The sequence below is a fragment of the Microtus oregoni genome, unplaced genomic scaffold (genome assembly GCF_018167655.1).
Source record: "Microtus oregoni isolate MIOR12 unplaced genomic scaffold, Mior012 000017F_ref0000208, whole genome shotgun sequence".
Lineage (NCBI taxonomy): Eukaryota > Metazoa > Chordata > Mammalia > Rodentia > Cricetidae > Microtus > Microtus oregoni.
Genome location: NW_024543076.1, coordinates 39284058 through 39572415, shown reverse-complemented (window position 1 = coordinate 39572415; position 288358 = coordinate 39284058). Strand labels below are relative to the sequence as shown.

General features: G+C 44.2%; 2 protein-coding genes across 7 annotated transcripts; both read left to right on the top strand.

The window, feature by feature from the left end:
* Positions 1–12223: 12223 nt before the first annotated feature.
* LOC121458306 (tumor protein D52) lies at positions 12224–106866 on the top strand. 6 transcript variants are annotated; one of them, XM_041667501.1, is made up of 8 exons: positions 12224–12533; positions 83580–83695; positions 92173–92321; positions 93264–93365; positions 94428–94454; positions 100381–100422; positions 101716–101764; positions 105361–106866. In XM_041667501.1, exons 1-8 carry the CDS (start codon positions 12515–12517, stop codon positions 105481–105483), a joined length of 627 nt encoding a protein of 208 aa, XP_041523435.1. In that variant the 5' UTR covers positions 12224–12514; the 3' UTR covers positions 105484–106866. The 6 variants fall into 6 exon arrangements, with proteins under 6 accessions (XP_041523435.1, XP_041523436.1, XP_041523431.1 ...); XM_041667502.1 differs by lacking the exon at positions 12224–12533 and adding an exon at positions 12552–12672; XM_041667497.1 differs by lacking the exon at positions 12224–12533 and adding an exon at positions 71036–71186.
* Positions 106867–112401: 5535 nt separating this feature from the next.
* Positions 112402–243530, top strand: LOC121458307 (28S ribosomal protein S28, mitochondrial). Its single transcript, XM_041667503.1, has 3 exons — positions 112402–112634; positions 140485–140666; positions 243254–243530. The coding sequence occupies exons 1-3, from the start codon at positions 112425–112427 to the stop codon at positions 243420–243422; spliced, it is 561 nt and encodes a 186-aa protein (XP_041523437.1). The 5' UTR covers positions 112402–112424; the 3' UTR covers positions 243423–243530.
* The last annotated feature ends 44828 nt before the right edge of the window (positions 243531–288358 follow it).

Here is a 288358-nt window from a genome sequence, read left to right as displayed (position 1 = left end):
CTGGTTCTTTGTCCTATAGGATGCTCTGCTATGGAAGAGTACATGGTGTTGTACTGGATAAGAGGTGTCTGGTGAGCCGGAGTCCTGACATTTGAGATGGAGGTGTGTCTTAGTTACTGTTCTGTTGCTGTGAGGAGGCACAGTGACCAAGGCATCTCATAAAACAAAGCATTTAGCTGGGGCTTTCAGAGGTTTAGTTCATCGTTAGCGTGGTGGGGAGCATGGCAGCACCCAGACAGACCTGGTGTTGGGGAGAAGCTGAGAGTTCTTATAATGATATTTCATTTGTATTTTAATAAATACAGCTTGCCTGAAGATCAGAGAGTAAGATAGCCACCCTGGTCAGCCTTACAGACCAGACAGTGGCAATACACACCTTTAGTCCCAGTAGCCACACTAGTTTGCCATAGAAACCTGGTGATAGTGGTACACACCTTTCATCCCAGCACTAGAGAGGAGTATAAAATGGGAGGAGACAGCTGTCAGGTGCAGACTCATTTTAAAGATGAGGACTCTAAGGAGAAGCCTGACCCCAGGCACCAAGCACACATGTGGTACACAGACATAAATGCAGGCAAAAACTCATAGATGTAAAATAAATTAATCTAAAAATAAAAAAATCAGCAGGTAGTGGTGGTGCACGCCTTCAATCCCAGCACTCGGGAGGCAGAGGCAGGTGGATCTCTGAGTTCAAGAACAGCCTGGTCTACAAGAGCTAGTTCCAGGACAGCCAGGGCTACACAGAGAAAGCCTGTCTTGAAGAACAAAACAAGAACAAAATAAAACAACAACAAAAAGTCTTTGTGTTTCAGTATCCTCATTTATAAGGTAGCAGGCTGGCTCCCTAGAGCGGCGAGAGAGGACACACACACACACACACACACACACACACACACACACACACATATTAATAAATATGTTCACTCTGGTTTTAGACAGTGTGAACATTTTGGTATTGAATATGATGAAGTACAGATTCATAGTTATTTAGAATAGATTTTTGTTTCTTCCTCTTCCTCTTCTTCTTCTTCTTCTTCTTCTTCTTCTTCTTCTTCTTCTTCTTCTTCTTCTTCTTCTTCTTCTTTGAGACAGGGTTTCTCTGTGTAACAGTCCTGCCTGTCCTGGAACTGGCTTTGTAGATCAGGCTAACTTCAAACTCACAGAGATCCACCTGCTTCTGCCTCCCAAGTGCTGGGATTGAAGGAGTGCACCACCACCACCCATCTTAGCACAGAATTTTAAAAACACTGAAACCCATAGGAAATATTTTCCAGAGAGGTCTTCTATGGGGCAATAAGGTACACTTCCTACCTCCCTTGGCTAAAACAGAGGCCTCAGTTGGTTTCTTAGAGAAAGCAGAGAGGATTTTTTTCCTGGCTCAGGATCGGTACTTGGAAGATAAGCTCATGTCTGCAATGGATTTCTTTGAAAGCTTGGTGTGGGGTTGACTCCCTGGGGAGGAAAGCTAAGCAGGAGGAGGAGATGCTCATTAGAGAGCCTTTGCTTTTATTGTCAGGTGCGTGGTGCAGGAAGAATGCAGCTCCCAGTGCGTGTTTGCTGCTTCACACAAAGTCCTTGAGACGGCTTAACTGGGAGGTCTTCTCTTGAGAAGGAAAGCTGGGCAAAACAGGTGAAAGTGGCTGGGAGTGGTGATGTACTCTCCACCCCAGCACTCAGGAGGCAGAGACAGGTGGATCTCTGTGAGGATGAAGCCAGCCTGGTCTACAGAGTGAGTTCCAGCACAGCCAGGGTGAAACAGAAGGACTTTGTCTTATCACATGCGCGCGCGCGCACGCACACACACACACACACGCACAGGCACACACACACACACGAAGCTCCTTAGGAAAGGTCTTAGCAATGGTATAAGTTATTTCCAGATCATCAGAAACCCTCTGAGTATGTTCTGGGTCCACTTCCTAATATCTGCTTATGGGAACAGCCTATCCTTCATCCCACTCCCTCTCCCCTCCTCCTCTTTTTGAAGGAGGGCCTTGTTCCCGGCATGCTAGGAAAACGTGCTCTGTCATTGAGACATACTGCTAGCCCTCCTCCATGTTCTCAACTGCAGTTTCCTTGTAAGATTTAAGTTTTATTCCCCTCCTCAGCACGTCTTAGTCCCGGTCTGGCTTATACTGATACTATGATCTCAGAGAGTGCAGAGTCATGTCCAGGGCCTGCCTTCCTCCTCCAAGGCCTGGGAAGGTAAACAGCTAAAGGCCCGCAGTGAAGTTCCGCTTTGAGATCTCTTCTCAACCACAGAGAGCCACCTTACTCAAGATCGCTTCCTGAGGGGACCCTACTTCCTAGGGTGAGTCAACATTGGGGTGCAAGGCTGGACTCTTGCCTCAGTCCTCTTGTGTGCCAGTCATTCATCCTTGGGCCTGATCCTGTTGGCTTCTCTTCCCAGGCTAGACCTCTATCATACCTGCCAGGAATTTACACACAAATGTGTGTCTTACCTGCCCAGCTCAGGGGCCAGACGGTTTTGCACGTGAGAACCATATTATGGTAACTTTCTTCTCATTATGGAAGCAACAACAACAACAACCACACACACATACACATTTGTAATGGGCACTTCGAAATTCCCTCACACCAAAAGCTGCCTTCCAAGAACATGGATGACTATGAGAATTCACAGCATTTAACATCTTTTCAAATGTTTCTAACATTTTTTTTCTCCCTTTGAAATAGTCAAGTACTATTTATAAGGATGAACTAAGTGGTATGATGGTGGTCCACACATTAATCCCAGTACTCGGGAGGCAGAGGCAGGTGGACCTCTGTGAGTTCGAGGACAGCCTGGTCTACTACAAAGCAAGTTCCAGGACAACCAGGGCTACAAAGAGAAATCTTGTCTGGCAAAACAAACAAAACAACAATGACAAGAGATAAACTAAAAGTTAATAAAGGGTAAATACCAGTGAACACTTCTTATTATGGTAAGATATGCATAAGATAACATTTTACCACTTAAATCAGTTTGCTTTTCACGCAGGATTGCTTCCCCTTTAACCTCCAGCACGAGCTGGCCTAGAACTCACTAGGTAGCCCAAACTCAGAGCAACTCTCCAGTCTCAACCTTATGAGTTCTGGGGTGATGGGCATGTACTCCCATGCTCAGCTCATTTGGACCAAATTTGTATTAAATTTTTTCTTGAGGAAGAGTGTCATGACTCTCAGACTGTTTTCCAGTTTGCTATATCGACAAGGATAACCTTGAATTTATGATTGCCCTACCTCTACCACCTGAGTGTGGGAAGTAGGCTCGCAACTACCACACCCCTTCCTCTGTTCTGCCCTTGATCCTTTGCAGGATAATGGAGGAGAAGATCTTGCTGCTACGGCACAACAAAGTTAACGCCCCTGTAATTTGAGTGTCCAGCTTGTCCTTCTTCTTGTGTATAGGAATTATGAATGAGTGCTTCATCTTAGCTGAGGCCCAGTATGGATTCAGAGCTAACAGGAGCATAGTTGATCTGTTTTTCGCTTTAGGCAACTGGCAGAAAAATATGAAGAATTTGGAAAAGAGTTATATGTCTGTTACATCGACTTCAGGAAGGCATTCGATACCATTTGGAGAAAAGGACTTTGGGAAACAATGAGGTTCTACAGGTACCCAGAGGAAATCATAAGGATACTAGAAAACACCTATAAAGATACCACAGTCAAGTCTGTGGAGAGCTAAGCGATCAGTTTAATACAATCGTGGGAAGGTTGCAGGGATGCGTCCTCTCACTACTGCTCTGTAATATATTCCTGGAATTAATAACAGCAACAGCCCTGGAGGATGAGGAGACAGGTGTGCAGACAGGTGGCATGTGAATCAATAGCTTGTGTTTTGCACTGCTTGCTGAAAGTCCAACTGAGCTGCAGGCCATGGTAAACAGAGTGGTGGAAGTCAGTGAAAACCTTGGTGTGAAAGTCAACATCAAAAAGGCTGAGATATGATACAAGAGAAGGGTGCGTAAGAATTTTAGCATTGTAATAAAGAATCAGAACCTCAAGCAAACAGTCAACTTTGTCTATTTGAAACCTCAGTTCAAAAGAGGGAACTATTTTAGATATCAAGAGGTGGATAGGGATAGCAAAGTTTACATTCCAGACACTAGGAAAGGTTAGATCAGCAAGCGACATAACAACAACAACAGAATTACAAAGAAAATTATGAGACCCTTGTCTTGAGCTGCCTTCTTTACAACTCCGAAACCTGGACAATGAAGTGCTCCTCAGAACAGTGGCTGAATGTGTTTAGACGGAATGTCCCAGGAAGATTCTAGGTGTCACACAGAGATAGGCTGTGTAGTGATGACATTAAGAAACATTCAGCTACAGAATATGGAAGTAAACTGCAGGATACAGAAACGGTGCTTGAGATACGTCAACCATGTTATTGAGAATGAATGACGGCAGATACCGAAGATAGTATTGCTTGGAAGAGTGCACGGGATAAGGCGAAGAGGAAGGCACCCAAAATGCTAACCAGACAGCATAAAGGAAGACTGTGCAACCTTGGGTATGACAATAACACAAGCATCTAGGGCTGCCCAGGATAGCAACAACTGGAGAAGCGTCATAAACGGGCTGTCCATGTATGCTTAAGCTGTGGCATAAATGACTAGCATACCTGGTGTGTTGGAGCGAGGATCAAACCCAGGGCATGAGAATGCTGACACCATAGCCCTGGGACGTGTGCACGTGTAGTCAGTAGCATTAGGAACCCACGGTCCACTCATCACACTACCATCTCTGCAGCTCCCAACCAGCCTTTCTGAACCAGACTCCTAGTACAAATATCGATAACTTTTTTTTCTTAATTTTTAAAATTGATTCTTTGGAAAATTTTTATTCCCAAAGAATTTCACATTATGCATCCCAATCCCGTTTATTTCCCTGTCACCTCCATATCCGCCCATCACCCCCATAGGGTCCTCCCCAAAAGAAAATGAATTAAAAACAAAACAAACAAAACCCCACTTCTCTCCTCCATCTTTCCACCTCCCCAACACCTCTTCCTTCATCTTAGTGGTGTTGGGAGCTGTGATGTGTCACAAGTAGACCCTTTTGTTCATGCTACGTACTTGCAAAAGTTTCTTGTAATGGGTTGTTGGTCTGTTCAAAGCCTCTGGCTTCTGGTACACCATTAACACTGGACCTCACCAAAACGTTTCCTGGAAATCCTGCCATTGCCCCAAGTCATGGAGATTCTGCAGCTATGGCTTTTTTCACACACTGTGGCAGGTCATGGATGGGGTAGATGTTTGGGTGGGACAACTCAAAGCCTTGGCTGTGGATCTGATTTTGTTAGTCTGGGCTGCTGGAGCTGCCCAACTCAGGCAAGGGACGGAGCCAGCTCTCCCACACCTGTCATGGGGAAGTCATCTTTTCAGAGTATGGGGCCAGCTCTCCTGCTTCAGGACTCGCTCTCTCAGAGCCAGCATAGGGCGGTGTCGATTTAGCACAGCCATTGGATTTCAACTCACATGGTTCCTATGGGCCCTAGACCCAGACATGGCCCTTGGCAGCAGCTTGGGCCCAGTGCCACCTAGGCCCCAATAGCAGCACAGGCAACCCAGATCAGTATGGCCCTGGCAGCAGCATGGCCCTAGGATACCAACATGGTGTCAGGTGGCTAACCAGAAGACCCCATGTATCCAAAGGGTCCTGGTGGTAATAGAAGCCAAGGACATCAAATGGACCAGACAGCAGCTTGGGCCCAGATGTCATCATAGCCCTGGGTGGCAGCGAAGATCACTCATCCTGGGCATGGTCTCAGGTGGTGGCCCAGATCCAGATGCTGGGCATCCATGTGGTCTTTGGAGGGAACGTGGGCTATGGATGTCAACACGGACTCTGACTGGAGTAGGACTATGGGCCCAGACACAACTTTCAGCAGCAACCCAGGACATCATGATGGATGCCAGTGGCAAGCAGATCACCCACGTCAGCCTGTTTTTCCACTGCCTTTGCTTCTTCAGTTCTGCCTCTTTCTACAGCACACAAACCGGTCCACTTCTCTTTCTCTCCCATCTCTCCACCATATTTGCTCATCATAATGGTGTTTACCTTGTAACACCATTTAACAGGTGAACTTGTGGATGTCCCCAGCCTGCCCAAGGCTGTGAGGACCCAGGCAGGCCTGTAGCTTTCACACACCTGGAAATATGGATAACTCTTGATATACCAATTTAACCTTGCGCACTTCATTCTTAAAAAGCTGAGTTGGGAGTAAGGAGAATGAATAGAAACCCAGGTGACTCTAGGACTTACCATTGTGCAAAATAATGACCCCTAAAGATAAAATGTATGGACAGGAGCTAGGGAGCCCAAGGCCAGTGATACACCTCCTCCAAGGTCACACTCCCTAATCCTTCCCAGACAATTCCAGTCACTGTGGACCAAGGGTTTCAATATATGAGCCTATGGGTAACTGTGAGGGCACTCAGTTTTGAATCTGTTTCCATCTTGACTAAAGGTGAGAGAGCTGAGAACTGGTCTTGCTCCTCAAGGACAAATCACAGGCTGTTTGGCCAAGGGTGTGGCTACTGGATGCTGTACTCCTCAAAGGCCAGTCAACAGGATGTTTGGCTTAGGGCACAGTTACCAGGAGTTTTGAGGTGTAAGGAGGTATTTACTCTCACCTGTTCTTTGTACCATGGAAGGCTTGTGTTTTTCCCTTTTGACTGCGGCATAGAAGGACAGTGAGTGATAAACTTGGGGCCCCTTCTTTTTTTACAGTCTTCACTGGAAGCCTCCTGACTCTATTTTCTGTCTCTTGTTTTTGTTTTTTTTTTCCTTAGTCCACATCCACACCCTCCTTCTCAGGAATGCACAGCCAAGTTGGGCTGGAGCCGACAGGTACCACTCTCATTCAAAAAAAAAAAAAAATTGAAGAACCAAAGTTCCTCCATTTTGTCTTCTGCCTCCATCTTGTGTCTTGTGTAAGCTATTTCCCATAAAACATTCCAATCCTCAGAAATGGCTAGGGGCAAAAGTAACAGGGTAGCCATCTGGAGAGTACAGTTGACTGCAGAATATCCCCACCCAAAGGTCAGCCGATAAGAAAACTTGACAAGCAACAGGCGAGGTTCAAAAACAAAATTTCTGAAAAGTCCCTAGACACAAGCCAATCGGGATTGAACTCATCACCTGCACCCTGCTAATGTAACTTTTCTGGGTTTTGCCTTTAAATAAGGCCCTCTAGAAGGGCAGGGTACTTCCTCCTGCTACTGTGCTGACAAGGTCTCTGCTGGCTTGTAATTGAGCATGCAATAAACCTTGCTTTTGCATTTTGGTGAGTCGTCTCCCTGGTGGCCTTTTGGGGTCCCCACAGACTAAGCATAACAAACCCACAAATACCTTGGTTTTCTTCTTTGCTTGTTATCTATCTATCTGTAGGAGGGAGGCCGCTAATTAGTTCCCAGACACTCAGCCCCAAAATAATCACACAGAAACCATATTAATTAAATCACTGCTTGGCCCATTAGCCCTAGCTTCTTATTGGCTAATTCTTACATCTTAATTTAACCCATTTGCATTAATCTGTGTATTGCCATGTGGCTGTGGCTTATTGGCTAAAGTTCCCACATCTAAATCCGGCAGGGTACCTGGCTTCTCTCTGACTCCACCCTTCTTTCTCCCAGCATTCAGTCCAGTCCTCCTGCCTAGCTCTGCTCCACCCCACCCTGTTCTGCTATAGGCTCAAAGCAGTTCTTTATTCATTAACAGTAATCACAGCATACAGAGGGAAATACCACATCATCCATCTATCTATCTATCTATCTATCTATCTATCTATCTATCTATGTATGTTTGTGAGATAGAGGGGTAGGGAGAAAGAGAGAGAAAGAAGGTGATACAGCTAGGAAGAGGGGTGCTGATTTCCTTCCCGTGTAGTCTCTCATTGGAACTTGCTATATAGTCAAGGAGAACCTTGAACTCTTGGTCCTCCTGTTGCTACCTCCTGAGTGCTCGTACCATGCTTGGTTTTATCCTCCTGTTTTGAACTCATTTTTGTACCCACAGGCTCCTCATGGCAAGTCCTAAATTATTATTATTATTGTTATTTTTTTGGGAAAATTTGTCCTGTAAGTGTGGTTCCTCTTGGCATTCTCCACTAGCAGCTTAGCATTTTGGCTGGCTCAGCTCTGTAAGATCAATTACCAGTGCCTGGCTTTGTGCGCTCTCTTTGTCCTTGTGGTTTTGTCTTCTTACTGTAATTTTAGTACCAATGGGGAGGAGTAAGCATGGATGGATGTTAGAAAGATACTTAAAGCCACTGAACTTTCTAAAGAGTGGATTTAATGGTATATAACTTCAATGTCAATAGAATAAATTTAAAACACTTTTCATACTTGGGGTTTTTGTCGTAAAACATGACTACAGATTTTAGAGATGAGGAGCATGAGCCAGAGGAGCATCCATGAGAAACCCAGGACAGTAATGGTTTAAATCAGGGACTTTAGTGCTGACTTGGCTATGTATCTGGCCTTGCAGCTTACCTTTGAACAGTAGCGTGTGCGGCTGTTCAGCACTGACCCTGCACTTGCGGTTCTCCTGCCCTGTCTGTGCAGGAGGAACACTGATACTTAGGAAAGCTAACCTTTATCTCTGGACCAGTGAAATGGTTTGTAAGACACTGACTCAAAGCCAGGTCTGGGCATGCAGCTCACTTGTAATATCCCTTGCCTGGCAAGAGCAACATCCTGGATTCAATTCCAAGCACTGAAACAAAAGAAGAAAAAATATTGTTAATTATATTATCATTGATTCTAAAATAGCTGATGATGTTTACACCCTCGGGCCATCTTCAGACTGGATGGGAGAGCGAGAATCCGTGATAACAGCAATGGTTGAATCTCAGGAGGAAAGGGGCTGTGTCTCGCCTGGGCTTCCTCCCCCTCCCAGCTCTCATAATACAGGCTGAATAATACCCAGGATTCATAGGGGCTGAACATGCCAGGGGGTTAAGTGGTCTATGGGTTTTCTTAACATAGCCCAGATCAATGCTGTGAGATCATTTCCTGTTGCTACTCAGGGATTGCATGTCAGAATTCCATTAGAGCACATTCTTAACGCCTTGGTTTCATCGTCACCGTCGCTCATACACCTTCGAGGACGTGAGACAGCTATGATGGTGTCTTCAGCAATTCAGTATCAACTATGTGACACTGAATAGATTTCTCTCCAAAGTTGATCTTGATGTCTTGGGCCTCTTAACGTCTCAGCCCTTTGAACTGTGACAGTCTGAGCCGGGAAGGCCAGTCTTTCTCCTGGACAATGACAACTTCCCCATCTGTGCTCTGCCGTGCTGCTATCTGACCAGCCAGCCAGTCAGGGTCGCCCTGGAGCTGCTGTACTTAGCAAATAAAGACAGAGGATTCCTCAGATGGTGGCTGAGGAGTGAATAAATATTTTCAGTAAACACGATAGGGGGTATACTAACACTAAAATACACCACAAACACGATAGGGGTTATACTAATACTATCATAAACCAAGAAACTTATCATTTTCTTGAAATTCAAATTAAAATTGGTGCCCTTTATTTTATCTGGAGACTCTAGGTCCAGGCTACTGGGAGGCCACAGCACTCGGCCCTGGCTTTAGAAAATGAGTTTCAGTGCCTCTCTTGGGGGAAGGAGGCCTTATTTCCAAACAGAGGCCTCTATTCATACCTGTACCATCTCTACAGATCATGATCCCTCCATGGGCAGGCATCTCTGAAATCTCTTGTCTTGGCAGGCCTGCATGCATTATTGGGGTTTTTGGCCTCATTCCCAGGTAAGCTTTGTGATGGCCATGCTGGTCTGGAAGTGTGGCCAAGGGGCAGCTGATGATCTAACGCAGGTGTAAGGAAAGAACCAGAGACAGTCGGGGCCTCTATTGGTTCCTGCGGTGGTTTGAATAAAATGGCCCCCATAGGTGCAAACGGAATGTCACTATTAGGAGGTGTGGCCTTGTTGGAGGAGGCAGGCTTGGGGGCTCAGATGCTCAAGTCACAGCCAGTGTGGCAGTTCACTTCTGCTGCCACAGATCACGTGGGACTCTCAGCTCCTTCTCCAGCACCATGTCTGCCCGCATGCTGCCATGCTTCCGGCCGTGATGATAGTGGACTGAACCTCTGAACTGTAGGCCAGTCGCAATTAAATGTTTTCCTTTATAAGTGTTGCTGTGGTCATGGTGTCTCTTCACAGCAATAGAAACCCTAACTTAGACAGCATCCTTGCCCCCAACTTAGGGGTGTCACGGCAGAAAGCATCCAGATGTTTCTATACTTTGTATGATCTCTGATGGCTTTCAGGGTGGGGAGGTATGCATGACAAGGGCAGAGTACCAAATTTTCACGTACATAATGTTTTTTGTTTGTTTATTTATTTATTTAGTGGCAGGGAACCGTGCCTGCCAAAGCCACCCTATCTAAGTCAGCCATCCATACTGGAAGTCCCTAGTCTTTAAGTCGTTCAGTGAAGATTTTGAAAAAAAAAATCTACTGTTTCTTGTAGAGATTTCAGCAATAGATTAGTTTATAAAAGAATCTACCTGGCTACTGTGTCGCATGTCTCTAGTTTGGGAGATAATATATTTGAGGCCAGCCTAGGTCACATAGTAAGCCTGATGTGGTACACAGCTATAACCCCGGGGCTTCACGCGTGCTAGGGAAGCTCCCACAGCTAAGCAGCCTCTCCCGCTCCTTGTCTCTGCTCTTGAGACAGGGTCTCATGGAGCCCAGGCTGACTTCTAAGTTTTATGTATCCAAATGTGGGCGTGACCTCCTGATCTTACTGCCTCCGTTTCCCAGCTACCAAGACTATCATTGTGGCACCACCACGCCAGGCTTAACAGATTAGGTTGCAAAATGCCCTGGTGTATCAGGGTTGCACTTGAGCCATGTAACAGGAGCCGAAATAATAATGATTTTACAAAGCAGGCATTGATCTTTCTTTGGTAGAATGCAGGTCTACATGACCAGATCCATTCTGCCTTTGTCTCTGCTGGCCATCCTTGGCTTCCTTCCTTCTAGTTACACTGTGCTCATTGCTCCTGTAAGTAAAGTGGAAAATAATTCTCTCTCTCTCTCTCTCTCTCTCTCTCTCTCTCTCGTAGCCATTGGTAGCCCAGGTTGACTCCAAATTTGTGGTCTTCCTTCTTCTTCTTCCCTAGTGCTGAAATTATTCTTTTACATGCAGCCAAGAAGGAATCTCTGTCCTTTTCTTTAAATAGTTTCTTGGAGCCTGTCTTAGTTAGGATTTCTATTGCTGTGCAACACCATAACCAAAAAGCAAGTTGCGGGGGGGGGGGGGGCGGTTTATTTGTCTTTCACTTGAGCATTGCTGTTCATCGCTGAAGCAAGACAGAATAGGAACTCAAACAGGGCAGGATCCCAGAAGCAGTAGCTGAGACAGAGGCCATGGAGAGCAGCTGCTTATTGCCTTGCTTTCTATGACTTGCACATCTAACTTTAGAGAATGGAGGACCAGCAGCCCAGGGATGGCACCACCCAACATGGGCAGGGCCTTCCCCATTGGTCACTAAATGAGAAAGGCCTCACAGCTGTATCTCAAGGAAGCATTTTTTCAGCTGAGGTTCCTTCCTGTCAGATGACACTAGCTTGTGTCAAGTTGACACGCAGAGCCCCAACTAGGCCAACCTTGCTTATTCCTGGAGAGCTATCTCCAGCTACAAGGTCCTGCCTGGGCAGTATTTCAGCGGTGCGACACGCGGGTTCCCACACAGGAAGAAAAACGAGAACATTTCCATACATGAATGAGTATGTAAACTCTTCAAGAGATGAAGGGATAAGGCAAGCGTTCTTTTTAAAATCTGAGACAGGGTCTTGCATCTTGTTATATTCCATGCTAGTCTCAAATGTACCATCTTCGAACATGCTACATCTACACTTTTAACACTAAGCTACACTCCCAGACGTATGTAGTTCGAATTCTTTTTCATATTATAGCATTTCTTTCCATTCCAAATTTACCTTAATGTTGATATATACATATACATACATAACACACATAAACACTTCAACAGTAATAAGAATTTACTCTGAATCAAGTATGGCCATGGTTCAAGAACACTAAGTCACCCAAATGACTCGTTCCACCTTGCAAACAGTGTTTTCCGTTCGAGCAGGTGCAGAGGGGCGGAGAAAGGGGCAGTCGCGAGGCCAGAAGCCTGGGAGGAAACTTTCGGCTTCGCAAACTTGCGAACGAAGTGCAAACGCCACCGACTCGCAGCTGCTCGCCCAGCCTCGGAGTCCCCTTTCCTTCCCTTTTCAGCCCCTCCCTGGCCTTTCCCGACCTTCGGGACTCCTGCCCGGCGCCGCCGCCCGCGCCGACGTGGCGGAGCGCACAGGTCGCGGTCAGGTGGTCGGTGACGCCCGGGACCGGCTCCCGGGAGGGCGGCGCCAACGCCCGGGGTGGGGACTGCGCGGCGGCCGCGGGCGGAGCGCGGAGCGGCGCGGAGGAGCGCGGCGGGCGGAGCGCCGGGAACGAGGTGGCACAGACATGGACCGCGGCGAGCAAGGTAGGCGGTGGCAGGCTCCCGGCGACCGCGCGGAGCCTCGGAGCGGCGTCTGGGCGACCCCGACCCGGCACGCTTCGGTGGCCGAGCCTGGGAGCCACTCACGAGCGCGGAGCGGGCAAAGGGGCCTCTTCGCTGGAGCGTGAGTGTGAGCGAGTGTGCTCCGGCGTGCTCGAGCGGGTGTGCGCAATCGCGTGCGAGTGTACTGGGGAGGAGAAGGGGAGCGAGAGCCGGCGGAGGTGCTAGGCTACGCGCTGGGAGGACCACTCAGGCAGCGCGCTGGCCTCAGGGTCACCGCCAGATCCTGGAAGTGATGGGGTTCAGGTGGGACCGTGACTTGAGAAGTCTTCCTACCTGCCAGTTAGGATTCTTGGTGGTCTTTGAGCCAATGGCCACAGTGTTTGGATGTAGCTATTCGTCATACTAGGAGTCCCGAAACTGTAGAGTGCTGCCTGTCTGCTTGGTTGGGGGAAGGGAGCGTTCATGGTCTGGATTTTAGTGCCCAGGTGAATCTTAGAGATTCCGTGCACCGCGGCTTTCTATTTTCTTCCTAAGACAGCAACTCAAGTGAAATCGCCAGGAATAGAATCATAATGGGGATGTGGCCAGAGTAGGTTGTGGGTTTCGATTGAAATATTGACTACAATGAAGAGCGCTGCTGTGAAACTGGTATAGGTGACGGTTGGTTTACAAATGCTAAAGAAAATACCCAGTGTTTACGAAGTGGGTTTAGGAATCGTTCCTGTTGTGTGCCCCGGTAGGACACTTCATTTTCTGCTTACTTGCCGCCGGTGTTTGCCTTTGGTATGAGTTTCAAGCATGAGTTATTAAAAATATAAATAAAACCATATTTTACTTGTTTTTTGTTTTTTTTGTTTTGTTTTTTTTTTTTTTTTTTTTTTTTTTTTTTTTTTTTTTGGTTTTTTCGAGACAGGGTTTCTCTGTGGTTTTGGAGCCTGTCCTGGAACTAGCTTTTGTAGACCAGGCTGGTCTCGAACTCACAGAGATCCGCCTGCCTCTGCCTCCCGAGTGCTGGGATTAAAGGCGTGCGCCACCACCGCGCTACTTGTACTGTATTCTATTTGCGATTAATTTGTAAGGTAGAATTTTAACCCTAGTAACCCCCCATTCTAAGTTCACACTGTGTGTGTTTATAAACCTAACATACAGTATGTTATATGCTCATGAGTTTGTTACTCATGTACCTTTACACATGCACACACATTGTCTAGATTTTTGGTTTTTGGGGGTTGTGTTTCCTCTTTCAGCCTGTGTGGTTGACTGAATTAACTAAGTAACTTGACCTTTGTGGGTCAAAGAGTTAGAAAGTTTGTCTTTATAAACCTTTATAAACCAGTATTATTTCATCTGACTTTTCATGCAGACTGTCTGGGTAAAACATACGTGTGTATGTGATTGGTTTGTGTGTTCCGTGCGTGTCTGTGTATGTGTTTTTGCACTGCCACGTTTAACATGCTGATATTTTTCAGTAACAGCTTGTTACTTTGAAGTGTGCCAAAGTGCTGTTTGGTTTAGGTGTCTGGGAGGCTCGCAATGGACTGCGTGTTTTCGTCCAGCAGCTGCCTCAGCCGGTTAAGGCACTGTGTGGTTTATGGGATTTTTAAGTTCCTAATTCTAGGAGTTGTAAGGAGAGTCATCATAGTGTCCAAGTGTTTCCTGTGTGTGACATAGTCACTTGTCTTGCTGTCATAGTTTGCAGCTGGACACCCTGCCCCTTTGGAGAGTGTGTGTGTGGGGGAAGGCCAGCTGCCTTAGTCTTGCTAGGAATTTCCCTAAACCTTTGTGACAGGCCTCCTGCCATCAGCCAGACCCCAGGGAGTGTAAGTACTCAGCAAGGCTTGTTGATGCTTTGGATTGAAGTGCCTGTGTGGCTGCTTCCAGCTGCTACCCTCTGTCTCCCTAGTTCCCTTTTCAGTCTCTTTGTTTCCTGCTCCTTTTTTTTTCTTTCCTACTTCCTTTTCTCTGTGATAAGGCTGTGTTGAGCAGGCCAGATAACCTTACCTGTAAGGGCTTTTGAACTGGCAGTGCAGGTGGGTCTGCCCTGAAGGAGTGTGCCTGCACTGCCCGGCTTCTTGCGAAGGGCTGGCCTGTGAGATGTGTGGATTCAAATCTGGTGCTCACCAGCATCCCAGTGTTGGCTGGGATGCAGTGTAGCAAACTGTGATTATGTCCTTATTTAATTGTAAGGTCATTATTTTTCGTCCCCAGAGTATTTCAATCTAAATCATAAACTTTTTGGACTTACTTTTTCTTTTTTCTATAAATCCCAGCCTCTGCTGGCCTCCATCTTTGGAGGCCCCTCCCCTGTACCCCTTGACCTTGATCCCCCTCCCCAGGAAAGTTCAAGACCACTCCCATGGGTTAGGGTTATTTAAACTACTCGCCAGAAAATAAATGTGTGGTTTTCCCTTTTTCTCTCTGGTGGTCACAGTTGGCGACTTCTCATTCCCTTCAGGGCCACCTGGGAGTGCAGGTGTCTAATTAAATCTGGACATCTTTTAATCTGGTCTGACTTGGCTTGATTGTGATTATTTTGTTTCACCAGAGAGCTTGCAGTTAGAAAATATTCCTAAAACTTTCCTTTCTTCTTTGTTTTGTTTTGTTTGAGTCAGAGTTTCTCCGTGTAGCTGCCGTGGCTGTCCTGGAACTTGCTTTGTAGATCAGACTGGCCTTGAACTCCTAGAGATCCACCTGCCTGTGCCTCCCGAGTGCTGGGACTAAAGGACTTAAGTTAAATGTCCCCTTCTTGTCTTACATGAACTCTCTTGAGAAGGCCTTAGATTTCCTTGTATGATGCTGGTGCCGTATATTTTGCTACTGATCTTTTTGTTGTTGTTGTTGTTTTATTCAAGACAGGGTTTCTCTGTAGCTTTGGAGCCTGTCCTGGAACTAGCTCTTGTAGACCAATCTGGCCTCGAACTCACAGAGATCAGCCTGCCTCTGCTGCTCAAATGCTGGAATTAAAAGACTGTGCCACCACCGTCTGGCTGCTACTAATCCCCTTAACAGACCTATAAGCTTAAAATAAACAAATTTCTGTCATGTTCTTTGATACTTTGTAGTCTATGCCCAGGTTATTTTTTTACTTTTTGTTTAGATGTTGGGTACCATGCTTTCTTTCTATTGCAAGGGATCTCAAAAATACCTTCTCTGCATACTGCTCTCCAAGCATGCTCAGGCGTTAGCTGGGCAGGGAACTTACCGTGGATGGTGTTTCCTACGCTGCACCGCTGTGCCACTTGCTTACTGGAGCACGCCTGTGTGACAACAAAGCCCTCCTGTCTCCTTTACTGAATAAATATTTATATGCAAGGACTCCCTTATGTCAGTAAGAGCCTGAGCGCTGTGATAGGGTGGCAGCCGTAGCCCATCTCCTGAGCATGGTGTTCCTGTCAGGGATACTGTGTGACAGCCGTAGCCCATCTCCTGAGCATGGTGTTCCTGTCAGGGATACTGTGACAGCCGTAGCCCATCTCCTGAGCATGGTGTTCCTGTCAGGGATACTGTGTGACAGCCGTAGCCCATCTCCTGAGCATGGTGTTCCTGTCAGGGATACTGTGTGACAGCCGTAGCCCATCTCCTGAGCATGGTGTTCCTGTCAGGGATACTGTGACAGCCGTAGTCCATTTCCTGAGCATGGTGTTCCTGTCAGGGATACTGTGACAGCCGTAGTCCATCTCCTGAGCATGGTGTTCCTGTCAGGGATACTGTGACAGCCGTAGTCCATCTCCTGAGCATGGTGTTCCTGTCAGGGATACTGTGTGACAGCCGTAGCCCATCTCCTGAGCATGGTGTTCCTGTCAGGGATACTGTGTGTGACAGCCGTAGTCCATTTCCTGAGCATGGTGTTCCTGTCAGGGATACTGTGTGTGACAGCCGTAGTCCATCTCCTGAACATGGCGTTCCTGTCAGGGATACTGTGACAGCCATAGCCCATCTCCTGAGCATGGTGTTCCTGTCAGGGATACTGTGACAGCCATAGCCCATCTCCTGAGCATGGTGACCCTGTCAGGGATACTGTGTGACAGCCGTAGCCCATCTCCTGAGCATGGTGTTCCTGTCAGGGATACTGTGACAGCTGTAGTCCATCTCCTGAGCATGGTGATCCTGTCAGGGATACTGTGACAGCCATAGCCCATCTCCTGAGCATGGTGACCCTGTCAGGGATACTGTGTGACAGCCGTAGCCCATCTCCTGAGCATGGTGTTCCTGTCAGGGATACTGTGACAGCCGTAGTCCATTTCCTGAGCATGGTGTTCCTGTCAGGGATACTGTGTGTGACAGCCGTAGCCCATCTCCTGAGCATGGTGTTCCTGTCAGGGATACTGTGTGTGACAGCCGTAGCCCATCTCCTGAGCATGGTGTTCCTGTCAGGGATACTGTGACAGCTGTAGTCCATCTCCTGAGCATGGTGATCCTGTCAGGGATACTGTGACAGCCATAGCCCATCTCCTGAGCATGGTGACCCTGTCAGGGATACTGTGTGACAGCCGTAGCCCATCTCCTGAGCATGGTGTTCCTGTCAGGGATACTGTGACAGCCGTAGTCCATTTCCTGAGCATGGTGTTCCTGTCAGGGATACTGTGTGTGACAGCCGTAGCCCATCTCCTGAGCATGATGTTCCTGTCAGGGATACTGTGACAGCTGTAGTCCATCCCCTGAGCGTGGTGATCCTGTCAGGGATATTGTGACAGCCGTAGCCCATCTCCTGAGCATGGTGTTCCTGTCAGGGATACTGTGACAGCCGTAGCCCATCTCCTGGGCATCGTGTTCCTGTCAGGGATACTGTGTGTGACAGCCGTAGCCCATCTCCTGAGCATGGTGTTCCTGTCAGGGATACTGTGTGTGACAGCCGCAGTCCATCTCCTGAGCATGGTGTTCCTGTCAGTGAAATAGTATTTAAAGGGAAAAAGGAATGGTTACCAGAGCCAGAAACCTGAGGAGAGAAGAGGCAGAGGGGAAGAACAGTGGAATGATGTGTTGTTCTTTAACCATTTAGCCTTAGATATAGCCCAGATCTGGGATGTCACTTATTTAAAAGTAAAGTAGGTGTAGAGAAGAACGGCTAATCCAAAGGTCTCCTCGGGTGACATCAGGGGCGGCCTGCCCAGGTTATTGCTCAGCACCCTCCCTTTCCATATGTCTGCATGGATCTTCCTTAGGCTTCCTCCACTTCCTGCTTGTATGTTTTTGTGACAGCTTGCCTGACAGTCCCAAGGGGGAAAGCTGAGTAGTGGGAGTGGCTGAGGTCTTTTAGCAGATTCTCTGAACCGAACGTCAGAGCAGAACAAAGCATCCTTGGGAGGAGCCTTTGCTGCAGGCTAAGCTCATTTTATACCCTCTTGGGGTTAATTTGCAGCTTTCCTTGTTGACCATTGTAAAATCTCTTTTGAGACTGGCTGAGTACCAGCTGTAAAGATACCATGGTTTTACTTCTTTAATTTAAAGAAGAGATCAAACGATTTGTTGGTTGATTGGTGGTTTGATTCAGCAGGATCTTGCTAGGTAGCCAAGGCTGGCCTAGAACTTTCAGTCTTTCTGTGTGCTGCGTCAGAGGTGGAGGTCAGTTGCCTGGTGATTCAGGTTACCTAAGTTGTTAATGAAAATTGAAAAAAAAAAAACCCCACCAACATTAAGCTCTAAAAATATGTGGTTTTGGGGGGGGAGTTAAAATAATTTATTTTAGAAAAATTAGAAACGGGGAGGAATAGAAAGAAAATAAAATTGTTTTTGTTTTGCTGGGGCTGCTGGATGAACCCGGGCCTGGGGATTGAACCCAGGTAAGGGCTCAGACAGTGAGCCAGGTGTCCAGCAGCTTCATTGTTGTATGTGTGTTTGTGTTCAGAGGCCAGAGAAAAACAAGTGGTTTTATCTCTCTCCACCTTACTTCTTCGGGTAAAGTCGCCCACTGAGCCTGAAGCTCAACATTTTAGCCAGGCTGGTGAATTTTCTGTCTCTGTCCCTACTGATGGGGTCACAGGCATTGGTAGTGACCTTGCTTTTCACATGGGTGCTGTTTAATTTTTGCTTTTCAAGACAGGTTTCTCTGTGTAGCCTAGGCTATCCTGGAACTTGCTCTGTAGACCAGACAGGCTGCAACCTCAGAGATCTTCCTGCCTCTGCTTCTGAGTGCTGGGATTCACTGCCATCCAGGATGGACTGGGGTTTTGAACTCAGTTCCTCATGGAGAACAAGCATTCTGCCCAGTATGGACTGGGGTTTTGAACTCAGTTCCTCATGGAGAATAAGCATTCTGCCATTCAGTATGGACTGGGGTTTTGAACTCAGTTCCTCATGGAGAACAGCACTTTTGCCAATTAAGCCGTTTCCTTAGCTATTTGTTTGTTTTTAAAGACGTCTCTTCCAGTTCTAGACTGACCTTAAACTTCTCGTCCTCTTGCCTCTGCCTCCCAAATACCACCAAGCCTCGCCATAGTTTTATTTTTAAGGCCATTTGGACATGCCTGTTCATACATATATTATTTTATGTCTAAGATAGGCAATATTTAGCTTGTTTCTCATTAATAGGCATTTAAATGTCATGTATGGAAAAATTTCTCTTTATGTAGACCAGGTTGTCCTTGAACTCATGGAGATCCTCCTGTATTTGTCTTCTAAGTGCTGGGGTTAAAGGCTTGGGGTTTGTTAGCATTTGGACTTCCCTTCCTTACCTCTGTTTCTTTGCCTCTGGTATGGAGAGGGCTTTCATGGGAGCATTATCTCATTTGAGGATGAAAAGATGGGGCCAGAATGCCTTCCTGCACCTACTGCTGCTCAGTTTGTTTTGTACAGAGCAATCAGTAAGTTGGTTTGAATGAGAATGATTCCTATAGGCGCATGTATTGAATACCTAGTTAGTCCCTATACTGTTGCAGAGGGGGTTAGGAGGTGTGGCCTTGTGGGAGGAGGTGTGGCCTCGTGGGAGGAGGTGTGGCCTTTGGGAGGGTGTGGCCTTGTGGAAGGAGGTGTGACACTGGAGTGGGCATTGAGGTTTCAAAAGCCCTGTGCCAGGCCCAGTCTCTCCCTCATCCTCCCTCTCTTTCCTCTCCCCCTTTCTCCTCCTTTCTCTCCCTCTCGCCCCGCCCTCCATGCCCCCTCTTTTCCACTCTTGCTCTTGCTTGTGGATCAGGATCCACTGCTCATGCGCCATGCCTGCCAGTCAGCGTCCTTGGTCATGGTGTCTCTTCACAGCAGTAGAACGGTAACTTGACAGCCAGAGGAAGCCTGTCTTGGCATGCCGTGTCCTGAGCTGGGATTTTCCTGCCGGAGCAAACTGCAGGAAATACGCGTTGTGTGCATCATGCCTGTGGGAAGAATTCTTAGAAGAGTGTGACTCTTTTGATTGTTCCAAGTCCCGCTCCATGGGAAGTGCCAGTTATCCCACTGGCATGTGTGAACGCGTGCTTCCCCACACCATGTGGTCGGTATTCTTGCACATTTCCAGCTTTGCTTATCTCACAAAAGAACGGTGACTCATCCCCTCCCCCCCTTACCACCGCACCTCTATCCCCCTCCCTATTCTTCTCCTTTATTTGGAGACAGGGTCTCACCAGGTAGCCCGTATTGACCTCATTCGTGGTAAGCTTGCTGCCGCAGCCTCAGACGTGAACCTCTCCATCTTTTTCTGACAGGAACATGTATCCACGTCTTTGGATGTGCACGACATTTATATTTCATTTTCGGTAAAGCGTTAAACTGTCGTCATTGCCAGTTTCTCCATGGTACTGTCCGCATTTCCCTGTCTTGTTTTGCCAGGTGCGACCTCCATCCATGAGATGAGGTGGTGTTTGCTCTTCCTAGCTTGCAGTCCCTTCTTTGACTTCATGGTGATTGTTTTTCCCAAGCAAAAATACTAAGCAATTATCTTTTCATTTATAGCTTCTAGCTTATGAATCATTCCTAGAAATGCCTTCTTCACTTGGACTTTATGTTTTGGTGGTTTTATTTTTTTACATTTCAGTCTTCCATCTGGAGTTTATTTTAAGCAGAAGCGTTTCAGCACCTCAACCTCCCCCCATACAGTTCGCTGCCCAGGCACCCAACACCATTGCTTGCCTGGGGGTTTCCCCCACCTATTCCAAACACCGCTGTAGCAGACACTAAACTCTTGCCTGTTTTTTCCTCCTTGATTTGCATGCTCACTGACAGCAGGTAACTTCACAGGCTGTGCACAGTCTGTGGGAGGCGCATCTCCCTCACTGATGTTTCCTTTCCCGTGCTGTCCGAGTTTCTTCTTTACCATTCCTGCCAGACTTTATTTCCAAATGAAATTTCAGTTAACCTCGCAGTGAACTGAAAAGAAATGCCAGCAGTTTATCCTGTTTTCTTGACTGTAGAAACTGGTTTGCTTTCTCCTCATTCCCTTTCCTTACCTTTTTCCCTTCCCCTTCTCCCCCCGCCCCATATCTTTCCCTGTCTTTCTTACCATGCAGCTCAGGATGGTCTTGATCTCATGGTCCTGTTGAATACTAGGATTACAGGCATGCTGTCGCATACAACAGCTTAGTCTGTGTGTGTCTTGAAATTGATTACCTTCAATAATGTTTGTCAGAATCATACCAAATGTGTATAATTTGTTTTGGATGCTATTAGATTATAGGAAATTTACCACAGTTTAAAAAGAATGATGGTTTTATGCTTCACTGTGGTATGGGTAGAAATGGAGTCCTCCGTCAGGTGGCTGTGTGCTATTGTCTCCTCCTCTAAGAGTTAACCCAGTTGGGTTGATCTAGCATCTGGCCAAGGAACCATTCCTCACTGAGGTAGTTTCACCTTAAGCTGTCAAAGAGGTAGGAGGACTAATTACCCCTTAATGAGATGATGTGCTTTTCCTTTCCCAATTCCAGGCTTTTCTTCCTTTGCCCCTGGTCCCATCCACTGTTCCCTGGGGTCTGTCTGCTTCCTGAGTCCTGGCACAGAAGGTCATAACTTCTGCCTTCCTTCTCTTCTCCCTCATTCTTTGGCGCACTGGAATATATATATATATATATATATATATATATATATATATATGTGTGTGTGTGTGTGTGTGTAACCTTATATTATATATATGTAACCTTATATTATATATTATATATATATGGAATATATATATAAGTAACCTTATATTATATATATATTAATGTTACTTTGGAACTTTTTACTCTTTCTTTAATGCTCCCTACCTTCATTTGGTTGCTCCTTTGCCAATGTGGCTGATGGCCATGATGGCTTAACCAGAACATTGTGGCTTAACCAGAACATCATGGCTTAACCAGAACATCGGGGCTTAACCAGAACATCATAGTTTGCTTTCTCTCTTTGCTTCATCTTCCTTCACGGACAGCTGCCGAGATCTATCGCTTCTCTGCCATGGGGTTTTCTTGGAAACTCCAGTAAGAGAGCCGTCTTAAATTCTTCTATTAATGAGAGTAAGAACCCCAAGAAGTGACCCTGATTTCCTTGGTGTCATGTGATGACCTTGAAGAGACTCCCAGGAATTATTGGTGACACTGTCATTGGTATGTTGACACTGATGTCTCTACTCTTCGTTGGCTGTTATTTTTGTTATTATAAATAATGCTGTAAGAGAAGTTGCCAACTTAACTAACGAGATTTAGTATTAAGAGTAAATGCCTTTAGGTGACATTTTAGGCATATTGTATTCCTCCAAGTGACCTTTGATACTTCTTTCTTAGAGTCTGTCTTCTGTCTTCAAATGCTTTCATTATCAGTACTAAAACAGTGGGTTTAACTGTTCGTTTGTGAGCTATACCTTAGCTCACAAACACTGCTTCATGTTTCAGACAAATACACATTCAATTTTTAAAGTTGCATATAAAAGATTGGGAACTCAATGGCTCATGAGTTCCCTGCAGCATCCTGAGGTTGTTGGAGCCAGTGTGGACGAGCATGGACAGTATGGCCCAGCCAGTAGGGCGAGAAAAGGAAAGAAAGTGGTTTATCCAGCCTGCTAGAGTCTGACCTCAGCTTGAAAGGAGATATCCCTGGAACACCTCTCCATACTCATTGTGGGTGTTTGCCAGAGGCAGTTCACAAGTGTGAGCCATATCACACACTTACTGAGTGGAGAGACCGCTAGAGTGAACGGAGTCAGACGGGAGTAGACAATAAAGGCTAAGAATCAGGGAGAGAGACTGGCTCAGCCAGGAGGCAGGAATATATGTCCTAATATGCTCCTAGCTTTCTATAAACCACAGGAAATGTGCTTTGTAAATAGAAGAGATGGGTGCTTTCCTTCTGCAGTGTTTGTAAAAAGTGCTATGTGTGCATAAAGTAGACGGCGCTGGTTAAGTTTTTATTCAGCAGAGGGTATTGGGCATGGCGCCATGTCATTGCTTTAATAAACCAAGTTCTTTGATATTTCAGTGTTACTCATGTCTTCTCAGCCTAAGATACACGGGAGATCTTGGTACTGTTTGTTTGTTTGTTTATTTATTTATTTACATCTCAGGCTGCTCTGGATCCGGATGTAGATGACCTTGGACTTCTGATCCTCCTGCCTCCCCTTTTCAGGTACTAGGATTATAGGTGCATGGGACTGAACTTGATTTCCGTAGTGCTGGAGACCAAATCCAGAGCCTCCTGTGCTGGGCAACAGCCACTGAGCCACACCCCAGGCCCCTTATTGCGTTCTAGAATAGCTTCTTTGAACGTGTGTGAAGGACGTAGGGCCTGTTTCTCTTGACCAGGAAAAAGGAAAACACTTTGTCCTTGTGGAGCGTTTATCAAAGGCACGCTTTGCCGCTGCTTGGACACAGGGTGTGTCGAGTGTTTTGTCCCACCTGCTGTGGAGGATAGTCTAAAGCCATCTGTCCTAGTTGGAATTTTATTGCTGCCAGGAGACACCGTGGCCACACCTACTCTTGTAAAGGGAAAACATTTAGTTGGGGCTGACTTAGAGTTCAGAGGTTTAGTCCATTATCGCTGTGGCAGGAAGCATGGTGGCAGGCAGGTAAACATGGTGCTGGAGAGGGAGCCGAGAGAGTCCTACATCTGGCTCCACAGGCAGCAGGAGGTGACCAAACCTGGCTTGAGCTTCTGAGACCTCAAAGCCCACCCCCAAGGACACTCTTCTCTAACGAAGCCACACCCACTTCGATGAGGACACGCCTCCTAATAGTGCCTCTCCTTGTGACCCTATGGGGAGCATTTTCTTTTCTTTTTCTTTTTTCTTTATTTTCTTCTTTTCGAGATAGGGTTTCTCTGCATCTTTGAAGCCTGTACTGGAACTAGCTCTTGTAGTTGGCTTCCAACTCACAGAGATCCACTTGCCTCTTCCTCCCAAGTACTGGGATTAAAGGCATGCGCCACCATCGCCTGGCTATGGGGCCATTTTCATCCAAACCACATCATCCTCCTAGTAGATGCCCAGACATTCAGCTAGCATTTTGTATGTTGTTTTGGTAGTGTTTGATTTATAAATACACTAATAATATGGAACAGTTGTAACAATGAACCTTACAGAGTGCTTCTGTCTGGGACATTTGTCTGTCTGTTGTTTTGAGACCCCAGGCTGGTCTAGAACCCGCCGCAGTCCTCAGGCTCACTCCTCTAAGTGCTGGGGTCACAGGTGTGAGCTGTCATGTCTAGCTTACTATTTCCAGAGCATGGTTTTTCCTGAGCTCTGAGAACCGAGGAGAACAAACCCACAACTTACAGCGATTTGCATCAGAACCCCAGGTGTGATGCCCACGAGAGTTCCAAGAGTTCCACTGCTTGCTGTCTCTGGGTCTCTCAGCACTACTGCCGTTTTCATCTGCTTGTGAGGGTATAGGCAGCGGTCACAGCTTCCCCAGATTTACTCTGCTGACTGTGGAGAGCCCACAAAACCACTGCTCTCCCTAAACTTATGGTTTCTCAGAAAGTGACATTGAATCAAAAACCAGTTTTGTTTTGTTTTCATGATTGCTGAGCAGGACACAGCACACTCTTTAGAAATATTTTCCTCACGGTTAATTAAAACGAAATTGGAATCTGAAGGTGCAGAGGAACGAAGTCTCAGGCCTGCCTCCCATTTGTGTGTTGTTTGGAGTCTTTTTAGTGTGACGACATTTCTGGAGTGTTCTGGAGTGTTTTCTGTGTGCTGGGCTTCATACTAAATGCATTGAGGTTCCTTTTTTTAAACTTTGTTTATTTTTAATTTTTTAGACTCGTGACAAGCCCTGGGGGCAGGCGTTAGTGGTGACGCTGCTTTATCGAATGAGTTCTGCAGAGCACAGTGCTTGGCACAGACCGATCTGGGCTTCTGATCTGTGGTGTCAGGCTAAGACGTGCATGTCATTGTCCAACTTAACATCATTTAGAAGTCACCCAGTGTCCCTTTTCCCTTGAAGGGCAGTAGCATAGCTACTGTAGAGTGTAGAAGGTGGCCTGTCTGTCTGTCTGTCCTCTCGCTTCAGAGTTAATTTTAAGTGTTGAGAGGAAAGCATTCTGGGTATGAAGTCACATCTGGGTTCCAGATTTCCCGTGACCTTTTCTGGTTCTGAGACGTTGGATAAGTCAGCTCACCTCTCTGACACTGAGAATGCCCCAAGTGCTTGTGAAATTAGGGGAACATCTGAGTAGCTACAGGTGTTCCTGATCCTGAAGCGGCAAGTTAGGTGACTGTGGAGAACTTGAACTCAGTGGCTCCCAGTGCAGATGAAATGTTGTTGATTTAGAGACACTTCCATGTGGTGACCACCCGCAGGCTTGGGTGTAGGCGGCCATCTCCTCTGTCTGCTTGGGACTCCCGCTTTGCCCTATTCTGCTAAGCCACTAGCTGAAACAGATTTATTCCTTAACCAATAAAAGCAGCACATAGACAGAAGGAAATTCCACACCACAGGGGCAGTCTGGACTGACAGACAAGGGAAGTGGATGATGGGAAAACCACCTACCTGCCAGGGAGGAAGCCAGCAACTTCATTCTCCGAACCTGGACTTGCAGAGTGCGCGGGCCTGGACGTTCGCATAATCTCCATTCATGTGTTGGTGCCCCAGTGTGCGGTGGCATTTGGAGGGGAGGACTTCGGGAGGTCATTTAGCCTGAAGGTTGGACTCATGAATAGGGCTAATGCCTCCCTCTCTCTCTCTCTCCCTGTGTGTGTGTGTGTGTGTGTGTGTGTGTGTGTGTGTAGGTTAGAGATCAATGTTGGTTTTTTTGAGACAATGTCTTTAATTGGCATGAATTCTCCAGATAGGCTCGGCTGACTGCCAAGGAGCCCCAGTGGTCTGCCTCCCCAGCTGGGATTACAAACACAAGCTACCTTGGCTGTTTATTTTTAACAGCAACTCCCCCCACCCCAACCATGGGTTCTGAGTATCGAACTCGGTACAATGCTTGCACACAAGTACAGTTTGAGGCATCCCCACAGCCCAGTTAGTGCCTTTTTAGGGGAGAGACAGGACAGAGATGATCTCTCTGTCTACCACATGAAGATGCAGCAAAAACAATCTGTGAACCAGAACTAACAGCTTCCACTGGGCTCTCCGTCTGCTGCCACCTTTGTTTTGGACCTCAGTCAGGAGCTGTGAGAATTCAGTGTCATTGAAGCCACTCTGCTGTGTGAACGGCTGGAGCTGGTGAGGACCAAGTATGGTAGGAGTGAGTGGTGCCAGAAGAGGGAGGAAGAGCGTTCGTGGGGAAGACTCAGAACACAGAGACAGAGTTTGGAAGCCCCAGAAATGGCCTTGCCTGCAGGTGCGTTGACCCTGGGGAGCGTGAGGGCCTTGTGACTGAGGGTTAGGAATTGGGGTTAAGAAATGTCACTTGGTGGTTGAGTAGACCGTGCGAAAGCCAGATAGGGCGAGTCTCTGTGATCCAGGCCAGAGTTGAGAAGGCTGTGGAGTGTGGGTGTGTTGGGTTCCTGGGAGGCCTTACAGGAGAGTAAATCAGATGTCTAGAGACTGAGGTGGGAATCTGAGAAAAGAAGAGCAGTTCATACTGGATGTGGAAAAGCTTTGGTAGTCAACACAGAAGGACTAGACTTCAGGAAAGAGGTAATGCATTTATTGAGAGCAGTTCGTGTTCCCATTGCCCAGGCTGTGAGGCCCACTCTCCCGCAAACCTAGCTGAGGCACTAACGGGATGGCCATAGGTCCACTGCGATCAGCTGTGTTCAGACTAGGGCGCAGGAGAGACTGGGCTTAGGTTCATCTTGAGCCCCGCCTCTCAGGTGGGGGCGGGGCCATGTTAGAAGACTCCAAGGCTGGGGTCCTTGGATACCTGTTTGTTGGCCACGTTTCTACATCTGCTTGTGGCCCTGGGGTGTCTAAGTGTCGGAAGGACGTACTTACTCAGCGCTTCTCGGAAGGAGTCCTTGGAGGGGCAGGCACAAGCTGTGTGGCTTTTTATAGTCTTGCTTTGTAAGTCACACGTAGTCATTTTCACCTCATTCCAGTAGTTAGAACTGTGTTGCCAAGTCCAGCCTGGGCTCAAGGAGAGAGAAAGTAGACAGACCTCATCTCTGGCGGGGAAGAGTGTCAGTGAGTGTGTACGTTTGTTTTAAAACCACCACGTCTTTATGTGATGTCTGTGTAGATGTGTTCAAAGGTGAGGCATTCCTAAGAGAAAGGTGGGCTGAATGTCTCAGTTGAGGGCACCTAAACTCTGTATGATGACCATGGAGAAACTAAAGAGAGGAGGAGGCCGGGGCTGTGACCCTTCCAGGTGTGAGTTAAGAGATAGGTAGGCTTCCGAAATCTGTGGAGATGCAGGTAGGGGTGAGGTGAACAAGTAGAGACTGGCCCCAATGATGAGTGCTTGTGGGAGACAGTGAGGGGAGATTCCCAGGAGAACAAGGCTGAGGAGAACGGGAGGTAGAAAGGCGGAGCGTGTCGGAATGGGGAAGGGAGGCAGCCGAAAAGGGATGCTCTCTTTGGAAGAGTCCAGGGGTGTTTGAAAAGAACTTTTGGATTTAGTGGTAGTACCTTGTTGTCCTGCATTGAGTGGAGAGGATGAGAGAAGTCTGGCCTTTGCAGGTGTTTGTAAAATGAGGAGAAATCGGGCACAAAGGGGAATAACCAGATTTGCTATTTGGCAGGGGCCCGATTTTAGTTAAGATGGCTTTTCATGCAAAGTGCGTTTTCATGGTGATATTATAGAGTTTGACCTTCAGGCAGCCCTAGTCTATAAGCAGTAATTCATTTTTATGTGTGAGAGCATTGCAGAGGAGAGGCACTTATTAAACATTGGTCTCAGGAAAGTATTATCCATCCCCTGGGTGGTCTTGTCACCAGAGAAGCAATTTAACTTGGTGGTGGCATTTAAGCAAAATTGGCGACGTCGTGACTTTGCAGATTTAGCTGGTGGTTTCTGAGGCTGAGTCTGCGAGAACTTGTGTGCACGTGACAGGATTGCCGGTGCCAAGTCTAGATTTGTCCAATACTCTGGCTCAGAAAACTGCCTTCATTCAGCTTCCTGATGTCGGAGTCAGGCAGCTCCTTTCTTCAGGTCATTGCTCTCCCTGGGAAGCCTTCATGCCCCGATGGCCTCAGGTGGATTGTCCTGCCCGTTGCTTCAGGGGTTTAATAAGATTGAACATTTTCCTTCCGAGTGAAGACAGCCCGACAGATTTCTCTGGGTTTAGCAGCCGTGGGTTATAGTCTTCTCACAAGCTTGCTGTAAGATGATGGATTGAGATGGGAAGACAGCCAACTTCAGCTTCTCAGAGATTCTAGATAGCTGTGTTTTCTCGTGGCCCCAGGTCACACGCAGGTCACACGTCCCTGTCTGCTCTCTCTTCCCAGCCCCCCCACCATGTCTCCACCTTCTCCACTCGCAAGAAGGATTTCATGCATCTATTTAATAATATGCCTTATGAGAAGTATTATTGTTTCTTTTTGCAGGATAATAAGACAAAAATTCCCCAGAAATCTATTTTGTTCACTTCGCTCATTTATTATTAATTTCCTTGCTAGTTCAAGGCTAATTTATTTGCACATAGATATGCGATGTTTCTAAATATAGAAAAATCATTTCATACTATTAATTTGGAATTTAAAAATGATCATACTCTGGGCCAATAGAGAAACAAGGGACCAAGGCTTGGCTCCTTTCTTTTTCTGACTTAAGGGTATCATAATTAAAAAACAAAACCCAAAAAACCCAAAACCCCAAACCAAAAAAACTGATTAGAAGTTATACAATAAAGTTTAGATTTCTCCTTCCTAATGGCATTGCAGGAACTCTGAGTCAGCTTTGAGTGGAATCTGGTCCCTCCTAGGCTGTGGCGCCTGTGGGATTGCCACATCCACCGTGGATGCTACCTACCATTAGGCCCCAGCTCTTGAAATCTTTCCTGGCCTAGAGGACAGGAGAGGCCAAGGCTGGTCCTGTTGATTCCTCCACTCACGCTGGCCCTCCGGGGACAACAGGCCCTCCTCCCTCTGACCCTCATGCTTTTCTTCACCTAGGAGAAGATGGACTTGGTCACTCCACCACCGTTTTCCTTTGGGCAGTAATAGTATATATCTGTTCTTAGTGTTTCTATGTGTCCATTTTCCCGTGCCCACTGCTGCCTCAGGCCCTGATCTTGTGCTTTCAGACCAATGTCGCCTTCGCAGTGCTGCAGTCCCGTGTATTGTCGGCCAGTGGTTGGCGGGGATTGGACACTGTACGCAGAGGGGACAGTTTGGGACTTTTCGGTCAGCACTGTGTGGGATGAAAGCCTTTTATTTGCTGAGGATACTATCTTTTATCAAGCGCTTTCTCAGTCCTGATTCCTGCCATGGAGTCTTTTCCTGTTTACTGTTGAGTGAGTTCAAAGTTTAGAGGGTTAAGGAAATCTCCAGCATCACAAAGTAAATCTGCAGTGTTTTCCCGTCTGCTGCCAACATAGAAACCCCTAGTCTAATGTTGATGGATTAACTAAAATGCTAAGGATCCCGAGTGACTGCAGCGGCAGAAATGCTGCAGGTCCCTAAGCGGCAGCGGCAGTGGGCAGCGGTCCCCGATAGCAACCAGTTCCAGGCAGGGACGGCGCAGTTCCCAAGTGGCTGCAGTGGGCCATGAGGGGCAGCGAGTCCCACGAGGAGACACAGACAGATGGGCATGCCATGAGACCATGCTGCAGGTCTTTGAAGGCGGCTGGCCCTGGGCAGCAAGCCATGTGGAGGGTGAGTGACAGAGACATGGATAGGCACACCATGCAGAGTGAGGTTGAATATTTATTTAGTGGGTTATGGAAGGGAAGGGGAGAGGGGGTAAAAGAAGGGGGGAAAGCAGAGAGAGTGGGGGGGAGGGGAGAAGTGGGGAGAATGGAGCTAGGCAGAAGCTGGCTCTTCTAGGGGAGAGAAGGGACTCAGGCTAGAAACTGAAGATCAGCTCACCTGGGGGTGAGGTGTGGGGGTGGGCGTGGCTTGTCTCTTAAAGGGACAGAGCAGACCATTACATAATGAGTTCTGTCAAAATAGAATTGGTTCACTTAAAAACAGCAGTAATATGTGTGTTTGTGTGTGCGTGCACATGTGTATTCATGTGTGTGCTGGTCCACGTGTGCACACAAATATGTATGCATACGTGTGGAGGCCAGAGGACAACCTAAGCTTTCGTTGCTTTGGCTCTGTCCACCTTGGTTTTTGAGCTGTCTTTTACTGGCCTGGAGCTCACCAGACAGGCTGGGCTGCACAGCCAGCAGCCAGCGAGTCTCAGGATCTGCCTCTTGTCTCCTCCCTAGCGATGGGATTCTCCATATGCACCACCAAGCCCAGCTTTTCACGTCAGAGCCTCCTGCTGCCAAGGCAAGCCCTTTCCTGACCGAGTCACCTCCCAGTCCAGTAAGCAAACCTTAAGGAAGGAACCTGGACTTGGAATTGCCGAGGTAGCCATCAGTGAGATGTTTGGATTCCAGCAGAGCAAATCTTGTTGTTGTTGTTTTAGAGAGAGAAGTTCTGCTGCCTAGGAGAGGGCGGGAGGGTGTGCCTTCCCAGATGCCCAGCGAGGATTTTTACCTAGGAGGCAGCAAACTTCTGTTGATCCTACTGTCGGTCCTATAGTAAAAATCACCTCCCAGAGGTAGGAGCACAGAAGCTGTGAGAGACCCTGACTTCCTTCAGTTTGTGGGCATTAGAAAATCAGATCAAGCATTGTATTTCTGTGTTCTAAAGTGATAATACTAATAATAAATTATTATTATTATATAAGGTCTCATATAGCCAAGCCTGGCCTCAGATTGATTGTGTAGCCCTGGCTGGCCTTGAACTTATCATCCATCTGCCTCTATGAAGTCATTTTTCTCCTCTTATTTTTGTTTTAAACATATGTTACCTGTAACTGTAGTGTAGAATAGATAAAGCATAACAAATAATGTATTGTATGAAGAAACTGTACTTTAAAAAGTTAGTTTATACACATTTGTTAAAGAGATTAAGTGCATTATTTACTTTTATGTCAGTGTGGCCGAAATGCTTGGTGGAGTCAATGTAAGTGAAGGAAGTTTGTTTGTTGAGTTCGGCTCACAGTTTCGGGGAAGCCATGATGGCAGGGGCAGTTTCTCCACGTGCTTTGAGCCCGAGGAGGAGGTGAGGCAGGATCCCTGGGCGGGGCTGTAACCCGTGCCTAACGACCCAGTTCTGCCAGCTTGGTCCTACCTCCTCCAGGTTCCACAGCCTCTTAAAATAGAGTCACTGGCTAGGGACGGGCATTTAAAACCTCAAACCATAACATTAAGTTACTGACTGACACCTCACACCTCAGCACACTTTCTTGCCTACCCTTATTTCTCGGTGTCCGAGAGCCATGCTAGGTGTGGCTGTTCACGTCCGTCAAGGGACAGACGTGCTAACAGAAGTTTAAGCACATTCTCATAAAGTCATTTTCTTTAGTCACTGCATTCTCCTCCCTCCCCTGCACACACCCTGGCGGGTCAATGTTCAGGTTCTTAATCACAGGCCTTTCCCTGAGCCACTGGCTGCTTTCTTTGGCAACCCTTCAAGATATCAGGTTTCCTGTGATCAAAGGAGCCCGGGACCTGCTTGTGCTTGTCTTTTATTCTTGTAAGAGGACCTCAGAGATGGAGCTAGAGGCACAGTTTAGGGTCTTCGGTGTAGTGAGCATTCTTTTGAAGGATAGGTGTTGAGGAGGAAAGCCGTTCTTACAACAGCCTCCTATATTTGCCTTGGTCAACACTGTTCATGTGACCCTGTCAGTTATGTTAGGGTGGGTCTGCCTCCTGCCGGCTGCTCCTCTACAAGTTGCTAGTCCCTTCTCGCCCTTCCTGGATCAGCTCTCCAGCGATAAGAAAAGAGGAGAAAGAATTTCCTTGTTTCAGAGAAACAGGCCCACAAGGAAAGTGACCTGGTTAGGGTTTCTCTTGCTGTGGTAAAACACTGACTGAAAGTAACTTGGGGAAGAAAGGGTTTCTTTCTTTTTTTTATTACTTATTTATTTGTTCTCTTTCTCTCTCTCCCTTCTTTCCTCCCTCCCTCTCTTCCTCCATTCCTTCTTTCTTACTTTCTTTTTTCCTTTCTCTCTCCCCCTCCCTTTCTCCCTCCCTCCCTCCCTCCCTCCCTCTCTCCCTCCCTCCCTCTCTCCCTCTCTTTCTCTCTCTCCTACCTTTCCTCCCTCCCTCCTTTCCTTTATTTTTTTTGAGGCAGAGTCTCTACATTGTCCTGACTGTCCTGGAACTATGTAGACAAGGCAGGACTCAAACTCACAGAGATCCACCTCTGCATCTGCCTCCCGAGTGTTGGGATTAAAGATGTGCGCCACCGCACCTGGCAACTTATTTCATTTTATATTTCCATGTTATGTCCTTCCTGGAGGGAAGTCAAGGCAGGAACCTGGAGGCAGGAACTGAAGCAGAGATCAGGGAGGGGTACTCCTCATGGTTTGCTAGCCTGGGTCTTTACACAACCCAAATCCACCTGCTCTAGGGATGGCACCGCCCGCAGTGGGCTGAGCTCCCCCACATCCATCACCTAGAAGCAACTCTTCAATTGCCAGTTCCTCTTCCCAGATATGCCCTGGTTTGTGTCAGGTTGACGTGGAAGATAAAGGCTAGTTTGTTTTTCCCTCTTAAAACAATGAATGCTAATCAGACACATTTCAGAAGGCAGCTCCAAACCCCAGCCTTGCAGTATCCTACCTTGAGGTAACAGAGAGATCCAGGGTTTTTGTTTATATAGAAAGCCACCTGTCTGGAGATGCACAGGCCTCTGCGGAAGCACCGAGGTGAAGGAAGTCACTTCCAGTGTCCTGTTTTTATTTTGCTGCTTTGTGGGAATGGGTACATTACACAAAGCTCATTTAGTGTGCCTTAAACCTTTCAGAAGACAAGGTAAAAGCAAATGCATGGCTCTAATTGACTTGGATTTCAGGCAAACGAAGTGATTGGTCAGGCCTTCCAGTGGGCAGTCAACAGTGGGGCTTGAAAGGCAGAACAAGGAGGGCCCCGGTTTTAGGGTCCAGTCTGACTGTGTGGCACTTAGGGCCAGTGACTCCATTTCAGTTTGGTCTGGTCTACTGGGGCCTAGTACAGGGGCTGGGTCTACAACAAAGTCTTCCAGCATTTTTGTGTGACATTTCTGTGTTTTTTTTTGAGGTTTTACATCTAGTCTTTGGAGACGAAGAATAATCTTTTTTCTACTGTTCTTCCTGCCACACAGTGGTGGATCCTTTTTTTTAAATTTTTTTATTTTTGGATATTCCTATTATAGAAGCTATAATTATATTGCTCTTTGCCTCTTCTCTGGGAAAAGAACCTAAGCTTCTTAAACGGATACAGCCACAGATCTGGCCTAGATATATGAAGCAGTCAGTTGGCCGACACCAGCGTTTTCATTCAGGTTAAATAAGAATTACATATATTTTCTCTGCACAGTGAAGAATCAAGGCCCAGAAAGTTGAATGATACGTAGCTGTTTCTCTGTGGGTCTTCTGCGGTCTCAAGCGGGGGTTCACCTGTGGATGGTGATGACCTCCCACATTGAAGAGGAAACCAGGGTGGACACCAAGTGACTGACTGATGTTCCCAAACTCAGAAGAGAAAATGTGTTCAGTTTTTCTCCCCAGTGAAATCTGAGGAGTTCTCTTAGAGCAGACCTTCCGCTTGTTCTTGATCAGAGCAGAGAAGGACATCTAGGTTGTTCTAGAAATGGGCTTTTAAAACTCTCGCCTGCTGGGGCTGAAGGCGTGGGCCACAGGAGCAGGTGGATCTCTGTGAGTCCCAGGCCAGCCTGGTTTACTGAGTGAGTTCCAGCACAGCCAGAGCTACACAGAAACCAAACCAAACAAACCCCAGAAGAAGAGCAAGAGCAGCCAAAGCCCTTGTCTGCTGTGTCTGCAGTAATGCTGTGCCTGGCTGTGTTAGAGCAGCTAGGCTCTCTCTCACCTTTAAACCCTTCAGGGCTGGGATGCAGCTCCATTGGCAGGGTGCTTTCCTAACGTGCATGAGGACCCGAGTTCGATCCCTAGTGCCATATAAACCTGGCACAGCGACATATAAACATGCAGCAGCGACAGACATGCCTGGTTATCTGTGGCCACGCGGTGAGTGTAAAGCAGACTGACCAAGGCTGAGAGTTTACTCGGGTGTGTATTGTTCTGCAAGATGGCGCTCTGGATAAAGTGCTTGCTGCCCAATCATGAACGCTGAAATTCAGCTCCTCAGAACCCGTGCAGATGCCAGGCAGACATGGTTAGTCTCCTGTCGTCCCAGTACTGGGAGGCGGGGGAGGGTCAGTCCCCCGTGGTGAGTACCACACCAGCTGTAATTGGTGGGAGGCCTCGCCTTAGTAAACAGAGAGAGATTAAGGAAGACATGCAAGGTCAATTTACACAGGGTGTGCAGGAACACACATACTCAAACCCACACACAGTATACACATACATACACACAGGAAAACAGTTTTAGAACTGGATCATTTTTAATCCGTTTTGTTTTTATTTTTGGAGACAAGAATCTTGCTGTTGCCCAGACTGGCCTGAAGCTCCCAGCCCTCTTGACTGCCTGCAAAACGCTGGGATTATAGGCATGTGCTTGCACACCTTGCTGGAAATTAATAATTCTTTTAAAATGCCACTCAGCTTTAAACCAAGCTTTAGACCATAATTTATAGCATGGTAGGAAAATTAATAGGTTGCCTTTGTGGCCATTTCTTGAGCAAATATTAAGTATCATGAACCTCATATTTTTAGATTTCTGTAAATCTTGTAGAGTTTATTTTTGCCTTGATAAATGTCAGTAAAGGTTCTCCGTCCACACTCTTGGCTGTGAAGTTAATGGGTAGAGAAGTATGTGTGTGTGTGTGTGTGTGCGCGCGCGCGTGTGCGTGTGTGTATGTGTGTGTGTGTTGTTCCAGGCTCCACTGTGGTGACCCCACTATATCAGGACTTACAGGTGCCTTGTCCAGTTTCTAGAAGGCTTATTCCTTGTGCCCTTTGCCCTGCTGCCCACTGGACAGATGGAGCAAACACAAGGATGGCACAGGGTTTAGGAGCCCAGCTGCTTGCTGCTGCCTGTAATGTGAACGCTTTGCCACACGGGACAGCAAAACAAGGCCTGCATTGTTGGGACGCCGCTCTCCAGGCTGCGGGCCCTTCTTCCTATTACAGATGGCTGTTTGTCACAGGCGTGCTCTGCAGAGGACACCAGTGAGGCCAGTTGAACTGATGGGAGTTAAGAGAGAAATCCTTTCTGGATGCGTGGTTCATGACCCCATTGCTCAGCAGCCCTTGGGGAGCCTTCCTCTTCCCTCTGGGAGCTTTACATGTAGCACGGATACAGCTAACCATTTCCCTGTCCTTCTCTGGCGTCTTCCACATCACACAGCAGAGACTTATAGGACCCATGCATAGACTGCTCATTGAAAGGGGGATGGGCATTAATATAGTTGAAAATAGTCCTCCTGCTGCCTCGCCTGCCTGTGTGAACCAGGCTTCTCCACACATGAGGGACATCTGATGGACAGATGGAATTCCACCCACAGAGCCTGACTCTACAGGTCAGAGGTCAGGCCTGGAGATGCATATGTTTTAGCAGGTTTCCATGGGTGACTGTTCAGAGACCACATTTGGTCACAGTGATTAGAATTGACTCTTTCTTTGCACCCCTTTTGTGTGTGGGGGGAGGTGGTGTTGTTTGGTTTTGTTTCTTGCTCTGTATGCAGCTTTGACTGTCCTGGAACTTGGTATGTCTTGACCTGGCCTTGAAGTTGGAGTGCTCACTCAGCGTCTGCTCCAAGTGCTGTTATAAGAGATGTGAAACACCATGTCTAGCGCATGTGTGCTTTGTGTATGTGTAAATGGAGATTGAACCCACGACATCACATGTGTTCTCCACCCACCGGGTCACATCTGCAGCTCTTGTGTGCCTCTTTATTTTTAAATTATTTTATTAGATGAGTGTCTTGCCAGCACGTCTTTCTGTGCATCACTTGCTTGGGGTGCCCTTGGAGGCCAGAAGAGGGCAACAGTTTCCCTGGGTCTGGATTGAGTTATAGACAGGTGTGAACTGCCATGTGGCTGTGCTGGGAATTGACCCCAGGACCTCTGGAAGAACAGCCAGTGAACCTAACTGCGGAGCCACCTCTGCAGCCCCTTGTGTGCCGTTTTAGTAAAGCAAATGTTAATGTGCTGTATATGGAGCGGTGTGGTTTCGCCTGTGCTGAGCCGATCAGAGTTCTGTGCTGGTACCTGCTGGCCACGTCATCCTTCCCGGCTGCTGCCTGGTGTTCCAGAGCGTTTATGTCAGCCACTGAGTGTTGTGGTTCTTTCCAGTGTTGTTTTTTAGTGTGTGTGTTATAAACAAGTGCTTTCTGAGGCATCTGTGTATACTCTACTGTGTGCAAGCAAGCGTGTCAAGGATCATAGGCAGAAGTGAAAGTGCTAATCATACGGAATTTTAGTTTAGACACTGGCTTCTTGGGACGCACATAGTAATGCCCACCATAGGCAGTTTGTCTTAGTTACCGCCCAGTTTGGAGCTAATTTAGTGCTATCAAGTCAGAACAATGTACTGGATGGGCCCTTTTAAATATTTGTCTGTAGAGGCTTTTGGATCACTGGCCAACCTTTCTAAACTTTTTCTTATATATTTCAAAAACACCAATAATCAATGTTTCTCCCTTTATTAATAGCTCCAGATGGATAAGAACTATTCAAGTGTTTGTTTTCCTCTTTGTGCTCGTGTATGTGTGCGTGCTTGTGTGTATGTCTGTGTATGCCCGAGCATCTGTGTGTGTGTGCGTGTGCGTGTGAGTGTGTGTGTTGGGTTTGGGTCTGTAGTCCAGCTTGGCCTCCAATTAGTGATCCTCCTGCCTCAGTCTCCTTGCTGCTGGGACTGTAGGCATGCACCACCATATCAGGTTTCCAGTTGTGTTGGGGGACGGACACTTTGAGACAGCTAAGGCTATCTTGGAACTTTCCCTCCACCCCTAAGAGCTGGACTACAGACTGCTGAGGCTGTCCTGGAACTTTCCCTTCACCTCTAAGAGCTGGACTACAGACTGCTGAGGCTGTCCTGGAACTTTTCCCTTCACCTCTAAGAGCTGGACTACAGACTGCTGAGGCTGTCCTTGAGCTTTTCCTCCACTCCTAAGAGCTGGACTACAGACTGCTGAGGCTGTCCTGGAGCTTTTCCCTTCACCTCTAAGAGCTGGACTATAGATGCCCACTGATCTTCACAGAGTTTTTCAAATGTGGAGTCAGCTAGAGTTTCCCTACTGGGATGGTTTTACCTCACACCAGACTCATGTGCTTACCCAGGAGTGACACTGTCTGTGCCGTCCTCCAGAGCCAGTTCACGAGGGGGCAGGTACCAGGGAAGCCCGTGGTCATAGGCGAGCTATAGAGGGGTCAGTGGGCTTTTAATTCTACCACTAACCAGTTCCAAATTTTCAGATTTCATGGACTGAAATTGGGGAGGGAAGAGGAGGCATGGAGGGAGGGGGAGAAAGGGAGAGAGAGAGAGAGAGAATGAGAATGTATGTTCATGCAGGGTTGTTACCCCCTTTTGCCCACGTCATTAAAACCAACCCAAAAGTTTTTATTATTCTAAAAATAAGAGAAGTCTTCTCCCAACAAAACAAAGCAAACCAACCAACCAGTCGGAAAGGGATTATTCCATAATAAAGGCATTACTTTTAAGTTTAATTTCCCTTTTGCCTGAGTGAAAATGTTTAGTGCCTGAGTGGCCAGCCCCAGAGTCGGCCATTTCTGCACACCCTGTGTGTCCGTGGAGGTTTTCCGCTGCCCACTGTGCTCCTGGTTAACTGGCCCGGGACTGTGCTGCCCTCCCAGGGAAGACGCCCTGCAGCAATTCTTAGGGCTCTTTCTGCCCGTGGCTCCTGGTGGGAAGTGTCCGCCATACCAACCAGCAGCTTCCTGTAGCACACAGATGGCCTGCCCATGCACACCTGTCCCACCATCTGTGGCGACAAGTGCCATACCGTTTAAAGGTCACTTCCTTGCCTTTAAGATCTTAGTAGAGAGTCACCCTGTTTAGTCACCTGCTGGTCCTTCCAGCTTCTTGGCAAGTCTGGTTTTTTGATTAGCTGTGGAGGCAGAGTTGGGTGAAGCGTGCAGGCCTCCTCATGTAGGGAACCCTCGTAAGCTCTTAGACTTTCCTGAGTGCTTTGGGATGTGGGGATAACCCCAACACATAACAACAGCCCGAGCCTGAGTGGCCCAATTTCAGGCTCATGTAGTTTGTGGGAACAGGTGAAAGGGTAACCCCCAGAGTCAGGCCTTTCCGTGTTAGTCCTTTCCGAAGGACCACAGTGTAAAGGGCGCACTAGATTTTTGGGTGACGCTTTGAGGGGAGTTCGAGGCCAGTCTGGGACCCAGGAGACCCTGCCTCAAAGAAACAAAGGGAAGGGCTGGGAGCCGGCTCTGTGGGGAAGAGCACGTGTTCTTCTAGAGGGCCTGGGCTTAGTTCCCAGCACCCACATGGGGGCTCACAGCTGTTAGCACCTCCAGGTCCAGGGGATCCCACGCCCTCCTCTGACCTCCACAGGCACCAGACACACTTGTGGTGCACAGATACAAGTACATAAAATAAATCATCTTATAAAAAAAGCCGTGTTCTGCTAGGCATTTGTTGTTTCAATGTATGGGGATCAGGTACTGAGGGAGTTGAATGGCCTAAACATTTTAATAATTCTTAAGTTTGGTGAAAATGGACCTTGTAACAAAGGGACATAAAAGCCATGTAAAAGGGACAGTGTACTGCATGTCCATCCCACAGAGCCAGGTCGGACACCCCCCTCTCTGAAGTTGTTTCAGAAAATATAACGGAAGTGTTTCTGAAGGAAAGGTTGGCGAGTTGTGTGTGCTTCTCCTGGCTTTCCCTCTGAAGCCTCCTGGTCCGAGACCTAATAAATATTTAATGTAAGGAGGTGGCTGCTGAGCTGGCTCCGTTGCTATGGAGAGGTGACTGTGGTCTCAGCTCTGTGACAGAGACAGGGAGAGGGAAAGGTCATTCAGCCTGGGCTTGAGGTGACTTCCTGGTTCTGTGAGGCTTGATGGCACGGAGTGTTTTGACAGCCCATGATTGAGTGCTGTTCTATTTTACCCAGCTTTGATTTCAGCTCTGACTGTAAAATCCTAGCCTTAGACATTGATACAGTGAAGGTGGGAGCTATGGCTTATTTCTAGTATTGTTGTGAAACTCTGCCTGGGAGGTGGAAGAATGAGTTGTTACTCTATACAGAGCGACCCGGAACATTGCGAAAACCTTGCCTGATGAAATCGCTTTCATCTGAAGAAGCATGACTGTTCTTCCTGATTCTGCCCCATCCCTCGATCAGTTTTTAAATCTGGCTACATTTGTCCTGTGTAATTTAAACTTTGAATTATCCTGCTTATGTCTCGCTTGAAAAATCAACCAATAAATGAGCGTGACTTTGTGAAGCCTTAAAGTCTTGATCTTTCTGTCTCGTGAGTATTTCAGGGATGTATCGTAAATGCATTTTTAAATTAGAAATTGTTGGAGAAAGGCCTTGTTGTGTTTTCCAGACTTATGTCAAACTTCGCCTGAAGCCATCTGCCTTAGGCTCCTATGCTCTGATTTAACAGTGACTGCAACTTGGGGAGGAGAGGCTTTGTTTCAGCTCTCAGTGTTCAGGTCCCGCTCTACAGGAACTGAGCCGAGGCCTTGGAGGAGTGCTGCTTACTGACTTGTTCCTCATGGCGTTCTCAAGTCCACACACCCAGGGGTGGTACTACCCATGTGTCCTTGCCTTCCCACATCTATCGTTAATCACAAACATGACCACAGACTCCTACAGGCCAGTCTGAAGGAGGCATTTTCTCAATTAAGATTCCTTCTCCCTAGCTATGGCTAGGATTGTGTAGTTGGCAAACCCAACTAAGATACCACCCTTCTTTATTAAACAATGGCTATAAAACATATTCCCAGCATACAGAGGGGAATCCCGCATCAAGTTATGTCTTGCAGTGATCCTTGGGGACGTTGTTCATCTGGCTGTAATGTTAAGGAAGAAGGTACTTAAGTGACTGGGAGCTGTCTGTGAGATGTATGTGTCTTGAGTGAAGACCTGTGGGCATGAACATGCCGTGGAATTTTCCTCCAGGCAGCTAAGTCTGGTAGGCAGATACATATTTAACTCTGAGCCAAGATAGGAAGCTATATATCCACAGGGGCTTGGACTGCTAGTGTGAATGTTCAGGGGTCACCAGGAGCTGGGGGAGCAGGGCCTGATTTGTGGGGTGGTGCGTCAGACGGAAGTGAACCAAGTGTGTGGCTCATCTAGGTTTTGCAGCGCTGTGGAGTGATAGACACACACACACACACACCCTTCTAAAACGTCTCTGCTGGGCTATCCTTCATGTCGGGAGATTGGAATGGAACAGGACATGGTTCATTTAAGATGGAATCTTAAATTCCCTGCTGGTGTGTTTTATGGTATTGACCCCTTTAAGAACAGTTCCCCCCCATTTTGGAGTGATGCTGGCATCAGGGCTGGCGGGAATATATAATCCCCTAGAGTTCAGTGCACCTAAGTTTTCTATTTACATTGTATTGTTTAGAATTTACAGCCATAATAACTGACTCATACAAAAAGAGATTCCATGTAGGTGCTTGCTTGTGTGCAGCTGAGCCAGTGCTAATTCCGAGACAGTTTCCTGTATGCTGGGACACCTTACCTTTGCTGCTTAGGACGGATTACCGTTCTGTAGCCGGTTAATCTCCTTCGGATCATTAATGGCTTAGAGACTAATAAGCTAACCCTCTAAATACTACTTTATGCCTGGAAAAACAAAAGAGTCAATGTTCCTGGAAAACCTGAGATGTTTTCTCTTCGTAGTGAAGTGGGGCCGTGTTCCCAGTGGGCCTGGTTCTGATGAGACGTGATGAGCCAGGTGTCTTATTCCAGGGGCGGCTGTAATTAGAGGTTTCTTCCAGTTTGAGTAGAGGACCCTAAGCAACAAGTGCCTTCCCATCTGGGTAAGGCTCAGGTACCCTCGGAGGTTCTGCTCCTAACTTTCAAGGTGACCTGGGCTCTGGTGAGGGCTCACATTTTTACCACCCAACAAGGAGAAAAGCATTGACAGAGGACATGAGGTTCGTGTCTTGTGTGCCACAGTCCACTCAGAGTTGAGACAATTTCTAGGGCTCGGCATAAAACAAAGGTGGGCTTTGCTGTTTTCCTCCCTTGCACTCCTGATCCCATCCTTCCCCTCTCCTCTCTATCTGACCCTTCCCCTCTCTTCCCCTCCACCTTTTCTCAGCTGAGAAATTGGAATTACTTAGTTCTAATTCTGAACCTGGTCATTGTGCTGCTTGGCTCACTTTTCCTGCCCAGGAAGAAGAACAAGGCCGGCCATTCTGTGTGGGTGACCCGGATCAGGCCTCTCCTCTGAAGACCGGCTTTCCACTTGTAAATTTACCTGCCAGGATGGTAGAGAGGACTTTAAAAATTTTTTCTTTTATGATCAAACCGCTTCTGTGAGATCTGCCTTAACAAAAATTTGAATGTACCATATGCTATTGTTAGCAATTAGTATTTGAGTCCATTTTTGAGGTGTGTGTGTTGTGTGTGCTCGTGTACACGGGCAGATGCATTTGTGTGTGGACTAATACATGTTTGTGCATGTGTGTGGAGGTCAGAAGACAGCCTCGAATGTTCCTCAGGGATCGTCTGCCTTGATTGTTTTCCTGAGAGGCACAGTCTCACTTTGTCACTCTGCTTGGCCTGGTGCTCCCTGTGTCAGGGTTCTCAATCTGTGGGTCACAACCCCTTTGGGGGCTGAATGACTCTTTCACGGGGGTCACATATCAGATATTCTGCATATCGGATATTTACATTATGATTCATAATTAAGGTTATGAAGTAGCAATGAAATAATTTTATGGTTGGTGGTCACCACAACACGAGGAACTGTATTAAAGTGTTGCAGCATTAGGAGGGTTGAGAACCACTACCTCCTCTAGACCAAGCTGGCCTTGAACTCAGGTCTGCCTCCCCCCCCTGAGTGCTGGGATCACTCCCAGCTATAAACAACCTGATTTAAAACAACAGCAACAACAAAACCATTTTATGTGTATGGGTGTTTTGCCTGCATGTATGTCTGTGTACCATGCGTGCCTGGTGCCTGAGGAGGCCAGAAGAGAACATCTGATCCTTTGGAGATGGGTGGAATTACAAAAGGTTGTAGGCACCATGTGGGGGCCAAGAATTGAACCCAATTCCTCTGGAAGAACAGTCAGTGCTTGTAACTTTAGAGCCATCTCTCCAGCCCCACCTTGACTTTTGAGACACAGTCTCTCACTTGGTAGGGAGCTTGCTAAGTGTTGGGTCCTGGGGGAGGGGTCGCACAAAGATGGGGACAGACCACCAAAGTCTAATAAATCAGAAGCAAACTTTATTCCAGAAACCAGATTCCAGGAAAAAAATAAAATAAAAAATCTCCATGGGGGCATAAAAAGCTTATCAGCTAGCTGAGACCACAGCCAGAGATGGATTTTGTAAGGCTGTGGCCTAGGCCAGTTTCTGAGCTATCCTTCTTATAGTAAGGTGTACCAAGCATTAGGTCTGAACAAAGGAATTTTTACAATCTTGAGGTAAAACTCAGATACAGATTGCCCGCCCTCCCTCCCTCCCTCCCTTCTTGAGAGGGAGCTTTGGGTTTCTCTGTAGCTTTGGTTCCTGTCCTGGAACTAGCTCTTGTAGACCAGGCTGGCCTCGAATTTACAGAGATCTGCGTACCTCTGCCTCCGAGTGCTGGGATTGAAGGCGTGCACCACCAGCGCCAGGCTCCAGATTGCCTTTCTTTACAATCTTCATTAACAGAGTTTTCCAGTTAAACCAGTGTTTGTACTTAATCTGTTGTCTTCCTTGGTACTTCCAGGTGGTGTTCCTGAAGCCCTGTGTTCTCCCCTTTGATGCTGCCAGTTTCACATAGCAGGGACAGTGTGTAACCCAGAGGTCATATATCTATCTCCTAAAACTCAGCTCATATCCGTGCTAATCAAGGATGGCCGGGGTGTTAGGCTCTCAGTTTGCAGAGAGATGCTTAGGCCTTGTAAATAGAGCTATGGTTGTAAAGTGGAGTAACCCACTGTTAATAGTCAATTCTCAAGCTGCCGAGAAAGCTGCTGACAGTCTGTTCTCATTCTCCTAGGCTTACAACTTTATATTTATTTCTACATTCTTATTTCTGGAATCTACATTTTTGTATTCTTATTCTTGGACCCTTCACTAAGTAGGCCAAGATGGCTGCCTAGTGAGGTACGGATCTTCCTCTCTCTGTCGCGCAGCTCTAAGATTACAGACACAAACCACCACCCTGAGTTACTTGAGTTCTGAGTATAAAACTCAGGCCTACGCTGACTGAGTTTGTCCTCGGGCCCTGAGTGCACGCTCAAGCTCAGAGGAGCGGTCCCAGGATGCTGCTCCCTGGTGTCGGCACTTGAGTAGAGCAGGTTGAGATTTCGTCCGAGGAAAAGTTTACCGCTGTCCTTTCTTTGCATCTGCTCCGCAGCAGGAAATGATCAGCTCTGTTAATCTGTGTCGGGTACCAGACGGGTTTAGATAGCAGGCAGTTTATAATTTTCAAAGTTCTAAGAGCGTGCTAATCTGAAATTCAGAAAAAAAAAAAAAAACCCAACCCGGTTCATAAAAGCCCTGTCTTGGAGAGCAGGTGGGCGCAGACTTCTTCCCCTGACGGACAGTGCCCCGAGAGTGACATTGTGGCGGCAGCTGCACAATCCTGAAGCTACCAGAAATTGTACTTCTTTATTTATTTATTCTGAGACAGAAGTCTGAGTTATCCCCAGACTCGCAGCAATCTCTCTGCCTCATCTTCCCGAGAGCTGGGATTACAGGAGTGAGCAACCATACCTGGCTAACTGTGGTCTTTGTAAAGGGTTAATATCATGACCTTAGTGAAGGTGTAAGTCATAAACAATGCCACACCAGTTTGGAATTATGATTAATAGGGTGGTATTTATTTAAAGGGGAAAAAACTTACAGATCACCGTCAGCCCTCTGCGCAACCAGGAGCAACCAGGAAGGAAGTCTAGTCGCTGGCGGAGCAGGAAGTGAAGAGAGAGAGGAGAGGAAAGTGGCTGCTTTTTTAAAGGGAGAGAGACCACGCCCCAATGGGCTGGTATCTCAGTGGCTATAGGCTGGAGAAGGGAGGACCTCCCGCAACACCTTAGACTTATGCCTGGGTCAGGCTGTACTGAGAAACAAACCTTATCCTAAACGTTACTGTAACAATTCCCTCGTCTCTCCTAGGCTCCTTGACCTTGGTTGACATTTGGTACATACAGGTCACTGAGTATTGAATGGATATTGTTGTCCATTTTCCCGATGCACTGACTGCATCACCGAGAGTACATAACTGAGGGGAAGACCGGGCCGTCTAAGAAGGTGCCAGCCTGTGATGAGGGCCTCTGTGCTGCATCAGCTCAAGGTGGAAGGTGGAAGGGCAACAGAGGCCCAAATACGAGCCAACATATGCCCTGCTGTAGCCACCTGCTTACTCTTGCGACAGGGCCGACCCTTTGTTGGGCCGACTGCCTCATAGTTGGATAGCGTAGGCCGCCCTTCCTACACTGGAGACTGTTCCCGACACATGAGCTTTGGGAGACATAGTCAGACCTCAGCAAGTAGCTAGTTAAAATAATTCCAAGTGCATAAATAGGAGAGAGGAGTAGAGGCTGCAGGGGTGAGCTATCACTCTAGAGGGTTTGATGGCCTGTGGGCGTGGTGATGGTAGTGGTGGCTTGGCCTGTGGGCAAGGTACCCTGGAGAGCCCCGGGAGGCTCCAGGGGGAGGGGCTCCCAGTGAGTCTGGGTGCAGACCAGATGGAAGTCTTGGAGTTGAAAGTTGGGCACAATAGTATTTTATGACCTAGGTTCTGATGACCTTGGCTGTTTGCATCAGGAGCTGTTTGTTGTGTGCTAAAGTCTAGAAGATGGATGCATTTGCAGGATGTAAGGGAGGGCATGATGTAGTGATCAAAAAGTTCTTTAATTTTCAGAGTGACTGTCTTAGTTAGGGTTTCTATTGCTTTGAAGGGACATAATGACCACGGCGACTCTTATAAGGACAACATTAAATTGGGGTGGTTCCCTAACAGTTTCAGAGGGTCAGTCCATTATCATCATGGTGGGGAGTATGATGGTGTGCAGGCAGACCTGGCACTGGCTATATCTTGATCTGAAGGCAACAGGGAGTGGACTGTCTCACTGGGTGTGGCTTGAGCACGTATGAACCCCCAAGGCCCACCTCCACAGTGACACACTTCCTCCAATAAGAACATACCTGCCAGCATACCATACCAACAAAGCCACACCTCCTACCAGTGCCACTCCCTTCAATTCACCACACTGTCTTTTGTAGAAAGGCGGTAGCCAAGGAATGAGGTGAGACATGAAGGCTGAACCAGGCCTCTATCTAGGTGTCCATGGAGGGTCTGGCTTCTCGCTTTGGGAGTATGGTGTTCAGTTACCTTTTGGGCTTGGGTTCAATTTTTTCACTTGTAGTTCAGGCTGTTCTTGGTCCTGAGCTTCTGATGAAGATCTCCTTAAATCCCTCATCCTCCTGCCTCTACTTCCTGAGTGCCAGGACTGCAGGCTTTCATGCATGCTGGTTCTTCATGTTTTGGTCGATTTCTCTGCACAGTGCAGGCTTGTTTCCTTGGCTGCGCAGAGCCCTGCACGGTGTCTCCTGGATCCAGTATCCTTGCAGATTATAACCACAGAGCACAAACCGAGTACTTAGCGAGCACCTGCAGAAGTGGCTACGTCTTCCGAAGCCACGTTTTCCTCCTTAGAGGGCATTCAGATCCTCTTACTGTCTCAATTTATGTGATATAGTTTCAGACAGAAGATTCTGTTACTAAACATTTTATTGTCAAAGCCAGACACCCTTAACCTGTAGTCTTTTACTGAGAAATACTTAAATTACAGAGGGACCAAAACGTCCCTTCCCTCAAAGGGGACCTTATGAGCCACAAGTCCTACTCTGAGCGCTCCCTGCAAATTCCTTTTATCTTTATGGAAAATAGTTCAGGTTCAGAGCTGAGGAATTCAGACTGTGGACAGGGAGGCAAGCAATTAAAAGCCAGCTGTATTTCCTGGACTCATTTCTGGCTGCAGTTAGCCTTTTGAATGTTTTTTTCCCCCAGAAACATCTAGGCAGGAAGTGCAAAGAGCACACCGAAACTGGGCATGGCCAATGCTCTGTGCTTTTCTAGTTTGAGCAAAGCATACTTTTTTAGCCCAGGTTGGCCTCAGGCTCACTATGTAGCTGAGGGTGATCTCGGTCATTGGATCCTTCTGTGTCTGCTTTCTAAGTGCTGGGATTATGGTGCGCTGCCCCACGTGGTTTATATGGTGCTGGGGAAGGACCAGGGCCTAGTGCTTGTTACACAAGGACGCTGCCCACTGGGCTATATCCCCTGCATCTCACTTGTGTCTTAGACTTGCATCTGGCACATAGAGATCTTTTTCTTCCAATAGTGCAATGGATGTGATTTCCTAGAAATCATTATTATCTAATTCACCCCCCCCCCCCATTTAGTTGCTTTAAGTGTAATTAACAGGTTTCTGATAAACTTACAGAGTTGTGTGCTCTCACCCCAGTGTGCCCTCTGGGCCTCTTTGCAGCCCTCTACAGCCCTACCCTGGAGCTAACACCAATCTGCTTCCTGTCTCTGTGGGCTGACTTTTCTCTCCCTATCTGTGTTTTATGGAGTATGGAAAGTGTATTTAGCTGGACTCTTTTCAAACAAATGTAGTTTTTGCTGATGTTTTATTTTGCTCACTTCCTACTTCCTTCTTAAAAAAAGTGACAAGATTGACGTCATGCCTTTGGGCGAAACTTGCTGAGCGAGAGGGGAGTCTTAGCTGAGTGGCTGTCAGTTTTCCACTCAGCGAAACTTGCTGAGCGAGAGGGGAGTCTTAGCTGAGTGGCTGTCAGTTTTCCACTCAGCGAAACTTGCTGAGCGAGAGGGGAGTCTTAGCTGAGTGGCTGTCAGTTTTCCACTCATTAGCTAGGAAAGGAGAAGAATTAGGGCCAGGGTAATTATCTCAGTTTGAGGGGGAACTGCCCGAGGTTGTCCTTGATGAGGGGGAAGTGCAAGCCTTTAATGTGTGTCTTATGAGTGTGGGTGAGGAGGAACTAAATATTTACACACAATTGGAGCCATGGGGAATTCATTATTTCAGTTTTTCTTTTATCTCTAACCTGGGGGATTTCAGGAGCTGTCTTATTTTGAGGGGTATGTCTTTTCAAACTGTGTTGGGCTTTGGATTGTGAATGTATGCCAGCTGTTCCTGTTTAGTTCGCCTTGAGTTTTGAGGTTGGGGGTCTTGTAGTCAGGCTGGCCTTGAACTCCGGATGCTCTTGCCTGTACCTCCTAAATGCTGGGATTATAGGCATGTTCTACTATGCCTATATGACTAATCAACTTTTGTATTTTGAGACATGGTCTTGCTTTGTAACCTGGCTGCCCTGGAACTTGTTATGTAGAACAGACTGGTCTTGAACTCAGAGATCCACCTCAGAGATCCCCAGTGATTGGATTAAAGATGTGCTGCCACGCCTGTTATGGTTTTGGTCCCTTTAAGAGACAAGCCACGTCCACTCCCTCCCCCATCCGCTGAGGCAGGCTGATCTTCAGCTTCCGGCCTGAGCTCGCTCTCGTTTCCATCTTCCTCTCGGAGAGGCAGCTTTGCTTCTGCCTCTCTCCCCACTTCTCTCTTCCCCCCTTCTCTGTCTCTTTCTTTTCTTCTCTCTCTCTCTCCCTCTCTCTCTGTCCCCCCTTCACCCTTCTTCCTCCATAACCCCTTGAATAAACATTCAACCTCACCCTGCATGTCGTGTCTATCCATGTTTCTGTCTTCTGCCCGCCCGCCATGTGTCTCCCGGCCTGGGATCAGCCATTGCTCGGGGACCAGCAGCCGTCTCTGCCTGGGGCCCGCTGCCTGCCGCCACATGGCCCGCTACCACCATTTGGGACCTATAGCATTTCTGCTTCCTATGGCCGCTGGGATCTTGCAGCATTTTTTTAAAAAAGAATATTAATGCCTAGGTACTAATTTTTAAAAAAAAAACTCAAAACAGCACAGTAGTAAAACACGTTGCCTGCTGTTATGGTGAGCGTGTTTTCAGAGGCCTTTGTCAGGTGTATGTTTAGGTGTACTGTGTGAACATGACAGCAGTTTCAATCAAAGGACGCCACAGGCTGCTCAGGCTTCTGAGCTCTGGTTGGGGTAAGTGGAGGGAAGGGACTGGCACACAGTGGTTCACTGTGATGAGAATCTCCTGGGGTTGCCTGGGGGTGGTGAGCCACTTGGTCTAGGGAAGTGAGAGGGAAAATGAAACTTTTCTGTGGCTTTTTTTTCTCTGTCAAAATAATGAATTAGCATGTTGTAGGTAGGAGACTTCGGGTGGATGTTAGTCAACTAAAATGCTAAACTGTTTGTGTGTGTGTTCACACATGTGTGCTTGGGATTTTGTATTGAAGCCTAAAGTTGATTGTGGAGCTTACTGGTCCTGGTTAGGCTAGCCAGTCAGCTTGACCTGGGGTCCCTGTCTCTGCCTCCCATGTGTTGGGAATACAGGTTGCTAGCTAGCCTCACACCTGCCCAGCTTTTAAACAGGTTCTGGGGATTGGAACTCGAATTGTTATAGTAGTGCAGCAAGCCTTTATTTACTGAGCTGTCTCCCTACAACTGCGTCTGACATTTTTGACTATACAATAGACATTTAACTGGGGGGGGGGGTTAGAAAGATTTAATTTTTAGAATTTTGCAGGTTGAAGTAACAGGAAAGGTTACACAGCACTCGTTCTGTCCCGTGGGAGTCCCTCTTGCCCGACCGCTCTAATGTGTCCCTGACTCAGTGTCCTGAAGGAGAATCCTTGAACTGTCTATCCCAGTTTTCCAACCTCTTCAGTGCTGGAGACGGTAGGCTTCATACTTCTCAGTTCCCTGATTGGGAAGCTGTTAGTTCTGTCAGCTCCGAAGCAGTGGCTGTGGCCTACAAACACACACTCCGTGTTCCAGCATGACAGTAGCTGTTGGAAGCTGAAATACGTTGATGGGAGCAGGAGGTGGGTGGGTTACAGTAAAGCAAGGAAGTCTCTGCTGTTCGTTTTAGGTATGTAGTGGCCTTCTTAGCCTCTGGGTCAGTGGGTGCTGGAAGTCTGTCGCAAGCTTGTTAGGTGACTTACAGGTTGACCTGACCAAGATGGCTGCCACCTGCAGCAGTCTGGGCTCCAACAAAGCGCAGTCTCTCCAGCACCCTCTTTGTCTTTTCTTTGGTTTTTCGAGACGGAGTTTCTCTGTGTAGCTTTGGAACCTGTCCTGGAACTTGCGCTGTAGACTAGGATGGCCTCGGACTCACAGAGTTCCGCCTCCCCCCGCCTGCCTCTGTGTGCCTCTGCCTCCCGAGTGCTGGAATTAAAAGCGCCTCTTAAGATAGATTCTGATGCAGATGGTAGAGAAGGTGCTGTCTTAGTTACTTTTCTATTGTTGTGACAAGCATCGTGACCAAGGCAACCTATAAAAGAAATCATTTAATTTGGGAGCACACAGTTCCAGAGGGGTTTGAGTTCATGACCATCACTGCATGGAGTGTGGCCGCAGGCAGGTGGGCATGGTCCTGAAACAGTAGCTAGAGCTTACATCGATTCATGAGAGAGAGAGAGAGAGAGAGAGAGAGAGAGACAGAGAGAGAGAGAAAACACTAGCTTGAGAATGGTCTGAAGTTTTCAAACCTCAAAGCCCACCCCTAGTGATGTATCCCCTTCAAGGCCAAACCTCCTAACCTTTCCAAATAGTTCTACCTACTGGGGACCAAGCATTCAAATATGTGAGCCTATGGGGGTGGGTCTCATTCCAACCACCATAGGTAGTAGGCCCTCAGGTTCCCTGCTTACCGAAATTGGCTAGGAAGGTTGCTCTGTTGCTTATAAAGAAACAGATAATGCAGCATGTTGGCCCCAATTGTGGGAACGACGTAATCAAGGGCTCTTTCATTAGCTTGCAGCCTCAGTCCACAGCACGCTGGAAATGCTGCTCTCAGGCCCCAGTGCACTCACTGCGTCCTTGCTTCTAGGTACCCGGGAGCCTTTATCAGCAAGCTGTACCTGTAGGTAGCTCTGGAGCCTCTGGTTTTGGGAAGAACTGCAGTTCCTGTACCTGTGACAAAAGACAGGGCTGCTCCGTGCTCCGACATCTCCCTCAGCGTGCCACCTGCTCTTGGACTGGCGTTCATCTTTTTATTTATTTCTACAGTTTTCTACTTTGCTCTGATCCGGAAAGCTTAAGTCACCTGCTGTGGATGTGAAGGACTAGGGGAAAGTTCCAGGGCTTAGTGGAGGACAGGGTGCAGAGAGGGGACACTGGCAGTGGGCCCAGGCACAGCCCTTTTGCTACCACGAGGTAAAAACTCTCAGCAGGTGCTGAATGTCAGGAAGGCTGGTGCCTACACCTTGTGGGGGGCTGGGGGAGGGTCCTCAGCTGTTGCTACCGAGGCAGCCTGTGTTCTCAGGATGCCCACCCAGGGATAGCATGTGAAGTGGTGAGATGATGAACTTTAATGACATTGGAAACTGAACACTCTCATCTTGGAGGCTAAAGCTCAGCTCTGCGGTGCTCTCCTCCAGCCCTTTACAGATAGCTTTGTTACCAGTTCCGAGAAATGTGCCAGGTGAATTCACGGCTGTCCGAATTGTGCTGTGGAGAAACTCAGACAGCCAAGGTGCCACTTAATGTAATCTCAAGAAACTGCTGCTGTTGGCTGACACTTGGCCCATGATTGTATTTGCGTGGTTGCAACACCTTTATAGGAAGATAAACTCATGCAGATGACAAAGTTCATGCCTGGCCTGTGCTACACACGCAGTTATAGCTGCTGTCATTGTTTCTAAATAGATAGAACAGGCATGATATAAAATTAAATGACCAGTGAAATAGCCACTTCTCTCTCCGTGTGTGTGTGTGTGTGTGTGTGTGTGTGTTATATGTGGTGGAGGCCAGATGTCGACATTAGGTGTCATCACTTTTATTTCAGGAGAGGTCTCTTTGAGCCTGCAGCTTGCCAGCCATTTTGACTAGGTTCCCCCCACCACCCCAATCTGCCTTTCTCTGCCCCTCACCCCAGCACTGGGGTTGCTGACACGTGCTGCTTTGCCTAGCTTTCCATGTGGGTGCTGGGGACCTGAATTCATGTACTGATGCTTGAGCATCAAGTCCTTTGTCCGCCGAGTCATTGCCCCAGTCCAGAAGAGCCACTGACCCTACACCAGGAGGTAGGGCTTAACTGTCTGCCGTGCCATTGATTATATGTGACGTAGTTTATAGGGAAACAGTTCTTATTATTTATTTCCTGTGTTTGGATGACTTCCTCAGGCTGAGTTCCTGCCATGGCTTCTGGTCCTCCATTCTTCACTGTCTTGTGATAACACGACATAGTAGAAGCTTAAATTGTTTCAGGTGGATGTTATTCTTTGCTGGACCCTTCATGCCCCGCTTCCTAAAAATGCTTCCGCTGTTCTTTAGGTACTCCTGTTTGTATTGTCAGTACCAACTTCTGGGACAGTTTCTGCCGAGTCCCATTGGAACCGAAGAGGGGATTTAGCCAAGACCTGAGTTTGGTAGGCTGGGAAGAAGTGTGTTGCGGCAGAGCAAGGGATTGGTAATGCGTTTTGACTTGGCGGATGTGTCACAGCACTGGCACAGAGCATGGGGACCGTTCCTAGGAGGGTGGAGCGCTGAGGTGGCTCAGTGGGTAAAGTCCCAGGCGACACCCCGATTAGATCTCAGGGCCCCAGGGTGGGAGGAGAGAAGTAACTCCATATGTGAACCATGGAATGTGAATGCGCGCGCTCGCGCGCGCGCGCGCGCGCGCGCACACACACACACACACACACACACATTTTCCCTGTCCTTTATATAGGCTGCCACCAGAAGGTGTAACCTGGATTTAAGGTGAATTTTCCCACCTCAAGAGACCCAGATTTAAGGTGGATCTTTCCACCTCAACAGATCTAAAACCAAGGCATCTTCCCTCCTGGAAATACCTGGATTAAAAGTGGGTCTTCCAATTTCAAATGATGTAATTAGGGAAAAATCCCTCAGAGATGTGTCCAGCTGTTTGGGTTTTTGTTAACTCCAGAGGTAGACAAGTTGACAACCAAGAACAGCGACCACAGATAGCTGACCACTGAGGACTAGTGATTTTGAATGTCATTTTTAATCTTAGTGTCACTGTGTAAAGTGTGCATGGCTACTCTGCCTAGCAGGTGCTGAAGCTAAGATTTGAACTCTACACTTAGTTCTTCCAGGTCAGTGAACTTTCTCATGCCTTCATGGAAGGCAATGTGCCTGGTAATTGCTATACCCTGAGCACTGCACACAAAGGGTGCACTCAGAAAGAACAGAAGGGCTCTGCCAACTTGTCTCCGGGCAGCCCTTTGCCTTTCTTTTCTTCTAGCTGCTAAAGGCCATCCTCTTTTGAGGAGTTGAGGTGCCTGTGAGAGAGACAGGGCCTCACTGTGTAGCCCTGGCAGGCTCTGTAGACCAGACTGGCCTTGAACTCGCAGAGATTCCCCTGGCTCCCTAGAGCTGGGATTAAAGGCTTATGCCACCATGCCTGTGTTGTTTGGCGTTTATGCTGGGGTCTTGATGTGTGTTTTAAATGTCCGTGTTGTCTGCTTTACCTGTTTTTGAGGTCTGTGCTGGATCCATTGCGCGCTCCAGTCCGTGCTCCTATTTTCCTTAGGATTTTCTAGTTTAAGCCCATATTTTATCTGATTCTATTTATCTGATTCTAAGCATGTGTTTTGAGGGGTGCATGCAGCTGTGTTCCTTTGCATGTGGAGAACCCTCTTCCCAACACCATTACATGGAAAACAATTTTTCCTCATTGGATTATTTTAGCATCATGTCAAATATCAAATGACCACTCAGTTCTAGGGCACCAATCTGTATGTTTATTTTAAAGTCACTTTCTACTCTTGATTACTTAAGTCTTGACAGTTAATACTGTCACCTTGATAGGATCTAGAATCTTCTATGAGGCAAGCCTCTGGCCACACCTATGAGGGATTATCTAGATTGGGTTTAATTGAGGAGACAAGCCTAACTTCACTTTAACTGTGTGGACACTTTTCCCTATGCTTGACTATTGGGCAGAATTAAAAGGTAGGCTAATCCCCCCACCCCACCCCATGCAACGTGACTGGTTGTTTCATGTTCTTTTCATGTGACTTCTCTGCCGTGATAACTATACCTCTAACCCCTGAGCGAAAAAGACCTGGTGGTGGTGATGGTGGTTCTTGACTTTAGTCCCGGTGCTTTGGAGCCAGAGGCAGCTGGATCTCTGAGTTTGAGGCCAGCCTGGGCTACATAGTGAATTCCAAGACAGCCAGGGCTACACAGGGAAACTCTGTCTCTGGAATGAATGAATGCATGAATCAGTGAATAAAGGCCTTGCTCTTTGTCAGGTGTTGTTGCTTGTGCAATAACAAAACAAAACACAATACAGAAGCTTGAATTTTCTAATTTAATATTTTTACAGCTTATTTTGGCTGTTGGAGTCCCTTGAACTTGCAAATGAATTTTAGGATCAACTTTCAATTGCTGCAGAATCATTAGTGGGGGACTGGTGTAGTAGGACTAGTTCTCTTAGGAAGTTGAGGCAGGAGAATCTAAAATTCAGAGTCAGCCTGGGCTGTATACTGAGAACTTCCCTCAGCCCAAAAATCAGCTGGTGTTTTCATAACGATCACATGGATTCTGGAAACGGTTTTGCAGTGTTGCATTAATGATTTTAGCTTTTCAGATCTATAAACATGGCATACTTTGCTTTTTGTTAGACTGTCTTTAATTTTTTCATGTTTATAGTTTTCAGGGGTTAAGTTCTGGTTTTCTTTTGTTAAATGCAGTTATTTGGCATATTGCATTTTTATCTCACTTTCTAATTATTTACTGCTAGCAAATGGCTATGTAATAGGGTTTTTTTTTTGAGTCTTATTCTTGTATCTTGTAAACACACTGAACTTGCATATAAGTTCTGGTAGTTCTCTAGTGAATTCTTTAGTTATTCTAGATACAGAATCGTGCTATTTCATTTTCTTACCTGAGTGTCCTGGCTAACACCTTCACTGCTGTCTTGAAGAGGGATGCTGAGAGCTGTGTATTCAGGAAGCAGAGGCAAGTGTATCTCTGTGAGTTCAAGGCCAGCCTTGTCAGTCAGAGCTACACAGTGAGACCGTGACATTCACATCCATATCTCTCTGTGTGTATTGAGAGCTGTTGTCTGTCTGTGGCCGACTCTAAGGGGACTGTCACCTGAGATGACTTTCATCTGTCTGTAAAAGGTGCTAGTTTGTGGAGTGTTTTTCAAAGCTCCCTGCCTTCCTCAGATGAATGTGGAGTCCACACAACACAACAGTCTTTTTTCCACCACAGAGTAGATTCTCGTGGTATAGTGAGGATCACTTTGAGCTTCCCATTCCCTTGCCTCTGTCTTCCAAGTGCTGGGATTACAGGTGTTTACAGATACACCTGGCCATATAATTATCATTAAAATAGTATTCCTAGATGACTTTCTAGTATTTTGTTGAGGATTTTATGTCTACGGTTACCAGCCACACTATCCTAGATTTGTGTGTGTGTGTGTGTGTGTGTGTGTGTGTGTGTGTGTGTGTGAGAGAGAGAGAGAGAGAGAGAGAGAGATTGGGAGGGAGGGAGGTATTTGGTTCTTGTAGTTATTGGCCTCTCAGACTGAGTTCTGGTTAATGTTGCCTGATGTTTGATTTTTTTTTTAAACATCGTGAAGAATTGGTCTTCATTCCTCTTTCACCAGTGGAGCCATCTGGGACTGGGGTTTTCCTTGTGGATGGTTTTCAAATCTTGTTAAAAATGTTTTTAGATTATTCTTAGGTCATTTTAAGGAGTTCGTGTTTTTCTGGGCGTTGGCTCGGTTCATTTCCACCCTCCGACTGTTGGCATACGCTCAGCACACTATGTTAGAGCACTTTCAAGTCTCTGTGGCTGGCAATAGGATTGCTCTTCTCCTTCACGGTGCTGGGTTCACTTGCCTTAGAAGCCCTTCTACTTTAAGGATCTTAGAGTTGGCTCAGCAGTCGAGTACTTATTGCTCTTCCAGAGGAGCCGAATTCCGTTCCCAGTTGTGGACAGCTCACAGCTTCCTGTGACTCTGGCTCCAGGGGATCTGATGCCCTCTTCTGGCCTCTATTGGCATACCCTCTTATGTGCACGCCCCAATATACCCATAATTAAAAATAACCAAAAAATAAATTATGAAAGCCTTTTTCCTTTGAGATCTTTGCGTAAAGCTCTCTCCTCTTTCTGTTCTCTTGTTTTCTTGAGACGGGATCTCACTGTGTATGTAGAGCAACCTTTCGTTCCTACCATCTCAGCATTCCCTGTGCTAAGGTAACAGGTATGTTCCATCTACCAGGTCTGTCTCTAACTCATTCTTTTTCTCCTTCTTTCTGAGACAGTTTCTCTGCATAGTCCTGGCTGTCCTGGAACTTACTAGGTAGACCAGGCTAGCCTCGAACTCACGAGTGCTGGGATCAAACGTGTGCACCACGACTGCCCGACGCTAACTCCTTCTTAAAGATCATGTAGCATTCTGTCAATCATCTGTTAAGAACTGTTGTCTTAGTTAGGGTTACTGTTGCAGTGATGAGCCACCATAACCGGAGCAAGTTGGGGCGGGGAGGGGTTTATTTTTGGCTGGTGCTTCTGTATCAGAGTTCATCATGAAAGGAAGCCGGGACAGAACTCAAACAGGGCAGGATCCTAGATGCAGGAGCTGCTGCAGAGGCCATGGAGGGTGCTGCTTACTGGTTTGCTCTACATGGTTTGCTCAGCCTGCTTACCCAGGTCCAGGGGTGGCACCACCACAATGGTCTGGGCCCTCTCCCGTCAGTCACTAATGTAAGAAAATGCCCTCCAGGCTTGCCTACAAACCCATCTTACAGAGGGAGGCATTTTCTTAACTGGTTCCCTCCTTTCAGACTACTGTAGCGTGTATCATATTGACATAAACTTGGCAGCACAGCTGCTAATATAAATAGCGCGTTTAGTTCCTTTTGACATAGTCGGGCAGTTTTGCCATATGGAAGTTTTCATAGTTTTCATTGTTCTACGTGAGCAGGCTGCCAGCATTTCCGGCCTCTGGACTGGCATCAGGTCCATGCTGCTATCAGCATTCTTTGCTGCCCTAAGTTAGGCTCTCTGAAGACTCAAGAAATCAGTGTGATTTCCCTTAGGTGCTGGGTTCTGCTGCCTTCTTAGAGAATGGCAAAGCAGGAAAGGCTGTGTTTTGGAGATGCAATAGCCACGCAGGGTTTAACCTGTGTCTCTGTGCTCCGCAGGGAGTTGGGTTATAACTCAGGGCTGGGGGGCGGGTGCATTGACGCAATTCCATCACTGGAGAGGCTGAGGCTGGTTCCTGTGATCTGAGGCTACCCTGATTTACATGGTGAGTATCAGGACAGCCAGGGTGACAGAGCAAAACTTGGCCTTAATAAACCCAAATCAGCCAGGCTGTAGTGGCACACACCTTTAATCCTAGGACTCGGGAGGCAGAGGCAGATGGATGTCTATGAGTTCTAGGCTAGTCTAGTCTATAGAGTGAATTCCAGGACAGCCAGAGCTACACAGAGAAACCCTGTCTTGAAAAACAACAATAAAAGTTAAAAAAAAAAAAGATAGTAAACCCAAAGCACCCACCCAGCCTGTTAATCTAGTGTTTGTCTTCTTAGCAATAGTGGCCCTTCAGCTCCCCACTGACTCTCCATGGCCGAGGTCCTTCTCCCATACCCCCTGCTGTTCCGACCTCTTCTTCCTTCTCCTTGCACACACAGAGACCCTGAAGGCCACGAGGCTTGTTGAAAAAGTACACGTCACCTCAGCTTCTCTTCCCTTCAGGAGGCATGGACCCATGGTGTATCCACTGAGGAGATCAGATAGACTTATGCAATCTCTAGGTTGGTGGACATTCCATGTCAAGTCTAGTGTTGGTGCATGGATTGCTGATCTTTTGTTCTATGCAGCCCACTGGCAGGATGGTAGCCTCTGCTTACACGTGTCTAAAATGGTGTATGTGAGAGGAACTTTGAAAAGAGCAAGGGGAGCAATACAGGTGACCGGCACCTGGCCTGGCCTAAGGGACATCCATTCTGTGAAGATGGTGTCTCAAATCCCTTGGTAATGTCTTTAGAGGAAATACAGTGCAGCCATGCCACAGGGCAGTATGGGAAGGTAGCATTTGGGGTAGACTCTTTAGGTTCCAGTTCAAGTGGTCACACACAGGAGCCTCTAGGGGACATCTCACATGCCAACCGCAACACTGCCTTTATGGTGTCTGCAGAAATAGTTGTGTAGTGATGAGAGCTGGGCTGCATTCCTGCCGCCTGACTCCCGGCCGCCTGGCTAGCTTATGCCTGGAAATAAGAACACACGAATTGTATTCATTTAAACAGTGCCTAGCCCATTAGTTTCAGCCTCTTATTGGCTAACTCCCACATCTTGATTAACCCATTTCTAATAATCTGTGTAGCTTACTGGGGAAGATTCAGCATGTCTGACCTGGCGGCTGGCTCCATGGCGTCTACCTCACTGCCTTCTTTCTCCCAGCATTCTGTTCTGTCTTCTCTGCCTATCTAAGCTGCTGTCCTATCAAAAGCCATGGCAGTTTCTTTATTAATGGATGAAAGTAACACATAGACAAATGACCCTCCTCCATCATAGTTGTACTGCTTTAACAATCTTCTGCCCCCCGCCCCCACATATCCCCCCTACCCTCCAGTCTCCCAACCCCAGGCATCCAGAGGATAAGGTCTGAGTTTTCTTTTCTTTTTTTTTTTAAATATTTATTTATTATGTATACAATATTCTGTCCGTGTGTATGCCTGCAGGCCAGAAGAGGGCACCAGATCTCATTACAGATGGTTGTGAGCCACCATGTGGTTGCCGGGAATTGAACTCAGGACCTTTGGAAGAGCAGGCAATGCTCTTAACCACTGAGCCATCTCTCCAGCCCCAGGTCTGAGGTTTCTTATGGTCGCTACAGTTTTGCTTCTTCCAGAATGTTGGGATAGGATTGTAAGGTTGACTTCTCTTACTTAGTAATACCGTTAACAGTTCCCTCATACAGCTTTTCATGATTCGATGGTCCCTTCCTCTTCAGTTCTCACTAATATTCCCTTGTCTGTTCATTGCTACAGATATTACCCATTCGTTTCCTGGAGGACACCTTGGTGTCACCAGTGTGCGGTTCAGTGAGCGTGGGTGCTCTCAGCCCACTTGGTTAGACATCTAGGACCATGAGTGTGGTGTGGAAGCAGGTGTACTCTTTCTGTTCACAGCATCTGTTGTCTTGGTGACAACTGTCCTCCTTCCCTATGACAACCTGACCAGCTCTGCCTCTGCCAGGGGGAGGCTCTTCACAGGAAATGTCCTTACAAATCTGGGAGAGAGTTTATAATTCTTAACAGCACATCTTCTTATCAAGGTTGCTGGCCTCCCCTTCCGCCTGGTCTATGTTGTACTGATTTGTTCTGTCTGGTGGTGTGAATGACTCTCTCTGTCTCTCTCTGTCTCTCTGTCTCTGTCTCTCTGTCTCTGTCTGTCTCTCTCTCTTTCTCAGTTTTTATATATTTATTTTTTTTGAGACAGAGTCTCAGTATATAGCTCAGGCTGTCCTGGAACTCATTATATAGACTGTGCTGGCCTCTATCACAGAGATCCTCCTACCTCTCACAACCAAGTGCTGGGATTAAAGTGCATGCTGCTATGCCAGGGATACCTCAACTCTCTTGTGATCCTTTGTGTTTGGCTTTTGTATTGTGGCAGAATGCGTGTTGCTCAATACTGTTGATTTTAGCTACGTGGCGATTCATCAGCATTTAGATTTTTATATTTGGGTAGCCAACACCACTGTGTTCATCTTGGGATAAGATCATTTTAGAAGAGAAATTTACAGAAATCAACTGAATATCTATAGGTCTATTAGAGTTAAATTATTATTATTACTATTTTTGATTTTTTTAGACAAGGTTTCTCCCTAGCTTAAATTAGGTTTTTCTATGGTAACATTCTCCAAAAGCTCAGTGCTTATGGACAGTCTTTGTTTACATATATATCTTTATCTTTGGGCTAGAACCTAGTCCCCTGGCAGCTGCAGGGGAAACTGGGTAATGTAGTTTTGCTGTTTAGTCACATGGCAGCATCTAGGTTCAGGGGATAGTGGGTAATGTAGTCTAGCTACGTGGTCACATGGCCACATCCAGCTGCAAGGGAAAGGACAGTTAGTGTTGTCTGTGCATAGGCGTGAGAGGGTATTGGTTTGGTCCCTGAGTAGCGTTCTTAGCCATATTAGGATCTCTGTGATATTGAGGCCAGCACAGTCTATATAAGTGAGTTCCAGGACAGCCTGAGCCATACACATTGCTGCCTTTGATGGATCACATGACTGCCATTAGCACTTTCTTAGTTCTTGGTGTTTTTTGGGAAAATGATTCTTTTTTCTTAAAAAAGTTATTACTGTGTGTGCATGGAGTGTGTGCATGCATATGTGTGTGTGTATGTGTGTGTATGTGTTTGTGTGTATGTGTGTGTGTATGTGTGTGTATGTGTGTGTGTATGTGTGTGTGTATGTGTGTGTATGTGTGTGTATGTGTGTGCATACGTATGTGTGTGTGTGTGTGTGTGTGTGTGTGTGTGTGTAGGTGAGAGGACAGTTTCCAGAAATTGCTCTCTTTCCACCTTTGTGTGGGTTCTGGGTTAACACACGGTATCAAGCTTCCAAGCGAGCACTTTACCTGCTGAGCCATCCTGCTGGCCCCATGAGAGCATTTTCTAAATCATGCTGCCTCCTTGCCCAAACTTATTCTTTAATACTGGGAGAGATTTCTTTTTTTTTTTCTAAATGAATTCTTTATATTTATTTATTTATTTATTTATTTATTTATTATATATACAATATTTTGTCTGTGTGTATGCCTGAAGGCCAGAAGAGGGCACCAGACCTCATTACAGATGGTTGTGAGCCCCCATGTGGTTGCTGGGAATTGAACTCAGGACCTTTGGAAGAGCAGGCAATGCTCTTAGCCACTGAGCCATCTCTCCAGCCCCTGAGAGAGATTTCTATAATAAATTAGGCCTACCAGTTTGTCTTGGGGTTCTATTGCTGTGAATAGACACTGTGACGTTTGATTGGGGTGGCTTAGAGTTTCAGAGGTTTAGTCCATTGTCATCACGGTGTGACGTGGCAGCATGCAGGCAGACATGGTGCTGGAGAAGGACCTAAGGCAACAGGAAGTGGTCTGAGACTTTGGGTATGACTTGAGCATATATGAGACTTCAAAGCCCATCTCTACAGTGACACACTTTTTCCAACAAGGCCACACCTACTCCAACAGAGCCACGCCTCCTAACAGTGCCACTCCATATACGTGTAGGGGAGCCAATTACATCCAAACTCCCACACAGTTCTTTTCTATATTGTTGGGTAAATACTCACTCAATAGAGACACCATGTAAAACTGAGAGGAAACCATCACGTCTTCACAATAATTAACCCAGTTATGGTAGCCATATAATTTTATGATGTCAGGCCTCATGCTTCCTAGATGTGGGTTTGAAATTAATCATCACTTGTGGCTTTGATAGTCTACTTTTGTTTTAAGAAGGAAGGGGTATGGAATATGGCCATTTCTCTACCAGAGTAGCAATGCTATAAAATTCAAGGTGAGACACCTTAAAAATAAAATTCAGGGATAAAATGGCTTGTCCTATGCAACTCATCCCTTTGTTTTGAGATGGTCTGATCTGACTCGGGTGGGTCTCAGTCATGCTGGTGGTGTAGCCCAGGCTAGCCTTGAGTTCTGACCCTCCTGCCTTTACTGGGTGTTGGGATTCCAGGTATGTGCCACTCCCCCAGACCTTGCTGTGGATTTTCCTAATGGTTGAGCCCCTGGGTATAGCCGACCAGATTGCCACAGCTGTAGGGCTTGTTGGTATTTCGAGCATTTTGCTGTGTCTCAGCTTGCTGGTGACTGAAGCTTGTGGTCAACATTAATTTTAAGTAAGTTCCCACTGTTTTGAGAAACTCATCCTCCTCAAGGTGGGGCATGTGAGGCTCCAGTTGGTGGGAATAGCTGTCTAAGTGCCATGGAAGTTTTCCCAAATGCCAGGTAGGTCCACAGGCCCACTTATTCCTCCCAAGGCCAACAGCTGAGCTCTCTTTCAACTCAGCAGATTGGAAATGTTCAGCTCAGACAAAACCCTTTTTATCTCCTGCTAATCTTACTACTGAGACCACCCTGCTCTCAAATACATCATCAATGCCCTTAGACTAGCTCTCATCCCTTGTTAGTGCTGAGCTGTTCTAGGCTCTTTGCTCTTTATAATTCCAGACTCCTAGCAGGAAGGTAGGCAGCTGTCCACACAACAATCTGTAAATCAATATTGCAGGAGGAAACCAAACACACTGAAAACAAAACTCTCTGACTCCAGAGCCCCTTATTTCCCAGCTGTCTATGAGAGGAGTGAGAAGTGTCTAGTGGTCCAACTCTGTCTCAGGCCAGGTAACACGCCAGCTCACAGTAGCAGTGGTTCACACTGTCATAGACCAGGTAACACGCCAGCTCACAGTAGCAGTGGTTCACACTGTCATAGACCAGGTAACACGCCAGCTCACAGTAGCAGTGGTCCAGCTCTCTCGCAGACCAGGTAACACGCCAGCTCACAGTAGCAGTGGTTCACACTGTCATAGACCAGGTAACACGCCAGCTCACAGTAGCAGTGGTTCACACTGTCATAGACCAGGTAACACGCCAGCTCACAGTAGCAGCGGTCCAGCTCTCTCGCAGACCAGGTAACACACCAGCTCACAGTAGCAGTGGTCCAGCTCTCTCTCAGACCAGGTAACACGCCAGCTCACAGTAGCAGCGGTCCAGCTCTCTCGCAGACCAGGTAACACGCTGGTTCACAGCAGTGGTTCAGCTCTGGAATGCCCCCACACTACATTGGGTTTAGGTCATTGAGGGTGTGCCCTTCACAGGGATATTGGGGCTGCAGCCTTTTCTCCTGCTCTGTTTCCTGGCTTTTGGTCATAAGCTGAACAGCCTTATCACTGTCTCACTGCAAGACACTGGCCCAGAGCCCTTAAATCTCTGAACCAAAGCTCGTTCCTCTAAAATCGAGTATCTCAGGTATTTTGTCCTAGCTACGGGTCCCTAATCTAACAACAGAAGCACATACAGACAGTGCACCCATAGGAGGCCATCACCTAGCGAGGTCATCTTCTTAGTTTGTGTGAGTGCACTCTTAGGTTCTCACAGACATGAAATCACCCAGGACACATTTCTGTGAGTGTCCCCTCCTAGGTTAGTGGCACAGGAGTTATCTGAAAGGAAGTTGCCTTGGTGAGTTCCCGATAGAACATCCCCATTGTCTCAGTGTGTGGGTGTACCCCTCGCGGTCCTGAGTTCCTTGCTCGTGTTCTCTCTCCTTCTGTTCCTGATTTGGACCTTGAGATTTCTGTCCGGTGCTCCAATGTGGGTCTCTGTCTCTGTCTCCTTTCATCGCCTGATGAAGGTTAATATTCAGGAGGATGCCTATATGTTTTTCTTTGGGTTCTCCTTCTTATTTAGCTTCTCTAGGATCACTAATTATAGGCTCAATGTCCTTTATTTATGGCTAGAAACCAAATATGAGTGAGTACATCCCATGTTCCTCTTTTTGGGTCTGGCTTACCTCACTCAGGATAGTGTTTTCTATTTCCATCCATTTGCATGCAAAATTCAAGAAGTCCTTGTTTTTTACTGCTGAGTAATACTCTAATATGTATATATTCCATACTTCATCCATTCTTCCATTGAAGGGCATCTAGGTTGTTTCCAGGTTCTGGCTATTACAAACAATGCTGCTATGAACATAGTTGAGCATATACTTTTGTTGTATGATAGGGCATCTCTTGGGTATATTCCCAAGGCCAGCTGGCCTGGGTCTGAAAAGGCCTGGGATAAAACCGGACTCGCTGAACATAGCGGACAATGAGGACTACTGAGAACTCAAGAACAATGGCAATGGGTTTTTGATCCTACTGCACGTACTGGCCTTGTGGGAGCCTAGGCAGTTTGGATGCTCACCTTACTAGACCTGGATGGAGGTAGGTGGTCCTTAGACATCCCACAGGGCAGGGAGCCCTGATTGCTCTTTGGGCTGACGAGAGAGGGGGACTTGATTGGGGGAGGAGGAGGGAAATGGGAGGCGGTGGCGAGGAAGAGACAGAAATCTTTAATAAATAAATAAATAAATAAATTTAAAAAAAAAGAAAGAAAGGAAATTGCATATGTTAGACCCCAGGCCTCTGAAGACTTCGTCTTTTCTTTCCTAAGAAGGAGGCTCTTCTCTCAGATATATAGAGTTGTCAGTTTTATTGTGACTTTTACGAGATTTGTGGCATGTTCTAAGTTTAGATTTGTGTGTGTGTAAGTATCTACCTATGTGTGTGTGTGTGGGGGGGTGGTTATTGGCTATATATCAAACCCAGAAACATGTAATTGGCAAGAATTCTACCACAGACCCATATCCCCTGCTCTTGTTTTGCTTTGAGCATGGGGCTCACTGTCTACTTCAGACTGGCCTTTGATGTCCGTATCCCAGGCTGGTATGAGCTCATTGTCCTTCTGCCCCTTCCTCAGGATCACAGGCCTGTGCTATTACACCTGGGCAAAGCTGTGGTATTTTCAAGTGTGTCCACGATGGCCTTTATAGAATTAGCTGTCCTCCTGATTATAGGACGAATTTTATGATTAAGTAATATTTAATTAGCATTGGTTTAGTCTTCTTAAATACAGGCCATTTTCACAGCCTCTGTTCATCTTTAACAGAGATGATGTTTCCTTGAAGAATGCGTCCCTACACCCCTCTAAGGGCTGAGTTAAATGAATTCCTTTTGGGAAGCCCTGTACGCTGTCCTTGAGTGTCTGTCTTTCAGGAGCCAGCCACGAAAGTCCCTAATTTTGAGCATAGTTTTCAAGTCTCTCTCTTTTACGTGTCTCCCATTTGGAGGGAGTATTTTGACCTAATAGAGTTATGCACTAATAGGTGGTCAGAACCTTAATTTTCTTTGCAGTCCTTCCTATCTACTGCCCTTTCTGCTTGGGACTCCTTCAATGGGTTGGGCCCTATTGCACACAGCACACACTTGCTGCCTGCTCCCGGTTGACTTCGCACCGCCCTTGGGTGCCCTCTGCTGGTTCTGCTCTGTGTGCACACCTTTCTGAGGTTGTTCCACACCCCTGGGCTCTTTCTTTTGGTTGGCTCCTCCCACTTTCTCTTCAGTTATGTAAATATGGGTCATGCCATATGGCCCTCAAAACTATTTTGATGGATTGGAGAGATGGCTCCGTGGGTAAGAGCACTGGCTGCTCTCCCAGAGGACCCCAGGGCACAACCCTCTGCAACTCCAGTGCCAGGGAATTCAGTGCCCTCCTCTGTCCCCTATGAACCATGGGCATGCATGTGGTGCTCAGACATGCCTGCACTCATACACATAACTAAAAAGAAATGTATCTTAAAAGAAACAACTTTGATTACTAAGTTTACGAAGAATATATCCTTGTTGCTGAAGAGTCTGCTGCTCAGCGCTTCAAAGCAGTTGCATTTGTTAAGGACCTGGGTTCGATTTGCAGCATGGAGGGCACCAGGAATGCATGGAGGTTCACCACCTCCTTGGGCGCCAGGAATGAAACTGAAAAGCATATGTCCCCATGCTAAATACACATTTCCCACTATCATGTTACCACACACGTTTCTTTTAGCAGGCAAACGTCCACTTGGAAGGCACTTGCATTGCTCGTGTCTCAGGGCTGCTCTAAAGTGAGCATCTTGTATGTGTACCATTTGTATAGGATGCAAATGAACACAGCTTGATACGTGAGTTGGGATTTAATAGGTAAAATATAGAGGACATTCTAGCCTGAGAAAACATGTCTAGGACAAGTTGAGGATTAGTTCAAGGAACAGGGAAATTGGTACATGTGGCGGTTCAGAAGGCCGAGGCAGGCCCTTCTGTGCTCAAGGCCAGCCTGTGCTAGGTGGTCAACCCTTGTCTCAAAAATCCAAGTATGTGCACGCCTTGGGGTTTACGCCTTAACACTCCACACATAAAGTGACTCAAAAACTGGGGAACGTCATGGTGGCTGAAACACAGTTGAGTTGGAAAGTGGACACTCTAGGGCCACTGCAGGGCCACTCCGGGGACACTGCAGGACACTCCGGGGACACTCCAGGGACACTCCGGGGACACTGCAGGACACTCCAGGGCCAGTGCAGGGACACTCCAGGGACACTCCAGGGACACTGCAGGGACACTGCAGGACACTCTGGGGACACTGCAGGACACTCTGGGACACTCCAGGGACACTGCAGGACACTCTGGGGACACTGCAGGACATGCCTGGAACACTCCAGGGACACTGCAGGACACTCCGGGGACACTGCAGGATATTCCAGGGACACTGCAGGACACTCTGCGACACTCTGGGGACACTCTGGGACACTCCGGGGACACTCTGGGACACTCCGGGGACACTGCAGGACATTCCGGGGACACTGCAGGACACTCCAGGGACACTGCAGGGACACTCCGGGGACACTGCAGGACACGCCTGGGACACTGCAGGACACTCTGGGACACTCCGGGAACACTGCAGGACACTCCGGGGACACTGCAGGACACTCTGGGACACTCCGGGGACACTGCAGGACACTCTGGGGAAACTGCAGGACATGCCTGGGACACTCCAGGGACACTGCAGGACACTCCGGGGACACTGCAGGATACTCCGGGGACACTGCAGGATACTCCAGGGACACTGCAGGACATGCCTGGGACACTGCAGGACACTCTGGGACACTCCGGGGACACTGTAGGGACACTCCGGGAACACCGCAGGACACTCCGGGGACACTGCAGGACACTCCGGGGACACTGCAGGACACTCTGGGGACACTGCAGGACATTCCGGGGACACTCTGGGACACTCCAGGGACACTCTGGGGACACTGCAGGACACTCTGGGACACTGCAGGACACTCTGGGACACTCCAGGGACACTCCGGGGACACTGCAGGGACACTCCGGGGACACTGCAGGGACACTCTGGGGACACTGCAGGACACTCTGGGACACTCCAGGGACACTCTGGGACACTCCGGGGACACTCTGGGGACACTGCAGGGACACTCCAGGGCTCCTGCTGTTGGTTTATTCCAACCCAAAGAGAAGAGCAGACTCTGCAGCTCACCTTAGAGCCTACTGCAGCTCCATGCAGGGCTCACACAATGTGGTGCCATCCCCTCGCTAACTTAGTTTCTTCCCCTGTCCTTCCTAGTTTGCTCACTGCTTCTCTCCCCTCTCTGCACGTGGAGGGAAGGCTCCCTGGCCCCTCTCATCCAAACCAGCACCAGGCAGTTCAGATTCTAGAGAATATCACTGTATTCTGTTGCTCATAAGTATCAGGGACAACCACTGACTGGGCTCCTTGGGTCAGGAGTCTGCTCCTAGGTATACCCCAGAACAGCGCTGTGTATCTGGTTCATCTGTGAATCAGGACAGAGAACGGGTGGCGTCTATGGCGTCCTCTTCTCAGCCAGAGCACATGGGCTAGGCGGTCTGGAATCTTCAAGGCAGGAGACTGTTGCACAGACAAGGAAGATGGCACCCTGGGCCACAGGAACACTGCAGGCAGTGAGAAGGGTGTGGCAGAGGGAAAAGGAGAGGACGCAGGGCTCACCATGGACAGCTCTCTGTGTTCTGTTGACTATAATCCATGTGAGATCAGGAATGGAGAATTTAGGGGGAAATAACGTCACAAATGCTGATTTTTTAATTGTTCAAAAAGTTTTCACAGCTGCCTACTTCATTTTTTAATAAGCATATTTTTTTATTGATAATATTGAGCTATATATTTTTCTCTGCTCCCCTCCCCTTTAACCCTTTCCCATGGTCCCCATGCTCCCAATTTACTCAGGAAATCTTGACTTTTTCTACTTCCCATGTAGATTAGATCTATGTATGTCTCTATTAGGTTCCTCATTGTTGTCTAGGTTCTCTGGGATTGTGAATTGTAGGCTGGTTTTCTTTGATTTATGTCTAAAAGCCACTTATGAGTGAGTACATATGATATTTGTCTTTCTGGGTCTGAGTTACCTCACTAAATATGAAGTTTTCTAGCTCCATCCATTTGTCTGCAAATTTCAAGCTGTCATTATTATTATTATTATTTGCTATATAGTAATCCATTATGTAAATGTACCACATTTTTCTTATCCATTCTTTGATTGAGGGATGTTTAGGTTGTTTCCAGGTTCTGGCTGTGACAAACAATGCTGCTGTGAACATAGTTGAGCACATGTCCTTGTGGTATGATTGAGCATCTTTTGGGTATATATCCAAAAGTGGTATTACTGGATCTTGAGGAAGGTTGTTTCCTAATTTTCTGAGAAATCACCACACTGACATCCAAAGGGGCTGTCCCAGCTTGCATTCCCATCAGCAATGTAGGAGTGTCAAATGCTGATTTTTGAAGGCGTTTTGGGATAACCCTGTGGAAATATCCATTGCATGGGGCCAACTCTTCCTTGGGCCAGTTAGCCACACCGGAATCAAAAAGACCTGCTGTGTCCTGGAGACTTCCTGTTCCTTCCTGGATGGTCGTAGGATCCTTTCTGCATGTCCTTTCCTGCCACTGCTGTCTGTCTCCATTGCATTGTATGCTTCCTTTCCAAAGTGGCCTTTATAACATTGAACCGTCTTTCATTTGTCTCTGTCCGTCCGTCCGTCCGTCCATCCATCCATCCATCCATCCAGTGATTAAGTCCAGGGCTGCACACATGATAGGCTAGTGCTTTCTACTCAGCTACACCTCATTTCCTAATATTTACTTTTGCTACTTCATAACCCTCAAGTTTGAAAAAAAAAGTCTATAGTAAATGCAAAGGTTCATCATTTGGCTTTCTTTATTGGTTGATTCCCAAGCTACATTTCTCTTCTTTCATTTTTTTCAACACCCTTTCCCCCATCTAGACCTTGAGTCTGCCATTCGAGGAACCCAGCCCTGTTTTTCTTCGGGCTGTTTTCAATGTTCTCGAGGCTGGACCGACTGGAATAGGTCTCTGGGGTAATAGGAAGGAAGATTGTTTCCCAATGCTGGGATTTAAAACCCAGACCTAAAAATGGACTTAGCAGGTAGAGAGAGTCAGGCTTTAAGGCAGTTACTTAGATCTTAGCCCTCATATTTGAAAATAAGGGTGTTTTTATTCTTCGCCCATGAGAAGCCTCATATCCAGGGCAGGGCCAGCAGAGAGTTGCAATCTCTCCACAGCGGGCGGCTGTAGGGATAAGGTCTGGCTGGCAGCTGAGCGCTTCCTGTTCGTGTGCTGTGCCTGGGATGGGATGGCAAGCCCAAGAGGAACTTCCAAGAGGAGGCCAGGGCCTGAAGGACGCATGATGATGTCAGCCTGCAGCCATAAAGGTCACCAGAGGGGGTGGGGCTGGCAAGAGATGAGGTGGCAGCTTGTGTTGCATCTGTGGCAGTGGCAGTTAACCCTTTAAAGGTTGTGGCTCCAGAGAGGCGATAGCAGACACTCTCTGGCAGTGTCTGTTCCAGGGACACAGCTCTGACCATGTCCTGTCAGAGTGAATGACATCATGGACTGCAGCACACCTGAATTTTTAAAGAAAAAAATCATTGTTTTTGCACAGTATCCCACTAATAGCCTGAGCTGGCCTGAAACTCGTTATTTAACCCATGCCAGCCTTTAATTTGTGGGAATCCTCCTGCTCAGCTTCTCGGATTCCAGGATTACAAGTATGAGCTATTGTGCCTGGCTGTGAGAGTTCAGTATTTCAATTAATATTAAAAAAGTATTTAATCTAGTTTCAAATATAAGACAAACAAACAGCATTTGTAGCTGCCAAAGTTTTGGTATCTTTAAGAAAGACACTAGATATTTTTGTTAAAAATAAACTCTTGGGCCAGGCGGTGGTGGCGCAGCCCTTTCATCCCAGCACTCAGGAGGCAGAGGCAGGCAGATCTCTGTGAGTTCGAGAGCAGCCTGGTCTACAAGAGCTAGTTCCAGGACAGGCTCCAAAACCACAGAGAAACCCTGTCTCGAAAAACCAAAAAAAAAAAAAAAAAAAAAAAAAAACCTCTTAAAAACTTGAAATAAGACAAAGGTGTTCCGTAGATTACATGAGATTAGCCAAAAGGAGCAGAAAAGAAAATTAATCATAAATTGAGGTGAATATAGACAGATTTTGTACACTAGGCATACAACGAATTTTTAGGTAGTAGTTAAAATATTTTGGGTTTGGGGCCAGAGGGATGACCCAGGGCTTAAGAGGACCCAGGTTCAGTTCCCAGAATGAACACACTGGCTTATGCTGTCTGGCACTCCAGTTCCAGGGGAACTGTCAGCCTGTTCTGACTCCGGGGTTTCCGTGAGCATGCGGAGCTGATGTTTGCACTCAAGTCCACACCTAAACTACATAAAGCACTTCTGGATCGATATTTAAATTTCAGAGATTATAATATATATATATATATATATATCAGAGATTATGCACTGAAACTTGAAAACGTATGATTACTTGTTGGTTTTAGTGTTGTTCAGTTAGTATTTTATTGTTTTGAGACACAGTCTCTTACTGTAGTTCAAGCTAGCTTTGTGGCAATCCTCCTGTCTCAGGTTCCCAAGTGCTGTGATTATGGCATGACTGATTTACATATTTCCCCTTCTTTTTTCTTGTTTTTTTTTCTTTTTCATTTGCTTTCTTCCATCTCTCCACCTTCCTCTCCCTCCCTCCCTCTCTCCCTCCCTTAACACCCACCCCTAAGACAGGGTTTCTCTGTCCTGGCACTTGCTTTGTAGACCAGGCTGGCCACGAGCTTGGAGATCCTCTTGCCTCTGCCTTCTAAGTGCTGGGATTAAAGGCGTGCACCGCCACCACCACCTGGCGTATTTCCCCCTTTTAAAAACATTAGTTCCAGCAAGGGCTTGGAGGGCTGTTGGGGCCACAGCAAAGGCCTTTGTGAGTTTGGAAAAATTCTACCTAGAAGCCTGTGATGGAGGAAATAAACTTGGTGTTTGAAAAGTTTTACAAGTTCACCATGGCTCCCTCCCACCATGGCTGACATGTAGGTGTGCTAAAGGAAACAGATTTTTTTTTGTAGACCCCCACAGGGCATGACCTTACATAAATAAAGAAGGTGCTGGATCACTGAGAAAGGACAGGGGGAGCATAGGGGATCACCAGGGGAGCACGACAGCACAGTGGGAAGCAGGGGGAGCACAGGAGGAGCTAGTTCTACCTTCAGAGCGGCTTCACGTCTTTTCAGGGCGCCATTCCAAAAAGAGTCAGATTAAAATTTTGGCAATGACTCAGATTCTGCTTTAGAAAAAGTGAAGGTAGGAATTTAGCTTTGTTTTTGTATCATGTTAGGCTCAGATAGCTGGTTGCTGGTTGCTAACCCGGGAGCCCAGGCTTTCAGAATGCTGTGGTGATATAGGGTGCAAAGAAAGTGGGGCCCAGATGGCATTTGCTGGAGATTACTGACAGATAATCCTCCCCTGCCCTAGAAGATTAAGTCTGCCCTGGGGAGGATGTCATCAGCTGACCAGTCTAAAAAAAATGTATTTAAAAAAAATAATCCTGCCATTCATTATCCAGTGTTTGTACTTCTGAGTGGGGCTGCAGAGCAGGCCCTCCTTTGTGTACAGAGGAAAACGCCACGCCCTCCACCCAGGTTGTCCTTTGTCCACTCAAATTGGCAACAGGTGGTGACTAGGCCCTCCTGAGGGTGCTGGGAGGAGCCATTAAAAGATCTGCTGTGAGGGTGTGAAGCTTGGGCCAGAGCTGGGCCGGACTCCAAGCACCAGTTCTTTCCCTCACCAGGGCCACCCGTGGCCCAGGCATCTGAGGCCTGGGGAGCAGTTCCAGGAGGCCGCAGCGCCATGCTTTCTGTCTTCCTCTGGAATGGATTCTAGAGATACCGATTTGTATGAGGACTACCGGTCCCCATTTGACTTTGATTCCGGAGTGAACAAAAACTACCTCTACTTGTCTCCCAGCGGGAATGCGTCGCCGCCTGGTTCACCCAGGCAGAGCTTCGGTAACTATTGGTTTGTATAGTTCTGTTTACTGTGATCGGGCCCAGATGTGACTTGGGGTTCACCTCACTTTCAGATTAGTGTGAAGGTGGGCCAAGGTGCTGCCATGCTCTGACTAACCACCCTGTTTTAGTTCAGCACGGAGAGGCAGTAGGTTGTTAACTCTTTAGAGTGGGACATTGGGTTTTAAAGCCAGCACCGTTTCTGTGCTCTTTAGAGGTTTGTGGATGCATGAATGGTAACAAATGGTGCGGAGCTGATGACATATGGAGGGGTCTGAAGACTCTGGGTTCGAATAACCTGTACACTTCTAAAATCGGGCTAGTTTGTCTTGGTGAAGGATCCAAAACACTCACCCTCATTCAAGAGCAGTTGGTAGTTGTCCTGGATTTTGTTTTTGAAGACCAAGATCCATTTAGACAAATATCTAGACTACAGAGTTTCCAGAAAGGAAAAATCAAGAATCTCTATATCTTTGGAAGCAGTTGTCCCCTTCCACATGGTAGCATGAACCTGGTCAACAGCCATCAGAGTTGATTGGGACAGGGCATCCCGAGGTAGAATCCAACAGAAATGGGGGCGAAGGCGCAGCCTCAGCCTTGCAGGAAGGATTCTACTGCTGGCCAGGGGGAGGAGACGGCAAAATAACGTCCTCTGTAATGAGTCAAGGAAGCAGCTAGGTTTTCCCAGAAGAAGTTAATTATTTCCTTACTGTGAAGAAATGGTTACATTTTGTTCTAAGCAGTGGAGCTTGGGAAACTTAGAAAACCGACAGTAAAGGATACAGAGCGGAAACTCCTTTGCAAACTTGCCTGGGGGGGGGGGGGTGGGTGGGTATTTGCAGACCACAGGTGTGTGCTAATGCAACATGCTTCAACTCTTGGTTACAGTTGCTCGCCACCTTTGAGGTAGAGTTTGGACTTTCAGAAAGTGACCAATGGTGACCGTTACAGGCAAACCCTGGCCACTAGAAGTTGGCAGCTGTTAGTATTGTCTGCAGGAACATGGCTCACGAGGAAGCTTTTTTTCCCATTTTCTCACTTCCCTTGTCTGTGACCCACGTGGGCCCCAGCCCTTTTCTAGCTTGCGTACTCCCGTGGATCAGAGCAGTGCCCACAGTGGGAAGTCAGAGCTGTCAGTAACACTGTGGGAACGTGTAGATGGCAGAGGGGCAGGTGAGCAACTTCCGGGCTTCTCAGTTCCCAGCAAGGCTTGCTGCATCTTCTAGCTCTTGCCTGCTGCTCCTCACCTCCACTTGTGTTCCTAGTTACCAGTGTGTGGCCACTTCTCACTGTTCTCTTTCACAGCAACAGCAGGTGTGAGTGGCCGCGCCCTGCAAACTTCTATAAACCATCTCCGCGGTTCCTAGAAGCAGTTTGAAGCCTTTCGGGTGGTGAAATTAATGAAATTCATTTAAAAAAGCAAATAACTGAATCACTGAAACCCCACTCATGTGGCTATAAGTACTCGAGTTTACAAATTGAAAAGAGGGAGAAACTTAGGTTTGATCTTAAAAGTTTGTGTGACTTTTGGCCAGTATGTACTTTCTTAATAAGCAGGTTGGTTGTGCAGGCAAACAGGACCAATCTAAGAAGGTATCCTACTCAGAAAGATTGGATGGAATCGCAACAAGAATCTATCCTTTGACTTGTATCCAAACACCACCAGGAGGCAGAGGTGAAGGCAAGGAGGCTCAGGCAGTGGGCAGATGTTCATGAGTGGAGAGTGGGAGTAGAGCCAGTGGCTGGATGAAAAGCCGATTCTTCTCAGGGCTAGAAGCACCTTGCAGTGTGCTTGTGTCCCCTCTGATCCTGCTGTGTTCCATTTTCCCACAGGCTCAGCAATACTCCTGCAAAGTGCTTTCAGTCTGTGGTTTGAAAACAGGATTTGTGATACATGGTAGAGTCTGGAAGACAAGCCTTGGGATGCTGAGCAGAAAGGTGGTAATTTTGAGGCAAGCCTTGGCTACATAGACTTTGTCACAACAACAATGAAAACAGCAACAAAAATAAATATCAGACAATAACAGCATTGATAAATATAACTAAAACAAAGCAGCTGTTTGTTGAGCAGAATTGTTAGAGACTAGGACACATCCTGGTTTGTTTGACAGATGTGGGCTCTGACGTAGGAAAGATCTTTGGTGTCCCCAAGTCTAGTTAGCCTCGCTGGCGTTCACGCTCAACTTTCGCTTCTCAAGCCAGTGGTTTGCTTTTGACTGTGCTGGGGATCGCACAGGACCCAGTATGTGCTACCTGTTTGCTCTACCTCAAAGCTGATCCCCAAACCTCAGTTGTTTAGGGGGCTCATCTTAAAACCTTTGGTGCTGGGATGGGTCTTACAGAACGGACAGATGGGCATCTTTCCTCGCCAAGGATTTTACTGTGAAGGGCTTGTTGGCTTCTTTTTCTGTGCCACTGGGATATAAATTCTAATTCCATTTTGTGTGTGTGTGTGTGTGTGTGTGTGTGTCAGTACCACCTCTATGTGTGTGCCTGTCAATACCATCCATGTATGTGTGTGTGTGGGTGCCTGTCAATACTATTCGTGTGTGTGTGTCTGTCTGTCAATACCATCTGTGTGTGTGCCTGTCAATGCCATCCCGTGTGTGTGTGTGTGTGGTGCCTGTTAATACCATCCATGTGTGCGTGCACATGTGCATGCGTGACTGCCAATAACATCCGTGTGTGTGTGTGGCTGTTAATACCATCTGTGTCACGTTAACACCCTTTCCTGCCTTTTCCTCTTCCATTCTGGGAGAGCTTGTTGGAATGCTTTCCTAGACACCGATTATGTGGACTCTCTTGCTCTTATGAATTTTCTAGGAAAAATCAGGAAGCCACAACTCTTTAACACCTTTGGTTCTTCTAGCGACCGCAGAAAAGATGAGTAGCAAAAATAATCTGTCAGCTGGACTGGGGTTGCAGCGTCGTGGCAGAGTCTTGCCTAGCATGCTTAAGGGCCTCGGTTCAATCCTGAGACTGGTAGGGAAACAATAATAATATGTTCTTCATGCTGTCAAAATCTGAAACTCTGAAAAGTGAAGCTGAAAGTCCTTAGCTCGGAGTTTATTTCTAATTCTGCTATACTTTGATTTCTCCCATGTCATCCCACTTCTTAGAGAAGTGATAACTGCTTCTCACGGGGCTTTTTATGATTGCAGAGGTTTTAAAGAGCAAACCATCTATGGTTTACAGATGAAAACTGGAGTAGACATGAAGAGAACTCTATCCACAGAGAGAAAATTTAATGATAGTATCCCCAAGTTTCTCTACGACTGACCCGTGTCTCGAGTGGATGGTCTTGGCTAGCAGTTTTGTGTTTGGTATTTGGAGGGAGGATGACGAAGCAGGGGAATTCACATGCTTTGAAGTAACCAGAGACTTTCTTCATCTTCCCTCTTAAAGATAAAATCCCCCCTTTTAAAGATGAAAGATATAATGAGGTCAGTTTACCGGAAGAGGGCAGTGAGCCATTTGAAAAAGACGACTGTGTTCTACCTGGGGGATCTTTCTTTGTCCCCCAGTCTGTGAAGTTATGCGAAGTCACTCCATTCCTGAGTGAGACATTCACTTCTGTCAGGGTTCTGGGCCCGAGGATACTCCGTGTCAGGCACCCCCTCCTCTCGCTTTCTCTGCTTGTCACCATTTCACTTCCTGCTTTGTCCCCTTGCTTCCTCAGTCACCTGACATCATTCAGTTCTGTTCTTGAGGTTCCTGCTTCTGCCAGATGAAATGGGTCATTTCTTTAGCTTCCTTTGTTCCTGGCCACCTCAACCACAGTTACCCAGTTCATTTCTCTCCAAGGTTGTATTCTCAATATGAGCTACTCATGGGGAATGACAGCCTCTGAGGACCCAAGTCTCCATCTGCTCCTGCAGCGCCGTTTCCTGGAGATGATACCTCAGAGGACAAGTGTCTATGTGTCCATTCAGATCTTCAGGTGTCTTAGGTCAGTGATCTTCAGCCTGGGGCAGATTTGTGCCCTGTAGGCATGGTTTGGGTTCTAGGCAGCTACTGACGTCCAGAGCCCAGAGGCTGAGATGCTCCTTATGCAGTAGAGAGCCCCACTGTACAAAGTCCTTTGGGAACTGTGGTTGTCCTATAATATCACTTGTGCCTCATCAGGTAGAGTTGTTAAGTCAAAGACTGGGCCCTGAAAGTCCTAACAGGCCAGGCTTAGCCACCAGCCACCAGTTCTCATTACAACAATTAAAGTGACATGGAGAGAAAGGCAAATGAGGTCGGTACCCCTCTCCCCACCCCATCCTCCTGTCTTCACATTGAGAAGAACAAATGAGGTCTGGTACCCCTCTCTCCCCTGATCCTCCTGTCTTCACATTGGGAAGAACAGATGAGGTCTGGTACCCCTCTCTCCCCCTATCCTTCTGTCTTCACATTGGGAAGAACAAATGAGGTCTGGTACCCCTCTCTCTGCCTGCCCTATCTTCCTGTCTTCATGGTTTTGACATGAGTTTTAGGTTTAAACCACAGGCAAGATACTGGTCTGGCTATGGCCTGACCACCACTGTCCAGCCATTGACGAATGTTTCCACTCTGTCCTGCACTGTATAAAATCTTATTTCATATCTCATTGCTTTTTTTCTGTATAAGTCATCCCTTCTCTAGTTTTCTTATTTTTATACAGTGAAATGTTTAAATGAAATGATCCGAGACTATTGTTTTAGACAGGGTCTTACTATGTAGGCCTGGCTTGCTTAGAATTCACTATTGTAGACCAGGTTGCCTTTGAGCTCACAGATACCCACTTGCCCAGCTTCTGGGATGAAAGGAGCATACCACCATGCCCGACTTTGGAATTCTTTTCCTGATGTCGAACTGTATAAAAATGGCTCAAGTTTTAGTTATAATCACTGTAGGAAATCTTGAAGGGAAGCAGTCTTAGTCACAATAAAGGGCACTGATCTGCTCAGGTGGAGGTCCAGTTGGGGTGTGAGGCTGAACCCACCCATACCTTTCGTGCTGAGAAGCCCCATCATACAAGCCCCCTTGCTCATGGCTAGGCTGTAGAATCTAGACTCCTGTAAACTGGAAGACTCTAGAGTCAGGTTAGGGGTGCAAGTGTGTAATGCTAACACTCAGGAGGCTAAGGCAGGAGTCTGGGGTCAGCGTGGGTTAGATGGTAAGACACTGTTCGTGGCCGGAATTAGTGGGGTATGTGGTGGGTGAGAGGTCATTTATGGGCAAAGAGAGAACCAACTTTAACTAAAGCTTTAGCTGATCCATGGCATATTAGCCTTTGTTCTGGCGTCGGCCCCCTGAGTTCTGAGGTGCGGTGATAAGGAAGTGATACCAGGGCTTACAGCCCGGACGTGGAGCCGGTTCAGGGCTGACTTCTTCCTGCCTTCAGGCTCGCTTGGACACGTTCCCGCTGTGCTGGAGCCAACTAGTCCCTTCTCCCTCACGAGCTCACTGCAATCTGAGACCCTTCAGATCATGTGTTTGGTTTTTAAGTTATCTTACAGGGCTGTCAAATGTTTCGAGTTGAACTGGAAGGCAGCGTTTTCTTGTCACTCCAGTCTTTGAATTTATGGTTATTGAAGATTGGTTACGTGTGATGACTGTAATTCTCTTGGGCGTATTTTAAAAGGAAGTTGAGGTTTTCCTAAGACACTCTCATGCGTGTTGTCTGACCTGACCTACTTCATTTAGGAACCCTGTAGCTCTGTGTATTCTCCCACACAACGTCTGTGTTGTGCTTTGTTTAAATGAGAGGTCTGTAGAGAGATCTGGGATGATCTGAGCTACTGATGTCCAATTTCCAGATTTCCTAATCTTACAATTGCACGGTTTACCGCTTAAAGACAAAGCACACAAACTGTGTACAATGGTACCATGTGGTCCTTGGCTCCCTCCTCACTCCTGAGACAGCTCAGCTGTCATCCATGCCTCCAGCTGCCTGATGCCCACTGTGTAGCTTCCAGCCTGTGCTGCTGGAGGGACCTTCTAGACGACACATACACACTGACTGTCCCCTCAAACCACACTGGGGATTCCCTGGTTGGTACTGAAGACGGAAGGACGATCTGCTTCATTAGACAATTAAGGAAGTAATTAAACTATTCGTACCCGAGGGGGGCTGTGATCCCCGATGTCTAGACACCTGGATTCAATCCTACTGATGCTAGCGAGCTCTTCCAGCCAGAAAGGCCTGGGAGAAAGGATTAGCCCTGGTTCTTTGTCCTGCCCTGCTCATTGGTATTTCTCTAAGGAAAAACTGTACATGAGCAAGCCAGAATGATGGTCAGAAAGACCATCAAGGTTTAGTGCTGTGGAATATTATTTTAAGGTGTGTTACATTTGTTTATTCTGTGGAATGTTTAATGATGTAAAGATGGATTGCTTTTGTTTACATTGCACTTGTTTAATTCTGTGAAGCTGTGATTCTTGGCCTGTGTAAAACACCTGATGGGGCCTGTGTAAATCACCTGTGGTCTAATAAAGAGCTGAACAGCCAACAGGGAGGCAGGAGCAAGGATAGGCGGGGCTGGCAGGCAGAGAGAATAAATACGAGAAATCCGGGAAGAAAGGAGTAATGAAGGGGTGAAGAGAGGAGGCTATCAGGGGCCAGCCAGCCACCCAGGAAGCCACGGAGCAAGAAGCTAAGAAATGTATACAGAAATAGAAAAAGATAAAAGCCCAGAGGCAGAAGATAGCTGGGATACTTAAGTAAAGCTGGCTAGAAACAAGCCAAGTGAAGGCCGGGCATTTATAATTAAGAATAAGCCTCCGTGTGTGATTTATCTGGGAGCTGGGTGGCAGGCACCCCCAAAAAACCAAGAGTGTAAAGCAAACAGCATTTTAGTCTTCCAACATGGGGCTGGAGTAAAAAAAAAAAAAAAATCCAACAACAGTTTAGTCTTGTCTGTGACTCAGGGTAAATTCTATAACCTTGGAGGGGCTCAGTTTTCTAGTAGAAATCACTATTCCCATTGAATGTTAGTTTAATTTTGTTTGCTTTGATGGAACATGTTCTTAATGGGAAAAAGATTCTGTTAAAGCATGGTGAGGGAGCTTTACTCTTGGGGTAGATATGGTGACCACTGTTCTGGATTGTTGCAGACACTGGGGTCAGCCCCAAATACAGCATTGGCAAGTGTCAAGGAAGTGGCGCAGTCAGGCACATTCAGGTTCCACCGACCTAGTGGGAGTCTTGCTGAGGACTGTAGTCGGGGAGATGAGGCATCACTGAGGGAGTGATGCAGAATGTTATTTTAAAGTGTGTTACTTTAGTTTATGCTCTGGAACATTTGCTTAATGATGCAAAAATGTGTTTGATTAATTAAAATTTACCTGTGGTCAGGAGGTCGCATGGAGGAGCCAGGTGGAGAAGGGTTTTTAAGGAGGGGAGAGGGTGAGTGCCGAATAGGATAGCCTTAGCTTAAAAGGCAGAAACAATTAAAAAAGAGACATGATTAGGTATGGCGAGGCCGTCAGATATTAGGGATGGAGATTCTGGTAAAAGTGACTTTGTAGGTTTGGTTGTTTAACTGGATTATTATTATTTATTTTTGTTTGTTTGTTTTTGTTTTTGCTTTTGAGACACGGTTTCTCTTTGTAGTTTTGGAGCCTATCCTGGAAATCACTTTGTAGACCAACTGGCCTGGAACTCACAGAGCGACCTACCTCTGTCTCCTGAATGCTGGGATTAAAGGCATGCGCTGCCACTGCCTGGCTCTTTTTTTTTTTTTTTTTAATGAAATATGTAAGTGACCTGAGGAGGTTTGGAGGCCCAACATTCGGCCAAGCAGAGAATCCCTGTCAAGGCAATGCCCCCTCGCGGTGGCTGGCAGGATGAGCTTCAGTAGGCCTCAGCCATACTCTTTGCCATTTAAAACAGCTTTTCATTGGCGTCTAGGGAAAAACATTAAGAAACAAGTGTTTGTGCATTGTTTGTAATAGTCTCATTTCCCACCTTTCATGATTAGAGTATGAAAATGACGTATTTTCTCCCCTAAGCTGACTCTTCCTCCATACTAAATACTATTTGTGAGCATATAGGAAGGAAGGTAATGCCTAGAAATTTATGTGAGGGGAGCGGATGTTGAGAACGGAGAAGTAAGCTGGCACGAAGGCCGCCGTTGGCCGGTTCAGCTTTGTAGTTTTATTGCTACCACATGGCGTCCAGGTCTCCTGCTCCCAGTTTGGTTTTCAGGTCAGGATCTTGGGGCGTCTCCTTTCAAATCAGACTGGTTTCAAGAACCCTGTACTGGTGTGTGACTCTGTGTCTGCTCGGCCTCTTTCCTCATCTGTAAGTGGTGACAGCCATCCCCGCGTCACAGACGTCACTGTGTAAGTGACTGTTTCTGGACCTCTTGGCTCAGGTTTGGATGTAAGTCGAGCCATGTGGAGCGGCTGTGGTTAGTAACTTCTCTAAGATAGGAGATGACTGTATAGTTTGCCTGTGACCAGAGCATCTCCCACTTGGTTCTTGCCTTTCTGTGTTTGTTCCCAGCTGAGTGTCTTAACAACCTGCACCTTTAAATTTTAATGCCGATGATTTGCTGCCCCCTGCAGGTGAATGTGAGTAAAGCAGACTGAATTATTGCTGGCTGGCTTTGCTAGATACTTAATCGATAACCAAGTATGGGTGTTACCAAAGCCTTTTTTTCTGAGACATTTATTTTTATAGAAAACCTAATGAAATATTTGATTATCAGAACTGCAGAGATGGCTCCGTGGTTAAGAGCACTGGCTACTTTTCCAGAGGCCCTGAGTTGAATTCCCAACAACCACATGGCAGCTCACAGCCATCTGTAATGGGGTCTGATGCCTTCTTCTGGTGTGTAGGCACACATGTAAATGTGCATTCACACATAAATAAATAAAATTTAAAAGTATTGGAATATCCCTTATGTGGTGGTTTGAAAAACAGCCCCCCAAAGGTGCGGCACTATTAGGTGTGGCCTTGTTGGAGGAAGTGTATCACTGTAGAGGTGGCCTCCGAGGTCTCTTTTGCTCAAGCTTCCCTCTGTGTGATAGTCAGCTGACTTCCTGCTGCCTTCTGGTCAAGATGTAGCCAGCCACATGCTGCCATGCTCCTGTCATGATGATAATGGGCTGAACTTCTGAGTCTGTAAGCCAGCCCCCTCAATTAAATGTTTTTATAAAAGACGCCATGGTTATGATGTCTCTTCACATTAATAAAAACCCTAAGACACATTATCTGAAGTTTTTGGGCTCCATGTATTTCATATTTTGGCTTTTGTCATTGCTTGGACTAGGGAACATGTATGTGAACTCTACTGATTGATAATCCTGGTTGAAAATCCAAACCCGGATAAGAGTCATGGTTTTCATACTGAGTGTTCCCACCCCGTGCCGGCATCCTTTCAGGTTCTTTTTGGAATAGAAGATTCCCCCATACACTAGCAATTTGATGCTGTATTTCTCTCCTTGCCTATTTAGACTTGCAAAATAATGTGTATTTAAAAGCATGGAAGAGCTTTTGCTACAGAAGGCAAAGTTTAATACTCGAATTCTGTTAGCACTCTTTGTTTTGAGTCCTGTGTCATCAAGAACTTAGTCCCAAGCAAAACATCAAGTCAGATTATTTTAGCTTTATGTTGCATGGGCTGATGGCGGCTCACATGTATGTTTCACGGGCTGATGGCGGCTCACATGTATGTTGCATGGGCTGATGGCGGCTCACATGTATGTTGCATGGGCTGATGGCGGCTCACATGTATGTTGCACGGGCTGATGGCGGCTCACATGTATGTTGCACAGGCTGATGGCAGCTCACGTGTATGTTGCACAGGCTGATGGCGGCTCACATGTATGTTGCATAGGCTGATGGCGGCTCACATGTATGTTGCACGGGACTGAATATGCATTACCATTTCATAAGGGGAAGAAGGGAGGCTCGTGAGGAAATACTGGTCCAAAGCAAGACCACACCCCAGGAGGCAAACTCTAAATCACAGCGCTCCATGCCTGGTGTTCAAAGGTGGTTAGAGGGCTCTTCCGTCCGGCTTTCCTGACCGCAGCACACTTCTTTCTCTCGGGTTAGCTCCACACCCTGTATGTAGATCTCTTTGGCGGGTATCCCACATCTCTGGCATCTCCAACATGTTGGGGTGTCCAAGGAAATGCAGGCTTCACCTTTCAGCTTTACCCAGTGGCCTTTCTGGGCATGTCTCTGTGGCTTTCCTTAGTAGGAAGCAATTACTCAGTGAGTTTTTCTACCCTCTGATTGCATCAAGAACAATCTCTGCTCCTGAAAGCATACGTTGAGTTCTGCTTGTTAGTCCAAAGTGTAGTTCCTGAACAGACTTGTTTGTATTACTTTTGCTTCTTTAATAATTCTTTAACATCTTGTGCGTGGGCCACTGTTTTGGTACTGCTATGCTAATTATTATACTTATTAATTACTTTTAAAAGTTATTATGCAATAAAACCCACATCAAATGCCTCTGTCCTGTGCATACAGCCACACACGGCTCTCATTGCTTTGTGGTTTTCTTAGGTGTATTGTGGCGCTAGCTACCTGCTCAGCAGGGTGCGTTCCCTCTTGCCTGCCTGCCTGCCCACATGCCCTTCCTCTGCCGGTTGGCATCGCGCTGGGAGGGGCACCCCATTGCTGATTCAGGTGGACTGTGGTAGGATGAAGGCGATGGCACTGACAGGAAGAGGAGGAGGCCTTCCTGGGCCTCGGTGCATCAGAGTCTGTGACCTGGGAATGCTGGGAATGGGTGGGCAGACTGTGGCTAGGTTGAGTCACAGGTGGACAGCTAAGAGGACACCAGAAAGCTCAGTAATTAAATCATCTGTCAATACAACATTTTGAAAAGGTCAGAATCAATGCAAACAAAATCCATGTTAACAAAGTATCAAAAAGTTAACCAAGGCAAGGCCAGTGGCTGAATTACCAGTGCAGAGCCGCTTTAGAACCTGAGGCAAAGGCAGTGTCAGCAGGGATAATCCTTTCTGTCCTAAAGTTTGCTGCTCTGGGCTGGGTGTTGTGGTGGCACACACCTTTGATCCCAGCACTCTGGAGGCAAGGGCATGTTGGTCTTTGTGAGGTCAAGACCAGCCTGGTTTACATAATTTCAGGACAGCCAGAGCTACATAGTGAGACTTTGTCTCAATTCTTTGAATTCCCTTCCCTTCGATTTTAAAAATTGGATTAAAATATGCATTAGTTTGTTTTCTTGCTGCTGGGAGAAAATGCCTGAGAAAAGCAGCTGGAGAAGAGAAGGGCTTCAGTCAGGGAAGACAAGAAGCAGGACCAGGCTGTAGAACCCCAGGGCCTGCCCCATTGACACAGTTCCTTTGCTGAGGCTCCATCTCCTAGAAGCTCTACAACCCTTCAAAACAGAGCCCTCAGGTGGGACCGACAGCTCAAACATAAAAGCAGGCTTGTGTGGGATACTTGACATTCAAACCTTAATCAAATACAATTGCGATTTTTGGTGGCTTTTTTGATTTTTCTATCCGATGTTTTATCTGAGCTGACCTTTAGATGGAGCTGGACAGGGAAAGGCAAGAGCTGGAGATGGTTGCCATGCTGGCCATGCTCTAGAAGTGTGGTCTTAATAGGGGCTCTGTTTCAGGGAAGGAGGGCCGTGGGTTTGGAAGTCTCTGTGTTGTTGGTCATGTCTCTACGTAGATACAGAGAGCTGTTTGTTCTGGAGACTGTGGAACCCAGGCTTGGAGCTCTCAGTCCTTCTGTGTCAGCCTCCAGAGCACTGGGACCGCAGGCCTGTACTGCTTTACCCCATGACATTGTGCTTAAGATTATCTCAGTGAGGTGCAGGCTTATGAAAAGCTGCAACCAGAATCCACTTCTGCTAGGGCATTTGGTTTGCTCCGTCATGGAGATTGTCTCACAGGGACCTAATGAGCACACAGTCTTCCCCTGTGGGCTGGTATGCAGGACTTAAAATCTTTCCTCTACTCTCTGCTGATTTATTTGTGCAGTATTTTAAACATTGATGTTTTGTTGAGACAAGATCTCCTGTAACCTGGGCTGGAATTAAACTTGATCTTAGCTGAAGTTGGCCTTGCCTAGTGATTGTCCCATCTCCTCCTAAGTGCTGGGATTATAAGCATGCACACTGTGTTTAGTAGAAAGGTAGGTCATGGTGGGACCCCATTCTTCTGCTCTGTTGTAATTAATTTGAGATGGATACTGAGAGGGAGTAGAAGCTTGAGACGGGCACGTTTCTCAGCACAGGGTTTGGCATTCGAAGCCAGTGCTTTTTTATCGGCTCTCCTGGATTTTCTTCTTTCCCCAGGATCCCTTCAGTATAGAGAATGAAGGGGTCTGGCTGTAACCTCAGTGACTTTGTTCACGTTGGGACAGTGGAGCAGCTGTAGGGGTTTAGGTTAGCTTTCACATTTGACATGGTTCTTTTCTTCTTTAACCCCAAGGTCTGCTGAAGACAGAGCCAGTGGCCGAGGAAGGAGAGGATGCCGTTGCCATGCTCAGTGCCCCGGAGAACCTGTCAGAGGAGGAGCAAGATGAGCTGAGACGGGAACTTGCTAAGGTGAGGGCCATCCTTTCTGGACCTTTGGCTTTCCCAAAGACCCTGGTGATAGCTTATGGTAAAAGGCTCGGGAAAAGAGAGCATTGTGAACAGGGATAACCTGGAGTCTCAGCAGGGCAGAGGAGGGAGAGGGACTCCAGTTAGTTTTCAGGTGGATCTGGGAGTCAGGTGCAGTGGGAAGTGGGGAGTACACTGTCAGACCCGTGAAGCAGGTGCTCGCCAGACTCATCCTTGTTGTTGTCCGTGTTGTGGATATAGACAGCCTCATCCCTGTTGTCCGTGTTGTGGATATAGACAGCCTCATCCTTGTTGTCCGTGTTGTGGTTATAGACAGCCTCATCCCTGTTGTCCGTGTTGTGGATATAGACAGCCTCATCCTTGTTGTCTGTGTTGTGGATATAGACAGCCTTATCCTTGTTGTCCGTGTTGTGGTTATAGACAGCCTCATCCCTGTTGTCCGTGTTGTGGATATAGACAGCCTCATCCTTGTTGTCCGTGTTGTGGTTATAGACAGCCTCATCCTTGTTGTCCGTGTTGTGGTTATAGACGACAGCTTCCTCCCTCCTTGCTTTTCTTCTTTGCTTCAGACTTTAGCCTGACTTCCAGACAGATTTCCAGCTCCGACTTTCCATAGCTTTCGCCTCTAACATTCTTTTGCTGTTGTTTTGTTTTTTTTTTTCAAGACAGGGTTTCTCCATGTAGCCCTAGTTGTCCTGGAATTTGCTCTGTAGACAGGCTGACCTCGAACTCAGAGATTTGCCTGCCTTCTGAGTACTGAGATTAAAGGCATGTGGCACCACTGCCTGGACTATAAAATTATTACAATGGTCTATTTCTCAGTGCATAGTTCAGTGTCATTCAGCACGGTTAGTGTCATAGCTGTCCCCTCTTTTAAGTGATGAACATTTTTCCTGTTCCAAGGAGCCCCCTGCACTCCTTAGCCACCTCCTCTCAGCTGTTTTTCTCCTCTGTGGATTTAACTGTTTTCTGGATAGTTCATATACAACATCTGGCCTCTGTATCTTGTCTTCCTTCAGCAGTGCTCTCAGGATCATGCTTTTGGGGCTCATTCCTGCTGTGCCATCTGTCAGTAATTTATTCCCTTTTTATGGCTAATAATAGTCCACTGTGTATTTGTCTACCATATAGATGTGGTATTGTGTTGTTCATATGTCTGGTAGCCAGGTGTATTATTGACAGCTGTGGATAGTGAACCAATAACATTTATGTACAAATGATCTTTTTGAATCTGTTTTGTATATGCTTAAAAGTAAGATGATTTCACCATACAGTAATTTCACACTGAATTAATTTTAATAATACATTCATGTATCTATTTATTTGTGTGCGCGTGTGCACCCGTGCACATGTGGAGGCCAGAGGACAGCCTGCAGGAGTAAGTTCTCTCCTTCCACGAAATGGATTCCAGGGCTGGTACACAGGTGTGGTGTCAAAGCCCATGTTTTAACTTCTTAACGGCGTCACCAAACTGTTCTCCATAGCAGTGACGCTGCTTTACAGTCTCATCCCAATTTCTTCACATTCTTAGTAAAACAGGCTCCTCCTGCATCCTTTTATTAAAGTGTATGTGTCAGTGGGTGAGAAATGAGATCCCACTGTGCTTGTGATTTGGATTTCCTCCAATGACTGGTGATACTGAGCCTCTTGTCAGCTTACTGGCCATTTGTGTATTTTTGGGGAAAAAAATACTCATTAAGTCCTTTGTCCATTTAAGAAATGGGTTATTTTTCAAATGTAAGAATTATATATATATATATATATATATATATATATATATATATATATTCTATATTCTATACCCTTACAGATTTGTGATGTCCAAGCATTTTCTCTTACTCTATAACTTACCTTTTCACTTTCTTGCAATTAAAGAATTGATAGGAATTCAATTTGAAATACATTTGTTATTTCAGGAGGAATTTTCGTGGGCTGGGAGGAAGCAGGTCTACATGCACGCATGTCGAGGCCAGGGGATACCCGCAGGCCCACATGTTTGCGTGTCGAGGCCAGGGGACACCCGCAGGTTCACACGTACGTGTGTCGAGGCCAGGGGATGCCCTCTCATCAAGCACCCTCCAGTGTTTTAAACTCGCGTTTGACACAGGGTTTCTCTGCGACCTGTAACTTGCAGGCTCCTGGCATCTTCCGCCTCTGCCTCCACAACACTGGAGCGACAAGTGTATGCCGCCACACTTCAAAACGGAAACAAAAATCGGGGTCCTCGTTTACATAGCGAGCACTTGACTGACTGAGCCCAGAATGGAAGTTTGTTTACATATTATGAAATTCACGCTATAAAGTGTTTGGTTTATATTCCCAGGGTTGTACAACCAGCACCAGGTGCACTAGAACATTTTCCTTAACTTAGAAAGAAGCCCTGTTCTTATTGACAGTCATGCCCTTCCCCAGCCCCTAGCAATTGCTGGTCTGGTTCCTGTCATAGACTCACCTGCACTGGGCATTGCATGTGTATTGGGGACCTCTGAGTGCCAGCCTCAGGGTCCAGAAGACTCCCAGCAAGCGCGGGACTTAGATCTGAGGGAGAAATGAACTCCCACTACGTACTTCTCTGCATCAGCTTCTTTACTCTTCTCTGCTGTCCTGTTCTCCAAAGCTTCCAGCTTATATACACAGGCAAAACAAAGGCAACTCTCGGAGCGTGGATGTCCCTTATCTTTGACGGTTCCAAATGTGATCTGTATGTCTGTGCTGCCAAACGGGAGATAGCTGCAGGGAGGTGGCTTCTAATGTATTTCAGGGAACGAAGCGGAGATTAGACTGTGGGAACCAAGGCTATCGACCGCGTGACTGAATTTCCCACTGCAGAGTGGTGGCAGGATGACTCAGTGCACCAGAACATGGGAAGGCATTTTACCCACTTGTCCATACTCTGCTGAAGCTTGTACCAAGGGAGAGTGTGTATGGCTTCACAAGAGATCCACTGTGATATGCAAAAGGCGGTGGGCCCAGACCCTGTGAGCTGGGTTTGCCTCCATCAGAACTCATTTGTTCTGGTGGGTCAGCCTTCTGCTCTGTCAGCTGAAACTCACTGCATGATTCCTGTGGACCGCAGTAGACATGGATGTCATTCTAGTCTCTGTTATGTAGGGAGACGTGAGCAACCAGCTACCCACGTCAGATAGGTGAGTAGACAAAAGTACGATGCCACCCAAGTCCAACCCAGTGAACCAGGGAGTTCTGTTGAAGTCATTAAAAGAATATGAATGAGCCAGGTGGTGGTGGCACATACTTTTAATCCCAGCACTCGGGAGGCAGAGACAGGAGGATCTCTGTGAGTTCAGGTCAGCCTGAGAGCTGTTACATATAGAGAAACTCTTAGTCTCCCCTCCCCTCAAAAGAGTGTGAGTGGCAGATTACATTCAGAAGCAGGAATGACTCAAAGACAGCTGCATCGCCAAAGCCCACCCCAGCATGAGTGACAGCTCATCAAAGCTGGGAATCTGAAACAGACTGCATAACTTGTGAGCTGGTCAACAGGCCAGAGTGTCTTTTCCTGGGTCGCTCAGTTGGCCTGAGCCCCATCTAGGCTGCTCTCCTGGTCTTGCTGCTGCTTCTAGGAGGTCCAGCTGGCTGGTCTGTTTTGTGTGTCTCTGTCCCCCCCCCCCCCCCCCATCTTGGCTGGTCTGAGTACCTTCTAGGCCATCCACTTGATTACACTTTCTAGGCAGCTGAACTTGCTTGAGCAACTTGCAGTAGTCTTTGATATTTCTCTTATTCTGTTGGCTTCCTTTTGTCTCTTAATAATGAACTCTGAAGCGCAGCAGGTCTTAAGGTTTTGGAGTGTGGTATAGTTTGAGATAGGGTCCCTTGTGGCCCAGGCCTCCATCACTCCCGTACCCTGGCCTCCATAACTCCCGTACCCCGGCCTCCATCACTGCAGTACCCCGGCCTCCATCACTCCCGTACCCTGGCCTCCATAACTCCCGTACCCCGGCCTCCATCACTGCAGTACCCCGGCCTCCATCACTGCAGTACCCCGGCCTCCATCACTGCAGTACCCCGGCCTCCATCACTGCAGTACCCTGGCCTCCATCACCCAGTACCCCGGCCCCCAGGCCTCCATCACTGCAGTACCCCGGCCTCCATCACCCCAGTACCCCGTCCTCCATCACTCCAGTACCCCGGCCTCCATCACCCCAGTACCCCGGCCTCCATCACCGCAGTACCCAGGCCTCCATCACTGCAGTACCCCGGCCTCCATCACCCCAGTACCCCGTCCTCCATAACCCCAGTACCCCGGCCTCCATCACTCCAGTACCCCGGCCTCCATCACCCCAGTACCCCGGCCTCCATCACCGCAGTACCCCGGCCTCCATCACTGTAGTACCCTGGCCTCCATCACTCCAGTACCCCGTCCTCCATCACCCTAGTACCCCGGCCTTCATCACTCCCGTACCCCGGCCTCCATCACTCCAGTACCCCGGCCTCCATCACTCCCGTACCCCGGCCTCCATCACTGCAGTACCCCGTCCTCCATCACTGCAGTACCCCGGCCTCCATCACCGCAGTACCCCGGCCTCCATCACTCCAGTTCCCCGGCCTCCATCACTGCAGTACCCCGGCATCCATCACCCCAGTACCCTGTCCTCCATCACCCTAGTACCCCGGCCTCCATCACTGCAGTACCCTGGCATCCATCACCCCAGTACCCCGGCCTCCTTCACTGCAGTACCCTGGCATCCATCACCCTAGTACCCCGTCCTCCATCACCCCGGTACCCCGGCCTCCATCACCCCAGTACCCCGGCCTCCATCACTGCAGTACCCCGGCCTCCATCACTGTAGTACCCCGGCCTCCATCACTCCCGTACCCCGGCCTCCATCACTCCAGTACCCTGGCCTCTATCACTGTAGTACCCTTGCCTCCATCACCCCAGTACCCCGGCCTCCATCACTCCAGTACCCTGGCTTTCATCATTGCAGTACCCCGGCCTCCATCACTGTAGTACCCCGGCCTCCATCACTGCAGTACCCCGGCCTCCATCACTGCAGTACCCCGGCCTCCATCACTGCAGTACCCCGGCCTCCATCACTGCAGTACCCTGGCCTCCATCACCCAGTACCCCGGCCCCCAGGCCTCCATCACTGCAGTACCCCGGCCTCCATCACCCCAGTACCCCGTCCTCCATCACTCCAGTACCCCGGCCTCCATCACCCCAGTACCCCGGCCTCCATCACCGCAGTACCCAGGCCTCCATCACTGCAGTACCCCGGCCTCCATCACCCCAGTACCCCGTCCTCCATAACCCCAGTACCCCGGCCTCCATCACTCCAGTACCCCGGCCTCCATCACCCCAGTACCCCGGCCTCCATCACCGCAGTACCCCGGCCTCCATCACTGTAGTACCCTGGCCTCCATCACTCCAGTACCCCGTCCTCCATCACCCTAGTACCCCGGCCTTCATCACTCCCGTACCCCGGCCTCCATCACTCCAGTACCCCGGCCTCCATCACTCCCGTACCCCGGCCTCCATCACTGCAGTACCCCGTCCTCCATCACTGCAGTACCCCGGCCTCCATCACCGCAGTACCCCGGCCTCCATCACTCCAGTTCCCCGGCCTCCATCACTGCAGTACCCCGGCATCCATCACCCCAGTACCCTGTCCTCCATCACCCTAGTACCCCGGCCTCCATCACTGCAGTACCCTGGCATCCATCACCCCAGTACCCCGGCCTCCTTCACTGCAGTACCCTGGCATCCATCACCCTAGTACCCCGTCCTCCATCACCCCGGTACCCCGGCCTCCATCACCCCAGTACCCCGGCCTCCATCACTGCAGTACCCCGGCCTCCATCACTGTAGTACCCCGGCCTCCATCACTCCCGTACCCCGGCCTCCATCACTCCAGTACCCTGGCCTCTATCACTGTAGTACCCTTGCCTCCATCACCCCAGTACCCCGGCCTCCATCACTCCAGTACCCTGGCTTTCATCATTGCAGTACCCCGGCCTCCATCACTGTAGTACCCCGGCCTCCATCACTGCAGTACCCCGGCCTCCATCACTGCAGTACCCCGGTCTTCATCATTGCAGTACCCTGGCCTCCATCACTGTAGTACCCCGGCCTCCATCATTGCAGTACCCTGGCCTCCATCACTGTAGTACCCCGGCCTCCATCACTGTAGTACCCTGGCCTCCATCACTGTAGTACCCCGGCCTCCATCACCGCAGTACCCCGGCCTCCATCACTGTAGTACCCTGGCCTCCATCACTGTAGTACCCCGGCCTCCATCACCGCAGTACCCCGGCCTCCATCACCGCAGTACCCCGGCCTCCATCACTGTAGTACCCTTGCCTCCATCACCGCAGTACCCCGGCCTTCATCATTGCAGTACCCCGGCCTCCATCATTGTAGTAGCACAGCCTCCATTACTGTGCCCTCACAGCGCTGTTTTCATTCGTGTCTTCGCTTAGGTCAGTCTCCCCTTCCTTACCCACCACACTGAAGGAAGGGACTTTAGCTGCCAGTATGCTGCAGTAGCATGCTCTAACCAACAGATGTGAGCCACCGGCTGTGCCTTGTTGGGGAAGAGACAGTGGCTGGCCTTTCCATGAAGCTTTGGAGGTGTTTGTTCCCGGTGACCAAGTGCCGTGTGAAGAAGACCTGGATGGAAGCTCTGCCTCCCCGTCATTGTTAGTGACTGAATGAACCATACAACTTCCTGATTTGGACAGCATTCATTCTCCCTTCTCCTCATATTCCACCTTTTCCTTGCACATCCGAACCGTCTAAGCAGTCAGGGTTAACACTGAGTCCTCTGAGCATCTGTCTTGGACTCACTTTGCCAGCTAATGCCTTCTCAGTGCCTTCCCTCCCTCTGCCTCCCTCCGGAGATTGTTTATCCTTCCCTCCTTTGGTGGACAGCTTATCACGTCCTGATCTGAAGATGTACTTGCTGGTTGAAACTGATTCAGCAAAGGTGTTTGTTGCTTTCCAAGGCTTTGGGATCCTTGACTTGTGTGGCAGGTCAGGTGGGGCTGAGGGTGCCGCTGGCAGCAAGCTAAGGGAAGCGTTGTGCAAGGGGAATGAATAGACTTTAGGGACCCGATTTTTCTTTTCTACTGATTCTCAGTCAGTCAGTCAGTCAGTCAATATCCCAGCTGCAGTTTCCTCTCCCTTGTCTCCCAGTCCCTTCCCCAACTCCCCCTCTGTTGTTCCCACTAATCAATCCATTCCTCCTGTGTTTCTGTTTAGGAAAGGGCGCGTCTCCCATGAGCATCAACAAAACATAAGTTGCAGTAAGACTAAGCACCTCTCCATGAATTAAGGTTGACCCAGAATGAGGAGTAGGGTTCAAAAAGCCAGTAAGAGTTAGAGACAGTCCCAAGCTACACAACTGTCACATCTATGCAGAGCGCCTAGGTCGGACCCATGCAGGCTCCATCGTGGAGCCCAGTTTTCAATTTCCTCTCTACCTGGTGTCTGTGTCACACGGTGACATTTCCGTTTTCTCTCTGTGATGTAGCCTTCTCTTCTACCACACCTCACTTGTTCCTAGATGCTTCTGTCTCCAGATCTTTTCAGCGTCTTCCACCATGATCTCATTCCTTCAGTCAGGCTCCTAGAAGAAAGGCTGAGTCTAGCTCCTCTTTCCTGCCAGGCACCCTGCCCCAGCATACCCGGCCATAGCTGTTCTAGGGTTGGAGGTTCACTTAGTGTGGGGCTCTCTAGGGGACGTCGTTTAGTTCATACAACTCTGACTTTGGCAGGCTCACTATGAAGTCTATGAAATACACAAGAGGGTTGGCTGCGAATGTCTCGGTGGCGGATGGAGTAAACTGCTTTTGTGGCAGTTGGGTAGAAGGGTCTGGAAGGAAAGCCGTGGGTGCTCGGCTGCTACAGCAGATGTAGACGTAGCAGTCACGTGTGAGAGGTTGAAGCCCTGAGGCTTCTGAGATAACAGAGCAGACAACTGACAGCTTAGAGAGTAGCTCTCAGGAGAGCTTAGTAACAATGCTGTTTGTAAAGACACATATAAAATTAATAAAAAAATTAACTGTAGCCAGGTGTGGTGGTTCACACACTTTTAATACTAGCACTTGAGAGACAGAAGCAGGTGGACCTCTGTGAAATTTTTTTTGTTTCTTTTTTTCCTTTATTGATACAGGATTTCTCTTCTGGGTAGCCCTGGCTGTCTTGAAATTCCCTGTGTTGTAGACCAGGCTAGCCTGGAATTCAGATCTGCCTGTCTTTGCCTCCCAAGAACTAGGATTAAAGGCTGTGCCACCACGACCCAGATCTCTGTGAATCTGAGGCCAACCTGGTCTATAAAGAGTTTCAGCCAGCCAAAAATGCATAGTGAGATTCTTCTCTTAAGTGAACAAAACACCTCCCCGAAAGTAACGATAGTGTCTGGGCATGGCTTGCTTTGATGCCCTTAATAACTTATAGAGCAATCCTTGCTGTATTTTCTCCTCATCCATGTTCCTCATAGGTGGAAGAAGAAATCCAGACTCTCTCTCAAGTGCTGGCAGCCAAAGAGAAACATCTTGCGGAGATCAAGCGCAAACTTGGGATCAGTTCACTTCAGGAATTGAAGCAGAACATCGCCAAAGGGTGGCAAGACGTGACAGCTACCTCTGCGTATGTTCCCTTGGTGTACACACTTCTTCTTTGGGGAGAGGAAGAGGAGGGGCATGAGGACGTTTGCACCTCTTTTCTTTGGACCACACAGCCCTTTCTTCCCGTTCTTCAGAGCACTTGACTGTTTTCTAATGTTGGTTTTCCGGAACATTCTAAGGAATAGAGAGCAGAACAATCTCATGTGCGGGTTGTGGGAACAATATTGAAGTTCCAAAAGTGTTGGATAATAGTCCTCCCTTCCTGTGTATGTTTTTTCTTCTTCCTCACAGTCAGAAAATATTAAGTGGATAATTCTAGGCATAAAACTCAAGTTTTAAATTGCACGCTATTCTGTGTAACTTGACTAAATCTTTTGCAATCTTGTTTTGTACAGCTTGGGACATGATTCATCCCCTTTTCCACTGTACCCATGCTGTATGCACCACCCAATCCTTACTCATTTTGTGGCCATTTAAGAGAAGACGACATGGTATAGCTAGGGTTCAGTGTAAGTGGCGAATGTTGACATCCACTAGTGATCTTATAGCATACTGCCCTCAGCTCAGGGAGGGGACGTCTGTCTATTGGCTTTTCCAGTATGTACACAGTGATATTTAGTCCTCAGAACCCAGTAGATTAGGTGATGAGATAACCCCAGATAAGGTATAGGCTCAGATAAATGAAAATTTTAATACATGTGCAGCTTTTGTGGGGGGAGAGGGCATTTGAGTTTGTGAGCCTTACCCTGATACTGCTTGGTCTATTCTTTTCTAGGCCTCTGTTCAGGGCACTGCAGAAGACTGTGGCAGAGAGATTATTGCTGCTCTGATGGTTAGAGAGAACATTAGAAGTTATTAAACTGTCCTGTACTTGAGTTTCTCAGTAGTGATGACACTGTGCTGGAATTTATAGGAAAGCCTGACTGACCCCCCCTCTCCCCCATTTAATCATGTTTGACTGTAGGTACAAGAAGACATCTGAAACCTTATCTCAGGCTGGACAGAAGGCGTCAGCTGCATTTTCCTCGGTTGGCTCAGTCATCACCAAGAAGCTGGAAGATGTGAAGTATGTGTATATGTTTCCCTTGCTCACCCAGTAGTTGTGACAAACTGAACTGGTGCTGGGATCGCTGTTGGTCCCTGCCTGTGGGTCAGGGTGCTGCTGGGTCCCCTTCTGTTAGAGGGAGGGAGGGTTTGCCTTCACGCCAAGGCCTGCAGTGCGTGCCTGAATCTTTAGGCCTAGTATTCTAAGCTCCAGAATGAGTTTCTTGTAAGTCCCTTTAGGAGCTGTTGAAAAATTCTGGTTGCAAACTTTTGCATCTCGGTCCTTCTCAGTCCTGCAGTGTCAGTCTGTCTCTGGTGTTTGCAAATGTGGATTGTGGTTAGAGCCGAGCATCTTTCTGGGGACAAGTACACGAGCACTGAAGCGCATGCTTGGCCTGAGGGTGTCACTGTTTGTGTGTGACATTTGTGTGTCATGGTGTGGCTGCAGGATGCTCATGCGTGCATTGGTTTGTACTAACCCATAGCTTTATGTACACCCACACTCAGGCCCGGGTCTTCATTTTTAGTTTCTTTTTAAAAACTGTGCATCTATATTTGAGATTAGTTTGCAGACTGTTTCTTGTCATTTTGGTGAAACTGCTTCGTGGTGCTGTTGTGCTCCATCTACCGCCATGATTGGAATAGTGCCAACATGGCCAACATGGCTTACGTGGGCTCTGCTTCTGTTGGTGTGCACACTTCCCGTTTGGTTTTTCCTAAACCCAGATTGCATGATTTTGTATTTTTATTTGTGGGGAAAATAGGTTTTACAACCAGAATTTCATTAGTTGAATTGGTTTGTTCAATTACTATTTTATACTGTGTATTAAAACACATTTCTTCATTCATCGCATTTGAGAGCACCACGGTTGTATGCATGGCACCGTAAGGAGGGATTTCCTGACCCTCGGACAGTCGTGTGCACAGCACCGACCAGATGCCCTCGGTTCTTCAGTGCTGACTGGCTCTTCAATGTGTTAGGGGCTATGTAAAACATGCACCCTTAATAAAAGTAGGTTATTTAATTGTGACGGATTTGTCAGAACTTACTTTCTGTTTTAATGCTTCCTCTGGCTTCTTACAGATTGCAAGCCTTTTCACATTCCTTTAGGTAAGGAGAGCGAAATGCCTGCTGCGGCCACGCATCTGTGTGAGACAAGCATGCGAGAGCGGATGTTGATGCCTCGGTGGATGCTTGTGTGTGTCCACTGTGATTTTCCTGCACTCGCAGTAGCTCGGACATGAGTGTTTCTTACTCCAGGGGAGGGTTCCTTGTGTGCCATGTGTAACGAACCAGTTGAAAGAAGAATTTGACGCTGCTGCACAAGGGATATGGAAATGATGTTTGAAGTTTCAGTGATTATTGTCATTACTTTTACCGTGGCATACAGAATTCCTCCCTTTTGATGTCTGACTTTGTTTGGTTTTGATGCTTTAGTTTCTTTGGTGCTTTTGTAAGGATGCTGGGATTCTCCTTCATGTGTGTCCTATTATGTAACTGTAATAGACTGCATGTGCTGTCTCGTGGTAGTTGTCATCTTATAAAGGTTTCACTGCTCTTTTTGTTTGTGGTAAGACAGACGTCAGATCTTACCCACAATGTACTTCGCAATATTTGTCTTATTAGCTCATAGATTTTGCTGTTTTATTATTTTTCTGCTAGCTGTTTTTTTAAGCATACAGGGTAGTTTTATGGTTTGTCAGTGGAAATGGGGTATGAGAAAGTACAGGCTGTGCCCTGTAGGTGTCGCTGTGCCGATTCTGATTATGTGATTATAAATGGAGGCTTTGGAGGAGACAAGAGGAGATCTTAAAGAGTAAGCAGGAAGGGTGTCTCCGTCTCCATCTCTCTTCTGACTGGAGTACATCATTGTCTTAAGGGACTTGTGCTATGATTTAGCTGTCTCCCTTTCTGGTTATTAATTCCTCCGCACACTGTTAGCGAGGTTAAAGCTGATGTGTACGTGGTCAGTGTGTGCCGTCATGCTACATCAGAAACAGTCTGCTCCTCTGAATGTTTTTAGGTCATCTCATTTTACTTAGAAATGGCAATTGTGCTGCAGTATTCTTAAACTAATAAGTTTTGTTCTCTGAGAATTTCATGCAGGTATAAAATCCTTTCCCCCACCCACTCTTGCTTCCCTCCCAGCCCTGCCAATCCCCGTTCCTCTTGGCGGGCATCTTTCCCATATTCATTTGTTTTGGTTTAGTGTCCTACTGAGTTTACTAGGGCCTTGTGTTACCCTGGGTTTGGAGCTAAGCATCGCAGCACTGTGGGCTCACCAGTGTGTATACAACTGGATAGTATGCCTTCCCATCTTCCAGAATCCATTAGCTGCCAGCAGGTCAGCAGCAAGACCCCACGAGTCCTTTCTCTTTCCATAGCAGACTTTCATACAGACGGCCACTGCCATGTCAGGCTTACGAGGTGACATTTCTTAGCCTTCTCCTCACCTTCCAGCACATTCTTTCTGCTCCCCCTTCCACAAAGTTCTTAAACTTCAAGGAGGTGGTGCAAGTGTTCGTTTCTACTGACAAATAGTGCATATCACCATGTGGAGATCAAGTCTTTTGATCAAAACTTGGCAATAAGAGAAAAACTTCTCTTCTGAACTTTGTAATTCTTATAGAGCAGAGATCAGCTAAAGTCACTTAATCTAGTCTCATGTTTCAGACATACAAGGAAAACAAATCTGATCTTTAGATCATAAAGGTCAGGGGCAAACTGGCCACAGTCCTCTAGGAACCATCCAAGGGGACAGGCTGTAGCAGCATGGCCCCGTCTAGGGCTAAGAGGATGGAAACCAGAGATCCCTTGTGCCAACCGCTCTGAAACAGACGGTTAATCCCACTAACTGTTTGTCCTGAGTCCCCCTCGTGTGGCAAACTCGAGACTAGTGATTTCATGCCCATGTAGTTTGGGATGCAAGAAGAGACGTACACGGCTTTTGCTGACTCGGAGATTTCAGCATCAGGTTTTCATCTTATAAACGTGGTCAGTTAATGAGGTGATGTTTGAGATTTAGACATCTGTAATTTGGCTTGGTTAGGGGTGGGTGGGGGAGGGAAAGGACAGGAGGATAAGTGGGGGTCAGGGAGAAAATGTACGAGAGCTCAGCCTGGCTGGGATCCTGGTGGGACAAGTCAAGGAAAACTGATCCATGAGGCCCTTGGGGACAGTCATTGGCCACTCATGAAAGTGGCACGCACATTTCCACATCTCTATTTCCACCTTTTCCCCTGTACATACAGGCAGCACATTGAGTCTTCATCCTTTAGAAGTCCCTTCTCATTTTAACTACTGCTGCCTTTAAACACAGGCGATGGGCTCATGGCATTCTGGAATAATTCATCTTGTTTCATTTCTTTCATATTTACAAAGAAATGCTAATTCATTTTGTGTTTATTTCACAGGGTGTTTTCCTTTCAAATAAGTATTTCTTCATGTATAGACATATCTCAATTTTTAAAATTTGTTTTGGGGTTTATTAGGGTCATTCTAGACAATTCTTTTTTGCTCGAAACTTCTGCTCTTTGTGGGAAAAGACAATATCTTTCCTTCTCCATGAAACAGTATCTTTTAATTAGGAACTGAATCATAGTAATAACTTCCTCCACTTTCCGCATCCATTCCCCCCCCCCTTCAGTTAGCCAAGGTGTTCGTTCATTCTGATGGAGCTGTTAAATGATAGCCTTGTCCTAGCCTGTAGGGCTGGGACTAAGAACTGCTGATGCTGGAAACTTTAGACACATAATTGACTATGAAAATGATGTGATAATGCCTCAGGGTTGTAAGCTGGGTAAGAAGATCTGAGCACTTCCGAAGTAGGCGTGGTTACTGTTCTGATTTTATAGTTGGGAGAACATTGAGCTAGAGGGACAGTAAATGACCTGAAGGCTACAAAGCCAATGTAAGTGGCTGATGGTTAGGATTCGAATCCAGCGTCCTGGACCTGGAGCTGACTCTCTGCTAAGAGCACTGCGTTTGAGAGTGACTCCTGATCCCTGGGTATTGCTCTGGGAGCCACGTGAGATTGCTTTTGCAGCCATGCCTGCAATGCGGCCGGCACCCACGCATTAGCCATTGCTGCTCTCTGCATAGCCCTTCTTTCTCTGTTCATCCTGATTTGTAGAGATGGAAAGACCAAGCAACAGTATCAGACTAGGAAAAAACTAAGTAATTTAGCTTTAAAAGAAAATACTTTATTTTATGTGCATTGGTCTGACGGTGACAGATCTCCTGGAGTTGGAGTCCCACGTGAGCTGCCATGTGGGTGCTGACGTTTGAACCTGCGTCATCTGGAAGAGCAGCCCAGCTCTTAACCACTGAGCCATCTCTCCAGCCCGAATAGTTTGGCTCTTTAAAAGAATGGGCTTTGCAAAGTCAGAGTGACCCTGAGATGGACAAGGACGCATTGAGAACCAGCCGCCCTGTGCTGTGTCGTTATGTTCGGAGACGCCTTACTTTGTGCCCTGCTTCGAGGGTTACAACAGATCTTGCCTTGTAGATGGGACGGGTCCCCACAGCTTGGCTGTTAAGCAGTGATTCTGGCTTTTTGCTGTAGAAGGTTCTGTATTGAGTTCAACTTTGGATGAAATAGGAAATGATAGTTTCAGTTGAGGAAGCTTTGAGTAACTTGGTGTAGAGTAGCCAGGGATGAAAGAACAGCTGCCCTGAGTGCAATGCCATCTGGATGCGAATGCAGAGGGGATTAGCCAACGGGTGGGGTTGGACTCACAAATACGCCTTGTCCTTCCCACTAAGATGGCTCTCAGGAGCAGAGACCTTGCCTTTGAAGCCATCTCTGGCAATTGATCTCATTCTCTGTTTTAAGAGGTTTTTGTTTTGTTTTTGAATTTTGAAATATAGCTACAGAAAAGTATTCAGATTTAGCCCAGTGATTTTTTTCCACAAAATAAGCCTTATTATAAACAGGTCCTTGTCTTTTCCTATAGATATTGTCTGAGGCATATTTAATATGTATTAGCTTGTGTGCTGGTGAGAAAACCCAGCCACCTGGCTGCTAGGGGAAATAAAACTTCTTATGTGACTGTAGGAACAGTAGCTAGATTTGTCTGGGACTTTAAAAAACTCAAACTTTACCCACTATTACCTCATTTTGTTAATATTGTTAAACTGTGTCTGAATCCCACACACAATCAATTTATCATACTTGGCCACTACTCACCTTCCGTGGCCAGAGTTTAGTAGCTTCTCCTGAAGTGGGTGTTCTGGTGGAGAGTGCTTCGGGGAGGGACAGAAAATGGCATGTGTTAGCTTAGTGCAAAGGGAAAAGCTTTGCACAAATATAACAACAGTGTTGTAAACCAAGGAGTGGGGAGAGGTAAGCCCAGCCCCATCCCACTCAAACCAGCCCAACTCCTCGAAAAGCAAAAAGCTTTGGAAATTGAGGTAGCACTTGCCAACTAGGTGATACGAAAGTGTGCCCCCTCCTACCCAGGTGTACCTGCATGACCGACCAGACCCTCTCTCCCTCCTAACCCTGTCCACGCTTCCCTTTCTCTTTTCTTGGCAAACAGGCTTCCTCTGAGTTCTAACGGCTCTTTCATGATCTGGCAATTCCACCACAGCCTTTAAGTTGGTGTGGTTTCTAGCTCAGAGATCCGCGTCCTGTCGGATTTGAGGATCTGTCTGTTGTGGAGTTCCACACCCCACTCAGTGACAGTTTGCAGATTGGCAGGAGGTTAGAAGTGTTGAGGGTGCTCCCCAATGTGTCACAGGAGTTGGGGTCAAACGTGTTTCATGGGTGTTGGCTCTTCCTGGCTCGTTCTTTAGAAGGGCCCAAGGAAATCCATGGGATGATTCAAGTTACATTGTAAATAATTTACAATTGTTTTCATTAATCTGTGCCCTATAATTAGGGGAATAGTGTACTTGAAAATATCAAGTAGAAGAACTGGTAACTTTTTCCAGGTTAGTTCATGCCCAGGATGCAGTCATAGCACATGCCCCCTCTGTTGGGTGGAGAACTTCCTGTGTGACAGATGGCACAATGGTGTCCCAATTCTCTCTGTTCCAGAGTATGCATTCTGTACATCCAGATCATGCTGTATATAATTAGATAGTATATGTCAAGCTAGACTTGATAGCACATAACATATGTAACAACAGTCTTAGTCTTAAACTCACAAACTCTTTTGAATGTCATTAAGGATTAATATTTGAACTGTTCACTTTACCAAAAGGAAAGATTACTTAACAGTTTGAACAAGAGCAAAGTTTTTTTTTTGTTAATTTTTTTTAGGAGCCCAAGAATGAAGATATTTTCTTGAGCTAGTGTCTAGGGACAGTAGCTCAGAGCAGGCTCAAAAGCTTTGCCAATCAGTAGACTGTACTGTTAAGGGGTAGATGTTGAACCCCAGAATACAGAGAGCTGAATGGTACTTGAACGATCTTCGGGGAAGTCTTGAGACCAAGTGTAAGCCTTTCTTAGTGAAGAATTGATGCTGCTGCTGCTAAGCAGTGCTTTGGAATTTGTGATTGCTTAGTTACCAAATAGGTGATAGATTTAGAAACTGGCCTGTTTCAGCGCTGAAACAGATACCTGGAGAAAGATGGCCACTGTGGCCCTTCAGGGTTGTGTGTGTGTGTGTGTGTGTGTGTGTGTGCGTGCGTACACTTCATTTTTGAGGGGAGGTGGTGAACCCTGAATCGGGACTCCTGAAGATCCACGTGCCATTCTTAGTTTTCTGCTGTTCCTTGGGTTACAATTTGGCTTCTGAGCCTTGAACCTTCTAGATCCGGGTAAACGCACTTGATAGTTTTCACAGCGCCAGGAGAGGACATACTTGCCTATTAGCGCTGATAATGATTTGGTTGACATTGACTTATGAATGGAAGTAAATTCTTTTGGCATAGCTTTGATGTCGCCCTCTCACCTCAAAAAGTAGACGATTGTTCACAGTGCCTAAAGAATGAGCTACCAGAAGCTCCGCTAATCAGAAAGTGGGGCAGCTTCTGTGCTGGATCACTGCATACTAACTTGTTTCTGTCTTCCTTTAATGCTGCCTCTCAGTATACGCTCCATTCAGCATTCGATTAGCATGCCTGCTATGAGGTAACGTATGTCCTTACAAGATGCTTCCTGCCCCATGTATGGATGCTCAAACCACTGACTAGGGAAATAGAATTCTGTCTAACAAGCTGGGCATTAACACTGTTACAACCTGCAGTTGCTTTTCTTACAATGTTGGGATAGATTCATAAGAGCCAAAATGTGAATTTTTTAAAGAATTACTGTTTCAATTTTATTTTATAAAATGTCTATTTGAAACCAGTTGAATTGGAAAGCACATGCCAGTGTAGACTGAAGCTGTCTTAGTGGTTCAGGGTTATTTTGTTCCTTCTCTGTGAGCTTTGGTTCAACCGCCCCCCCCCCCCCCTGCCCCCGCCATAGCTTCCAGCCTCACACTCTGCTTTGCTCATCCCAGAGTGACCTTTGGAGCCAGCTTTCATCAGCAGGCACTGGTAATCAGCCATAATTTAGTCTGCCTGGGGAGCAGAGGCTCCTGAACAGTAGATATCCCTGGCTTGTACTTTAGTCTGTACAGGAAGCACCTGAAGGGGTAGCTACAATGTTGCACGCTGGAACCAGCCCTAGAGTCTCTGAATCTAGAGTAGGTGTGGGACTGGGCGTTCATTTTCCTAGCGTGTGCTTGAGAGCTGCTAGTACAGTTGACCTGGGGTTGGGGAGGTGGGGTGTCACATGTAACAACCACTGGCTTTGGTCCCCTCTGTGCCCTTCTAACGTTGTAACAGGGTGGGATTTAAGGTTCTATGTAGGAACCCATAGGTGAGAGACAAAAGCCTAATGTGTAGAGGAGAGATACTTTTCTGAGCTCTCTGCTTTCTTTGGGTCCCTTCTCTGTCTGACACAATTCTTATGGAATTAGGGTCCCTGTAATGGAATCTCAGCTTGTCTCGATGGTGTAGTGTGTTGTGTGCTCTTATGGGAATCCTTAGCCCACAGGATGAGGCACTGAATCAGAGTTCTAAAGTATCCTGCTTAGTTCAGGGGATCTCACAGTGGCATTTTCTTGGTTCTGGTGAGTCTTTAGGAAGGTGACAGAGCTGGTATTGTCTACCTTCTTCCTTTTCTGTTTATATGACAGTATCACTTATATCTTAGAGTGACTGTCTTCATGACCTTAAAAGCAATGTAGAAGTATTAGCCCAGAAGCTGGTTCACACAGGAAGTGTATGTGTCGATACCTGTTCACATATATGCAGATAAATACCCACTCTTGCTAATTATGAATCTCAGCAAAGAGAAAAGCAGTCGTTTCTGATCCTTCAGAGACTTTTGCTTTTTTCACAGTGGTTGTAATTTTATTTTTTTCTATCTTCATAGAAACTCCCCAACTTTCAAGTCATTTGAAGAAAAGGTTGAAAACTTAAAGGTAAGTACAGGGGTGCGTTGTCTTCATGACACTGTTGCCACCTCCCATCATTCCCATAAAGCTCTAGAGAACTTTAAGAATTCTACCCTGCGCATCACTAATGCATACTGCATGGTTTTGTAGGGTTTTTTCTTTTTCTTGTGATTTTTTTTTTTGGTAACATAAAACTGCAATTTTTCAGACATTTGTTTTATTTCAAATATTCTTATAATTGAACAAGAATTTGTGCTGTTTTCATCTAAAAATCACACAATACTAGACTTAATATAAATATAGTATTTTAATATTGATAATAGATATTAAAATATGAAAAATTAGTCACTATCTTTTCTATTTAAGGGTATTTTCCTATTGTTTAGCAATTTCACACATTTATAAAGTGTATCTTGTTCATATCTGTCTCCTTTGGTCTCCCATAAAGAGGTACACATTCTTCCATAATCAGTAGCTTTATAAATTGTGTTATTTCCAAAATTATGGTGAAGTCATCAACCCTGAGGATTGGGCATAGTGGCTCATGCATTTAATCTCTGCACTTGGAGGCTGAGGCAAGAGCATTGCCTAGAGTTTGATGCTAGCCTTTGCTACATACCCTGTCACAAAAGCACCAAAACAGGAAACAAACAAACCATGACAAATGATTCTATGAACTCTTTGAGTCACAAATGGTCCCATGTGTGCCTAGTGAAACTCCTGATGCTCTGTTCCAGCGTTTGTGTGCAGCCTGGGTGGCGGCCCTTTATCCAGCCCTCTTCACTGCACTGGATATAGTTTGGAGCTGACATCTTATTATTTTAAATAAGTGAGCTTGCCTGGCAGTTTCATTTATATAAATGGTACACACCTGGAATTTCAGCACTTGAGAGATAGAAAAGGAGGGCTGTGAGTTCAAGACCATCCTTGGCTACAGAGAGACCTTATTCAAGAACATAAGTTAAAAAGAACTCATTTATTTTAGTCATTCAGAACACCAGAAGAATCACTTATTCTTAAAAGTATCTTACATAGCCGGGTATCTTACTCAGAACACACTTCTGAATTCAAGGCCTAGCCTGGTCTACAGTACTAGTTCCAGCACAGCCAAGACTGTTAGATAGTGAAACAAAAACAAAATATAACAACAACAAAAAGAAAACAAACAAAAAGAAAAAAAGTTTCTTACATGAAAAGGCAGAATTTGCTTACTGAAAGATAAGACACTGCAGTGATCTGGATTTTAGCTTGGACCCCTTCTCTGTAGAATCTCATTGTATACAGTCTTACAGCTTCATGCTTGTGAACCCATGATTGCAGGGATCCTTCATTTTGTTCAGTATTATTGCTTAGGGGCTGTGATAGTCCTTGGCTTGTTCCATGGTGTGCACTGGATGAATACAAACATACATCACACTCGTGTTTCTAGACTGGTACATGAGACTGGCTTTCTTCATCTCGGTGCCACGTCACACATCTGAAAAGAGGCTGCATTGTGAATAGTCATGGTTTGCAGTGACTCAGTTCTCAAGACTGTTGTACTCTCCCTGCCTCTCCCTCACATCTGTCTTCTTAGTATTTGAAATAGCTAATCAGAAATCAGCAGCTCATGTGCATTTGATCCCAAAGATGAGAAAGAACTGCCTAGTCACTTGCTATATTAATTATTGTTGCTATAGATTCCAGCCAGTATAGTTCATTTGTCATATCCAACTTAGCATCACTCGGATGATGAAACATGATGTCTTAGTGATGAAACACCATGACCAAAAGCAAGTTGGGAAGAAAAGGAACTTAAACATAGCTTGCTCCCCATGATTTGCTCAGCCTGCCGCCTTATAGAACCCAAGACCAACAGCCCAGGGGTGACCACACTCACAATGAACTGGGTCCTTCCCCATCACCTACTAATTAAGAAGATTCTATATGGGCTTGCCTATAACCTGGTCTCGCGGAGACATTTTCTTAATTGAGATTCCCTCCTGCTGTGTGACTATAGCTTGTATCAAGTTGACACAACTGTCCAGCACAGATAAACACATAAAAAGTATATTGAATAGTTATTGCTAAAGAAATTTGTAGTCATATGCTTGGGATAATTTTGCCAAATTATACTTACAGTCATTTAAGCTTTGTATCAGCATGTCTGTGCACTGCAGTTTTGGATGGGTTCAGTTTCCTGTAGTTTTAGGTATGTGGGTGGCTATGACAGGTCAGCTGAGGGTACCATGCAGACCTGGAGGAAGAGCAGCTGAGAGGCAGGAGTTGCGATCTCGGTAAGGAGGACAGTGAAAGATTCAGGGGGTCTAATGGGACAAAGCACAGAAGGGAGACAGGAGTGAGCGGTACGCTGTGTACCACAGGCTGGCTCGCACACAGCTCATGTGCTGGAGTAGGTGGTATGCTGTGCACCGCAGGCTGGCTCGCGCACAGCTCATGTGCTGGAGTAAGCGGTATGCTGTGCACCAAAGGCTGGCTCGCGCACAGCTCATGTGCTGGAGTAGGTGGTATGCTGTGCACCGCAGGCTGGCTTCGCACACCTCACGTGCTGGGCCAGTCAGCTATGGAGGTGCTGCTGTTGAACATTTTCTTTTTACATCTTTAAATTTAATAGTAAGTTACATAATATTTTAATCACTTTTACTTAGAATTTTATGGAGCAAGCAGTGAAGCGAAACAATATAAAAATTATTTTCTTGGAGGGTTTCATTGGCTCTTCTGAAGAGGAAAGATGAATGGAAGAGGGGCCTACTCTGGGGAGTTCCTTTACTTGTGCTAAATTGCCAGAAGTTGTAACAATTTTTATAGTTAAAGACATTTTAGTGAATTTAGTAATGCATATAAGTTATGCATATTTATCTAAGTCAAAGCTTGGATGGCAGAAAACTTTCAGTTAGATTCCAGTTCTCAGACTTGCCCAATGAGTTAAGACTGGGGAAACCGGAAGTTCAAGTTGAATCCACTGAGCATGCATTCTTGGTCACTGCTGGTTTCCTCATGTAGCTCTCGTGTTGTTCAGTCATTACATGTAACAGGCAGAGAGCACTGAGAAGCATGAAGTGACATACTAATAACAGGTGTGGTTTTGGTCCTGAGACAGTGCGTCACAGGAACTTACAGTAGAGCCCAGGCTAGAGACCAAACTTACGGCAGTCCTCCTGCCTTAGCCTCCTGAGTGTTGATATTATAGGCATGAGCCACCACACCCATCTAGGCGTTTTGAAAAAAAAAATCAGGCATATGTAGCATTCAAACCGATACTGATTGACAGTTTCAGGCCTAGGAGGTCGGAGTAGGGCGTCACAAATTTCTAGTGTACAAGAAGTAACTCAGGGTCCCGCGTCTGACACTCCTTGTCTGACAAGCCCCCAGATGATGCTGAGTCTGTAGGCAGACTTATGTAGGAAAGGGCTGAGAACCCTACAGTGCACCAGGAAAGATACTTTTATCTTCCGTTTGTTGTGTCTCACGGTTAAGCTACCCCGAGCGTTACAGCAGCATGTAGATCCACACAGACATAGTCTTGAGAGGCCCAGTTTGCTACTGAAAGTCAGGTTAGAGTTTCTTTCTGCAGAGGTGATTAATTTTGCTTCATGATGTCTTTCTTTTCCCCACTTTTAAAGTCTAAAGTAGGGGGAGCCAAGCCTGCCGGAGGTGATTTTGGAGAGGTCCTGAATTCCACCGCGAACGCTACTAGTGCGGAGGCCACCGAGCCCCCTCCAGCGCAGACGGAGGCCATGCCCTGAGTTCCGGAACATATCCTGCTGCCCACTGCCAGGTGCTGCAAGGGACATCAAGCACATCTCGTCAGCGTTCATGGCCACAGATTTCGACCAGATGTGCTTTCATTTAGCTTTACTTATTTCTTTGACCAAATAGTTTGCGAATTAAACGAAGTGGGAGCACCCTCGCCTCCACACCAGGGAAACACCCTTTGTAGGAGACCGCAGCCAGAGCCTCTGGTAGTCCCCGAGGCACGCCGGGGTGACAGGAAGCTGCGGGCCACCTCAGCTTCGGCTTTACGGAATCACTCCACATCTGGGATTCTTTTTGATCCTTTTCTATACGAGTCATTTTTCCTTTTTGAGTCTGTTATACTTGATTTCTAACTAAAATGGTTCTTCTAAATTCTGGTAGTTAAAAGTTTCGGAATTATTTTGTTACTTTTAAAGGAGAAACCACCAGCTACAATTCTTTTTTTCTTGGATAAACAGTTTTTGTATGTGGACCATATCTTGGGTTTCTGAGCACACCAGACTAAAGCAAACAGGTGTGTGTGTACTTGAGTAGTTCTGTAAGTTAAAACCATGCAGAAACTCAGTCTGCCAGTAGCGTGAGTGTGGGGTCCCCCCATGTCCTTGGTCATTAGCAGCTACCATTTCAACATACTGCTTATTTATTATGCCACTCTTACACATTTTTTATAAGATTAAAATTTAATTTCAGGTAAACTGACAAAATATCATTGTGAGTCAAGCATATATTACTATAAGTTGAAATGTGACCACACTTGTCTAAAACGTCTTTAGGTCTAGATAGCTGTAAAAATGCTAAAATCGATCACCGCAGGGGAACTTGCTGCCTCCATTAAATCCATTTAGCACCCATTAGGAAGCATAGAAAGTTCTATGAGAAGTACAACTTAAATATTTTTATACTAAGGTATTGTTGACTCCAAAGGATGTAAGGCATTAATACAAATGAGCTCATCATGTACGTGTTCTCAGTGCGTTAGTGATGTAGAGTGTACTGTAGATACGGCCCCTGCTTGGAGAGATCGTGGGGCTTGTGATCAAGGCTTCCAAATGTCTCTGAGCTCCTCCCGTAACTGTGGTTAACTACTGACTCACTACCATTTCCTTCTGCTGTCTATGTTTATGGCTACGAGGTCTGTCTGGTATTTATCTATTGTGATTTTATCATTGTCCATGCCAAATGTTAATTGCCAAGCTTGGAGTGACCTAAAGCATTTTCAAAAGCATGACTAGATTGAATTGATAAAGTTTCTGCAGACCAAATTTGAAAAGCCACAAGTGTCAGTCGTTACAAAATGACGTGCTGCCATTGTTGATTGCTACTTGGATGCTCTATTGTATGTGACAAATCTCAATAAAGTCTGTGTATCAGTAGTCTAGGTTTTGATTTATTAAGAGGCCAATGGTCTGGATACAATTTGTATTCCAAAATCAACTGGTATCCTGGAAATTTGTCTCTTTAGAGAAATATTGTGATTTTTCAGTATAACCACTTTTTCCCCCCCCAATCCAACATTTTTTCAACAGATTACTTCCTGGGTGTCTTACCCACTGTTTTTGTAACCAGGCAAAAGTAGAGTAATATGGCAGCTTTCTTCATAAGAAATATTCAGATTTCATAAAGAGATTTCTCACATGAGGAAAACAATAGTGGTGGGTAAGTAAGATATAGATAAATTTGGGGAATCAGTATGAAAGAAAAAATTAGAGAAATATATTTCTGGACATCTTCCTACTCTTAACCTAAAAAGTTAATCTACTGTAAGAACCCTGCCTCATCCAAAAACGTCATAATAATGATTAAGGACTAACACAGAGGAAACCCTGTCTCGAAAAACAAAACAAAACAAGAACAAAAAAAGAAAATTAAACACGAATTTTTAGAATATTCAGAAATATTAAAAATATTTGTGGGCTTCCTGTCCCCTCTCTTGGAGAGGCAGCCTCTCTCCCTCTCTCCCTCTTTTTCTTTCTCTGTCTTCCCCTCCCCTTTTTTCTTCCCCTCCATAACCTATCTAATAAATGTCGAACTTTACTCTGTAAAAAAAAAAATATTTGTGGGAAATTCATTATGAATTCACAGATACTTCAGAAATTTGAAATATAGCAATTAATAGAAATATTCCTAAGAGGTCAGGGCCACTTTACTGGGATTTGTATTTTTTAGGGTAAGAAAATAGCAAAAGAGAAACCTCAAATATTTGTGAAATCTTGGATATTTAAGGCCATACCTGTAATGGGAGAGAAGATCTCTGAGGCCTTCCACACGCGGTTTCCCTAACGCACAGGGTCTGTGGTAAATCTAGCCGGAATTCTTAACGGTTTAGAACCTCATGAAATTAATGGGAAGAGAGAACTCATTAACTGGATTATGATTTTAGCAACTCAAAGCAATTATTGGAATACAGAAAAATGTTTAATTTGAACTATTTCTGGATCTTTTAAAGTATACACTATTTTCTGTGAAGAGTTTGAAAGCAATAAGACTGTAATTTGGGTATGGGTTCTTTTATGTATTTCCCACTTTCAGAAAGGGGCTAAGTCCTAGATGGCATCCAGCATCGGCAGTGGCCTCCACAGCGTGCGGACATGTGCACCCCACACAGATGAACACACATTAAAACCCTTCAGTTCCACATACGTTAGTTTTCATTCACATCTCGGCTTGCTTTTCAATATGACTAATTTTTAATCTCCCAATCCCAGAATGCTCTCCTCTACGGTGCTGAAATGTCTTCAGTGCGACAGCATATCTTACACACGCCCTGGATCTTTCTTTCAGACTTTGCTGAGCAGTTACGCATATTTTCCCTTTATTTTTTTAATTTATTTTTTAAAAACTATCTTTTTTTCATTTTATATACCAATCCCAGTTCCTGCTCCCTCGCCTCCTCCCGCTCCCTTCCCTCCTTCCATTCCCTCCACCTTCTGCCCCCATCCCGCACCCCATCCCCTCTTCAGGGTAAGGCTTCCCATGGGGCTCAACAAAGTTTAGCATATTGCTTTGAGGCACTGCAAGGCACCCCTCCAAAGAGAATGGGTTCCAAAAATCCAGTAAAAGCAGTAGAGATAAATCCGGGTCTCACTGCCAGTGCCCCACAGTCTGCCCCAGCCATATAACTGTCCACCCCTTTCCTTTATTTTTATGTGGTGCTGGGGATTGAACCAGGGCTTGCCTAAGATTGTTGAGCGAGTGATCTGTTATTGAGCCACACCCCAACCCAAGAGGCATAAATTTCTAATCACCTCTAAGTCACCTCCACTGAGGCACTACTAGCTACTTTTTATGGAGGTTTTAGTGAGCCTTTCACACGGGTGGTCTTGGGCGTGAGGTGGGGTGTATGTAATGGTAGATGAGGCCACAGCCAGATGTGATGGGGCTGTGGAATATGTTTATTCCTTTCTTGCTACCTGCTTGGAACACTTGCACGGTGCACATGAAGAACTTTGGAAGTGTAAAGAAACTGTATTCTAACAGAGCGGGAGTTGGGGCGGCTGTGGGAGAGGGGGCGATGCAGGGAGCGGCACTGCTGCCCCTGCAGTGGGTGCTCCTGTTGGTGCCTGTGTTGGCAAGAATCCTGGAGATGTCCCTCCATTGACTCACTTGGTTTTGTCTTTCGGGGTCTCATATGGCTCAGGCTGGCTTCAGTCTTGCTATGTAGCCAAGGATGTCCTGCTTCGATCTACCAGGTACAGGATCATATGCACACCCCTACCACAGTTTGTTTTGGGGACAGGCTCTCACTACTCAGCTCAGGTTGACCCCTAGCTCAACATTCTCATCTCCTCACTACTTCAGTTTTAAAAACAAATTGTTGAGGGTTGCATATATTTTAATTATATCTACTCCTAACACTTCCCCTCAACTCCCATATCTGCTTCAACACCCCTACCCCCAACGTCATGTCTTTTTTCTAATTTTAATTTAATCCCCATTGATTCCACTTTGTGCGGTGTAGTCAGCCTACCTAAAAAACAACCTGATTCTCCTCCCCGAGAAGCTAGCAACTGCCCATAGCTCCTGAGTTAGAGCTGGGCCAAAGGACCCCTTTCCCCGTTTAGAAAGCTAGGGTCTTGTGCAGGCCCCACTTGGGCAGCCATAGCTGCTGTGAGTTTCAGTGCAGCAATCCTGTCATGTCAAGAAAGCCTTGTGCTTTCTTGGGTCTAACAGTCTTTTTACCAGGTTTTACAAGATGGTCCCTGAGCCTGGGGTGGTGGAATGGGGATGCAGATTGTCCCACTGTGGCTGAGTACTCCAGAGGCACTGGGAACAGCTGTTTCTTGTTAACCAGCATCCATTGCACACAGAAACTTCTGATGAGGTCTGAGAATTGCAGGAGTCTGTGATTAGCAGGAATTTAGAGGTCACTTTGATGCTTATGTCCACACAGCAAAATGACTGTTTTTGGCCAGATCCGTAGTAGCTTGGTGGGTTCCACCTCCTTGGAGCAAGTCTTAGAAGTCCAACCAGGAAGTGTTTGATTACCTCCGTAACATTCACGCTACCGCTGCACGCATGCACGGGCATAGTCTGCCATGCTGGTAGCTACTGGAGTTTACAGCTGGGTGAACTGATGATTGCCCTTCAGCAGTGTGCAGAGCACCTTCTAGTGCATGGAGCGCTACCTGGTTTCTCATGTTCTGTGAATATGGACAGTGTCTTCAGCAATAGTTTTACTGTGAGGTTCTCATGATGGGACTTGGCTTCTTTTCGGCAACCCATGGCTTATCCATGAGCACAAGCCACTGTGTAGAGAAATTCCAATTAAAACTTGTATATGGGGCTGGAGAGATGGCTCAGTGGTTAAGAGCACTGACTGTTCTTCCAGAGGACCTGAGTTCAATCCCCAGCAACCACATGGTGGCTCACAAACATCTGTAATGAGATCTGGCGCCTTCTGGCCTGCAGGCATACAGACAGAATATTGTATACAGAATAAATAAATAAATAAATAAAGTCTTTTAAAAAAATAAAAGTACTTAAAAAAGCTTGTATATGAATCCCCACTTTTCTAATCCGCCATTTGATGCTTCAAGTAAAAAGGAAACTTCAAGGTCTATCCTACTTCAAGGTCTATCCTACTTCTACCGAGAGTGCAAACAGTCCATCAGGATGAATGAGCAGCTGCTGTAGTTGTCCCCCCAACAGCTCTGCTAGTCTTCCGGGGTTATCCTCTAGGTGAGGCAGGACATGAATATGACATTATTCATCAAAGATGGGACCTTAGTACCTCATTTGTTCTGTCCTGTGGGTTTCATACTGAAGACCATCTGGAGCCTTGGCATACCAGGCAAGCGCTGGTAAGATTTTAGTTCATAAAGCAGTTCTTTAAACTTGGCTCTGGTTATCAGTTTGCTGCACTGTAACACAATTAATAAAAACCCAGAGACATATTGAGGTTCAACCTGAAAGTCAGAAAAGCAAAACAGCCAGCCACTGGCTCTTATTTCTGCTTCAGTCCTAAATTGCGATTCTGCCTCGAGGAATCTCAGAATGAGGCTGTATCTGAGAGCTCGTCCCTTCTTAAATTCCTCTCTAGGGCTAGAATTAAAAGCATGTACCACTACAGCCTGGTTTCTGTGGTAAAGTAGTGTGGCTACTGGGATTAAAGGTGTGTCACCACTGCCTGGTCTGTAAGACTGACCAGGGTGGCTGTTTTACCCTGTGATCTTCAGGCAAGCTCTATTTATTAAAATATCACTACACTCTCCCACACAGGGAAATCAAATCAGCAACATGATAGTGCATTGCCCAAGACAAAGGTTACTCAGGACTACGAAGGGCTCTTAACGGTCACTGGCTGTGCTCTACAATTTGCCACACTGTTTTTGGAAGGGACTGGAAGTAACACTAGCCATAGAGAATGGCATTCTAGACAAGAATCCACACAGCTGTCAGCCGAATTGAGTTTAAATGTGTAGAGTGAGACCCCCACCTGGATAGAGTCCCTTTCCAGCACTGACTGACTTCTTAGGAGTCTCCCTGCAGAAGCTACTAATGGTGAAGCTTAAGTGGCTCAAAATTATGCAGCATCCCAAGGTCTATTACACCCATGACATGGAGTAAGATTTAAATTCAGTCAAAAGTAGTAGAAAAGGGTCTCTCCTGGTGGTTACAGTGCTTGTGAAATCTCACCATTCAGAGAGAAGCAGGAGGTTCATGTGTTTAACGTCAGCTTCCACTACATAGTGAGCTCAGGACCGGTCTGGGCTACAAGAGACCTTGAGTCCAAAAGAAAAGTTTTTGTTAGCAAACTACATAGGAAACTGTGGCACATGTCCCAGATTTGGTAATTTGTAGGCTAATATCAAACTGATTCTTAGATGAGTACACCCACTTAATTGGCAAACACATTGTCAGGCGGTGGACAAATTCTGGGGATTTATGCCGAAGAGAAACAAACAAAAAATATAAAGTATTTGTGTGTGGTTACGGAAGTGCTATACCTGGGCACATTCTGAAACTTAACTCACGAGAAGGGATAGTAGGTATCTCGGATAAAACTTCTCAGATTGTTTTGTAGTGCGGGTGACTGACGACAGAAGTGCCCAACGACAGACCTGCTACCAGTTTCACAAACAACTTTATGTCCATTTGCAAAGGCAATCTCCTTCCTGGAGCTTACAAAATTGGAGGGCGGCTACTAAACATCTTAGTCTCGAGCGTGACAAATTCAAAAGTGCTGGATAACAAGGGACAGGAGGCGCGGACGAGCTTGGGGCTTCCGACCAAGAGGATAATCAAGGAGACCGCTGAAGACAGCATCCCCTGCAAGGCACAAGCCTTCTCTATGCTGCCTAGCCATCAGGACACAAGCCACACAAGCCACACGCCCACACCACACTACGGTAGTAGGCGGGGCTCTCCTTGACCCGCCCCCTGGCCCGCGAAAGTGCGTAAGAGGCCAGAGGTGAGAGGTCACGCAGGCGTCATGGCGGCGCTGTGTGGATTCCATGCCAGGGCTGCAGGGAGCCGATTCCTAAGAGCGCTTCTCTTCTCCAAGCCCTTTCGAAATGCAAGCACGGAGAGTGGTTCCGAGAGCGTGGTCGGCGACTCCTCCGCTCCTCGGGCGCGCTCAGGCGGCTTCGCGAGCGCACTGGAGCGACTCTCGGAGCTGCAGCGGAAGGCGGAGCTCGGACCGGTGAGTGGGCCTCGCGGCGCACGTCCCGACGCGGGGTCAGCGTGAGGTGGGGCTAGCACGGGGGCGGAGCCATCAGGGAGGGGCCGCACAGAGGGCGGGGCCAGCGTGGGGTGGGGCTAGCATGGGGGCGGGGCCATCACAGGGAAGGGCCCAGCGTGGGATGAGGCTAGCACGGGGCGGGACTAGCATGGGGGCGGGACCATCAGGGGAGGGGCCAGCACAGAGGGCGGGGCCAGCACAGGGAAGGGCCCAGCATGGGATGGGGCTAGCACGGGGGAGGGCACAGAACGGGGCGGGGCCATCGTGGGATGGGGCTAGCATGGGGGCGGGGCGGGATGCTCCCCACCCCCTCATTCGGGTGAGGCTGTGCCAGTGACTCAGGGAAGGAGTCCGGTGTAACTTCCGCCCCTTGGCCTCCCGCAGCGGAGCGCGTGACTTAAGTTTTCATTTGCTTCCGAGTTCTTTACCTTGGCATTTACTGCTGGGTGGGCTCGCTCCGCGCACACTCGCGTCATCCTGGGCGAGCTAGCGGGTGCGGCCTGTGGGGCGACCCCTGCGACCCGCGGGAAAAGGGCTCCAGGGCTGTCATAAACATCCTAGCTGAATGGGTAGGGGATTGACAGTGAATGACAGTTATTGTTGCTGTGAGCTGAGTGTGTAATTTGGGCCGTCAGTGTTTCACTTTCACTTTCCAAAAATGCCCTCTTTAAAAAATTTTTTCCATTTGTATGAAATGGAAGTGTAAGATGGAAAGGTGAACCCTTGTAAAATAGAATAAAACGTTCAGATACACAAAGTAGTGGAAATAGGCATAAGGACAAGGCTGGGATTTTTTAAAAAAATAATTAGATATGGTTATGAAACATTACACATGTGGATATTTCTCTGGATCAAGGGATCATTTTAGTATCAAAGCTTTTCTTTGATCCAACGATGGGAAGGACTCTAGGACATAGTTTTGTGATTTTTGTCACATGTAGTGACTTAAACACAAATTTTTACTTACAGGACTGTAGTGGTTTTTTTTTAATAGTAAGATAAAATAAAATATAAAAAGATAAAACAAGAATTAAAAGCATTGGAATTTGACAAAGCAAACAAACAGAAGGAACAGTCCAAGAAACAGATCCACTTGTTCCATCACCACCGAAAGAGTAAACTGGAAGCCATAATATATATGTAGAGGGTCCGGTGCAGACATGCGCAGGCGTGTCCTGCTGCGTCCGGTTCTGAATTCCTAGGAGCTTCGCTCATGTCAGCATAGAGGGCCTGTTCTCCTGGTGTCCTCCACCCCCTCTGGTCCTGACACTGTTTCTACCTCTTCCTCCCTGGGTTCACCCCGAAGGGAGGCATAGAGACTTCCTGTTTAAGGGTGGAGTGTTTCAAGGTCTCATTCTCTCCAGTTGTTTGCCCATGGGTCTCTGTTTTCTCGTCTGCTGCAGGGGAAGGAAGATGACTGAGCTAGGCACTGATCTATGAATATAGAAGAATGTTATTAAGAATAATTTTATTGCCACTTATTTTTTAGAACAGTAGTATTTATCCTCAGTCCCTGGGCTCTTAGTGTCAGTTTCTTGGTCACGCCAGCAGTGTTAGGCATGGGTTCCATCTCATGGAGAGGGCCTTGAATCAGATCAGAGATTGGCTGGTTACTCCCACAAGCTCTATGCCACCGCTGCTCTAACATATCCTGCAGGCAGGACACCATTTTAGATCAAGGGTTTGAGTCTGGGTGCGTGTTTATTTTTCTCTTTGATACCATGCAAAGGACCTTCCTGTACCAAATATGCTAAAATGTAGCTAGCTATATAGGCACCAGCTTGACTTTTCCATGGTCTATGAGTTGTGTTGTGTTGTCTTCAGCTATGGGGCTTTGCTGCCAGTTTGTGGGGAGCAACCTATAGTCATAGCAACAGCCGGGGTAGTTTGGATTCCCATGAGACTCCTTTAGCCAAGAGCTCAGTTAGATGTCACTCAGTCCTGGGACTGCAAGCTTCGTTTGGTGACAAGAAATGGCCAGTTGGGGCTCTGTCTCCCCCATTATTTGTGATGTCTATTGGATTGCCTTCATCTATGTATATATTTTAGAAAACTTCTGTTATATTGGGTTTTCCTAGCACCCCCCAAATGGCCCTTAATTTTAGCTGTCCCTCCCCAAATCCCCTCCTTCAGTCCCCTCTTTCTTCCCTCTCCCCAGTAAATCCTCCTCTCCAGCCGCACCTCCCCCTGTCTGTTCCCTCTAGTTCCTTACTCTCTATCTTTGTGGTTCTATGGATTGTAGTTTGGTTATCATTGACTTAAAGCTCATGTCCTCATATAAGAGAAATACATAACCATATTCCTCTTTCTGGTTCAGAGATTCCTCACCCAGGGTAATTTTTCTAATTCCATCCATTTACCTGCAGGTTTCACTTTTTAACGGCTGAGTAATACCCCATTGTGTAGATGTACCACATTTTTCACTATCTATTCCTCCATTGAGGGACATCTGGGTTCTTTCAGATTTCTGGCTATTATGACTAGAGCACCAGTGACCATGGTTGAGCAAGTGTCCTTGTATGATGAAGTGTCCTTGGGTATGGCTGGATCTTGAGGTAGATTGATTCCCATCTTCATGAGGCACTGCCACACTGATTTCCATATTGGCTATACAGGATTTCACAGTAGGAGTTCTTAAGGAGTCTAAGTGTCTAAGTCTTAAGGAGATATTGAAAGTTTCAGTTCTTGATGTTTTGGGGAGTGACTTTCCTTGTTTTTTCCTCTTGTGGGGACACAGTGCTCTGACTTAGGAGAGCTGCTGCTTCTGTCTTCAAAGCTGGCAGTGATAAACTGTGTCCTCCTGATACTCCCCACCTCATTCATAATGCCTGCAGTAACCTCCCTGTTTTACTCATATCTGTGGGTTTCATATAACCAATAGTAGTCAGTTTAGTGGAGGAAAGATCTAGGATCTGACCATTGTAGTAGGAGCTGTGGGCCTGCTTTTCGTCCGCCCGGCTCCCGCACGGCTAGCTTTACACCAGAAATAACAACATACAAATTGTATTCTTTTAAACTGCTTGGCCCATATATCTAGCCTCTTCTCGGCTAACTCTCGCACCTGGACTAGCCCATTTCTAATAATGTGTGTAGCACCCCAAGGTGTGCTTACCGGGAAGATTCTAGCCTATGTCCATCCTGGTTCGGAGCTTCATCGCGTGTGCTTCAGAGAGCAGAGCTATCGAGTCTGAGCTCACTTCCTCTTCCTCCCAGCATTCTGTTCTGTTTACTCCACCCACCTATGTTCTAAGCTATGAGGCCAAGCAGTTTCTTTATTACTTAACCAATGAAATCAACAGATTGATATATGGCACTCCCACATCAGACCATATTCCCTCTCCTTCTGAATTTGGTTCTAATTTGGGTGCTCTGTTTTTCCAGGAGGTAAGGTGTTTCCTGGCAGCCCCAGGACATTTTACATTTACATTAGCCCCAGCTTACATTTGCTCTGGCCAGGTCTGCCCAGCTCATACTGCATGGAGTCTCCAAGGACAGTTTTTCTTCATCCAACATAGCTTAGATAACATTATTTTGCTACACACTGAGTAAATGCATTTGATTGAGACATGTAGTTCACCAATCTCTTGTTTATAGTTCTTGGAAGTCTTGGTTTAGTGGGAAGGAAATGCCTTGGGGAGGAGGGTGTAAGGAGGCTGAGTAGCCTCCATTTTAGTGTCTTGGCTTTGTAGTATCTAGACTAGGACACTGTAATTGAGTTGGCTCTGTGTGTAACTAGTGAGCTGACTTTTCAGTGATGCCTTCAGAATCAAGTTGTTCTTTACATGAAATCTCATTGCTCCATTAGTGAGACACTATTGTAACCATGGGGTTTCACCATGCATCAAATACACACCCCGTCGAGGTTGTGGGGAATAGAGGCTATGAGGTTGGGGAGGAGTTACATGGGATATCACTGTCTCACTTCTACTGTAAGTACCGTAAAGGTGTACTAAAGCACTTCCCTAGGGTATCTCCAGTGCTGTTGGCTAAACCCACAGTTTAAGCTGTGTACTGCAGGGCTTAAGCTCTAACACAGTTCCAACAATAGGCATTTTGTTTTGTTGTTTTATTTGAGACGGGGTCCTTAATATCACCTGCGGCTGGCCTCAAATTTGTGAATCTCCTACCTCCTATATGTCATCGTGACTGGCCTGGGTTTATGTTATAATGAAATCACAAAAATGTTATTTTAAAATGTCACTTGGGGGTGGGAGGGCTTTTGCTGCCAAGCCTATTGACCTGGAGAGAATTGATTCCTGCTAACTGTTCTCTGACCTCCACATGTGCCCTGTGGCATTCCCCTCCCCCCAAAATGTTGTAAAAAAAGTTATTAGGTCTCTGTTATAACTGCAGGTTGTAATGTGCAATTCAGCAAGACAGTAAACTAATTTTTTTCACTGGAGAAATAGAAAACTCAAAACAACAGACGCCATGCCATGTCTAATCCTGACTTCAAGGCATTGGTAATTTCTAATATGACAATATTAATTTAGTACACGTTAAGTAAGGTAAAGTTTTCTTTGGCTCTCTCCTCTAACTGATTGAGCTTTTCTCTCTTGTTCTGCTTTGTTCTGAGTGTTGAGCACAGTGTGGGTGCTCCCTATGGTGGGTGTCAGTAAATATCTGCAGTCTCAGTGCCTTTCCTCCTGGCCATGAGCAAGCGCCTCACCATAGGCAGCCTAAGGAGGAAAGGCTTGCTTTTGGCCCAGCTTGAGGGCATAGCCCAGGGATAGCCAAGACCTGGCATCAGGTGTAGAAAATAGCGGGTTACATGTGCCTGGAGCCAGGGTGGGGGGAAGAGAAAGAGAGAGGTAGGGAGGGAGAGACAGAGACAGAGAGACAGAGATGAGTGACGGTGCTCAGCTCTCTTTCTCATTCTCCTTTCTTTCTGAACGGGACCCCAGCCTGTGGGATCGTCTCTGGAGACACTCACGTCCATGTGCGGAGGTGCGTTTTACATGATTCTATTGTCTTGTCCAGCTGCCAGTGAAGGTTGAACATCAGGGTTACCGAATGGATGCATGGATAGGCAGTGTACACTGCGACTTCAGCTGCTTCTCACTGCTGCCTAGGCTGGCATCTGCTGTGACTGCTCACGAACTGCTTGAGCAGGAGAGTTGAGCTCTTCCTTCCTGTGCTGTTCCTAGGGATAATTGACCAGGAATGGTTTAGAGTAGTAAGAAAGCTGAAAATACCCTGCTAGTTTTAACTGGAAGGTTGGTACATTTCTGTCTTAGAGACATATAAAATGCCATGAAGAGAAATGCAAGCAGTTCTTAGGAATTGAGAGGGATTTAGTTTTTGAGAAAAGTCTCATATCACTTAGAGTTTCTGGGTTTAATTAATTGAAGAGTACCTTGAAATTAGAAGGTGAATAAATACTTAACTGTGTGATCAGGACTTTTGAAAGAATTTATTTACAAATTATAAAAGTAACACTTATTTAAAAAGAGTTTAAATAGCAAGGAAAATGTTACGTGAAATGTGAGTCATCACCAAGAATGGAGAGGAATTTTAAATGCTCGCCCTTGAATTTTATGTGTGTACATATGTACACACACACACACACACACACTATGAATATGTCGTAGATAGTTAAAAACACAATTGGCTCATGTTGTAGGTAGTCTTCAACTACATTGCCATGAGTATACTCTTTCAGTTCAGAAAGTCTTCGTTTAAATTCTTTGTTTACTAGCTATATTTTTAAAAAAATTAAATTCTTTTCAGGTGTATGGGTGTTTTTGTCTTTGTGTGTGTGTTAGTGCACTATGCACTATGTAATCCCTAAGGAGTCTAGAAGATGACATTGGCTCCCCCAGGACTGGACTGTAGACAGCTGTGAGCTGCCATGTATGTGCTGGAATTGAACCTCGTCCATCGGAAGAACAGCCAGTGTTCTTACCCGCTGAGTCCTCTCTCCAGCCTCTTCTAGCAGTATCGCTTTGAAACCTACTGTTAAGGGATTATTGCAAGGTTAAATAATTTATTGTTTAAAGCACTAGAAACTAGTCCCTGCTAATGTAGGAACCCCAGGTAAGGAACTGCCCACTGCCTACTAAACCCCTTTTAAAGCCTGCCAGATCAGATCTGGGGACCCCAGTATGCACTCCCTCCCCTGGGTTCCGTACATATCTTGGTTTATAACTTTGGAAGAAGACTTTACCAGAGGCCAAGTTAGACCTAGGTACTCCTAGTTCCCAAAACCCCAGAAGGTACATCCTACTGGACATAAAGACATGCTAGTCACCAGAACCGCAGGCCATTTAGGCCATAAAACCAGAGAGGAAAGAGAAACCAGGAGCAAAACACCCATCCAACAAAGACAAATGCAGGGAATCAACGCCTAGACCTGTGATCACCCCAAATCCAGATGCCTAAACTCCAGTGGAAAAGCACAATAACAGAAAAGGCAATATGGCACCGTCAGAGCCCAGTTACCCTACAACAGCAAGAACTGAAAATACCAACACAGCTGAAGCACAAGAAAATGACCTTAAAAATGATTTTATGAAGATGATAGAGGTCCTTAAAGTGGATATGAGAAAAAAAATCTCCTAAAGAAATTGAAAAAGACAAAGAATTGGAAGAAGTCAGTAAATCCCTAAAAGAAAGCCAAGAAAAAAAAAACCGAACAGATGAAGAAAACCAAGACCTGAAAATGGAAATGGAAGCAATAAAGAAAACACAAAGGGAGGGAATCCTGGAAATGGAAAATCCAGGTAAGTGAACAGGAACTACAGATGGAAGCATCACCAACAGAATACAAGAGATGAAAGAGCTAACCTCAGGTGTTCAAGACAGGAAAGAAGAAATAGATTCATCAGTCAAAGACAATGTTAAATCTATAAAATTCCTAACACAAATAATCCAGGAAATCTGGACACTATGAAAGACCAAACCTAGGAATAATAGGAATAGAAGAAGGAGAAAAAACCCAGCTCAGAAACCCAGACAATATATTTAACAAAATCATAAAAGAAAATTTTAATCTAAATAAAGACATGCCCATAAGGTACAAGAAGCTTACAGAACACCAAATAGATTGTATCAGAAAAGAAAACCCCCTCACCACATAATAATCAAAACACAAAACATATAGAACAAAGAGGCCAAGCAACATATATAAGGCAGACATGTTAGAACCACATCCAGTTTCTCAACGGGGACCCAGAAATCCAGAAGGGCCTGGACTGATGTCTTGTAGACTCTAAAGCCATGGATACCAGCCCAGACTACTATACTCAGCAAAATTGTTAATCACCATAGATGGAGAAGACAAGATATTTCATGACAATAAAATAATATCTATACATAAACCCAATTTTATAGAAGGTCCTAGAAGGAAAAGTCTAAACCCAGGATGTTAGCTATACCCACAAAAATACAGGCAATAAATAATTCCACACCAGCCAAACCCAAAGTAGGAAAACACACAGACAACATAGACAGACAGACAGACAGACACACACACACACACACACACACTACCACCACCACCACCACCACCACAACAACAACAACAACAAATTAACCATCATTCGTCATTACTATCTGTCATTATCAGTTGACTCTCTATGCCAATAAAAAGACACAGGCTCAAATGGAATGAATACAAAACCAGGATCCATCATTTTGCTACATACAAGAGACACACCACAACATCAAAAATAGACATTACCTCAGAGTAAAGGATTGGAAAAAGGTTTTCCAACCAAATGGACCTAAGAAGCAAGCTGGTGTAGTTATTATAATATCTAACAAAATAGACTTCCATTCAAAATTAATCAAAAGAGATGGAGAAGGGTATTTCATACTCATCAAAGGAAAAAATCTACCAAGATGGCATCTTAATCCTAAACATCTATGCCCCAAATGTATGGGCACCCACACTTGTAAAAGAAACATTACTAAAGCATAAATCACACATAGAATCCCACACAATAATATTGGGAGCCTTTAACACCCCCCTGTCTCGAGTGGACAGGTCATCCAGACAGAAACTAAATAGAGAAATAATGGATGTTATGACTCAAGTGGACCTAACATATCTGCAGAATATTTCATCCAAATATAAAAGAATATATGTTCTTTTTAGCACCTCATGGAACTTTCTCCAAAACTGACCACATTCTTGTCACAAAGCAAGTCTCAACAGATTTAAAAAAAAAAATGAAAAAGCCCTCTGTATCTTATCAGACTACCATATATTAAAACGATGTCAGCATGTAGAAGAATGCAAATTGATTCATATCTATCACCCTACACAAAACTCAAGTTTAACTTAAAGACCTCAGCATAAATCCAGATACACTGAACCTGATAAAAGAGAAAGTTGGAAATAATCTCAAATGCATTGGCACAGAAGACAACTGCCTGAACAGAATACCAATAGCGCAAGCACTAAGACTGACAATTAATACATGGGACCTTATGTACTTGGATTTTTCTTTGGGCTACCAGCTCAATTATGAATGTTTGGCCGTTAGCTTAGGCTTATCCCCAGCTAGCTCTTATAACTCAAATGAACATGTTTCTTTCAATCTGTATTCTGCCATGTGGCTCAGTTACCTCTGCCCTGTGGCATGTCTTACTTCTTCAGGGTCTCACTGGCCTGTCTTCCTCCCTTGTTTCCAGAGTTCTCTCTCTCCCCAGAAATCTTGCCTATTCCCTTCTACCTACTCATTGGCCATTCAGTTCTTTATTAAACCAACCACAGTGACACATCCTCACATAGTATAAACAAATATTCTAAAACAACCTCATTAAATTGAAAAGTTTCTGTAAGGCAAAGGACATCATCAATAGGACAAAATGGCAGCCTACAAAATGGGAAAAGGTCTTCACTAACTCCACATGCAAGAGAGGGCTGATTTCAAAATGTATAAAGAATTCAAGAAATTAAGTTTCAACAAACCAAATAATCTAATTATATAATGTGGTTTTGTAGAATATTATTTTAAGATGTTACGTTTATTTGTTTATGCTGTGGTATATTTTTTTTAATGATGCAAAACTGTGTTGCTCTCTTCTATGTTGCATTTTTTTTTAGTGAAGCAGTGGTACCTTGCCTGTCTAAAACACATGATGGTCTAATAAAGAGCTGAATGGCCAATAGTGAGGCATGAGAAGGAAGAGGGAGGGCTGTCAGGCAGAGAAAATAAATAGAAGAGGAAATCTGGGAGAAGGGATGAAAGAACAAGGAGAGGAGGACGCTAGGGGCCAGCCACACAGCCACACAGCCACTCAGACACACAGCCACACAGCCACACAGACACACAGTCACACAGCCACACAGACACACAGCCACCCAGACACACAGACACCCAGACACACAGACACACAGCCACACAGACACACAGCCACACAGACACACAGCCACACAGACACCCAGACACACAGACACACAGACACCCAGACACACAGCCACCCAGACACACAGCCACACAGTCACACAGACACACAGACACCCAGACACCCAGACACACAGCCACACAGACACACAGACACACAGACACCCAGACACACAGCCACCCAGACACACAGCCACACAGACACACAGCCACACAGACACACAGCCACACAGCCACACAGTCACACAGCCACACAGTCACACAGACACCCAGTCACACAGTCACACAGACACACAACCACACAGCCACCCAGACACACAACCACACAGCCACACAGACACACAGCCCCACAGCCACACAGCCACCCAGACACACAGCCACACAGCCACACAGACACCCAGCCACCCAGACACACAGCCACCCAGACACACAGCCACCCAGCCACACAGCCACCCAGCCACACAGACACCCAGCCACACAGCCACACAGATACACAGACACCCAGACACACAGCCATCCAGACACACAGCCACACAGCCACCCAGACACACAGCCACACAGACACACAGCCACACAGACACACAGCCACACAGCCACACAGTCACACAGCCACACAGTCACACAGTCACACAGTCACCCAGCCACCCAGCCACCCAGACACACAGCCACACAGCCACCCAGACACACAGCCACCCAGACACACAGCCACACAGACACACAGACACACAGCCCCACAGCCACCCAGACACACAGCCACACAGACACACAGCCACACAGACACACAGCCACCCAGCAACACAGCAACACAGCCACCCAGACACACAGCCACACAGACACACAGACACACAGACACACAGACACACAGCTACCCACACAGACATACAGACACACAGCTACCCACACAGACATACAGACACACAAACACACAGCCACCCACACAGCCACCCACACAGACACACAAACACACAGCCACCCATACAGACACACAAACACACAGCCACCCACACAGCCACCCACACAGACACACAAACACACAGCCACCCACACAGACACACAGATACCCACATAGCCACACAGACACACAGACACACAAACACACAGCCACCCACACAGACACACAAACACACAGCCACCCACACAGACACACAGACACCCACATAGCCACACAGACACACAGCCAGCCGTGGAGTAAGAATGAAAGTAAGATGTACACAGGTAAGAAAAGGAAAAAGCCCAGAGGCAAAATGTAAACGGGATTCTTTAAAGAAAGCTGGCTAGAAATAAGCCAAGCTAAGGCCAAGCATATATAATTAAGAATAAGACAGATTCAACGCAATGCCCATCAAAATCCCAGCAAAATTCTTCAAAGACCTCGAAAAAACGGTACTTAATTTCATATGGAAAAGCAAAAAACTCAGGATAGCCAAAACAATCCTGTACAATAAAAGAACTTCTGGAGGCATCACAATCCCTGACTTCAAACTGTACTACAGAGCTACAGTGCTGAAAACAGCCTGGTATTGGCATAAGAACAGACAGGAGGACCAATGGACCCAAATAGAAGAACCGGATGTCAACCCACACATCTTTGAACACCTGATTTTTGATAAAGAAGCAAAAAATATCAAATGGAAAAAGAAAGCATATTTAACAAATGGTGCTGGCATAACTGGATATCGACATGTAGAAGAATGAAAATAGACTCATATCTATCACCATACATAAAACTCAAGTCCAAATGGATCAAAGACCTCAACATAAAGCCAGCCACACTGAACCTTATAGAAGAGAAAGTGGGAACTATACTTGAACACATTGTCACAGGGACCCACTTCCTAAATATAACCCCAGCAGCACAGACACTGAGAGAAACAGTTAATAAATGGGATGTCCTGAAACTGAAAAGCTTCTGTAAAGCAAAGGACACAGTCAACAAGACAAAATGACAGCCTATAGAATGGGAAAAGATCTTCATTAACCCCCCATCAGACAGAGGTCTGATCTCCAAAATATATAAAGAACTCAAGAAATTGGACACCTAAAGATTACATAATCCAATTAAAAAAATGGGGCACAAACCTAAGCAGAGAACTCTCAACAGAGGAATCTAAAATGGCTGAGAGACACTTAAAAAAATGTTCAACATCCTTAGTCATCAGAGAAATGCAAATCAAAACAACCATGAGATTCCATTTTACACCTGAAAGAATGGCCAAGATCAAAAACACTGATGACAACTTATGCTGGAGGGGTTGTGGGGAAAAGGGAACACTCCTGCATTGCTGATGGGAATGTAAGCTGGTACAGCCCCTTTGGATGTCAGTGTAGCGATTTCTCAGAAAATTAGGAAACAACCTCCCTCAAGACCCAGTAATACTACTTTTGAGTATATATCCAAAGGATGCTCAATTGTGCCACAAGGACATGTGCTCAACTATGTTCATAGCAGCTTTGTTTGTCATAGCCAGATCCTGGAAACAACCTAAATGCCCCTTGACTGATGAATGGATAGGAAAATGTGGTACATTTACACAATGGAGTACTACACAGCAGAAAAAAATAACAACATTCTGAATTTTGCAGGAAAATGGATGGAGCTAGAAACATTATTTTGAGTGAGGTAACCCAGACACAGAAAGACAGTTATCACATGTACTCACTCATAAACATAAAGCAAAGAAAACCAGCCTACAAACCACAATCCCAGAGAACTTAGACAACAATGAGGACACTAAGAGAGACTTACATAGATCTAATCTACATGGGAAGTAGAAAGTAGAAAAAGACAAGATCTCCTGAGTAAATTGGGAGAATGGAGACCTTGAGGGAGGGTTGAAGCAAGGAGGGGAGAGGCAGGGAGGAGAACAGAGAAAAATGTAGAGCTCAATATATATATGAATAAGCCTCTATGTGTGATTTATTTGGGAACTGGTTGGCAGACCCCTCTCCCCCAAAGCCAAAAGAGTAAAAGGAGAAAAACAACAGCAACATTTTGGCGTCCCAACATGGGGCTAGAGTAAAAAAGAAAATCCAACAACAGTTTGGTAGAGATCTAAACAGAATTCTTAACAGAATAGTCTCATATGGCTGAGAAACACTTAAGGTGTTAAACATCCTTAGCCACTAGGTAAATGCAAATCAAAATGATTCTGAGATTCTATCTTCCACCTGCCAGAATGGCTAAGATAAAAAACATAAGCTCATGCTGGAGAGGGTGTGGAACAAGGGGAGCACTCCTCCATTGCTGATGGGGTGCATACTTGTACAGCCACTTTGAAAAATCACTCTAGTGGTTTCTCAGTAAATTGGGAATCCATCTATCTCAGGACCCAACTCTACTGCTCTTGAGCATATACCCAAAGGATGCTTAATCACACACAAGGACATTTGCTCAACTCTGTTCATAGCAGCTTTATTTGCAGTAGCCAGAATCTGGAAGCAACCTAGATGTCCCTCAAGTGAGGAATGGATAAAGAAAATGTGGTACTTTTGTACAATGGAGTATTGCTCAGCTGTTGAAAAAATAAGGACACTAGGAAATTTGAAGGAGAATGGATGGAAATAGAAAAAAAAATCTTCCTTATTGAGGTAACCCAGATTGAGAAAGACAAACATGGTATGTACTTACTCATAAGTCGATATTAGGTGTAAAATAAAGGATAGCTATGCTATAGTCCCATGGACCCAGAGAGACTAGGTAGCAAGGAGGGGTACTAGGGGTACTCTTGGATCTCCCTGGGAAGGGAAAACAGAAGAGATTTCCTGAGTGGACTGAGGGCAGGTGAGGATAGGAACATGGGTGATCAGGTTAGGGGGTGATTGGGGGAGAGTACTAGAAGAGATTACTGGAAAGGGGAGCCATTTTGGGGTCAAGTAAAAACCTGGCACAAGGGAATCTCTCAGAAATCTACAAGGAAAGCCTAGCTAAGATTCCCAACAGCAGCCATATTGCACTGGCCATCTCCTGTGGCCAGATTGGTGCCTAGCCGAGTTGTCATCAGAGAGACATCTAGCAACTGATGGAAACAGATACAGACCCACAAACACTAGGCAGAGCTCAGGGGAAGAAAGGATTGTAGGAGCCAGAGGGGTCAAGGATGCCACAAGAAAACTCAGAATCAATTAACCTGGGTTCATCGGGCCTCACAGAGACTGAACCAACAACCAGGGAGCCTGCATCAGACGGACCTGGGGCCCTCTGCATATATGTGACAGTTGTATTGCTTGGTCCTCTTGTGGGACTCCTAACAGTGGGAACAGGGGCTTTCTCTGACTCAAGGCTTTTGGGATCCCACTCATGATACTGGGTTGTCTTACCCAGGCTTAATACATGGGGAGGTGCTTAGTCTTACTGCAAGTTGATATGCCATGTTTTGTTGATGCTCATGGGAGACCTGTGCTTTCCTAAACAGAAACAGAGGAGGAGTGGATTGGTTGGAGGGTGGGGAAAGGACAGAGGAGGAATAGCGGGGAGACTGGATGAGAGGAGGGAGGTGTAACTGTGGCAGGGATGTAAAATAAATAAATAAATTTATTAAAAACAAACTAGTCCCTGCCAATAAGCATAGTATAGTTTATTTGCTAGAACTGAAAATTGGTATTTTCACCTAAGTATAATTTTGAGTATTTTCCACATTGCTTCAAATGATCAGTGTATACACTGTATTAACAGTTCTGCTGGTTTTTTATATTATGGCCAGAATGTAATTTATTCAGGTTGTTGCTGTTCCCCCTAATAAAGATATGACAGCAGTGTGCATAGGTGCGTAGGAAAGCAAACCTGGAAGATGCCCTTGGGAGGAAGCTTACCCCCAACTCCTGTGCACAGTGTTGGGACACTTGTTTCCGTACTGTAGTAAGGAGCAGCAGGCTATGTTTCCGCCCGGATACCACACAGCTAGCTTAGCCCCGGAAATAATAACACACAAATTGTATTCTTTTAAACACTGCTTGGCCCATAGCTCTAGCCTCTTACTAGTTAACTCTCACATCTTGATTAACCCATTTCTAATGAGTGTAGTACCACGAGGTGGTGTCTTACCGGGAATATTCTTAACCTGCATCCATCTCGGAAGGGAGAGCTATGGCAACTGCCTGACTCGGGTTTCTTTCTCCCAGAATTCTGTTCTGTCTACTCCACCCACCTAAGGGCTGGCCTATCAAAGGCCAAGCTGTTTCTTTATTAACCAATGAAAGCAACAGATAGATGACACTCCCACATCACTGCACCACCTCATCGCCATGGGGTTTTTATTATGTGTGCATTTGCTTTTATCACTTTGCATTGCTTGAAATGAACTAAGGGCCTCATATGTGCCTATGCAAGTGCCCTGTAGCTAGCTCTGCCCCCAGCCCACCAGCGGATGTTCTTGATGTTGGGTGGCCGAACCAGACTTTAGAATTTGGGAGCTGGGATTGCCCCTGGTCCCCGATTTTAAGTTAAAATTGCTCATGTTTGTATTTTTTATTTGATAAATCAGCTCATAAAATATACTTGTAGTCACAAAAATTACATTTAGAGCACATACATTGGGGTTTTATGTAAGATTTCATTGGTTAGATGGTTTATGCTTGATTTTGCTTAAAGATAAACATTGTTGTTTCCTAAACAAGTTGCTCTCCCTGCTGAGATGCCTTTCCATGTGCAGATTCACTGTGAACCTCATTCCTTGTCTAGCCTTGGTGATCCCACCATTCCTATGAAACACCTTCCAATGTCCCGTGCTTGGCTTCACATTGTCTTTATAGAATGCTGGCAGCTCTGGAGTTTCACTGAGGTCATTTCTGAGCCTGTTGTCTTCCACTGTAATTGTAACTCTTGGAGAGCAGGGTTCGGTCTCGTATGGTCTTTACATCCACTGCATAATGCCTTACATGTTAAGCAGGAATATATGTTGGTTTAAATTGTAAAACTTAGTTTGATGGTTGAGTAGTTATAAATGCAAAAGTAACAGCTCAGAAGCCTGCTCATGGATTTTAAACTATGTCTGTATAGTGATGAAATTTCAGGTGGTGTCCACCGACTTTCTTTGTAGCATATATTAATCTTTTAAAATAATGGGTTTCATTTTGGCATTTTCAAGTATGTCAGAAATTGATCCACATAATTCTTTGTTCTAATTTCTCATGGAAGTTACTATTTATTTAAAGGTCCTGTGTTTTCTATGACTACTTGTGAGCTCGCGTGGCCACATCGCTTCCCTTTGGTAAAATACCAGCTTTGATGCTGTCGTTATTTTTCAATTTGTTAGTTGTTTTGCTTATTTTGAGTATAAGGACCAAATATTTTTTATTATTGTGATCAACACAGCTTATTCTGGTACATAAAAGGACTACTGGCTAATGTTTGATAAAGATTATTATAAATATATTTTTTTATTTCTTTTTTTCCTTTATGGGGTAGAGCATCAAAGCCAGAACCTGGCACATGATAGACCATTGCTGTATCTTTGAGTGACATCCCAGCCTTTCCACTCCTAAATCTTAAATCCTTAATCACTCTTATTTCATTTAGACAGTGTGAATCTGAACACTATGACAATATGAACTGTTGTAGTTTATAACTCATGCTAGCTGCCCACAGATGGCAGTATTGAGCAAAGAATGGGTTTTTCTGTGTTCAAGCTATTACTACTGCTTCCTTACAGTAGAGGGTGTCCTGTCCCTTCAGTACATTGAAAAAGTGGTTTTCAGGGAGTTTAGGGCCTGCACAGTTAAACATCCTTGTGCTTTAAATTATGGAGAATACTGACATTATAGAACACTTTGTAGTTTTATTTATTTATTTAATTTATTTATTTATTTGTTTTCACAATATCTTCATTTGGATTTCATGTAAATAGTTTTAAAATGTTTCAATTTTTTGTTAAAATTTCATTCTTTCTTTTCTTTTTTATTTTCAAAATCTTAGCCAGACATGGTAATCTTGGCACTTGGAAGGCAGAGACAGGTGGATCTCTGTGAGTTCAAGGCCAGTCTACATAGTGAGTTCCAGGATATTCAGGGCTCTGTAGAGAGATCCAGTCTCCAGAAAAACCAAACCAAATAAACAAAACAAAGTAAAAAAAAAAAAAAAACCTTGAATTTTCCAGAACACTGTTTGTTTATTAAGTGTACACAAGCGTTTTGCCTGCACGTTTGTATGTGTGCTGTGTGGATGCTGGGAATGGAACCTGGGTCCACCACACGAGCAACAAGTGCTCTTAACCACTAAGCAGTCTCTGCAGGCCATGATGGACTCACACTGTCGTTGAGCTCTTTTTGGAATACCAGAGATTTGTTTCACTATAAAGGGTAGGTGCCTCAGCAAAGAAGGTATTGTGTCAGCTTCAATAGAAAGGGGAAAATGATCTCCACTATATAAATATAATAACAAGATTATGTACTTTTATTTAACCCTTCATTCTTACCCTCCCAGGTTTTTTTTTTTAAATCTTCCCAGTTTTATATTGACAAAAAGAAGTCATTCCACTTTAAAAATTATTAACGTTGTAAAGGAATGTTGAAAAATGTTTCTTATTTTAGCTATAATGCTAGCCCTTTTCCTTTACATTGTAGAGTTCTGGAAGAGTTACTAAGATTTAGTAATAAAATCTTCTGAAACATTCACTTCCTTCTTACAGAAAATAGTCAGTTAATAAACACAATGAGATGGTAAATTGAAGTAGATAGACAACTCAAGAGAGTGGGCCTTTATTAACACTTAAAATATGCTTGAAAGCAGTAGTCACATCATTCCAGAAAGGAAAGAAGATTTATAGTTGGCACGTGCTGTATGTGAAGGGTGATCACATAACCTGGCCCATTTAGATCCTTTTCTTACCTTCATGCTCAGTCTTCGTTTCTCTACGTGGAGATCTTTGCTGACACCTGGATTTAAATGTCTTTTGGCCATTTGAAATTCTTCTGTTGAGAATTCTCTCTTTAGATCTGCACCCCATTTTTTAAATTGAATTATTTGGTATTTTGATGTCTAATTTCTTGAGTTCTTTATATATTTTGGAGATCAGTCCTCTGTCAGATGTGGGATTGGTGAAGATCTTTTCCCATTCTGTAGGCTGCCTTTTTGTCTTCTTGACTCTGTCCTTTGCTTACAGAAGCTTTTCAGTTTTAGGAGGTTCCATTTATTATTGTTGCTTTCAGTGTCTATGCTGCTGAAGTTATATTTAGGAAGTGGTCTCTTGTGCCAATGCATTCAAAGTTACCTCCCACTTTCTCTTCAGTCAGGTTCAGTGTACCTGGATTTATATTGAGGTCTTTGATCCTCTTGGACTTGAGTTCCTTGCATGACAACAGATAAGGATCTATTTACATTCTTCTACATGTTGACATCCAGTTATGCCAGCACTATTTGTTGGAGATGCTTTCTTTTTTCCATTGTACAGTTTTAGCTTCTTTGTCAAAAATCAGGTATTCATGGGTGTGTGGCTTAATGTCAGGGTCTTCAATTTGATTCCATTGGTCCACTTGTCTGTTTTTGTGCAAATACCAAGCTGTTTTTATGACTCAATAGTAGAGCTTGAAGTCAAGGGTGGTGATGCATCCAGAAGTTCCTTTATTCTACAGGATTGTTTTAGCTACCCTGAGATTTTTATTTTTCCATATGAGGTTGAGTATTGCTCTTTTGAAGTCTGTGAAGAATTGTGCTGGGATTTTGATGAGGTTTGCATTGACTCTGTAGATTGCCTTTGGTAGGATAGCCATTTTTATTTTGTTGATCCTACCTATCCAAGAGCACAGGAGATCTTTCCATTTTCTGATATATTCTTCAGTTTCTTTCTCCAAAGACTTTGTATATAGGAGAGGGCTACTGATTTTTTTTTTTGAGTTAATCTTGTATCCTGCTACATTACTGAAGGTATTTATCAGCTGTAGGAGTTCCTTGGTAGAATTCTTGGATCACTTATGTATACTCTCATAACATAAGCAAATAGCAAAAGTTTGACTTCTTCCTTTCCTATTTGTACCCCGTTGATCTCCTTTTGCTATCTTATTGCTCTGACTAGAATTTTGAGTACTATATTTAATAGGTATGGAGAGAGTGGACATCCTTGACTTATTCCTGATTTTAGTGGAATCGCTTTGAATTTCTCTCCATTTAATTTGATGTTGGCTGTTGGGTTGCTGTATATTGCCTTTATTATGTTTAGGTATGTTCCTTGTATCCCTGCTTTCTCAAAGACCTTTATCGTGAAGCAGTATTGGATTTTGTGATTTTTGTGGAGCTTTTGTTGTATCTAATCAGATGATCACGCATTTTTTTTTCCTTTCAGTTTGTGTATATGATCAGTTACATTGATGGATTTTTGTATGTTTATGTTGAACCATTCCTGCATCTCTGGGATGAAACCTACTTGATCATGGTGGATGATCCTTTTTTTTTTTCTTTTTTTTGATATGTTCTTAGATTCGGTTTGCCAGTATTTGTATTTTATTGAGAATTTTTGCATCAACATGAGTAAGGTTTATCTCTGTTCTCTTTCTTTGTTGTGTCTTTTTGTGGTTTGGGTATCAGGGTAACCGTAACATCATAAAAGGAATTTAACAATGCTCTTTTTGATTCTATTGTTTGGAACAATTTGAGGAGTAGCTTTTCTTTGAAATTCTGGTAGAATTCTGCACTGAAGCCATCTGGTCCTGAGCTTTTTTTGTTTAAGAGACTTTTAATGAGTGCTTTTGTTTCCTTAGGGGTTATAGGTCTATTTAAGTTGTTTGCCTGGTCTTGATTTAATTTTGGTATGTGGTACCTATTCAGACATTGCCCTTTTCTTTTAAATTTTCTAATTTTTCTGGAATACAGGTTTTTGTAGTATGACCTAATGATTCTCTGTATTTCCTCAGTGTCTGTTGTTGTGTTGCCCTTTTCATTTCTGATTTTGTTAATTTGGATGTTCTCTTTCTGCCATTTGCTTAGTTTGGATATGGGTTTGTCTGTTGTGTTGATTTTTCTCAAAGAACCAAATCTTTGTTTCATTAATTTTTTTGGGTATCATTCTTTTCGTTTCTATTTTTATTGATTTCTACCCTCAATTTGAATATTCCTGTTTTCTACTCCTCCTGGGTGAGTTTACTTCTTTTAGTTCTAGGGCTTTCAGGTGTGCTGTTAAGTTACTAATGTGAGATTTCTCCAAATTCTTCTTGTGGGCCTCAGTGCTATGAACTTTCCTCCTAGCACTGCTTTCATAGTGTCCAATAAGTTTGGGTTCATTCTCATTGAATTGTAAATAGTCTTTAATTTCTTTCTCTATTTCTTCCTTGACTCAGGGGTGATTCACCTGAGAATTACTCATTTCCGTGAGTTTGTAGACTTTCTGCAATTAGTGTTGTTGTTGAATTCTAACTTTAAGGCATGGTGATCTGATAAGATACAGGTGCTTATTGAAATTTCTTTGTATCTGTTGAGTTTTGCTTTGTGACCAAATATGTGGTTGATTTTAGAGAAGGTTCCATGAGGTGCTGAGAAGAAGGTATATTCTTTGTGTTTGGATGGAATGTTCTATAGATGTTTGTTAAGTTCTTTTGAGTCATCACATCTGTTATTTCCCTTATTTCTCTGTTAATTTTCTGTCTGGCAGACCTGTCCATTGGTGAGAATGGGGTGTTGAAGTCTCCTACTATTAGTGTGTGGAGATGATGTGCCATTTAAACCTCAGTAATATTTCTTTTACATGTGTGGTTGCTCTGGTATTTGGGACATAACTGTTTAGAATTGAAACTTCATCTTGATGGATTTTTCCTGTGATGAATATGAAATGTATCTCTCCATTTCTTTAGATTAATTTCTGTTTGAAGCCTATTTTGTTAGACATTCGGATAGCTACATAGCTACACTAGCTTGCTTCTCAGGTCCATTTGATTGAGTGTTTTTAGCAGAAGGTCAGCCTCTATTGTTGTATCCATTCTTTTAGCTCATGTCTTTTTATCAGCCCATTGATACTGACTCCATCTTGACATTCAGTTTTCCTCTTTTCCTCTGTGCTCCTATCATACAGTCATAAGCCACCCTAAGGTCTGTTTGGAGAAGATCCTCACTAGAGCCATCGCTCTGCTCTTTGATCCTTTAACTAAGCTCAGTAAGGATTCTTTCTTTTCAGAAATTGCTAGTGTGCGTGTGCGTGTGTGTGTGTGTGTGTGAATATTCGAGGTCTCTGACTGGCTCGGGATCACAAGCATACCATTGTACCTGACTTTTCCTCTGTTGCTTCTGAAGATCAAATCTAGCTCCTGAAATTTATGAGACAGGCACTTCCTAATGGCCAAGATTAATAATAATAATAATAATAATAATAACAACAACAACAACAACAACAACAAATGACAGCAGATACTGACAAAATTGGAGAAAAGGGAATTGGACATTAGTGTGGAGGGTTCTCAAAAAGCTGAAAACAGGTAGGTTTACCACAAGATGCAGCTGTGCCTCTCGGACATACGCCCAGAGGGCTGCACATCTTATTAGAGCACTTGCCCATGCTCACTGTTGCTCTGTTCATCATAGCCAGAACTCAGGAAGAGCCTGTTGCCATCAGGGTATGAATGGATGGTGAAGATAGGAGAGGATAAAGGTCTAACACTGGCTGACTGACATTGATGCTCTTCCCATTCAGGAAGGTCTGTTTATATCTCTCCTATGCCTTGTCTTCTATTTTTGGAGATAAAGGTTTGCCAAATGGGTTTCAATCCACAGGTTGAGAACCAGTGTTCTAGTGTCTTCTGCTGGCTTTCTTTATCATCATAGACCTGTGTCCACAAATCAGAACTAGTGCGGAGATTTTGCCAGTTACCCAGTGTATGTATTCCAGTTATACATTATAGATTGAGAAAATAGCTACAGAGTATGTACATGAGCGAGAACTGAGCTAAAACATCTTTGAGCCTGTGATCTCCAACAACTTCCATTCTGACTGGTGCAATTTGTCATCTCTGAAATTCTATTTTCCTTCACTTGATGGATAGTCACCCTGATCAAATATTCATAGCTCCCTTTGGGAAAGTGAAGAAAAGGGTTGATAGTATAAATTTGTTTTTTTATTAATTTTTTTCGATAGCATACACAGTAACGATTTCGCCATGGCACTTCTATACACAGAGGCATCTTCCTTTGCTCCTTCCTGCTTGTCTTCCCACCTCTCCCAACCGTCTCCAAGTCCTTCCCGCTGGTCTCTTCATCTCCCTTCTGCTCTCATATCACATGCACACGTACACGTACATTCCACATATAAGAGGAAATGTAATTTTTATCTTTCTTTTTTCCCACTCCATTTCCCTCTCTTGTTCTGTCCTCTTTCCTCCTTTTAGATATCATTCATATTCAGGCAGCAGGGGCTTTGAATGAACTTCTCTATTTAAGAGACAGGCAGTCTGGAAATTAGTTCAAGTTTGGTGGCTGGCTCATGATGCTCATGTGTGATTCAAGCCAAGATTTCTTTGTGTGAAATTCAGGAGCAGTATAATCAGTCAACCAGAGAGCTTGATAGCCACTGAGCCCTGAGACCATGCTGATCCAGTCTGCGGTCCTGGCACACCCTGACTCCATTGATTTCAGGGAGCCATTGTGAAGGGTGGGCGATCAGCTCTTAAATAGTCAATCCACTCCAGCCTCCATTCTCTCCAGGCCTTTAGGATATTTCCCTGGACTAGGAGGGTATTTCAACTCTATTTAGTACAGTCTGTCTTCATTTAGTATGCTTCATTTGGCCAAACAAGCAGGCTATTAAAAACCACTGCTAGTTACTTATATTGACATACTGTATTTAGAATCTGTGATGGTTTGAGTAGGTATGTCCCCATAGACTCGTATGTTTGAATGCTTGGCCCATAGGGAGTGGCACTCTTAGGAGATATGGCCTTGTTGGTAGGTGTGGCCTTATGGAGGAAGCGTGTCACTGTGGAGGTGGATTTTGAGATCTTTGTTTAAGCTGTGCTCATTGTTGGACACCATTGCTTCTGCTGCCTGAAGGGCAAGCTGTAGAACTCTGAGCTCCTTATCCAGCACCATGTCTGCCTGCATGGCTCTATTAAGATAGTGGATTGTGTCTTTGAAACTGTAAGCTAATCCCAATTAAATGTTTTCCTTTAGAAGAGTTGATATGGTCATGGTGTTTCTTCACAGCAATAGAAATCCTAAGACAGAAGCTGGTACCAGGAGTGGGGTGTCGGGTATTCTTGTGATAGGCCTGACAATACCATGTGTTTTGTTTTGGGGAATATGGACTTTGGGAGTTTGAGTTAGAAAAGGAATTGAACGATTTAATTGGGGCTTAATGGGCCATGCTAGTAGGAGCATGAAAGACAGTGTTGCTGAGTGTCATTTGAACTGTGGGGACCTGGCTCAAGAGGTTTTAGAGGAGAAGTTTAGTATGTTGCCTAGAGATCATTCTTGGGATATTTTGGTGAAGATTGTGGCTGATTTTTTGCTCTTGTCCAAAGCATCTACCTGAGGCTAAAGGGAAGAGATTTGGATTAATTCCATTGGTGGAGGAAATCTCAAAAAAGCCCAGTATTGACTCTGTTGTGTGATTATTACTTTTATACAGATTTATAATAAATAAAAAAGGAGCAAACTGAGCAAGGAAAATTACAAAATGTACAATTTGAAGAGGAAAGGAGCACTAGGAAGTGGATTGGAGATAAATTGGTGTTGAAGGAGATAAACAGATTAAGAAATGGAATAAAGGGAGTGATAACCTTAGGACAAGATCCCATACAGCTAAGCTTCCAAATTTTGAAAAAGGATTAAAGGAAGCTCAGAGCCCTGTGTGGTTGAGTACACTTTAATCCCAGCACTCTAGTGGTGGAGGCTGGAGGATATTTAAATTCAAGGCCAGTCTGGTGTACAGAGTGAGTTCCAGGACAGGCAAGCTTAAGCAGTGCAGGAAACCATGGAAAACAGAAAGCTGATGAAGATGCAATTGAACGAGAGGGCCATGTTCCAGCCCAGGAAGCAGCAGAGCTTGGCAACTTCAGCCTTATAATTCTGGCTTTGGAGTCAAGGATACAAGAAAGGGTAATGGACTCTCTCTCTCTGAGACTAAGGAAAGATGCTGAGGTCAGGTGTGTGGTAGGGGTGTCCTTGCACGGAGACCAAGAGAAGCCATTGTGTAAAACTGTGAAGGTGGAACCTGGATTGCCTTGGAGACCCCAAGATACTTGAGATGCCAGAGTCGTGGCGTCCCTGCCAAGGAAAGCTGCTAGCAGGAGTGGAAGCTGCTCAAGAGAGAAGTGTGTTGCAGTCAACAAAAATGAAATTAGTTGAAGATCTGAAGAATGTTTTGAATTTAGACATGGAGATGCATAGTTTTGAGTTTGCCCAGATGGTTTTCAGTCTTGCTTTGGTTCAGTATCTCCTCACTGTGCTCCTTTTTTTCCATTTGGAACAGTGATGTATCTCCCATGCCATTGTGTGTTAGAAGTTTGTGATCTGCATTTTGATTTTGCAGGGGATTATAGTTAAGAGATTGTATGAATCTCAGAAGAGACTTTGAACTTTGGACTTCGAAATGTTCCATAACAGGCTGTCCATATAGAACAATTGAGCACCTGAGATTTGTCTAATAAATTAACTTTAAATTTAATGTGTGGGTCTGGAAAGCATGACACATAGAGACACTTGCATGTAAGCTTGGTGATGTGGGTTCGATCCCAGGAATCCCTGTAAGTTTTGCATGGGTAAGCACAGCTGCTGTGAGTTGATGAGTTCCACGACACTGTCGTGCCTAAAGATAGCATTTGATAGCACTCTTTCCCATCCACAGCACGTACATCTTTTATTCCCCTCCTTCTGTCTGTGAGCCTTTGAGGGATAATAAATGTCATGTTTAGGGTTGAGCACTCAACAGTTACTTATTCTCAGTACTTTGAGGAGTTTTGAGTCTCTGCAGTAACTGTTACCCACTATAACGAGAATCTTCCCTGGAAAGGATTTTTTGGTAGTGTGTCAAAGATTGGAGGTTGAGTGTGTTCAGAGGGATGGTGTCAGAGATGGAATAGAAATTGATTTATAGAAGACTCTTTTTAGGAGAGTCAGTAAATATACCACTTTTCTTTTTCTTTTAAGAGCCATGATTATATATGTATGCAACTTTTTAGTAGTGAGCAATACAGATAACTCTTTCATCTTGGAGTATAGCAAGGAAGATAAAATATAATAATAAATTTTAAATGTGGTGTGTTATTAGAGAAATTGTATAGTACAGACTGACTTACATAAGCCCTTACAGCAAAAACAGTCTTGCTTGGGAAAATGCCTCACTTTGTAGAATAACTGGAAGTAAAATTCCATGTACTTAGCTGCATGACCTAATGTTTAGTTAGACATATCTGTCGAGAGTGAGTGAGAGAGAGAAAGAGAGAGAGAGAGAGAGGAAGAGAAGGGCAAAGGGAGAGGATGGGAAAAAGAGGTGGTGGGGGGGGGGGGAAGGGTGGAAATGGCAGGATGAGAAGGGGGGGAGAGAGAGAATGTGAACCTGGCTTCCTTTTGTAATTTTATTTGCCCCTCAAGCATGATGGCTCCTCTGACAGACCCGGATGTCCTGTAACCTTGTTGTAATCACTGCTTTCAGGGCCAGCAGAGTTGCCTATTGATATTTTTATTTTTGGTGGGATCTCTTGTTGCACAGGCTGACCCCCCCCCCGCCAAGAATTAAATTAGCTTACATTAAAATAGCAGCAACAGCTAGCTTTTAATTTTATGCGGGCAAAGATTGCCTTGAAACTCGGATTCTCTTGAGTCAACCTGAGCTCTGGGGTCACAAACTTGTGTCAGCTCTCCAGTTCTGTGTGATGCCGAGAAGGGTGAAGGGTGTGTGCTGAGCAATCCAGTGAATAACCGAGCTCTCATTCCTTGTCCTTCTGAGGGTTTTTGGGTTTTGTTTGTTTTTGTTTTTTGAGACAAAGTTTCTCTGTGTATTTTTGGCTGTCTTGGAACTATCTCTTGTAGACCAAGCTGGCCTCGAACTCACAGAGATCCAGCTGCCTCTGCTTCCCAGGTGCTGGGATTAAAGGCGTGCACCACCACCACCCTGCCTTCTATAGACATGATCATCTCCTTTCAGGATAGTTTGTTTCTTCTTTTGTACACTTTTTGCTTAGTTTTTTTTGTTTGTTTGTTTTTGTTTTTTGCCTGCCTTAATGAATTAGTGAGGACTTCTAATCCCTTGCCAAAGAGAGTGACTCATTGCCTTCCTTCTCAGGTCGTTAGAGAGATCTCCATGTTTCTAATCATTAATTACGGTAGCTAGAGGGGTTGTCTGAAGACACTCTTTATCAAGTTGAAGTGCTCCCCTTTATTCCTAGTGTAGTGAGAGTGTTTATGACTGTATATTGGATATTGTCTAGACTTTTTCTGCTGTTGACATGGTCATGTGGTTTTCTTCTGTACTCTATTGATTTGATGGGTTACATTAATTGATCTCTGTATGTTGACTCTGTTACACCACACTTGGTTGGGGGGCATAATTCTTTTATATGTTGTTGGATTTAGTTTACTGCTATTTTATTATAGATACTTGAGTCTGTATTCACTGAAGGTCTAATCTATAGTTCTCTGCCTGCTGTCATGTCCTGAGTGTTTTGGCCTTAAGGTAATAATGCCCTCATAGGACAAATTGAGAAGTAGTGCTTTCCTTTCCAACTTCTGAGAGAAATTGTGGAAAATTTGAATAATTTCTTTCTAAAATGTTTGGTGAAATTTGCCAGTGCATTTATCTGTGTTTGATGCTTTATCTCTTGAAAGGATCTTAATTATTAATTTTTGTCTGATTATCTAAATGACTCTCAAAAGCCAGTGAGTAATGACAACTGTACAGGAATTAACCCAGGAGTCCTGTGCTTGTGTGAAGTCCTTTCCCTCACTGAAGACACGGTTGTCCCTACTGTACAATGTGAGAAAGGCAAAGGTGACAGAAGAGAAAGAAATGCTTCGTTTCCATTTGACGTCGAAAAACGTAGAATGAAATAGATATTTTAAAAAAGATTTACTAAAACTCTCAAGGGAATTAATTTTATTCCCACCTATTTGTGTGTGTGCTTATGTCACAGCTTGCCTGCAAAGGTCAGGGGGCACCTTGCTTGATTCTCCAACCTAGTGGGTGTCAGGAATTGAACTCAGGTGTCAGGCTTGTCAGCAGCTTCTCCCTGAGCCGTCTTGCCAGCCCAAGGGAATCTTTATGAGATAGTTCAGCGTACTGTTTTCTAAACCAGAGGGGAAGTGACACCTGCTGCCTCACGCTCTTAGCCCACGCATCTCTTCATGGTTATGAAGGAGACTGTGTGTTAGGAGTGGCTCCTGAGTACACAGTTCATTTCTGGGCCTCTTGTTTTACATGGCTATGGTTCTAATGAGTCAGGTGAAAAAACATTAAAAGAAGAAACCTGGTAGGGGCCCGTGTGGATGGGGACTTTTCTGGTTACAAGCACAGCGAGACCCTACATTGACATTTGCCTGGTCTTCCCAGCCACTCTGGTGCTGACTGTGTAGGTGACTTAGTGGCTTCCAGCAAAGGAACGTGGTGCCTGCCTTGTTTCTTCTTGGCTTACTTGGTGTGACTCTGCTCTGTTTAGGGCTGGGCACTGTTGAGCCGCTAGGACAGTGGTTCTCAATCTGTGGGTCGACTCAGGGCCCTCACGGGAGCAGCATTTAAGTTGTAATTCAGAGCACCACATTAAAGTTCTGTTACAAATGTAGTTGTATAATTGAAGGTACGTGCCACTAAATGATTAATAATTCTTAAGTAGCGTGTAAAACTCATTCATAATTCAGGGTGTAGGTCGGTAAATGTAGTCACATCAAATTAATATTTCTTTGTAATTTGCTCTCACAAATAGAAACGTTGTACTTTGTACCAACATCTATCACACATCCCATATTCAAATTAAAGAGGACTAGAAAACACCAGTTTGTATTTACAGGTCTCTAACAAAGCTTGCTGGAAACAATTGTAAGAATAAGAAAAACTCTCACAGCATCCTGTGTTCAGCTTTCAAGCAGATGCTGCAGAAGACTCCTGGAGAGTTTGCAGCGTGAATCCTATCAGAGAAAGAAGAGGGTGTGAAGATAAACCCCATTTGTTTAGCATTGTTCTATGACAGAGATTAACGTTTGCACTGGCATTTGTGATGAAATCACACTTTAGGTTCTGGGAGTGAGTTCAGTGTGGCCTCCTTGGACACGCGCAGGAGCCAGGACCTGATAGCACTGTCTAGGTCCTGCCTGTTGTCCTTGCCTTTGCTGAGGCTCAGAGAGTCAGTCTGCTGCCTCCTCTAGTGGCCTGTGAGAAGGAAAGGGAGGAAGAGGAATGAGGAGTATGGAGTAAGCTTCCACTTTGGTCTTGAACTCATTCTGCACACTGTAGGTGTACAGCAGATTGGTTTTGTGAAATTTCCTCTTTAAGTCTCTGTTAAACTTAACTCTTATCTTTTTGATGGATTTCATGTTTATAAATATTTTTTCTCATATTTAGGAGTCTCCAAAAAATGTACAATCCTTTGCTTCCATGCTGAGACACTCTCCACTGACACAGATGGGGCCTGCCAAGGACAAACTGGTCATTGGGCGGATCTTTCATATTGTGGAGGATGATCTCTACATAGATTTCGGTGGCAAGTTTCACTGTGTTTGTAAAAGACCGGATGTGGATGGCGAGTAAGTAGAATCATTTCCAAGTGACTGTCAGTAAATTGCTTGTTCTGCAATCTTAAGGACCAGAGTTCCAACCCTGGAACCACCACAGAAGGCCAGGTGTGGAACATGCACTTGTAATCCCAGTGCTGGGAGGCGGATGGATCCCTCAGGTTCAATGCCCTGCCAGTATAGTCTGGGAGCTGGAGGCCAGTGAAAGACCCTGGCCTTTTCTATCAAAAGAGAATACGTGATGGACAGTGCCTAAGAAATGACATCCAGGATTGAGATGTTGACTTCTGGTCTCCATACTCTTGTAAATTCATACCTTCCCTACACATAGCTATAAAGGTTGATGTACTGCAAAACACAGGTGATTTTTTAAATTAGCTTTGTTTTTTGAAAGTTTCATGCGCACGTGATACATTTTGGTTACTCTTTCTCCCTGCTCTCTCTTATCTCCATCCTGATGAACACATTCTCCTTCCTCCCAGACCATTTTCAGGTTCATGACTTTGGTTTTGTCGTGTGACTCCTTTAGTTTAACCAGGACCATTTGTGTGACCGCTGAATTCCAAGTACACACTGGAACTTGGGAAGGTCACCAGTGGGTACAGACTGCAAACAGTGGCTTCCCCCTCTCTCAGTCTGTTACAGATAGCTCAGCCTCTGCTCACGCCCTTGCTTGCCTGTCGATGAGCTCATTTGCAGATCTAATACAGGCACTGCAGCGCCTGTGAGCGCTTGATTGCAGTCCCTGTCTGGGTCTTGCCTGGAACATGGTACTTCCCAACTCTTCCTCCTGTCTTATGGCTCTAACAGTTTTCTGCCCCCTCTTCTGAAGTGTCCTTTGAGCCGTAGAGGGGATGCTCTAAATGTCTCTTTAGGAGAGTGCATTCAACCATCACTTAATCTGCAGCCGTTAGTCTCTGCATTCCACAGGTATACAGTTTTAAAAACCACACAGTGTGGTCATGCTCATGGGAGTCAGAAATAGGGTTCCTGGAGGAAACTGCCTTCTGCACTCATTAAATCAACAAGCCCTGGGTTTAATTGAGATTCCGCCTCAATTGATGATGTGGAAAATGATCAAGGAAGGCACCCAATGTCAATGTATAAACCGACACATTCAAACACATACACACCCCACACATATACATGCAAACAGAAAAGAGGTTGTGCCTGGTGTGGTGGCATACGCTTTTAATCCTAGTTCTTGGAGGCAGAGACTGGTAGATCTTTTATGAGTTCTAGGCCAGTCTGGTCTCCACAGAGAAGTGGGGCTTCCTTTGCTTCCTGGAGTGGGAAGCAATGGCACAGGCAAATGTTAAACACATTCAAACCCAGTCCAGTCCAAAGTAGTAAGACCTAAAGAAACTCCATCTTGGGCATATGCAGTCCAGATTTCAGCACTGTATTGTATGTGTGCTGCATAGCGTGGCTGAAGGGCTTGGTTTGCATGTAAGTATTTAGAACATGGATGGTGTCTGGGAGGCAGATGTTCCTGTTATTTGGTTATTGAAATCCTATGGAGGGCGGATGTGGATGTAAGCTTTTCTAAAGCTGTTCCTCAGGCATGTTAAACCTATCTGTAGGTAAAACCCGGTCAGATTTATTCTCACTTTCAGATACCTGAGATCCTTTGCTTTTCCTTTGAGGCACAGTCTTGTTCTGTTGCCCTCACTGACTGGAACTTGGGCAGTTGTGCTTCTGCCTCCCTCCTGAATACTCGGGTTGTAGATGGAAACCACTACACCTGGCACTTTCTCTCTAAGGATGGGATTTTGTTAATATTTTTCATAGATAATTCTTTATGAATACTGGTTGTTCTTTTTCATTTAGTTAAAATTTTATAACATCTGTTTTGTCATTATGTCATTTTTTCTTGAACACAATATTTTACAGTGCCTTCAGAATGTCTTGAATAGAAAATTTCAGAATTATTGATTTGACTCTTAATTCCTTATTTGCCAGGTTACAATTTTTTAAATGTCAATATTTGAGATTAGATATTCTCTTATGTGGATTATGGTATGTATCGAATATTCTTTATAGTGTAGCTTTAAATGGTTAAATGCTAGAATCTGTTGCAATATTTACTAAACCTTAGAATTGCATTTAAAACTATTCACACACCACTTGAGAGCACATTCTTACAGAATGACAGCTTGTAGCCCCACCACCGTCTGCCCTCCAAAGTGGACTTGACTACTTAGAAGGAGAAGGGATGGGCAGTTCACAGTGCTTTAGCAAAGATCTCTAGTTTTTAGAGTAGTTGCTGTTTTCATTTACCTCTTTTTCTTCCCTCCCTCCCTCCCTCCCTCCCTTTCTCCCTCCTTCCCTCCCTCCCTTTTTTTCTACCTCCCTTCCTTCTTTTTGTATTTAAGTGAGTTAAATATGTGCATCTCTTGGTACCTCTCAGTACCTACCTCTCAGCTCCTACTTTGACAAACCATCTGTCCAGTGTCCAGAAATATCTCCTTAACTTACAAAGTACTCACAAAACTAATGCATTTATGAATGAAGATCATGAAGAGGGTTGTGCAAGGGTTGATATGCTCATTTGTATATTCACCTACTCATTCACACTTACTGCATCTCAGTGTCTGGGCACTGTAGACAGGGCTAGTGACTCATATCATCCATTCATTGTCTGTCTTTGTGAAGTAAAGATTCTCTCTAATGGTGGAAAGGGAATAGATAGTAAATAAGTATATAAATTAGTTTAAAATAGCAGTAACCCTACAAGGGGAAAAGGATAGTATGGAGACAAAATGCAGATGAGTAGAAAGTACTAGTCAGAAAGGCCTTTGCTCACAGGCTGTAGTGATGTAGACGTGAAATGCTGTCAGGCGACCTTTTTAAAAACCCTGTCTTGAAAAAGCAAAAAAAAAAAAAAAAAAAAAAAAAGATAAGCAGAAACTGAAGCTTACACACTGTCCCCATGCTGCTGTGGACCAGAAATGATATAGCCGAGTGTGCCCAAGGAGTAGTTCAGTTCAGACACAATTTAACCTGGCGGGTTTGATTATTTTCTTCTGCTGCCTACAGTACATAACATGGATTTAAGAGAGAAACTAAGCCAGGATGTTCTTTGTCCAGCTTTTATTGTGTCATGAGGTATTTCTACTGTCTACAGAGTATTTATTAAATTTCTTGTATGTGTAGAAATGTTCTCCCTAAAATTGTTCAGTTTACTATAGGTCTTCACAGGTGCTCTTCACTAAAGCTTTGAAAGTGCTGGAGAAAAATATAAGGCCGGTGTAGTTACTGTTCCCGGCTTGTTTCATTACTATTTGAATGCAAAACAAAATGTGTGCGTGGAAACTTCCAGAGAAATGTTGGCCTGGCCTTTGTCACTGCCAGGAAGATAGTGTCACTGGGATGGACAGCAATGAGCTGGCCTGGCAGCTGCTCACCTCCATTGTCCCTGTGTGTTTAGATTATATAGCTCGCTACAGAGGTTATGGATTCGAGAGATCTTTACATTTCTCTTCCATAGTGTCAGACCTCTGATGGACAGACTCTGAGTAACCAAATCGTCTGTTATGACTCATTTGAAGTCACTCTGAATAGAGCATGCATTATTTATTTAGCACTCATAAGCTGCATCCTGACCTCGTCTTTTCTTCCGGTACTTGTAAAGAATCATGTTCTATCTTTTCCGACTTCCTTCCCCAAGGCCAGGATTACACTTGGGCATTACTTGTTAGGTAAATGCTTACACTAAGCTGCCTCCCCAGCCTGTCATTCAGATGTTCGTGTGGTTGAGTGCATTCTAATTTAGGACATTTTCAGAATGGGAAGATACAGTGGATGATAACTAAAGCTAGTAATGTAAGTTTAGGTATATGTTTAATTTCTTTGTCACTGTCTTAGTAAATATGTTTAATGATATTTTAGACTTAGACAAATTGATAGGGATTGTAGACCATTTTGATTGCTTCACTATCCCCATGAGCTAAACACTCTTTAATAAGCCCCATAGTGTTTGTTTGCTTTATTTTGGCTATTGTCCTGTTTCTTTTTTCCTTTCCCCCCCATAGTTTCCTTTTTTATTTTTATTTTTATTTTATATTTTTTTATTGAGCTATACATTTTTCCCCACTCCCCTTCCTCCCTCCTTTCTCTCCTCTCCTCCCCATACTCACCCCCTCCCAATTTACTTAGGAGAGCTTATCTTTTTCTTCTTCCTTAGTAGATCCATGTCTCTCTCAGGGTCCTTTTTGTTGTCTAGATTCTTTGGGATTGTGGAATATAAGCTGGTTATCCTTTGCTTTATGTCTAATATCTGGTTATGAGTGAGTACATATTATATTTTTCTCTCTGTGTCTGGGTTACCTCATTAGAATTTTTTTTTTCTGTTTCTGTCCATTTGCTTGCAAATTTCAAAATGTCATTAGTTTTTACCATTGTGTAAATGTACCACACTATCCTTATCCATTCTTCAGCTGAGGAGTGTCTAGGTTGTTTCTAGGTTCTGGCTATTATGAATAATGCTGCTATGAACAGCAGTATGAGCACATGCCCTTGTGACATGATTGAGCATCCTTTGAGTATATGGTCAAAAGTGATATTGCTGGATATTGAGATAGATTGATCCCTAATATTCTGAGAAACTGTCATATTGATTTCCTAAGCAGCTGTACAAGTTTGCACTCCTACCAGCAATGCAAGAGTGTTCCCCTTACTCCACATCTTCTCTAGCATAAGATGTCATCAGTGTTTATGATCTTGGCCGTCCTGATAGGTATAAGATGGTATCTCAGAGTTGTTTTGATTTGCATTCTTTGATGGCTAAGGAAGTTGAGCATTTCCTTAAGTGTCTTTTGGCCATCTGAGATTCCTCTATTGAGAGTTCTCTGTTTAAATCTGTACCCCATTTTTTAATTGGATTATTTGGTATTTTGGTGTCCAGTTTCTTGAGTTCTTTGTATATTTTGGAGATCAGACCTCTGTCAGATGTGGGCTTGGTGAAGATCTTTTCCCATTCTATAGGCTGTTGTTTTGTCTTGTTGACCATGTCCTTTGCTTTACAGAAGCTTCTCAATTTCAGGAGGTCCCATTTATTAATTGTTTCTCTTGTGTCTTTGCTACTGGGGTTATATTTAGGAAGCGGTCTCCTGTACCAATACATTCACGGATACTTCCTACTTTCTCTTCTATGAGGTTCAGTGTGGTTGGTTTTATGTTGAGGTTTTTGATCTATGGAATTGTGTTTTGTACATGGCATAGATATATATCTCTTTGCATTTTTCTACATGTCAGCAAAGATTCTTTTTTTCCATTTTATAATTTTAGCTTCTTTGTCAAAAATCAGGTGTTTATAGGCATATGGATTGCTGTCCCAGTCTTCGGTTAGATTCCTTTGGTTGTCTTGTCTGCTTTTATGCTAATAACAAGCTGTTCCCATTACTGTAGCTCTGTGGTAGAATTTGAAGTCAGGAATGGTGATGCCTCTAGAAGTTCCATTATTTTGCAGGATTGTTTTGGCTATCATGGGTTTTTTGTTTTTCCATATGAAGTTGAGTATTGTTTTTTTCGAGGTCTATGAAAAATTATGCTGGGATTTTGCTGGGTATTGCATTGAATCTGTAGATTGCTTTTGGTAAGATTGCCATTTTCACTATGTTAATCCTACCTACCCAAAAGCATGGGAAATCATTCCATTTTCTGTTGTCTTCGATTTCTTTCATCAAAGATTTAAAGTTCTTTTCATACAGGTCCTTCACTTGTGTGAGTAGAGTTATTACCCCAAGATATTTTATGTTATTTGTGGCTATTGTAAAGATGATATTTCTCTGATTTCTTTCTCAGCCCATTTATCATCTGTATTTAGGAGGGCTGATGATTTTTTGAGTTAATTTTGTGTCCTGCTGTATTATTCAAGGTGTTTATAAGTTGTAGAAGTTCTCTGGTAGAATTTTCGGGGTCACTTATGTAATCTATCATATCATCAGCAAATAGTGAAAGTTTGACTTTTTATTTTCTGATTTATATCCCTTGATCTCTTTTTGTTATCTTATTGCTTTAGCTAGAATTTCAAGTACTATATTGAATAGATATAGAAAGAGTGACAGCCTTGTCTTGTTCCTGATTTCAGTGGAATCGCTTTGAGTTTCTCTCCATTTAGTTTGATGTTGACTGTTGGCTTGCTGTATATTGACTTTATTATGTTTAGGTATTTTTCTTGCATTGCTGCTTTCTCCAAGACCTTTATCATGAAGGAATGTTGTATTTTGTCAAAGGCTTTTCTAGCATCTAATGAGATGATCATGTGGTTTTTTTCTTTTAGTTTGTTTATATAGTGGATTACGTTGACGAATTTTCTTTTTTCTTTTTCTTTTTTTTTTTTTTTTTTGGTTTTTCGAGACAGGGTTTCTCTGTGGCTTTGGAGCCTGTCCTGGAACTAGCTCTGTAGACCAGGCTGGTCTTGAACTCACAGAGATCCGCCTGCCTCTGCCTCCCAAGTGCTGGGATTAAAGGCGTGTGCCACCATTGCCCGGCTACGAATTTTCATATGTTAAACCATCCCTGCATCTCTGGGATGAAACCTGGTTGGTCATGGTGGATTATTTTTCTAATGTATTTTTGAATTTCGTTTCCAGTATTTTATTGAGTATTTTTCTATCAATGTTCATGAGGGAGATTGGCCTATAATTCTCTTTCTTAGTTATATCTTTGTATGGTTTGGGTATCAGATTAACTGTAGCCCCATAAAAAGAGTTTGGTAATGTTCCTTTTATTGCTATTGTGTGGAACAATTTGAGGATTATTGGTATTAGTTCTTCTTTGATGTTCCTGCAGAATTCTTTGCTAATACCATCTGGTCCTGGGCTTTTTTTGATTGGGAGACTTTTGATGACTGTTTCTATTTCCTTAGCAGTTATAGGTCTATTTAATTTGCTTTTCTGGTTTTGATTTAATTTTGGTTTATGGTACTTAGCCAGAAAATTGTCCATTTCCTTTAAGCTTTTCAGTTTTGTAGAGTACATGTTTTTGAAGTATGACCTGATAATTCTCTGGATTTCCTCGTGTCTGTTGTTATGTCTCCCCTTTTCATTTCTGACTTTGTTAATTTGAATGTTCTCTCTTTGCCTTTTGGTTAGTTTGGATAAGGGTTTGTCTGTCTTGTTGACTTTCATGAAGAATCAACTCTTTATTTCGTTAATTCTTTGTATTGTTCTCTTTGTTTCTAATTTATTGATTTCAACATCAATTTGATTATTCCTGTCGACTGCTCCTCCTGGATGAATTTGCTTCCTTTTGTTCTAGAGCTTTTAGGTGTTCTGTTAATTTGCTAGTGTGAGATTTCTCCAACTTCTTTATATAGACATTTACTGCTATAGATTTTCCTCTTAGTACTGCTTTCATAGTGTCCCATAAGTTTGGGTATGTTGTACCTTCATTTTCATTGAATTCTAGGAAGTGTTAATTTTTTTCTTTCTTCCTTGACTTAGGAATTCTTTTGGTTCAGTTGAGCATTGTTCAGTTTCCATCAGTTTGTAAACTTTCTAAGATTTGCATTGCTGTTGGATCCTAACTTTAAGCCTTGGTTATCTGATAAGATACAGGGCGTTTTCCAATTTTTTTTTTTGTGTCTGTTGAGATTTGCTTTGTGACCAAGTATGTGGTTAGTTTTAGAGAAGTTCCCATGAGGTGCTGAGAAGCAGGTATATTCTTTTGTGTTTGGGTAGAATGTTCTATAGATGTCTGTTAAGTCCATTTCAGTCATGACATTTGTTAGTTCTCTTCTTCCTCTGTTAAGTTTCTGTCTGGCAAACCTTTCCAGTGTTGAGAGTGGGGTGTTGAAGCCTCTCAGTGTAGTGTGTGGGCTTTATGTGTGATTTAAGCTTTAGTAATGTTTCTTTTATGAATGAGGGTGCCCTTGTATTTGGGGCATAGATGTTTGTTGCGCAGCTCCTTCCGCTCCTTCAGCCAATAGCCACTGAGATACCAGCCCATTGGGGTGTGGTCTCTCTCCCTTTAAAAAAGCGGCCACTTCCCTCTGCTCTCTCTCTCTCTCTGGCTTCCGGCTCCGCTTCCAGCGACTAGGCTCCTTTCCTGATTGTGCAGAGGGCTGTTGTCTGGTGAAGGCGTAAGTCATAAACAATGCCACACCAGTTTGGAATTATGATTAATAGGGTGGTATTTATTTAAAGGGGAAAAAACTTACAGATCACCGTCAGCCCTCTGCGCAACCAGGAAGGGAGTCTAGTCACCAGCGGAGCAGGAAGTGAAGAGAGAGAGGAGAGGGAAGTGGCCGCTTTTTTAAAGGGAGAGAGACCACGCCCCAATGGGCTGGTATCTCAGCGGCGATAGGCTGGAGGAGTGGGAGGACCTCCCGTAACACCTCCCCCTTTTGTTTAAATAAGAGAGTTCTAAACCTACTATGAAATTATATACAATAAGTACAAATATCCTATTCTAACTAGCTTAGGTCTTGTATAATAAATAACTTGGCCAAGTCATGAGAGAAAGTAACTACATTTATATAGTCTTCAACCCCATCGAAGATCTGAGAAGGGAAATAATGTTACCTGGGTAATTAGGAAGTTCAGTAAAACAACTTCCAAAACATGCAACAAATCACAGAGACAACTAGCTACCTAGGCAATCACCCAAAGTCACATTAGCAGCGTTGAAGCAACCAACATTGGCTAAGGCCTAACATAACTGACATACCATTTTCAAAGGCAAGCAACTTTTCAAAACTATCTTACCCTGTCTTGGCAGGATATGACAGTCCTGTTTTATCCATTGATGCATGCTCTGTATCTCTGTCAGTGGTTGAGGTATGGGCATTTCTTTGCCCCAAGGCCAGTTCTGCCAAAAAGAAGGCTCCAGGTGGAGTGTCTTCGGTGCTCAACATTCTCTCGGGAATAGAGTGGTGTTGCCAGGAGCAATTGTATCTCACTACCACAAAACTCTGAGTTAGATTAAAGGCCATTTTCTACAGCTCTTTGAAGAAGTTGAAGATTATCTATCTATACTGAGTATAATCTCTATATACCTAAAGAACCTGATTAGTCTAATTATAAATGACAAACTTAGATGACTATTAGTCTATATAATTCTCAATATCTATCAAACTTAAAGACTAAGACAATAAACGACTGTGAAACAAATGAGGACAATGGCCTCCAAATATAAACAATGTACAAATATACATTGCAGTAGGTAAATATATATCAATACACAAACATTATATAAGTATCTTAATCAGAGGTAGAAATGTACACTGCAATATGGTAAATATATACAATATATATATATATCAATACAATATATGTCAATACATAAAAAATGTTTTAAACAGAGATAGAAACATGCATGCATACAATAGTCAATATAATTTAACTTTGTGTCAATATACAAGAATCTATACCAATATATTTGTCTAAAAACAGTAACTCACAATTACAAATCTATTATCCCATCATCCCTCTTTTTTTTTTCCAAAATGATCCCTGAGCTTATAAAATTCCTCCCCCAACCCTCAATCGTATACTAATTATAATCAACCCCTAAATGATGTCCCTAAACCCAAGGGCAAACTTTACTGGGAGAGGGGACGTCGTCCTCTAGAATTACTTCCAGCTGTCATGGGGGCGACGTTCTTTCTGGGGGATCCTGTGAAAGTAAAATGATGGTTAAATTTCAAGATCAATGTCTTTTAAAATTGCCAATAGTCTCTGACTATTTTGTGCAGGTCTGGCCAAAATGTTGTATAAGATGTGCACCATTTCAGCTAACCAAGTTGGAACTGTCTTGTGCAGCTGGTATCCAAAGCAGGTCTTGTAGTAGCGCTATCAGTATCATGACGTCATATCAACCAGGTGGAGTTGTTGTTATGGGGCCCCATCTTCTTCCTGGAAACTTCAAATGTCACTTCAGGAAAAACTCATTGTTCATTATGAAAAACTTAAACATTAATCATATAGACATATATATATATTCAATGAAAGACATGATATATTCAATGAAAAGTATGATAGATATGAAGAAAAGCAAAGATGTTTTCTAAACTCATATTTCTTTCTGTCCCACATCATGGCTCTTGACATGAGACAGAAACTCCAGAAACTCTGGGTTTTTCTCTTACTAACAGGCTTGGAATTGGAGAGGGACTGAGCCAGAGTCCAACTTCAAAACCAGCTTTATAAATTTAGAAATATGGTTTAATTTTACTTACACAACCCATTCAGTTTTCTTGATATTTCCTATTGGGCAGGTATTTTTCCATCTGTCAGTATCCAAATATCCAGGGTCCCTTGAATTTTTCAAAGATGAGTGTTTTCCTGTGGAGATAAGAACAGAACACTGCCCCCGTTCTATATGTTTTTCTTACCACCTGTATGAATATCATCATTGTGGATAAGTTGTCATTTCTCCTTTCCAAGAGGTTTCTCCTCTTCAAATCGAAACTTTATTAATTTTGATGGTATCCACAATTTTTCTTCTCCTGTGGAAACAAGAGCAAAACCCCTTCCCCAACGTAGCACATCTCCTGGCTTCCATTGAGAGGTCAACACATCTTTGAAATAAATTGGTTGATTTAGTTCAGCAGACTTTTCCATTATCCAATATCTCTCTGCTGCTGTCATTCCTTTCTCATTAGCGTTAAGAAAATTCAAGGTTAATAAAGCATTATGTAATCTATTTCTGGGGGTATTTTCGGTCCCTTTCTGTTTGTTCAGCATATCCTTTATAGTACGATTTGATCTTTCTATAACTGCCTGACCTGTAGGATTATTTGGTATACCTGTAATGTGTTTTATATTGTAATAATCAAAAAAGCGTTTCATTTTCTTAGATACATATGCTGGACCATTATCTGTCTTTATTTGCGCAGGTATACCCATGATGGCCATAACTTCCAATAAATGTGTGATTACTGAATCAGCCTTTTCTGAGCTCAGGGCAGTAGCCCATTGAAAACCTGAATACGTGTCTATGGTGTGGTGTACATATTTTAATTTACCAAATTCCATAAAGTAGAACACATCCATCTGCCAGATTTCATTTCTCTTAGTACCCTTTGGGTTACTCCCTGCAGGCAACGGTGTTTGATTTTAGAAAGAACAAGTAGGACATCTCTTTATAATGTCCTTAGCTTGTTGCCAAGTAATGGAAAATTCTTTCTTTAGGCCTTTACTATTGACATGATGCTTCTTATGAAATTCTGAGGCCTGCAACACACTTCCAATCAATAATTGATCAATCTCAGCATTGCCTTGGGCTAGAGGACCAGGCAGACCTGTATGGGACCGGATGTGTGTTATGTACATCGGACAAAGCCTATTCCTGATTATGTCTTGTACCTGGATAAACAATGAAGTCAACTCTGTGTCATCTGGTATAAATTCAGCAGTTTCAATATGCAAGATAACTCTTTCTGCATATTGTGAATCTGTAACTATATTAAGAGGTTCTTTAAAATCCCTTAGCACCATAAGAATGGCATATAATTCTGCCTTCTGGACAGAATTATAAGGGCTTTGTTCCACCTTACTCAATTCATCTGACTTGTAACCTGCTTTCCCTGATTTATTTGCATCAGTATAGAACGTACGGGCTCCAGTTATTGTAGCATCATGTACAATTCTAGGAAGAATCCAAGAAGTTCTTTTTATGAGGTTAAGTCTACCACTTTTGGGATAGTTGCTATTAATTTCTCCCAAAAAATTAGCACAAGCTCTTTGCCACGGTTCATTGTCTTCCCATAACTTTTTTATTTCTTCAGTAGTAAAAGGCACTATAATTTCTGCTGGGTCTATACCTGCTAGTTGACGAAGTCTCAGCTTACCTTTTATAATTAATTCAGAGACTTTTTCCACATAAGTTTTTACATTTTTACTTGGTTTATTAGGTATAAATATCCACTCTAAAATAGTATCTTCCCTCTGCATTAGAATCCTTGTAGGAGAAATTCTGGAAGGCAATATGACTAGGATGCAGCTAAGATTTGGGTTCACCCTATCCACATGTGCCTCCTGTAATTTTTCCTCAATCATTGTCAGTTCTTTTTCTGCTTCAGCTGTCAGTTTTCTTGGACTATTCAAATCTTTATCACCATCTAAGGTTTTGTTTAAATGAACTATTAGATCAGGTGTTATCCCAACAGCTGGTCGTAGACTGGAAATGTCTCCTAACAATCTTTGGAAGTCATTAAGAGTCTTTAAGCGGTCTCTCCTAATTTGTGCCTTTTGCGTTTTAATTTTCTCTAACCCTATTCTGTAACCTAGGTAATTAATAGAATTTCCTCTGCTGGAGGAGTGGGAGGACCTCCCGTAAGAGTCTGGGACGGTGATCTGTAAGTTTTCCCCTTTAAATAAATATCCATTCTAGTAATCATAATTCCAGATTGGTGTGGGATTGTTTGTGACTTACACCTTCAGATGTTCAGTATTGAGACTTCATTTTGGTGGACTTTTTCCTGTGACAAATAGGAAATGATCTTCTTCATTCTCTTTTAACTAATTTTAGTTTGAAGCCTATTTTGTTAGATATTAGGATAGCTACACCAGCTTGTTTCTTAGGTCCATTTGATTAGAAAACCTTTTCCCCCATCCTTTACTCCTAGGCAATATCTGTCTTTGTAGTTGAGGTTTGTTTCTTGTATGCAGTAGAAGAATGGATTCTGTTTTTGTATCTAATCCGTTAGTCTGTGTCTTTTTATAGGTGAATTGAGCCCATTGATATTAAGGGATATTAATGAACAGTGATTGCTAGTTCCTGTCATTTTTACTTTTGTTAGTTGTGGTGGTATTGTGTGTGCGGTTCTCTTCTTTGGGATTTTCTGGTGTGTGTGATAATCTATTTCCTGTGGTTTTGTAGGTGTACCTTGAGTTGGAATTTTCCTTCTAGTACTTTTTGTAGGGCTGGATTTGTGGATAGGTATTGATTAAATCTGTTTTTGTCATGGAATATCTTGCTTTCTCCATCTATGTTGCTTGAAAGTTTTGCTGGATTTAGCAGTCTGGACTGGCATCCAGTCTCTTAGTGTCTACATACCTCCTGACCAGAGTCCTCTGGTTTTCATTCTTTCTATTGAGAAGTCAGGTGTAATTCTGATAGGTCTGCCTTTATATGTTTCTTGGCCTTTTTCCTTTGCAGTTCTTAATATTCTTTCTTTATTCTGTATGTTTAGTGTTTTGGTTATCTTATGATGAGGGAACTTTTTTTTTTGTCCCGTCTGTTTAGTGTTCTGTAAGTTTCTTGTATTTTCATAGGCATGTCCTTCTTTTAGGTTGGGAAAGTTTTCTTTTATGATTTTGTTGAGTATATTTTCTGTGCCTTTGAGCTAGACTTCTCCTTCTTCAGTTCTTACTATTCTTAGGTTCAGTCTTTTCATGGTATTCCAGATTTCCTGGAGATTTTAAGAATTTTTTGGATTTAACATTTTCTTTGACTGATGTATCTATTTCCTCTATTGTATCTTTAAAGCACCTGAGATTCTTTTTTTCATCTCTTGTGTTCTGTTGTTTATACTTGCCTCTATAGTTCCTGATTGGTTATGAGATTTTCCATTTTTAAATTTCTCTTTGTTTGTGTTTTCTTTATTGCCTCTATTTTAGTTTTTAAGTTTGACCCCTTTCTTTCACCTGTTTGATTGCTTTTTCTTTTTGTTGTTTTTAAGGGATTTGCTGATGTCTTCCACTTTTTTTTGTCTGTTCTTCCACTTAAAGTGAATTATTTTATTCCTCTTTAAGGGCCTCAATCTTCCTCATAAAGTTATTTTTATGGTCATTTTCTCTGCTTCATTTGGGTTGGGATGTTCAGGTCTTGCTATTGTAGAACTACTAGTTTCTTGTGGTGCTGTCTTGTTCTTTATGTTGTGGAGTGGATTCTTATCCTGATGGACCCACTTTTTCATCCAATTAGAATAGGCAGAGCCTGTGTTTCAGGGGTGTCCCTTTTCCTCTAATTGTAGTGGGGGCTGTGGCTCTGTTGAATGCTTCAGGTGTAAGCAGGGTAGAGACTTCTGTAATCGTTCCTCCGGGTACCAACAGGCCCAAGGCTTAGATGGTCGCTCCTCCTGGTACAGGCATGGCGTGGCTATTGCTCCTTTGGTCACTCCTCCAGTTGCAGTCTGGGCTGGGGTTGAGACTCTATGGTCAGTCAATCTCCAGAGTGCAGTGCTGTCACCACAGCAGGCCATGGCATCGCTGAAGCTTCATCTCCTCTATTGTCTGTTTCTTAACAGACGCCATGAACTTTCGGGGAGTCTTCTGCTTCAACCTCCCAAATTCTGAGGTTATAGGTGTGTGCCACCAAACCTGGATTTAGCGTGTGTGTGTGTGTGTGTGTGTGTGTGTGTATGCATATATATGAATTATATTTTTTAAACAAATGGTTTCCAACCTTTGCACCAAAAAGTCCTAGTATTTTGCAGAAAGACTTCAAGGTTGTGTGTGAGTCGTAGAAAGTGCTGACAGTTACATGGCTGGGGCAGATTGAGTGGCCACTGGCAATAGCACCAGGATTTATCCCTACTGCATGTACTGGCTTTTTGGGATCCTATTCTCTTTGGTTGGATACCTTGCTCGCCTAGATATAGTAGGAAGGTCCAAGGCCCTTCCTACAAAGCAATATGCCTTACCCTCTCTGAGGTCTGGATGGGGGTGGAGTGGGAAGCTGTGTAGAGGGAATGGGAGGAGGGGAGGGAGTGGGAACATGCATTGTTATGTATAATGATATTATTGATTAATAAAAAAAAGTAAAAAGAAAACAAAAAGTCTCTAGAGTTGATTTTCCTAAGAACTGATTGAGCAAGGATATTTGAAGGCTGAGAAGCAAAGAGTGGCATCACCCACCTACAGTGCAGCACTGGGAACACCTAGGCAGAAGGTCACAGTCTGATGTGTATGCATAGTAAGTGCTGGACCAGCTCAGGCTGTAGAGTAAGGCCTTTTCTTAGATCTCACCCATACATGCACACAAAAGGTGAACAAAAGATTGTAAAATTTGGAAGGCATTGCTTTGCAGATGACTTTCTGTCTGGTTCTCTTTCCAGTGGTGGACCTGACAGACATAAGTCTTACAAGATAGGCAAGGCTAGGAAAGGAAGGTGGCCAGAGCTCCACTGTGGACCCTCACTCAGAGACAGCGATGCTCACTCTTGGTGTGTTTAAGTCACTTTGCTTTGCTTCTCGTTCTTTCAGTATATCTGTCTCTTTTGTCTGAGTCTCCTTTGTTCTTATGTAACCAGAGGGCTTCTGCTATGATTTAGACAAAGCACTTTTTTCAGTATCTGAATATCTAAAGAATATTTTTTCTTCTGTCATATGCACACAATGTACACTCAAATAAACAGATTTGTTCCAGTGTGAATAGCACACAAAAACCCAGAGTGTAGGCAATAGCATTGCTATTTTCCAAATGAATGAAATGACTTTCTGGGCATAATGTGTTGCAGTTACACAATTAATTAATAACAAAGCAGATTTTCAGCCTAGGGCTCTGTGTTAATCCAGGGCCCATGAGGGTTTTCTGCTTTTCCAATCATGAAACATGTCGTCAAAACTTAGTCTCACCTGCGCAGTCCGTTCTCTACCAGGGGCACTGAAGGCAGTGAGAGATGGAGATGCAGATCTGCTAAAGGATGCAGGGGAGTTCGCTATCGATGCTGGCCGTGGTGGCCGTGGTGGTCATGATGGCTGCAGTCTGAGTGTGTGTGTTCCCAAGATTCAGATGTTAAAACATAATCACCAGCATGATGCTATTAGGAGGTCGGGCTGTTGGAAAGGGATTACGTCATGAGTGGCATTAGTGTTTTTGTCAACCCTTGAGAATGTCCTTGATCCTTCCTCCAGTTGAGGATATAGTGTCCAGGAATTTCCCTTCGTCACACAGACTCAGCTGCCACCTTTGGACTCCTTAACTCTTATAACTGTGAGGAATACGTTGCTGCTGTTTGTAAGCTACCATTTTCCTCAGGCTTTGCTGTGGCATACTGACCTGACTAAGACAATGGTATTCCATGGTTTGACAGTGTTAGTACCAGTATGGTAATTTATAGCGGGCCCAGGATTTTTAGAATAAATCAAGATTGTAATTTTAATGCCAATAGTAGTTACAGAAATTGGTTATGTTTAGCAGTGATTGGTAGCTAAAGTCAGCATGCCTCTGATGTGGGAGAATTGTCTGTATTCTGTCAATCATGTTATAAATAAACGCTGATTGGCCAGGCAGGAAATATAGGCGGAAAAACCAGACAGGAAGCAGAAATGATGTAATGAGAACAGGAGAATTCTGGGAGGGAGGAAGTTGATTCCTCCCACTCTTGCCCAGATCACTGAAGCAGCAGGATGTGAGCTGCCCCACTGAAAAAAGGCTAACATAGATCAGAAAAATGGGTTGATCAAGATGTGAGAGTTAGCCAGTGAGAGGCTAGAGCTAATGGGCCAATCAGCTTTATAACTTATTGAGACTTATGTATGATTTTCTTTGGGGCTAAACAGTTGTGAAAAACCTGGTGGGAGGACAAAAACCCCAACAACAAACAAACAGGGCCTGGTCCCTGTTCATGTTACATAATGGCACCCAATGTGGATAACTCATGGTATTTAGAAATGCGATTTATTTTTCAGGGAACAGAAGTCTGTTGATATACATAATACTCAATTTTTCATTTTTTGATTGGTGCTTTTATAGAATGTAACAGCTTTAACTTCATTGGGCCTAAAACTTAACCTTCGTTTTTATGTCCTGAGGTCATACTTGCAAATATGAATTTCTATATTTTATCATCACACAGATACCATATAGAGTTATTGCTCAGTAAGCACATAACCCCCAGTTCTGTAATTTTGTTTCAACTCTCCTTTCCTGTTATGATGCCCGTTTCTACTCTCAAATCTCCTACATTTTCCTGTCCAGTGTACTGAAACCTGAGAAACTGGTTGTGCTGAAAATAAGAACAGCTACTGAGTAAGGCCCCAGGTGCACGCACTTTAGCCCGTGAGCTTCTGCGTATATTATGACAGCTTCTCAGCTCCGTTCTCATTGGCTCTGGGTGAAGTATGGCTGCTCTGGGGTTTGCCTCTGTTCACTGGTCCACTTGGTAGGGCTATCACATATTAGAGCAGTGTCTGTTGAACCAGCCGAGGTGCTGAGTGTTTAAGACATGAGCATTTGTCACAGTAGAAACTTTAATACCTCAGTAGGAAGAGTGGGGAAAGTAAGGTGGGATTATTGGATTCTAGATTGTATTTGAAGAAGTGAAATTCTTACAGGGAACTTGTAAGTGGATCATGAAATTCCTTTAAAAATTATTAAGCCTACAGAATAGCTTTATGATGTTGATTAGTTTGCTTGCTTTGGAATATACCTGCAAAACATTTATTTTTAAACAAACAGTATAATTTTTCATTGCGTCTAGAAACTTTAAGTGTGTATCTAGCAGATCAGTGGTTCTTAACCTGTGGGTCACGACCCCTTTGGGGTCAAGTGACCTTTCACAGGGGTTAAGACCATCAAAGACCAGATATTTACATTATGATTCATAACAGAAGCAAAAGTACAGTTACGAAGTAGCAACAAAAATAATTTTATTGTTGGGAATCACCACAATATGAGGAACTGTATTAAAGGTTTACAGCCTTAGGAAAGTTGAGGACCACTGTATTACAGTTATCTCGGTATTGTTAATGCTAATGATACATGGATTAGAGCTAATCTCTGCATCCTGAGACTGCATCCTCAGTGCCTGGTACAGAGAGTAAGCATACAAATAGCACCACATTCATTGTTTGACCATGTTCTCCGGGAGTGGCGACTAGGGGTCAGTCTCCATTGCTTGCATCAGGGAGCCATAGCAGAGGGGCTGCTGACATGGGTGGGGGAATATGGGGAGAGCAAGAGTGCTGGCTGCCAGGTGAAAGAGCCCATGTCTCCTGGGAACCCAAGCAGTTTAGCCAGCCCGGGTTAAGGAGGTGTGGTAGAAAATGTGGCAGGCGGACAGAATATAGGTTTTCAGTAACAGAAATGCTGTTTTAAAAGGTGTGGCTTTATTTGGAAGGGAATAAACAGCCACTGAAATATTCTAACAGGTAACATGACTCACATTTGTGTTTCAGTGAGGTCATTCTGGAAGAGGTGTGAAGTGTTTATACTAGAGTTGGGTCTCTGAGGAAACTGTTGGAAGAAGTGATGGCAGGGTGAATAAAGCCCTCGGCAAAGTAGAGAGTGGAGCCCAGTATGGATGGGAGGCAGAGGTGGCTTTCAAACAGTATTCTAGTTCATTTGTGACTTAGTAGTGAGTTGAGTTGTACTGGGGGGTAGAACAGAAGGGTGTTATTTTTGACATCTTGCTTGCTCCCATTAAGATTAAGATCAGTTTGATTCTGTCATTCTCATTCTTGGGCATTCAACTTCTAATTAGTTACCAGGCTAGGAGCGCGTCCACTTTTTCCAAAGTACAGAATCCCCACAGTTCATCAATGCGTATTGATTTGTCAAAGTCTCAAAACCTTTTCATTTCATTATTATATTTTCATTTTTCAGAAATTGCAAGCATTTCTGTAAAATCATCCAGCTCAGCTGTATAAGTAAAAAGTCCTTTTATTTATTAATGTGTAAATGAGGCTTGCGCCTCTTTAATGCATTATATCTACTCTGGCATCTCTATCACAACACACGTGATTGACAGCTCTGAGAATCGAGTTTCAAAACAAGCATGATTGGCAGCTGCAAGGTAACTTGCACGTGCCCTGAATGTTACTTGTACTTTTGTTTGACACTGGGTGGAATAAACAAGCTCATTTCCCAGTCTTTGTTTCTATTTCAGGTTATGAAATATATAGGGTCAAATAGAAAGTGGAGTATATAGTGGATGTTTCAAAAACTCAAGTTTTTAAGGTGTATATTGGCAAAGAGAAAATAAAAGTTTGAATTGAGTCTCTTTACTTCGGAAGAGAAAGAACACACCTTAAAAGTGTGTCTATTTTTGTCTAGATTGGTGATTTAGACTCACCTGTGACCTAGCTCTTCTGTAACACATCTTCGATAATTTAAAAGTAAAAGGGTGTGCTATATTTAAACGTTAAATAAAAGACAATAGTTATATGAACAGTATGTTCACATGTGGTCAGATTGTACATTATGATCTTTTCTAGACACATGGGAGTTGTGGAAGCATGTGGTGTCGACTGCACATGGTATTAAGGGGTCAAGTTGTTCCTAGTTGGGATGCATATCACGGAAACTGCTTTTGGGTTTTGCTATTAGCTTGGTTGCTGTAGACTCTTTGGATTTTGCTATTAGCTTGGTTGCTGTAGACTCTGTCTTTGTTGCTACCAGAACTGACTGCTGTGTAGTTGTCACCTGTCAGGGCGGAGATGGTCAAAAGAAATGTCTGGGAATTTTTGTGCCACTTCGGAACTGGAAAGGTCACAAGTGATCCAGCCATGTCTTGGTGTGGCTACTTCTCAAGGAGTGCAAGCCTTTTCAAGTTTTTCCACAAAACCTTTGACATTAAAACCTCAGTAGGAGAGGAGAAAAAGTCAAGGCTTCAGTCCTACACTTGGGTCAAGAGTGGAATTTCCAAATATTAAAAGTTGTTTTAATAGAAGATCTGTGTTCTATTTTAGCCTGTATAATTTTCCATTAATTCATTGCTACTTGGTAACATCTAGAGACTTGGAGAATAGTATTTCAGTACATATTTTATAATTTGTGGTTATTATAACATAAATAATATTTCATGTTTGTTGAACATTCTCTATGCAAAATACATTAAAAGAAAATTGCTGGATGGAGGAGGGGAGGACCTTGGACTTCCCACACGGCAGGGAACCCTGACTGCTCTTTGGACTGGAGAGGAAGGGGAATGGGGGGAGGGGGAGGGAAATGGGAGGAGAGGGGGTGGAAATTTTTAAGTAAAAATAAATAAATAAACAACAAAAAAGAAAATTGCATGCATTATTTTCTTCACCCTTTTTTTTTTACTCTGATATTAATACTGTTAGGAAACCTTTTTAAAGACACTGAAGAAACCAAGGCTAGCATTTGAAGTAACTTACCCCAGTGCAATGGCACTAGCAAGTGAGCATAGCTTTTTTTCTGCCCTTCGCATCCAGCTTTGCTGCTTCATGCTGTTCAGATTCACTTCCAGTAGAAGTGCATGTGCATGCATGCATGTGTGTATAATTTCATTTCTCCTCAGTAAACTTTTTGCATACTACAGTATGTTGAATACAGTTCGAAGGATCTGTAGAGCATAGCAGCAATGCAGAAAAATGAGCAAATGCCCACGTGAATGAGGTCTTTAGAGAAAGAGTTAAGATGATTTTGTAAGCAGAAAAAAAGTCTTTTCTAAAAGATGGAAATTTAGAATCTAAAAGATGGAGAAGTTGTTGGGAATTAAGTAATGGAAAAACATTTCTGGGGAAGCGGCATGAAGTATGGCAGAGAATCAGAATGCACACAGTGTGATTGTTGCTATCAGTTTGTGTCTTAGTTAGGGTTTCTATTGCTCCAATGAAACACCATGACCAAAAAGAAAGTTGGGGAGAAAAAGGTTTATTTGGCTTATACTTGCATCATTGGAGGAAGTTGGAACAGGAATTTTAGCAGGACTGGGATCTGGAGGGAGGAATTGATAACAGAGGCCATTGATGGGTGCTGCTTATTGGCTTATTTCCTGTGGCTTGTTCAGCCTGCTTTCTTTTTGTTTGTTTGTTTTTGTTTTATTTTGGTTGGTTGATTTTTTTCGAGACGAGGTGTCTCTGTAGCTTTTGAGCCTGGCCTGGAACTAGCTCTTGTAGACCAGGCTGGCCTCAAACTCACAAAGATCCTTCTACCTCTGCTTCCCAGGTGCTAGGATTAAAGGTGTGCGCCACCACCACCAGGCCAGCCTGCTTTCTTATAGAACTTAGGACAGCAGTCTGGCGATGGGCCCTCCCCCACTGGTCACTAAATGAGAAAATGGCTTACAGCTGGATCTCATGGAGGCAGTTCCTCAACGGAGGCTCCTTCTCTTGTGACTCTAGCTTGTCTTAAGTTGACACACAGAACCAGCCAGTACAGGGTGTAACAAGTTTCCCCAAAACTTAGTAACTTAGAATAGTAAACATTTGTTTGTCTCATGTAATTGATAGTATCCATGAATCAGTGATTGCCTTAGCTGAATTCTGGCTCATGGTCTCTTGGGACATTCATTTGAGGTGTTTGCCTGGTAGACAGTCATCGGAAAGCTTGGCTGGGAGTAGAGGACGGCCAACTATGCCATGAGCTGGTGACCAAGCCATGAGCACTGAACCTTTGGAGAACATTCCAGATCCAGACCATAGCATAGCATGCTGGGTGTTGGCAAGAGGTTTCATTCCTCTGCATGGACCTCTCCATCTAGACTGAGTGAACGCCTTCCTGGGTCATCTACGAAAGTGACCAGGACATCATGGTGAGGGTGTCGTGGAGCGTGCATTTTCACTTATACCCTCCTCTGTAAGAAGTGAGCCCCTAGGCTTTCTTCCTCGGGTTGGGGGTATGGATTGGCCTGCCTCCTATATAGGGAGGTGTACAAAGTTTATGTACATTATTTCTTGTGAACAAATTCAACTTTTATTCTAAAAATGTCATAATTGCTTTTAAAATTTCTTTGTGTGTTGTCTAAAATTTGTAAGTGTGTACACATGTGTATATGGGTAAATGTACTTGTGTGCACATATAGTAGATCCCAGAGCTGGTGTCTTCCCTTAATCACTGACCACAATTATGTTCCCTGCTGACCTGAAGCTGGTCACTTTGGCTAGGTTAGCTGACCACCCGTCTTCACCCTTCCCTCCCTCCAGTACTAAGCTGAAGCGATAAGTGTTTTCCCATGCCTGACTTTTAGATGGGCTCTAGGAATCCAAGTTCAACTGGTCTTGCTGTGCAGCGGCCTTTGCTGACTGAGCCATCTCCCAGCCGTGTCCCACCAATGAGATGTGTGGTAGAAAAAGACATAAGAAAATGAAAACATTCGTCTATCTTTTCTATCTTTTCTTTGGTGGTGGTGTTAGGGGCAGGGAGTTCTATACTGCTTCTTCCTCAGGATAGTTGGCTGCATTGTTCCATAAGGATAGAGGGAGCAGAAGCTGGGAACAGGGTTTGCCAGCTGCAGGTACGACAGAGACAGCTGTCCAGGAGACACTTCAGTGAATGTGCTCAAGTTTATTTCAGAGTATAAGAAATAGATAGGATTGGGAAGCCCAGGGACAAACCCTAATCTGCATTAACTGTCATGGTTCTATCATAAGACTCCTAGTATAAGTCTTAGTTACCATATTGCAGCAGGGGAACCTTCTAGCAGGGATCTGTGCCAACGGTCATGCTAAAGATAAATCAGGCATCTGGCTTAGAGACAACTTTCAGATGCACTGGGAAACTCTCCAGATAAGGACAGGTAGAAGCAGGAAGTTTCACTGGGAAGGGAGGGATTCCCATGTTGCCTAGCTTTGGAAAGAGCCAGGCTATAATAGACTGCAACTTCTGTTCAGCCAGCAAGGCCTCCCAACAGGATTTGAGACAGGTTCTCTGTGTAACCCTGGCTGTCCTGGAACTTGTTCTGTAGACCAGGCTGGCATCGAACTCAGAGATCCACCTGCTTTTGCCTCCTGAGTGCTGGGATTAAAGGTGTACATCACCACCACCTGGCATCCTTTGCCATATTTTTAATGTTGATGTGGTTTTATCACCAATATTAGTAGTATTAATTACTTTTTAACCCTAAATTTCCAATATATTTACAAGATACCTTTAGGGTTTATATATATATAGGTTGTATGATTCTAGGTATCCAGACCTTTGCCCCCTTACTTATGTATATGCCGAGTAGACTGATGTCACTTGGGAATAGTTTGGGAAGCATCCATGGGGTGTGTCAGGTCCTGCCAGCTCAGTTTCTACATCTTTTTCTGTCTCACCCCCCTCCCCACTCTTACCCCTCTTACAATGGCAAGAGCTCTTTTTTTCAGGCTGCTGGTGCATAGTTCTCTAAATATTTATTTCTTCTCATGCAAGAGAGCCTGAATGATTTCAGACTAATCGTCAGGCTGTAGTTTTTGCTTTGGCTAATTGGATTACTGTGCACGCAGCCTGAAAGCCGAGTCACCCTCCTCATTGCAGCCCGTCTTGTAAACGCTTCAGTACAATCCGTGTGCAAGCTTTTTTCGCCATGTTGCTTGTTCTTTTATCCCTCTGTTGTCTCCCACCAGCTCTGCTGGGTATCAAACCAGGGCCTTGCATGTTCTAGACAGCAGTGTTTACCACTGAACTCCTGCCCCACCATGCCCTTCCTGTCCCTCCTGTCTGCACTGTGAACTTTTCTTCTGTCTCATACCTAGCAAGCTATAAAGGCTTCTTCCTCACCATTCTCTTTGTCCCTCTTCTCTTTACTTTGTTAATTTCGTCTTTTTTATTTTCTGTGCATATATATTTTATCACCTTTATTTTATTGATTTTTATTGAGCTCTACATTTTTCCCTGCTCCCCTCCCTGCTTCTCCCCTCCCCCCTTTAACCCTCCCCCAAGGTCCCCATGCTCCCCATTTACTCAGGAGATCTTGTCTTTTTCTACTTTCTACTTCCCATATAGATTAGATCTATGTAAGTCTCTGTTAGTGTCCATATTGTTGTCTAAGTTCTCTGGAATTGTGGTTTGTAGGCTGGTTTTCTTTGCTTTATGTTTAAAAACCACCTATGAGTGAGTACATGTAATAATAATTGTCTTTCTGTGTCTGGGTTACCTTACTCAAAATAATATTTTCTAGCTCCATGCATTTTCCTGTAAAATTCAAGATGTCATTATTTTTTCTGCTGTGTAGTACTCCATTGTGTAAATGTACCACATTTTCCTTATCCATTCTTCGATGGAGGGGCATTTAGGTTATTTCCAGGTTCTGTCTATGACAAACAATGCTGCTATGAACATAGATGAGCACATGTCCTTGTAGCACGATTGAGCATCCTTTGGATATATATCCAAAAGTGGTATTACTGGATCTTGAGGGAGGTTGTTTTCTAATTTTCTGAGAAATCGCCACACCAACATCCAAGGGGGCTGTACCAGCTTGCATTCCCACTAGCATGCAGAAGTGTTCCCTTTTCCCCACAACCTCTCCAGCATAAGTTGTCATCAGTGTTTTTGATCTTGGCCATTCTTACAGGTGTAAGGTGGAATCTCAGAGTTGTTTCGAATTGCATTTCTCTGATGACTAAGGATGTTGAACATTTCTTAAGTGTCTTTTAGCCATTTTAGATTCCTCTGTTGAGAGTTCTCTGTTTAGGTCTGTGCTCCATTTTTTTTTTTTATTGGATTATGTGTTCTTTTGGTGACCAATTTCTTTGTTCTTTGGAGATCAGACCTCTGTCTGATGTGGGGTTAGTGAAGATCTTTTCCCATTCTGTAGGTTGTTGTTTTGTCTTGTTGACTGTGTCCTTTGCTTTACAGAAGCTTTTCAGTTTCAGGAGGTCCCATTTATTAATTGTTTCTCTCAGTGTCTGTGAGGCTAGTGTTATATTTAGGAAGTGGTCTCCTGTGCCAATGTGTTCAAGTCTGTGCATATATTTTAGTGGTCAAGATCTCATAGCATGGCTGAAGTTGAGTAAGTAATAAAATACTTGCTTTGGTATAAGCAAGAATCAATTAGGAAATTCCATTCAAGTCTGCAAGGTTATGACTATGGAGAGACGCAAGAGTGATGTTTGAGGATGGCCTTTTTTAGATACTGGCATTGGTGATGTGTGAGCCTGAGTGGATGTAGCAAGACTAATCCAGAGAGCCAAGTTGGAGCTGAATTAAAATGACAATTGATAGGAAAGCTGTAGGAGATTATTCCAGTAAGACTGATGCTTAAGGTTTTCAGCTCAGGTGACTGGAACAGTGGAAGTCATCGTGGAAGGGAAGCATGAGACCCATTTACAGGGCAGGGACCAGAGCTTACTTGGATATAACCATATTGTGGTTATTCTATAGGCAACTGGTAAATGGGGTTGGAAACGGGAAACCAGGCTATAGAGTAGTAGACCTGGAATCAGAAATTCCAATTGGGCTGTAAATCTGTTTATCTACCTCCTTTACCAGGAAAACAAAACAAGAAATCAGAATAGAAGGGCCTGAGAGATGGCTCATTGATTACAAACATGTACTGTGTTTTTTTTTTATACAAAGGAATTAATTTTGGATGCCAACATTGTTATCATTCATGAAAGAGTGGGTCACTTTGTAGATGGGAGATTATGGTGCAGGGTTGGGGGGCTGAGAGACAGATACACCATTACAACATGCAGAGAGAGCTTGGGTATTGAGTTTATTTAGTGGGTTATAGAGGGGGAGGGGAAGGAGAGAAGGGAGGAAGGGAAGAAGAGAGAGAGGCAGAAGCTGCCTTTCCGGAAGGACAGAGAGAAGGCTGGAGGGGGAGGCAGGAGAGCCACTTGCCTCAGGGGAAGGGGAGGATTGGGACTGGACAGGCACCCACTTCAGGTGGCTACCTCCCTACCCCATAGCTCCAGCTCCAGGGCATCTTGATGCCCTCCTCTGCTTTGCCTGGGCACCTACACTCAGATGTACATACCCACACAGACATACACATATGCACATACTTTTAAAGTCAAAGGCATCAGCATCTGTAGAGACTTACGTCTGTGTCACATTCTGTGAGAGGAACTGCCCCGAAGAAGCCCTGCCACATTCAGGCTCGGGCATCCCATGCAGGCAGGGCAGCTGCTTTCCGAGTCTGCTGTGGAAGAGGGCAGTGGAGGCAGCAGTATTCACTGCAGATCTCCCCTCCCCAGCTCTTTCCCCTGTGCTGGCGAGGTGGCTCTGGGGATAGATGGCTGGATCGGACCCCCAGAATTCACAGTAGAAGACCCGCTGCTGAATGTTGTCCTCCTGTCTCAATATGGAGGCCTGCATGTACACACAATATTAATAAGGTACTTTAAAAAAAATTTTGCCAGACGTGTTGGCGCATGCCTTTAATCCCAGCACTTGGGAGGCAGAGGCAGGTGGATTTCTGAGCTCATGGCCTACAAAGTGAGTTCCAGGACAGCCAGTGCTACACAGAGAATCACTGTCTCAAAAAACAAAAACAATTTTTTTCTTCATTCATTTCTAGTATTGTTACCTTTTTAACAAGAAATTTTATTCCTTTTTTCTACCTTTTTAGCAGATAACCATATCTCCTTCCTTGAAATCAGATTCTTATGTTCTATAAACCAATGAAATTACTGTTTTATAACTTAAAAATATCTGAATTTCTTCTGATTCTATCTAGAGCTCTATGGTTTCTCAATTGACTTCCTTAAATTTTCTCAATTGTCTTTTCTTTGATAAAATCCTTCTGACTTTTTCATATTTCTCCCATAAAATATTTTTCAGTCTTTTCTGACCCCAAACTCCCTGTTCTCTAAATATTTTTGCTCGTTCCCCAGCAAGGCTTGCCTCTTCCCGTTATGTCATGACTTTATTAGCAGTGGTCTCTGGTCACCTACCCAGCAGGTTTTGCTCAAGTACGTTCTTTCCGTCATTTAATCCTGCTGCCTTTTCTCGCCTTTGAATTCACCACACCCTTTTCTTTTCTTGGTCATCCTTTACCATCCATTTTTCTTTATCTGTATGGTTTGTTCCTTGTGCTTCACAGTCAGACATGCAGCTGCCCTGCCTGAGTGGGATGCCTGACCCTGAATGTGCCAGGACCTCTTCAGGACACTTCCTCTCACAGGTTGTGCACAGACACGATCCTAGATGCTGTCGCCTGTGTATTCTGATGAATTCCTCTAGGAAGGGCATTATAAAATTGTGTGTATGAAGGAGGTATGAGTCTTAAGTTGTGAGTCTTTACTTCCCAAAGAGGACCAGGTGCTGCGTTAAACAGTGGCCCTGTGGGTTCCTGGGCTGGTCAGACTTGAGGGAGCAGGGCCTAGTGATAGATAGGAGATGGGGTGATGGAGGCCTGGCTTTGAAAGGAGTACAGGGAGGCTGGCCTCTGTTTCCTGTCATTTCCTGACTTCTGTCACTGAGCCTGCCTTTCATGATAATAGTGCCACAATGAAGGCACTGTGAACGGAGGCTTCTAAAACCCTGAGTCAAAACCAGCCTTCCTTTTCCTAAGCTGTGTCAGGTGTTGTCACGGCGGTGGAAAGCTTACTAGCAGAAGTAGGTGTGAGTGTGTGCAAGGGAGATGAGCAAGGCGGTTTGCCTCGTGGGGTAAAGGAGTGTTTCCTGTGGACACAGCAGATATCTCCCTTCCACATGCTTTCTCCTAACAGAGGGTGGGGATGGAACTCGGGGTAGACACGGGTGTGCTCCCTACTTTAGAAACCACTGCACTTTAGTCATTGGAAACACTTGATGCGTGTATAAATGACACTTGTAAAGTCATAGCTCTTTATACATACCTTTTCCTTTCACCTTGTGTGATAAGTCATTCAGGTTCAGCATAGTCCAGTACTTGAAAAGTGCTTTGTTCTTAGCATGTTCTAATTTTTAGGTTGGGGTGGGGTGGCATCCATAAATAAACTATAGTTAGGTTTCTTTTAAAGTTTTAATTCAGACCCTTATTTTTAGACCTAAAATAGAATACTTTGTATTCTCTTTTAAAATGCAAATTGAGTATTAAACAGGTATAATTAGATCCTTAATTTGTACTGATTGAACATATTATAATGTTCATGTGGATTTTATGATATTGCTTTAGTCGTTTTGAATTTATTAAGCAAACAAATTTTTCTTTAAGATATTTTCCTTGAAAGCAGTCTTATATAGTGCGTGTTCTTATGAAAATTATGGTATCAACAATTAGGATTAAAAACTGGAGAAACTATGCATTTCTCAATGTGGAATATATAATTTAAGGTGAATTGGTTTCTAAAATATATTTCCATAAATGTATATGTGTTGGAATTCGGCATTTTTACTGTGTTAGCTCTGCATCAGAATTTTTATTATATGGTTCAAAGGCCTTAATATAAGAGATGAAACTGGTAGAGGAAAACAGTTGAAGATGCAGGCCTAGTAAGGACTTTCTGAATAGGACTCCAGGAGTCTAGAGAAGACAGGACTGCATGAAGCGAAAGAGTTCTATACAGCTGCTGTTCATCTGATGGGAAGAATATCTATGCTTTTTCAGTTCCAGTCCAGCTGGCCTTGGTGAACTCCCAATAGATCAGCCCCACTGTCTCAGTGGGTGGGTGCACCCCTCGTGGTCCTGACTTCCTTGCTCATGTTCTCCCTCCTTCTGCTCCTCATTGGGACCTTGGGAGCTCAGTCTGGTGCTCCAATGTGGGTCTCTGTCTCTATCTCCATCCATCACCAGATGAAGGTTCTATGGTGATATGCAAGATATTCATCAGTATTGCTATAGGATAAGGCCAGTTCAGGTTCCCTATCCTCATCTGCCCAAGGAACTAACTGGGGACATCGCCCTGGGCACCTGGGATCCCCTCTAGGTTCAAGTCTCTTGCCAACCCTAAGATAATTAAGATATATACTTCCCTGCTCCCATATCCACCCTTTCTTTATCCCAATCATCCCATTCCCCCAAGTTCCCCCCATCCTCCCCTTCTCACTTTTCTCTCCCCATCTCTCCTTCTCCCCATCCCACCCCACCCCCAAGATCCCAATTTTTGACTGGCAATCTTGTCTACTTACAATATCCAGGAGGATAACTATGTTTTTCTTTGGTTCACCTTCTTATTTAGCTTCTTTAGGATCACATATTTATAGGCTCAATGTCCTTTCTTTATGGCTAGAAACCAATTATGAGTGAGTACATCCCATATTCATCTTTTTGGGTCTGGGTTACCTCACTCAGGATAGTGTTTTCTATTTCCATCCATTTGCATGCAAAATTCGAGAAGTCATTGTTTTTTACTGCTGAGTAGTACTCTAATATGTAGATATTCCACACATTCTTCATCCATTCTTCCATTGAAGGGCATCTAGATTGTTTCCAGGTTCTGGCTATTACAAACAATGCTGCTATGAACATAGTTGAACAAATGCTTTTGTAATATGATAGGGCATCTCTTGGGTATATTCCCAAGAATGGTATTGCTGGGTCCAGGGGTAGGTTGATTCCGAATTTCCTGAGGAATCGCCACACTGATTTCCAAGGTGATTACACAAGTTTGCATTCCCACCAGCAATGGATGAGTGTACCCCTTCCTCCATAACCTCTCCAGCAAAGGTTATCATTGGTGTTTTTTATTTTAGCCATTCTGACAGGTGTAAGATGATATCTCAAAGTTGTTTTGATTTGCATTTCCCTGATTGCTAAGGAGGTTGAGCATGACCTTAAGTGTCTTTTGGCCATTTGAACTTCTTCTGTTGAGAATTCTCTGTTCAGTTCCGTGCCCTATTTTTTAATTGGGTTAATTAGCATTTTAAAGTCTAGTTTCCTGAGTTCTCTATATATTTTGGAGATCAGACCTTTGTTGCGGGGTTGGTGAAGATCTTCTCTCAGTCAGTAGGTTGCTTTTTTGTCTTAGTGACAGTGTCCTTTGCTTTACAGAAGCTTCTCAGTTTCAGGAGGTCCCATTTATTCAATGTTGCCTTTAATGTCTGTGCTGCTGGGGTTACACATAGGAAGCGATCTCCTGTGCCCATCTGTTGTAGGGTACTTCCCACTTTCTCTTCTATCAGGTTCAGTGTATTCAGATTGATATTGAGGTCTCTGATCCATTTGGACTTGAGTTTTGTGCATGGTGATATAGATATGGATCTATTTTCATTCTTCTACAGGTTGATATCCAGTTGTGCCAACACCATTTGTTGAAGATGCTTTCTTTCTTCCATTTATACTTTTAGCTCCTTTATCGAAAATGAGGTGTTCATAGGTTTGTGGGTTAAAGTCCGGGTCTTCTATTCGATTCCATTGGTTGACTTCTCTGTTTTTATGCCAATACTGTTTTCAATACTGTAGCTCTGTAATAGAGTTTGAAGTCAGGGATAGTAATGCCTCTAGAAGTTCCTTTATTGTATAAGAGTGTTTTGGCTATCCTGTGTTTTTTGTTTTTCCATATAAAGTTGATTATTGTCCTCTCAAGATCTGCGAAGAATTTTGATGGGACCTTGATGGGGATTACATTGAATCTATAAATTGCCTTTGGTAGAATTGCCATTTTTACTATGTTGGTCCTCCCAATCCAAGAGCAAGGGAGATCCTTCCATTTTCTGGTATCCTCTTCAATTTCTTTCTTCAAAGACTTAAAGTTCTTGTCAAATAGATCTTTCACTTCCTTGGTTAGAGTTACCCCAAGATATTTTATGCTATTTGTGGCTGTCATGAAAGGTGATGCTTCTCTGATTTCTCTCTCTGCTTCCTTATCCTTTGTGTATAAGTGGGCAACTGATTTTTTGGAGTTGATCTTGTATCCTGCCACATTACTAAAGGTGTTTATCAGCTGTAGGAGTTCTTTGGTGGAGTTTTTGGGGTCGCTTATGTACACTATCTTATCATCTGCAAATAGCGAAAGCTTAACTTCTTCCTTTCCAATTTGAATCCCCTTGATCCTCTTATGTTGTCTTATTGCTATTGCTTGAACTTCAAGCACTATATTGAAGAGGTATGGAGAGAGTGGACATCCTTGTCTTGTTCCTAATTTTAGTGTGATAGCTTTGAGTTTCTCTCCGTTTAATTTGATGTTAGTTGTCGGATTTCTGTAAATAGCTTTTATTATATTTAGGTATGACCCTTGTATCCCTAATCTCTCCAAGACCTTTATCATAAAGGGATGTTGAATTTTGTCAAATGCTTTTTCAGCATCTAATGAAATGATCAAGGGAGATTGGGAATAATTCTACATTATCTGATTAGTGTCCCCTATAACTTAAGTGGCCAAGTTGAGATTCTAGCCCAAGTGTGATCCACTGTAAAGACCCATCCTCCATTTGTGCCTCTCCGAGTAAGTGCTCACATCAGAAGTATTGCTAACGGAGATCAGCCAGCATTTACAAAGACTCTGTTTTACTTCTTGAAGTTTTATGTATTAAAAGTTATTTACTTTGTAGAGTGCCTGAATTTTGAAGGCATAGGTGATGTTCCTCTTTGTTGTCAAGTTAAAGTACAGAACCAAAATCTGTTGACTTTTTTTGTGTTTATAAATGATTTCAGAGACTTTCTTGTTCTCTCTCTCTTTTGAAAAGTTATTTCTTATTTTTGCCATGCTGGGAATAAACACAGGGCCTTATTCATATTAGGCAACTTTCTGCCACTGAGCTAGCTTGATACAGAGTCCCATTTGGTGAATTTCTGATAACATTTCAAAAAATTGTATAATAAGAAACCATAACATGTATGTTTTGCTACTTTCTGTTCTAATTATATGTTTTTTAATTTTTGTTTGTTTCTTTGTTTGTTTTCAATGCATCCTGACTGCAGTTTCCCTTCCTTCCATTTCTCCCAGAGCCCCTCCCCTTTTCCAGATCCACTGTTCTTTCTCTTTTTCCCTTCAGAAAAGAACAGACCTTGCAGGGATAGCAACCGAACCCAGTGTAATATAACAAGTAAGAAAGAGACTAGGCACAAACCCTCATATCAAGGCTGGATGAAGCAACCAATTAGAAGGATAAGGATCCCAAGAGCAGGCAAAGGAGTCAGTGACACCCCCACTCCTTGTGTTAGGAGTCCCACAAGAAAACCATGCTAACAACCAGAGCGTGTATGCAGAGGACCAGTGCGGACCATGCAGGCTCTGTGATTGCTGCTGTGGTGTCTGTGAGCCCTGTTCAGTTGATTCTGTGGTCTGTGTTCTCATGGTGCCTGGACCTCACTGGCTTCTACAATTCATTTTTGCTCTCTTCCACAGGGGAGATCTTAAATTTGGGCTCTATATTATCCACCTAACCGAGGGTGGATCTAAGCCCGCCATTGCTGTAGGAAGGTTATCATTCCTCTGACAAGAATCCTGAGACTGCATAGCTCCTAATCTGCGCGATAGTGAGGTTACCATCTTTTTCAGGCCTTTTATTTCTCTCTGAACTCTGTCCTCGTGTGCCTGCCTTTCAGCATTGTCGTTCGCTAGTGAGAGGGATGAGAACTCCCTTTTAAGGCCTGAATCATTCGTCTCCGGCCTGTTGTAACTGCTCTGTTCTGAAAGAGTGTCTAGTAACTCCTCCGGTGGAGGGGACGGAACTGCCTCCTGTTGATCAGGATCTGAGTCCAACCTCTCCTGTATCAGCATCCAAAAATAAGGCGTATCCTCAGGGATGTTTTTTTGGCCCATAATTACAATAATGTTGTTGGATCCTCATTCCTACTTCTCTCCATACAGCTATGTTTACAGTCATACGCTGTGAAAACTGAGGGCATATCTCATCTATGAATTCTAAAAATTCCTGTATCTGATACTGCTGTACCCTCTCTCCTCTGTCCTTTAAAATATCTTCAATTAACTGCATGGCCATTCGATTGCTTTCTCCTTGTTTACCAGCTTTATTCCAGATATTACAATCCCGTTTAGTTATCTAAGCGCACTTTACTTATGTATCCACCGATTTTTTTTCCTCGCAGGTTCCTCGCGTCTGGTCATTTCTTTCTTGCTTTTTGGGGAACGCAGATCAGCCTGGTGTTCTCCTCCGTGCTTTGTCCGGTTTCCCTCTGGGATCCAGCGATCAGCATTCACCGTCTCTCTCGTGTTGTCCCTTCTCCAGGGTCCTGGAGTTCGGCCGTCAGCACCGCGTTCCTTTTCGTACTTCTTTCTCCGTCCTTCGTCTCGGGGTTCCGTGGTCAGCTGCAGTTGTCTTTAATCTTGGGATTTAGTGGTTAGCCCCACGTTGGGTGCCAATTATGTCGTGGCCCGTGAGGGTCCAACATAAATTCCCCAATTCCTCAAACCGGCTAGAACGGAGTTGCGAGGAAAAGAACTGACACAGCTTACACCGTCATCATGGAAATGGCCAGCTCGCCGTTTATTCTCCAAACATTTTATATACCCACACCAAATTGAGAGGGGAAGGGGGAAAACATATTATGCCATCACCTAGGCAACCAAGTGCCTGGGCTCAAGTTACATCCGCATCTAGCATTCAGGTAGGCCCTGAATTAGCATCTCTATAAGACATCCTTCCAAATTACAAAAGAAAGGAAGCACCAAATATCTGAGCTCTTAAGTCATCAGCTTCAGTCAAACATCTCTTCTCAGGTAATCCACATCTTAACAAAAGAAGCTAGGAGCAGGCATCCTGGCCTTTGTTAAGGGCAGAGACAGCTTGTCTGCAGAGCTACATGGAGACGGAAACACAGTGGTAGTTAGTGATCCATGGTCAGGTTTGACTTTAATCGCCCTTGTTCTTACTAGTCACTGACTTTGATTTGTCCCAGTCTCCCGGCATAAGAAGCATACCCAGTCAATAGTAATGAGGTTCCTTCCCCTCCTACAGCATGCATTCTGTTTTCTGCATGGTTACAGAGTTCTTCAACTTGTCTGTCAAGAACCCACATGGACAGTAACACTTTATTGTTATTGCTAAATGGTTGTAGATGTTTTTCTATCCTAAACGTATATGTTATGTTTACTTTGGCCTGTTGACCTATGAGTTTTATATTCTTACAAAAAGTTCTTCCCATCTTAATGGCTGAAACTATGCAGCATCATTTGATGATAGATTCTAAGAAAGAAAAATAAGAAAAAAAATGCCTTTTATCTATCTCATTTAGCCCTTCCTTTTCCTCCCTTCAACTCTTCCCATGTCCTTGCCCTGTTCCTTCTTTGAGCCATCCTCTTTCTCATTAATTGTTATTGTCACAAGCATATATAAATACATAAATATAAAATACAACCTGTTCAGTCCATTTAGTTTGACTTGCGTGTATATAATTTCAGGGCTCACCATTTCGTATTGGATAACCAGTTAAGAGGTTCATCCCCGAGGAAGACTAGTTCCCATACTCTCAGCATTCCTTGGTCACCTGTAGTTCTTTGTCTAGGAGAAGGCCTATGGTTAATTTCCCTCCTACATTAGCTTATTGGTTAGTGGTATTCTTGTTTGGGTCTTGCTTAGGCAGCCATGTTGTTGGGGTATCATAGTGAAGTTTCTCTGTCATTTAGAGGAGATACAATCTCACAGCAGATTTCCTGGTCCTGGCTTGTACATTCTTTTTGCTTCCTCTTCTACAGTGTTCCCTGAGCCTGGGGTGTAGATACATTAATTAGGGCTGAGCAAGGCATGATCAGTTAGCTTCTGCATGTTGTCACATTGTGGCTTTCTGTAATGGTCTGCATTTGTTGGGGCGAAGTTTCTTTGTTGCAAGGTGAGAGTCAGCATTTATCTGCCGCTATAAGACTAAGTATTTAGAATGAAATTAGAAATTATGATGGTTTAGTGAAGACACAGTAATTTCTCCTCTAAGACTGATGACGTCACTGGGTAGTTGTCTAGGTTTCCAGTACAAGGCATGATTTCCCTCCTGTTGAGCAGGCCTCAGTTCTAATTAGACAGCTACTGGTTACTGACAAGACATGAGTATTGCTCCCTTCGGGATATCTTGCTGTGCCGGTCATTGTGGTTCACAGGAGTCACACACACAAATGGTTAGATGATTGGTTGCTTCCTTCCCTTAGATGCTTGCATGGAGCCTTTTGGTACGATGAAAGCTAGTCCTCAGGGAAGAGGATTTCCTATTAGATACTGTATCTGAAGTGTATGATGTCTTCAGCAATGGGAACTTGCGTTCAACCTCTAGGGGTCACCAAGGGCAACAGCAATAGCCTATATTGTTGGAGAGGTCTTTTGAACTCCTCTAACAACTTGAAAGGGGGTTTCTTATGGTGGCTCTTATGGGGGAATACTATCAGCCCAAGTAGTGTAACGTCATTTAAAGTGCGTGTGCGCGCACACACACGTGCATGCTTATGTTTCATATGTAATCTTGGGTTAAAGAAATAAGATTCTTTATGGTTAAAATTTGATGTTTATCTTTGGTCCATTTGTAATATTTTGATGGGATTTAGGTAACAAAGAAATCTTAGACTATATCTTCACATTTGTTTTACATTTATTTATTGTGGGAATTTAATGTGAAGATCAGAGTATGCTTTTAGGAGTCCATTCTCTCTCCACCATCTGGGCCAAGGGCATCAAAATCAGTGTGTTTTGTTTTGTGACAAGTAGCTTTACCTTCTGAGCCATGCCACTGGCTCCTATTAATCCTTTAAAAAAATAGTAATTTAGGTCAGGTATGGTGGTGTACACCTTTAATTTTAGTATCTGAAAGGCAGAAGCAGAGGCAGGTAGGACAAAGCCAGCCTGGGCTTCAGTGAGTTCTGGGCCAGCCACAGCTCCATAGCGGGACCTGTCTCAGACAAACACACAAACAGCAATTTCAAGTCATCTTTCCTTTCTAAATTCTGAATCTGAGTTTCATGTACTGCTTTGGGGTAGTAATGTGAATGTTTAAGATTGTTTGAGGTACAACTATTTTTAGTGAATATGTTGAAAGCTATCCAAGATGGTGAGGTTTTTTTAACTTGTGAATTATGTTTCAGTTAAAGAAGCTCTGGTGAAGTCAAGCACTTGGGGTTTAGGGAAAAGGCACAGGAAGGGACGAGTGAAGAAAGCCTGATGTGTACAGTTGTGATCAAAACCCTGCTTATGGCTGTCACAGTGAAGGCCTTCATGTTAGCACTTCATGTTTGCTAATAAAGGCTTTTCTGTAAAAAGTGCAGTGTGATCAGGGAGCCCGTCTCAGTTCACTGCTGCTCCATGAACTTGCTCATCTCACTGTTTGTGATTCTCCGTCTCCATGGTCTGTTGTTGGCATATCCTTCCAACTCTAGAATCTAGCATTTTAGTTTTGGGGGAGGTGATCTGCTCATAGCCAGCAGCAGATAAGTGTCGGGGACACGGACTGGACTGTTCTGATTCCAGTGCTTTCCCAGATTGCATGCGAGCTGGTTGGGAGCTGATTCTGCCGCCCTCCACTGACTTATCATGGCTTCTAGAGGAAAATCCATTGTTTGTTTATATTAAAGGCTGCATTTTCTCAAAGTAACTCTACAGTACAGTTTACCTCATTTCTTAGCCCAAACAATACATGTGGTGCCACCGAGTCTACTGTCAAATAGCCTTAGTTATTCCTCTATGAAACATGCCAAGAGTCCCCTTTGTCACTGCAGTGTTGGTCAGAGCATCTCAGCAAATAACCACAGACCTTATTTATAGCAATGTGTGTTTTGGATTTATAACATTTTATCTCTTAGAGACATAGTATATTATTTGCTTGGTTACTTTATAATTGTGGTTGTTTCATGCCACCCACTGTAGGTTGTTCTTCAGTGGTTATTCTAACCACAAATTAAGGAGTTATTTTTCTGTGGTTCAGTTATGCACAGGGATTGGATTGCAGGAGTTACTGGAGCCCAAGTTCTATAAACAAAATTTTAGAAGGAGTTTTTGTCAAACAGACTCACTAGATTGTTAGTATTCAGAACATTTGAGACCAGAGTTTAGATGAGCAAAACATAATTTGTCAGCTATGTTCAGTTTGCAATCTTATATTGCAAAGAAATGCCATATAGGTATATGCTGATTGCCTCCTGAGCTGGTATATGGCAGTCTCCTCAGCGGGATACAATTTCTGTCTCCATAGTTGCTTGTACTTTGTGGGTCCACTTGAAAGCTCAGTGAAAACACATTGTCTAGGAAAGTTTAAACCTGTGTGTACTTGCATATGTTGTGTTGGGGCTTCACAGATTTCCCTCAGCAAACCCATTAGTCTTTAAGCATCTGTATCCTATGTTAAGACCTTTGATCTGGCTGGGCGGGGGTGGCACATACCTTTAATCCAAGCACTCGGGAGGCAGAGGCAGGCGGATCTCTGTGAGTTCGAGGTCAGCCTGGTCTAGAAGAGCTAGTTCCAGGACAGGAACCAAAAGCTACGGAGAAACCCTGTCTCAAAAATCAAAAAAACAAACAAACAAACAAAAAAAAAAACAAAAAAAAACCAAAAAACAAAACAAAACAAAAAAATACCAGCGCTCAGGAGACAGAGGCAGGAAGATCTCTGTGAGTTGGAGGCTCGTTTGGTCTACAGAGTGAGTTTCAGGATAGGCTCCAGAATTACAGAGAAACCTTGTCTCGGGAAAAACAAAAAACAAAACAAAACAAACAAACAAAAAACCCCACAAAAAACAACCAAACAAACAAACAAAAAAAATACTTTTGATCTGGAATCTGATGATGTGGGGCAAGACAGCTTTATCTTCTGTGTTGCTATTCATAACCTGCAATGGAGCCGTATGGTGCTCATGTGCTCCCTGTGGCGCTATGTAAGGAGCACAGTGCTGCCAAGATCGCTCTTGTAGAGAATGGCATAGATCTCCTCTCCTTCCGTGTGCTGGAGTGACTCGGGTCTTCGGGCTTGGCGGCAAGTGAGTCATCTTGCAAACTAGAGCTTCACCTTTGATCCCCTTCCTCTGCTTCTCAAGTGCAGGATTGCAGGTCTGTTTCTACCTGGTCTCCATGGTGCTGGGGACGGAGCCAGTGTGTTTGTGCCAGTGCTTTGCCGGCTGCTCTCCATCCCCACCTCCTCTCCTCTCCCTGCCTTGCATAACTCAATTGGTTTTCCTTTTGGGAAAGATCATCAAACTTTTCTTTATTTTGTCTTTGTCTTTTCAGATATTACTTTAGTGATTGAAAAAAAGGGGCAGAATTTGTTAAATGTTTCTATGCTGTTTAGAGTTATTTTGAAAACCTACATTATATCTGAAACTTACCTTGGGCTAAAATTGTGGCTTTACCAGCAATGCGCATTCTGTTTTTTGGGATTTCTTCCTAGATTATTTTTTAGTTATGTACACACACACATAGTTATTTGTTTTTTAGTATGTCATGTTTCTTTTGATAGTGTGGTATGGTAGTTTGAATGTAATTAGATTCCATAATCTCATAGGAAGTGGCACTATTAAGAGGTGTGGCCTTTTTGGGGTGTGTATGTTGGAGGAAGTCTGTCACTGCGGGGCTGGGCTTTGAGGTTTCCTGTGCTCAGGGTAACGCCCGGTATCTCAGTTGACATGTAGGACTCTCGGCTGTTCTTCCAGCACCGTGTCTGCGTGAATGCTACTATGCTTCCTACCATGATGATAATGGACTGAACTTCGCTACCTCAACTAAATGTTTTCCTTTATGGGAATTGCCATGGTCCTGGTGTCTCTTTATAGCACAGAAACCTTAACTATGACTTATGGGCTATGTCCTTTCACATTGATTAGTCAAGTAAATACCTCAGTTTTTCAAATTGTTTCTGCTTCTTCAGTTGATGAATTTAAAAAGGCAAAGTTCCTTTTCATATAAATGTTTTTTTCCTTAAATAGGTTAATACATCGTCTTTCTCTTCTTTTCCTCAGTAGTGCTAGAAATAAAACTCAGAGCTTTATATATGTTAGATAAGTGCTGTGCCAATGAGACAGAGCCCAGTCTCTTCATTATTTCTTAGGTGAGGAATGATAACAAGTTCTTTTTTATATTACTTGGGGCGGGGGATACCATAACTAAAAGAAGGATTCTTAAATTGACTATTACAGTAGAATTGCTTCATTGTTTTGAGGAGCAAGAACATTTAAAAGGTGTTAGCCACACTTCTTATTTCTGTGGCAAAATACTTGGTAAAAGCAACTTAAGAAAGGAAGGATTTAACTTGGCTCATGGCCTAGAGTACCGCGCCATCATCCCTGCAGAGGCCGAGGCAGCTGGTCATATTGCCTCTGCAGCCAGAAAAGGGAGAGAGAAGAGAGCTGGTGCTCAGACTGTTTTCTCCGTTTTCAGCCCTAGCCCATGGAATGGTTCTGTCCGTACTGAGGGTAGTTCTTCCTCACAAGCATGCCACCGGGTGGTTCTGTCCACACTGAGGGTAGTTCTTCCTCACAAGCATGCCGCCGGGTGGTTCTGTCCACACTGAGGGTAGGTCTTCCTCACAAGCATGCCGCCGGGTGGTTCTGTCCACACTGAGGGTAGTTCTTCCTCACAAGCATGTAGCCTGGTGGTACTGTACTCCATCCATTGATCTCTCATATTAACCATCATGTTTTGTATGATTGCCTCATTCATCTCTAGAGTTCTTTTATAGTCACACTATTATTATTTCCATTTTGTATTTTGTAGTTAAAGGACGATTAACGGGACAGAAAAGTTGTGTAGCTGTCCACATTCTGAAATTATACTCTGGTTAGTATTTTGCTGAACCTGGCCTCAGCCATTGGCCAGTGGCCCCAGAGCCTGTGCTCACGGCCGCTGCATCAGAATGCCTCTTCAGTCTGCAGCAGGCAGCCACAGAGTGTCACAGTGAGATGGCAGGTGACTTATTCTTAAAGAATGGGTAGAGAATAGAGAGGAGAGAGGAGTGGTAGGTGTGTCAATGCTGGGCAATTTGAAAGTAAGAAGGTTGCAGCAGGATAAGATTAGAAATAGGTAGATTGAAATCAAATTGTTAATTGATTTTTGTTCCTTCAGAGCATCTGGACTTTATTTTATTTATTTATTTGTGTGTGTGTGTGTGTGTGTGTGTGTGTGTAGACCTTATGGAGGCTAGAGATGGATGTCAGATTTCCTCTCTTGATCTCCACCTTCTCCTCCCCAGTCCTCCTCCTTCTTCTTTCTTCCCTTCTCCCCTCTCTTCGTTATTATTTTGAGATCTAGTCTCTCACTGAATGTAGAGCTCACCGCTTAGTTATTCTGACTGACCAGAAAACCCCCGGGATCTTCCTGTCTCTGTCTCCCCAACCCCAGTACTGGGGCTGCAGGCTCAGGCCACCATACTCAACTTTTAAAAGGGGTGCAGGAGATTCAAACTTGGATTCTCATGCTTGCACTAAGTACTTTACCCAAAGAACCATTTCCTCAGGTCCTAGACTTTATATTGTAGGGTCCAGGCTCTACAGCAAGAGTCAAAGACGGATGTTGAGCTGATCACTTCAAAATCAAGGGTGGATTTGGTTACAAAGATCCAGATTGATCATTTCCTAAGCTCTCTTCTAGGAGATTCTGATTCAGAAAGCTAAAAATGACAGCCAGGTGTTTAGAAGAAGTTGTGTCTAGGCATCTTAGAGACTTGTGCTATAGGCCACGAGGAACTAATAGAGGCTTACAAGTAGGCAGAATTTAGTTATAAAATAGAAATTATTGTTATAGTCACAGAAGCTTATACAAAGTACATTTCAGGTTTGGAGGCAAAGAGATCAATGAAAGGGTATACTTGTTAGTTTGTGTACTTGGCCTGTAGGCAAGTCTGTGGGAGCATTTTCATGATTAAAGTTTGATTTGGAAGGACCCAGCCCATTGGGTAGTGTCACCCCTAGACAGATGTCCTGGATTGTATGAAGGAGGCAGGCTGAGCAAACCAGTAAGCAGGAATTCCACCGTGGCTTCTACTTCAGTTGTCTCTAGTTTCGTGCCTTGGGTTTCTGTCCCGACTTCTCTATGTGATGGGTGCTTTAGTTAGGGTTTTTATTCCCTGAAAAGACAGCATGACCACGGCAACTCTTATAAAGGAAAACATTTCATTGGGGTTGGTTTATAGTTCAGAGGTTTAATCCATAATCATCGTGGTGGAAGCTATGGTGGCACACAGGCAGACATGGTGCTGGAGAGGTAGCTGAGAGTTCTGCATCTGGATTGGCAGGCAGTAGGAAGAGAGAGTGACACTGGGCCTGACTTGAGCTTCTGACACCCCTTCCCCAGTGACACACCTCTCCAACAAGGCCACACCTCCCAATAGTGCCCACCACAATGGGTGATAAGCTCTGAGGTGAAATAAGCCTCTTCCTCCCAAAGTTACTTTTAGTTGAGGTGTTTATCACAGCAATAGAAACCCAAGATTAATGCAAAAAAATAAAAAACAGAAAAGAGGAAATAAGATCCAAATTTAGATGTAATGTTGCTACAGTAGTAGGGGTTCTGATTGAACCCACATGTGGATGAGCAGGTAGGGGAGCCCACACGTGGGCCAGCACTAAAGGCGTGTGATGGGATCCACAAGCTAAGCAGATGGTTTATTGCTCACGGTTTCTCTAAGGGAAGAGAAAATAATATGCCATCCTAACATACTAATTTAAATCTGTGCGCTAGAGATATTGTATTTAATATGTTTCTAGTCATCTGAAGGTAAAAATTGTTAGTCCCTGCTCAGTCAGCCTCTTAAAGCAACGCTGGCCAAACTTCTCTCCATTGTTCCTTGAAAAAAAATCCAGCCTTGACCACTCCTTCCCCCATAGGCCAAATGGTATCCTTGCCCCAAAGCCACAAGAAATGACTGCCTTTAATTTAAATTTTCGAACTTGATAGACAGGAACAGATAGACAGGTACAAGGAAGCATAAGGGTTCTGTCAAAACACAGCTTCATAGAGTTGTGACACTGGGACCGTCTTGGCTCACACAGCACCTTCAGCTGCGTCTTCCACCCAAGCAGTAATCTGTGGGTGGTCATATAGAGACCATGTGGACATTTTCATTGGACCACAGCTGATGAGACCAGAATAGACACCCGAACCAAGCTAGAATCAATTCAAGTTCTAGTCCTTAGAATTGGGCATTAGCTTTCCTAATGAAAGAAAATTAGCCTATTTGAGTCTCAGACCTTAAATCAACTTTTCTGTTGCTGTGATAAAACACTGTGATCAAAAGCAACTCATAGAAGAGTTGATCTGGGCTATGGTTCCAGGGGGAGAGTCTTTAATGGCAGAGGAGGCGTGGCAGAAGGAACAGGAAACTGAGAGACCACAGTTCAACCACACGAAAGAAACAGAGAGCAAGCAGGAAGTGAAGTAAGACTATGCAATCTCAAGGCCTGGCCAGTAGCATACTTCCTCCAGCAAAGCTGTACCTCTTAAAGATTCCTTAACCTTCCAAAACAGCACTGCCAACTGAGAATCACGTGTTCAAATACATGTCTAGTAGACATTTCTCATTCAAACCAGATTTAATCCCCATATCATGGACATGTCATAATGTAAAATGTATCTATTCCAACTTTAAAAATCCCTAGATTCTTTAATAGTATCAACACTGTGCAGAAGTCCAGACTCTTCTCAAACCCAAGGCATTCTCTTAGCTGTAACCCCTGGTAAAAATTTTTTTAAAAAATTATATACTTCTAATATATAGGGGTTCATAATATGCATTCCCATTCTGAGAGGAAAAGTAGGGACATAGTGAGGAAATGCTATGATGATAACTCAACAGGGCGTATACCGTGTCCTGTACCTGGGGCTTCAGTTTCTTTCTTTCTTTTCTAAAATATTTGTTTGTTTGTTTATTCATTTATTTATTTAGTATACAATATTCTGTCTGTGTGTATGTCTGCAGGCCAGAAGAGAGCACCAGACCTTATTACAGATGGTTGTGAGCCACCATGTGGTTGCTGGGAATTGAACTCAGGACCTTTAGAAGAGCAGGCAATGCTCTTAACCACTGAGCCATTTCTCCAGCCCTGGGACTTCAGTTTCAAAGATGGTACTCCCCTTCCAGCTTTGCAGCCTACAACACACATCTCTCTATTGTTTGGATTCTACTTTATGTATTCAGCTCTCATTGGTGGATGTCTGATACTTGCGGCATCTCCAGCATCTTGGTGTCTCTAACATAACTAGGCTTCACCTTCCCAGTGTCACACATGATCTCTTTCATCCTTCTTGCAGGGACTACAGCCCTGACATACTTTGTCCTGGCCTCAGTGCTCTCTGAAATGACAGAGGGGGAATCCAAGAACCCCCTCATTCTTGTAGTAATCTGTGGATGACAGTGGCAAGTTTATGTGTTGACAGGATGGGCCCTTACTGTATTTGTAACTGCTTTTTTATGTTTTTCAAAGCAGAAAACTCTTTGGTTTTTTTTTTCTTTCACACGTTGGAAGCTTAGTTGAGTGGGATCTTGCTTGAGAACATTCCTCTCATGTTGCTGTGTACAGCAGCAGGCCCCCGACGTGGCTTCCCTTTAACAGTTACAGACTCCTTCCCTCTCCAAGTTGTGTTTTGTTCTGCTCCACTTGCTCTTTTCCACTGTAGACCAGAATAACAGTAATCGGTAGTAACCATGCCACACATTCAGTAACATACTGCTTTCAAATTTTCTCCTCCAAGAAATTAGCACATTACTTTTTAATTTAGCCTTAACTAAACTCTTGGGATAGAGTCAGAATGCAGCCACATATACTAGCTAGAATATCCCACAAATGGCCCCTAGCCCTGTGGCTAATAAAGTCCTTGCTTCCCTCTAAAACCTTGTGACTTAGGCCTCTGCCTTTTGCGATGATCTCAGATATTTTTCTATTCTCCAGGCTTCTACTAGAATAGCCAGTTAAGTTCTATTAGCGCATTTGATCACTTTTCTAGCTCAAAGCTCCCGAGTCTTCTACATTTCTCTAAAAAACAATGTGGTGTGGTGGTTTGAATGAGAATGCCCTTTGTTGGCTCATGTAGAGTATTTGGTCCCCAGTTAGTGGCACTATGTTAGGAGGGTTAGGTCTCATGCCTTTGCTAAGGAAAGCATGTCACTGGGAGTGGGCTTTGAGAGTAAAAAGCCTGCCTGCATGTAATTTGCTCTCTCAGCTCTGTGCTTACAGTTGACATGTGAGCTCTCTGCTTTCTGTGCCTGTCACCATGCCTGCATCCTGCTGCCATGTTTTCCCCACGATTATGAATCCATCCACCATCCCCCACCCTCTGGAACCTTAAGCCAAAACAGAATCCCTCTTCTGTAAGTTACCTTAAGGTGTTTTATCACAGCAACAGAAAGGAGCTGATCCAGTTAGCTTCTGATCAGCGACAGCCCACTCTTTGATACCTCCTCCTATATTAGTTACTTTCCTGTTGCTGCAGTAGAATAACATGACAAAAGTAACTTACTGGAAAAGGGAGTTTACCTGGGTTTATGGTTTCAGAGGAAAAGTCTGTAACCTCTGGGGCGGCGTGGCAGTGAGTAGCAGAGCAGGAATCTGAGAGATCACATCTCAACTGCCCACAGGAAGCAGAGAGAAAAAGCAAGAAGTGGGGTGAGGCTACAAACTCTCAAAGCCCTCGCTCAGTGATGTCTTTTCTCCAGCAAGGCTGAACCTTAAATGTTCTGTTACCTCCCCAAACACTGTCGTCACCTGGGGCCAAGTGTTCAAGTGCTTGAGCTATGGGGACTTTCTCATTCACACTGCCAGAACTTAAAATTCAAGGGCTCAGAGTTGCCAGCTTGTACCATAAGGAGAAAGATATGGTGTTGGGGGAGAAAGGAGATGGGACAGAGATAGAAACATAGGTATTGTTGCCTGTGCCACTCATGACTTCTCTACAACTAGCTGCCAAGAATCAATACCCGCACACCAGTGCTTTCTGCTCTCATTTCTTGTCTTGTCTTTTATCAAAAGTCAACATCCTTGGATTTGGTGATGTGAGATACAGGTAGGTCTTCTTATTTGGTGATGTGAGATACAGGTAGGGTCTTCTTATTTGGTGATGTGAGATACAGGTAGGGTCTTCTTATTTGGTGATGTGAGATACAGGTAGGGTCTTCTTATTTGGTGATGTGAGATACAGGTAGGTCTTCTTATTTGGTGATGTGAGATACAGATAGGTCTTCTTATTTGGTGATGTGAGATACAGGTAGGTCTTCTTATTTGGTGATGTGAGATACAGGTAGATCTTCTTATTTGGTGATGTGAGATACAGGTAGGTCTTCTTATTTGGTGATGTGAGATACAGATAGGTCTTCTTATTTGGTGATGTGAGATACAGATAGGTCTTCTTATTTTCAGCTTAGGCATCTAAACTGCATTTCTGTCTGAGAGTGGGTATGCATTGTAATTCAAACCAAAGTACATAGACTAATATATCTAAGATGTATATGTATAATACATCTAAGACATAATCTTAAGATTCTTGGTTTTACTGTTTATTCTTCCACCACCACCTCTTTTTAAATGAACTTTATACCCACACTCTCAGTATTGTGGACAGATTCTACGTATAGAGAAATGGACCTTATTCAGGAGTCAGATTTTATTTCTTTGGTTTTTTTTTTTTTTTGTATGTTTGTTTTTGAGTCACAGCCTGGCCCAGAGCTCTGAATCTTCTTGTCTCAGCCTCCAGGGTTGATTTTAAATGAATGTATATCATAGCTTGTCCTTTCCTTTTCCTTTTTTTTTTAAGATGTATATGTTAAAGGAAAAGAATATACATGTATCCCCTTCAGGAAAGAAAACTGAAGATGGCATTGTGCATAAACAAATTGTACTCTGAGATAGCCCTACCAAGGAAGTAAATAGGAAGTGAATTAGAACAGAATTTATGAAAAATGCTGCTCATATTTTTTATGAATCGGACGTGTGATCTTGAGTGGTGGTAAATATTACTTTTCATGAATGACAAGAGTATTTTATGGCCAGACAGAACATAGACCATCAAATCAACCAACTCATAAGAATTCGAGTGCTTTTTTTCACAACATTAAACTATTACATTATACGTTTGAGCAACCTTGCTAATTTTATTTGATTTTTCATGAAATTTTCTAAATTTCACAATTTATTCTTTAACTCAGGAGCTATGTAGAAATATATTTTAAATTGCAAAACAAATAAGAAGTTTTTGTTGTTATTTTAGTGCCGGGAGGGAGTTCCAGTGAATACTGAAATCGCCCACGTTTAATTTTCTATATGCTTTTATGCCCCAATCCAAAAGGGGAAAGAAGGCAATAAAATACTTTTAATTTTTTATTGTTTTTATTAGTTATATATTTTTCCACTCCCCCCCTCCTTTCTTTTCTCCTCCGCTTCTACCCCTCCCACTGTCCCCATGCTTCCAGTTTACTCAGGAGATCTTTCTTTTCCCTGTGTACATTAGATCCATGTATGTCTCTCTTAGGATCCTCTTTGTTGTCTATGCTCTCTGGGATTGTGAATTGTAGCCTGGTTTTTCTTTGCTTTATGTCTAAAAGCCACTTGTGAGTGAGTACATATCATATTTGTCTTTCTGGGTCTGGGTTGCCTCACTAAATATGTTTTCTAGATCCATCCATTTGCGTTCAAATTTCAAGATGTGCTATTGTGTAAATGTACCACATTTTCCTTATCCATTCTTCAGTCAAGATGTGCTATTGTTTAAATGTACCACATTTTCCCTATCCATTCTTCAGTCAAGGGGCATTTAGTTTGTTTTCAGGTTCTGGCTATGACAAACAATGCTGCTATGAACATAGCTAATCACATGTCCTTGTGGTATGATTGAGCATCCTTTAGATATATATCCAAAAGTGGTATTACTGGGTCTTGAGGAAGGTTTTTCCTAATTTTCTGAGAAATAGCCACACTGACATCCAAAGGGGTTATACCAGCTTGCATTAGCACCAGCCTTGCAGAAGTGTTCCCTTTTCCCCACATCCTCTCCAGCATAAGTTGTCATCAGTGTTTTTGATCTTGGCCATTCTTACAGGTGTAAGGTGGAATCTCAGAGTTGTTTTGAATTGCATTTCTCTGATGGCTAAGGATGTTGAGCAACAAATAAGAAGTTTTAACAATTGAGTTCTAACATAGTTGTATTTGGACAGCAGAAAATCTTCCCTTTTTGCCTAGTATCAAGTAAATATATTTAAATAATTATGATATCAGTGTTTTTTGTTTTATTCAGTTAGCTGTTATAGACTTTAAGGCTGTTTCATAGCAGATGAGCATTTATACGGCGTCTCTTTCTCAAAAGCTGTATAGATAAAGCCATGCATGATGCTGCACACCTGTAATCCTAGTATACAAGATTAGAGGCAGGAGAATGGGCACATTTATGGCCAGCCTGGGCTGCATAGCAAGTCTGAGGCCAGCCTTGGCTACCCTATTTATTTTTTTTTTAGTTAAAAGGATTCCAAGTTTTGCAAAACCTAGCTTAGTGCTATCTTTATTCTTTGAGTTTTGTTGTAGTAGAAGCAGTGGGCTGCTTCCCGCCACCCAGCTAGCTTTACCCGAAATAATTACACAGAAACTGTATTCTTTTAAACACTGCTTGGCCCATTAGTTCCAGCCTCTTCTCGGCTAACTCTCGCACCTGGACTAACCCATTTCTAATAATCTGTGTAGCCCACGAGGTGGCTTACCAGGGAAGATCTTAACCTGCGTCTGTCTGGAGTGGGAGAACCATGGCGACTCCTTGACTCAGCTTCTTCTCCCAGCATTCCGTTCTGTTTACTCCTCCTATCTAATTTTATGTCCTATTAAAGTGCCAAGGCAGTCTCTTTATTTAACCAATGAAATTAACACAAAACAGAAGACTCTTCCCCATCAGAGTTTAGCTCTTCTTTTCCTGACTTTGAATAGTCAGTTCTAAACCGCTGTCTCGAGGATACCAGAAAGTGTCTTTGGTATTCTAGCAATGCACTGTGTCTTAGAGCAGAAGCTTCAGTCTGTTTGCTTGCTCTGACACACTGCTCGGCATGGAAGTCTGTTTTAGAATTCACTTACAATCAATACTTGTTCATGTGTGCAGGTCCAGATTTGAAGATACGCTTAGTCTGAGCTCTGTGGAATAAACTCCAACATTGTTATTGTTGAGTGTTGGTGCTCTGTTAGATGTAAGGAGGCATTCTGAAAGTAATAAAAATAGTGGATGCTTTTCTTCTCTTTGAAATTACGTATATTCTTAAAACATCTATTGTTAAGACAGTTATTTTTATTAATTAACTACCTTGCATTCTCAGGGCTATTGCAGATATAATTAACATGTAAGACAAAATTCATAAGGATGAAACTAATTATAGCTGTGTAGTGATGAGGATTTATGAAAGCAATTAAGCCAAACATTTTACTCTTTGGCTCCTAAAGACTGGATGTGGTGTGCCTGTTCTGCAGAATTACACTTCAGCATATTTAACTCACAGTGTGGCATTCTATGAGTCTTCTAGGGGTCTACGTTTGCTCCTGTTCTGGGTCTTCTACAGCAGAGCCTCCTTTGCCTGGGTGAACATAAGGGCACTCAGCTTGACAGGTCCTAGTTACGTGTGGGAGTGGCGATGAGATGCTCTAGTCTAACATGTGGCTCTTGTGTGTCTCTCTGTGTGTTTTTGCATGTGTGTGCACATATTTGGAGATCCGAGGATAATTTTCAGAATTTATTTGCCCCCTTCACCCTGTGGGTTTTCGGGATCAAACTTAAGTTGAAAGGTTTGGGAGCAAGCACTTGCATCTCCTGAGCCACCTTGCCAGCTGTAATTATTAGACCATACCTTGATGTAGACTAGTTGGAACTATTAAATCATATATACGTTTAAAAAGTCTTATGTTAATGGGTAGAGAGATGGCTTGGTGGGTAAGAATCCTTGCTATTCAAGCATAAGCACCCGAGTTTGAATGCCTAGTACCTATACAAAATAATCTGAACATGGCTGTGCACCTGTAGCCCTATTGCTGTGGAGGGAGACAGGCTGGGGGATAGCTGCCAGCTAACTCCCGGTTCTCAGTGAGAGACCCTGCCTCAGGGGAGTCAGCTGAAGAGTGATAGAGCAGGACACCCATCATCTTCTTTTGGCCTCTACCAAAGCTGACATGTGAGCATGCACCCCTCCCACATATTCATACATGTCGCTATTAATATGTTTGTGTATAGTATCCATGTTATGTGTCATAGATGCAGTGACCATAAAAGTTGACTTTACGTACAGAAAGTCTCTCAGTAAACGAACATCCACATGGACACAAGTGATCTCAGTCATCTGGAAAAAAGAATGTCTTGTTGTGTCATGAACATACTAATTCCCTGGCTGGGGAGATGTGAGAGGCTGTGGTGGTTAGCACTAGTTGTAGAATTTGGAAGTGGTCCTAGTAGCAGTTGGGTTAAACTTACAGGCAACATTTCAGGAATGTTTGCCTGGTGCCAGGCTCTGCTAGGTCTGTCACACATAATAACCTCTTTTGTCCTTATAAGAGCCAAGGCAGCAGGTATTATTATTGTCATCTCAATAATTATTTATTGAAATAGAGTAAACGTGTAGCTAGCAGCTGGGGAAGGCAGGCAGGAGGGCAGTTAGAGGGAGGGGTGGGCAATAGGTCTAAAGCACATGAAGGGGGGGTCGTTAATGTTCTCCAGCACAATAGCATAACTATAGTATACAGCGATTAATTATATACTTCAGAATTTCTATTGGGAAAGAGTCTGTAGGGTCCTAACGCAGAGAAATGGTAATGCCGGAAAAGGAAACGTTCATTATCTAGATGTGATCATTGTGCGTTATGTGCATATTTCAAATTATAATAGTGTACTCAATAAGTGCATTACATGTTAATGAGTAAAAATTAGCAAAATAATTATGACTTTTTATGTAGAAATGGACGGATATCTCATTTCACAGATGAGGAGAATCAAGACCCTAAGGGCTGTTAAGAGGTAGCAGAGGTGATCATTGGGAGAACCAGATGAGAATGCAGTCTGGCCCTACAACCTACACACTTCAGTACAGATAACATTACTCAAAACGTTTTTGGCTTTGGGAAGGGACATTTTATTCAGTACTTGAATTGAGTCCTTGATTTTGATAGATTTTCTTGGCCATTGTCAAATTATTTTAAGCCAATGGAAGCTGTTGGTCTGTAGTATCCACAGTTTGGTTTCTGACTTCAGTTCTTTATTTTTATACCTGATTAACCCAAGAATCAGGCAGAAAGAGAAAAGTATATGTGCTTGGGACTGTATGTTAGCATACATATAAAAACATAACCAGAAATGGCTTTTGCCTCACACCCCCTACTTGAGCCTTGCCTTTTCAACTGCTTTCTGTCCTGTTCCTTCAATCTCTCTGCTGACTGCTTTCCTCCTTTGTTCCTCCACTTTGAGCCAGCCCCGACTTCTTTTTTGTAATTAACACAGCTCTGAAAAACGATTATATAAGTGACTCGTAAGAGAAATATGACAGAAATGAAAAAAATCCAGAAGAGCAACAACAGCACTTCTCACATCCTGTCAGCAGTGCCTCACGGCTTCCGTATGGACAGCACACTCTTGGTGGCTGTCCTGTCTGGCCCTAGCTGTCCTTTAATGCAAAACTACTTCACTAGGGTAAGAGAGGCTTTCCCCGCTGACTTCTCCGTTCTCTCTTGACCTGTCATGTACATATGGGTACAACTGCTGGCCACGGGGACAAGTGTGCAGCATTCTTCCGCCTTCACTTCCTAGGCTCTTTAGCCCCCATTGAACTGTGAACCGTGGCCGAGGACAAAAGCTGTATACACTGTCCAAACAGAGCACCAAAGCAGCAGCACACTGAGTCATTCTTCACTCTGTGTGAGAACTGAGGGGGACTCTATTCATTTCCTTTGTGCTGGTGTCTGTCAACAGCGCTGTTTGAGGCAAGGCCTATTGTGCTGGCCAGTGTTTCTTATTGACCTAAGTCTGTGCCTGCTATGTTCCCAGGGTCGAAGTTGCGAGTGAGAGAATGTTTGGAAAGGGGTAATCATAGGCTAGATGCATTTTGCTGCATTGTCATCTGACCTATTAAATCTAACTGTGGTCTGTGTTAATGCAAACAGGTAATTATATAGTCACAGCTGCAGCTATTGACATCTGGTCACTGCCCCATGGGAAAAATATGTGCTTTTTGTCCCGTGTCTACATTCTTGCATGCTGGCCTTTAATGGTTTTTAACTGAAAATAGATAATGGGTCAGGATGAGAAACATGAACACGGTAGACACTTCAGATCGTTTCTGCCTCAGATGATTGCGTGTTTCCTTTGATAGCACGGTGCCTTTCCGTGGCTCCAGCCTCAATAATCTTGGTTGGGTTTTAAAGTAGTGTAAAATAAAGATAATTGTTATGTTTCTATCCTATATGATCAGGACATCATGCTAACTTACTTTGAAAGGGCTGCCTCTGGGGACTCAGTTTTTTTAGTTTGTCTGCCCTGTGGTTTTAACCCTTTGTGTCTCCCCAGGGCAAGGTGGTCTGAAGCAAAAGTTTTGAATATAGCTGATTAAACATCATATCCTCTCTACCCCTCTGGAACAGAACCAGATTTATAATAATAAAAGAAAAAGAAAATGTTTAAATCTGTTTCGGTCTAGCGTCAAAGCGCACTTTATCATGCCGATACACTGCAGGCAGCTCTCCGTTCGTCTGCACAAGTCATTACTCTTAGTATTTCTTCCTAATTGGTTAGCTAGTAAATTCTGCTGTTGGGCTTTGATTGAGAAAGCACTCAGGATGCCCTTAGGTTGGAACTGCTTCTGAACCTACCTTATAAGATTGGTTCCTTTCTTTGTTTATCACACAGTAAGTCAGGAGGAGATGGTTGCTCTGTGCTCTGAGTTTGTAGTGGTCATGGGAGGATGACGTTTGACCTTCTTGCATCTGAGATACTAACGATACAGTGATGGGAAGTATAAGCTTTTACCCTTGTGGAAGTAAGGTTGAATGCATTAATTTTATACTATTCTCACCACAACACAGCTTTAGAAAACATGACATAGTGATTGGATTTTATATAGTGAATGATATGATACAGTTATACACAAAATGCCCCCTTCTTGCTAAACAAAGTGGACCAATGATAACAACTTTTAGCTCTGTTTTGAAAATAATATATCATGTTAATGCTACTAAGTAAAGTTGCCATCTTGTATGCAGAGCACTTGTGTAAAGTGCATGCTGGTCTCTGTTAGTTGTTAAAATGAAAACTGTTTTCCGATTCCTAGAGTGAAATCTGCTTGTTAGAGAGTACCTTCATGTTTAATCCTGTGTCACATGTGGAATTATTTCGACAGATACCAAGTGTAAGCACTTCAAAAGGCTTTTCATATTTGTAAGAAATAGCAAACCATATGTCATCTTGTAGAAGCCCTGTTTTGGAAGGAACATGGCTCGTGGCCAGCAATTAATTAAGTCACCCTTTTGTTTGGGCCATATTGTGGCAGTGTTTAGGTGTGAAATCTTCTGTTGTCACTAGATAGGGACAATCTTGGGTGCATCCATGACAGTTTTAGAGAAAGTAGTCAATTTTGGGGCTGTTTTTTTGTAAATTGTAAGGACAAGTAGTTGAAGTTGCGCACGGCAGAAAGAGAGTACTGTTAAGATAAAATAAGGACATGGAGCTGGCCCTTGACATTATAAACTGGGATTCTTATTACTTTAGTTCGTTGGAAATTGCATCAGCGTTAACAGGAAGTTAGGAGCAGAACACCTAGAGCAGGTGTCTGTCGCTAGAGATCGTGGAATAAGAAAAGATGGCTTTCGTGCTTCCTGTGTGTACTGTATCTACTTCCCTCTGAATTGTAGTTCAGATATTCTTCAGTTGTCTTCACGTAGGGATCTTCTCTTCTGTCCGATTGGATGGGCTCAATTAGGTACCTACTGTTGCTCTGACCGTGCCTCTTTCCTTGCGTTTGGTTAGAGAAGAATTAACTTTGTATTCAGGATATAGCAGTTAACAGAGTCATGGCCCTGGGTCTCCACAGAGAGCTTCCTTTCCCTGCTCTGACCATTGTCTCCACTTCCCCTCATTCATCCTCACTGCTGTCGATCTTAGCAAGGGACCCAGCGACACTAGTGCCTTGATTACAAATAAGGTTCATGTTTGATCTTTTCTATTTGGAAAAGATAAAGCACCTAGATCTTAAAAGGGTGCTTTCTTTCTTTCTTTCTTTCTTTGTTTCTTTCTTTCTTTCTTTCTTTTTTAATGAACAGCAGTGGCCTTGGGAATTTCAAAAGCTCTCTAATGGTTCTCATGTGGTAAAAAGGACACAACAGACATTGTGATCCACATGCCTGTTTTCTCTTTCTCTAAATAAAAATATATTTTTTCCTCAGATTAAGTATGATTAAATTTAGAATTCTTTTGCATTTTTCTTCAAGCCCTAACTAATAAAAGCAAGCCCACACATATATTTTGGAGGATTTCCGAATCCTAGACTTGGCAAGCAGACTTTCTTTTTTACAGTAAATGCAGGTAGTGAGCCTTTGGTTGTCTGCAGACACACCCACCCTCACCTGCCGTATGTGGGCACAGTCTGGTACATATCAAAGTGTTTCGTAATAACTGTAGGTGGGTGTTGAGAGGGTTAACCATCTGGCCTTCTGGTAGCTTAATTAGGCTCTGGCACAGAGCCAGGATCTATAGAAACCAGGTCTGCCTAGGATAACCGCAGAAACCAGTGGGGTTCAGCTCTTGGCAAGGGCTGGAGGCCTCCGCAGAGGTCTGTGCTGATGTCTACCTGTTGGGAAGTGAGCGGCTGTGGACAGGGATACAGCAGCCAGGCATCTCCACCTAGCACCGTGATTGTTTTGGACTTTAAAATGGAGGCAAGAGTACCTGTCTCATAGCTGGGTTCCCGTAATGATTCACTGCAAGGTCCTCTGAGCTTCCCAAGGAGATGGCAGTGCACGTCCATTAAGAAGCCATGAGCTTCCCTGGGTCTGCCCTGGGTTGAGGAGTGTTCTTGTGAACGGTATGTTGTAGGAATTTGAAGTTCGGGAGTGAACCATGGCAGCTTTTAGCAGTGTTGAGAGTTTCGGCCATCAGCATTTAGCCTTGTGCTTTCTCAAGAAAGAAAAGCAGCTGTGTCGTTGCTTTATTGATAAAATTCATAATGGCGCCAAAGATTACAAATGTTCTGAAATAAAACATCGTTATAAATGTGTTATTGTTTAAACCCATGTACTGGCTAGTGAAGTACAGTGTCTGAAGAATCAAAGTTGTACCAGCACCCTTTCAATTGGTCTTACTTAGCTGGTTCATGGCTCAGGGTTTTAGATGGAACTTCAGTGTTGATATTCAATTCTGAAACTCAGACTGTAAAATATAAAATAAAACCTTATATGATTTAGACAGAAGCTTCACTAGAAAAGCTAGGGTTTTTTTTTCTTTATCTTTATTTATTTATTTTGGTTTTTCCAAGATTCAGTTTCTCTGTATGGCCTTGACTGACCTAAAACTTTCCCTGTAGACCAGACTGGCTTGAACTCAGAGATCAGTCTGGCTCCACCTCCTGAGTGCTGGGCTAAAGGTATGTGCCATCGTATCTGGCTTACAGCTAGTTTTTTCTAAGCTAACAGAACAAAAATAGGTAGAACAACCTACGCCCCACCCCAGGAATAAAAAATGTGTTTTTTTCCTCCTTACTTTACAGCCTTTGTATAAAGTGATTGCCAGCTCTCAATCTATCCCAAGTTCTTTAACATATTGCTTAATAAGCAAGGTAATTCATAGCAGTATTTTGGAGCTCACTTACTGCTACAGCTAAAGTCAGATGACAGTAAAATGTCATTAATTTGGTTATCTTTGCTGCAGTTAAAATAGCACCATTTCTCTATTTGTACGTGCTTTTAAAGCTCACATGAGAAAGGGAGGAGTTTCGTGTCAGGGTCTCTTGGAGCTCCAGCTGTGTCAATACCGTGTGCTATTACTGTTTATGCAACTCATTTGTCTCGGTCACTGTTCTATTGCTATGATGAGACACCATGACCATGGCAATTCTTTTTGGTTTTTTGAAACAGGGTTTATCTGTGTGACAGTCCTGGCTGTCCTGGAACTCTCTTTGTAGACCAGGCTGGCCTTGAACTCACAGAAATCTGCCTTTCTCTGCCTCCTGAGTGCTGTGATTAAAGGCATGTGCCATTACTACCTTACTTACCCATGGCATTTCTTACAAAGGAAAGCATTTAGTTGGGGTTTGCTTACAGTTTCAGAGAATTAGTTCATTACCATCATGGCAGGGGGCATGGCAGCAAGCATGGTGCTAGAACAGTAGCTGAGAACTAGAAAGACTGGGCCTGGCATGGGCTTTTGAACGCTTACAGCCCAACCCCAATAACATACTTCCTCCAGCAAATGTTGTGGGAGCTGCGGGTTGCATTCTGCCACCCAGCTCTTACCACTGGCTAGCTTTTCCTGAAATAACAACACACAAATTGTATTGACTTAAACACTGCTTGGCCCATTATATCTAGCCTCTTCTCGGCTAACTCTCGCACCTGGACTAGCCCATTTCTAATAATCTGTGTAGCCCACGAGGTGGCTTATCAGGGAAGATCTTAACCTACGTCCATCCTGGGTCAGAGCTTCATTGATCGCATCTGCCCGGGAGAGGGGAGCATGGCTTCTGAGCTCACTTCCTCTTCCTCCCAGCATTCTGTTCTGCCTACTCCACCCACCTAAGGGATGGCCTATCAAAATGGGCCAAGGCAGTTTGTTTATTACCAATGACCTTCCTCCATCACAGCAAATCCACACCTACTCCAGCAAGGCCAGCACCTACTAATGACTAATATATATACTGATATTCAAATGTATGAACCTATGAGGGCTGTTCTTATCAGACCACCACAGCATTCATTCATAGAAAGCTCCTGCTCTTTCTTCTTTAGCATATCATTTCCAAACTGTATTATCATAACTGTGCTCAAGGCGGGGTTGGTAAAAAAGACGCATAGTGAACTCTTAAAACATCAGTTGTTTAATTTGCCTTATGCAAATGCAGTGACCAAAACTAAACTGGTTTTGATACATTTTAATAAATTTGAAACCTTTCTTGTAAGAACTCTTGCTTATCAATGAATCCATTGTGTGACGTTTAACATCCCACATTTGTTCTCTAGCTGTGTGCAGAGTAACAGCCTCAGATTGGCTGCTATACTTGTCATTCACCTGCATCCTCCCATTCTTTACTAAAGGAGAATCCAACAAAGTCAGCTGGAGACCCCCAGTAAATGACTCTTTGTAAAAGTGATGCTACTGTACCAGGTAGAATTAGTTAGCAATAGAAATAATTTTTTAAGCAGCTCTGATTCCCTATGAATCTTAGCATTTCTCCGTCAGTTGGGAAAAGCTGATTCACATCGTCTTGTCTGTTTGGAGGAGATTTTGTAAGTCAAGGTAACATGTTTCTCTTCTGCATCTCCCTTTAGTAAACATTGTGAAAGGTAAAGGAATTGTAATAAGGCATAAATGAACTGTGGAGACATTATGCCCAATCAAATAAGTCACACCCTGTGTTATGACCTTTCTGTGAAATGTCCAGAACAGATATATCCAAAGTAGATGGGCTATCGCTGTAGGCTAGGAGAAAGTGGGCAGTGCTCATGGGTGCAGCGTTTCTTCTGAGAGGTGAAGAAAATCCCCTAAAATTAAATTGTGGTAAAGGGTGTGGAACTCAGAATAGTATCCACAAAGTCTCAGAATTGGTCCTTCAGTGAATGTATTTTATTACATAGGAATTACATGTTAGTAAAGTTGTTAAAGTTATATTTAATCATGGGAAATGTTTTAGGTTTAAAAGATAATTAATACTTTATATTTTAGTTACCTTCTCAATATATCCCACTTTAGGAAAGTAAATGCAAGTTTTCTATTAGCATAGCATTATTTTAATAGCTCATAATAAGACTATAGTATAGCATGTTAATTTGTACAATTCTGAAACAGGTGTGTCTAAAAATCATTTGTGTGGTATCTTCTTGGACCTCATTGGCAAGAAAGATAAAATAGGTTTATTCAGCAAGGGCTGTTAATTTCTATACTACAGGAGCCTCCTGAGCCATGAGGTAGCAGCACCCAAGGTCATAATGTGCCAGGTACTGCTCCACATGTTAGAACAGAGATGACCAGATTGCAGCTCTTCTGGGCAAGGTGAACAGGTCAGAATGAAAGCATGAACCAAAAATGACAGTATAAGACATGATGTCCTAAAGGCCTGGCTGTTGTTTTACAGTAGGCCAATCTTGGGGTAGCCAGGTGCTGTGCACGGTGTCAGAGTGTTCCGATGAATTCTTCAAAAACAGAACTTTTTGTCAAAGTTTGGTGAAAAAAGAATTTGCCAGAAAGATAAGGACCTCCCAGACAGAAAGTCTTACAAGGCTCAGAAGCAAAGGAGAAGCAGATAAAACCAACATAGAATATGTATGCAGGAATGGCAATACACGACTGAGCCCAAGTCCCTCCTGTGTGTGCAGCAGCAAATGACAGCAGCTAGGAACAAGCTGGAAAGGCTTGGTAGACATGATTACACTCATTAACACATGGCTCTGAAGGATTTGTTATCTCCTTGATTTAAATTCTCCAAGTATAGGTGCAGAAAAGGAATTAGGAAATAACCCATCTTTCATAAGAAAGCTAAGATCCTTGTGGCTCTCCTTTCTTGGCATCATTGGTGCATTGGTCCACGAGGGTGGAGGGAGCAGGAGTGGGGGCTAGGTTCAGACAGCTGTGGATATGACAGAGATAGCCCTTGGGGTATGACTTCAGTGAATCAGTTCAGCTCTATTCCAGAGTATAAGAACTGCAGAGGATCAGGAAGCCTGGGGACAAGCCCTAATTTGCGTTAAGTGGCAGGCCCCTATCATAAGGCTTCGTATGAAGCAGCAGGGTCCTATAGCAATGCCCCTAGTACAAGCCTTAGTTACCATATATGCAACAGGGGGAAGAAGACTTGGCAGGAAACCGTGCCAAGGATCACACTAGAAATAAATCAAGAGATCCAGGCTTAGAGACAGCTTTCAGAAAAGATAGTCCTTGGTGCCTAAAGACATTCTCTAGTAAAAGGCAGGTGGAGATCAGGAAGTCTGGCTGGGGAGGGAGTCCTTCATGTTGCCTAGCTTTGGAGAGAGCTGCCAGACCATGATAGACTGTAATCTGTGACCAATAAGGCCTTCCAGCAATCCTAGAACCCTTGAGTCCACTCCACAGTGGGATGGGACTGTTTATTCCTGTTTGCTGACCATTGGAAAGTTGGAAGCTGCAAGACTCAGTAGCACTCAGTAATAGCTCCCCTAAGTCAGGGGTAGGAGGCTTGCTTTGAGTTCAAGACCAGCCTGGGCTTCAGAATGAGACCCTTCATGACCCCACCCCCAGCCCATTACTCCTCTGGTTGGTAGCACCACAGCTTTGGTGACACTTGTTCCCTTCAGCCCCCAGCCTATCCACCTCTAGTCCTTTGCCCCACAGCCACTCTACACTCACTCCAGATGGTCACTCCACTCTTGGCCTCAGTCTTCTCACTCTCAGTCATACACCCACAGCCGCCCACGGCCCCTTGTGCCCAGCACTGCATACACCCACAGCCGCCCATGGCTCCTTGTCCCCAGCACTGCATACACACCACACCATGCTGTGCATTCCTTCTGGCCCTCCCACCCTGGACCTAGGACTCCTCAGCTTCAACTCTGCCTCTTCAAGGCTCCCCAATCCTCCCTGCCTAACATCCCACCTTGAGCTTCTAGCCTGGTAGGCTAAAAACTTACTTAAAAGACAACCAGTCTCATAAATTCATTATGTAATATTCCATTACAAAAGCATAAGTAGTATGTGTGTTTGTTTGAATAAGAATGCTCCCATAGACTTCATGCACACACATATATATTCAATATATATGTACATTCAATATACATATTGAATGGGGAGGTTTTTCTTTTGGTAAGTGAGAACAGCCAGAGGCATCTGGAAAAGTCCTGAGCAGAGAGAAAAAGAAGCAGACTGGCCATGGGCAGGGCTGAAGAAGCCAGGCTTATATATTTGAATGTTGTGAAGAGCAACAGGCTGTGTCCCGCCACTTGGCTCCCGCACGGCTAGCTTTACCCGAAATAACAACACACAAATTGTATTCTTTTAAACACTGCCTGGCCCATTAGTTCTAGCCTCTTATTGGCTAATTTTCACATCTTGATTAACCCATCTCTAATAATCTGTGTAGCACCATGAGGTAGTGGCTTACCAGGAAGATCTTAACCTGCATCTGTCTCGGAGAGTCATGGCGACTGCCTGACTCGGCTTCTTCCTCCCAGCATTCTGTTCTGTCTTCTTCGCCTACCTAATTTTCTGTCCTATCAAAGGCCACCAAGGCAGTTTCTTTATTAACCAATGAAAGTAACATATAGATGACCCTTCTCCACCATTTGAATGTTTAGTCAGCAGAGAATATTTGAATGGATTAAAAGGATTAGGAGGTGTGGCCTTGTTAGAAAAAAGTATGTCACTAAGAGTGAACTTTGAAGTTTTAAACCACAGTTTGTCTGCCTCTGTCTGTCTGTCTGTTTCTCTCTCTCTCTCTCTCTCTCTCTCTCTCTCTCTCTCTGTCCCTCCCTCTTTCTCTCTCCCTCCCCTTCTCTCTCCCCTGTAGGCCATCATGCTCCCCACCATGATTATAATAGACCAAACCTCTGAAACTGTAAGGAGCCTCCAATGAAATACTTTTATCAGAGCTGCCGTGGTCATGATATCTCATCACAGGGTGTCTCATCACAGCAATAAAACAGGGACTAAGGCAGTGTGATAAACCAAGACAGCACACATGCATACATCATCAATCCACTCCACAGTAGTGTTCCTTGAGAACAGCCTAGATTAAGTTCAAGACCTGTGACTCCAAAGAGCAAATAAATATAGAAAAATATGTACAGCTAAATGAAATAATGAAGACAGTTCAGGCTATGAAAATTGAAGTCATGAAAGAGATAGAAACACTAAAGAAAAGCCAAACTGAAATGAAGCAGACAATGAAAACTCAGTGAGTCTAATGAAAGCCCGTTGGAAGGTCTAACCTACAGTGGGTCATATAGAATACAGAATAGTAGAACTTGAAGGCAAGGAGGAAGAATTGTATCACTAAATAAAAATTGTTTTTTAAAAATATGTGAATGGAACATAACAGGAACCTTGGTACACCATGAACAGACCAAGTCCGTGAATTATGGGCATAGAAGAAGTAGAATTCCAGGCCAATGGCATGGTTAATATTTTCAATGAAATCATAAAAGAGATCTTCTTAAATCTAGAAAAAGACAAACTTGTCCAGATTCAAACTTGACCAGAAAAGAAATGCGGAATAACATAAATAAAATACTAAAAACATGGACTAAAGATCACTGATGGCAAGCTGTGCCAGTGTACCTTGCACACCTCTCATTGTGTGCCTCTAATACTGTCTGTTAAAATCAAAGGAGAAGACACACTGAAGGACTCCAGAGAGTACTGGGAGGAGCACATAGAGTGAAGTGAAAGGGAAGAGCCTTCCTAAGAGCCCCCTCGAGCTCACTGGGGGAAAATAAACAGGAAATCCAGTGAAGTCTAAGATGATACAGTATCCACAGAATGACTAGAGTTAACACACATCTCTCAATAATAACTGTGAGCATTAATGGTCTCTGTTTACTATACAGACTAGCAGATTATATTGAAAAATGGGATTCTCCTTTTTGCTGACCCCAAGAAGCATACCTCACCATCAAAAATAGACATTGCCTCGGTATTAGTAGGATGGAAAGGGCACTTCGTGCAGATTGAGTAGGAAACAAGTACATAGACTCTTCTGATCAGACAAAAGAGACTTCAGCCACAGCCAGGCAGAAGAGGTAAAGAAGGGCACTTCATACTCATGAGGGAAACAGTCTGCTGAGAGGACAGTTACAGTTCAAAACATGTACACTAATAAAATGAGCCTAATTTCACCAGACAAATACTCTAGATGTAAAGCCACAGATTAACCCCGACACAGGTATAATGGGAGATTTCAGTATCCTACTATTGCCTATACACAGGTCATCCTCCACAAGTAGAGAAACATTAGAATTAAACGAAACCTAAATCAAGTGGGCCAGAACTGAGATACTAGAAAATTCATGTGGATAGCTCATGGATCTTTCTCATATTAGGACATAAAGCAATCCTTAACAATATAGGAACATTGAATAATATTCTATATTCTATCTGAACTCAGCAGAATAAAGCTAGCTAAACTACTAAAAGTATACAAACTCACAGAGGTTTAAAAAACAAGCAAAAAAAATTCCACACTATTGAACAAATGGGCCACTGAAGAAATTAAGAAGAAAATAAAAATATTCCTAGAATTAAATGAAAATAAAAACATATAAAAAGCTGTGGGGTACAATGAAGAAAATCTTCAGAAGAAAGTTTGTTGTCCTAGGTATCTACATCTTTTGAGAGATCAAATAAATAAAATAGTTTAATGTTCATCTTAATGCCTTGGGGAAGCAGGAACAAACCAAATCCCAGAGCAGTAATAGGGAGACCAGGACAGAGATTAATAAAATAAACACTAATTTTAAAAAAATTAATGAAACAAAGAATTGGTTCTTTGGAAAAATAAGCAAGTTAACAAACCCTTAGTCAAATTAACTGAAAGAGAACACCCAAACCAATAAAATTAGAGGTGAAAAGGGAGACACTACAACAGACACCAATGAAATCACAAACTTAACTTTGACAACATTTACTCCACTAGGTTGGAAAAAGCTAAAAGAAATTGATGACTTTTTAGACATGTATTGCCCACCAAAATTAAGCCAAGATTGAATAAATAATTTAAACAGACCTATAACTAGCAGCAAGATTGAAGCAGTATTTAAGTTTCTTAAAACAAAATAAAAAGCCCAAGCAAGACCAGATGGATTCACTGCAGAATTCCAGCAAACATCAATGCTACTCAGATTAGTCTATGAAACAGGAAAGAATGGAATGCTTTTTTTATGCTTTTTATGAAGCTAATACCAACCTGACACCAAAACCAAAATGAAATACACACACACAAAAGAAAATTAGAAACTTATCTCCTTGATGAACATAGATGCATAAATTCTTAATAAAATACTGGCAAACTGGGGCTAGAGAGATGTCTCAGTGGTTAAGAACACTGACTGCCCTCAAAAAAGAGAAATGACCCCAGGTTCAGTTCTTGGCACCTACATGGCAGCTAGCAAAGGTCTGTAACTCAGGTCCAGGGCATCCAGTGCTGCCTTCTCGACTGTCTAAGCACTCTCTGCACATGATACACATACATGCATACTGGCAAACACTCATGCACGCCCAAATAGATGTCCTAGGCCCAAGTAGAGAATTTACTGCTGTTGCCTACCCAAATTGACATAGCATCAAAATGCCTTCTAAATGTCTTCTTATATCCTTGAACAAGTGCTTTTCTCAGTTTTAATAAGAGAATCCTGTCTTTGTAGCTAATTTTGGTGAATTCAGACTTGTGATTGCCCAAGATACTGAGAATAAGTGGTAGTAAGGATTCTGCCCTAAACAAGACGTTTACACTACCTCCTCTGAGGCCCAGGGAACATTGAGGAGGAATGGGTGGGAACTGTAGGAGCCAGAAGATGGGGAGGAATGTGAAATGCCAAGCTCTAAACTGGATGCAGACATTGTGATCATGAGCTCACGTCAACCGCAGTGAGTCTGCACAAGCCTGCAGAGGACTGGTCCTCTCCACAGTCATGGACGGGCAAAGTGTTCATGGGACACTGCTCCTTAATGTCCAACTATTGGCTATTGACTGTTTCTGGGAGAGGGGGAAATGTCTTCAGTTATGTACTCGCTACTGAACCCAGCGGGCTCCAAACTCATGGTCACAAAACAGCTACTCTTAACTTTTAGAAACATTTCTAATATTGGCCAGCAACAACTAAGAATCACCAAAAGACTCATCTTAACCCACTGAAGAGCAAGTGTCCTTACAGAGCAAAAGGTATCGTTACTTTATGTGGACACAAAGCGGCATGTTTGTTCTGAAATGATAGTGCTTTATATCCGGAGAAATTCTTAGCTGTCCTTATGAGGTGTGCCATTTCATCTACTGATGACTCCTAAGGCCTCTGTCTTGTGGGCAGGGCTTTGCTAGTTCTGTTCTAGTGTTCACACGATGCATTTCTGGAGCTTTCGTCTGTTTAAAGTGCGCCTCTTACAAACAGCATCTCACTAGGCTTTTCTGTCCAGTCTGGCAGTCCCTGTCTTTTCATTAGCATGCTTAGCCCTTTGAAATTTTGTATAACTTTTGTGTGTTTGCACTTAAATTAGCCACCCTACCATTTGCTTTTTTCTCCTTTCTATGTTATTAAACATATTAAATAAGTAAATAGGGACAAATTTCCAGCAACTTGGAATATTTTTAAGCTGAAGACCCTTCCTCCAAGGCTGGGGTATAATCAAAGCTTTGTGATTCATCTTCTATTACATTTTCAAGAAAGAAAAAGTATAAACTTGAAAAGTATAAACAGACAAATTTTACTTTAATTAGAATTTGAATTAAACATAGCACAGGGAATTGGAAGGGGGAGAAAGGAAAGGGCCTTCTTAGGTGCTGTTTTCTAGCCGCAGGAAAGCCACCACCAGTAGGCACAGTAGGGAATGTCACTAGTTACAGAAAGCTTCAGTCTCAGTCATTCTTCTGGTACTGCACATCATTCCCATGAGATCAGGGCATCCCTGTGTCCTCAGTCCTGTAGAGTACCTGGGTTTCACGTCTAGACTTGGCGTATTCCCCAGCTTAGACGGGGAGGTTTGGGGTTTCCACTCATAGACTGAAAAGTTGGTGTCACCATCTGGATCTGCTTTCTCTCCAGAGAAACATGAGCAACAGGAGCTGTGATCGTAGCTCTAGCTGGTGTATTTGAAGGAATTGGCTCACACCATTGTTGGGGCTGGCAAGTCTGAGTTATATAGGACATGATAGGCTGAAAATGTAGGCAAGAGTTGATGCTGAAAGTCTGAGACACAGTTTCTTCTTTGTGCAGGAAACCATGAATTTCCCCCCAGTCTTGCAGCTTACTAAATGAGACCCACTTATAGGATGGAGAGTAACTGTAGCTGCTACAGTCTGCAGAGTGAATTTACAGTAATGCCTAGACCTGCATTTGATTAAGTAACTGGGTGCTAGAGCCTAGGCAGGGTGATACACACAGCTGACCATCACACCACCCATAGCATCTAACACTGTAGAGGCAGGGTGATGCACACAGCTGACCATCACACCACCCATAGCATCTAACACTGTAGAGGCAGGGTGATGCACACAGCTGACCATCACACTACCCATAGCATCTAACACTGTAGAGGCAGGGTGATACACACAGCTGACCATCACACCACTCCTAACGTCTAACACTGTAGAGGCAGGGTGATGCACACAGCTGACCATCACACCACTCCTAACGTCTAACACTGTAGAGGCAGGGTGATGCACACAGCTGACCATCACACCACCCATAGCATCTAACACTGTAGAGGCAGGGTGATGCACACAGCTGACCATCACACCACCCATAGCATCTAACACTGTAGAGGCAGGGTGATGCACACAGCTGACCATCACACCACTCCTAACATCTAACACTGGAGAAGCAGCAACAGTCAGAGATGTGTTCTGCATGGCAGAGCTGCCTGTGACAGAGCAGTACGTCTACTCGTGGGGAGCGGCAAGACCCAGGACAGGTCACACGGTCTCCACTCCAGACAGGATTGATCTGTGCGTACTCGCGGAGAATCCGCAACACACTGTAAGTGTCCTGTCTCCCTCAGATACGCAAGGGAGGATAGAGAAACAGGTAGCCATGCTGCCCAGGGGACTCCACACGGAACAGAACTACTGTGCAAAGGCCGTCCTGGGATTAAAAGTGAATGTTAGCAAACTCATTTAACTTCTCTAAGCCTGTGGTCTTTTTCTTTTTGCTGTTGTTTAATTGCACAAATTTAGGAGATACAGTGCGATACATATGTAAAGTGTGTAATGAGTGATCTTTATTGCTACCTCTGTAATCTCTCTCAAAATGCATATAAATATGGTTTTTCTGTCTCATTTTCTACTTTATTTCTCATCTGTCCTAAAAGAAATTTGAATAGTCACTTTTGATTCAGTTCATGTAAGTGATGCAGTGACTGCTTGTTTTAATGTCTCAGATGGGGCAGTTAATTATATTGCAACTAGCAATGTGACTGACATTTTGGCCATGTAGTCCTGTAGGCATAGACTCCATTTCAAATCCAGAGGAAATCTCAGACGCCATCCTGCCTGTGATGGCTTCACTCTAATGGAATTGAAGGTTCACTGCCCTCTATGGCAGTGAGGAGAACTACATATGTCTGGTACCGGGATGCTCAGGGGTCGGCAAGGCCAGAGCAGGGCTGCTGTGCTGAGCTGTGCAGCTGCTGCTTGCTGTCTCCACTGTGAGAGCACCTTTGTGACAGGTTCTCAGGCTCAGCTCTGACTCAGAGCAGGATTAGGACAGGAACCTACTTTGCCCTGACAGCTGCTCTGTTAGTCAGTGCACTGACTTCAGCTGCATGGCTTCTCAAGAATGCTTCAATCGTTTTCTCACTACCGAACGGTATCGCTTTTAAAAAGCTATCATCCATGCTTTCACTTAGCTTACCCCACCAAGAAATTGTGAGTCTTCACCAAATCACCAGAATTTCTGTCTCCAACCTGCTCTTGGACGTAGCACAAATTTGTCAAATTTACTCAGTTGTGAATGCTGCTGACCAGTCTTCATATTATTATTATTCAGGAGTAGAGGGCTTGTTTTGTAGAGCTAGGATGCTCTCAGGAGAAGATGCACAGCATACTGCTCCCAGGATAGGAACATGGAACGTTTGTGTGTGTGATACCCCACCCCCATGAAGACCCCAGCAAGCGGCTAGGAGGACACTGACCCAGAAGCATAGGCACCTCTGTGGCCCTGTTGTCTCTGCAGGTATCATGTGTGGCTTCAGCCCTTTGGGGGATGCAGATCTCATCTTCTTGAGCATACTCTCAGAGCGAACATTGCTGCCATTACATGAGAACTGTTTAGTGTCATTCTGCAAAATAATGCCACACCCCACCCCCAATGTAAAACTGGCCCCTCTTCTCCATCGGTGTGGGATGCAGGTCAGTGATGATGCAGTCTTGGGAGACTAGAACACAAAGAGGGAAAGTCGGCTTACCAGAAACAGCTTTCTTTCCAGGAGCCTCTTCATCTGTCACACAAGTTCATCTCATTATATGTATGTAAAGCTGTTTCTGTCGTGATCAGGAAAACCACTGAAAATGTTCTATTTTAGAATGAGGTGTTTTTGAATGGCTTGATTTTTAAAAATAGATTGTGTAATACATCAAGTCCACTTGAAGTCTCTTGGGGGCATCTCAAAGGAATGAACATTCTTTCCAGAAACTGATAAAATGTGTTCTGTGAGCTCTGCATTGCTCCCGTCAGAAGCGCACTATCGTGTGTGTCAAGTTGCTTTTAGCTGCAATGAACAGAAACCCCCACTGTCTTAAACAAGGAGGAAGCTCCTCCACTCCCCTAAGAAGGGACATGGACGTAGGAGTGCTGTGAGTGTGCCTGGGAAGAGCCCCCGGGTGCTCAGTTCTCCTTTCTGACACTGGCCTTCCTTATGTGGGTTTTGTGTTCAGGCTTAATTCTATCATATTGCAGAATAATGGTAAAATACTAAACATTGGGGCTGGAGAGATGGCTCAGCAGTCTTCCAGAGGACCTAGGTTCTGTTCCCTGCACCCACATGACTGCTCACAACTCCGTGTAGCTATAGTTTCAGGTGATGTGATGCCCTCTTCTGAACTCATACAGGCAAAACGCCCACACACAAATAAAATAAAAATTAGACATTATATGCTGAAACGTGGCAGTTTCCACGTGCAGAAAGGGGGACTTCTTATATCTCCTTTAAGGAAGGAAGTTTTCTCACAAGTTCCCTTGAATGTGATTCCTTTATACATTGTTGGCCAGAATCACGTCTTATGTTGAAATTTAAAATAATACAGGAAGGAGTAAAGCCACAGTGATTGATCCAGACACATCATAGTCTGCCTGGCTGGAGCCTTGAACATGTGAGGCAAGCACTGTAGTCCTGAGCGATAGCGCAGGTCCTTCTGTACTTTTTATTTGAGCCAAGATGTCACTAAGCTGCCCAGGCAGGCCTTGAATTTACAGGCCTGTGCCTCCAGTACTGCCACTTTTTATACAGTACTGAAAGTACCAGTTACTGACTTTCTTTTGTCTGTTTCCTTGAAACGATTTTTCATACACAAAGACCATTATGAACTTTCTACTTGAAATGATGCCTTTACAAACAGAAGCTTGCTGTGTTAATAAGAAAGATTTATTTTACTGAGATCCACTTCCTTATTCAATATGTCTCCTTACTGTGTGGCTGTCTGTGTGGCTGGACCCTGGCATCCTCCTTTCCTTCTCCTTTTCTCGCTCCTCATCTAGATTTCTCCTCCTGTTCATTCTCTGCCTGCCAGCCCTGTCTGTTTCTCTCTCCTGCCTAGTTACTGGCCGTTCAGCTCTTTATTTGGACCAATCAGGTGTTTTAGGCAGTCAAAGTAACACAGCTTTATAGAGTTAACAAATACAACATAAAAGAATGCAACACATCTTTGCATCATTAAACAAATATTCCACAGCTTAAATGAATGTAACATATCTTAAACTAATAAAATTATCATGGCAGGAAGCAGAGAGGCACAGTACTGGAGTAGTCGCTGGGAGCTTTACTTCCCATCCACATAGAGAAAGAGAGACATAGGGCCTAGCATGGACTTTTGAAACCTCAAAGCCCACACCCAACAACACACCTCCCCCAACAAGGCCACACCTCCTAACCTTTCCCAAACAAATTCTCACCTGGGGACTAAGCATGTAAATATATGAGCCTCTGTGTGTGTGTGTGTGTGTGTGTGTGTGTGTGTGTGTAGGGGAGTATTCATCCAAACCACCAGTCTTCCTAGCCCAAAAAGATATATAGAATAAAGAAAAGTAAAAAGCTCAGAGGTAAGATGTAGTTAAAGAGAAATGAGATATTTTAAGTTAGAAAAGCTGGCTAGAAACAAGCCAGGTTAAGGCCAGCCATTCATAAGTAAAAATAAATCTCTGTGTATGTATTTGGGAACTGGGTGGCAGGCCCCTAAAGAGTTTTAAAAAAAATACACTAACCCTCTGAAACTGGAAAGCCTCTAAAATGCCTTTTTTCATAAGTTGCTGTGGTCATGGTGTCTCTTCACAAAAGAATAGTAGCTAAGACAGGGATTGTTTGTTTATTCTTTTATGCAGTTAGTATAAAAAGAAAAGATTATAAATCTATTTCTTTTTTACCTTAAGCATAACGTATTAAAATAGCAGTTCAAGGGTGCTATGCAATGTAGCTTATCCATGTGGACCATTATGAGCTGGTGGGATGGCTTAGCGGGTAAAGGTTGTCACCATGCAAATCCGGCAGCCTGCCCTCCACTCCTTCTCAACGTGTGTCCTCTTTCTTTCTTTTATCCGCTAAGTCCAGTTGTGCTGCCTGTGTTCATGGGTGTGGGGCTATCCAGTGAATCATTGTCAACCTCCAGGGGCCACTCTTAAAGAAAACTGATTCTCCTCCCAGAAGCCATCACTTGTCAGTAGCTTCTGTGCTGGGGGTGAGGCCTTCCTTCTTCTTGCTGGAATGTTAATTGACTTACCTTGTGCAGATCTTAGGCAAGCAATCAGAGTGGTCCTGTCATCTTCGGAAGACTGTGTTGCTCTGGTCCTTCCTAACTAGCTCTTAGCAGTGTGCTGGTCTCTGCACTCTGGCCTGTTTCTGTGTTAGCCACCATCCCCTGCACAAAGACGTTTCTCTTAGGAAGTCTGAGAGCCTAACTGATTTATGGGTGTAAGACCATGGATTTAGAGAGGGCAGTTTGATCATGTGCCCATTCAACAAAACAGTAATAGGAAGTTCACCCAGGGAGCCTGGAGCTCCCCAGCCATGTCTTCTTAGCCAGAATTACAGTGCCAGGACTTTCCTCCTGTGGAGTGAGCCTCAAGTCCATGCAGAAAGTAGTTGGTTAACCCTCCTCTCCTCCCACACACACTGTTTCACCCATGGGCAGATCTTGCCATGTTAGTCACTACTGTAATTTGTAACTCACAGGGTTTCCTTATGGTTCTTCATGATAACCCCATATAGCAGCATGACCAAGTCTCCAGCTACAGTTAATCCATGATACAAAACATTAGTTTGTAGATTTTTTTTAAATGTTTATTTATTATGTATGCAATATTCTGTCTGTGTGTATGCCTGCAGGCCAGAAGAGGGCACCAGACCTCATTACAGATGGTTGTGAGCCACCATGTGGTTGCTGGGAATTGAACTCAGGACCTTTAGAAGAACAGGCAATGCTCTTAACCTCTGAGCCATCTCTCCAGCCCTAGTTTGTAGATTTTATACTTCAAATATGTGGATGTACCTTTAAAACAATTTGCATTTTAGAATTTAACAGGTTCATTTTAAGTTTTTTATTAATTCTTTGAGAATTTCTGAGAGTATCTTTTGATCATAGCCACGCTTCTCCCCTAACTCTGCCTGGACCTGCCACCACCTCCATTTCCTACCCGTTCATCATCTTAGTTTTTCAAACCCATTGTGTGCAGGTGGGCTGTCCGTATACTCTTGGCTATGTGACCTTCCCCTGGAACGGGCTGAGTCATGAGGGGCACACTCTTAAAGAAGTGCAGCTCTTCTGGGGATTGTCAGTATTTCCTCAGCTAGGCGTGGGACTTCACGCCCATCCCTGGGCTGGGTGTGTTTGTAACTCAGCTGGTACGGTGTTTGGCTGGCATACATGAAGCTCTGGATTTAATCCCCAGTACCCAATAGACCATGTGTGTCTGTGTAGTCCTGCAGTTTTAACTCTTGGCAGTGAAGGCAAAATTTCATTGATATCTTTGGCTGTGTAGTAACTTTGAAGCTAGCCTGGGACACATAAGACTCCCTCACCCCCACCCCCAAAAATAAAAAGTAATATCATGATTTTCATTACCTTGACTTTTTATGGTGAAAATATAGTGACTCTGACTAAATAATTTGCCTTCTTTGAGATTGCCAGGCTTCTGTGTACAATCGGCCTGGTCAAGTTACTTTTCAAAGGTACTACCAGTATCTCTTGACTTCCTGCATCAGGCCAGACATTTCCTGTGTGTCATCAGCTGACTGAATTGCGAGATCACAGTTTGAGGTGATCTGCTTGTGATTTCAGGCTTTGAAAGGGAGGAGGTGAAACTAGAAAAGGTATCAGGTAGTCCAACCCTGACGTTTTGATGATTTTACTTTGGGAAGTGGTATTAGAATTGAAGGGAAGAATGGACTCATGATATGCTAAGAAAAACAGCCAAGAAATCTTAGAAAACAGAGAAGCAAAATTTGGTCTTGTAATTGTTTAGACTTTTTAAGATTTCTCAGCATCATCTTTGATCCTTACTGTGAAAAGGGTCTTTACAATGTGTCCTTTATTTGGCTATTGAAAGGACTGAGTGACAATATTTAGAATATTGACTTTAACAGTTTTAGTGTGTATTAAATACTCAGTAATAATATTTTCCATCAGATTTGTATAGGATTGCTTGTATGGACTTGCTTACCTTTTTATTCTTTCATACCTTTGTAGATGATGCTTATTCTTCCTTAAGGCTTCAAACCTTTCTAAGTCATTGTTTTAACAAATAGTAACAAATAGCATACCTTTAGTAAGGCCCATATCTTTATGCAGATTGCATGGAAGTGAATGAGGAAAGGCTTGAAGCCATTCTGTACTGAGTTGAATGTCTAACTTGAAAGAAGTTCAGTATAGAAAACATCTCAGCAGCCCTAGCCAAGGAGAGCCCTCCCCTAAATAACACGCTACCAACTGTAGCATGCCCACAGAACACTAGGGAATGGCCAACTGTGTTAACCTCCATACTAAATGACTTTTGATAAAAATCCACACAAAGTAATGGCAGTCTGAGTTTCCACCCCTAAAATTAATATACAGTGATTTTTCTAATCTCATACTTTCTTAAATCAAAAAGTAAGAAATGAACAGGACTTTTAAAGTGAAGTTGCATTTCGCTTTGCTGGTGAAGCTAGCTGAAATCAATTGTAAAGTTAACAGCACTGGATGACTGTGCCTGAAATCAATTGTGAAGTTAACAGCACTGGATGACTGTGCCTGATTGTGGCTGATGTTGCATATTATAGCACGACTGAGTTCCTTTGATTCTGTTGTAAACATGAACCAATCTTCCTTTATACATTTGTAGCTGCTAGATTTTAATAATTTTGAATATGATGTACCATGACGCCCAGCAAATTACTTCTTTTCAGACAATCTCATGGTTTTTTTTTTGTCATCTGAGGGTTTGCAGTTTGATACAATAAGTGTAGCCCTCTTTTTCTTTATAAGTTATTAAAGAAGTCATAACCATGATCCCCAAGATCTTTGACATTCTGTCCATCAAAGGGACAGTATGTACTGTGGGAGTCCTTGAACCCCAGACTGCACAGAAGTGGTATTGTGCTGGTTTGGGGGCTGCAGGTTTTAAAAGCTGGTAGCATCCTCCTTCGTCTTGTAAGGCTTTGAGATAAATCACCATCCTGTGGGGGAGTCTAAGTTTCCATGTTTACAGAAAGGTCCATGTGACGAGCAACGAACGTCCAGCCTGGATCACATCACTGCAAGAGACTTGAGTAGAGCGACTCTGTTGTTTCTGACCACTGAGCTTCAGGTGACTAATGATACAGCTAAAATAGCTGCACCCTGTTTGTCTGTCTAGACAATCCTTTTCTACTTTGGGGTCAGAAGGTATTTTCCCAGTTTATGTATGATGTGTCCAAAGCCTAATCTTAGTTTCTGTAATGTATCTGTCATGTACTGTGCTAATTGTGGCCGAATACATACATGGGAAATTTAGCATTTACAAGTGTACAGTAAATGAGCTTGGGGAGGTGGCTCAGTGGGGAAGAGCGCTTATTCTGAAAACATGAGAATGGGAGATGAAATCACTCAGCATTCATGTAAAAATCTGGGCATAGCTGCAGGTGCCTGAAACCTCAGCACCAGGAGACCAGCACAACAGATCCTGGGAGCTTACTAGCTGGATAAACTGCCTAGCCAGCACTTCCTTAAAGACGTAAGTAAGGTGGAGAGTGATCGAAGAAATTACTCAACATCTTCCTCTAGCCTTCACAGGTGCATTCATAATGTCACACACACACACACACACACACACACACACACACACACACACACACAGAGAGAGAGAGAGAGAGAGAGAGAGAGAGAGAGAGAGAGAGAGAGAGAACAACTCAGTCCTGACAGTACTCTCAATGCTTAACAACTACTGCTGTTTGTCTCCCTACAGGCTCAAGTGTTAAATGCTTACTTCCCAGCTGGCCACTTTATTTAGGCAGACCATGGAACCTTTAGGAGGTACTCGCAGGCAGGGTATGCCTGTGAAGGTCCATCCTGGCCCTGGTTCCATTCTTTTCTGCTCATGTTCTGTTGTGATATTGGGAGGCTATCACATGTTCACCCAACCATGCTTTCCCTGTTTTGATGGGTGAAATCTCCAAAACAGAGCTAAAATGGCCCTTTCCCCTTAAGTTGTTTCTCTCTGGTATTTTGGTCACCGTGCTGAGGCAGTAGCTCAAACGACAGCATAACCACTGGCAAGTTCAGACCATCACCACCATCATCATCATCTGGATGGAAATGCCTCACTCTCTGTGCAGATGTTTTCACATTTGCTGATGAGGAACTCAGTCTCCCCCACCCCCAGTATAAAACTGGTTTTTCCAATATGATTTTACTAAGCAGCTCATCTTTTCCCCCAGAGATTCAAATTTTTATCTCTGCTGTCTATCAGATTTGATTGGTATAGTTAGGCCTTTGTACCGTTTTTGCCTGTACACTATGGGACGGTTTACAAGTTGGGCAAGGGGCTGGAAATTGAAACACACACACACACACAAACACACACACACACACAGACAAACAGACAGACAGAGACACGGTCCATTCTTGAAACAAGAATGTCAATTTTATTGTGTTCCAGGGCAGCTTATATAAGGTTCTTGACTAATGACTATGCCCTAGCTCTCAGGAGTTTTCAGCTGCAAGCCCATCAGAAACCACTCCCCTGTCAGAAACTCATGAGGGTCTCGTGCCCAGAGCAGCTGCAAGCACAGGGGTCCTAGAAAATTCAGGATCTGAGGGCCTGCAGTCCCCAACATCTCCCTCTTTTCTATATAATTAGACCTAAGGTTTTTGACTGGCCTGGGCATAGTACAAATATGATAACAATAAGTTGGAAAATGTTTGTTAGACATGCTTATTTCCACATGAGTGATATAGTCACTGTACAAGATAGCCAGAGCAGCTGTCTGGCTGATGGCAATTCCAGCTGCCGCAGAGGCCACAGTGGTGACAGTATTGGCCACTACAGCCACAGTGATCCCAAAGTCTCAACAGGGATGGCTCAGCACCAGCTGGTTTGCTGGGATAGGTATCAAGCCTGGAACCTGGACCACAGTGGCAGTCGTCTCGTTCACCAAATAGCTGCTTAAATGACATGAAACTATTGGCCATGGCTGATGGTCAGGAGAACTGTCCATAGGATGCACAAGCTATTCAGGAATCCAAATGGGGCTTTTTGTCCCCTCTGGATGTCCTCCACACAACGCCAGGGACTCTCTGTCCCGGACATCTTCCAGCATCCCTACGGCTTCCCCAAGCTGCTCCCTGATCCCACAACCTTCAGCAAACATTTAGGGAATTTGGGTGTAGGTCTCTCCAAACTGCTTCCTTCTTTTAGCTGGGCAAAGTATTTTTGGTGGTGTTCACAGCAACCTTTCAGCGGGTCTTGGTCCATCAAACCATGTTAGTCTGGAATGATTCCACAGGTTCTTATCTTCTGTGAAAACAAAAGGAGAACCTCTTTTCCAAAGCAACAAATCCTTAGACCCATGTTTTGAAATCAAGATACCTTTCTTAGCAGTCTCCAGAATCAAATGTCTCTCTCCAGTCAAAGAAATATATATTATAATATTCATTATCCAGATTCTCTGTGCACATTCCATATTTACGTGGCTTATTTTTATTATCATTACTACCAGAACAGACTTGAAAAAAAATCTGACCTCATCCTTCAATTAATCCTCTTGCCTTTTCTTTATTACTTACCTGCTGGCCAGTCTTTTGGAGGGCGTCCCTCAGAGCGTCCCTGTTCCCTATCTCAGTGGTGCCTCCTGTGGCGCTTGCACCACCCAGAACTGCTAACAGGCAAGGGTTTGGGGAGTAAAAAACACACAGATGCATACACATCTTCAATTCATCCTCACCATTTTTTGAGGGCAATCTCTCAGGGATCCCTAGTTTTTGATCTCGCTGGGGTCTCCATCTGTACCATTTCGTCTATACACCACGGGACAGTTCACGAGTCAGGCAAGAGGCTGGAGATTGGAGATTGAAACACACACACACACACACACACACACACACACACACACAGAGAGAGAGAGAGAGAGAGATCATCCTTGAAACAAGAATGCCAATTTTATTGTGTTCCAGGGCAGCTTATATAGGGTTCCTTGACTAATGACTACACCCTAGCTCTCAGGATTTTTCAGCTGCAAGCCCATCAAAAACCACTCCACTGTCAGAAACTCATGAGGGTCTCGTGCCCAGAGCAGCTGCAAGCATAGGGGTCCTAGAAAATTCAGGATCTGAGGGCCTGCAGTCTCCAACAGGCCTTTTCCAAGTTAGTTCCTTTTTCTTGTTTCTCGGGAATTTTAGAAAGTAAATTTATTATGCATTATTCTTTGTTATTGTCATATGTGAATACAATGCATTTATATAATATTCACTACCACTACCGGCTCCCTGCCTCTGACTTTTCCTGGATATCATCTGCCACACTTTTTCTTTCCAACTGCCCCCCCCCCCAAGTAGTTCACTGAATCTAATTAATGCTATTGGTACCCAAATGGATATAGGGCATATCTTCTGAAGCAGGGGCAGCCTGCCTGAGGCCACACTGCTGAAGACAACTGGCTTTCTTTTCCAGCCACCGTCACCTTGTGGGGCATGCCCCTTTCCTTAGGTTCCTGTGGGGCACACCCCTTTCCTTAGGTTCCTGTGGGGCACACCCCTTTCCTTAGGTTCCTGTAGGGCACACCCCTTTCCTTAGGTTCCTATGGGGCACGCCCCTTTCCTTAGGTTCCTGTGGGGCACGCCCCTTTCCTTAGGTTCCTGTGGAGCACACCCCTTTCCTTAGGTTCCTGTGGGGCATGCCCCTTTCCTTAGGTTCCTGTGGGGCACACCCCTTTCCTTAGGTTCCTGTGGGGCATGCCCCTTTCCTTAGGTTCCTGTGGGGCACACCCCTTTCCTTAGGTTCCTGTGGGGCATGCCCCTTTCCTTAGGTTCCTGTGGGGCACACCCCTTTCCTTAGGCTTCTTGCCAGTGTCTGTATCTACTTTACCTGCTTGGATGTAAAGTCATTTGTTACTATGCAGATCATTCTAACTTTGAATTTTTATTAGCATTTTATATATAATATTGGTTTTTATTGTGACATTTTGATCGATGTACACAGTGTATTTCAGCATACTCACCTGTCATTACTCTCTCTCGTCCCCCATATCCTCCCATTCACAATTACTTCCTTCTCAACCAGCCCCCACTTCTGTGCCTGTCTGTGTGTGTGTGTGTGTGTGCGCGCACGCGCATACACGCACACACGCACACATGTGTACATCCCAGTGACTTATTGTGGATACTTCACAGGAGCTTGGGGGAGGGGTTTTCACAGGTGCTTGGGCAACTTACCACTGATTACAGGACTGAAGAAAATATCTCTCCTTCCTTATCAACATTAACTGTCTAAATTTTTAGAGAGGGGTCCAGCTTCATGAGCTCTTACCTCTTCGTGATAGGGTGTCAACTACACCAATCTTGTGCAGGTAATCATAGCTGCTGTGTGTTCCAGAGGGCAACAGCTGTGTCCAGACCCCTCAGTGCCTGTTTCTCCAGCTCTTGCATTCTTTCTGTCTCTTCTTCCATTGCCCCCTGAGCCTTGGAGGAGATGGTACAGATGCTATTGTGGCTGTGTACTCAACATCCCTTTTCCTTAGCATTGTGACTAGTTAGGAGTCCCTGCAGTTACTGCTGCCCAGTGAAAAAAATTAATTTTCTCTGACTAGAGCCAATGGCAGCATTATTCCATGGCATACATATTAATATTTAAAAGGCAACTTGATGGGCACATTTTATCTATATAGCAAGTATAAATATCAGTTCTACCTCTAAGTTCTATTTTTCACTTTAAATCCATAGTAAGTAAATTATGCAAAGAGGACCATTTTATTGAAGCAAACCCTTTCTTGCAAATGTTAGTTCTTATCAAATTGTCATCTACTTCCAATTTGGTTCTCATTGTTTTAAAATGTTATAACAGTTCATAATTGCCATTTTAATTCTTGAAGTGCTGGGCCCAGATTTTCATTAGATACTTTATTGCTTAACTTAATAAAATTAAATGAAATTGGGAATGTATAAATCGTGAGATTTTTCCTTTCTTGCCTAGAATGTTGAGGAATCTAAATTGTGTATATGAAAAACAGTGTAACCTCCCATGATGTAACAGTTTGAGAGCATAACGAGCTACTAGTAAAACTGAGCTGTAGGCAGGTCTTCCACCACCCCTCCCAGCCGTTGTCACATAGCACACTCTGTGATATAGCAGTGTCATGCCTAAGCAGCTGCCTCCACAGCCACAGCCAGTGCTGAAGGTTTTTCTAGGCTTTTAGAGCTCTTCTTTCATCTGTGAGAACAGGCAAGGCAGCTGCTCCATGAGTTGGGGTAGGTTGGCATGCGTTGCTAAGGCAGCTGCCAGACTGACCGCACAGCTGGGGAAATAGCACTTGGTATCAGTGAAACTTTACAGAAGTATGAAAATGACGGTGGCGGGGGGAGTCTTTAATCTTAGATCTTGGCCACTTTGATTCCTCCTTAAAATACAGGGAATTAGTGTAAGATGCTGTAGTAGTTTTAACTGAGCATGCTGCTCACTTTGTTTTGGTTTAGAACCTTTTAGGATCTTACTTCCTGAATGATTAGGACAGACAGATACAGCTGTAGGTTATTTGATTCCAAAGTGGACCACATTTGCAGTATTTTTTTATCTGTACAACAGTGAGTTTATTTCGTGTATTTGCCATGGTTACAATAGCCTAGTAGGTAATTTAAAAATATTTAATTTTGAAGGGTACTGTTTTAAAAAGTGATCTCAAATCCAATGCAATTAACTTTAAATAATAGAAGTGTACAGGCACAAGATACCAGACATCAGTTTTGATCAAGTCAGGGGAACACTAATTGTAGCACCGATTCTAATTGTTCTTAATAAAAAACCCAGAGTCAGATATTAACAGGTAAAAGCGGACAGATCAGAAAAGCAGTGTAACCAGCTACTAGAGAGACCTTTTCCCTCTACCAAATCCTCAGACCAAAAGGGGCGATTCCTGTCTCAGACTGACTGCTTCAGACTATGTCTGCATACTGCATCCTCAGACTGCACTGAGCTCCTGTCTCCTCCGACTTTATCTTCCTCTTTCCACCCAGCCATATCCCTTCCTGTCTCCACCTCCTTAGTGCTGGGGGTAAAGGTGTGGGAACACATTCTAACTATTTTCCCACTCACCCTCTCCGTCCTGTCAATCCCCCATCCTTCCTACAGATTTCTTTCCCACATTCAAGTCTTTTTTGTTTTATGACCTGAAGATGTATGCTTAAAAGAAATCCCACACAAGCTCAGAATTGAGAATAATAGAGGGTTATTTACTTAGGGATATAGACTCACAAATCAATATCCTCTGCTAGAATGGGGAACAGCAACCGAATGCCACAGCTGGAAAAGAGGCCCGATGCTTGCTTTACATCGGCCTAAATAGTATAAGAGGCCACGCCCTAGTGGATTGGGAACTTAAAGGATTTCCTACAGCAATGACCCACCAAGTTTAACCAGAATCCTCTGTATATCCATAGGTTTGGAACTATCCTTGGAGCTTGATGTCATCAGTGGGTTCATAACTGAAGATAGTTCATAACAGAATCTATCCATAGCCAACGTTTAGCAAGGAGGGGTAGGACCCTACGAATCCCACCCCTATCCACAACTAATTATCAACAAGGCCAGTCTTGTGCAGACCAAGTGCAGATAACTCCAGTTTCTGTGGGTTTATGATTGCATGACTGTGCATACCCAGATGATACCTCTTCTCCCTATCTCTCAGTCCTTAGCATTCTTTGTGTCCCCTCTTCTAAAGTGTTCCACAAGCCTTAAAGGGAGTGGTATAAGAGTCTTCTTTACGGCTGAACTCTCATCCATATTAACTCTTAGTACCTTAAGCATCTGTGATATTCTTCTTTACTGTCATTCACTACAAAAAGAGTCTCTTTGATTAGGGATAAAAACACCTTTTATTTATAGGTTTAAAAATAGATATTTAGAAGGCATTTTGACATTATGTCAATTTAACTAAACAACAGAAGGTTTAGTTCCCTAAGAGCCTATGATTTCTTCAGCCATAGGTTCACAGTGCCCGGCATGGGTTCCCACCTTTGAAATGTGCATCTACTCCAATCATAGCGCAATCGGTTACTTCCGTAATAGTGTGTCACTGTTGCACAAGTGGACAAGGCTTGCCTGGAAGTTTAGTATTGAAGTTGATATAAACTAAGATCGTTGATGTCTTTTCCTGCAGTTGCCTGTATAGGATTTTCCAGCCCTACAAAAGCCAGCAGGAACTGCTTTCAGCTCAGTTCTGGCTTGATTTCTCAGTATCTTGTAACTAAGATATGTTGATGTCTTAAGCAATAGGGTATTATCATCTAGTTCTAGTAGGCAACCAAGTGGAATGGTAAGGGCCTGTATTGTTAGAGGTGGGTCTCTAGGGTTCCCTGACCAACAATTCATACAGAGCTATCCCACATCTTGTACTGGGATGATTTGTACTTTTGAGATTTGTGAGAAGGGCAATTCTATATTTAAAAATTATAATTTTCTTTCAGATATTCTTATATGAATATCTAAACCAAAGAATTGTATTTAAAAATCAGTGTTGTGTATTTCATTGCTTTTCCATGTGTGAGGAACATCTTTCATCAGTTCTCTCTAATCCAGAGGTACTGTAGCTTGAGCACACTGTCAATTCTTCTCTCTGTTGCTTTTGTCCAGCACAGCACTCCTGCTTGTCCCTTTGTCTGAGAACAGGGATTGAATTTCACCCACCATTTAAAATGTAGGTAATGCTTTGTTTGGAAAAGTTGGCTTTGAACAAAAGTAGTCTAAATCTAAGTGAATTGTCACCTAGGTGGTTCATGTACCTAGACCAGCAACTGGATACTGTGGGAAAGCAGGGCCACCTTAGGAGATAGCGACATTCTTCTGAAGAGCTGCCTTTGCCGCGCAGTGAAGGCAGGCAAACTAGTAATTGTCAGTTGGCTCCTTCTGGGTGTGGAGTGCATCCTATCCTACAAGACCGATGCCATTATCAAGATTTATAGGAGAAACTTTTAAATACTTTAAAGTAAAGGGGTTTGTTTTTACTGATACACACATTTTGAAAAATATTCAGTGAATTCTAAAGACAGTGTCTGAAAGGCCTTTGCACTGAAACCTGCCGTCTCCTTACCAGCACTTTCTCCTCAGCCTGCCGAGCATCAGAATAATCCTGGAGGTAAGGGTTTAGAATGATCTAAGGCCCCAATTCAGCATTCAAGACATTTCCCAAAAAAGTTCCAGTGTTTATAGAAATGAAGAAATTTACTTTGAACCCTTATAAAAGCATCACTAATTTTTGGAAATATAAACTTCTTTTTAAATAGATTTTTACATTTGTGTATTGTATGTGTGTGTGTGTACATGTATATATGCATGTCATGGTGTACGTGTGAAAGAAGGAGGAGGATACCTTAAGGCGTTGGTTTCTTCTCTTCTACCGTATAGGTCCTGGGAATCGCACTTAGGTCACCATGCTTGTCAGCACATGCTTTTAACCATTGATTCATTCGCCAATCCCACATACATTTCCTAACAAGATTATTTGGTTTTCCAACATTGAGGAAGTTGGTATAAGTACTAGAGCAGCAAGAAGAATAATGATAACATATCTAAAGAAACCAGAAGACTGAAAGGTCCACTCCTTAAAAGAAACTTTTATTTTATTGTGTAATGGTGAATTTTCTTTTTATTTTACTGCTAGTTGGTATAATACTTGTATATATTTCTTTGTAAGATGTGATGCTTCTATCTTGTATACATTGTGTAACGATGAAATCTGGCTAAGTAGGGTAGCTCTCACCTCAAATATTATTCATATTTTTGTGGTGAGAACTTTGGGAATTCCCACTTGTAGCTAATTTGAAATATACAATAAATTAGTGTCAACTGTAGTCTGTGTGGTATATGTCAGTAACTTTGTACCCATAGACCTATATACCCCTGCCCCTTTCATGCCTCTCCTCTGAAACATTGGTAGCTCAACTTGAGATGTACTTTCTTAGATTCCACATGTGCATAAGGTCGTGTGACACTTGCTTTTCTGTATCTAGCTTCTATCAATTAATGGTATACCTTCTAGATTCATTCATACTGTCCCAAATAGCAGGATTTCATCCTTCTGATAACTGAATAGTATTCTACTGTGTATATGTACCTCATTTTCTTTATCCACTAATTTGTTGGTAGACACTTAGGGTCAGTCTCATGTCCTGGCTGTTGTGAGTAGTACTGCAATAAACATGGGACTCCACATTTCTTCTACATCCTGTTTTTATTGCTTTTGAATATCCACCTAGTGGTAAGAGTGCTGGATCACTTAGTTTCTTTATAATCATCGAGACCAGGGTCTTTGCTGTCTATTAGCACATGCCTATTGCAGCATATTTTAAGATGCATTTGTGTGTTCATATTACCATTAAAAAGTAGAGCATATTATGTCATGGGAAGTGTAGTATGTCTAGGGATTCCTGGATAGAACCTCTACCCTCTGAACCATGATGGCTGATGTGTGTGGTGGGAGGTAGCAGTCTGAGCAGAAGTCACCACAGACTGCACATTCCCTTCTCTTCCCACAGCTGGGCACTAAGCCACCCGTGTGCAGAGTATTCTATATTAAATATGGCTTTACTCAACGAATATTGTCAGATTTTAATAAAATTATTTCTCTTGTTTGCTTGATCAAAGCAATATTCTTTGTGTCGAAAATCCCCTTTATATTACTGAACAGGTGGTTCAGCTGTTTTAGAAATTGTTGAAGTCGGGGCTTGAGAGATGGCTCAGTGGTTAAGAGCATTGACTGTTCTTCCAGAGGACCTGAGTTCAATTCCCAGCAACCACATGGTGGCTCACAACCATCTGTAATGAGATCTGGTGCCCTCTTCTGGCCTGCAACATACATGGAGGCAGAATGTTGTATACATAATAAAATCTTTAAAAAAAAAAGAAAAAGAAAAGAAAAGAAATTGTTGAAGTCACATGAAGACAGCATAATGAAACTTTTTAACAGATTTACAGTGGAATTGTTCTCTTATCTGCAAATTGTCTTACCTCACAGGGTGCTTAATTTCTCTAAGTAGATGCACTTGCCAGTATCATTGGCTAAGAGAATGTGGGGTTTTTATGTTGGAGCTTTCACTACCAAAACTGGACCCATAGGTTTTCCTTGATTTTAGCACTTACTATCTCCTTTTCTTGACTCAGTAACATAGGAGAAGAACACAGACTGGCTTTAGAAAGAACAGGTTTGGGTCTGATTTTCTAGCTGTATGGCTTTGAGGAGTATTTGTCCTCTTGCAGTGTGGTAACAGCAATGCTTACCTGTCAAGTGTGTGAGAGGAAATGAAATAACACTATATTTCTGACCACAGACTCGTGGTCAGAGTTGGTAGTGGGAATGTGTCTCCTGATGAGTAAGCTGCCCTCTGTGCCTGCATCCATTCTAATCACACAGGAGAAATCTGTGCATCCTTTAGAATTTGGTTGAGGTATGCGCTGCCGAGTTTGTCCTTCTGCCTATAATTCCATTTATGAACATTATTTGGTTGTATACTAGTGAACCGAATTTTAAACCATATGGGTTAATAGCTAGAAAAAATACCTATGATTATACCATGATATATAACCTGCTTTCACACGGTGAGAGATCCAGATCACGAGAGTTCTTACCATCACTTTCATTGGTTCTTTGTAAATATTTGTTTGGTAGTATTAGCTTGTGTCACCTTGTGAAAGTAAAACTAAACATTCTGCACTGTCTTCACTTTAAAGAGCATAAACAACCTTATTTTCTTTTATACTTTTTTTTTCTTTTTCTTCTTTTGTTTTTTTTTTTTTTTTTTTTTGATACAAGGTTTCTCTGTGAAACAGTCCTGGCTGTTTTGGAACTCACTTTGTAATGAATGGCCTTGAACTCACAGAGATCATTTTGCCTCTTGAGTGCTGGGACAAAGATGTGAGCCAACTCCGAGCAGATAACTTTTTTTTTTTTTATTGCGAAAAGAAGAAAAAAAAACATAAACAAAAAACAAGTTTCCACCTCCTCCCAGCCTCCCATTTCCCTTCCCCTCCTCCCACCCTTCTCCCCCTCCTCCCACCCTTCTCCCCCTCCTCCCACCCTTCTCCCCCTCCCCCCACTCCTCTCCCCCTCCCTCTCCAGTCCACAGAGCAGTCCGGGTTCCCTGCCCTGTGGTAAGTCCTAGGTCCTCTCCGTCCATATCTAGGAAGGTGAACATCCAAACTGGCTAGTCTCCCACAAAGCCAGCACATTAAGTAGGATCAAAACCCCCTGCCATTGTCCTTGGTGTCTCATCAGCCCTCATTGTTCGCCATGTTCAGAGAGTCTGGTTTTATCCCATGCTTTTTCGGTCACAGTCCAGCTGGCCTTGGTGAGCTCCCCGTAGATCAGCTCCTCTGTCTCAGTGGGTGGATGCACGCCTCGTGGTCCCGAATTCTTTGCTCATGTTCTCCCTCCTTCTGCTCCTCCTTGGGACCTTGGGAGCTCAGTCCAGTGCTCCTGTGTGGGTCTCTGTCTCGATCTCTATCCATCACCAGATGAAGATTCTATGATGATATGCAAGATATTCGTCAGTATTGCTATAGGATAGGGTCATTTCAGGTTCCCAATCCTCAGCTGCCCAAGGAACTAACTGGGAACCTCATCTTGGGCACTAGGGAGCCCCTCTAGGGTCAAGTCGCTTGCCCACCCTAAGGTGGCTCCCTTAACTAAGAATTGTGGTTCCGTGCTCCCCTATCCACCTTTCCTTTTTTTAAAGCCCAGTTATACACATTGTAGTTCTTTGGTAATACTCCTAACTAAAATCAATATTCTAAATAAGAATACTTAAAATTCTCATGATCTGTTCCTTTCTTCAGTCTGTGAAAATCAATATGAACCAGCTTTCTAGCTTCAGTAAACTTTTTATAAACAGCTCAGCTTGTCTGCTTGTTCAGGTGGTAACCGAAGCAAGTTTCTGTCTCAGCCCCTTCTTCCTAAGCTGACTCCCTCTTCCTAGCTGTCTCGCAGCTCTCAGATGAAATTCTCCGTAGCTGTCAAGGAAACAAGTTTCAAGACTTGGAAACATTTTGTGTCTGAGAAGAAATGAGTTATCCTTTATTTCTTTAATAATAATAAATTTAATTTATGCTTTAAGAGACAATAATGAAGAGATTTTTCTTCCTTCTTATAGAATCAAGAGCAAATTTATTATAGAGAAATGTGTTGTTATGCAGCCATGAAATAATACTATTTTTTAAAGCCAGCATAGATTATCTTAAAAGTGAGTTGCTCTCACAAGGAATGTTTTGTCATCGACTGTTTTCGTTTATTGGACTGTAGAGAAGACGTTTTCTTTTCATTACCTGTTCTGGTTCCTTTCTTCTCCCCGCAGCAATGGGGTGCCCAGTCGTACCTCCAGTTGTTTGTCCCTTATGCCTCGTTAGCGTACCCGGAACTGAGTGACAAGTCAGAGGGTCAACTCGACAGAACAGGAAAGTCGGTCTTGCTCCACAATACAAAAATGGGATTTTACTGTGAAGCCTTGGCTCACGCTGTAGATGTTCTACTGGGGAACATACAATTTTGTGGTGTGTTCTTGTTGTTTGTTTTGTTTTGTTTTTTATTCTGGAGAGTACATTACCATTTTTTTACTGTTTTTTTTTTTAGATTATCATTCAACAGATAATAACTGAAGTTCTAGGATATCCTCACAGTTAGACAGCTGCTTTTCGTTATGATGTTCTAGATATCTTTATCTTTAGCTGAACTGAAGTTTAAAAGTTTGCGTGAAGTCGGAAAGCAACCTTCCCCGTGTTTCTGATTCTGGCCTTAGAGGCCAGTGGGAGGCGGATGGAGTGGACACAAACAAACAGAAGTGAAGAGGAAGGGAATGAAAGACCATTTCCTTACCAAGCAGTCACACAATTTATTGTCTGGAAAATAAAAAGGAAGAGAAAAAAGCCAGTTTTCTGTTCTGTGGTGCTCACAGATGTTCCCCCTTGGCAGCCATGGGGTTTTCAGGGTCAGGTTTTGCAGGCATAGTATGTGAGACTCCTTTGTTAGAAACCGTGGCCCGTGGTGGGAAGGGCTGCGGTGATGGAGAGTATCGCAGGGTACTTGGATTATTGTTTCAGTACAGACTGCACTAGAGTTGCTTTGTGAGCCATGGCTTGTTTCAGCCAAGCCTGGCTAATAGCACCCTCGTCTTGGCAAACTGTTAAAAAGGTGGAGTTGGCATGAGTTATGGCCGCGGAGCCGTCCTGTGCTCGGACATCAGAAGTGCTTTCGTAAGCACAGGTTTGTAACAACCTATTGACATAATAAACTCACCAAAGGCGTGTGAATGTAAAGTCACAACTGGAGCAGCTTTGTTCATGGGAAGCCTTCCTTTCTGCTAATTGCTGGTGTCTCGAGTTGTCGCAGAGTGCTGTTCTGCTTGGCCTCTTGTTCATTTTAAGATAAGCCTTGGTTACAGAATGAAAAATGTGTGGATTACATATTTTATGTTTTAGAGGTTCCTTATTTGCATGTGCAGTGTTTTCTGTTTAAATGTGAGCAGACCGCATGCATAACCTTCGTCACTAAGAGCAAAGAAAGTATTCCCTCATTAGCCCTGGTCTTTCACGTGATTCACTTGAAGCAGAATGTTTGATTACCAGATGGTAACCTATGTGTTAACTACATTTTAAGGTTAATATATAAGCTTTCAGGATTGATAATTAAATGTTTTTAAGTTATCCCCCTTTTGAGTTACATGCATTATTGAATAAATTTTTATGGTCTTGTAATTGCTTATATAAAATTCAAACAGGAAGGGACAGGAGACTATAAAAAGTAATAGAGACTGGGAACTTTAAGATCACCTCTAATTAGATAGGCTTGTTGGATTGAAGGTTGGATTTATAAAGAGAGTCATAGATACAAGTCACCCCCTTTGACGGCATGGGGGTGAGATTCGGAACAAACCAGTAACGATAGTTAGCGAGAAGCTGGCGACTTCTATTTTCACGTCTAAACACTCTCTTATAGAGCTTTTATAATTTCATCAAATCAAAACAACATTCACTTACTGAACTCCTTCCCCCATTGCACAGTTCACAAATGCTACCACAGGGAGACCTTCATTCCAGTTAGTAAACAAGGAATGTACTCATTAAAAGTTGTTGCTAACAGAAGATTTAAATAGCAGTTCAAGACAATAATGGGAGCCTATCTCAGAGGAACTCTCCTTCAATGGCTAAATGGGCTGTGCAAACAGTAATTATCCCTGCCTTCAGAACGTGGAGAACTGTCTTCAGGCTGGGGTCAGCAGAGCGTGACTCGCTCTCGTGAGTGGCTCTGGGTTTTCCTGCTTTCCCTGCTGAGTTCCACTCGCTCTGGACGCAGCATAAATGTCAGCTCCTCTTCCTAGAGTTCTGAATTTCTGTCCTAAGGGACCCCTTTACACGTCTGCCTGTCTCTGGGATGACGTGCCATGAGTCACATCCGTGTGTGTGTGGTGTTCTCTGTGTAAGTACTCCTTCCCACAGTTGCTTCCCATGGGTGCTGGACTCATTTTTGTTGGCACCTGGACCTTGTGGGTGGAGTGGAGAAGAGGCTCAATCTGTAGGCTGGGTGGACCTGGAACTTAGAACGTGGCCCAGGGTTGCCTCAGCGCCCTGTGATACTCCCACCTCAGCCTGTCCAGGGCTGGCTTATGGTCATGAACCGCACGGCCAGCTATTTCTTTTGGTTGTTGTGTTTTGTTTCTCAATAGGTTCTTGCTTGCAGCATTGGATGGCTTGAAGCTCACTATGTAGTTCACTTAAGCCTTGAACCTTCCGTGAGCCTCTTGCTTCTCCTTCTTGAGTGTGAGGATTAGATATGTGCCACAACACACGTCCAAAGGAGTTATTTGTAGGGTTTTTGTTGTTATTTATTCATAGACAGACAAGTCTATAGCCAAAGATGACATTGAAGCCCTGATCTTTTAGCCTCTGCCTCCCTCCCATGGGCTGGGATTACAGGCACGTGCCATCATTCCCAGATTACTGAGTTCCTTAAGACCACAGGGTTATCCTTCACATCCTGGCATCTACATGGCATGTGATGAGTGCCTAATGTATATATAGAATTAGCTGCATGTTTGCCTGTACGCACATAATTATTGGAACTTATATGACAATCACATGTTGTGGACTAGATTTTATCCCCTCCTCAACCAATTTCAAATCTGGATTTCTACAACCCCCATATGACTTTGCAAGACCTATGAAGAGGTAGGTAGTCAGGGCTATAAGGTTAAAGGTGAAAATCCTATGGGTTTGGTACCCATATTAAAAAAAAAAGAGAGAGACTTTCTCTTTCAGGACTCTTAGACTGTTGCTATATAGTCATGCCACCTGGATCCTGCTGATAGTCCAAAGTTCCTGTGATGTCTAGAAACGTTTCTCCCCAAAAGTCTAACTATATTGCCCATTCAGTAGAGTAGAAGCCCTTAGCTGAAGGGTCCTTCATGCGCAGTCACTCCTGCAGTCTCCCAGCATTCTGTGAGGCAGTGAAGATGCTGGGGACAAATGCTGTGCGCAGGGTTACATGCTAATCATAGAGTTGTGTGAAAGAACAACATTCTCTCTGGTGTTGTTTCTGTCATCTACCATTTGCCCTCTGGGCAGAAGGCTGCTCTTCCTTCACTCATCTCTCTCTGATAAATGAAAAGCTGTAGGATCCTGCAGGATCCTATTTATTCTGCAGGGCATCTGGCTTAATTTCATTTACAGGCAATGCAACCTAGTTGTAGATAACCTCTATAAAATAGAATTTGATAGGGGTAATGAATGCTTATTAAAAGTTAGTTTTTTCCAAACTGGACTCAGTGCTGTAAAATGATGATGGTGATAATGATGATGATGATGATGGTGGTGGTGGTGGTGGTGGTGGTGATGATGATGATGATGATGATGATGATGATGGTGGTGGTGATGATGGTGGTGGTGGTGATGATGGTGGTGGTGGTGATGGTGGTGGTGGTGGTGGTGGTGGTGGTGGTGGTGGTGGTGGTGATGGTGATGATGATGATGATGGTGATGATGGTGATGATGATGATGATGACAGTGATGATGGTGATGATGGTGGTGGTGGTGGTGGTGGTGATGATGGTGGTGGTGGTGATGATGATGGTGGTGGTGGTGATGATGATGATGGTGATGATGATGATGATGGTGATGATGATGATGATGGTGGTGGTGGTGGTGGTGGTGATGATGATGGTGGTGGTGATGATGGTGGTGGTGGTGGTGGTGATGATGATGGTGATGATGATGGTGGTGGTGGTGATGATGATGATGGTGGTGATGATGATGGTGGTGGTGGTGGTGGTGGTGGTGGTGATGATGATGATGATGTTGATGATGCTGGTGGTGGTGGTGATGATGATATGAATATGAAGAGGGGTGGGTAGGGAGGAAGGGAGAATCTGAGGAGTAGGGGGATATGAGTATGTTCAAAATACATTGTATGAAATTCTCAAGTAATTAATAAACATTGTTGTTTTAAAGTTAGCTTGGGGTCCGTGGGGTGGTGGGTATAGACGCTTGCTGCCAAGGCTGAGAACCATGTTCCATCCCAGAAACCCACATGGAGGAGGAGAGAACCAGCTCCCACAAGGTCTACTCTGTCCTCCACATGCACATCCTAGACACAGTAAATAAATAAATGCATAAATGAGAAGTTGATGCTTCGTACTAAAGAGTGCTGACTTTTGGTGGCAAAGAAAAAAATTAAATTAGTCCTCTCTGTTTTGCTTTCCTTTCAAAGCATAAAAAATTGTTTAGAGACGCTTCTATTAGTCAGAATATACCAAATATTCTTCATTTAGGATTTTATGATTTGAATGTTGTTTTACAGGTAATAGAAGACTTAGTATAGTATAATTGTCTAATCCTAAGAAAAGCCGGGCGGTGGTGGCACACGCCTTTAATCCCAGCACTCGGGAGGCAGAGGCAGGCGGATCTCTGTGAGTTTGAGGCCAGCCTGGTCTACAAGAGCTAGTTCCAGGACAGGAACCAAAAAAAAAAAAAAAAAAAAAAAAAACTACGGAGAAATCCTGTCTCGAAAAACTTGTTATTTAAGTTTTAAATATGCGCCTTGTAACTCCTGATAGAGTCTGAGCAGTGCAGTTGTCATTGCCTGATGTTGTCATTTCTCATCTTTCTTTCAAGGATGCTTGACTCCTGACAGTAGTATATGCTCTCGGCACTGAGAAGGAAGTCAGCCTGCTCAGTGCAAACGCCCTAGTCACCTTAATATACCCTTAATACACCCGTTCCTCAGTCCTTGAGGAAATCCTGGCTCCACACTGAACTAACTGTAGGTCCCAACTCCTGGGGTACTGCTCGGGTGGGCGTTTAGTGAGCGGATCCACACTGAACTAACTGTAGGTACCAACTCCTGGGGTACTGCTCGGGTGGGCGTTTAGTGAGCCGATGCAGCTTTGAGACTGGAGGTCAGAATGAGGCACACAGGACGGTGCTGGAATGCCTGCTTGCCTGGTGACCCAGGGGCACACCCACACCCTTTGTAAAATAAGCTGCGGCTCTTTAATGTAGCATCTGAGAATGGCTACTTTCTGTAATCTGCAGACACTGGCTGGATGCCTGCTCTGATGGTGCTCTGCAGTGCGGCTGAAGTCCAGAAGTACCCAGGGCCGTGAACTTAGTAGAGTAGCGAAGGTGGCAGGGAGAGTCTGCAGGTCTGCAGGTCTCAGCACCGACTACCTAGAGTACTGACTTAAGAGAAGCACTCTCCCACAGAGTCACACCCAGCCAGTGCTTTCTGTTTCTCTGTTTCCAATAAAGAGCAGGAGCTGGAGTGTTTCCCAGAGTTGGGAATACAGAGGGCAGATATCAGAAAGGGGCAAAGGTATCGTCACTAGCTCTTGTCAAAGCCTTTTTAGGCTTTGTGTGGGCACTTTGTGGGATGAGAGAGAGGAAAACATGCAGTTGTGCGTGTGTGGACATTAAAGGAGGGTGTCAGATGTCCTACTCCGTCCCTTCTGCCTTGTTCCCTGAAGAGGCTCTTCCACTGAGCCTAGAGCTAGGTTAGCAGTCCCAGCAATCCTCCTGTCTCTGTCCCACTCCCCGTATGCTGGACTAACAGCCTGTATGGTCAGGCTCGTCTTTTTCCATGTGTACTGGGGATTTGACCTCGGGTCCTCGTGCCTGCTCGGCAGTCGCCTTTGCACGCTGAGCCATCTCCCCAGCTTTCCAAAACTCTCTTTCTTAAATGAAACTTAACCCTACCCTGGTGAGTGTTTGATAGACACCTCTGCCCCTCTGCTCCTCACTTCCCTATCCTAGCTCTCTGTCTTGTGGGTACCCCCACCTCAAGAAAGCCTATATAATAAGCAGTTCCTTTAGAGAGGTAGAAACAAAACTAACAATGAGTTAGTATAAATTTAGAGATTTTCTGTTCTCTTACTGTAATATTTTAAACCCCCTGAACAATGTAACTTGGAAAGCTACACGCTAGCTATTGTTAAGACGTAAATGTGACACTTAAGGTACCATACCCACCCTTGCCGTGATGAGTAAAAGTCGTCCTTTCTTTAGCTTCTCACCACACCAGTGCTTAAATACATCTTAAAATGTTTTCCTCATGAACTCCAACAGTCCCTCATTTGAAAACAAAACCTAAATGTATAGTTACGGAGGAATCCGGAGCTCATGCTTCACGGCAAGCGTGCTGGTGGGCAGGTGGGATGACTAAGCCAGGACTCGCATGGTGGAAAGAGCTCACTCCTGCAAGGGGTCCTCTGCCGCCCGCCACAGGCATGCACACCCGCACACACGCATGCGCGCCCGCAGGAAATAAATGAGTGGAAAAGAAAAGCTTAAGTGTCCTCATGGGTGTTTGAGGATTGCAATAATCAAGAGATAAGGCGTGCTGTAAAGTGTTGGGTCTGGGGCACTGTGTAAGTGGCTTCCCAAACCTCATTTCTTCTGGGCAGGAAAACAGCCTCAGCTGAAGTAAACCTAGACCCAAGTGACTCGGATTCATCCTTTTGTTTAGATGAATATAAATACTAATCTCTTCCATTTTAATAATGGGAAAACGTTTTTGCACCTCACCGCTGATATTTCAAACATTCATTTCTCATGCCGACCTACATAAACTGCATGCACTGGTTAGGAAAATTAAAGCATGAGTTAAGTAAGATCCTCCATGAGTCACGCAGAGTTCAGTTGTAACTCTCAAGGACGGTCTATGGTATGAACCAGTGCCCAAGGGAACGAGGCCACTTGGGGGTTGCAGTACACATAAACTCCCCTGCACCCCATCAGTCTTGATGGAGCCGGTTTCAGCTGGGCGCCCAGTCAGCAGTGGTGTCTGCCTGTGAATTTGTTTGCTTGGTCTTACTATCCAAGACTGGCTCTGTGTCCAGATGGGTCCAGACTTCCGATCTGGCACGTACCACCATGTCCAGGAGATAGTTTCTAAATAAGAGAAGAATTGTAAAGCCCCACAGATTGCTGTGCTCCCCGACTCTGGCTCGTCCCAGCCCGTCCCTGTGCTCCAGGATACTCTGGACTGGTGTCTGCCCATCAGCCCTGGATTCCTGAACTCAGAGGAGCCTTCTCATACCTTTGGCTCTCTGTCCGTTAATAATTTTTAGGATTGCTACTGCACTTGTCCATTGGTGCCCGAGTCTAGTATGTTTAATAGCCGCATTTGAAATTATCCTTTCAGTTGTTCAGACCTTCACTTCATTTTTTAATTTAAAAGTGTTAAGGTGTCTCATGCTTTACATATTAGTATTAAGCGATGATTTTTTTGTTTTGTTTGTTTTTGATTTTCGAGACAGGATTTCTTTGTGTAGTTCTGGCTGTCCTGGAACTCACTCTGTAGACCAGAATAGCCTTGAACTCAGAGATCCACCCACCTCTGCCTCCCGCTTTCTGGGATTAAGGGCCTGTCCCACTGCCTAGCTTATGCAATGAATTTTATAGTAGCTACTGCTGCTCAAGTATTTGTGGTGTGATACTTTTTAATGGTTTGTGCTTCGTAGCATCCCTTCAGGGTATGGTGCAATACCTGCATTTGACTATTACTAGTAAAGCAAGGTGTGGCAGGCAGACCGCTGCTCTTCACTAACAAAACTGTTTCTGCCGATAAACAGATCTTTTCTTCTCTCGTGGAATGAAAATTGGTTTGTTTAAAAAAAAAAAAGGTATTCTTTTTTCCCTAGATGCCAAATTTGAGCCTAAGTTTAGTCATTTGCATTTTGGGGACCATGTGCCTTTTCTTTCATTTGGATATTTCTTGTTCTTCCTTCATGTATATATTTTGTATTTTGATGAGCAACAAATTTTTGGGTTTTTTTCTTGAAATAAAAATAGACTTGCTGTGATTTGTTAGGTCTTACGATTTTCCTTTATTTCTTGTCTTGTTTGAAGCCATACATACTTTCATTTTCATATTTCAAAGAGTAAGTCAATGCTTAAATCAGAAACAAAACTATTTGTCATGACCCAAAATATTAGCCAGACCTGGTTTAAAAGACCTTGATTTTAGGAAAATCATGATCTTACATTCTTGTTAGCATTACAGAAAAATAAGACTCCCTCTGCAAGTGAATATGGCTGAAAAAGATGCATCCAAGTGTAATGACTCAGTGTCCTTTTCTCAGGGCCGTGAGCACTGTAGGCTTCCCATGGCCAAGATGCGCACTGGTGATTAGTTGATAGGAATACTCTGTATAGCACTCTGAGGAACAGTGAGTTTATGGGCATCCCTGTAGACCCTGGATGAAGGGCTACTTACAAGAGTGTAGTAGACCCCAAAGCAACCCATATGGATGATGGCTTCCCTGTATAACAAGGATTTTGGTTGGTGGTGGTAGCTTTTAGCTATATAACAGCTTTTTTAAGTGCTAATTATTATATTTTTTTCAGAAGACCTTTGGTAGTAATTCAGATAGAAATATATCTTATTTTCATCTACATCTTCTAATGACTTGGAATAACAAATTAGGTCTTAAAATTTATGCTATACTTAAGTGTTACTAACCATAAGAGATATTGGCAAGAAGTAAATCTAGTGAACTCTCCCTTTTACTGTATTAACTGTGTGCTTAATTATGCAGTGCACATGATACAGCGGTGAGCAACACTTAAAAGAAAAGAAAGGGCATGTTCAAAATATACAGGAGCCAGTTAGGGTGTGTGACGCGTGGCGTGCTTCTGATTGCCTGGACAGCAGGAAGGGAGGTGAGAGCCTGGAAAGGCATCTTAGGGAAGGAGGCATGGATGGCATAGGTCAGAGAAACAAGAGGTGACAGTTGTGAAAGACTGGAGGTGACCCACAGGGATGGTTTCATCTTTCATCCCAATATTTCAACCAGCTAGTGTGAAAAAGCTTAAAGTTTTACATTATATGTTTTATCACTGTATCAGCTGCCAAAATCAAGAAAGTAGAACTCCAGATGATCTTGGGTCTTTTGCTACGGCCTTCTTAATAATAAGAATATTAAAGACCAAAAAGTTTATCTAAGGAGCAGTGTACTGCATTCACACAGACATTACCACGTTCTCACACGTACACAGACGTAGACAGCTGTGGCCACATTTCCACCGTGCACATACACACACACACACACACACACACGCACATAAACTCTCAAATGCGTTCTCACACACGTACAGACATGTTCACTCAGTCTGTTAGTTTCGTCTGCTGGGATAAGATATTCTAACCAAAAGCAGCTTAGAGAAGAAAGGGGTTTGTAGCCTTCACGGCGGGAGGCACGGCAGGAGCACGAGGCCAGCCTGGCACTCAGCAGCATTGCACCCACAATCACATACAGGAGGAAGCACACAGTTTTACATAAAGATCAGCATGACTGACAATTCCAGCAAATTGTTATTCACTGAACCGTTTGAAATATTCTGTTAGCCACGAGAGCCATCAGGAGCAGGCACTGGCATAAAGAAAGTCCAGACCTCTCCGAAGGAAAGCCATTAAACCACACAGAAATACAGAACCGGATGTAGTTGCCCCTTTACGCCACAGACACACGGGCTCTCTAGGGCAGAGCTGATGGAAGGCAGCAGCCAGGAAAGACTGAGCCTGGATCTGTTTAGAGTGGAGTTCAGAGGTCAGTCAGAAGCACTTGTGAGTGTCCTCACCGAAGTCACCATTGCCTTTAAGTCTGTTTGAGGTTTTAATCCAAAATACAAATTTTCTGTCAAACTAGTATTTGGAGCATTTTTTCTGAATTAAAAAATAAAACAATGTAGTGTTTTAATAATTTAATTCATTATTTGTTAACATGGGGAAGGAACTGTGTTTCTAATAGAGAGTAAATGGGGTTAATAGCAGCAGCCTGACCTGCGTTCTGTCCCCTCCAGAACTTAGATATCAAGTCTCTAGCTTGCATTCTGTTTGTGTCTGGCGGCAAAGCTGTAAGAAGTGAGGAGTTAAGTCCTGTAAGGCTAGAGCCACTTCAGTGTGTTTGGACCTTTAGGGGGGTTTTTTTGGTGGTGGGGGAGGGCATTGTTTGGTTTTGAGACAAGTTCTTCAAGTAACTAAATCTGGCTTTCAACTCTTGATCTTCCATCTATAACCTAAGTACTGGGATTACAGACATTCTGCACTGCCCAGTTTATATATTTTGAATAAACAAAAATCAATTCAAAAATTCTAAAATCTTCCTGGTAATTTTGAAACCCCTAAGCTTTGTGTTATAAATGTTTACATCTGTGGCCCCACCCAACCCTTGTGATGTTGCCATCTGCGTGTCCTTTCTTTGGTTCATTGTGTTGGTTATGTTCCTCCTTTTGTTCCATTTGCAAATATATTGGAGCAGGTCTAATTCGTAAGTATTCAGGGATAATTAAACAGAAGTGTCTTGTTTGTGGTATGGCCTTTGTCTTTGAAGCTCTAGTAGAGGTTAACTCTGCCATTATAAACTGAGCACGGCTCCACGGCCTGCTAGTGAAATGTTGGCTCGCTGGAGATCTGTGTTCACTTTATTTCTCAGTGTTCAAATTCATATCCTGCTGGGCAAGGGCTCTACCACTGATCTGCACCAAAGCACAGCTTTTGTACTTTCTTAAGCACATTCAAACAAACCAACAAAAATTACCATCATGTGATGAAATCAGACCTTATATTTATTACTTCAAGAAAGACAGACTTAAAGTCTGTGAGTTCTGTGGATGACTTTTGTGATCTGTGAACCAGCCCTGGAAATGTAACCAGGGAAACTGACTAAATGAAAGATAATATCATCCCACTTTAGCAGGAAGATGAGAAATAGGCTTGAGTCTATAGAATCCTAAGGGAGCCAGTTGATTAGAGTAGATGGTGAGTCTACAGCTAACACAGCTAATTTGAACGAATACTGAATAAAAGTTTCTTGGGCAGACAAATTATGAACCTATGGACTTAGAACCTCACTCCCACAAGAATTTCTGTGCACTAAATTCAAGGCCAACTTACAAAGTCTCAGCTCTGTGTCTGTCAAGACCTAAGCAAGAGGGCGGTCAGAGGTTTAAAAAGCTGGGCTGGTCCAGCCCTCCAGTCTTCTCGAGCCACTGTTAAAAGCATCCCAGAAGATCAACCACTGTGTCCCTTTTCTTGGCAGTCTGTGCTCGTCTGTGCTCTGTTGTGGAAGCTGCTGGGGATGCGAGCTGTTCAGTGTGTTTGGTCCCTTGTAAGGGACCACTGTAGTGGCTTGTTTTTGTTCATTGTTATTTGGCTTCATCCTCAAACTCCATCATTCGTGTTGAGATAAATTTTTATTTTTATACTTTTATGCTATTTTTTCCCTTTAAAAACCTTTGTTTGACTTTTTTTGAGAGTGTAATACATATGTCCAAAGTATTTGGGTTGTGTTTACTATTCACTCTTCCGATTCCTCCCAGGTTTACCAGCCCCCACTACACACATACCTCTTCACAACTTCCTGTCCTGTTTTGCCATTTGTTTGTTTTATAACCCACCAAACCTAATTTTTGCTGTCTATATACTCATGGTTATGGGGCAATCTCTAGAAGATGCTCGACCTAACACTTCTCCCATGCTAGAAACAAACGATGAACAATTATAGTGCCACACAGAGCAAGGGCAGGCCTTTCTGTAGAAGGGGTACAAGATGGCTCCCTCTTTTACCTCTGACAAAGGTGACTGCACCTCATCCTTCCAGTGGGAGGTTGACTTCAGTCTGTTGCAGTTGGCTAATTGATACAAGGGAAAAAGAATGTCCAGGAAATAAAAGTCCTGCTCATGCTAACTACCTTTAATATTAAAGAAATAAAAACCCTGTTTCTCATAATTTCCCGTCTTTCTCACCCCGCCCTGTAATTATGTCCCCACTCCATGCTGGAATCTTGACTGGCTTGATCTTATGTGGGCAGTCACAGCTGCTGTGAATCCATGCATCCAATGGCCCTGTCACATCCCAAAGGAATTGTTTCACTTCCCAATCTCTTGACTCCTACCATCCCTCTATCCCTCTACCAAATGGTCCCTGAGCTCTGGCAAGAGAAGCATGATATTGATATCACAAAGGCTGGACATTCCAAACTGACTTCCTACCTTCCCAGACAAACTCACTGGTGAGGTCTGGGAGCTGCACTAGTCTGTGGGCACAGCGATATGAATTTAGAGGACAGTGTCTACTGACTAAATAATAGCAGTGGTTTTCCCTTGGGGCTGATGAGCTTCTTCAGCCATGATCTCGGTCAGATTTACAGCACCAGGCTTATGTTTCCTCCTCTGGAGCAGGTCCTAAGTCCAGCCAGAGATTGGTCGGCTAATCCCCTAGCCTTGTTATAGTTTAAGAGGGGAATCTTTATACCATTAGCACGAATAAGATTTAAATCTACAAATTATTGAATTCTTAAATTCCTTTTTTTTTTTACAAATTCTTTATTGATTTAGTTATAAACTGGGCTATTACACCTATGCTCATAGTCTTTGATTCTCTCAGTGAAGAATCAGGTCTTTGGTATGTGGTAGTCGTGGTGATGGGCCCTTTTAAGAACTTGGTACATGAATGAGTATACAGTTTATGTGCACAAGAACTCTGGGAAACAGATACAGTTTTCTTTCTCGTGTTACAGCGAGGAAATTGATTCAGACTGCACAGGAGCACTAGAGTTGGACACCACCCCTAGTCATCTGGCTCCGGAGGACAGGGACTGGAGGCTTTAAACCTGTGTTCTTATGCGCAGGTCAGAGTCATTGGATAAAGTACATACAGTCTGGGAAGGTTTTGCTGGCATATTCGTTTTAAATCTCATTATGTGGGACAATGTAAAGCCTAAATAAGACAACTAAGTAGCACAAGTGCTTTTCTAAAAGCATAGCACGGAAGGCTCACTACAAATTACATTGGCGTTCTCAGAAATGCATTATTGGCTGACTTCTTTCTCTTTAAAAAGGTATTCTAAAGTTTAAGCTCCCTGCCCTTTGTATGGCTTTGGATCTCTTCATGTCCTAGCTTCCCAAATGGACAGAGTGCATGGAGAGGCTGCCGCACTCCCTCTGACAGAGGGCTTTGTTGAAGGGATGCCTTTTAGCTTCACGCATCCTTACATGGTGCTCTCACCACTGACAGAAGATACCTGTCACACACGAAGGCACTCTTCGTGCTCACAGTAAACTGATGTCTGCTGTCCTTGTTTTACCAGCCCTCTGGGTTTGTGGAGGGTGTACTGTCCTGCACTTGATTATCTATAACAAAGGTAATTCTAGGTTAGGGTTTCTCAGGCAATTGTCAAAAATCACCATGGAACTTTTGAAAAGCACATTACCAAGTTCCACCTCAAATTCACCAGATCTCTCTCAGATTTTCTCTGAATTTGCATTTTCAACAAGCTTCCAAAACATTGGGGGGCGGGGTGAAAAGCACCATTCAAGAGATTGCAGGAAGTAGACGCATTTCTTCAGGCATTGTGAGGGCCACCTGACAAATTCAACCCCTGCTCTTTTGGGGAGGCTGTATTAACAGGGAAGATAATGTTTGTGTAGAAATAGCTGTAATACAAAGTGAAAATAAAGAGCTTCCTTCACTGTGAAACAGCTACTTCCAGAAAGTAGAAGTCAGAGATATTATAGAGGCTTTTGTGTTTTGTTTAATGCATAGAATATATTATTATATAATTTTCTTTTAATGTTTGTTTCATTAGAGCTCTCAGATATTATTTTCTGAGACAAGGTCTCATGTAGTCCAGGCTGGTCATAAACTTATGATCCACTGCCTCACCTCTCTAATCCTAGAGTACAGGTGTGCACCACCACACCTGGCTGCTCGTCAGTCCTAGGATTACAGGTGTGCACCACCACACTTGGCTGCTCGTCAGATGGTTGTCATTCAGCATACAGAAAGGACTCTAAGTTTGCTTCTCTTTTCCTCACTGGTTCACAGGCATAATTTATGGAATTTACATAATTTGTTAAGACAAAAGCAAAATTGTTCATAATTTTAAAGCTTGCTGCATCTAAAACAGGAGGCAAGTCTTGCCTTCTGTAAATTTTCAGCCCTCTTGGATCTTCTGTGTGAGTCTTCTTCTGGGGATTGTCAATTTCAATGGCATAGAACCACTTATATGGAGAGCTGAATACAGGCCTCCTCTTGTTCAGCTGCCTTCTTGGTGTTGATGTGGGCAGAGTTGTCTTCTCAGATAACTGTCACACACTCAGATTTTTCTGTTAAAAACAAAAGTCACATTTCTTACTACCTACCATCATGCTTAGTTTATGGCTCACTAGGAAATAATACTCTTAAAAGTATGTAAAGATAGATGAATGGAAAAGGAAAATACACACACCATCATCATCATCATCACCATCATCATCAATCCAAACATGTTAGGTAGTATGGGAAGCCAAGTCTAGAGAGATCAAGTAAGTGTACCAGTCCACACACTGCAAAATTCTAGAAAACTGAGATTCTAGATCATCACTGACCTGTTGGCTTTTGTTATCAAGGGGTATGTGAGTTTGCTGACCATGGTTAAGTACTTTTCTTTGAGACAGGCAATGAACTTGCTAAGGTTTGCACTGAACCACTGATCCCCACCCTCCACCTCCCAGGTGCTGGAAATATGCTGAGTTATCAGTGTTGAGAACCAAAACTCGGGCTTTATGTATGCTAGGTGAGCACTCTACTAACCAAACAACATTTTCAGGCTCCAAGAGTTGAATACTTGCTGCACTGATTCTTCTGGAAGAATACAGAGATAATGTAACTCTGGTCAGATCCTGGGCAGATAGCATGTCTCCTGATGACCCAGGCCTTTCCATAGAATTTATCCATACCTGAGAAGGAGGGGCACTAACACATTTGCTGTGCTGGGTTTTGATTTTTGTTTGGTTGCTTAGTTTGGTTTTTTTTTCTTTCTCCTTTTTTCCTTCCTTCCTTCCTTCCTTCCTTCCTTCCTGTTTGCATTTGTTTGTTTGAGACAGAGTCTCACTATGTACATTTGACCTGGAACTCTCTGTGTAGGTCTGCTGGCCTGAACTAATAGAGATACACCTGCCTCTGCCTCCTGAGGGCCAGGATTAAAGATGCGGACTTTACTACACCTGGCTTGGTTTGGTTTCTTGAGGCAAGTTCTCACTATGTAGACTTGGCTGACCTGGAACTTGTTATGTAGACTAGACTGGCCTCAAACTCATAGAGATGCACCTTTCTCTACCTCCGGAATGCTGGGATTAAAGCCATGTATCGCCATACGCAGCTGTGCCTATACATATTATACTTGATTGTATTAAATCATGCCATCCAGTTTCCGTCTTCAGCAAACCTTCGCGATACTGCAACCTCTGTGGCATAGGTACAGAAACTGTGGGTCAGAGAAAGCATCCAAGCGCTTTCTCTGCAGAGCTCAGACCTGCACCCACGTTCATGAGGATTCTAGCAGTGGACTCTGTTCTGAGAGCGAAATGTGAAGGAGCCACATTAGGTCAATATAGGTTAGGAAAAAGGGCCAAGCAGTGCTAACGATCCCCAAGATGTAGAGTGCGCCCTGAGACCCGAGCTCCAGGAAGATCATGGCAGCCCTCATGTCTAGACAGGAATACACCTGAGGTGCTAAGCCAAAGAAATGTATATTAAAAACAAACAAACAAACAAACAAACAAAACCAAGTAACTGGTTGGATGTTATAGGAAAGAGGCAAAGAGGGGTCTGTATGAACAGAAGCTGATTGAACAATTAATTCACTGATAGTGTCAGAACAGAGTCCAAGTGGAGTCATCCAGGGGGAATTCTGAGTGCTTGTGAGAAAACTCCAAGAATCCAGTCTTGGAACCTCAGTTCCTTCAATCCCAGAGTTGTTCTTGGAGTGTGTTTTCATGCTCCTCCCAGGTGCAGCAGATAGGAGTGAGTTCGCTTCAGCTGTTGTTACTTATGCCTTTATGGAAAAGGCTGTTTTGGCCACCTGTGGCTTGTCCTTGTGGTTGAACACCTTACTTTTGCGAGTCTTCTTAACCCTCAGTATAAATTATCTGATGCTCTGAATAAAGTTGGCTATTGCATGAAACTTTAATCTGCCTCATTTTAAGGTCCAGCTCTTGCAGGTTCCCGCGGCCAATGAGAGCCTTAAACAAGAGCACAGTGAGAACAGAGGGAGGCTCCAGAACACAGGCTGCAGCTCCTCCAGTCCCCCGCTCCGAGCTAACCTTCAATCCCAGTCCAGAACACAGGCTGCAGCTCCTCCAGTCCCCCGCTCCGAGCTAACCTTCAATCCCAGTCCAGAACACAGGCTGCAGCTCCTCCAGTCCCCCACTCCGAGCTAACCTTCAATCCCAGTCCAGAACACAGGCTGCAGCCCCTCCAGTCCCCCGCTCTGAGCTAACCTTCAATCCCAGTCCAGAACACAGGCTGCAGCCCCTCCAGTCCCCCGCTCTGAGCTAACCTTCAATCCCAGTGCCTGACTCTTATGCAGCTTCTGTTGTAACTGCTGTTTGCTAAAGAGTTAATAGTCTTGTTATGTAATTAATTTGTTTAAACAAAAACAGACTGTAATCATATGTCTCGCATGGGGGAGCACTAGAAAATATGACTAACTTCATTGTTTTTAAGTTTTATCAAAATCCATTGACTTCTGTTATCAGAAAAAAATAACTTCAGAAAAGCTGAACAGCCTAAGTGTTTACTTGGTAAACCATTCATAACCTTTCAGAATGTAATCCGACCACGGGGAGAGTAGGTACATTGCTTACTTGGTGGCCATCCACAAACCTTCAGACACTGGGAAGAGTAATCATATGGTTTACCAAAGTTATTTCCCAGTGAATTTTCTGAAAACACTTTTTTAATTTTTTTGTTTATGTAAAATAAATTTAATTTGAAAATTGAATAATAAATGTGGTATAGCAGATGGTAGTAGTGACCACTTGGCTAGCATGCCTGAGGCCCTGGGTTTGATTCCCAGCACTCCATAAATAAATAAATAAATAACTTATGGTGTTGAGGTATCTCATCCTTTAAAGATTTATAATTTTAAGAGCTGGAGGGATGGCTCCGTTTTTAAGGGTGTGTATTGCTCTTGCAGAGGACCTGAGTCCGACTCCCAGCATCCACACTGGGCAGCTCACAGCTACCTGAAAGTACAAGGGATCTGGCGCCTCTGCTCTCTGAAGCACCAACACACATGTCAGCATACCCACACATAGACATACACACATGCGTAACTCAAAAATAATAAACATAAATAGATTTTAAAAATCTACCACCAATAGAAAAAGAAAAAGATATGATACCTGGTTTGACATTTTTTTTAGTTCACTAATGTTTTTAATTGACAAAAATTAAATGGTTGTTTTTGGTCTTTTTTTTTTCAATGTGATGTTTTATTTTTGCTAGTTGTTTATTTTTTGAGTGAAAGTCTCATCCTTGCCGCTTCTGTGAGTTCAGCCTTTTCTGGTTTGTGTGTAAACAAGATGATGCAATGCCTTCTTGTCTGACTTATGCCATGGCACATGACAACTTTCAGGTCTTCCAATGTTTTTATGCTTTGGTGCTGCTACAGTCTGCCCCAGATGTCAAGAACTTTGCACGAGGAAGTTCATCCATGTTGCTTCTGTAAATGTTTACTTTAATTGAGACATTTAATTTTAGGAGGAAAAATAGGTATCTGAGTTTTTCCTCCTTAATACTTTGGCTTTAAAATAAATGGTAGTTTTAAGAATGGCTTGTTTGGATTTCAATATTGAGTACATTTTTATTCTAGCATAAACTATTTAAATAGTGGAGTGTGGTGGTACACCTGTAGTCTCAGCACTTGGAAGTGATGGTAAGAGCATCAGGACCAGGCTTGACTATGTTATTCCCTGTCTCAGAAAAGCAGTGAATGAGTACATTGAGAGCTGGGAAGATGGCTCTGTTAGAAAGTTTACCGTCAGAAAAGCTGAGTGTGCCAGCACTGACTGCAGTGGGGCTGGCGGCAACCGAGCCCTGAAACTCATTTGCCTGCCAGCAAGGGACCCTGTCTCAAAAAGTAAGGTGGAGAATAACCGAGGAAAGACACCTGACATTGACCTCTAACCTCTGTAGGCAGTGTGCACACATACATATATGTGTATACCTGTACACATGCATATATATTGTTAATCTTACAGGTTTCAAGAGAAATACCACTGACCCAAATTAATTAAAGCAAATAATTAATTGAAATGAGCTTTCTTTTTTATTCATGTACACAGGCTGTCTCCCTCTGAAGGCAGGGTGTGAGAGATCGGCACTGGCCGTGGGTGAGATAAGGGTTTTTATAGCTCAGGAGTAGAGGTTTCAAAATGGGGGATTTGGCAGGTAAACAGGTGGGGTTACAGAAGTAAGACACGGTGATCATAGCAAGGAGGCCACAGCAACAGGTAGTCAGTATGACCTTTTGAAACACAGCGTGGTTGCTGTTTTCTGGAGCAAGCAGTATAGAACCACTTGTAGTTGAGGGTATAACATGTTAAGGTGGGGCATAGCCCAGTCGTTGAGAAATAGATTTAACATGTTAAGGTGGGGCATAGCCCAGTCGTTGAGAAATAGATTTAATCATAAACAGGAATGAATCTAGTTTATAGTTTCTATAAGATGGCTTTCAAGTCTAAGATGGAAGCAGCCTGGTTTATCAATATACCCACATGAACATGTCCTTATACTACATATTAATATATACACTAAATAAATAAGAAAAGTAAAATCTTTAAAGGCAGCTTTAAGTTGAAAATTCTGATACACCTGAACATCAAATAAAACTATTTCTTAGCCAGACGGTGGTGGCGCATGCCTTTAATCCCAGCACTTGGGAGGCAGAAGCAGGTAGATCTCTGTGAGTTCGAGGCCAGCCTGGTCTACAAAAGCTAGTTCCAGGACAGGCTCCAAAGCTACAGAGAAACCCTGTCTCCCCAAAACAAAACAAAACAAAAACAAACCAACTATTTCTAACATACCAGTGTGAACTTTCGAGCCTTGAGTCAATCAAAATGAAAATTAGAACTTGCATTTCATTTTCAGCCTGTTCAAGTGTGACCCGCAGAATTAATGGGATATTTTTCTTGTTCTTTAGGAAGTACCAGAGGGGCACCAGGGTCCGGCTGCGACTTCTGGATCTTGAGCTAACATCTAGGTTCCTGGGTGCAACCACAGATACAACTATACTGGAGGCCGATGCAGTTCTCTTAGGACTCCAAGAGAGCAGAGACTCAAAATCAAGAGAGGAACAACTCAACAAGTAAATGGACTGTGCTTGGTTCAGTCAGAACAAGCTCTGTTTTGAGCCCAGACAGCTGTCAAGAATGCAGTTAGAACACTGTGAATAAGTGATTGAATAAAGTTGTAACAAATCAAACTCATGGTGTCTCTTCCCTGTTACAGTTATTTCTGGCCTCACTCCACCCCCTTTTCTACCCATTTTTTGTTGTTGTTGTTGTTGTTGGATTAGGGTAATGCAAGCAATCCTGAGATTGTCTAATTCAGTTAGTGCTTTGACTGCTATCTGGACAGGTGGGGTGATTCTAGCCAACAGTGAACAAGTAACACAAAACAGCTGGCCTCAATGTGGAAAGTGGACAATATCTAAGAATAATGTGTTGTGTGTTAGTTGTTCATACTCAGGAGAAAAACAAAGCAAGGATGGACTACAGGGTTCCAAGTACAGATTGAAATTTAAGTGTGGTCAGCACAAGGTCACAAGAACAATCACTCAAAGGGACTTGTGGAGAAAATAAAGCCAAAGGAGTCTCTGGGAGAGCATATTTCCACAGAGGCGGTGGCTGGTGTTAAAGCCCTGAGACAGGCCTGGGCCTATCCAGTTCAGAACCAGGAAGGAGCCATCATGGTGAGTGTAAGAAGAGGGGAGGTGGTTGCAGAGAAGCAAGGGGGAGCATATATCCTTCTGCATTTGCCTGGTGTGATCAAGAGGGAGGCTTGCTGGAGAGTTCTTAAAAGAGTAGGAAGTACAATCTGCCTGTTCCTTTGGCTGGACCCCTTGAGCAGATTGCCTGAGTAGTCTAAAAATGAACCAGGCCTGCCAGAGTGAGACATGTCAGAAGACTAGCGATCATCCAAGTAAGAGAACTGGGAAAGTAGAAGGGACAGGCAGAGCCAACAGGGTTTCCTACACAGTGAATATGGGTTATGAGAAAAGGAGTGAGAGGTGTCTTACAATTTGCAACTGAACCCTCCCTTAGCTGAGTTAGGGAGGAACAGATTTGAGAAGACTGAGTTCCAGAACTCAGTTTGGAACATGTTGAGATACTCACTGGCAGCAGTTAGTAGTGAGTCTGGAGCTCATGAGATAAAAGGTAAAAACTTGGATGCTTTGATAATTTATCCTGTAAGTTTAAAAAAAAAAAGATGACAGGGGACTGGGAAACACCTTTGATTCCAGCATTCAGAAGGCAGAGGTGAGTTGAGACTAGCCTGGTCTACATAGCAAATTCTAGGCCAGCCACAGCTACACAGTGAGACCTTGTCTCAAAAAATGATGGAGTATGTATATAGGGGCCAAGCTGATTAGTCTGACCTAAACAGTTTCACACAAGACAAAAGTGTCATTTCACCAGGGGAGGAAGATGGATGGATTAATCTGGAACTAGCATGTTGGTCAGAATGTCTCTTGTGGTGCCTGCACCACCTGGAACCGCAGTCAGGCAAGGGCCTGGGGATAAAAGAACACACAGAGACATAGGTCACTCTTGAAACAAGAATGCCGTTTTATTATGTTCCCAGACAGCTTATATAGTGCTCTCCTTGACTAATGGCCGTACCCTAGCTCTGGGGATTTTCTACTGCAAGTCTACCAGGAACCACTTCCTTGCTTTCAAGAACTCATGAGGGTCTCGTGCTCAGAGCAGCTGCAAGCACAGAAAAACAAGTTGTTTATTCCGGGAGTCAAAAGGTCATAGAAAGCTCAGGGTCTGAGGGTCTGCAGCTCCCAACAGTCTCTAACAAGGTGAAATTGGAATAGATTATCTACATGATGGCTGGCTTTGTGCAAGAAAACAGCATAGCCTTTTCTTACCTAGTCCAAGAATTCGCATAACTTCACACCTTCCAGGTGGCTGTAAAAAGTGGGAGTGCCATCTCACTGTGAAAGCAAGGCCACCATACTTCATCTCACTGAGAAAGGGAGGCCACCACACTTCACATCCATCTCACTGAGAAAGGGAGGCCACCACACTTCACATCCATCTCACTGAGAAAGGGAGGCCACCACACTTCACATCCATCTCACTGAGAAAGGGAGGCCACCACACTTCACATCCATCTCACTGAGAAAGGGAGGCCACCACACTTCACATCCATCTCACTGTGGAAGGGAGGCCACCGTACTTCACATCTTATTTAAGATGAGAGACAGGGTCACTATAAAGAGTGGATTCTACCTCTAGGTGTACACACGTCCTTATCTCCACCCCTAAGGGTTAATCCAATGGGACAGGGCTAGGACATGACTAGGTGACCACCCCTCACTGGTTTCACGGTAAGATGTTGTCCCACTAGTGTAGTCCCTGTGGTGTAGCTGGGTCAGATCACCTTCCTGAAACAACTTGTAAAGGTGAAACTATGTCTTTTTCTTTCCAGTGCTGGCCAGATCTGAAGTATGCTTTCAAACTCTAACTAAGGGTTTAGGCTTCCTTTCTGAAGCTCTCCTCTACGCTGCCTGCCCCAGGTAGCTGACCCCACTTATCTTAAGTAGCAGCATGACTTTTGTTCTCTGTTCTCTTCCTCCCCTGAGAGACTTGAGTTTGCCTTCCCTGGGATTTTCCTTTCAGACTCTAATAACTTGTCCTCAAGCTTCCATTTCAGATCATTCTCTTCTTAAATGCTTCTATCACTGAGACTAAGAACACCAAACAGGGACCCCAGTTTCCCAGGCATCATTGATGGCTGTGCTGGAACACCTCAAGATTGCTCGGGACTCCTCTTCCTTGCCTTTTAATTCTGTAGTTGGCAGACCAAACACACCATTCCTGCATGCCTAGATGGCATTATCTCATCTTTAGAAATAGTCTACCACTAAGATCAAAAACACCCTTTAAACACTGTTCTAAACTCTCAAATACATTTCAGGTCTCCCACTCCTGTCCTTCCTGCTCCCTTAATTAAATACTTTCAACAGTCTTTGAAATTCCAACTTGTTGACTCTTCTTTTTTCCCTCATCGGCCCATTCATGTTCCCATTACTCTCACTCTCCAGCTTAAGTCAGGCTATGTTGTTGTAGGAGGAGGCTGCTTGTTCATTTCCCAGCAGCCCAGACTCCTGAAATAACCACACAGGTACCATAAGCTAACTGGGCAGCCAGTATGAAACAAAGGACCCTCTCTCCCTACAACATACAGGCTCATTTCAAAGAAATGAAATTTCAATACAGGAAATTTCAAAGACAGTTCCACCTATATTGGCAGTTTGTCAGTCAATTTCCTCTGTGTCCTGCAGAATGTCTGGCAGACTCTTTAATGAAGCAGAAACCCTGAAGAATCATTCACCTTTATGCAAGTTCAGCTGTCATTTCTCTATGGGTCCTGCATGTCTAGTTCACACAGTATACCATCAAGCAGTCCAGGCAAGAGCATTTTCTTGCTCAAATGGCTAACCAACACCATAAGGAGCCTCTTTAATGCCCATCTTCCTCTTGAATTAGTTAGTGTTGCCAGGAGAAGGTGTGTCTCATTGTCATGAAAAGTCCTAAGTTCTTAAATATCTTAAATGCCATATTCTAAAGGTCTTTGAAAGATTTGAAGAATCCCTATCCATCTGAAATATATCTTTGTACATCTAGAAAGGCTAATATGACTACATGCTTAACTAATATGACTACAAGCTTAACTACTATAGATGACTCTCTATTAACCTATATTTCTTAATTATACATTACATTTTTAAATGAGCTGCACAGACACAATACCTTAATCAAGAGCAGAAATATACATGTAACAAAATTGACCTTAAATTTGTATCAGTAAACCAAGATCTATACCACTGCAAATATCTATAGCATACCCCCTTAAACAAATATTTATAGACAATATTTGGGAATATGAGTGTTCTATCCAAACTGCTTCCTGCTTTTTGTTGGGCGAAGTAATTTTTGGGGGGCGTTCATGGTGACCTTTAGGGGGTCTTGGCCCATCAAACTGCATTAGCCTGGAAGGATTCCACAGGTTTTCATCCTTTGTGGAAACAAAAGAAGAACCTCTTTTCCAAAGCAGCAAATCCTTAGACCAATATTTTGAAGTTAAGACACCTTTAAGATATATATGTTGGTTTAGCTTAGCATTCTGTACAATGAAATGTCTCTCTATACTTAACTCCTTCATAGTCAAAAAATTCAAAGAAAACACAGTAATATACATAATCCAGATACTCTGTGTATATTCCATATTTACGTGGCTTATTTTTCTTTATTCCTATTACTTTTCTACAAGTTTAATATTTATTTTATTATCTTTACTTCTTTCATCTATGACTGTCTCTGCTCATTTACTACACTTACTATCTCTTTAGTCTTTTTCTTGTCTTTCCCAAGCCTACATACATGTTTTTAAAACAAACTATGTCTCGTTTAGAGGTCTTTTATGTCTGAATCTGTCCTATTGTGTGTCTGAAATCCTTTTTTGACCAGGACCGCTTCTTAAAAACCTAAGTGGTGGCATTGCTAGGGCAAACATGGCCCTGCCTGCTAATTTAGGACTGAGGCTGCTTGGCCTTTTAGTTCCACCCAGTCCAACATGGCGGGGCAGAGGTCTGTTTAGTGCGAGCCATGCTCACAGTCCCATTTTCAGGCACAGAGCAGGTCTATGTTGCTATTAAGCAAATTGTAGCACTCTGCTCACAAATCCTATTTAAATGCTCAGCTTCCTGAAAGAGCCAGCGTTAGCACTGGCAACTGCTGAATCAGGAAGACCTCTCTTAAAGGAGCTGTAGCACGCCACCAGCAAGCAGAGCCCATCCAAAAAAAAAAAATAGATAAGCCTAAACTTTGTTTTTTAGTGTCTAGAATTCCTTTCCAAGCCCTCTCAGGTTTTATGTGGATTTAGCTAGCACACATTGGAGTGCCAATTTGTTTTGGGAGGAGGCTGCTTGTTTATTTCCCAGACACCCAGACTCCCAAAATAACCACACAGAAACCATATTATTTGCAATACTATTTGGCCAAAAGCTTAAGCGTGTTTCTGGCTAACTCATATCTTAAATTAACCCGTCTCCATTAATCTGTGTATCACCAGAAGGCTTTGGCTTACTGGGTAAAGTTCCGGCATCTGTCTCCAGTAGGGCTACATGGCTTTTCACTACCAAAGCAGTGTTTCTCAACCTCATCTTCAGGTTATGGTGATCCCCCACCATAAAATTCTTTCATTGACACTTTATAAAGTCTACAGAGAGGGTCCCAGGACAGCCAAATCTACACAGAGAAACCCTATCTCAAAACCACTCCTCCCCCTCAAAAAAAAAAAAAGGAAATAAAAGTTTAGCACAAAAAGAATAGTAGGACTGTTTTTTGTAGTTGATTAGAAACAAGAAAGGAGCCCACTGAGGTTTTGAGGACCTGAGTTAATGACAATGCTCCCAGTATGGACTGAAAAAGACTTAAATGGTTCAAGACACAGAAAGGCCTCGAAGATCTCAATTTTCATGCTAGGCAGAGGAACCCACCAAGCTGATAAGAAGGATTTCCCTAGTGCTTGCCTATTGGAACTGTACTATTGCTGTGAGCAGTAATAGGAGCCGCTGTCTGTGTTACCCTTTTCAGATGGCAGCGTTTCTTCTCATTATCTTGTGCCTCTTCTATAGAAGTACTATCTGGTGTTAATTATCAACCCTCAGTTATACATCTTTAAAGCTTAGCAGTTTGAAAACATATTCTGATTAAATATCTCTCACAAAGTTTCATATATTTCCATCCATGCCTGTGTCTTGCCTGGAGAGTTCACTAGGGAAAAGTCCTCCCGAGCCCCGCTCTGAAACCGGTAGATGTCATTCCCTGAGGACTTTAGAATGAGAGCTTCAGTTTTGCCGTGGCTCTTCCTGGAAGGTTACCTTCTGCTCTTTTCCCATAAAGCCCATCAACTGGCACAGTCTTCGGACTCGGGAAAGAAAGGGAAGGATGGAGACAGACACCTCACCACTGGCAGGGTCTTCCTCTGTCTTGTACTTTGCTGGATGACAGCAAATTATTCTGGGAACAAGGACTGCACAAGCCACAAATCCAGGACGTGAGAACTGGGGACCATCATAGAAGCGGTCTACGCCAGACGGTTAATTTCCTGTTCTGTTCATGGGTGTTTAAATCTGGGCCTGATGTCCATCACAAGAACAAGCTTTTAGTGGGTACCATGACTAGATAAGGCTCAGGGGGAGAGGCTGCAGAATGGGGCCAGATGAGAAGAGCTGTTAACAAGAGGACACCTTGGTGATTGGACCGTCTGTCCCGATGATCCATTCCCCTGTAGTCTCTCAAAAGTGGCACCCGTACTGTATGTAGTCCCACCGTAGGAAAGGTGAAGCATCTTCACCGTGTGCAGCTTGTTTCTGTAGTAGATATAAGCTAACGATACAAATGGGGGTAGGAAAGAAGATGGGCCTGAGAATTACAGATCCAGATTTGAGCATTGAAGGAAATCAGGGAGTTTGAAGTACGTCGCATAACTTTGGAGCCCACATTAATGGAGCACTGTGAAACTTTGGAACCACAGTCTGGCCAGGCCATTGGGTTGACCCAGTATTGCATTTCTTATATTCATATCATTTGGGCTTTCTTAAAATAAATATACAATTTAGTATAAGTCTCCAAGGGAAATGTGTAGTTTATTTGGAAAGACTATAACTCCCCCCCTCCACCATGTTTCTTTTAAACTAATTACAAAGGACTTAGAGATGCTCTGACCCCAAGGAGGTGGGATAAAGAAAACTACGAAAGAATGTGCCTCGCCAGATGCCAAGAGCCCGCGCTCTCTCTGCCTATGGGAGACAGAAGTGGAATTTTGAAGGTCACATGTTAGTTTTCAGCTGAAAATCATCCTGGAACGGACGAAATATTCAGAAACCAAAAATGGCTCAGATTATTACCATGTAATTCACAAAATTGCCTGCTTAAGAATTAAGAAAACACAAGCCTACTGTTTTACCATGCTCTATAAGTCTCAAATCATTATGGTTAGAGAAAATGCACATGGACTATGATAGCAATAATTAGGTCACATGAATGAATGAAAGAAAGCAGGATATGTGTTTTTTCCCAGACAACATTTTAGGGCAGAATCTTTCATTTTAAATGCAGCAAATACCACAGAAGCCAGATAAAGATGATGACCCAGCTCCCAAAACCATACCAAAAGGAGTGGGGCCAGCACAAGGATTATGGTTGGAAATAATGGTGTGTCTGAGTCACGGCAGTGCCAGACTCTCTGGTGTATGTCCGGATGCCGGGTATTCCAGCTGATTTCCAAAAGAGGACTAGAAAATGGATGCCAGACTGGTAATCCCATGCCTGTCATTGTGTTCAAAGATGGATGTTTATGCTCCATTAGCCATTTCAGTCTTCGTGAGGACCTCTGTTTCCCACTCACCCTCTGGTGCAGGTGTTACCAAAATTTACAATAGATTAATGGACCAGAAAAAGTCCTAAACAGCATCCAAGGGGATATTATCATCAGCCTCCAGGTAATCTGATTTAGGTGTCACTTGATATGTGTGGCCAAGAACCAGAAAAACCAGAAAAGACACTATTTCATAAAAAGCAAACAGGAATGTGACTGGAAAGATAGACCTCTGGGTCCACGGCGTTAAAACCTTCCTTGTGTGAGGTGAGTTAACTCGAACATCGCTAACTTGGAATTGTTCTCAACCTGCAGAGGGACGGAAGTTATTGGTCAAGTGTGTAAACCGGGTGGGCTGCGTGGCTTCTTAGGACGCTGCGCAAAGCGCAGGGTTTCCTGGGTCCGTACAGGGAAAGCCGGCTCACCTGCTCACCTGCAGTTCAGCTCATCTCTGCAGGGTACTAGGTGCTTCCAAAGTCTTCCTTTCCCTGGCTCCAGGGCACAGGCCAGCTTCCGCTTTCAGCATGCCCTCCAGACAAAACCCACAAAATACCTGAGAGCCCCAGGCCTGGCCGTGGCAGTGTGGCCCTTTCCTCGGGCCTAAAAGTGACGTGCCTACGGGACAAACTGCTGTGACCTTCCTTTTGACTGTAGAAAAGCCGGGAGTCATTTCCTCACATTCTCTCAACTTCCTGACAGGGTGCTGCCTTCCACCACAGAATCTGGGGCAGCAGCTAGTTCACAGTATTCCTCCCGCTGTTTCTGTAGCTGTGCCTTCTTCCCGGCCATCCTCACGGAATCCGCGTGAACGCTGCACGAAATGCCTTCCCCAGAGCGGGTTAGCATGGATGTAAAACAGCTCTGGGGATAGCTGACGAAAATAATCCCGACTAACTATCTTATTATGGTATCTTAACATTTAAGAAAAAATTTAGAAGAATATTTTATTGACCAAAAACAGTCCAAGCCTCTGATTAGTTAGAGATCTTACAGTGTCCAGGGAATATGTAAAATGTGCACTCAACCGAATCTTGCCTATAAAACTCTAAAATGCATTCTCAGTCTCTTGGCCCCAAAACATTTCCTGCTTTTTAAAGTCGTGAATACTAAACAGGATTTAAAGTCTTCCTTGATGACTCAGGGCCACCATTATGGAAAATAACTTCATAACGATGCGATTTCCCGGGGATTATTAGGGTAGGAGAGCTGCTGGCGGCTATCTAATGCCCAGATCACTGGAGTCTCTGAAGCTCTGACTGGTTACCTCCAGCCTCCCTCACCCTGACGTCAGTCAGCCTGTCTGCTGCTTCTGGGAGGTTCCATGCGGGTCTACCTGAGGAGCTTTTTAGCCTATTTACTAACCATTTTAACAGCCCTTCCGTTCTCCTGTTCCCTTTCTTCTGATACTGATCTTCACTTTTCTTTATACCGGTGTGTGTGTGTGTGTGTGTGTGTGTGTGTGTGTGTGTGTGTGTTGGGTTCTAATTGATAGGTTTGTTTCCTAGTAGTTTGGAAGAGGGCTGAGGTCAGTTTTGTAGACCTCTAGAGTTGTGCTGAACTTTGATATCTATTTTCTCTCTCAAAGCCCTTTATCCCTTATTTCCACAACAGTTTCATATGTTGAACTTTTTAAATTTATTTTCACTGATAGGCCAGTTTTAGAAATCCAGTATTAGAAGGGCTTTAGGAAAGGAAAACTACTAAGAAATTAACTTGAAAGCTTTTTGTTGTTGTTTTTTAATCAACATTTAGACAGGTATGGTGGTCATGACTGTAACTCCAGTTGTCAGGGAACCGAGGCAAGATGATCTTAAACAGGAGGCCCAGGCTCCTGAGTAAGACTGTCTCAGAAACAGTCAACTGGGAAAGGATTTTTGCTGTCCTCCCAGACTTTGCCTATCTAGATAACACAGAGATGGTAGCTCGGTGAGTAGATGGCTTCTGTTTGAAGCCAGCCAGCACTTAACAGACACAGTTCCTAAGGAAACACTCTTTTCTTCTTTTTAGCACTGCTTCGTGCTTTTCTCATGCATGTATATGCTGTATAATATAATGTGTAATATAAAGAGTTTCATGATGTTCTCATGCATGTATATGCTGGATAATATAATGTGTAATATAAAGAGTTTCATGATGTTCTCATACGTGTATATGCTGTATAATATAATGTGTAATATAGTTTCATGATGTTTTCATACGTGTATATGCTGTATAATATAATGTGTAATATAAAGAGTTTCATGATGTTCTCATACGTGTATATGCTGTATAATATAATGTGTAATATAAAGAGTTTCATGATGTTCTCATGCATGTATATGCTGGATAATATAATGTGTAATATAAAGAGTTTCATGATGTTCTCATGCATGTATATGCTGGATAATATAATGTGTAATATAAAGAGTTTCATGATGTTCTCATGCATGTATATGCTGGATAATATAATGTGTAATATAAAGAGTTTCATGATGTTCTCATACGTGTATATGCTGTATAATATAATGTGTAATATAAAGAGTTTCATGATGTTCTCATACGTGTATATGCTGGATAATATAATGTGTAATATGAAGAGTTTCATGATGTTCTCATGCATGTATATGCTGGATAATATAATGTGTAATATAAAGAGTTTCATGATGTTCTCATACGTGTATATGCTGTATAATATAATGTGTAATATAAAGAGTTTCATGATGTTCTCATATGTGTATATGCTGGATAATATAATGTGTAGTATAAAGAGTTTCATGATGTTCTCATACGTGTATATGCTGTATAATATAATGTGTAATATAAAGAGTTTCATGATGTTCTCATATGTGTATATGCTGGATAATATAATGATAATAAAAGAGTTTCATGATGTTCTCATATGTGTATATGCTGGATAATATAATGTGTAATATAAAGAGTTTCATGATGTTCTCATGCATGTATATGCTGTATAATATAATGTGTAATATAAAGAGTTTCATGATGTTCTCATGCATGTATATGCTGGATAATATAATGTGTAATATAAAGAGTTTCATGATGTTCTCATACGTATATATGCTGTATAATATAATGTATAATAAAAGAGTTTCTTGCTTTCTTATACATGTGTATGATGCATTCTGATTGTGTTCACTCAGCGCTACCCTCTTTCAACCCTTCCACTCCCGCTGCTCCCCTTCCTCTTATCAATCTTTCTTTGTCTTTCATGTGTGTGTGTGCATGCATGCAAGCGTGTGTGCATGTGTTCCAGTGAGTCTCATTATGGTTACAGGAACATGGGAAATTATTATTAGTTGCCCTACCACTGAAGAAGGGGTCTCTCTGCCCAGCAATTATTAACTACCTAGCTCTATGGGAAAGGCGGGACCTGTGGGCCCCTTTCCTAGCTCATGAAAGAGTGGTGACGGCCTAGGCTTGTGCAGATAATCACATCTGCTGTGGGTCCATTTAGTGCATTAGCCATATTATGCCTGGAAGTAAATTTTGTCAATGAATTGCAACTCTGTCATAGGGTAAATGGCTCAGTAAATAGGGTGCTTGCCACACATGCCTGAACTCAAATTCCCAGAACTCACATAATTCCAGTGATTCTGTCTTAAGATGGGAGGTGATGGGAGGTGGAAACAGCAGAATCCACAGATGGTTACAGGCCAGCTAGCCTGAGATGTGCATAGGGAACAACAAAAGTAACCCTGCCTCACACAGGGTGCAAGGAGCACAGGAACTGGAGTTCAGTGGCTATGGCCTAGTACACCAAAGGACCTGAGTTCGAATCCTTGGAACCTCCTAAGCTGGGATGTTGGCAATGTGGAAGGTGAAAGCCTGACACTCAAGGCTTTCCTCAGACGCACATGGACACACCAGGGTCAAGGGCACACCCTCACTCATGTACACAGACATACGCATACATTTATGTAGCACACACATGAAGACTGGGTTTAGTCACTTTCATGTCTTCTTTCGGGCCAGCAATATGTGGAAAATATAAAGGAAGCTCGACAGTGTTTGTGCAGTGTGTTTAGTTTGGTGGCCACAGGCTGGAAGAGTCTCTGGTAAAGTGTGCACCTTCTGACGCCCACGGTAGGTGGTGGACATTGTTACCGATGCAGTCAAAATCATCGAATGGCCTTGCTCTTGACCTTCTTATTTCAAAGTCCCCTCCAGTGCAGCCCCTTGTCTCTCCTCCACCACATGCTTTCTAGTAAGTGGTCATATTTGCTCTTAGAGGTTTTGGGCAGGAATAAAAAGGTTAGGGTATGTGAATAGATTTCCTGTACTGGGGTTTCAAGTATTCATCTGACTCTGGCTTATATCTTCTGGTGATGTTCTAGCAAAAAACTGGCTGCTGGCCTCTCTTCTTGTCTATCATTTTGGTGGCCTAAGGTCAGGGGCAAAGGGCAAACCATCAGCACTGAGGTTACAGATGTGCACCCTGTCAGCAACTAAGGCTCCAGATGTGCGCCCCATCGGGTTCCAGATATGTACCCTGTTAACACCGAGGTTACAGATGTGTGCCCCATCAACACTGAGGTTACAGATGTGCACCTATCAGCACTAAGGGTCCAGATGTGCACCCCATCATCAACTGAGTTTACAGATGTGCACCCTGTCGGGTTCCAGATGTGTACCCTGTTAACACTGAGGTTCCAGATGTGCACCCCATCAACACCGACCTTACAGATGTGCTCCTTGGGCCCAAGTCTTAGTGGGGGTTGTGAATGGAACTCAGTTCTTCATGCTTGAGTCACAAACACTTTATCCCCTGAGGTCACCTCCTCAATCTCATCTTTTAGTATACTAATACTCTTAGTTATCTTAAACTGGAAAATATCAATTATACATAGTTGAAGGCAAGAACCCGTGAGTGCTTTTTTTTTTAAAGCAGGGTTTCTCTGTAACTTTAAAGCCTCTCCTGGGACTCACTCTTGTAGACTATAGGAGTAGGGTCCACTTGTTCATCCCAGCTGCCTGGCAAGCTTAGCCCAGAATAACCACACACAGAAATGTATTAATTAAATCACTGCTTGGCCCATTAGCTCTAGCTTTTTATTGGCTAACTCTTACATCTTAATTTAACCCATCTCTATTAATCAGTGCATCAACACACGGTCATGGCCTACCAGCAAAATTTCAGCATATCTATCTCCCGTGGCTCCATGGCGTCTCCCTGACTCTGTTTTCTTCCTCCCAGCATTCTGTTTAGTTTTCCCTACCTACCTAAGTTCTGCCCTATCAACAGGCCACTGCCATTTCTTTATTCATTAATGGTAATCACAGCACACAGAGAAGACTGCCATATCAACTTCCCTTTTCTGTTTAAAAAAAGGAAAGTTGTAACTTTAACATAGTGAAATTATATATAGCAAAATAGCTAACAAGCAATAATTACAGTTACAATATTCATATCTGATGTGGGAGTGTCATATATAAATCTGTTGATTTCATTGGTTAAGCAATAAAGAAACTGCTAGGCCCATTTGATAGGCCCACCTTTAGGTGGGTGGAGTAAACAGAACAGAAGTCTGGGAGAAAGAAGCTGAGTCAGTGAGTCGCCATGATTCTCACACTCCAGACAGACGCAGGTTAAGATCATTCCTGGTAAGCCAGCTCGTGGGCTACAGCAGATAATTAGAAATGGACTAGTCCAGGTGCGAGAGCTAGCCTAGAAGAGGCTAGATAGAAATGGGCCAAGCGGTGTTTAAAAGAATACAGTTTCTGTGTAATTATTTCGGGTAAAGCTAGCCGTGCGGAGCTGGGTGGGAACGCAGCCCACCGCAGCTCCTTCAACACATATCTACTTTATCTTTTAACATATCGAAGGAAAACTATAACTGTAACTATCTATCTATTCTTCAACTTCCTTCAACACATATCTACTTTATCTTTTAACATATCGAAGGAAAACTATAACTGTAACTATCTATCTATTCTTCAACTCCATCAAAGACTCCAGAAAGATATAATATTACCTAAGTAAACAGGAAGTACGTTGTAAGCAACTTCCAAAACTCCAGAAATGACAGAGACATCTTGCTTCCTAGACAGACACCCAAAGTTCCTCTATACCATTGGGGCACCCATCTTCAGCCTAGTGGCCCATAGTATCCAGCAGACTCTTTCATGAAGTAGAAAATTTCAAAGACAGTTCTGCCTATATTGGCAGTTTATCAGCCACTTCTTTTGTGTCCTGAAGAATGTCTAGCAGACTCTTTCATGAATCAGGAACTCCGAAGGATCACCTCACCTTTAGACAAGTTCATCAGTCATTTCTCTGCAGGTTCTGCATGTCCAGTTGAGCAGTCCAGGCAAGAGCAGTTTCTTGCCCAAATGGCGAACCAACACCATAAAGAGTCTCTTCAATGCCCATCTTCCTCTTGAAGTAGCTTGGTGTTCCAAAAACAGAAGTGTCTCACTGTCATGAAAAATCCTAATTTCTTAAAACATTTAAATGCCATATTCTAAATGTCTCTGAAAGAGTTGAAGAATACGTAAACAAACTATATCTCTATATATATCTAGAAAACCTAACTAACATAACTACAAGCTTGACTATTATAGGTGACTATCTATTAACCTATACTTCTTAATTATACGTTACATTTTTAAATGAACTACACAATCACAATACCTTAATCAAGAGCAGAAATGCATATACATATAACAAAATTGACCTTAAATTTGTACCAATAAATCAAGATCCATACCAATGCAAATCTCTATACCATATCCCCCTTTAAATGTAAACAAACAATTATAAACAATATTTGTTAATATGGGCATAGTTCTGTCCATACTACTTCCTGCTGTTTGGGCACTGTTAATCAGGTCTTTCATGGTGTATCCTGTGTGCTAGGTTCATCTCAGTCAGCAGTGGGGTGAAATATTTTCTTTGTGGGGGTGTTCACAGCAACCTTTCAGGGGATCTTGTTCCATAAAACCACATTGGTCTGGAAGCAATACACTGGTTCTCATCCTGTTGCCTGTCCAGGCAGGGAGCGCTGAGTGATAGGTATGGTCTCAGCAACTCCTGTGAACCAGACATCTCCATGGTGCAAATTTTCAGAGACACAAAGGCAGGAAGTGGGATAGGATGGAAAGGGAGGCAGAGGGCAGTGAGGCTGCATTTCCAGGCAGAGGCTACACACTGGGCTGTGGACGGTGGGGCTGAGAGAGCCCAGTGATCACAGGCAACCTAGAGAAGAGGGTTCAGGAATGTTTGGGTGTTCATATGTCCAGATCTGACTCTCAAAGGAAGCCCCAAAGAAGGGTTTCTAATGAATTAATCCAAACTCTGACTCAGGAGACTTGAATCTAGGTAAATTTATAAACTGCTTCATTATCTATTAGAATTGAGAAATAAATCCTAAATATTATTTTAAATTGCTAAGTAAAAGCAATTTGGAGCAACCTTATATGAGGGATAAAACTGTCCCCTGGATACTTTACTCATCAGTTGGCAGACACTTGCTTTAGGAGAAGAAAAGAGTCAGTTTTTAATCTATCCTTAAACACACTGCAGTATTCTGATAAAAGTACCATTAAGAAAGGATAATTCTGGCTGGGTGGTGGTGGCCCAACCTTTAATCCTAGCACTTGGGAGGCAGAGGCAGAGGCAGGTGGATCTTTGTGTCTTTGTGAGTTCGAGGCCAACCTGCTCTACAAGAGCGAGTTCCAGAAGAGGCTCCAAAGCTACAGAGAAACCCTGTCTCAAAAAACCAAAAAAAAAAAAAAAAAGAATGGATACTTCTGTGTTGTTTAAACAGGTTTCAAAAGAGCACAAATGTAATCCTTCATACGGAGCTGGCTAGGAATTATCAGGGTCACAGAATTAATTTACCTAAGTCATCATATCCATTAGTATTTAAGTGAGGCTTCCTTCCAGACAGGGAGTGCTGCCTCTGCTAGGGGCAGAGTACTGTGAGCACTATTCCCTTAGGAGCTGTGTAGGAGCCCAAATGCCAGAACTCTTATCAAGAATTTGTAAACTTGTATTTAAAATCACTTGGAAGGCCTGACAAGCCTATGAAATCTCTCATTAGCTGAACGTGAACTGTTTCTTGAACAGAAGGAGGAGGAGGGGCCGGTGTTGATACAATGCTGACCACTTAAATATTTTTTTAATTGTCACTGATGTTTTAACTGCAGTTTGACATGGGTCTATTCTGAAGTCCTAACAGGCAAAGGCAAATGAATGACCACCCCTTGGGCTTCCTCATGAAGGCATTCTTTCATGAGGGTTGTTCCTGTTAGAAGGTTGAGTCTAGCGGGTTCCTTTGCTTGTATTTCTCACAACAGATAGAGTATTTCCCTCTGGGATGCAGTATAATCTGCGGGGACTAGATAGGAGAAACCCACAGGAAACTAGTGGAAATGGCGCTGTGTCCTGCACACAGAGGAAAGGTTGACAAGCCAGGATTGTGTGACAATGGTGCTCAGGAGTAGCTCTCACACCAAAGAGTAGAGATTGTCTTTCTGTGAGGACACAGCAGATTATGGGACTCAACAGGGGCCAAATGCTCGGCTTCAACATTAGCATCTTTTCAATGTCCATGGGGAAAGGCCACCTGTCAGCACTCAGTCAAATAATATCTATGAATGACGGATGGAAAAGTCCTGAGTAGAAGCAATGGGCCCCGCCAATCTCCACACCCAGGGCTGATGAGAACGCATGCTCTGTCTGTCCCTTTTCTCTTACGCGAACTCCCCCCTGTCCCAGACTCTGGTGCCCTGAATAGAGTGAACAGGAATCCTCCTGCCAACGGAGGAGAAAGGATCTTGGCAAACACAAGACAATGGGTTGTCTTTTACATCACACATCTGGAGCCTCGGTGCTAACAGGGTATACATCTGGAACCTCGGTGCTAATGGGGTACACACCTGTAACCTCAGTGCTGACAGGGTGCACATCTGTAATTCGGTGTGACAGGACAGAGATGGTAGAACACAGAAGCTCTTTGGTGGGCTGGGCTATCTGAATCAATACACCCCTGCTTCAGTGAGAGACCTGTCTTCCGCTTGTTTTGTTATATACTGTGAGATATTTTATGCTACTTGTGGCTATTGTGAAGGGTGATGTTCCTCTAATTTCTATCTCAGCCCATTTATCATCTGTGTAAAGAAGGGCTATTGATTTTTTTTGAGTTAATCCTATATCCTGCTACATTGCTGAAAGTATTTATGAGTTGTAGAAGTTCCTTGTTAAAATTTTTGGGGTCGCTTATGTAAACTATCATATCATCAGCAAATACTGAGAGTTTGACTTCTTTTCCAATTTGTATCCCCATGATCTCCTTTTGTTGTCTTATTTCTCTAGCTAGAATCTCAAGGAGTATATTGAATAGATATAGAGAAAGTGGTCAACCTTGTCTTGCTCCTGATTTCAGTGGGATCTCTGGAAGTTTCTCTCCATTAGTTTGATGTTGGCTGCTGGCTTGTTGTATATTGCCTTTATTATGTTTAGGTATGTTCCTTGTATCCCTGCTCTCTCCAAGACCTTTATCATGAAGCTTTTTCAGCATCTAATGAGATGATCATGTGATTTTTATTTTTCAGTTTGTTTATATGGTGGATTATGTTGACAGACTTTCATATGTTGAATCCTCCCTGCATCTTTGGGATGAAGCTGACTTGATCATGGTGGATGATGGTTCTGATGTGTTCTTGGATTCAGTTTGCCAGTATTTTACTGAATATTTTTGCATCAATGTTCACGAGTGAGATTGGTCTGTAATTCTCTTTCTTAGTAATACCTTTCTGTGGTTTGGGTATCAGAGTAATTGTAGCCTCATAAAAAGAATTTGGCAATGTTCCTTCTGTTTTTATTGTGTGGAATATTTTGAGGAGTATTGATATTAGTTCTTTGAAAATCTTGTAGAATTCTGAGCTGAAACCATCGGGTCTTGGGCTTTTTTGATTGGGAGACTTTTGATGACTGCTTCTATTTCTTTATTAATTATAGGTCTACCTTTCTCGCGGCTGTGGGTGAACACTTGACCACAAACACCTTAAGGAAGAGGGGTTGTTTGGCTGCATGGAGGAAACAGTGCATCCTGGTGGGGAAGGGTGTTTCAGTGAGTAGGGCTCTTGGGGCTGGCTGGCACAAGTGTGAGTCTGCCTGATCACATTCCGTGGACCAGGAAGAGAGAGGGGCTCAGTTTCCTCCTCTCCCTTTTTATTCCATCCAAGACTCCAAGCCTTGTGAAAGCACTGCTGACATCCGGAGTGTGTCCTGTTCCTCCAGTCCACCCCTAATGGAAAGGCATTCGCAGACACCCCCAAAGGTTTGCTTCAGCAAGACCCGAGGCCCTAACCCAGTCAAGCTGATAATCAAAAGCAACACACAGCACCTGAGAGACAGTCAACACAGCTGGGCAGAGGGCTTCAGTCAAAACCAAGTCCATCTCCAACTGACTCAGAGACAGGCTCACGTAGGTAGCAGCCACCCACTGATTTGGAGGTGGGCGTGGAGAGAACAGGGGCAAACACATGTGTGCACATGCATGTGAAGTGCAGAGCTCAAGTTTGGATGTTTTCCCTCCATTCTGCTTGGTTTTTTAGGGGCATTTTTATTGTGTGTGTGTGTGTGTGTGTGTGTGTGTGTGTGTGTGTGTGTGCTTGTGTGGATGTGTATGCATGTGTGCAAGTGCCTGAGAAGGCCAGAAGAGGGAGTTGGATGCCCTGGAGTGGAGTCACAGTGATGGAAGTCCCGGAAGACCAGCAAGCTTCACTCTTGGCCTCTTAGCCATCCCTCCAGCCCTCCCCTTGTTTCTCTGAGACAGTGCTCTCATTGACTTAAGGCTTGCGAAGTAGACTAGTCTGTCATTGTTTCCTGGTAACTGAGAGATCCGTACTCAGCACCATGCCCAGCTTTTTACATGGGTGCTAAAGATGGAGCTCATGTCCTTGTATGGCAGACACTTTACCAAACAAGCCGTCTTTCCAAGCTCTGTATTCATGAACTCTTTGTTGCTCGACTCACCTTATAAGTTCAGATTTATAGCTGTGGTGACTATCAAAGCTATTCTAGTCATAAAAAGGATTTTATTTTAAATCTAGGCTTCAACATAAAAATTCCAGAGTGAGAGCTAATCACATAGGAAAGGGAAGGTAACGAGGAACCCAGAGTTCGGTCAACATTGGGTTCAGCACCCAGAGTATAGGGTTTGGTACCGAGAGCACAGCAGCACCCAGAGGTAGCAGAAGCTGCTGAGGGCTGTAGGCCAGTCATTCAACATTTAGAGGAACCACAAGGGGCCCAGTGCTGTGCTCAACTTGAGATGATGGCACAACCTTGTTTGTGGGGTGCTCATTCCAGGGGAACAGAAGACTTAGCGCTTTAGAAAACTTAATCATACTCCAACTTAGTGTCATTTTAAAATGCTTTTCACTAGAATTGTTAGACAAAGACTCTTGATAAACTAGACCTTGCAGTCATGACTGTGGCCATGGGTCCTACTCTGACTCTTCCTTGCCTTCTGAGACAAGATTGCAAGATGATGTAATTCAAACTTTGGGGAAAGAGATTTACAGATTTCGCCAGTGAGCTAAGTACCCAGAATGCCTCAAAGTCCCGAATTCCAATTGGTACTGACTTTCCTAGCTCTTGCCCTCTTCCCCAGAACATTCTGCCTTTCCATCACGGGCCCCATCTTTCTTGTTCTGCCTGGGGCCGAGGAGGCGGGCTGCCTGGAGCTTTCCTGTGACCTGAGCCCATTGAGAAGAGAGTCCTTTGACCAGAGTGTCAAAGCAATCCGACTGTGGATTGCAGAAGCAGAAGGCTGTAGCCTCGGGTTAAGAGTCAGGTCATAGCAGTCTCTGAAGGACTTAAGCTCTCGGAGGGGAAGAAAAGGGGAAGCGAGTCCTAAACACACACACACATTCCAGCTATAAAGACGAGGCAGGAATCGAAAGGGAAGCAAGAGGTTCTTTAGGAATATAGTCGTGCACATCTGTTAATTGAGTATCATCTCCTTCAGAACCAGTTACCACGGCAGACAGAATACCACACAGCCTTGGTAATGTTCACCACAGAAAACTATTTTCTCATGGTGTTGGAGTTGTGAAATTGATGATCAAGGGCTCGAACGCTGCCTTTCTCCTGAGGTATCCCATCAGCTTAAAGGTGTTCCCCTTTTTACCTCCAGCCCGTGAATCTGAATGCCAGATACTCTCATAAGGACAGGGTCGGGCAGGACTGGGGCCTCACTTGACATGGTAACCTCTGTATGGCCACAGCATAGGCCTGGAACTCCCCAAACGGCCTCCTGAAGAGTCGCCTGTGAATTCATCCATGGATGAATTAATCCACGGATGAATTAATCCGTGGACGGATGAGTTGATAAAATGCAGACCCGATACATGCTACAACATGGATGAGACATGAAGACACAATGGCAAGCGGAAGACAGTCATGAATAGACAAATACTGCACATGTTCCCCTGGATAAAGAACCTCACAAATGAACCTAGCAAGAATGGACAACAGTGGCTATCAGGGGCCACACAGCGGAGAAGGGAATCTAGTTTAACAGGTAGAGCTTCTCTGTAAGAGGATGAACGTGTGCATGTAAAAATGGTGGAAATTATACATTTATAGGATGTGTGTATTTAACCATAATTTAAAATCTCAAAGTAATGTTTTGTAGTAGTCAAGAAACAAAGCCTACCCAGTGGTTTTAAGGCCAGGGGAAGACTGTATTTCCTATTTGCTCTGTGCTGTTAGTTTTGGATTGTGAGAGGATGCAGGCCCCAAAAGGAGACAGCAGCATCATGGGGAGATGGCTTAAGATTCTATTCTGGGTTGTTATTTCGCCTCTCAGTATGAATGAAAGCACAACTTTAAAATGTAGGGTAGCCGGGCAGTGGTGGCGCACGCCTTTAATCCCAGCACTCAGGAGGCAGAGGCAGGCAGATCTCTGTGAGTCTACAAGAGCTAGTTTCAGGGCAGGCTCCAAAGCTGCAAAGAAACCCTGCCTCGAGAAAAACAAAATGTAGAGTGATGGGTGGTCCTTGTGCCCCCTGGGGTGATGATGCCGAGCTGTGTGCATGGGCACCATGGCATGGGCACAGTTTGCATCAGCAGCCTTTCCTCATTGCTGCCTTGACAGCACTTAAACCCTGTGCGTTATGCCTCACAAGGAGGACAGTTTTGCTTCAGAAACATGGACTGCCTTCTCAGACATGTGGCACCCTCTGTTGTTAGCAGGGGCTGTGTAAAATCTGTGTACACCGTACTCTCCCTGGGTCCTGCCATGCTCACTTTATTTCAGGAAGGCGTTTGTGCCCCTGACCCCATATGTTTTGAGAAATGCAGACTAGGTTGCTTCTCCCTGTTCTGAATTTGACAGTAAAAGTTTTCATACTTTGACCAAGAAAAGAAGGAGAAGCTGGAGAGATAGCTCAGCAGTTAAGAGCTCTCGCTGCTTTTGTAGGGGACCTAGGTTCAGTTCCCAGCACCCACATGGCAGCTCACAGCCATGTGTAACTCCAGTTTCCAGGGGATTCAATGTCCTCTTCTGACTTCCATGGGCACCAGGCACATACATACACAAAGGTAAACACGTATACACATAAAATAAAAATCAAACACTTTGCGGATAAGATAAAAATCTGCAAGAGAGACAGGGAGACAGAGAAAGAGAGGGGCTTACTACGAACCTCAGATCTAGAAAGCCAAGACCTCAGGGGAGCTTAGCGGTTGGGACATAGAATGCAGTCTCTCATTTGCCTCTGACAACGTGACACAGCCATACGGCAGCTCTGGCTCTACCTAAACAGTGCTAGGATTGACCAAGAGAAGGCCTGGGGGTGTTGGCTACGTGGCTGCTTATGCCCAGGACAGAATCTCATTAAACCATAAAAGGAATTAAGTCTGGCTCCCAGTTCCCTCTCTGTGCCGTTTCACCATCTGCTGAAATCACTTTCTTATCCCAGAGAGTACCACAGGCTTTGTACTAAAGTCCTGAAACCTTAATCCTGTAGGCATCAATTCACAAGCCTGGGCTGCTGGTCCAGGAAGCCAGGCACAGCCAACCAAAATGATCTCTGCTGTCTGTCCTTGCTCGGTCCCATCAAACCTTCTAGTGTGCTGGCAAGCAGGTTTTCCCAGAGCAGTGGGCAGTGCTAGCAAACATCTCCAGCAGAAGGTACGCTGATTGGTGCAGGGATAAACTGAGAAAATCCTGATTTCCTCATCATTTAAGAAGGCAAAGAATTCATTCACAGGTGTGAATGGCTGGAGGAGGCCCTGGGAGAGGAAGGCAGTTCTGGAAGAGTCCAGTCAGGACTTTAGTGGTCACTTCTTGTCATGCTTAGGTGACCAGATCCAGGCCACCATTTTTAATATCAAGGTCAAAAAGGAATGTCTTAGCACCTGGGAGCCCCATTTCTAGCTGTTTATCACAACCAACTACCCCTACACAAATGTCACTAGAAAGTGCCATTGGTTAACCAAAGTGAGACTGGTCAGTGGGGTTATTCTTCTCTTACACCAGCTGAAACACAAACAGCTTTCTGGTGAATGTGGCTTTGGTTTGGAGTAAATGAGTAGCCATATCGAAATGGTGTTCTCCTTCGAGTTAATATATATATATATATATATATATATATATACACAATGTATGTAAATATGTTTGTGTAACTGGCTTCCCTTTATGAGTCTCTCTGACAGGAAATGAACCTACAGGGTGGCTCCTCACAGACTTTCTTGAAAGTGTCTGTCAAGCTTCTGAAGTGTCTGAGGCTCTGCAGCAATCCCATCCTGCCGCTCATCTTCGGCCTGCAGGTAGCACCAAGACTTGGAAAGAAAGCCTCAGGCAGTTAGGCCGGCACCATTGGCCTCTCCCCATTGCTTGGTGCAGCATCCGCCTTGCTATTGATGTGATCAATGCTGCTGCTGTACGGCCCTGAGTTGCACTGTGAAGTCAATTTTTCCCCATCAGATCTTCCTGCAGCCCCAGCGTGAGTCTGAAGATGAGGAACAGCATTCCTAGCCCAGGACTAGTGCATGTGCTGTTGCTCCTGCTAGCTAGTCTCAAGTGTGGGAGATGACTTCTCAGAGGGTAAAAAAATTGACCAATGAATAGGCCAGGGCCCCTGGGTGAGAAGGGGCATTGTTTCTACCTGCTAGGTTTGGAAATCAGGGTCCAATCAAATGAAAATGCCTTCCCGTTGTCCTTTGTGATTTTACATATGTGACAAAGAGACCCTGCATCTGCAGTCCAGACAGACCCCGCCACTCACAGTAGTGAGATTTGGGTACGTTCCTCAAGTCCAGAACCTACACCGGGCTTTTCGTATGTTTATCTTGATTTTATTTTCATCTTTAACACACTTTATTTACCATGTGTTCACTCATAGATCAGAGAACAATTTCAGGAAGCCCACCGAGTGGATCCTGGAAATCAAAGTTTCGCCAGGCTTGGAGACAAGTACCCCTTACTCCCTGAACCGTCTCATCTGCCCTCTTCCCAAGCATTTTGATCTCATAAAACAGGCTGCTGTGGGTCGTAAATACGTTATAAAGCACACGGTGAGAGCTAGATGAACTGAACGGTGCTGGCTGGATAGCTTTTAATAAGTAGCTTGGAGGTTCATAGAGATCAGAGTTTAGTAGCTGAGCTGTCACCCTCGCCAGCAGCCTGGCCTGAGGTCGTCACAGCTGCTTTTGGCTTTCACACCGAGATTATCCGAGTCCTGTCATTAGGGCAAATAAACTGGGGGAAAGGGGAACTTTCTCTAGAACTCAAGCTCCCTCAAGGCAGAGAAGAAAGTGACTGAAGCTAGGAATGAATGGCCCAAGGCCATCTGGGACGTGGTGGCTACTCACTAGTCCTCATGTTGGGAGAAGAAGTCAGAGCACTAGCTCTAAGTGTTCTTGGCTCAGATTAAATAAATCTAGCGGGGGAGGGACTTGTATCTAACTGAATGGGGTGAAAAAATTGCTTTTTGATGTGTATGTTCAATAAAGAGAGACATCATTAATAAGTTTAGTTATCTCTTGAGGTCTTTACCAGTGTGATCTGTTTTCTTCCACGACTTCATCTTGGCCTCTGAGTTTCAACAAGTTGCACCCTGCAGGCCACAAGGCTCCTGGGGTGGGTCCCGGGAGGGAGGAAGGGAGCCTGCACGGGCCAGGGCTGCAAAAGAGCGGCGGCTGCCTCGGCGGCGCCCCGCGGCTCCGCTGACTTTTCATCTTCCCCCGCCTGCGGCTTGCGTGCGGGTGACGGGTGACCTCTGTGCAGGCGGCGCTGGGGGGGGGGGGGGCGCCTCTAGCCGAACGACCGCCACTACAGTCCCAGGCATCACCCGGTCACCGGTGGGAAAGTCCGCCGCCCGGCCGCGAACGGCCTGTGCAGCCCAAGCCACGTTCACGCGCATCCTTACTCAGCACCTCCCATAGCCGCTCCCCGTTCTCTTTCTCCTCCACTGCCTCCTCCCACACCTCCTCCCTCTCCTCTCTTGTCCCCCTTTCTAGTCCGTGCTACTCCTACCGCAAACCAATGACACTGCCCTCCTGTCCTTCCTCCCCCCTTTCCCAGTTCTCTCCCCTCCCCCTCTCCTTTCCCTTTCTCCTCCTATTCCCCTCCTCGTTTCTCTCCCTCTCTCCTTTTCTCCTTCTTCCTTCCCCCCTCCCCCCAAAATTTTACAAGGATAAGCTTGCTTTCCCTGGCTGCCCCACCCCTACCCCTGGCTCCTGGCCAGCCGCCTCTGCTGAGCCCAGCGGGGCCCAGCCCCAGTGTGGCCTCTTCTGGTCAAGCTGGACCACTGTCTGCGCTGCGCTTGACTTTTTCCGGTGAGACAGTCGGCGTCACTGGTCTGCAGTCACCGCATGACACGGACCGGGAAGGGCTGTGTTCCCCAGCCGCAGCACGTAGGCTGGCCGCTCCTAATCGGCAGATCAGTTAACCTGCTTAGCAGACACCTGACAGGAAGGTGACTGGAGCTGAAAGGACAAAGGCTGTGCGTCAGGAGCCCAGGGTCAGGTTTCCACCTCTGCCTGGGACTTAACCACTTCTGCGGGCCCAGCCCCACCTTCTGCATTGAGGGCCTGGATAAAGGGACTTTGAGAACGCTCCACCGAGGATTAGAGAGATAGCATCAGCGAACAGCTCTGCGGTCTGGAAAGAAAGCGCTGTGTCAATCCCGCCGGCTGAACTCAACCCTCCCCAGGCTGTTCATCCGGCCTGCGCTTCCCTGTCTGTTTTGGCATCGTTATGTAACTCGACATGTACAGGGATGCGCCTGTGGGGATGCCGGGAAGCGTGTGCGTTTGGGGAGGCACGGTGGGATTTGAGTTCAGAATAGGAAAATATTAAAGCCTGGAAAATTCCAGACTTGAGACCCCCCCTCGATTGGACAGGCTTCACACTGCACTTGGCCTTCCATGGAGTCACTGAGTGAGCAGGGTAATGACAGGGAACGTGAAGGTTCCGCTCGCTCTTTTCTCCTTACTTGCCCATATCTAAATGTTGATCTTTTAAAAACAGCAAGAGATTTGACAACAGATAGTGATAACTCAAAGCGAAGTTAGTGGCTCAGGATCCTCCTGGAGTCTAGCAGGAAGCCAGCCAGTTAGTGTGGAGTCAGAAACAAGGAGACCCTCTTACACCGAGTTCTGAACCCTGCCTGCTGCCAGGGCCCGCAGTAAGTCCTGCCTTAGGTTCAGCCAGCCGGTCCTATCTGACCCTGCTCTGCCCACCCACAGCCCCAGGCTGCTGCAGCACCTTGGCCCCACAACCCCAAAACCTCTGTGCTGCTCACAATGTGCACATACCTCTGCAGGTAGTGGCCTTCCCCCTCCCTCCCTCCCTCTCTCCTTCCCTCCCTCCCTCCATCTCTCCTTCCCTCCCCCCTCTCTCTCCCTCTCTCTCTCTCTAGTCTGTCATTCATAGACACTGCTTTATTCCAGTTATAAACAAGCAAATACCAACAGTTGTGCTCTGGAAGGGCTCACTCGTAGGCAAGAATTTAGGCGCCTAAACAAATCAAACTAACTTAATGTCTTCTGATTCCCCAGGGGATATAGGAACTAGGCGACAGATACCTGTTGCCTTCCTCTTTGGTACACGTTTTTTAAGGAGTTACATAATTGACAGTGATTTGCAGTGAGAGTCTCACATGTAAGAGAAAGATGGGTGAGACACACACTCCTACTAACTGCTGGGGGACAATGTTCTTCTTGTACACTGTAAAGACTTGTCACTCACATCAGTTTAAGAAAACGCTGATTGGCCAGTAGTCAGGCAGGAAGTTTAGGCAGGGCAACCAGACTAGTAGAATTCTGGGAGGAGGAAAAGCAGAGACACAGTCATCAGCCAGACACAGAGAGAGCAAGATGAGAAAGCCTTACTGAGAAAAGGTACCAAGCCGGGTGGCTAAACATAGAAAAGAGTTATGGGTTAAGTTAGTAATAAACCTGAGCTAACAGGTCAGCAGTTTATAATGAATAAAAGCCTCTATGTTTCTTTGAGACTGAATGGCTACAGGACTGGGAGGGACAGAAACTTCTGTCTACAACTATGGTTACTGTACCATGCAAGTACAAAACAACAGGAGCAGTCATTGTGGACTGATATCTCCCCAGCTGTGAGCTGAAAGAAACCTTTCTTCTTTGTAATGTATCTCTAATGTTTTATCACAGTGATGGAAGCTGACTCGTAAACCCAAAGACAAGTGACTCCTCATCACAAATCTTGGCTAACCCACTCTACTTTTCCGTTTCACTGATAAACGCTAAAGGAAATAGTAAATGCAGGGGAAAGAGCAGATAAATCCAGGAAAGCGGAAGTTGCCATTAAACTGCTCGGGAGGTGACAAGGAACCACTAATTCATGTCTTTGTTTTCTCTTACAAGAAACCGCTCTGGGGAAGGAACACTTCAGTCTGGGTCACTTTGGCCTCACCTATCAGACACACTGTTGCGTTGGGAAGCACAGAAAAGAACGGGAAGGGCTCCGGAGGCCTTGTGCTATTGATAAGTCATTTATGATTGGGAAGTGGGCATGGGCTTTCCCTCAGAGCCCACCAGCCTTTTCTTGAAGCACAATTCATACAATATTTGCTACTTGAATATACAGTAATATCTTATTAATTTCTGTAATATAATATTACAGAATATGCTATAAACAATTATAACTAGATGTAACTATTGATCGAAAGAAAGACTCCTTTTCCCAACAGTGATTAACAATTCTCAAAATAATCACAGGTATTTTGGGCTGAGCAAACCTTCCTTTCAGCACAAAAGATCTTTTCTTCTTTTACTGAGACAGAATTCTGATACACAGCCCAGCTTTCTCAGAGGTTCTGCCTCAGTCTCCCTGCTGAGATTACATGTGTGAGCTACCATGGCCAGTGTAGCACAGATGGCAGGAAATAAAATCTGTGATATCAGCACAAGTAAAGTTATGCTTATCACACTGTTTAGAATATCAGGGAACAGAAATTTTCATATATACATACATCACAGTATGTAATACATACAGTGATATATACATACATATATACACACACCATATATACATACATCACAGTATGTAATACATATGGTGATATATATACATACATATATACATACATCATATATACATACATCACAGTATTAAACTGTGATGGCACTGGGTTGGTCTAACATGCACAAAGCCCTGGTTTGATCCCCAACACCACATTAAAAAGCAGGTATGTTAGAACAGGTTTTTAATCTCAGTACTGAGGAGGTAGAGGGGCATCTGGAGTTCAAGGTCATGCTGGCCCGGATTGCATTAGCACTGACAATAAAATAAAGCTAAGGAAATAAGTGTAAAAGACCTGGATAAATTCAGACCCCTCTAGCAGAAAGAGTAGAGCCAAAAAAATCTAGCAGGGAGAGAAGAACCAAAAATCTAGGTTAGCCGGTTCAGTGACTCTGACCAGGAACTAGCTGACCATAAAGTTAGATTATAATCTTGAGAATAATCTTGAGAAACAGGGAGTTACCCCCCTTGTGATTATCACTGGTATTTTCAGAATTTTCCAATGATGACACCCTGCCTACCCCCTTTGGGTTATTGGGTTATGGTTTCTTCTCTTAAATACCCCTTCTCCCAGCTACTCGGGGTCAAACTCTCTACCCCTGCATGGGAAATGAGTTTCGGCCCCATTGCACTGGTTCCTGTCAATAAACCTCGTGTGATTGCAGCAAGGACGGTCTTTCGTGAGTTCCTGGGGGGTCGTGTTATTCCGAGACTTGAGTGAGAGTCTCCCCACTTCAGGGGTCTTTCAAGCGGTAGTTGTGAACTATGTGATGGAAGCCCTCATTCCTCTGCAGTGTTGGGGAAATGATGCACTTTAACAGATGTCGCTGTGACAGGATACCAGTTCAGCCTTAGCCCACAAGAGCTGGTCTAAGGCTGACTTGGTGAAGACCATCCTTCGCTAAGCCATTCCACTCACATCCTGTCCTCTGATTTCAGCCCATGGCCATGAATTCCAGTCATGGTAGGCTTGGGCTGTGTGTGCTGTTAGAAACTGACAGGCAGTCTGATAAACTCACAGAAAACATGCAAAGCCTAGGGCACACACTGGTGGCAAGGATCCTATGGGACCTCACAGTGAAGGTGCGTTGAATGTCAGGCCAGTCTGAGGCCGGAATCAGGAGCGTGAAGGAAGAGTGTGAACCTCTCCAGGGACAAAAGGGAGACTAAGACCACGTGGCTGTGGCCACTCCTGAGCTGCACCGTCCTCCTGCCTAGGAGGGTAGGAGGATGGCTTCAACTATCAAATTCTGAGACCGAGACTTCACTTGACTAGGTCAACTTCAAGAACTGATTGATGGATGCTTCCAAAACTAATTTTAAAAAGCAGGTGTGTTAAGAACAGGCTTGTAGCCGGACGGTGATGGTGCACACCTTTAATCCCAGCACTCGGGAGGCAGAGGCAGGCGGATCTCTGTGAGTTTGAGGCCAGCCTGGTCTACACAGAGTTTCGGGACAGTCAGGACTACACAGAGAAACCCTGTGTGTGGAGGGGGTAGGGGAGGGAGAAACAGGCTTGTAATCTCAGTGTTGAAGAAGCCTGTGGGAGGAGCTGAAGCTCAAGGTCTCCTGGTTAGGTACCGAATCCACGGCCATTTGACTCAGGTAAACGGTTGTTAGAACAGACTTGTTCTGTAACAGAACTACGTAAACCTGAGAAAATCTCCATCTGAGATCCAGTTCCAGCACTTTGGGGCTGAGCATGAGGACTGCTGTGTCTCTAATGCTAGTCGGGCCATATATAGTGAGTTCCAGGGACTAAGTGACACCCTACCTCAAGAATAATAATACATATTAAAAATGAAAAGGCACAAGCAAAAGACCTGCTGCTTACCCTGGTATAGTAATCACCAAATTACATTAACAAGCTAGTGATCCCCATGTATTCCTTTGCTTTCACAGTGGATAATGCAAGTTTATGGTTTGTGATTGCTTGAAAGAGATGCTGCCTCCTCTGTGTTAGCTGACACCAGTTTCTAGCTTACTCGGTCTCCTCTCCCATGACTGTCATCAAATCCAGCATGGGGGAGGGGTGGCCTTCCCGTTTGCTGAACAGCAGCTCTGTTCTAGATGCTGATCTGAATTATCTCTGCTGATACACTAATCCAGCTGGGGACCCCTCATTACCCTCTCCAGATGAGGAAGCCAGCAGCTTAGTGAGATAAGGTAACTAGCTCCAGGACGCAGTGGCCCAAGGGACGGAGTTAACCTTCCAATCCAGGCCTGTGTGGTTTTCTAAAGCAGGTACTTAGCCAACAAGTCCTCCTGGGGGAGTGAGCTGTCTCGCGTCCCAAGGTCTGAATGTGCATCTGTGCATTTGCAGGATGTTTTTAAAGTTATTGTTTTTTTGTTTTAGGTATATGGGTGTTTTGCCTCATGTAGGTCTGTTTACCATGAGCATGGTTGGTACCTGAAGAGTCCTGAAGAAGGTCTTAGATGCCCTGGAACTGGAGTTACAGATGGTTGTGAGCTGCCATGTGGGTGCTAGGAATCAAACCTAGCTCCTATGGAAGAGCAGCCAATGAGTGCTCTTATCCACTAAGCTATCTCCATCCCCTGAAGAATGTATTTTGAGGTTTTGAATAGTAATAAAGGGTTATGAATTTGGATTTTTTCCTTTTTAAATGAAGAATCAAACATACCAAAACACTCATCTGTACCAACGTAGAAGATGAGGCAGAGTCTCATCCATGTTGCCAAGTTGCTTACAGTACAGTCAGAGCTGTTGGACAGATGGGGCACTAGCTGATTGGCGGGCCTGTGTTCTCTCTGTGGTTCCAGGACAGGAAGGCATGGGTTTCTGTAATCTCACAAAGGGCTGGTGTTGTATTCTGCTACAGAAAAAGGATTTGGAGTCTTTTGTACTTGTGTACTTTCTACCCTTTTGTTTGGAGGCTTGAGAAATTCTGAGAGGTATAATAAGGTAATAACACAAAGTTTAGCTGTGTGAAAAAGAAAACTAGGAAGCATTTAACCCATGGCATCAAATTTCCCTTTTAAAAAAAGAAATCTGCATTCCCCATAATTTCTTTCCAGATAATAGTGCTGGTTCTTCCAATGAGCTAACATTTTAACTATTCATCCTACAGAAATAAAGAGGATTATCATTCCCTGCCCACGCCTTCCTCCTCCCAGAGTGTGGGAGGGCTGGACTTGGACAGTCGGAGAGGAGTGTAAACTTTTATTTGATGTACTATTCACTAAACATCAAGAGTCAGGAAAAAAACTACATAAGAACAGTGAAATTTTCAGAGTCCTCGTTTGAAATAGGGCATTTCTGGTTTGGTTTGCTTCTAGGCTTGAGATTTCCTTTTCTTCTAGAAAGAACACAGCCAATGGTCAAGGTTAGTACATTAGCCTTGCTAATTACTTTTTGACTAAAGGTGTTTCCTCTTTAATTAGAACGGTTACTCATATATACTTTGGCGTTTAAATCCATATCTCGTGGTTGAGTGCTTCAGAAATGCTTTGCTCCAGAGAGTGATGAAGACATCTACTGATGCCTCCTCCGGGTTAGATCCCCATATCATGTGAAACCTCTGCTAGCAGCGAGACACAGGAGGGGAGATGGCACTAGAAGGCCTGTAAGCCCAGGCAATGGTTAGTAGCCTTTCTGCACTAAGCTTCTAGAAGAACACAGTTAAGGGACTGGCAGCTGTGGGGTTGCTAACCTTGGTGAAGAAGGACACTGCTAGCCTTCTCTAGGTTCTGAATGTTAGGAAGTTGAGAAATGCAATTTATCAACATGATGGTACATGCCCGCACTGCTGGCATTTGGAGGTAGAAGCAGGATTCTGGATTTGAGGCCAGCCTGGGCAGTACAGTGAGTGACACCTTGTCTCAAAAAAGAATTGAAAATCTGGGTATAATGGCACACACTTGTAACCCGAGCACTCAGGAGAAAGAGGCAGGAGGATGAGGGGTTCAGGTTAGTCTCAGCTACATAGAGAGTTCAGTGCAGTCTGGGATACAGAAAGCTCAGACCAAGTGAGCATTCAAGACAAGCAAGCCTGCTCTCACTGCTTGGTTTCCCATTGTATCGGCTGCTTTTCTGGCGCTGAGGTCAAATACCTCCTGAGAAACACCTTGAGGAAGGGAGTTCCGGGGTACAGTTCATCATGTAGGGACTGTGGAGACGGGACAGGAGCACCTCACAGCTGTAGATGGGGACATGTCTGTATTTGGGAGGAGTTATTTTCTCCTTGGTGACTCTAAGTCCAGTCTAAACGGCCATGAAGACTGACCATGATGCCCTGCTCCCGCCATCTCCTCTTATCCATACGCACTACTCTTTACAGGGGTGTCCGACAACAACCCAATGTCTGGATTTGTAGCCTGAGCATTTTCAGAACTCAGGACATAATTGCGCAGGCTTCCTAAGCCCTCCAAATCTAGCATTTTGAGTACCAACGTGAGACCACAAACGGATATATTTACGATGAATTCCTGTGATAGCAAACAGTGAAAACGCAGATGTGAGTTGATGAGGGGAATTAATGGTGGAAGCTCTTTCTGCTCAGGTCTGAGAGGCTGTGCTGTGTTCCCAGCTCTCACAGTGGAAGGACAGAACAGATTCCCAAAGTTGTCCTCTGACCTCCACATGTATGTTGTGGCACACGTACAACTGTGTGCGCGCGCGTGCGCGCGCGCATACACACACACACACACACACACACGAATTTAAATTAAGTGCACTAAAAATTCTATATCAAATTACCTTTTGTCAATCTTTGCTATACTTGGTGGCCAGCCTTGGTCGCAGTGCCCCTTCTTGGGCCACCTCTCTGGCACTTTGATGTTTTTTACATAGCCTTAATTAGTAATTAGTTCAATCTTTTATCCTTTATGTCTTGCCTTTAGAATACAATCTTGATCTTCTGCTACAGAGTAATGCACTGCTAATTAATTGTATTATCTTTGGACCTGACAGCAAGCCCAGAATTGATCACCAAGCACCATTTTAAACAAGGGTTGGCTTGAACACTAATCCAGGCCAGTCCTTATTGGACCATTACCACTACACAGAGGTGTTTTCTTGTAATCAATACAGAGAGAAAAATTAGCACCAATATGTGCATATTTTTTTCTGTGAGTCTTATTGTTTTTGATATGTCTGTTGTTAAATTTTATATATTATATAAGACATGTTCTTATATACATGTTATTGTTGAAAATTAATATATATATTCTATATTTAAAAAAACAAATTACCTTTTGTCTATGTGTATAGGAAATGTAACATTTTTTGTTCTCACTTGGGTCTCATCTCCAAGATATTTCATTACTTATATAAAAATACCCCAAAAATCAAAAGAGTAAAATATTGAGACGTATATTGTGTAGGGAGCTACTCAACTATGTCCAAACTTCTACTCTTCTACAAGGTTAAATCACCACTGCAAAAACTAGTGTGCCTTAAAGCCAGCTTCAGAAGCCTCCCACAGCCTCCTGCCCCCAGCCACTCAGCCAGTCGCTGGTACCAAAGATCAGAAATTCACCTTAATGAGTTTTCTGTCCACCAAGGCTCAACTCAGTGTCACAAATAGCACTTCATCTTTGTACTGCTGGTTCTTCGTAGTCTGTTTGCAAGTGAGACAGGTTACTCAAGGTTTGGTATGAAATTAGAGGTTCCCTTTAGAAAACTGATTACGATACATTTTCTCCAACATCTGGCGCTAAAATCTCTTATAGAAGCCACTGCCATCAGCTATCTAACATATGTTTAACAGACACTGATTGGGTGCTTTGTGCACATAGTTTAAAAAATGGCTCTTATGTTTAAGAGATGGTTTTTAGAGGGATAATTGTTATCTGCAATACTACACGAGAGAGCTAAGTACCGGTAAAGTCATGATAACGTTAGTTCCTGTGGGGAAATGGATGGAGAAAATTCTTTCAATAGCAATGGTCAAGAAAAGTCTTAGTAAGAACAGACAACTTTGAAGTAGGCTAGGATTGCAAAGGTAGAGATAAATATTGGGGTACAGAGAAGCTATTAACTAAATTAATGGGGGAGTATATTATCGTTAGGGAGCTTTTCTGTGGGGAAGAGGAAAAGGGAACCATTTTGTTATGTTTCAACTGTTGTTTTAGCCCAAGTTCAAGGTAACTGAAGGGTGTGACTCCACCTAAAGAGAAAACTTGTCATTAAAAGTGTGGTTTGCTTTGTGGTAGCATTGAGTACTTGGGCACCCATTGTCTTTCTTGGGTTCACAACTGCTGGGATGGAACACCAGGACAAAAAGTAAGTAGAGAAGGAAGGTTTGCTTGCCTTACACTTCCACATCACTCTTCATCATGGAACGAAGCCAGGTCAGGAACTCAAGCAGATCCTGGAGACAGGAGCTGATGTTGAGGCCATGAAAGAGCACTACTTACTAGCTTGCTCCTCATGGCTTGCTTAGTCTGCATTTTTTTAAATAGAACCCAGGACCACCTGCCAATAGGGCCTTCCTCCACCATTACTAATTAAGTAAATTCCCTACAAGTTTTTCTGCTTCCAGCCCAACTTTCTGGAGGCAATTTCTCGGATGGTTCCCTCAGATGACCCTAGCTTGTGTCAAGTTGACATAACACTAGTCAGCACAACCATGAGTACACATGTCATGCCTGACTTGCGCATGGCTCTGGGGAGAGGCAGAGGAGAGGAGCGATTAGAAGGATATCTTCTCAGACCTGCAGAATGGGGCGGCTTAGATTTTTCTAAGACTTTTCATAGCATGGTAAAAGGTAAGACATGGAGGAAGCCAAGTGCTCGTGAGTGGTGTGAAAGGAGAGGCAAGAAAAGCAGAGGGGCGTTCTGAGATCCATACTGTTCCAGTGCATGATGGGAGAAAGAGGTTTAAGGGAGACAGTCAGCGGACTCATTGGCAGCTTTTGCAAACATCATATATCTCATACAGTACATAGATACAATCTACATAGTAGTAATATTGTATGTTGTAGTATATAGCAGTTAGTACAGTCTGAGCTGCTACTAAGGCCAGAGAGAAGATGGGGCAAGAAGCCATGTCTGAAGCTACTAGGCAGAGTATATATCTGTACCACTCCTGTGGGCATCATCGCTGGAGTAACTGAAAGATGGGTAAAGAGGCTTTTCCAGAGTTAGCTCACCAGGATGCTTTCCTGGTCTCCAGCCCTGGTCCACTGTGTTTTCCCCTGTGCTATTTCCCAAAGCCAACTCACACTCCCAGTCCTGATAAGCTGGCATCCTGCTTTGTAACGTATACATTTTAGGGATATAAACAACATTCGTACTACTTGAAAAACCAATATTCCTGAAGGTTATACAGTCACCCATACACATTTCTCCTTCCAGCCACAGTTGGAGACCACAGCAGGACACCAAGATACTTCTTTACCTTCTGAGCAAAGAATTATCACCGAGGCCCAGAAACCTAGACCTTCCGTGGGAATTTCTGTGGAGTTTCAGCTTTCGCCAAGGAAGTTGCAGTCTGCTCTTAAATATTCTCTTATTCAATCAACAAGTTCTTACTGATCCCTCCTGTCACCACCATGCGACAGGCACAGTATACAGAAGCAGGACAGATGAGCGCCTTGGTTTTGTCAAGAAGGAAACAATAACATCGAGCAGACGTCCCTGGCTTCTCTGTCCCTGTATGAACTTTCCATTGCACAAACAGCCGTGAATTCTCCACCCAAGCATTCAGTTGGAGCTATGGATTGGATCCCGAATGTCCTCCACGGTGTTGTGCCTATTTCCCGTCTGGCAGCAGTTCTTTGACTACACCGGAGTCTTTAGGAGGCAGGACCTTGTGAAGACAGGTCACTGGAGGTGGGGACTTGAAAGTTATGCCCACCCTGGTTCTGGTTTATTCTTCTCCGCTTGTCATCTACTGCCATGTGAACCAGCCACTGTCTGGAGCTCCCATTGCCACCTGCAGAGCTCACAATGCCCTGTCTTCCCCACATGAGAGACTTGAAAATTCCCTTTAAATCATGATCCAAAACAAACTTTTTCTCCCTCCATAAAGTGGTTTCTGCCAGATACTTTGTTACAGTGGTACAGAATATAACTGGTATAGCTAGAAAGCAAGTAGGAACTCCTAAAGGGAGCCGTATTAATCTCTATGGGATTTTGACTCTGTCAAGACAATGAAGGCAGAGCTGTACTTGGAAGTACATATTCTTCTCTATAACTTCCAATTTTTGGAGAGACAGTATCACTAATGCTGGTAACTTGTTCAATGTTACTTGGCTGTTTAGTGTCAAGCCAGGGCTAAGATGCAGGTTCTTAGACACTTTTCACCCTATTTACCCTTGGAAGCCCATGGCCAAGTATTGATTCGGACAGTGCAAACGAGCTAGCATTGCTCTCGAGGAGTTTTGGGTGTGGGCGGTAGGGAAGTGCTGATTCTAGCTGAGGCTGGTGTAACACGAAAAGGGCCTGCTTGTTGGGGTTTCTATCCCGCCCGGTTCCCCAACCGTTTAGTCCCAGAAAAAAATCACACAGAGATCTCCATAAGTCATAAAACTGATTGGCCATATCAGCTCAAGCTTCTTATTAGTTCTTATGAATTATATTAACCCATTATTCTGATCTATTTTTGCCATATGGTTCGGTACCTTTTTCAGCTGCCAGGTCACATCCTGCTTCCTCGGTGGTCTGTGCAGGACTGGGAGGAATCAACTTCTTCCTTCCCAGAATTCTCCTGTTCTCATTGCATCACCTCTACTCCCTGTCTTGTTTTCCCGCCTATACTTCCTGCCTGGCCAATCAGCATTTATTTAAAACATGATTGACAGAATACAGACAATTCTGCACCAGGCTGGTGACCTGTCTGTCATCCCTGTCTCCATGTGGCAGGAGGATCTCATCCTAAGGGCTGGGGTCTGTCCTTTGCTTTCCAGTGCCTGACGTATCTGCTTAGAGCACAGGCCAGCTGCGTGCCTGGTCCATGATGTCAGGGGTCATACTGTCTCCAAGAATAACAGCCAGAGTAGGTGGAGTGGAGTGGACTGAGACAGCCCAGGGCCCAGCACTTTCAACAAGGAAGCAGGGGGAAGATGCTCTGCCTCTGCTCCTGCCCAGTGCCTTAGCCATGGACAGAGAGTTGATCTCTCCCTCTGAGGGTGGAAGATAAGCATCTCCCACTGAGTGCAGCCTGTGCTGACTCTCAAAGACTGCTTATTGTTGGGGATTATGTAAAAAAGGCTTATTGGAAGCAAAAAATAAAAAAAATCATCAGAATGAAGTAGACCCAGGAAGAAGGGAGGAAAGACTCAAGCCCTGGCAGGTGGTGCACACGTGTGTGTGAGCGCAGCCGCTTGACCTGCTAACTGTAGATCAGGCTCCTTAACGTGCTTGTGCCTGAGAAAGCCAGGTCTCCGCTGTGCTATGCAAGGCTGGAGGGGCTCTGGTGAGGAGCCTCACCCTGATCCTCATCCTCTCTGGCCCGGAGAATGGAGTCCTTCTGTTGCTTTGCCAACTGCTGGCTCCCCTCCTGTAGAGAGCTGTGTGGAGCCACACCTGATGGTGCTGGCTTCTGCACTCCGTGATCCCGAAAGCGAGTGCTCTCTGTGATAATCAGCTCCGAATATTGGCTAAGGCCTGACTTATGCTATTTCACGCAATGATTGTCAGCTGCTTGCATATGCGTGGACCTATGGGCAGTGCCCACCTGGCAATCCGGGGTTGGCGGCCTGTGCCTTTTTAAGGGCTGGGAGAGAGAGAGAGAGAGAGAGAGAGAGAGAGAGAGAGAACGAGAACAAGGTCCTGAATAAACTGCTTGCAAGAAGAGCTCTGGTGTTGCGTCTTCCCTGCTGGTCGAGGTGGGCGCGACACCCTCTTCTCCTCCTGCGCAGGGCTCCAGCCTATCAGTTGTCATCCCTACCTCTTCCACATATGCCACTTCTTTCTGTCCCCAGGACCACACCAGCGACATCCACCTCTCGTCCTAACTAGTCTTCCCAGCACCCCTTCCCGAGGATCCCACCACCTCCATTCTTCACCCACCAAGTCTAAGTCTTGAAAAGCAGATCTAACTCTTGAGAACCCTCAGTGGCTTCTGTTGCTCTTAGGATAAAATCCAACTCTTCAGCATGATTGACTGAGTCCTTCCTGTCTTTACCTCTCTGGTCTCATGCTGTTGCGTGATTCCCTTTGTTGAAGGGAATCTATCCTGGCATCTTCCCAGGTTCTCACATGTTGGGTTTTCCACCAGTTTTGGGCTTCAGCTCAGCTCCTCGGGCTGAAGGGCTCTTCCCCTCTCGTGGCTTCCAGGATCCTTCAGTATAGTGTTTAGAGTCTTCAGAAAGAACTTCTCTAATTTCGGACTTCTGCTATATGCTCTGTATTATAGTTTGAATGCAAAATGTACCTGAAGGCTTGCCTGCTTGAACACTTAGTCCCTTGCTGGTGGCACTGTCTTTGGAGGGCACCGGGGTCCTATATACCCGGGGCAGTGCCTGTTAAAAGACCTGTAGCCTTAGGCTTCTCCCACCGTGAATGTGTAAAGCTGTGTTTTTCCTGTTCTCCAAGGTGTGGCCTTCTGTTTGTCTTTGTTACTTGATTCTTTGTTCATGCCAAGGAACAAACTCAGAAATCCCCTAGACAGCCATTGCCACCACTTCCCGTAATGTTTCTTTCCTTACACTGCTGTGACTCAAATTCAGGTCATCAGGCTTGGTGGCAAGGGCCTTAATCCACTAAGCCAGCTTTCAAGTCCAGGAGTGTTTCTTTATTTGCTTGTTTTTTTTTAAACCTTTCTCTCTTCAATTGCAATATTACTGCCAGTTTCTCCACATTTGTAGTAATACACAGTGCTTCTGAACTGCCAAGGACACTTGTCCTTCTCAACAGCTGACGACAATGAGTATGTGTTGTGCACGTGGTATGTGTAGGTGGGTACCATGCTTAAGAGGTTACATTGGATATGTAATTAAGTGATGTAAGTGGGTCTTCTTTCTATGTGTTGCTTTCATTGGTTAATTAATAAAGAAACTGCTTGGCCTGATAGGTCAGAATATAGATGGGTGGAGTAGACAGAACAGAATGCTGGGAAGAAGGGAAGTGAGGCAGACGTCATGATTCTTCTGAGTTGGATGTAGGCTAGATTCTTTCCCCAGTAAGCCACTACCTCGTGGTGCTACACAGATTACTAAATATGGGTTAATGCAAGATGCGAGAATTAGCCATTAAGAGGCTGAAACTAATGGGCCAGGCAGTGTTTAAATGAATACAATTAAACACCACTCTAGGAAGCCGGTTCTTCAGCTGAGGGTTGCAGGGACAAAGGGGGACTGAAAACTTGACAGTGTTAAAGCCTTGAGTGCTGCAAAGGAGTGGAGCGCATGTTAGAGAGGGTGAGATGAGGAGAACTCCAGGATGAGGTGATGCTTCATCTGCACCATGAGATGCACGCTTGGAGGTGGATGTCTCGAAGTCAAATGGCTAAAAGAAATCGAAGGACTCCATTCTCAAAGGATCGCGGTACCAGAGGAAAGGATTTTATCTCCCCGTGGGATAACCCCATGAGTCCAAACCATCCTGGTGGCATGGCGTGGCTCCTGTGTTAACACTGAGGGACGCTGTCTGTTAGACTGTTTTCTCCCTGTCACCACACAAATGACATGTTTTCCCTGAGGGGGAGCCCACAGGGACCAGGTTGGGAGTGCTCTGAGAGTAGCCTGTTCCCTTGGCAACCATCCCTGTCTTCTCCAAGCACCCCAGCACATCCCAGATGAGGGAGGTCGGTGAACTATGTAGTTGACTCCCCTCTATTTTCTAGGCATGAAACTCATTCCTGGGACACTCACACGTACCTCTCCTGCTCCATTTCTCCTGCTCCGCCATCTCTCCCGCTCCATTCTGCTGGCAGAAAGGAAAGAAACAATATTCCATTTGTGAATGAAAGGAGGACACAGACAAAATGGTTTAGAAACAAAAACAGTGTCCCAAAGAAAGGAGCTGCATTTGGTTTCTCTGTCACTGCACCCCACGGTGCTCCTGAACTGCCAGGGACACTTGCCTCCACCCATTGTCCCAGGGATGCAGGAACGCGGAATAGTTTCTTTTTTTAAAGTTTCAGTCAATCTCACTATCAATTAGGACATCACAAATTCAAAGGCATGATTGCCCCAGAATGTAAATACAGAAAGCTAATGTCAGAATGTAACACAGAGAGGAAAATAACTTGAACTTTTGCTTTCTGGTCCCAGAATTAAGAGCACGGGTCTGGGGAGGGAAAGGGGTACTGGTTTTATTAGCCAAACCGTGATGGCTCCAGGATCAGTAACGAAAACATAGCTGAGCGCTGAGTCAGGCAGGCGCAGGTGGGGAGGATAAGGGCTCCCTGGGCTGGCAGCAGGAGGTAAACCTAACAAGACACACACACACACACACACACACACACACACGCGCGCGCGCGTCTACACTGCACACGTCTACACTGCATCCGTCTGCACCACACAACACCACATGTGTCTACACCGCACGCGTCTACTCACCACAAATGGGAAATCCATAATAGTCTAAGGCACAGGTGCCACCAAAGTCCAATGTGCTTAACCAGGAGTTTTTATTTTGCCTGGTTTTTGATTACTTACAGAATATGTATGAGGAGTTACCTATAGGGACAGAAATGACTCACAGACATCTGCATCATGAAAGCCCATGGCAGCATGGGTGAGAGATGGCAAAACTAGGAACCCTCTGCATTGCACACCCTTCAGGAAGCTCAGCTTGTTGGAGAGTCTTCCCACTGCCTCAGTCAGTCTAAACTCCTTCCAGGCAGCTGAATTCTATTTCTTCCAAGCAGCTAGTATGATCTCAAGAGTCTTCTTTGCAGCTGGGCTCATCTGAGAGTCCTCTTTTGCCGAGGTTTTCCTCATCTGAGAGGGATGTTCAGCTCTTACTGCTTGCTTTGGCAGGTGAAGGTGGCTAATCTGGTCAGTTTCAGGGACTTGCTAAGCGACTTTGTAGTTGTTACCTTTCTCTTTAGGAGCTTCCTGCAGCCTGGAGTGTTTCAGTCTTGGAGGAAATTGTTACAACACCCAGCCTTGAGCTACCTTTGTCGCCAAGTGTCCTGGTCAGTTTTAACTGTCAACTTAACAACCTAGGGTCACCTAACAGAGGAGCATCAGCTGAAACCTAGGTTTTCCGGTGGGGGTTGTCCTAATTGTTAATTGAGGTAAAAGGGCCCGCCCAACTGTGGGTAATGTCATTCTCTGGGATGTGTAAGGAAGCGTGAGACTTTATATGAGCTGGGAAGCATTATTCCTCTGTGGCTGCTTCTCAGGTTACTGTCTCGACTTCCCTCAGTGATGGACATGACCTGTAAACTGCAATAAACTCTTTCTTCCCCAAGTTGCTTTTGGTGATGGTGCTGGTCATCGCAACAAATGTATCTAGAAGCTGGGCGGGGGTGGGGGTGGGGGTGCACGCCTTTATTTGCAGTACTCTGGAGGCAGAGGCAGGCAGATCTCTGTGCCGGCCTGGTCTACAAGAGCTACTTCTAGGATGGGCTCCAAAGCTACAGAGAAACCCTGTCTCAACCCTCCCCCCAAAGTGTCTAGAACCCAAGGGTGACCTTAAACTTCTGAGTCTCCTGCCTTTACCTCCCTGTGCTGCAGTTTCCGGTCTGGATCAGCAGGCCCCGTTTGCACAGTGCTGGAGAGCAAGTCTGGGCTGTCCAGACGCTAGGGCAAACATCTACCCACTGAGCTACATTCTCAGCCCTAGAAAGTGCCTTTTTAAATAGATTTCCCCCCTTACAGTACATTCTGATTACTGTTTACCCTCCCCAACTCTTCCCAGGTCCTTCCCTCTTCCACACCCACCTAAACCCACGCCATTTCCTTCTCATTAGAATACAGATAGGCATCTAAAAACAGAATAAAGTAAGTTAAGATAAAACGAAAACAAACAAACTAAAATAAGACCTAACAACAAACTGAAGAAAAGGAGCTTTGGGTGGTGGTGGTATATACCTTTAATCCCAACACTTAGGAGACAGGCAGGCAGAACTGAGTTCTAAGCCAGCCTGATCTACAGAGAGAGTTCCAGGACAGCCACACAGCTACACAGAGAAACCCTGTCTTGAAATACAAAAGGAAAAAAAAGCTCAAGAAACACATATAGGCACAATGACACACACAGAAATACTGAAATACTAAGTGTTTTTTTGTTGTTGTTGTTTTGTTTTATTTGTTTGTTTGGTTTTGTGTTTTTTAAGACATGGTTTCTCTGTGTAACATCCCTGGCTGCCCTGGAACTCTATTTGTAGACCAGGCTGGCCTCAAACTCATAGAGAGCCGCCTGTCTGCCTCCCGAGTGCTGAGGTTAAAGGCGTGTGCCAACACCAGCTAGTAGGTATGCTATTTTAAGGGGAAATCATAACCTATATTTGCTTACTCAGACATCAGTTGTGCTGTTGTTTATATTGGCAGAAATCTTTGAATTTGTGAGCAATCGGTATTAGAATTAAAAGGGAACTATTTATTATATGGATGGAATAGAGCTCAGAATTGAAGTCACGGAGGGAGCAGCGGCTGTTCTACTTAGTGGGGAGACTCTCACTCAAGTCTCGGGATAACACGACCCCCCAGGAACTCACAAGAGACCATCCTTGCTGCAATCACACGAGGTTTATTGACAGGGCAGGAACCAGTGCCCTGGGGCCGAAACTCATTTCCCGTGCAGTGGTAGAGAGTTTGACCCCAGTAGCTGAGAGATGGGGTATTTAAGGGAAGAAACAGTAAAATTCCAAAAATACCAGTGATAATCACAAGGAGGTAACTCCTTGTTTCTCAAGATTATTCTCAATATTGTAATCTAACTTTATCTTCAGCGAGTTCCTGAAACAGAGTCACTGAACGGGCTAATTTAGATTTTTGATTCTTTTCTCCCTGCTTAGATTTTTGGCTCTATTTTTCCTGCTAGAGGGGTCTGGATTTATCTGGGTCTTTCACATGGCCTACAGCCACTTGGGGGAGGGGCTTATTTGGTTTGCAGGGCTTATTTGGTCCATCATGGGGGAAGCAGAGCCCCGGAGGAGCACTGGTTAGGGGCTGATTCCTAGGGCTTTTTTCTCTTGCTTTCTTACACCAGCCAGTCACCTGGGTGACACTGCCGTGGAATCGAGCCCTCGCACGTCAGCTATCACTCCAGGAACGGCTGTGCTTTTCTGATGGAGGTGTTTTCTTAGCTGGGGTTCCTCTTCTTAGATAATCGGCTTGTGTCAAGATGACAAAAAGAAGAAGAAAAAGAAAGAAAAGAAAGAATGAAAGAGAGAAAAGAAAAAGTCCAGCCATGACAGGAGCCTTTTGCATGTCTCACTGGTCCGACTGATGATGAGCTGGGCTGGGACGGTCGTCATTCAGCCTGGTGCAGGGTCCTTGTGCTTTTCACTACTGACGCCACCATTCTGTGGCTTATGGTGTCCAGTGAGATCGGCAATGCTCCAAGCTCCCACTTGCTTCCTTGAGTTCACAGATGAGTCTAGTGCAGTGGGAGGTGGGAAGTCTCTTCTTGAAGGCCCCCAACTCTCAAGGCTTGTTTTTTTTTTGAACTTTTTTTTTTATTGAGAAAAGGAGAAAAAAAAAACAAGTTTCCACCTCCTCCCAGCCTCCCATTTCCCTCCCCCTCCTCCCACCCTTCTCCCCCTCCTCCCACCCTTCTCCCCCTCCCCCCACTCCCCTCCCCTCCCTCTCCAGTCCAAAGAGCAGTCAGGGTTCCCTGCCCTGTGGTAAGTCCTAGGTCCTCCCCCCTCCGTCCATATCTAGGAAGGTGAACATCCAAACTGGCTAGGCTCCCACAAAGCCAGCACATTACGTAGGATCAAAACCCCGTGCCATTGTCCTTGGCTTCTCATCAGCCCTCATTGTTCGCCATGTTCAGAGAGTCCGGTTTTATCCCATGCTTTTTCAGTCACAGTCCAGCTGGCCTTGGTGAGCTCCCAATAGATCAGCCCCACTGTCTCAGTGGGTGGGTGCACCCCTCGTGGTCCCGACTTCTTTGCTCATGTTCTCCCTCCTTCTGCTCCTCATTGGGACCTTGGGAGCTCAGTCCAGTGCTCCAGTGTGGGTCTCTGTCTCTATCTCCATCCATCACCAGATGAAAGTTCTATGATGATATGCAAGATATTCGTCAGTATTGCTATAGGATAGGGTCATTTCAGGTTCCCTATCCTCAGCTGCCCAAGGAACTAACTGGGGACCTCGGCTTGGGCACCTGGGAGCCACTCTAGGTTCAAGTCTCTTGCCAACCCTAAGGTGGCTCCCTTAACTAAGAATTGTGCTTCCGTGCTCCCCTATCCAACCTTTCTTTATCCCAATCCTCCTTTTTCCCCAAGTTCCCCCCATCCTCCCCTTCTCCCTTTTCTCTCCCCATCTCCCCTTACCCCCATCCCACCCCACCCCCAAGATCCCAATTTTCTCCCCGGCAATTTTGTCTACTTCCCATAGCCAAGAGGACAACTATATGTTTTTCCTTTGGTTCACCTTCTTACTTAGCTTCTTTAGGATCACCAATTGTAGACTCCGTGAACCTTATTTATGGCTAGAAACCAATTATGAGTGAGTACATCCCATATTCATCTTTTTGGGTCTGGGTTACCTCACTCAGGATAGTGTTTTCTATTTCCATCCATTTGCATGCAAAATTCGAGAAGTCATTGTTTTTTACCACAGCGTAGTACTCTAATGTGTAGCCTTTCCTGGAGAGGCTGTGGAGGAAGGGGTACCCTCATCCATTGCTGGTGGGAATGCAATCTTGTGCAACCACTTTGGAAATCTGTGTTTCCGTTTCTCAGGAAATTCGGGATCAACCTACCCCTGGACCCAGCAATACCACTCCTGGGAATATACCCAAGAGATGCCCTATCATATGACAAGAGCATTTGTTCAACTATGTTCATAGCAGTATTATTTGTAATAGCCAGAACCTGGAATCAACCTAGATGTCCTTCAATGGAAGAATGGATGAAGAAAGTGTGGAATAAGGTTTGTTTTTGATTTGTGGTTTATGGGTTTCGGGTCACTCAGAGATTCACCATGACCATAAATAGATTTTAATAAGAAGAGGATTTATTAAATACCAGTACAAGATACCCACGGCACCAGGACTGCAACGGAGAGCACTCCCAAGACACAGGCCCTGGCCATATCAGCCCAAGGCTTATAAAATCAAACCCACAAGATTACATGTATTCTGTCTACATGAAGGTCTAATTTTAGCATATGTGTCCTTCCTACAGTGGTCCTAGTCATTGAGCAGAGTAAGCAAGTTTGATTACAAAAGCAGAAATAACAATTAGCTTTATGATTATTATTGCTTAAACAATAAATTTTACAAGATCAGTCAATTTAAGAATAGTCTTCAATGTCTGAAAAAAAGGGAAGTGGGTTGTTAGAGTACAGCCTGGAAAAGCTAGGGTACAGCCTGGACAAGCTAGGGTACAGGCTGGACAAGCGAGGGTATGGCCTGAACAAGCTAGGGGCTTACACGTTTGAGCAGTTCTCAACCTTCCTAATGCTATAATGTTGCTATTACAAATTGTAGTGTAACTATCACTGATTTCTGATGGTCTTAGGCAACCCTTGTGAAAAGGTAGTTTGACCACCCAAGGAGGGCAAAAGGAGACCTACAGGTTGAGAACCACTGTATAACAGATAGTTTTTGCTTTTTGGTCTTTCAAGCATAAGTCTAAACTTGTTGAAACAAGTTGAAACAAGTTCTGGGCTCAAACTGGGACCTTGAATACAGTAGACAGATGTTCTATTGGTGAGCCCCAGCCTCAGCCCAAGTTTTAATTAGTGAGAAAGAAACGCAAGGCAGAGCCACACAGTGGCACTGTGCCAGGCCCATAAAAACAACACCAAAATGAGTGCCTGCCCGTGCCCCTGACACACACCCACACAGTGGGCAAATGCTTCGGTGCATGGTAGTGCATGGTGTATGTACGCACATGTGTGTGCAGACATGTGGAGGCTGACATCAGGAGTCTTGCATTATCTTCTTGAGACAGGATTTCTTACTGAGCCCCAGGCTAGGCTAGTTTGTCAGCAAGCTTACCTGTCTCTGTCCCCTGAGTGCTAGGGTTATAGTCTTGGGGAACAACATCCAGCTTTTATGTAGAGAGGGGGTTCCAAATTCA

Excerpts from the sequence above, each read along its gene's own strand:
- LOC121458306 (XM_041667497.1), top strand. The coding sequence starts at position 71,051 with ATGGATTCTAGAGATACCGATTTGTATGAGGACTACCGGTCCCCATTT. Across the intron at positions 83,696-92,172 it reads TGAGACGGGAACTTGCTAAG|GTGGAAGAAGAAATCCAGAC; the intron begins GTGAGGGCCATC and ends TGTTCCTCATAG. Across the intron at positions 92,322-93,263 it reads GACGTGACAGCTACCTCTGC|GTACAAGAAGACATCTGAAA; the intron begins GTATGTTCCCTT and ends GTTTGACTGTAG.
- LOC121458307 (XM_041667503.1), top strand. The coding sequence starts at position 112,425 with ATGGCGGCGCTGTGTGGATTCCATGCCAGGGCTGCAGGGAGCCGATTC. Across the intron at positions 112,635-140,484 it reads GGAAGGCGGAGCTCGGACCG|GAGTCTCCAAAAAATGTACA; the intron begins GTGAGTGGGCCT and ends TCTCATATTTAG. Across the intron at positions 140,667-243,253 it reads AGACCGGATGTGGATGGCGA|GAAGTACCAGAGGGGCACCA; the intron begins GTAAGTAGAATC and ends CTTGTTCTTTAG.